Here is a 279,742-nt window from a genome sequence, read left to right as displayed (position 1 = left end):
ATTTACCTCCAGGAGCCTCTGAATAGGCTCCTCCCTCCCTCTCCTCTGCTTTGTCCTCTACCCATTCATCTCCCAGCCAGGAGACACTTTTCTGCTGCCCATGGTAACTGGGCGCCCCAATATGTTTGCCACATCCGATGCAGATTCCCTCTCTGCCCCTTTTGCCTCCAGAGAGAAGAGCCAGAGAAACCCAGATTCAGGGCATCAAATTGCAAGATAGACAACCAGAGGGCAGAACATCTGAGACTGTCCCCAAGGATGCCTGTTCAGGAGGAAGGAGACACAAAAGAGAATGGTGAGACAGAGGCTTGAGATCAGGTGACTCCCACTGAGCAGGGCCATCTCAGGGACAGCTTAGGTGCTCGTGTGGGGACAGTGGCCAGTACTGAGACAATCTAATGAAGACAGTGGGCTGGCCTCTTCTACCTTCCCCACTGTTACTCTCAGCCAGCCTGGGGCTCTGGAAAGGGTCACCTGGTGGCGGGGTGGGGTGGGGAGGAATTAAGGATGTGAGCTTCAGAGTCAGATACTTAGGTCTGCCCCTCACAGGCTGTGTGACCTAGAGAGAACATCTTTACCTCTCTGTAGCTCGGTTTCCTCTGTGAAAATGGGTCTGCTATTGTACCAGCTGTTCTTGTGACATTGAATAAGTTAACATTTGCAAAGTGTTCCACAGAGTTCCTGGAACCTAATAAGCCATCTCTGAATTAGGCTATTATATTTCTTATTTTCAGAGCTTTGATCTCCTTGTTTGTCAGATAATAATGCATACATCCCAGTGGCTGTGGAGAGTGAGTGGAGCATTCGGTAGATGTCAAAGTGGGGTCCCACTCCAAGTTCGCCTGTCCCCAGGATCAGGACCCACCCTGTGTCCCAGCCCTTCGCCTGGCTCTGTCCCCAGGCAGGTCTCCTGGGCAGTCAGGCAACAGGTGGCAGGGCCTGCAGAGCACAGGTGCAGCCTTGCAGGGGATGTGGGGGGTGGTCCCGCCTGTTTCCTCCCCACGCAGGGCTTCCCCCAGCTGCTGGCTGGGCAGGCTACACTTGAGAGGAAGGCTGGGCTGAAGGAGGCAGCAAACACAGCCACGTGCAGCCGGGGCTTAGTAAGCACCGCTTCCTGCTGCCACCATCAGCAGCCTCAGCAACAGTGACCAGTGGTTGGCTCACAATGCTTTCTGGGGCAGGAGCTCTGCAACTGGGCAGGGTCACTTCCCTGAATTGTCCTCACCGTGAGCTCCCCCCAGCACACCTGGTTGGCCTGCCTGCCTGGGTAATGATGGGGTGCCCAGTAGGGCCTGAGAACACCATCCTAGGTGGCAGCCAGCATCCAGCCCTCACCAGGCCAAGAGGTGGGGGGGTTGGGGGACACTTGCTTGAGGATCTAGACACAGCATGAGGCTGGGGCCCACAAGAAAGACAGGCTGAGTCTGAGTTGGACCCAAGCCCACTATGCCCTCAGGTGGGCAGCAACATGAGAGTCCAGGACGTAAGGGCTCTATACCAGGACTGGGCGCAGGCCACCTGCCCAGCAGTCCTCACTGGCAACATCTCTCACAATCTCAGTGGGCTCAGGGTAGAAAAGACCCCAGCACTCAACCAGAAGAAATGCAAATGGCCAGTACTCATGTGGAGAAACATGCAAGTCAATTGCCTAGTAACTAAGGAAATGCATCCAGAGCTGCCCCTGAGACAGGACTTTATAGCTCGACAGGCGAAGATACAAAAACATGGTAACACCGAAGGCTGTGGTGCAGGGGCCTCTGCGCTCGGGGACAATCAGGGAGGAGTGGAAACTGGAGCGGTCTTTCTGGAGGGCAACTTGACAATGAGCATCAAGAGCCTCTGATGCAGAAATTCTTCTTCTAGGAACTTCAGGGACATGAACAACAAATGTATATAAAGATGCTCCTTGTAGCATTGTTAATAGCAAAGAAAACATTTGATATAACCTAAATGCCCAATCATAGGTGGATATGGAAAGAAAAATTTAGCCACACAGTGGAAATGTTCCCTGGAAGTACAATCATTAAAACTGGCACCAAACAGTAGCACTCTCAAACTTTAAGGTGCATAAGAATTACCTGGGGCCTTATTAAAATGCAGACTTTGATTCAACAGGTCTAGCTAGACCTAGAATTCTGCAGGTCTAAAAGGCCCCCCAGGGGAGGTTCAATGCTGTTGGGGCTCCCACCTCGCTTTAAGCAGCAAGGCTGTAGAATTTTCACTACTGATATGAAAAAGCCTTACCAAAACATGATAAAATGAAGAAAAGCATGCTATAGAACCATTTTAGTATACCATTTTAATAAAAAAAAAATATGTATGTGTAGAAAAAACTAGAAGGGTAAACGACAAAATATTAACAGGGGTTTTCTCTGGGTAATAAAATTGAGTGATTTCTATCTTATTCTTTACATTAATTTGTTTTATGCAGTGCATGTATACTGTTTAATTAAAACTAAGTGACTGGATCTATTCTGCTAGGCCAAACCCTAAATATAAGAGGAGTCTCATTAGAAGGAGAAGCATTGCTGAGATCAGTTATGAAAAGTGTGTCCCTTGGCACAGGAGCCAGCCCTGAGCGGAAAGGCCTGGCCAGGCAGAGGCCTGGGAACAGCGTTCTTTGGACATGGACCGTGGAGAGGATGTAAAATGTAAGAGGAAGCCCCGGGTGGTGGGCAGATGAGCTGTTCACCTGGAGGCAGATGCAGGCCAAGAACTGGGACCCCTGGGCTCTTGACACTGGAGGGCAGACATCTCAGGCTCTGGACAGTGACCCATTCCTGTTCCCTTGGCGATTGTGACACCTTTGTTCTTTCTTCCCCTGAGTACCTACTGGGACCAGCAAGGTAAGAGCAAAGGAATCAGGAAGAGAGAGAGGCCAGTCTCAAGGGCAGAAACTAGAATCCCAGGATGACTCTTTCAGCTCTTCTTCTAGGACCAGCCTCCAAGGGTCTGGGTTTGCTTCAATAAGGGACAGGTTTCCTGTACAAAGTGGATGTATTGTCCCACCTGAGGATGGAGTGGCTCTAGAGAGGGTCGTCAAGTATTTGCTCGGTATTTTGTGGGGTAACCCACTAGATGACCTTAGATAGGCCCTGCGACCTTCTCTGCCTGAGCTTTCTCAGCCATAATAGAGAGAAAAATTACCCGAGGATCTCGTGGGCAGTAAATGTAGGTTCTGGGGAAATAATAGGTTCCTAAAAGAAAGATATGGAAGTGATTCAAGGTACACAATGTCATCTGAAGCATTTGATTCATTATTTGGGAGAATTGGACTCCTCAGAGCTTTCCTGACAAAAAGCTAAAGCTGGAAGACAGTGAGATTGCAGATGTCAGCATCCAAACCCAACTTTGCTTCTACTCCCACCCCCTACCCTCCCACCCACCGCCTTACATCCAAGGCAGGAGCCAATCCTGCCTCTTCGGGTCTCTTGGGCTATAGACTCAAGGCCCGTGTTCTTCTCCAAATGAGGGGAGCTGGAGGCAGAGGAGGATCTTTGGAGAAGCAGCCAAGTGTTCTTTGACTCATAGGAGAGCCTGGGGCCTGAGAGGCCAGCTGGAGGTCCGCTGTCTGTCTGCTGAAGGCTCCACTAGACTTTCTGTCTCCTCCACCCCTGGGAATCCAACCGTAAGAGGAACTGATCTGGCTCCCCTCTGCACCCCTCACTCCCAATGCAGTTTCCTTCCTGTGCTCTCTGGGGAAAGATGAGAGCTGGGAAGGGAGAGATGTGGTTGAGGAGGCAGGTCCAGCCCATCTGGGCCACAACATCTGTATCCTTGACAGTGGCTTCTCTATTCCTGCTTTGAACTGAGAGGGGATGGGAGAGCCCCAGTTCTTCCCAGGAAACAATGATATGACTCACTCCTCAGGACAAACCATGGAAGAACACAGCCTTTTTTAAAAAATGGAACTTGTATAGACTGTAGAATTTGTTTTCTCACCTTTATAAGGTAAAATGTGGAACAGCACATGTTCACGGAAAATTCCAAAATAACAGTGACTTAAACAGAACAGAAGTTGATCTCCCCCTTAGATAAAATAATGCAGGCCAGGGATAGTATGGCAATGCTGTGAAGTTTTCAGGGATCCAGTTTCCTCGCAACTCTTCCTCATGGTCCAAGACTACTGCAAAAGCTCCTGCCATCGTATTTGAGTTCCAGGGAAAAACTTAGCAGATAGAGAAGTAAGACATGCTCCTCTTTTAAGACTTCCCAGAGGTCAAATCCAACAGTTCTAAGATTCAGAATCCTAAGAAGCATTAAGGGGCAGGGATTGCCAAAACCTAGTCGTAAGGCCATAGGCAGTCCCAAAGAAGGCTGAGAAGTGAACTCTTTCATCTGTGTGGCATTGGATCCTATCCCATTTCCTCCTACATCCACTGTCCTGATTCAGGGCACTCTCAGCTCTATGACAACCACAGATCTGGTCTTCCCGACTCCAGGCCAATCCCTCCACCAGCCCTGAGTGGTTTCTCCAAAATATACATCTGGCCATATCACTCTCATGCTCAAGAACCTGCAGTGGCTCTCTGGAGCCCTTGGAATGAACAGAACTCTCAGCATGGTTTTCAAAGCATTTCACAATTTGACCCCAGTCTTCCCTTCCAGCCTCACCTCTAGGCACAGCCCCTCCCCCAGCCCATCCAGCCCATCCAGATTCCTCTGTGTCCCTCAAACAGTCTACACGTCATTAAGCTACTTCCCTTGACTACAATCTTTTTCTGCCCTTCGATTTTTGATAAACTTAAATTCATCCTATGAAATGTTGAATAAGCATTACTGTCTCCATGCGAAGCCTTTCTTGGTCTCTCTGTGGACCTCACTGGAAATCTCTGGAATGCTCTGTCTTTCGCATGCATGAAGTTCCTCTAGAGGACGGGCCATTTAAGGTTCAGACCCACTCACCTGCCTGCAACCATGACTCTGCGGCAGAGGCTACGAAGGGCTTTGTTTTGCACAGACTTGCTATTGTTTAAGACAACATTAAGCCTTTACCACTGGACTAGAAGTTCTTCTTGGGCCTCATCATCTTGGTGTCCCCAGGAGTGAGCCCAGGGGCTGGCACTAAGTGAAGGACCCACAGAAGACTCACCTGTCCCCTGCCCTTAGCTCTGAGTCCTGCTGATTCACTGAGCCCAGCCTCCTTCCTCTGAAGTACAAAATGACAACCTGACCCTGGGCTAACACTCCAAGTGATGACATCAAAACGGAATAGATAACAGGCCCTCACAGGGATTCTTACCCAGTCCCACACTGTTTCAATTAGGAGATGTTTAGTCTATATTGTCTCCACTGATCTTGTGACCCATAGCAGAGACAATGCCATTCCTGACAAGAGCAGAAGTCCCTGGCCACCCCCTGGGCTCTTGGCATCAGGGTGAGCACACAGTGGAGCCTCTAGGCCCTTCGCCCCACTGCCAGCTCTGCGATCCTTAGTGACAGTTTTCAGGCCAAACTGGCTGCCTCTCGAGACTCTGCAGCCTCTGGACACTGTGAGGGGCAGGACAGGTCTTTTGGTTGCTATTTTCCTCCACCTCCCCCCAAGTCCCTCTCCAAGTACTAGGGGAGGTCTTTCAATTACTACACATAAAGCAGGCATTACTTTTTGTCCTTTTTGGGGAAGTATCTGGAGAAGACATTTGTCTCACTGACACTCTGAAGACATGGCCGGGGCATTAAGAGCTCCAAGAAGCCTCTGGAGCTGTTCTAGGGCCCATCTCCCTTCCCTTTTCACAGAATTTCTAGCTTCTGGGTAGGTGCCTTCCCTGGGGGTCAGGATTCCCAGGCGGGGAAGAGCCAATATTTATTCTGATCCCGTTCCCCACTGCCCCCATCTCTCTCTCCAGTATCATCTTCCCACCCTTTATGTTTCCATAGTACTTTGCACCTTGACTGTGGTTCTTCAGATGCTAATTTGTAATTATATGTCATTGTCTATGAACTGGAGCATCTCTGTCTCCTTACGTGACTGGCATAGAGAAGGGTGCCCTCTTCTCTCCCACCCTCTCCCCATAGTCGGCTCTATGTAGAAGGAGGCTCCACCCCTTGGAGGGCAGAGGAATAACCTGGAAGGCTTGCTTCCTCTAGGATGATTTTCCTGCTATCCATGGTGACCAGGTGACCATTGTCCTGGTGACCATAGTGGGGTCTGCTTGAAGTTTGGTGGGAGTAATCTGGCCCACCTCTTTCCTTTTGCCCCAGGAAATGATCATAATAGCTGACACTATTAAGTATTTACAGCATACCAAGCACTGTGCTATGTGATGAATTTCCACTTTCTTATTCAAACCAACCAGCCTCTGAGATGAGGTGAGAAAGCTGAAAAGACTTGCCCAAGATCAAGCAGCTGTAAGAGGCAGCTCTTAATCCCTGCCCTCCATTGCCTGCTTGCACGGCCTTAGCTCATTCTTGTCCATCCCTCTCCCTTCTGCTGTTTGCTAGCTGAGGAAACTTACATGAATAACTCTACCTCCCTGAACCTCCATTTCCTCATCTGAGACGTGAGGCAACAATACTGCCCTTGAAGGAGGTTGGGAGATTCTCACGTATTGAGTATGTCAAGCACAGAGCCTGGCACCCAGGAAATGCTACATGGACTGGAGCTTCCACCTGCCATCATCCCTCAGGCCTCTTCAGCAGAGAGGGGGAGAAGAAGGGTGACCTGCCATCCCCAACCTCCCAGCTGTCACAGAGGCGGGACAGCCCCGAGCTGTCGGCAGCCTCTCCAGTTCTCAGAAAACTCTGTTCCACATCACAGCCGATTAGTTACAAATAGCTTCCTCCCCTCATGTATCACTTACACAACAGAGAGAAAGGGGCGATTGTTCCTGGGAAGGAAGGTCTCCCTGGCCCCTCTCTCCAGGGCAGCTGAGAGACGCAGTGGAGAGGAGAGGAGGGTCTGGGAGGAGAAGGTGGGGCGTAGTCACAGGAAATGAGGATGTGGAGGGTCCTGGCAGTTGAGAAAGGACCAGTTCCCAGTGGGCAGCAGGCAGGCAGGGGACCAAGGCTTAGGAAGGGTCCTGAGTTGTGAGGGCAAGAAGGGAAGGCAGTTACGGTGCCAGCTCATGAGCCTGATTCCTTGACAGCAGCTTGCCAAGCAGGCCCAGCTGCAGAGGACTGCCCCCAATTGGGTAGCCGGAGCACAGCAGGTGCCCGGTCTCTTGATTTCTCCAGAGCTTTGGACACCACTGGGATCTGAACAAATGCCCTCCCTGAAAGCAGCCGCGACTGGCCTTCCAGCCCCGCTAGTTTCAATAAAGCCCAGGCTGGAGCCTGGAAGAGCCTGGAAGGAAACTCAGTGTAGGGGAGGCTACTGGACGCGAGGTGCAAGCTGTGGTCCCAAGAGGCTCCCTTTGCCCTTGGTTGGTGGTCCTTGACTTTGCTGCCACCACCAAGCTGAATCCCTCCATTAAAGCAGAGGGCCAAGCATGCACAGAGTACCTCTTTGTCATTTCTCTTAGCACAGCTGAGACCAGCTGGCATTTTCACAAAGGGCTTTACTAAATACTAAGGGAGAACAAAAGGGAAATAATTACAGAAAACACAAAAAACCCAGCCCTGGCTGCCAAGTTCCCAAAGTACAGGTTTCTGATCCTCTGGTGACGACTCGTCGCCCCAAAGGCCCGGGACAAGGCCGCAGCACCTCGCCTGGATTCCCTCGTTCACAGCCCTCGTGGCGAGTGCTATCTTGTTTCCTGCCCCTGGGAACCACTTGGTCACCCATGGCCTCAGCCCTTATCTCCCTTCCAACTCAGCCCCACCCTAGGCCTCCCATCGAGTTCTGGTCTCTGGCCCAAGGCATGAGCTTTTTCCCCTGGGGGCTGGCAAGGCTGTGGTGACCAACCCAGGGCATGATTACACAGTAACAGAAGGTTGTCTTCCCACCCTCTCGCCCCACCAGAGGGCCCACCCAAGATGTCTTGGGCATGGGGTCTAGGAGGGCTGCCTCTAAAGGCTGAAGGACCTTTGGGCAAGGAATGGGCAGACTTGAGACATTTTCGCTGTGGGTAGAGGAGAGAGTACTCTGAGGATCAGCCCGACTCAACAAACACCAACTAAGCCCCGACTGTGTTTCAGGCACTGTGCAAAGTACTGGGATCCAAGGCGAACGAGCTCGGTCCTCTTACATCTTGTAGTCTGAGGGAAGACAGACAAGCAGCTATGCAGTGTGAGCCTGAGGGCCAGATGTCATGATGAAGGGCCAATTCAAGGCGCTGTGGGAACCTGGATGACGGGCATCTCACCCAGGAGTGGTGGCCGAGATGGCCAATGGAGCTTGCTTAGAAGAAGTGCATGGAGAGAAGGAGAAGGACTCGCAGTTGAGGCTGGGCGGGGCCACAGGAAATCCCAACCTAGGACACCAGAGGGAAAGGCAGAGGGGGCCTTTAGGGAGCAGGTGGCTACAATATGTCCAGCCTATAAAGTGGAAAGGCCCTCAGCTCTCAGCCCCCAATATCCACTGTTGTTCTCCTGCCAGTTAGGAAGGAGGAGAGTCTAGTCCTTGGATACTCTGCTTCTCACCCACCTATGGCTGTACCCAGGTCTGGGGCTCAGGCACAGGGTCAGAGGGAGTGTGCTAACCCAGGGCCACCTGAGACACTGCTCTAGCACCAGATGCAGAATGGTCTTCAAGGGAGAAGGAAAAGTCATAGATGGGAAATAGTTCAGAGTATCAAGCCAATGGAGAGGCTAGGCCAAAATGGGAAAATGAGTCGGGAAGCCAAGAAATCGGGATGGATTCAGGCAAACATTTCAGCTAAGACCATGATTAATGTAAGGTGTGGAAAGCCCTGTGTTTTGGGGCAGCTTTGGGAGGCAGAGGCTGGCATGGGCATGCATGACTTGGGCTAGACCCCATAGCTGCTCAGCATGACTATTGTCATGGCCGAAGCTGTTTCTACAGCCTAGACCCTTGTGTTTACCTTTATTTGCTCCCTGGGACAATGTTAGATCCAGGCCTGTGATGAGGGCTTCTCCCTTCTACATATCAATCTTTCAGTTTGTCAAGCACCCGCTCTGCTCCAGCAAGGAGAAGACCCAGAGAAATTTTGAGACATTGGCCCTGCCTTCAAGGAATTTGCAATCTGGATGGTACAGAGAGCTTAAGCTCATCAGAAAGAGCTCTGGAGAAAGACTAGGCTGATTCGCATCTCTGTTCCTTCCTTAGTAGCTGTGACTATGGACAAATTATTTAAACTCCCTGCACCTCTGTTTCTCCATCTTCAAAATGGGAATAATTAAAACCTACCTCACAGGTTTATTGTGAGAATTCAATGAACTGAGGTGTTTAAAGCACCAGGCACACTGCTTGGCACATAATAAATGCTCAGTAAATATTAGTTCTCTCCCTGATGCAACAACAAATGATTGCGATGAAGAACAGTTAAATGATGAGTTGTGAACACTGACTCTGGCAATAGATCTACTCAGAAGCTGCAGTGATAACTGGGGACTGATCACCTGGATGGTGATGGTGAGAATTTGTGTGCGTGTGTACACATGTACACATGCAAATCCCTCCATCCTTTTGCTCCTCTGCAGTTGGCAGAAGCATGAGATTCTTTATTTTCTGTTTCATGCCCGGGATAACAAGGACTCTGCTCTATACCTGCAGTGTTTTTATATCCCTAATAAGAATCAAGAATTTATTAGAAATCGTGCCCAACGACTACCATTTCTGTACCTCAGGTGCTTTATCAGTCCTCACCCATGAGGTAAGTACTGTGGTTATTCCCACTTTACATGGAGGCAGCTGGGGCTCTGAAAGTTACTTAAGGTTAAGGGGCTGCTAAGGACTGGAGTCACAGTTCAGGGAAGCAGAGCCACTAGTACACCTGCCCTGGACTGGATGTGAGCAAGAGTTGAATCATTTTGGGGTCTTATTGGTTTCTCCCACCTACCCTGGCTAATTTCACCTCACAACCTAAGAAGCCAAGTTTAGAAGGATATGGTTCCCAGTTTAGTGACAAAAACATTGAGGCACACCTGCGAGAATTGTGGATATTGCCCAGGTATTGAGCTCACTTGGAGCATAAAAAGAGAGCGCTGTGGCATCGTCAGCCATTTGTACCCCACCCCCATGAACATAAACTTGAAGGGAACCACCTCACCACATGCCCAGCACCTGGGGCAGTGCCTGGAGCATATTATGGCTGAAGAAATATGTGTCCATGTACACACACAGTTATAGACAAATATGCCCAATGAATAAGTGCTCAAAACATTCAGTTACAGACAATACAGATACAATACAGATACCTCAATACACACACTCATACATGATATACACCTGCGTCCACATACACAAACACAAATCCAAAATAAATACACTCATAAACACATGCGTATGTATACACAGATGTTATGAACAAACATATATAATCCAGATATGCACACACACATATCTACTCACCTATACACATGCACAGCGATTCTCAGACCTCTGCTATGACCCCAGACCCAGGAAGGAGTCTGTCTGCCTCATGAGCCCTAGCATGTTGGAGCTTGTCAAAAAGTTCTTTGCAGCCCCCGCTTAGCTGGCTGGTAACTGGACCCTGGCTCCTGGATCTCCAGGCTTAGGGCTGGCCAGGCAGAGAGGCAGAATCTCTGGCAGTCCCTCGTGGGTGGGCAGGCAGGCGGCGGACGCAGAGGTCACTGGGGTGAGAGCTGGGGCTGCCGAGCCTCTCTGCTTCTGGCTGGAATGTGCGCTGTAGGGGCTGCCTCCCAGGCCTCCCTCCTCTCCCATAGCCACCCACCAGCCCTGGGCCTGGGCCAACCCATGACACCAAATCCTGCCAGGTTCTTGCAGCCAGGGAGGGTTGGTACATACCACATCATGGAGGAGTGGTGATGAACACTTGAGAACCGTGGAAGGGCACACTCAAACACACAGAGAAATGCATGATCACACAGAGAAGCTGGTCAAGACATTCACACACGGAGAAAGACACAAACAGAAAGACAAAGGCAGACATGCAAATTCACAATCCCACTGAAATGCACATTCAACACACTTCCAAACACCCCTAGAGACATAGCAAGCACATATACACACATAATCACATGAACAGACAGAGCTACTAAGAGACCAGACCCACACACAAGCAATATTTGTACATGTAGTGGACACGTGCAGAAACTCAGACCACATAGAGACTCACAGCACAGGTAGAGCATCACAGTCACACCTAAATGCCCACACACATGCACACGCAGACACATGAAGACCCCTGTCAGCAGCCCTGCGGAGTTGGAGCATTTCCCCTCCTGGGACCTAGAGGAAATGCTGCATTAGGCCACTCTCCAGCCCACATGTGGTGGGCTCACAGGGAGGGCCTGAGAAACTGCTTCCCACAAGAGGAAATAGTGCTGGAACCCCAGGCAGGTGCCCACAGCTAGGCTGCCCTAATGTCTCAGTGCTTGGCCAGGAGGATGGTGTATGGGGCAGAAAGCCAGTTCTGGAGTCCTGTGGCTTGGGTTTTGTTTTTGTCACACACACACACACACACACACACACAAACGCACTTTTCAAGAGTGCATATGTATGTACAACATGTACATGCAGGGACACTCTTAGAACCTCAGTGTCTTCATCCTTGAGATGGGGTTAATAATTCTTTCACCCCTGAGGATTGTGGGGATGGCATAAGGTGGCATCGTGAAGGACCAGATCAAATTGCTGTCTTTCTAGGGGTCTGGGGCTCTCAGTTTCTGCAGAGGCCGCGAAAGTCTTGAACCTTACTCGCAGACATCGGGCTCCACAGCTGGATTCCTCCACCCAAGGTGGCCCAGCTTAGAAGAACCAGAGCGGAGCTACGGACGCTGGGCGCCAGGCTCCCGGCGGCCTCACTGGAAGCTGCGGGCTGGGCTCCAGCGGGCGCGGGGGTCCGTGCTCGGGGCGCTCCTTCCGCGAACTGCGGGAGCCGCCGCCGCCGCCGCCGCCGCCGCCGCCGCCGCCGCCGGGCCGCTCCCTGGGATCCGAGCGAGAACCTTGTCCGCGGTGGGCGGGGCCGGCCCGGAGCCCCGCCCCATTCACGGCCCCTGAAACCGAGCGCCTACAAGCCCCAGTCCCAGAAGGGAACTGCTGTCTGAGCAGGAAACCTCATCTTCACTGGCCAGCCGAGAGAGGAACTGGGGTCGCGCCGGGCGCCCGACGGACCCTCCCCGGGGACGAGCCTGCCCCACTCCGCCCCGCCCCGCCGGCCGCTCCGCTTCAGGTTCTCCAGCCACAGCCTTACCTGAATCACCAGGGCTTCCAGAGGATGCTCCTGCCACCAGCGGAGACCTCGGGGCAGCAGTGAAGGGGGCATCCATCTCCGCCCCCCATTCAGCTCCTCTCCTCCTAGTCCAGGGGCTCCCCCAGAGGGACGAGCATGGTGGTTTTCCGTTGGAGCCCCCTGGCTTGGGACGTCTGAGAAGATGCCTGCTATGAGACTATTCACTTGCTTCCTACAGCTTCTGGCCGGGCTGGCGCTTCCTGCTGTGCCCCCTCAGGTAAGACCCACCCCCCACCTCCCAGCCTGGCTCCCCTGATCTTCCCACCCTTGACACTCGAAGCCGAAGCCGGGCGCTCTGAAATCCCCTGACCCACTCCGGGGAGCGGCCCCTCCAAGGATGTCCACACATTTCTCAGGAGCCAGGGTGGACCACATCGTCTGGGAGGAGACCTCAGGCTGGGCTGTCCCAGACTCCAGCTCTGGGGTCTGTCTTGGCGGGGGCAGGGAAGCCACAAGGAAGGGAAGGAGGTTTCCTGTCTGGCCCCTGGAGCTCCAGTGGCTTTGCTAAAAGCATCTCTTCACTAATCCCAGGCCGGTCCCTGGCCTTGTGGTCAGGGTCGAGGCCTGTGACCAAGCAGACGCCCCCAGGACCTCTGACCTGGCCCGATGGAGGTGAAGCCCATAGAAGACGCCATTGGTGGGGAGGCTGGGGCCTGCCCCCACTAGGGCTCCAGACTGAGCGCAGGGCTTGGGGTGGGCTGGGGGCAAGACAAGAGGTCCTGCTGTGCCTTCTTTCCCTGGTGGGCAGCGGAGGTCCTGAGTGCAGGGCCTGGGGAAGTGAGCAGGGCCCTTTTCCCAGGAGCGGGGCGAGTCTGGCCAGGAGCCAGCTTCGGCAGTGAAATCCTGACAAAGCCAATGAGCTGCCTTCCCACTGCGCTGTGTCACTGCCTTGGGAGTCCCCAGCCTCAGCCCAGGAGTGGGTAGGCTGGACAGTCCCCTGAGGTAGAAAAACCTTATCACCCGCCACCCTCCTGCCTGCTGCAGGGCTGGTTAGAGGTGTAACGTTACCGGCAGCACCAGCTCATGGCGCCACCGGCTCCAGCCCCTTGGCTCCCACTGGTTGATCACCACCCCCTGGGCTCTGGCACCCAGCCAAGGCGGGCTGCACAGAGCCCAGCAGGGCTGGCCTGGTGGCTGGATAAGAGGGAGACCCCAAGGGATTGCAAGATCTTTGGGACACAGAAGACAAGGGGTCTTCAAAAACCTCCAGCCTCCCACCCTTTCCGAATGAGGAAACTGAGGCCCGAGTGAGGACTGGAGCCCACCTAGAATCCAGTGAGGTTTTAGTTGCACCTGGAAAGAGACAGCTCAGCTCTGAGAAACGGCAGAGAGTGTGCGCAGTGGGTAGGAAGGAGCTCAGGGGGGGGGCCTCTACACTCTTGCCAACAGCACAGAGGCCCAAAGTGGTCCCCCTCATCTCTGTACCTTTCTGTCCACAGCAATTGGCCTTGTCTGCAGGGAACAGTTCATCAGAGATGGAAGGTAAGCCTGGATTGGTGCGCATGCTCACCAAGCCCTTTCCTCCCAAGCCTCTGCAGAGGATGGGAAAGAACTGGTGTGAAGAGTAGATGCAGGATGATATTAAGTTGGGGAGAATCTGCAAGCCGGCGGATGCCCTGGCTGACAAAGTTGGCAGGGCTTGAGAAATCCCCGCATTGTGACCCAGAGGCCCATAGAGGTATATTCCCAGGCCAGGGTCACACAGTGCCCAGAGAGCAGAGCTGGAACTAGTATACCCAGGGTTGGCCTAGTTGGTTCAGGGCCCCTTCCCAGCATGATGTCAGGGGGCAGATGGGGTATTGGAGGGCAGTGTGGGCAGTGAGTGCCAGGGGCCAGACTGGGGAGCTGGAAGCTGGATGCAGTGGGCAAACAATCAAGAGAATCAGGGAGGGGCGAGGGGACCTTCCAAGCAGTCAGCCCTGGCGGAGCTGCAGGGATCTGACCAGGCCTTTCCATTGATTACAAACAGACAGAACATGAGTTGCGCCCTCCCTGGCCTCTCCACTCCCCATCCCGGGTTGCATCAAGAGAGAATCTTCAAAGGGCGAACTGTTTGCCAAAGAGACATACATGCAGAAGGCAGGAGGCCCATGCCAGGAACCCTGCCTTGCCTCTCCCTCCCTGCAGCAAGGCCACACACCACTGCTGAGGCTTCCCACGGAGCCGCAGGAGAGGGAGCATGTAGGGACGTGCACAGGCACACGCGTGATAACCAGTGTGAGCTAGGAACACCCTCCCTCTGCTGGCCTGCCTGCATAGTAGGCAGCCTCTCCTGGGCCTGGCCATGCTTGCATACCTGAATCCAAGACCCCTTGGGCACTGAGCAGATGGGGAAGGTAGCAAACCTTGAGTTCATTGACATTCTTGCCCTCCTCCTGATGTGCTGTCTGGGACTGGCACAATATTATGCTCTCTGAGATTTGGAGAGGGACCTGTCATCAACTCCACCCCGTGGCCTTTTTGATGCTTTTAGTGTATTTCAGGCAATAGTACCAAAGAAGTCTGAGCCTCAGTTTCCTCATCTGTAAAATGGGAGCAGTCAACTACATGATATCTAAGGTTCTTTTTCTAAGATCGTAGGATTCTCTGACTCCATGGAAGAGACACGGGAGTATATGTCTTCCAGGGCCAGGGTAAGGAGGCTTGGAAGTATCAATTCATCCTAATAACTAGGGAGCCTGTGTTGTGGCCAGGGGAAGTCACATGAGCTTTGGACCTCAGAGATCAAAATCTGAAAATGTCATCCCCACCTCTGCTAACACCAGACAAGAGACAGCATGCTCTGTACTTTGCAGCTATGGATGTCGATTTTTACTACCTCCATCATGGTAACAGCACTGGACATTTACTATAATTCTGTGCTGACCACAGGCTGTGAACTAGGAAGGCCTTTGTATTCTCCACATTTTATAGATGAAGAACCTGAGGCTCAGAGAGGCCCTTGGAATTGCCTAAAGCCTCAGACACCCCTCAGTGTCCACAGCTTATGGCTGAGCAGACACGAGCAGATTGTCCCTTGCGGCAGCTGGCTGTGTGCCCCAGTGACTATGGAAAGGACACCTGCCAGGCTAGGGCTCATGGCCAGCAGCTCTGCCCAGCCCTGTGTCCCCTCCCCAGTGGCCTCCCCAGGAGCTTACTCTCAGGATTAAACATTTCCCTTCTTGGGTCTCCTCGGTCCCGGTCCCGAGTAGTAGGCAGCTGGAGCCAGGTAGGAGGCTCTCCCACAGGGCCGATGAGAGAGACGAGAGCTCAGAGCTCGCTGTGGTCTGGGAGCAGCCTCCCGCTGCCCTCACCCCCACCCCTGCCTCTGGAGCAGGTCTGGGGCCAGAGGAAGTGCTCTCAGGAGCAGCTGAGCAGAGCTCTTTCCTGAGGGGCTCAGCCCACATCTGGGAGTGGTCACCGCTCTCTCAGTCAGCGGGCCCCTCACCCAGTCCCCTTTGTTTCTCCCACACATGCAGACAGCGGCCTCCAGGGATGGATTGCCCTCTTTCCTGGTGGCTGCCAGGTAAAGCAGTCTCAGCTCACCTCCTTCTCAGACTTTCCCCAGCACAATCTGCCCTGGCAGCCCGGAAAGTGGTGGGTTTCAGGGCTCCGAAGCCTGCGCCCTGTTGACACAGTCTGTACGGTGGGGTGTGGGGGCGAGGAAAGGAAATCCCTTCTTTTGCCGCCAAGGCAGAGCCGGCTCTGCTTAACCTGGCTGGGGCCCCGACAGCCCAGCTGGAATGGGTGTGTGTTTGCAGAATGTTAGAGGTTTGGGGGACTCTTTCTCTGTGGCTGTCCCCCTCCCTGATGGCTGGTCCCAGGGCAGTAGCTGGAACCTTCCACGGCACTTTGGCGGCTGGCTATTCCTCTGCTGTTATTTGTGCTTTCCAAGGCAGAGATTAAACATTCAGAGTTACATAGTACGCATGAAGATTTTAGACTAAACATGTATTCATGGAGTTACGATAGGGAGGAGCCCCTCTGACTTGTACTGCAAAGGTCAGCTTCCCCAGGGCTTCGGGGCTGCCTATGGTGAGAGGGGTTTGTTTCCCACTTGGGGTCCAGGGAGAGCTTCCTAGTGGCCTGGAGAGGTAGGATCAGGGGAGGCATCTGGTCTTTCTCCCAACCCTAGGCCCAGCCCTAGTACCTCCTAAGCAGACAGGGCAGAATGGAGCAGCAGACGCCCAGATAAGCACGGTTTATTGCTTCCGTGGCCTCCTCGGCCAGCTCCACGTGGACACACTGCCTCTTGGGTATTTTCCACCAGCTTGCAGCCTTTCCCCAGGGCCTCTGCTAGGGCTGAAGTTTATTTTTCCTCTGAGATTACCCTGAGACTCATGTCCTCATAGGCTCAGTGCAATGGACTGCGGCCCCTCTGCCTCCGAGGAAGGGCCATGGAAGGAAGTGAGGGGCTGCTAGGAGAGCCACTGCTCTAGGAAAGAGGCTTCAGAGCCCCCAGGTAACCCAGCCTCCATGTCTTCTCCCACCATCAGGTATAGGACGGGATGACCCACGGCTGGAGATGTTTCTCCACCCACGGTATCAAGGCTAGGCTGGGTTATGTGTACAAAATCACAGACTGTCTGTCAGAGCTGGGAGAGACCTTAGCAACCATCTATTCCCAACCTGCCTCTTTTTCCCTAGCTGAAGAAACTGATATACCCAGAAAGATTAAGTGACCTTCCCAAGGTCACATGGCCAGTGCAGGGCCAGGACTAGAAGCCAGGTCTCCTGGCTCTGGCTCCTCACTTCCTGTGAGCCACGGTTGGGGGGCAAGTCCCAGGCCTTCCCTTGAAGGAGCAGCATCTTTTGAGAGATTCCAGATCAGCCCCCAAAAGCTCCTAGTCATGACCACCATGACATCGTGGGGGCCAGGGACGTCCCTGATAATCCTCAGTGAACTATCATCTAATCATTCAGTAATTACTTAGCCTGTGTTTACTGGGTGCTTGGGTCCCTGTCCTCACAGAGCCTCGACTTGGTTGTAAAGGAGATAAAAGCCACCAGCGACTGAGATAAGACAAGCCCTCAGGGACTAGTTATGCTCAAAGGGGGAACATCTGTTCATACTAGAAAAGTTGGAGAAGGCTTTGGAGAGGAGGCGGGAAGTGGACCTTGAGAAACGGGTGGTCAGCTTTATTTGGTTAGAAATGAGAAGGAGAGGGGGCGGGGAGCATAGCCCAAAGGTGGAAATTATGGTGCTGTGGTGGGGTTTGGTGCAAGGGCTGGTCCCCAGTCCCCACTAAAATGGGGAGTGGGGATGGAGTGCATTGCTGGCCGTGGTCTTGGCTGCCTGGCAGCGGAGCTGGCCCAGAGTGGGGCAGAAGATAAGCTCTAGGGGGAAGGCGAACCCTCCCCGCGAGACTCTGTAAGCCAATCTCACAGAATTTGCAGAACTCACTGTTTTCTGCAAATTCTTTAAGACCAAGGAAGCACTGGGTCAGGCCTGAGAAAGACCCAGCGGGCCTGGGTTACTGCCAGGGCATGTTTCTCGAAGCTCCAAGGCAGATGTGGGTACCTGAGTTGAGAATAGAGCGGAGAGCTCAGGACCCTGAGGAATTCCATTCCACTGAGATTTCTGTCCAGCTGATGACCTAAGGGTCCAGCAGTTTTCCCAGACAGATCACATCAGTTCAGATGGAGGAAGCTCGGATAAGCCGGGGGCTTCTTGGAGAAGGAGGTGTGGGCTAAACTTGGAAGGCTCTGCAGGGCCTAGGGAGCCAGGACTGGGGCTTCAAGCAGCAGGCCCCTCCTGTGCTGACTCAGCTGACTGTGCCCCTTCCTAGTGGTGCCCTTCCAGGAAGTGTGGGGCCGCAGCTACTGCCGGGCACTGGAGCGGCTGGTGGACATCGTGTCGGAGTACCCCAGTGAGGTGGAGCATATGTTTAGCCCGTCCTGCGTCTCCCTGCTGCGCTGTACGGGCTGCTGTGGCGATGAGAACCTGCACTGTGTGCCGGCGGAGATGGCCAATGTCACCATGCAGGTAGGGAGGTCTCCTCCTCATGTCCCGCCTGCCCCATCATCCATACCTGTCTCAGAGGGCCACAGAACCTGCCAACTACAAGGGATCTGGAGAGGAGAGGAGGCAGGCCAAGGTCACAGGACTGCAATGGGCCCCCAGGCCTGGGTTCTTACCCTCTTTTTGAGCCCCTGTCCCAGCTTTGAGCCCACTCACCTCCTCCCTTATCAGCTTTCCCAGGCTCTAGCTTAGCCCTACTCCAGAGCTCAGGATATCTGGTTGAGGTTAGAAAAGACATCTGCTTAGATTCAAGAAGTCCCTGTTTATACCAGTAGCATTTAGTGCTCTAAGCTTTGCTTTCACATACACCCCCCGCACCCCCACCCCACATACATGCAATGGTTTATTGAGCACTTACTAGGTAATACCAAGTAAGTTTTGTGTTAGGCACTTCATAAATGCTACCTCAACAGTCAATTCTTGAGGGCAAGTGTTATTCCCATTTCACAGATGAGGAACTTGAGGTTCAAAGATGTTCTTTCTCTTGCTCAGAAGGTGGAAGAGCCAAGATTTGAACATAGGTCTCTCTGACTCCAGAGCATGGGCCCCCTTCCTACACTGTTGCAATGCGGGTGGCCCTGGGTAGGGAGGGACAGGGGTCTCCCTCAGATTCGCATGCAGGTGGGAGGGCTGTTTGCCCCACACTCAAAGTAGAAAGAGGGCATGTAGTCCAAAGGCTGATGGGAAACAGAGAGTCTGGTCCTCCCCACAAGGAGAGGGTGAGAGAGTGTTGGAAATCCATGGGCCACCCCCCAATCCAGGCATCCAACCTTTCTCTCCTTGCAGCTCCTGAAGATCCGCTCTGGGTACCGGCCCTCCTACGTGGAGCTGACATTCTCTCAGCATGTGCGCTGTGAGTGCAGGTAGGTCTTGAGGGTGTGGCAAGGACGGGCCGTGTACTTGGCATCCTCAGACAAATAGTTGCCCATCGCTGCTGCAGGTGATACTTCCTTCCCGGCCGAGGGAGACCAGGGAAATCAGGGACCAGTGGCAGCTGCATTTTGTCTCCTCATCAGCTGGTTTTTGCCTGGAGAGGTAGTCTCAGCAGAGGCTTGCAGGTGCTCAGGGCACACCATCCCCTGTCCCCACCACCACTGAGATGGGAGACAGCTGCCACCGCCCTGGAAGAGGCACCTGAGGCAAGGACATTGCAAGCCTGGGCTTCGTTCTGGGCCAGGCTGTGGCCTGTGGAAGGGGACAACTGGGCCGAAGAGCACAGGGAACGACAAGCCCTGGTGGGAGGAAAAGAGCAGAACAAAGGAGGCCCTGGGATTTCTTTAAAATCATGCCCCACCTTGCAGAGCTTCTGACCAGCACCAGTCTGCTGTCCATTCCCAGAATGCTCTGAACACTCGTTATAGGGAGGAGCAGGCCGGGCACTGCCAACCAGGCCCGAGGAAGAGACATGCTGAAGTGCTGTCTTGGTGCCTCTTGGGCCACGGATGTAGGCACCAGACCAGGTCCTGAGCTCTGTCCTGGGGCGGGAAGAGGGGGAAGGCCCACCGTTTATTGTTCCCCTCCTCTGTGCCTAGCCCCACACTAAGCACTTGAATGTGTTTTCTCATTTATTGTTCAAATGTTCACATTCTCATTCAAATGTTTCTCAATAAGCATTTATTGAGCACCTACTGTATGTCAGGCACTGTCCTAGATGCTTGGGATACAGTAGTGAGCATGACAGACAAGATCCCTGCTCTCACAACAACCCTAGGAGGTAGGTATAACTGTCGGCACCATTTTATAGATGAGAAAACTGAGTCTTGGTATGGTTACATGATTTGCCACAGCTTATAAGTAAACCCCAGCCGGTCTAACCCCTAAGCCTGTCCTTTTTCATGCTACCTCTCGTGGCCATTGCCACGCTTTTCAGGAGCCCCCGTACTTCCCTGGGCTTGGCCCTGCCTAGCGCGCAGGGCTCTGGCCACCCCTCTTGGACCTGAGTCCAGGCTCCAGGCCCTCTTCACTATCCTACTGTTTGGGGCTCTGCTTCAGTTCGTTTCCTCCCATCCCTCTCAGCCAGGGCTTAGCCATATAACAATAGTTTGGTAATGAACCCTCCTGGGCACAGTGCAGGATGGCGACCTTTTGCCTTCCACATCACCCTTGCCCTCACAGCCACTCTGTTGGGACAGGCAGACAAAGAGACTGAATCTCCAAAAGTGTCTCGGACTTGCCTAAGATGGCAGAGACATGACCAGGCAGTCCAAGGCCCTGGTATCCTGCCCTGTCTCCCAAGGGAGACAGCCCGCCTAGGGCAGCATTCCCTGGCCATGCTGCCCCATGCCCCTACCCCTGTTCCCAGAGAAGACTGAGGCCCTGTCACCTTCCAACGGGCTGGCCAACAGGGGCACCTTTCTTCTCGCTTCTGGGCCAACAGCCACAGCTCCGGAGGCAGAGCCAGGACGTGCCTGGTGAATGCGAGGCTGTGCTTATCTCCCCTCACTCCGCCCCTCTCCCACTCCTCCTGCTTTGCCTGCAGCGTCACACATCCCCGGCGCGGGGGTGGCAGTTGTGTCCTGACAAGCAGCCTTAGCTGGCAGCAACCATCCTCCAGTCCGTGGCCTTGTCCCTCATTTACTGTCCTTAAGGAAACTCTGAGTGCAAGGACAAACCCTCCAAGGGCAGGCAGGAGCAAAGGAAGGAAGTGAACAGAGAAGGCAGCGGAGAACAGACTCACAGACCCCCAGATTTGATGCCAAGAAGCTGAGAAAGGCAGAAGGGTCTGCAGAGGGGCCCCAAGAGGGAATTCCTACCTCTCTTGCTGGAGTCACCAGAGTGTAGAGTGGGAGCTCAAGCCCAGAGACCGCTGACCATCTCTCCCTCATTAGCTCCATGCTACCCCCTAGTGGCTTTAGCACCAACTGCAGGACCAGGACTCCTGAGGAGAGGTATTGGGGTGGCCTCGAGCCCCTACTTACTGCTTTCCTGATTCTCCCCTACCCCTCTCTTTGTCTGTTTTTTCAGGCCTATGCGGGAGAAGATGAAGCCAGAAAGGTAAGTGGCCTGGCTGGGGCTCTGGACTATTCTCCAGCCTTCCCGCCCCTGTCCTATATAGCATGGGGCCCCCAGCCACTCTGTCCTGACGCTTTTGGCTTATTGCAGGAGGAGACCCAAGGGCAGGGGGAAGAGGAAGAGAGAGAAGCAGAGACCCACAGACTGCCACCTGTGAGTGTGAGGCGGGGGATCTCAGGGATGGCAAGGAGGCTGGGCCAGAGGGAAGCCCATGCCTGCAGGGGTCAGTGGTCGGGAAGGGAAAGCAAGGCCCAGTTCAGTTTTGGGAGCCAGAACAGGGAGCTGCACGTGGAAAGATTATAGATCCCAGGAAGCGTCAGGGGGCCTTGATTCTTGTCCTGACTTAGCCCCAGTCTCTGTGTGGCCTCAAGCAAGTCATGTCTCCTCTCTGAGCCTAATTTTTCTCTCTGTGTAAAATGAGGGGTCAGGGGCCCACCAGGCATTTAGTCATTCTAGAAATATTTACCAAGTACTTATTGTGTGCCAGGTATACCAGTAAACAAAGCAACAAGATTCTTGCTCTTAAGTGCTTACCTTCTAGTGATGAAAAGTCCAACAGCTGAAAATGTATCCAGGGCTCAAGTAGTGACCCTAGTTGAGGGTGTAACCACTCACTGGCTCCCAGACCAGTATTTATGTGCCCCCTCCAGGGGGCCTTGGGGTCCACCGGCTTCCTCTTTCCCTCTTAGTGTTACCTGCGTACGTTGGTGACCAAGGCTGGCGTCCAGGCCTGAGTATGGCTGTGAAAAAAAAAAAAGGGTTAGAGAGGGGAAAACCCAAATCTGTGAGCATAAATAGTAAAAATAAAATATTTCACATCTACAGTAACTCAGTCACACTGATGTTCCTCCCAGCTCTAAGACTCCAGGAAATCATTTCATGCTGTGTCCCTGGAGCTGACCCAAGTCTTACCCCATGCTCCCGCCCCTCCATGAGCAGAGACTTTCACTCTAGTCCATGAAGACAGGGATTCTGGAGAAGTTAGTTTCCCAAAGGCATGTGGCTCTCATTTCTCCTCTGTGCCCAGGCAGCAACTTGGGGGAGGAGCTGGCAGTGTAGTCCACGCAGGGCACTCCCTCTGGCGGCGTCAGCCCAGGTAAAAAACATCTCATTGCCCCATCTTCCAGAGCAGTGGTCTCCAAATGTCTCATTCAGAAGTCTCCTGAAAGAATTTCAAAAACCCATGGGCTCCCTTGCTCACTTTTAAGTTAACATTGAACTTTTAACATCAAAATTGTGAATAGTTGCAAAGGATATCATTTTTGGCATGTTATAAATATTAGTATTTTAACATTAGCCATTATATAAGTTTTCAGATGTAGCCTATGGAATAAGGCATCCTAATTTAATGCCATCATCCACTTTAAAAAAAAAAACAAATATATACAAATATGTTTGAATATTCTTCTTTAATAGTTGTCGCACATTTACATTGCTTCTTTTTTCCTTGAACTTGTATTTCCATTTTACTTGCCCCACAGAATTTCAGCCTAATGTAATTTTTTTAATGCTCAAAAGTCTTTTATATATCACCTTGTCATATGTATCTGCCACAACATGGTATATAAGTTTGAATTATTTTAAATTTCCTGTGAACATAAAACTCTAAATTAAATTTTCTTCTGGAATGAATTATCACAATAATTATTAGTAGTACCAATTTATAAAAACAACAAAATATATTATATATTAATAAATATTAAACATAAAAGTACAACCAATCTCATTGGGGATGCATCTGGATGACATGGATGTGGCTACCTCGTTTCAATTAGTTAATGAACCCATTAATGAATGTTACCTCTTGCCAGACTGAAACAGGATTCAGCATTAATTCCATTCCTGTTCATCATTTTTTACAGACGAAAAGGTTGAGAAACTATGCTTGCATAAATAAGTAATTGGGACTAGATGTTACCCAATCGCTTGAACTTGTCCACGTAAGAAACGTCCAAACCTGTAGAGAATTTTAATGAGTTTACTTAAGCCAAACTGACGACAATTGCTGGGAAGTAAAATCCCAACAGGTTGAGAAAATGCCCCTGAGAATGGCAGTTTTGCAGCTTATTTTATACATTAGAATCAAAGGAGGAGACGGACGGAGGGTTACATAAAATTCATTGGTGGTAGATTAACGGAACAGGAGAAAGCAAAGCAGGGAAATCTCTGGGATTGGATAAAAAAAATAAAACGGAGAGACATACTTCCTTTACACCGGTGTGTCCAGGGTAGTTAATAATTAACACTTACAGCACAGAGAGGTGGTATATGGGGGGAACAAGACAACACTGAGGGGTTCTGTGGCCTCCTGCTCTGGTGCAGAGGTTGTGCCCTGAGGGGTCTGGAAAGAGGGCATTACTCTGACGTTCCAAAGGTATGTTATCTTAGATGCAAAAAGACAATAGACAGGCTCATTTAAGGTAAAGATTGACATCTGTCGAGGAAGCTACTGGCCTACGACCCAACTACCTGCCATAACCCGCTTTTGGTTAAGAATGCTTCTTTTATGTTAAGATCATCCTATACCGTTACTTTCAGTCTCTGAGTTTGCAGAGCCTGCCATGCTGGCCTCCCTGAGCTTGTCAGGTTTAGTTTGTGGCCCCTTTTTCTTCCACAAACTCCTTCCAAGTTATTTGCCAAAACCCATAAGGTGATACTAACAGTGCCTTCCTTCCTCATGAGATGTTGATGAGTAGATGAGAGAGAGCTTAGTGCAGGGCTGGGCACCTGGGGACAGGCTCATGAAGGGTGGCTTCTAGCTTCTTACTGGCCTTGGTGCAAGCAGAGATCCAGGCGTGCTGCAATCTCCCCATGCTCCCTGCCCAAGCTTCCCCTCTGTGTTTGTCCCCTCTCCCATAGGAGGGACCCCACCTTCCACGGCGTGCTGACACCTGCTTTCTGTGTTTGGTTTCTGCAGGTGCGGAGATACTGTTCCCCGAAGGTAACCAGCCCCTCGGAGGAGACCCCACACCTGGCTCGTGTATTTATTACCGTCACACTCTCAGTTACCTCCCTGCTGGCACCTGCCCTCTATTTATTAGCCAATTGTATCCCTGCTGAATGACTCCTCCCTCCAAGACGAGGGGCAGGGAGGGACAGGACCCTCAGGAATTCAGTGCCTTAAGCAGAACGTGAGAGAAAGAAGGCAGCCACAGATCTGTGTGTGTTTCAGCTTGGGAAGAAGCAAGACATGTGGCTCTGTGAGGGGCAAGCCAGGCCCCAGTGGCCCTGGGAGTCTCGAAGGGGCTGGAGAGGGAAGAAAAGAGTGGGACCCACCGCCTATTCCTAGGCCTTGGGCTCTGGATGGACAAGCAGCCCTTTGGAAGCTCCTGGCTAGGATGGGGGTGAAGGAGCCTGCTCTGGCCATCATGGCCCCTGCTGAGTGGGAAGGCAGGCAGAGGGCTGGAGGTGTCCTTCGGCTTCCTCTTCCTGGCAGCAGCTCTGCACCCAGTAGAGCAGAACACTCGCCTTTGGAGAAGAGTGGTTGCCTGGGGCCTTTGCCACTACTTGTCCCCTAGATGTCTCTTCACATTTTGCCACTGTTAGTGCTGGGACATTGTTCTTTATGGCCAAGGCATCACCATCCTGCCCCTGGCAGGGACACAGGCAAAGAGGACCCCAGGCTGGACATGGAGCAAGCTGCTCTACGCAGCTGTCTGACTGCCAAGCCAGATTCTCTTGAATAAAATATTCTAGTCTGAAAACAGCTTCTCCGAGGGAGTGTGTCTGCCGGAACAGTGGGTAACAGCTGAAAATGGAAGCAAGACAGAAAAAAAGATCATAGGCCCCAAGGCTGCCCTCGGGGTGGCTCCGGCCTCTCCTGCAGCTTCCTGGGGTGTCCTCTTCCCAGCTGCTAAAGGCAAAACCCTGAGGTCCACTTGTCTCACAATGAAGGGTTCCCAAGATGTAGTCTTGGCCTCAAAGGTGGGGAGCCCAGGACCCACCGCCGCTGAACACTCTCAGATTCAAGAGCCCCAATCCCTTTCCCCTCCCCCAGGCCACCCCTCAGTCCAGTGGCCAGCCCTCTAGACTCTCAGTGAATGGGGGCACCGAGGCTCCTCAGGTCCTGGCCCCAAGGAACTGCGCTGCACATCTCCAGCCCGCTCAGGCTGCCGAGTACAGGGGTCTGTGGATGCTGCCCGATTTCTTCTTCCTTTACCTCTCGTCTTCCTCTGCCTGCCTCCTGAAAGCCTTGGCATGAAATGAAAAAATTATGCTTTTTTTTTTTCTTTTTTCAGTCCAAACCACTTACTATCAGACTCCCATCTGCCTCTTACCTGCAAGATGTGATGTTTTATTGTTGTATGTGTTGTGGGAAGGGCAGTTCCCAGTTCTCCCACTGCAGGCTGCTTCAGACAAAGCCATAGGGGCCCAGGAGCAGGCCCGCCTAGGGCTTTGCAGGGAAGCCAAGGATAGTCCAGTGGGGTGAGGTGGCCCTGGCCAGTCAGCTGCCCTTGGCGGTCAGGAGGACACTGGTGAGAATGTGCTTCTGGCTGGTGATCACAGAGGGGGTGTGGGCCAGCCGTAGAGGACATGATTTGCAGAAGAAATGCACTTTTCTCTCTTGCTTCTCCATTCTTAGACTGTAGCCATTCTGAGCTGTTTTGCTTTTGGTGGACTGAGAGCTGAGAAGAATACCCCTTTCCCTTGGCCAGGCTATGTTTTGGCCCCAGGGACCCCAGCCCAGTCCCAAGGCTCTCAGCTTCATAAGTTGCATAGAACTAGACAGAGACCAGTGGAGCTCCTGAAAGCCAGAAGCAAAAATCGGTACCCATGGCCAGGAGCCTGGCAGCAGGAATGAGTAGGAAATGAGGAAATGAACTGACCGGTCCATTTGACCATATTGGCAATCCTTTCATACCAGTTGGGTCCTACAGGGCCCTTTTCATCTGCAGGGGATGGAGGGGTCTGGCTTCCTCCTCTTCCCGGCAGCAAGATCCAGTGGGGACTAAAACACACAAGGACTTGCTCTCTCAGACCTTGTATTTGAGTGGAGAGCCAGACCATAATCATATGTTGTAGGATATTGGGTAGACATTATTGTTGCTCAAATTGGTGATTGGACCTAGAGCTAAAAAGAGGTCTTGAGTACCACACACTCTAAAACAAAGAAGAAACAATTTGGAGCTGGACACATCTGCCTAAGGGATTTATTAAGAGATGACTGAAGTAATTCTGCTAGGCCCAAATATCACCTAGTACCCTCTTCCTCAGTCTCTATAAGCAGAAGACCAAGAAGCGGGCAGGGAGGGAGAGGGAGGTGAGATCACTGGAGACCCGAGTGGTTGCTTCCTTCCCCTCTTCTCCCTAGAGCTGGATTTGCCATTTAGATTAGCCCATGTGCTACCTGAACTGGGAACTGGGGGGAATGAAGACCTGAAGAGTAACTGAGGACAAAGATGCCTTGGGGCATCCAGCAAGTTTCCCACAGTTTAGGGGGACACGGTAGAAGGTGAATGGCCATGAGGAGCCTTGCTCATGTTCTCCCAAGGGGGAGGCCTGCAGATGAGGAGACCCCACAGGTTACAGGCTGTGGGTATAGGGTTGGGTCGATTGCTGAAGAGGGTATTAGATACAGAGCTGGAAAAGGAACACATCAGGGAACAGGGCTGTGGAGTGGCCCTGTGGTACTCCCACAAGAGATCTGGCACCTGGATGCCTGTCATACCAGGCACAGTCGTAGCTGGAGAAGAAATGGCCACAGCTAAAATGAACTTTCCCCCAATTTCTCCTTCCTGACCCCATGTAAAAGAAAAAAAAAGGGACTGCGGAGAGGAAAGGGGGGAGAAGAACAAGGGCGGACGACCCTCCCCGCTCCCTTGAGCCAAATCCAGGCCCTGCCTGGGGGAGAAAGAGGTGTTAGATTTAAATTGGATGGACCAGCCTAGATGGGGCTGGACCTTTAATAAATTAACGTGACGGGGACATTAGAAGATCTGCCCAAAATGCTATTAAGATACAAGAAAAGGAGAATCAACATAAAAGTTCATCTAGAAGAAATAGTGAAGGGGGAAAAAGTGGTTTGTTTGTACTCTCACTGTTTGCTCAATAAGCAAGTTACACATGTAAACAAGGAAATTAATAAGAAAATGTCTTTTTGCCAAAATGTAGTTCTGGCACATTAAAGATGGCCCTGAATTCTTTGACATTTCTCCCCCAAGAGAGGACGCCTCTGTTCCCTCCTCTTGAATCTTAGTTGACCTGAGTCTCCTTTGATCAATAGAATATGGCAGAAGGGACCCTATAATATTTCCAAGTCCTTTCAAGAGGGCTGGCAGCTTCTGCCTTGGTCTCTTGGAACCCTGAACTACCATGTAAGAAGTCCATCATGAGGTCACCATGTTGGAAAAAAGCCCAAGCGAGCTATACAGAAGTGTTTTGAGAGAGAGAGAGAGATTGAGAGATAGAGAGAGGGAGGAGAGAGAGAGGGAGAGATGCTCAGCCAGCTTCCAGTTGTCCTAGGCTCCCAGCCTTTACAGTCATCTCAGCGGAAGCCCCAGACCCCATGGGGCAGAGACAAGCTGTGCCTTGTATGATTTCCTAACACATAAGAATCATGAGATAAAATAATTCCAAATTATTTGGGGGTAGTTTATTATGCAGCATTAGGGGCTAAATGGAAAATAAGGAAAGGCGATGAGATAGTGTGGGGCAGGTAGTCAGGACCAGGAGGTCATGGAAGGCCTATCTGTGGAAGTGACATTTATGGTGAAGTATGAAGGACAAGAAGAAGTTGGTCATACAAAGATCACTCCAAAACAGAGAACGAGAGCGCTCCAAACAAAAGACACAGCTGATGCAAAGGCCTTAGGAGGAATCCCAGTGTGGCTGGAGCATGACGGGCAGGGAGGAAGGGACATGAGATGTGATTTCAGAGGTGGGCAGGGGCCAGATCATGGAGGGCTTTTTGGGGTAAGGAGCTTGCATTTTGTTATAATGTGACAAGAAACCATTGGAGGGTTTCAAGCAGGGGAATGAAGTGATATTACATACATTTTTGAAAGATCACTTTGCCTTCGGTGTAGAGGATGGACTCTAAGAGCACATGACTAGAGGCACAAATACTACTTACAAGGCTGTAGCAGATCCAGGCAACCAATTGGAATGGCTTGGTCTAGGAAGAAGTACTGGATGGAGAGATGTAGAGAGCTTTGTCTTAATTATGCACGTGGGCTGATTACCCTGATCATTCATTCACTCGTGAGCATTTTTTTTGAATTTACTAGGGCAAGGCAATCTGTAGTAGATATATGTATGAGGGGGCAAAATACATTAGCATGTGAATGTCTTCCAGTTTCCCCATTTACTAAAGAAAATCCCATTCTGCAAGAAATAGGGAGAATAGGAGAGAGGTCTTAGTTGAAGAGACTAAGTTGATCTACCTAAGAACTAAGAGAGAGAAGGCAAGTTGAGAAAAGGAAATAAAAAACCTCAATACTGATCTACAGAAAGAGCTTCGTTGTGGAGATTCCGATCATTTAAAACAATCTGAGGAGTGAAGGAAGTGTTTTGGGAAGTGCTGCTACACTTTCCTTCATGTTGAAGGCCCTCATGTTCTTTGAGAGATGCTCTCTCGGTGAGACACTAGGCAGAGACCAAGCCCAGTGGAATACCTGGATTAGCTCGGGTTACACAGAGATAGATAAGACATTGTCTCTGATCTTAAAAACTTAGTCAAAGGAATCAGATATGCACAGGTGATTATAAAAGCGGGAAAGAAGGCTACAAAGCTTAAGCAAAGGCAGATGAAGTGCTACTAAAGAAATCTGAGACATCCGAGATGATTTACACATGGGGAAAAGCAGGGCTGGCTTTGCTAAGTCGGTGGCATTTGAGCTGTGACTTAAGGAATAGGTAAGATCGAGTGTGGGGAAATGGCTGGGGAAGGCATTTTAGGGGCAGGCAACCCGTTAACAAAGACCCAGAGGTAGAAACCCTATAGCTGTGTAGGGATTTTCAAATGATTCAGTTGGGCTGATGCTTAAGGTACATGAAACAGACGAGTGATGGATAAAGCTGGAAGGTAGGCTGGGCCCCAGGTGCCATCCTAGGCAGTTAGAGCTTTTCTAGGCAGTGGGAGGCACTGAAATTTTTTAAGCAGGAAAAATTTTTAAGCAGAAGAATGATATGATCTTGGAATTCAAAGCTGAAAGAAAATTTACAAATAATCTATTTCCACCTCTTTATTTTGTAAGTGAAGAAGCTGAGGCCCAGGCTTATCCCAAACCACGAAAGTAAAGAGAGCCAGAATTTTAAAATTTAGCAGTATGTGACTGAAATGGAATCAAACCCAAATTGGTCTCCAAAGCCTGCACTCTCTACCCCTCACTACATGGTCACATGGTCTCCTCCTCGGGATGGAGAGCGGAGGAGAGGAGGAAGTGGGGAGAACTTTTCCAAGCCTGAGGAGCAGGCCAGAAATCTGTGAGGTGCATTGGATGGGTGGACAGATTGGTCTCCTCCACAAACTCTGGTGGGAAATCAAGGCTCCAGACAGGGCAGTAACAGGGCAGAGCCTTGGTGTGAAAAGGTAGATGTCAGCACCAGAGCGCAGCAGCTGTTTTCCTAGGGAAGGCTGACCCTCCACTTTCCTGAGGGAAGACTGGAGTGCTCTCCTTCGCCCCGACATTGGCTGCAACGGAGGCTGATGCAGGCCTGGCCCCTGGGAGCAGTCTGTGGGCTCCAGGCCAAAAAGATGGTGTGTTTCTAGTCCCTGAGGTAACTTCATTGCCATGGAAACCACCAGGCAGGACAGTCGGTCAGGGAGGAGGTCGAGGGCTTCCCTTCAGAGTTGGACCCGCTCCTTATTCCTCTCACCGAGAGGGTGTTACCTAGGTAACAGGGAGAGGGTCATGTCGCCATACTGACCTTTCATTGAGGTATTCTGGAGACTCAGCCCCGGTCCTCAGTCAGACTCAAAGTAGAAGAGAACCCTATCCGCATGCTCTAAGGTTTCCACTTTTCCTTTTCTCTCCTTTAAGGCCCCTGCCCCCACCCACCAGCAGTCAGCCTGGGCCACCCATGAGTCACCATATGGGCAGCACAGTAAGGGAGGTCTCTGTGCTCACACAGCCCAGGCTGCCAGTGCTGGCTGTTTACAGACATATGACCGCCTGACACCCCTAGCAGGGGTCTGAGGTTTAGACTGTAACGGTGATATCCTTCTCTCATTGAGCTCTTTATCCCTTTCAAAGCTGTCTCTACCAAAATCCTCTTTTGAAGCCCAGGACGCCTTCTCACTTGCCAGACAAGTTGGAAGAAAGTACTGAGAGGGCGAGAAATCTACCCAAGGAATTTCAGCCCGGGAGGTCAGGGGGCTGACAGCTGGCCACGGCTGCCACACAGCCAGGCAGAGCTGAGGCCTGGAAGGCTCTGATTCACTTGTGGACCCAGGGCCACCCTTGCGAGGTCATGGCGGTCATCGTGCAGGAGGGAGGACCCAGTCAGAATCTGGGGGCCAATCTGGAGCTGTCTTTCTGGGTCAGTTGGAAATACAACTTGTCACCAGACATGGGGAGGTAGAGGAGGGAGTAGGACTCCTCTCATGACCAAGTCCCGAGTCCAAATCCAGGAGACTCTGGTGCTCTTGGAATCCTGTAGAAACCAGCTCTGGCCAATCAGGATGAGCTCCAGCAGCAAAGTCTCCACAATGGGCTGTTTCATATCTTGGTATATGTATAGACTTGAATGTCATCCTTGCCCTTTTCCCTAAGAATAAAATGTCCCATTCTCTCAGGAAAAGACTATGTGGCTATAACAACAAGTAACTCTTAGAATCACTTAATAAACCTGGTTTACATGACCGCTTGTTTCAGTAACCCTGGTCCATGTGCTCAATCAGTAATAACCTACCTTCTGAAAATAACCAGTCAGCAACGGCCTCACTCAATTGACCCTGCTTCTAGGTCAACCGACTCCTAAATACTCTGAAAATTGACCCATCCCTGAACTCCATGCTTCCCCGAAGCCTATATGAGACTCTCTCCGCTTTACTCAGAGACTGCGCCTTGCAAGTACAGCTCTCCCTTGTGTAAGCAAGCAGTAAATTCAGCCTCTTGTTGCAGATATTAAATGGTTACATCTTTCTTTATTACTTCCTCCCCCAAATCTTTCTTATAGTCTATCACAAAAATTCTTCCAAAATCCAGGGAACGAGCAATATACTTTTTTCAGCTTTGGTATAAAGTTCACCTATGCTGGGGCCGGAAGCCTCTTCCTTCTCCCCCACATCCCAGCTCCATCCTGGATCCACATAAAGCATCCACAAGACAGACAAACCTCTCTTTTGAGGAAGTGAATCACCTCTCTTGGCATAATTTTTATCACGTTGCATTATGTCAAAAGCCTCCCGCCCACCACCACCAGGCATGAAGACAGGAAGAGATGAAGGAGATATGCTGTCACATATATTTCACTTCTGATACCAAAAAGAGATAGTAATATGCTTATTATTTTAGAACTTGCCTTTTTAATTTAATATATTGTGGACATTTCTTGTGACATGAGATATTCTTCTACAATGATTTTTTAAGTACATTGCATCATTTTTAATCGCATTGCATCATTTGGCTATCCCAAAATTTGACCAATTGATCTATTGTTGGATATTTAAATTCTCTTTTTTATTGTTGTTATAATAAACAATGTCGTGACCAATATCCTTGTGGATATGTCTCTGTGTGTAGAGACATATTATCTCTCCCGCCATAAAAATAACAAGAGCAACAAAAATCAAACCCATCCCTCGATTGCGCATTCTCCCTCCAGGTGCTTCCCTATCCTGCTCTGGGACTTCAGATCCACGTTTTGAAAGTTTTCTACACCTTCAGTCTCTTGGCATTTCTACTCACTATCATAACACAGCCCTGCGAAAGTGATTCCAGAGATTTCCATGGTGCCAATCAGCACTTCCAATTTTCATCTTACTCGGCAGCGCACACGGTTCTTAAAATTAATCCCGCCATCCTTTCCTCAGCCTGGCAGCCTCCGTGAGTTCTGACATCTGCCCATCTCTCCGGCCTCATCTCATGTCATGCCCCCTGTTTGTTTAAGCTCGAACACACTTGTCTTTTCTGAGTTCCTGGAATTTGTGGTGCCCCCTCAGGGCCTTTGCTCATGCTGCTTCCTCTGCCAGGAAATCCTTCCCCACCTCCCACACCCAACCTCTCAACCTTGCTGACTAACAAACATGCATCATCCATAACTCAGCTCAAAGGCACTTCCTCAGGAAAGAATCCCAAACACCCCTCCCCATCAAACTGGGTCTAGTGCACCATTAGAGGCTTATGAAGTACTGCCTACTTCCTTATTGCACTAATCACTATATTCTGAAGAAATAATTATATAATTACATGTATATAATTTAATATGTAATTTTTAAAAATAAATTTTAACATCGCAAATAAATATATCACTTTACTTTGTTCTTTAAAGACATAGGACATTACAGGTATGCAGAGCTTTATTTGACCGCTGCCTGCTCCCTTCCCCAAATCCGGGTCCACTTGCTGGATAACACCAGTTAGGAGCTTCGCGTGAGTCAGCATTGTGGTCCAGAGCTTGGGTTTTGGAGCCAAACTTCCAAGGTCTGATGCCTAGTGCTCCTACTTCCTAATTGTATACGCTTAAGCAAATTACTTAATCTCCCTCTGCCTTAATTTTATCATCTGTAAAGAAAGGATTGATAATAGTAACTAATACTTTAGTTTTAAGATTTACACAGGCTTTTCCATGTTAAGTGATTCGGAGAGTGCCAGGCTCATTGTAAGTACTGAATACAGATGTGAACTATTACTATATGTGATGGTCAATTTTAAGTGTCAACTTGACTAGGTCAAAGGGTGCCCAGATATTTAGTTAAACGTTATTTTGGGGTGTGTCTGTGAGAGTGTTTCCAGATGAGATTAGCATTTTGAATGGGTAGACTGAGCAGAGCAGCTCACCCTCCCCAATGTGGGTGGGCATCGTGCAATCCATCGAGGACCTGAATGGAACAAAAAGGTGGAGGAAGTGAGAATCTGCCCTCTCTGCCTGATTGAGCTGGGACATTGATTTTCTACCCTTGGACTGGGATTAACACCATTGGTGCTCCTAGTTGCCAGGCCTTCAGACTCACACTGGAACTATACCACAGGCTTTTCTAGGTCTCCAGTTTGCAGACGTCAGATCGTGGATCTCAGCCTACATAATTGCATGAGTCAATTTCTTATAATAAGAAATCTATCTATCTGTCATCTATCATCTACCCATTCCATCAGTTCTGTTTCTCTGGAAAATCCTGACTAATATACTATAATATATAAGTAATATATAATATTATTTTATGTGTGTACTTTAAAAATGGAAATATAAATGGCACATCATAGGTAGCATTTGGGAACTGTTTTTACTTAACAATATTTTTATGAGATCTCACATGTTCATACACATAGATTCAGTTCTGGTTCATTCTTTTAAAATGCTGAATAATAATAATTCAATATTTGAATATATCACATTTTATTATCTCATTTCATATTGATATTCCATAAGTATTAGATTTGGAATCTTCTCCAATTTTTGATACTACAAACAATACTGCAATGAATATCCATATATATCCTTATGTATCATAGCGAATGTTTTTCTAGATTAAATATCTAGAAGTAGAATTGATAAGTCATGACTTATGTGTATTTTCGCTTTAAATGGTTCTGATAAATCATCCTCCAAAATGTTCTAATTTGCATCTCCCTCTCCATCAGGAATATTTAATAGGCACTTTCCACCTGAAGATCATGCTGATACTCTTGGACACTTTCTTCTAAACATTTGTGTTTTTTTAAATTATTACTTAGAAATTTAAACTGAGATTTATTTTCATATATGATGTGAAGTAGAGATCAATTTTCTTCCATAAGTTAAATCAATTGTCCCAACATTTCTCATGAAGAATTCATCCACTGGTTTGAAATGCCTTCTTTATCCTAAGTCAATTCTCTTTATATGCAAGAGTTCGTTTAGGGGCTCTATTTTATTTTTATCATCTATTTATGTGCACTAATGCCAACTGTTTTAAAAACTGCAACTTTATAATATGTCTTTTGATCTGGTAAGGCAAGCTTCTAACCACCACCATTTGTTCTTTTTCAAGGGGCTATCATTGCACATTTATATATACTGTTAAAATGACATGAGATATTACGTATCTATATGTCTATGTGTTTATTATTGGTTTTCTCCATTAGAATGAAAGCTCCATTAAGGCTTCTTGTTTGTTTGTTTGGGTTATTCACCACCATATCCGCAGTGCCTAGAACAGTGTCAGATCCATAGTAGGTCTTCCATAAGTTTTCGTTAAGTGAACGAATAAACAAATTCTAGAAGTATCCTGTCAAGTGCTGTGAAGAGTCCTTTGGGTATTTTGATTGAAATTGCATTGAAGTTTTAAATTAATTTAGGGAGAATTGACATGTTTGCAGTGGTAGTCATCCCGTTAGTGAACACAGCACTTCTCCATTTATTTGGGTCTTTTTTGTGTCTTTCAATACAATTTTACTGTTTTTCCCATGAAGGTCATATATTAATAATTAGTTTATTCTTAAGTATGTCACGGTTTTAGTTACAGTTTTATTGAATGGGATTTTGTCACAGTTTTGGTGAATGGGATTTTAAAATTATTACATTTTCAAATTGTTATTGTTGATACATAGGAAATCTCTTGATTTGTAAATATTGATCTAGTGTCCAGCCACTTGCTGAACTCACCAATTATTGCTCTAGGTTTTCATTACTTCATCACAAATAATGGCAATTTGGCTTCTTCCATTCCAATCTTTAAACTTCTTGTTTGATTTTAGTTTCCTGTTGTGTTAATTGTAACTTCCAGTATGTTGTTGAAAAGTGGAGATATTGGTTCATTTCTGACTGTTCATACCATTCAAGATAGACCAAGGTATGCTGCAGTGACACAATAAAAATTTATTTCTCTCTTACACTTCATGTCCAACACAAATCATGGAGCAGAGAGGAGTTCCTTATTGGTGTTTCTCAGAGACTCAGGCTGATGGAAGCTCTATGCCTCTATGGATGTGTACTTCTGTGATAACTATGGCAGAAGAATTATGGACTAGCTTTTGCAGCTTCCATCCTGAAGGAACTCGTCTTATCCACCAGGATTCCAAAGCAAGTTCCATGGCCAAGCCTAACTTCCAAAGTAGATAGAGAAATGTGATCCTACCATATGCCAGAAGGACAACAGGCCCGTGGGAATGCTTCTAAAGCTCCATCGTTACATGTTGTGTAAGTTACATTACACATGCTCTGTTTCTGGTAGATAACCTTTTTATCAAGTTAAGAAGTAAGTTCATGAGTTTATTTAGGTTTTGTTAAGTAAAGAGTTTGTCCTTATCATGAATGAGTGTTAAATTTTATCAAATGGTTTTATGCCATCTGTTTGATGTGCAAATGTTATTTTTCTCCCTTGATTTGTCAAGGCATTTAACATGTTGTTTGCCTGCCCAGAACATTCTTTCCCATTCTTCAGAGCTCATTCATTCATTCATTCAGCAAATATTTATTGAGCAATACTATGTGCCAAATTCTGTTCTAGGCACTTGGGATACATCAGTGAATAAAACAGGTACAGACCCTTGCCCCGGCCTCTGCCCCGGCCCCTGCCCCCACCCACCTATTCCCAAACTTCACCCCTTCCCCCAGCGCTCTGCTTTGCAGACCCTGCGTCTTTAAGAACCGGCAGAAGCCACCCAGGCGCTGATTGGTGGTTTATTCTAACGGATAGAGGATGAGCTCATCTGTAGCCAATGGCCAGGCTGCACCCGGCCAGACTCTGCACCTGGCTGGTCCGCGCAAAGCCAAGGTCCGAGGTGCACGGTACCCCACAGGGGCGAAGGGGCGGTGGCGGCAGTGGTAGCTCCTGGCTCGGGCAGGTACGGTGTTTGTCCTGCTCCTCATCGTCCCTCATCCCCTAGGCGAGGATGCTGCCTACTCTCACTCCCCTAGCCGGTCTTCCTCGGCCTGACCCCCGCAGAGTGATGCCTCTTGTGAGCTCGGGACTCTGCAGGCTGGACGCACGATTTCTGTGTCCGGGCGTGGCCATGCTGCTCTGCCGCGCAGGACCCGGCCGGGTGGGGTGGTCCTGAGGCCGGGGCCTGACCGGAGCGGTCCAGCCCATTGGTCTTGGCATCCCTGACACAGGCCTCAGGGCTGCATGTCCTGGGTGGCTGGGCATACAGCTCCCCGCTGGCCCTGGCATGTGGATTTCCCTTCCCGCCCCATCCCCATCCTGCTCTCTCTCCTCTCTTTCTCCACGGAGACAGAAATGCCCTGAGGTTAGAAGTCGGGTCCTGCCCCTTCCCAATGGGGCCACAGAGAGCAAAGGTGGCCCTGCAGTGAGGGGCAGAGGCGGCTCTGCTGGCCTCTCTCTGAGCCCTTTCCTTTCCTGCAACCACTTTTCTATCCCTTTAGCCACTTGTGTCACACCGCTCAGGAAGGAACTGCTATCAGGTCCTTGGAGGCCACGTGCCTCCTGGCTTTCTCAGAGAGAGCCAGAAAGACAAAGCCATCCTGTCCCTAGGGCTGGGTCCACCCTGCCTTGATTCCTCTAACTCTGTCCAAAATCTGCCACTCAGTCATTTCACTTGCCCCCATGCTCTAAGACCTGGCCTTGTGCCCAGCTCTCTGCTGGGCTCTGCGGGGGTTCCTCACTCCTGACCACAATGACCTCTGCACTAAGGGAAACAAAGCAGGGACAATCCATTCTGTTTGGAGCTGAATCCTGAAAGATAAATGAGATTCCTGTAGGGCAAGCAGGGAGGGGAGAACGGGCAGGATGGAGGGAACAGTGTGAGGAATGGCCTTTGAGCCCAGAGCCCCTGCCTTGGCCTCAGAGTGTAGCCTCCAAATGTTTCCTGTCCACTAGACACCGGTTTGCCCTATGAAGGCCCCGTGAAGGCAGCTCTGGATCAAGACTATCTACAGCACTTTCCAGCGCTCAACACATAGTAGATGCTCAAGAAATACTTGTTGAACTGAATTGGAATTGAAAGAAGGAGCCCCAAGCGTGTTATTATTCTATTACCACCGCTTGGGAAAGATCTGGCTCAGTGAAGGGACTTTACCCACATTAGCTCTGATCCCTCCAACCCTTGGAGGTGAGTGTTAGTCTCTGAATATTCAGTGGAGGAAACCAGGGTGCAGATGGGGTGTTGTTCCCCGCTGGGTCCTCTCTACTGCATCTTTTCGTTCCAGGTCACAGTCATAGGGCAGCGGCCATGAGCCTGGTGGCCTGCGAGTGCCCGCCCAGCCCTGGCCAAGAGCCTGAGCCCTGCTCACGAGTACGGTCCCAGGCCCACACGTATTTGGAGCAAATTCGCAACCGGGTGGCTCTGGGGGCACCTGACATGACCAAGCGTGACTACCTGGTAGATGCAGCCACACAGATCCGGCTGGCCCTGGAGCGCGATGTTGGTGAGGACTACGAGGCAGCCTTCAACCATTACCAGAATGGCGTGGACGTTCTGCTACGAGGCATGCACGGTGAGGGCAGAAGGGCCAGCTCAGGGCTCGTCCCGTCGTCGTCCATCTGTGCGCGGTGAGCGGGGCTCTGCTGGCCCTGCAGGACCTCTGTGAAAGATAGTAATAATAGCTAGCACTTCATGAACAGTACCTACATGCCAGGCACTTGTCTAAGGGTTTTACCTATATTAACTCATTTGAGCCTCACGGTAACAGAAGATACTATATGTGTTGTTGTAGGTGGTGTATAGGATCTAATATATAGGATCTATTTTTATTCCAGTTTTCCAGATGAGGAACCTGAGTCACAGGGCAGTGAAATAGCTTGCTTAAGGTTTCATAGCTATCGAGTGGCAAAGCTGAGGTTTAACAGTTTTCACACTAGAGGCAGTGTGCTTGACCCACTCTTCTGGCCTGGCCCTGGAGCTGGGCTGTGCCCCTGCCCTCTGGGGGTTGCTTTATACTGGGGGGAGATTGATGGGTTGATGATGGACAATTGTAGTCCCAGATGTGAAGAGCAATGAGGAGGAAGTGAAGGGAGGGAAACTGAGTCTAGGCTGAGGGTGATCATGGTTCCCAGCCTCTCCTGCCATCTTCCTTCCTCTTCCCCTGCTGGTCTCCCACCCAGAGGAAGGGCTCAAGAGCAGATGTAGGGCCAGAATCTGCTGGCCAGCCTCAGAAATAGGCACTCTGTCTCCACAGAGTGGAAGACAGAGGGTGGGCAATGGGACTTGGAACACCAGCCTTCCAAGGCTGTTGTGGGGTCAGGGGTGAGTCCTGGTGAACCTTTCCCCCTCACAGTCGACCCCAACAAGGAGCGATGCGAGGCTGTAAAGCTGAAAATTACCAAGTACCTGCAGCGGGCAGAAGAGATCTTCAACTGCCACCTGCAGAAGACACTGGGCAGCAGAGCCAGCCCTGGCACGGTGAGGAGACCCTCCCCAAGGGCCTGAGAGCGCTGAGGGGGAGAGCTGAGGCCCCCACGCCCACAGGCCAGCAGGGCAGGGTGGGCAGGGCGGGCAGTGGTTCGTGCCAGGGCTGCCCCCACTCCCGTCCTCCTTCTGGCTTCCTCTCTCTCCCACACCCTCCATAGTTCATTCATTTTCAGACACTTAGTGAATCATCTCCAGTCCAGTCTTGCACCTTCATGGAGTGTACACACACATCTCCCCACCCTCACACACAGCTCATACACATGCTCACATGCGTACACACTCCAAGGCTCCCAGGTCCGTTTGCGTTTGAATGGGCTGCAGTGAGTACTTGTAGCAGACACAAATATCCACACATGCACACACACACACGAATGCATGCCTACATACATGTGCACAAATGCTTTCCCCATGTGGCTTTTCCTAACCTGGTGGGTGATGAAAATGCATGCACACTTCTCATGCCTACAGGAGTGCACGAGCACGTACACCCACCCCCTCCTTGTCTCACTGCATCTTGCAAGGTTGCTTTTCCCCAAAACAGGTGTCTGGGCCTCATGCCTTGGTTTTTAAGGCATGTTCCCTGAAACCTACATGTTCCCAGGGCATTTTCCCAACCCGAGAGCATCGCCTCCTGTGAACGGGGCTTTCGAGAATGGGTTTTTGAAGCTCCCCTGAGCCTTGGAGGAGGGCTGGGTGGAGGCTGAGCAGAAGGCAGCATGGCCAGCGTGGACCAGCATGGATCCCTTGCCAGTTGGGGCCAGCTTCTCTGCTCAGCCTGTTCTTGTGAGGTGGGGTCGGCCATTGGCCCATCCCTGCCTGCTGTGGCCACCGCTCTCCTGGCATTCAGAGTCCCTTCACACCGCCTGGTGAGAAGCAGTGGCTGAGGAGTGGGCCCTTAGGCCATGTGGCCTGTCTCCCACCTCTGCAGGGTTTCAGCAGCCTGAGGCTCCGGCCCATTCGCACACTGAGCTCCACCCTGGAGCAGCTGAGGGGCTGCAGGGTGGTTGGGGTCATCGAGAAGGTGAGTGAGCAGAACCTGTGGTCTGAGAGGAGATGGTGTGTGGGATTGGGGGTGGCGAGTGGGGAGAGGGAGCAGAAGCCTCCTCTCCTCTAGAGGGGGCTAGAAAGGGGTCCAGGGTAGGAGAGCAGCTGTGTCCAGTGGTTCCCCACACCGCCTCACCCCAGCACACACCAGTCAGGTCCTGGAAAGGAAACTGGGAACAGAAGAGGCAGACACTCCCTCTCCACAGCCCTCCAGCTCAGGCACAGTGGTTTGAGAAGCTGTGTCTGCGGCATGTTGCCAGCACTCACTGCCTGGTTCACTCCCACAGGACCCCCTCAACACTCACTCTGTACCCCAGGGCTGCAGCCCAGAGTCTCCCTACCAAGCACAGCCAAGAAGTTCCTGTGGCAGGAATATGCTCCTCTCCAGAAACCTGCCCTGCAGAGGGTCCAGGCTGGCCAGTGCACATCCGGGGTCTTAAAAACTCTACCCTTTCTCCACTGGCACCCCACCCTCATCCTGAGCACTTCTGGGACACTTTCCCTTAATTCAGGGCAGACAGGAAGATAGGATCTGACATCCCAACCCATAGCTGGGATACTCATTAAAGTGGGGGGCGTCTGGACAAACAGTTGGGCCAAATGAGGTTGGAGCCAATATTCAATTGCCCTCTTCCCCAACCCAGGGACGCCCGAGTCGTCACTAAAGCAGTTCTTTCTCAAAGTGGCTGTTTATCAGAATCACCTGGGAAACTTCCTAAAAATACAATTGCCTGGGCCCCACCCCAGGCCTGTTGAGTCAGAATTTCTAGACTTGAGCCCAGTATTTGAATCTGTAATTCAAATACTCAAAGGAGATTTTGATAGGTCTGGAGGCCATAGAGAAAAGAAGGCCAGGGTGTGCTTCCCCACAAGCCAGAGGATGAAGTGCTGTCTGGCTGAGCACAGCATTGCCACAGGCAAATCCCTTCACCTCTCTGAACACTGGTTGCCTTGCCTGCAAGTGGGGTGAGAATCCTCCCCGCATGAGGTGATGTGGAAATTAAAAGGCAATAATTTTTGAGAAAGACCTGGCACATGCTAAAACATTTGATGCGTGTTTGATAGTTCTAAATGTTAGTGACAAAAGTGAGTCAGAAGGCCTGCAGGCTTCCTGTCCCCCCAGCCTTGCTCAGGCTGCTACTCCCAGGTCCCTGGAACGACCCCGGTCTGTCAGCAAGGCCCAGCCAGCTTCCATCTGTGCAGCCCCACCCTCCCATTGCACTAGTCCATGTGGCTTGGGCAGGCTGTGACTGCCACCACCATTTCCCTACATGGGACCCCACTGAACCACAGGCATTGTTGAGAGAAGAGTTTTGGGTCAAATAAGTTTGGGAAATAGTGAGTTAAAGTTACCTCACTTTGTTTTTTTGTTTTAATTATAGGAGTTTTCAGAGCTTTTAGGATGCAGATGTACACACCATGAGTTTCCAAGAGGAAGATCTATGACAGAATTCCCCTAATTTGTTTAACCCCAAGACATGCATATGCGAAGCATTTTCAGATTCCGGTATTCTGAGGCCTGTGCATATGGAAAGCACAAATTAAGGCCAAGCCCAACTATTCTGCCTTGAGATGGCCCTTCTTTCCTTTTATACCCTTTCTTGGGCACTCAACTTACCTACTCCACCTCCGTCCTGAGATCCCTCTTCCTTTTCCTGCATCATTCCCAAGCCGGGTACACCAATTTCCCCAAATTAGGAGAGGTGTTAGGGCTGCTGGGCTCAGGTCCCTGCAGCTAGGTCTGGATGTGCTGTCACAGAGTCCCATTCCACAGTTCTGCCCAGGCAGATCCGGGCTGGAGGGCAGTGCCGGCCAGCAGCCACGCAGAGCCAGGAAGGAGCAAAGGGCTGGCTCAGGAAATCTTGAGTCCCTCCAGAGATGCACAGTTGTCAGGGTGGGGATCTCTAGGGGCTGAAGAGATACTGGCAGGCACAGCAGGTGGCAGGGAACAGTGAGGTGGGTGGGTCAGGGACTAGGTAGGCAGTTGGCCGGAATACCCAAGGGTCTGTTCTCAGGGAGCATGGGAGCCTGGGAGCCTGATCCAGGAGCCAAGCTCTAAGTCAGGGATGGGGAAGAAAAAGAAGGTCATCCAAGTCACATCTTGTTTTTTTGGCTCAAACACAGGGGTGTTTTTTATTATTATTATTATCATTATTAGTTACCAACATTTAAAAGTTGGCTGGTTTCACATAGAAGTCCAGATTTCCTGCTTCTCCTAAAAACTTGAAAGATCTGGAAACGCTGGCTCACATTCCCGCTCAGCAGCAAGGAGTGGAGGATGGACTGCCTGCTTTAATGGGGCACCAGCCCTCCAGTTTGCTCCTTTTCCCACGTTCCCCGCTTGGCTCACATTGCCTGGCCTTTGTGGACTCTGGAGTTTATAAACCTGTTTGAAATTTTTAGGATCGTTTTCTCCATGAGAGATTCTTCCTGGGGTTTTGATACTTTGGGAATTTTTAAGGAAAGGGTTAATGTGTTTCACCAAAGCTTCAATTGTCCCCACTTCCCAAAAACTCAGTGAGTTTGCTTAAAAAAAAAAATCACTTTTTAAAAAGGTGAGAGCAGGCACCCAGAACTACATCCCACCATCACAATACCAACACTCAGCTGACATTCGTAGGGCACATTCCTATTTACAAAGTGTTGCATTAAATCTCCTTAGTCACCCTAGGGAAAAAAGGATTACACTGTGCAGTCCAGTCCAGTAGTCACTGGCCACATAAGACTGTTTAAATTAAAGTCAAGTCTACAGCTATGCCACCCTGAACAAGCCCGATCTCATCTGATCTCCGAACCTAAGCAGGGTTGGGCCTGGTTAGTGTTTGGATGGGAGACCACCTAGGAAGACCAGATGCTGTAGGCATAAAAAGTTTTTTAAAAAAATAAGGGATTGTAAACTGACAAGGTCCTTGCAATCTGTGAGGTCAACCAAAGTTTGCCTCGCCTAAAAAATAATTAATTAATTAATTAATTAATTAAATTTAAATTAAGTATTCCATTTCTCAGTCACACCAGCCACATTTCCAGGGCTCGATAGCCACGTGTGGCCAATGGCTTCCATTTGGACAGTGCAGATATATGTTTCATTCACGGCGAACATTCTATTGGAAAGTGCTGCATTTTAATAATTGTCGCACAGAGAATGAAACCGAGGTTCGTAGAGGGCATGTGACTAGCTAGTGCTCTATCTCTCATAACAATGAGCCAAAGAGGAAGGGGACTTTTTGTTCAGTTGGTTTAATAGGAAAATACCCCGCTTTGCTACATTTTTGAGATACAATGAAAGAGAAAAGAGTTTAAAACGAACGAAAATTCCACACCATTCTACCTAACTCCAAGAAAATTACCTTAATGTTTTGGTCTCATTCTTTCTAGATAGGTAGGTTTTAATATATATATTTTAAATACACTTGTTTCAATGTACTGATCGAGTTTTTATTCTCTGGCTTCCCCAGCCTTCATTTCTGGACTGTATAATGAGAGGGCCCAAGACAAGGTGGCAGGGAATCCCACTTGGCAAAGGACAGTGGGGAATTATCCGGGTGTCAGTACTTGTGGGAAACTGTTCCCCTGAATGACCCCAGAGTTTTCTTTTTCAAACATTGTGCAGATTTGGTCAAGGAGCTGGAATGGAGCCAGGATGAGTTCTGTCTTTGGCTGTTGGAGGAGAGACCTCTGGTGGTAGGAAGGGCATCTCGCTACTGCTGAAAGAAGTCGCCCCCCCCGCCACCCCCCCCCCCACCCCGCCGCCACACAACCCTCCGGTACTCAGCTAATCCACTGCCTTCATTTCCCTGATGATGGGAACACTGAGGCCCAGAGGTAAAGGAATGCACCAAGGTCACCCTGTTGAGCCCCCAGTTGCAGTTAAGTTTCCAGGCTCTGGCATCAGCCAGCCCTGGATTCAAATCCTGACTCTACCACTTTTTAGCCAGTGAGACTGTAGGTAATATAACCTTTCTGAACCTCCATTTCTTCATCAATAAAAAGGGTCACTAATAACATTCACCTGGTAGGGCGGTGGGAATAAAATTAAATAATCTATATAAAGCGCTTAGCACAGAGTAAGTGCTCTCTAGCTAGTGTGGGGCTTCTCTACAATATCATCATTGTCGTAGTCATCATCATCACTCCAGATTGTTGAGGGCATGTTATGTGGCAGGCTGCTGCTCTGCTTGAGTTGTCTGCTTTATTAGAGTCCTCTTGTTGACCTTCTGAAGGAAGTTTTACCATGACTCCATTCTGCAGTTAAGAAGAACAAGGTTCAGAGAGGTGATGTGACTTGGCAAATGTAATGATTGGCATCCTTACAGCCTTCACATTCGCAAAGGACCCTCCCACTTTTGGCCCCCACAGGCCAGTGATGAGAGAAAGGGGCCTTTGTAATTACTGTTTTGTAGGTGAGAAAATCAGTTCACTCGCCCAAGATCTAAACCTTGATCCTAGGCTGCGGGCTTCATCACTGCCTAGTTGCCAGGCCTCAGGGCTGGACTCCCACCACTGGGAGTGTCCGCAGGGCAGGCCAACAGTGAGGGAGTCACAACACCAGGGCAAAAGTCTTGCCCCCACATGCTCCTCGTCTGGGCAGAGTTTTCTCCTTTCCCACCCCAGTGTACCTGGCTTGCCCTCTCCTGTGCCTGGGGTCCGTCCCTGCCCACCACGAGATGACTCAAGGGCCCAACTCCAAATAAAACCCTGTCCCAGCAGTTGGCAGACCGCTGCCTCTAATCAAAACCAATAAGAGGAGTGGGCTGCTCTCCAAAGACAGCTTCCAGAAAGAGTGGGCGGCATGGGGAGAGACCTGAAGGAGAACTCCAAGCCCGGGCGCTCCAGGCGCGGCTTGGCCCATGGGTGACCTCGAGCCACACTCTGAGAGCCTCAGCTCCCTCACCTATAAAATAAAAGATCAGAAGAGGTAACTGGCTCTGAGGCTCCTTCCCCCGCTGACGCCCTCAGACTCTGCAGGATGGCCTACTCACCACACATGTGTGAAGCATCTACGACATCCCCGTGCTGTGCAGGGCTCTGGGAAAACAGAACTAGACAGTGTGGTTCCTGCCCTCCCGGGCTCACAGAGCAGTGGGGAGCCAGGAAATTAGACGATCCTCTAAGGGTGACTCTGGAGAGCACTGGAGACAGATTAGAGCCCCAGACCAATCTGAGGGTTGGGAAGGCTTCCTGGAGGAGGTGGGACTTGAACTAATACCTGCAAGTCTAAGAAGGATGGATGAACAGGACAGGATCAGTGTCAGTTTTGGGGGTGGGGGACATACTCTGTACCACCAAAGCCTGCCCTCGCTGCCCTGCCCTTGGAGTGAGTCTGCCTCAGCGGAGGAACCTGGTCTGGGGCCAGGGCCATGGAGCCCCAGGAACTAGCGTGTGCCTTGACCAGCGCCTCCTGGACCTCGGCAGGTGCAGCTAGTCCAGGACCCAGCGACCGGAGGGACCTTCGTGGTGAAGGCAGGTGCCACCCAGCTTCCTGACGTTCTGCATTCCCCCTTGGGACTTTCTCAGAGCTCCTGGAAACCCCGAACCTCTGGGGAACCCCCTACCCAGAACCTGTATCTGAATCTCATGCATCCTCCAAATCCAAAAGCCACTTGTCCTGCCCTGAGCATGCCCCTGTCTCCTAGACACATACCTACTGCCTCCTCCATGGTCCGGGGGGTGGAGGGCCTAGATTCTGTGGTGGAAACAGGACTGAGGGCCAGCTCCAACCCCGCATCCTATTGCCCCTGAAGCTAGGCCTCTGATCTTCCCTGGCAGAGTAACTTCTGGCCTGTCCTCAGCTGATCTGCCTGCCCTGCCCCCTCCGCAGAGCCTGTCCAGGTGCCACGTGGCGAGCCAGGAGCGGCTGACCATCATCCCACATGGTGTCCCCTACATGACCAAGCTGCTGCGGTACTTTGTGAGTGAGGACTCCATCTTCCTGCACCTGGAGCATGTGCAAGGTGAGGGGGACTGAAGACCCCTGTCAGTCCCTCAGGGCTTTGAGATGTCCTCTTCCATCCCCTTAAAACGCCGAGCCCTGGGGAGGGGAGTGACTTGCACCAGATGTGCAGCACAGACCAGGGGACCCAGGCTTTCTGGATGACGATGGAAGGATCAGGCTGCTGCAGTGCTCCCTGTCCCCAGTGTGGTGCTAAGGCTCAAGGGACATGCTGGGGAGGATGTTCGCATCTTGGGCTGGTGAAAGGGCATATATGCAGATGTTCCATTTGTCACCGTTTCCTCCAGTCTTGGCTGTTCCCATCCCTCATAGTGGCCACATGAGATAGTGGTACTGAAGCTGTAAAGACAGCAACTGGGTCACGGAGCAGATATTTATCGATCAGCTGTTACAGCAAAGAGTTTTTTTTAGTGAGATACACATCCTTGGTCATGACATACTGTCATCACAGGTCCATGCCTGACCTTCTTTTATTTTACTTACATTGCATTATACTATTCTCCCTAAAAATAATTTAATCTAAAAAATATGTGTATAAAATATATTGAACACTAGTGAAGCCACTACCCAACCAAGGACATTAACAATAATTTATATCTTATAATCCTTAGGGGCTAAGTGCCCATTTTGTGCCAGGTAGAGTGATAGGAGGGGAAAGGTCATTCTAGGCTAAGGCAAAGAGAGGGAGGAGCAGAGGTGAGGACCTGGAAAGCAGAGGGTCCATGCCCAAGGCAGAGGGGAAGCAGGATTGAGACAGGGACCTGGTATCTACACTCTTTTTCTCTCCTGTCCCCGTGCTCACTTGCTTCCTGTGGCCCAGGAGGCACTCTCTGGTCCCACCTGCGCTCCCAGGCCAGCCCCCAACAATCTCGGCTCAGGTCTGTCTCCAGCCTGGAGAGGATGAAGGCTCAGCTCAACTCCTGCCTCAGCCTCCGGACCCCAATGCTGCTGCCCCTGGGCCACACCTGCCTCCAGGACAGAGTCCCCCAAGAGCACCCACAGACTTGTCAGAGCCTTCCCCCAGACAGGGAGGCCTCATCAATCAGACCCCAGAGAGAGGCTGAAGGTGAACCTTCAGCCAGGATCAGCACTTCCTGCTCCTCGAACCTTCCAAAGGCTCCAAGTGGCCTCCTGCACCTCCAATCCAGGAGAAGACCTGGCCAGAACTTGGACACAGGGTCCCCTTGGGGGCTCCCTTGGGTTCGTGAGGGGGCCGGTCGGGTGCTGGGGGGCTGTGGCCGAGGCAGAGGTACGAGCTGCCCCTCAGCAGATGAAGCCAGCTTGGGGTCTGGCAGGGGTGCCTGGAGCGCGAGTGAAGAACAGGTGAAGCAGTGGGCGGCCGAAATGCTGGTGGCACTGGAGGCGCTGCACGAGCAGGGGGTGCTGTGCCGGGACCTCAATCCTCGAAACCTGCTCCTGGACCAGGCAGGTAGGTGCCTAGGCCTGGGGGGAGGGAAGCAGGCCACCCTCCCCTGCCTCACCCCTCAGGTGGGGGTCTCCAAAGCCTCAGACAGAGGAGAGTTCCCCAAAGTCAAGGGGATGGCAGAGGTTATCTGCTTCTTCCTCCACCTCCCCTCGGCCTTTTCACGTAGGATTCTACTGCGTTTCCAAGGTCAAGACTGAAAAACAAGCCCCTTACTCTCATGAGTCCAGGGCAGCAGCTCCTATGAGTAACTGGTTGTCTCTGGGCCTCAGGAGACCGTGCCCTTAGGAAGGCCATGCGCAGGGAGGCCACTGGCTCCTGCCTTATGACTGTAAGGGAAAGCCCTGGAGTCCCATCCCCCAAGCCCGCTGCTCAACAATGACTAACTGCGATTTTTGTGTCCCGTTCATCCCCCCTGCACACACATCCGGGAAGGTCACATCCGGCTCACATATTTTGGCCAGTGGTCAGAGGTGGAGCCCCAGTGCTGCCGGGAGGCTTCGGACAACCTCTACAGTGCCCCAGGCAAGAAGCGGGGGTGTGCCGGGCCCCCAGACCTTGGGTGCCTTTGAGTAGACGACAAAGGGGATGGGCCGTGTTCGGGCAGGATGAGTAGAGAGGAGACGCAGCCTCTTTGGTGAGGTTGGGACATGTGTGTTCTTGCTCCCACAGAGGTGGGTGGGATTTCTGAGCTGACGGAAGCCTGTGACTGGTGGAGCTTTGGGTCTCTACTGTATGAATTGCTGACTGGAATGGTGAGTAGCTGGGCAGGGTATGGAGCCCTGGTAGGTGTCACTAGTTGCAGGATGAGCTGGACTTAGTCCAACCAGCCAGTGTCGGGGCTGAGGCTCTCTGGTTCGCCAAAACCCGGCCTTTGGGCTGGATGTTCTGCCAGCATAGCTGTGCCCTCCCCAGCTGTCCCCTACAGGTCATGAGACACGGGAAGCCTCTCCCACCCGGCCATGGACACACTTCATATCCCTATTACGCTAGTGGCTATAGCTAGTGAGACTGTCAGTTTATGTGGATGACAGTTGAGAGAGTTGGGGAGTTTCCAGAATTTGACACAGCCCTTCTTCACTGAAAGGTGCCTGGATCATCCCCCAAGCCTCCTCCTTCCACTGCTCACTCCCCCTCCCCACACTCTTCTGGGCTGTAACTCCTATATTTTGGCTGGAGGACAGGAGAGAGGGCTTCCTTGATCCAGGCCAGCAGCTGTCCTGTCCAGCCTGGGTCAGCCAAGAGCTCAAATTTCCTCCTGCAAACACCCTTACTCAGGATGGCAGCCTCTGCCCTCTGTCCTCCCCTGATGAGCTCAGCATCACATCTGGGGCTGGTAAAGTCAGACATCAAGGGAAAGGCCAAAACTGCATCTGACCAGGAAATGGCCAGAGTGTATGCAGTGTGATCTAACGCCCAGATCTGAGCAGTCCACCCTGGCTTCCCCTTGCTTTTGTCCGATAGCCCAGGGCCTCATCCTGACCTCCAAACAGACCTCCTGCGCTCCAAAGCTGCCCGCTTCTGGAGTGCAGAGAAGTCCTGCCTTCTTCGCATGCTACAGCCCTGCCTCAGCCCTGATGGTAGCGTGCCACGGCCAAATGAGAGGCCCCTGGAGATATACTTTTTTTGTAAGGAGGCAAGTTCCAATGCTGTTCCTGACTGCAACCTAAGCTCAATGCTTCTAGCAAGCATGGAGCCAAAGGAACCTGGGCTCAAACCCTGAACTCAACATAAGTCCCCTTACTTCTCTCGGCCTGCTTCTTGTCTTTAAAATGGGATACTAATACTTACTTTGAGGATTGTGGAAAGTATGGATAAATGGCTGTCAGGCATCTAGCACAGTCTGACATATAATAATAGATCCAAAGCAGAAGGCAACGATCAACATCATCACCATCCTATGGGGTGTGACGCAGGGAAAAACAAAATCCTGGCTGCTGCTTGAGAGTTTACTTTTCTGGGGTTGCCTCCTCAGAAGCCCCTTCCTGTGTCTTTGCCAGGCCCTGTCCCAGAGCCACCCCTCAGGAATCCAGTCTCACACCCAGCTCCAGCTGCCTGAGTGGCTCAGTCGCCCAGCAGCCTCCCTGCTGACTGAGGTGAGGTACAGCCAGCCTAGAGGAGGCGGCTCCTTGGCCTGAGGGTGGGTGCTGGGAGGGCAGAACCCTGTGCGCAAACAAACGCGCTGCTCCTGGATGTCTAATGTGGGTGCAGGTTACAAGTTCCTATACGTTGGTGACCAAATACCACCTATGTTCCCCAGGGTAACGCTGGAGGTTCTGTGTACCAGTCTGGCAAAGAGTGGACCCCTGGGGCCATTGCGACTGGGGTCCCTGGAGGTCAGCCCATGCTTCGACTGCGGGGCTGGGTGGCCTACTGGGTGCTAACTGGGCCTTTCTCCACAGCTGCTGCAGCTTGATCCCACCAGGCGCCTGGGCGCTGGAGGAGGCGGTGTCGACAGACTCAAGTCTCACCCCTTCTTCAGTACAATCCAGTGGAGCAAACTGGTGGGGTAAGAGGGGGTGCGGTGGGTGATGGAAGCAGCTGGACTGGTCTGGATCTTCTCTTCGCCTGTCACCAAAGCTGGCCCCTCTAATCAGTGACCCTCAGCAAAGAATGCAGGGCAGCTGCCTTTCCTGCTCAGCCCCCTCCGCTGGGCCTCAGAAGTAATCATCGCCATTGCCCCTGAGGCGCCTAGGGAGTTCCCCAGCCATCTCTGGAAGAAACCTTTTCTAGTCACTGCTGAGGGGGAGGGACAGGACAGATCGCATCACGCTAGGCAGCTTGGACCCCTCTACCCATCCATCCTCACCCATCAGTCAACGGATGCCCGTTGAGCGCACATTCTATACCTTGAATGCAAACTTACCACGTAAAAGGGTGCCTTCTGTCACGTTAGCTCGGAACTACCGACCACCTGCTGAGCTGACTTCGAGGCTTTGTGACTTGATACCCGCCATGTTGTGCTTCACTTGGGACATATCTGGAGACCCATCTCAGGATACTGGTCCACTGGCTCAGTGCACTCAAACCATGGCTGTCATGCAAGTGGCGGGCCTCTTCCACCAGAGACTACTGCTGCAGGGGGTGGGGAGGCTGGGGAAGCAGGGAAGAAATCTGTAGTGGGCATGAAGTGAGATGGGGGACCATGCCTCCTATCTTGTGATTTCAGACTTTGGAGAGTAAAAGGAAGGGAGAACAGGAAAATAAGGATAGAGAGAAATGAGGAGAGGGAGGAATGCATATCTTTGCCACTTAGAGCAATTTTGGAATAGAGTTCCCTTCCCCAGCTAGCCCACCGGTGTCAAGAAAACGGGAGCCTGCCCCTTGGGTCTGAGATGAGACCACACCAGTAAGACAAGTTGTACCCATTAGGATTCCCTCCTCAGGCCTTCATCCTGTTTACCATTTTGCATTCTAGTCTTGAGGGCCCACTCAATTCACTGCCCACTGGGACTTCATCCCCTTTTGAAATGAGAACTCAAAAAACACACAGAATGATTGCCCAAGCTTTTAGTCAGAAGCATTTCTAGGGTAAGTAGTTACCCCAAAAGACAATCCCCTTCCCATGTTTGGAGGCCCTCTTATTCCTCTCAGATCTGGTAACTGGGATCTGGCATCTAAGACTTCCACCAGACCTCTTCCCCAAATTCCTTCCCTCCAATGTGTCTCCAATACCACCAGGTGGCGCCTCTGACACCTTTCTCTAGTCTGGCTCTGAAGGCCCAAGTCTTATCTCTGGGGGTAGGGACCTGTGTTGTTGGAGAGGCCAGAATAACTCTGGAGCAGAAGGGACATAGAGAAGCACAGCCTCATATGGTACTGGTTTCCTTGGGGCTTGCCTGTACCCACTACCCACCCGTCAATAAAGCCTGATGTTGCCTATGGTGTCTGCCTCATTAATGTAATTAGAGTGGCCCAGTGGGAGTGGGAGATTGGAAAGTTCCCATGAGAAGCTCCATGATGGTTAAAAGTGAGCTTGGAGTCTGCTAGGAAGTAGGAAGCAGGGCTGGTGGTAGACCAGCATGCCGGCTTGTGCCTTGCAGAGTATCTTGGAGTCCAAGGGGAAGTGCTGGCATGTAGGGGGTGCTTGGCTCTATGGGAAATAAAAGAGGAAGAGAAGTCTTGGAAGAGGGTCATGGTGCCCAGAAAGAATACTAGTTAAATCTTTTCAGTGACCCCTTGAGACAGATGGGGGCTTCTGTTCAGAGGTTAATGACAGGACCTGGTCAGAGTCTAGTGGAGCCTGTTTACTAGACTACGTTCCTTTTGCTACACAGGCCAGACCACCTGCAACCACCGCTGCACAAAGTGTGAGTCCCTTCTGGAACTTCTGGGCCTCATTTGTATAATAAACACCACACATCTGGCACTTTGCTAGGCCCTGAGTTTTGAATACTGTGGTCCCAACCCTTATGAGGCTGAGAGTCTGCCTCCTTTTGATCAAATGGGGCTAATACCTCCTTTGTAGGTTTACTAGAGAAATTAAAGCTTCTATTATCATGCCCTGGACCTGATAATTCTAAAATTCCTTTCATTGAACCCACTGTTTTTTCTGTTAGTTCTACCCGCTGGGAGCCACTTTGCTCCTATGACAGACCTTCATATGGAAATGGCACCACTACGTACAAGATCACCAGGCAGGGACTGTGGAAAGACCGGGCTGTGTCTAAGCATGGACACCGCCAGGCCTGTTACCTAGAGTCAGCCTAGGTTAGTCCCCACCTCAGAGACCACTCACCCTCAAAAGCCACTGCTCCCAGGAGGTAATCCACCTCATCTGTTCTTACTGACCTTGAGCATGTCGGTACGCATGTGGCAATCAGGTCCAAAATGTGAAATTTTAAGTCACCCCACCTCTCCCCAATCCATCCCAGAAATAATGCAAGCCCTACAAAACTGCAAGTGTGTGTTTGAAGGGGCTTCACAAAGCTGGGAACCTTTTTCTCAAGAGTATGGCTTGCCTGGCTTGAGGGGCTCATTGGAAGAAGCTGGAGCACTTTCCTGGCTGGCAGACAGCCACAGTTCTATCTTCTGTCAAATTAGTACAGTGTTAACTTACTTCAAAGTCTAGGACATCATCACAGGGTAACCAACAGGGCATTATGTGGCTTTCAATACTAACAATAATCAGTGTTGGAGACTTGTACAGCCTCAATAATCAAAAGGAACATAGAAACAGAAACCTTATTTGAGAACATTTGCCCTTTAATTTGCATTTAAAATGTTTCTTTAAATATTTCAATTACAAGTTCTGAATAGTGAAGACATAGATGCTGCAGGCACTCAGTACTGGCTCCCATCCCTTCCCCCCACCCGGCCCCCCAGGCCTTGCTTCTCACTCAAGATACAAATGGGCACTCTGCACTAAAAATATGGCTCCCAATGTCAAGTGTCAGCAGCCTCAGGCCTGGATGCAGTTGGAGTCAAAGTGATAAAGCCCAGTAGCTTTCATGACGAGACGTGCATTTAACCATGCTCCAAGGAATTTCAATGATTGTGCCCAGACCCACCAGGCAGTACCTCAGAGGTGACACTGGTTATTTCCCCCATGTACTAGCATCCCAGGGCTGGTTTCCACCACAGTCCATCCTCCCCCAGACCTGTGTTCTGCAGAGGAAGAGCTAAGATCCCGCTCCCTTAGGGCCAACGTGCAGGAAGGAACAGAACTGCCTCTTCAGTCCACTTGCTTATACCAATGGAATATAAAAGCTCAAGTCAATCTGAGCGAATCCACAAAAAGCCTCCCCACCTCAATCTCTACCAGGCTCCAGCCTTGGGTTGTGACCATCCCCCACTACCATGATTTGCTAGAATCTGCTCTAAAAAAAACAATGTGTTAGAATGGTTCCTAGCAATCTGGAAAGGTTGGTACAACCACGGTTGTGCATGATTGTGCCAAAATGAGCCTTCCTGGGGCGAGGCTATGACAGAGTGTGAGGGCAGGCCTGGGTTCTGCTCCCTTCTTGTTTACAACATATAACCTCAGGGTGAATCTGCCCTCTTCCCCTCAACACTGTCGACACCCCTCCTACCCAGATCCCCTGGCCTGTGCTTCCTGAAAGAGGTAGAAGAGGCATCTTGAAATCAATGATGAGAATGAAGGTGCATTTAAGAAGCGAAGCAGCACCTCCCGGCCTGTGGTCAACACCTCCACACAGGTGGAATCAGGTGAGAATGGGCACAGGCAGGACAAAGGCTGCTCTGAGCTTGGGAGGCATAGCACCCTCCTAGGTGTCTCTGGAGAATACACTTTCAAAAGATTGAAATTTAATCACATGGTCCCCAGTGGTTTCCCTATAGCATTCTGGCACAGGGGAGAAGCAAGATCATTTCTGCAGAGGGCTAATGGAAGAAAGGTAGGAATATTAATTAATGAGCATCCGTTAAGGCTCTCTCCCTCTCTCCCTTAAGCCTAAGGAAATAAGATATTCGAGTGTACGAGAAGGGTGCAGAGAGGGAGAGAGCCTGGTAGGAACACCAAGAAAAGACATGTGACTGCTGGTTACATAGTGCCCTGGGTTCCTTGCTTGAGGCCAACAGCATGTGCCTGTCGGTCACCAGGCTAACCTGGGACCCATGTGGGGGCAGGGAGAAGATTGGTTTTCAGTTCCTGCATGGTCGATGTATAGGGCATTTGGCTTCCTCCTAAAGGTCTAGTAGGAGGACTCTGGGATCCTCTACCGCTGCCTTGATTTTGCGGAGAAAAGTCACAGCCTCTCTGCCATCGATCAGCCGATGGTCATAAGTCAGTGCCACATACATCATGGGCCGCACCTCCACCTGCAGAGAGAAGTTCACAAGTTTGTCTGCAGTAAGGCAGAGAAAGCCCTGCTAAAGGGGGATGAAGAGAAAGCACAGCCTGTGAGAAAGTTTCCAGTTCCAGAGCCTTTCCTATTGGTGTTGCTTCTGGCTACTTACAATATCTTCAAAAGCCAAGCCTTACCCTTAGCCCAAAGCTCCCCCACATCCCCCACGTGGAAACAAAGCTTAACCAAGAAATCAGAAGTCTCCTCACAACTGCCTTTATAAACACGCACTGCCCTTTATTCATCTGTTGTCTACAGAAAAAGGTTCCCCTTTGGTTCTGGCTGCTGTAGTTTCTTCTGCAGGGTTATAATTTTCTTCAAAAAAATTTTTAGGGGGGAAAATAAAATGTTTAAAATAAATAAATTAAATGTTTAAAAAAATTTTTAAACCAGGGGTCCACAAATTCTCCGAATTGTATCAAAAGTAGGATTTATCAGGGAAGATCTATGATTTTCAGATTCACAATGGAGTTTGTGACCCAAAAGGTTCTACATAGAAGACTCCCAGAAAATGTTTTCCCACTGACATGTCATCCAGGACCAACTCCATACCCTTTGACTTCATTCTCTAAACTCCCAGAGAACTTCTAAGTCTTATCCTACACTTGGCAGCTGGTAGACTACTCTGCGTTATTGTCCTCTATTTCCCATAGGCAAGGGCCTGGCCTCCAACAGCATCCCCACTCTCTACAGCACCTAGAGAATGAAGCCTGTTGACTGTACCAGATGAAGGAGCAAGCCTTCTTAGCTCAATGTACATCAGAATCATCTCCAGCTTCTGCTCCAACAGGCCCGGGAAGGGGTCCAAAAATCTGCATTTCTAATAAGTTCCCAGATAATGCTGATCCACACTCCACGACTTGAGAATTACTGCCTTAGCTATTAATTAGAAACTAAAACAGAACTTACGCCTGAAATTATAGTGAATCTTTTATAATTAGCATTTAGATTTCCCTCTCCTCATTGCCTAGTCCCTAGGACATTAGCTGTGATGGTTCATACCTTGCCTCCCACAGCTACTGGCCTATCGAAGATGGCATGCATGCCCAGGATGGCGGACTGAGGGGGGTTGATAATGGGTGTTCCAAAGAGAGAGCCGAAAACGCCTCCATTGCTAATGGTGAAAGTACCACCATCCATATCTTCAATGGCAAGTTCATTCTTTCGAGCCTAAAAAGAGGTATTTCATTATTGAAATGTAAGGTCAACCCAGCTTTCTTCACCTAAAGGTTGAGAATGCACAGTCCACATTCTAGCTTCAGCATGAAAGTTGTTCTGCTGAGATGCCTGTGACTAGTGCTCCACCAGAGGACAGGCACAATGCCTTTGGGTCCTTTTTTTTCCCCCAGCAGGTCTCACTTGATGAGATCTTCAGTCACGAGAATATGCCATACAGAGATCTGTATTTCGGCTCTTGTGGGTGACTGCTGTTCTCAGGGGCTATGCACTCTTTATGGAACCGGGTGAGGCTCCAGCTCTCCAAGCACTGCTCACTGGTGAGCTCGTCCTTCCCCGGGCTCTCTTTTCTGACCTGCCCAGCAGCTGATACACATGCTGCTTTCTAGTTTACCTTCTCTCCCAGTTCACTGATGGTTCGCTCAATATCTGCATAATTCATAGATTCCACGTTCCTGATGACTGGAACCACCAAACCCTGATGAATGTGAAAGACTATTTTCAGATGCAAATTAATAGTATCCTTTACAGTTATATCCCTTGATTCAAGCCATGGTCTCCCCCACTTCCCAGAATATCTTAATTACTTAATGTGTTAAATACTTTTAGACAGATTAAGTATTTAGACGTGACATTAAAAGAATGTGGTACGACAAAAATAGGTTACTCTTTTACTAACTTCCTTCTAAAAAGATAGAATTAAAGAATGATCTGCCCCAAGGGTCTGCTTCTTCACACCTCCTGCTCCAACATACCCGTGGGGTGGCCACTGCAACACTGATGTCAATATAATCCCTATACACCACCTCTTTGGTTGCATCGTCAATCACTATGAGAGAGAAAACACGTGTTACATACAACTCCCCAAGCCTAGACTGATACGGTATTATTTGTACTAGTAGAGTAAAAATCCACAGTACTTGGGAAAGTGTGGGCTGCCCAATCAGCATGAAAAGCATTGCATGACAAGTGGCAAACTCCTTACTCCCGTGCCAACCAATGGTAACATCGCCCAAGTGCTGACTGAGCCTGAGAGAAGAGCATCCATCCTTCTGGCAGCCCTCAGAAGGGCTCAGCACACTGGCTCACATATGATAAGTATACGCTAAGTTCTTGTTAACAGGCCTTCCCTCAGCTGAGAATGGCCAGATGTAAAAAGTGCTCCCAAAAAGACAAATTAGCAAAGTGGGTGGGGAGGTGCTGCCCATTCTGCTGCCCACCCTCAACAAAGGGGACAAGGGGGAAGGAATGCTCTTTCTAGGAGACTCAGGGTGGTCTGGCGTTAATATTGTAGCTTGAGATAGCAAACAGCAGCTGAAAATTTAGATCCAGTGCTCATGATAAAATACAGGCTTGGAAATCTTTTCCACAGAAAGTGTATGTTGTATTGTTAGATAAGAGACCCGGAAAAAGCATGTAAAACTGAGAAAGAGGCCAAGACAACTCGGAAATGCCTATGTGTATGGGCAGGCAGAAGGGATGGATACAGCCAATCAGGAAGCATGAGAAGAATGGAAGAAACAAAGAGGTACACATAGGCACAAAATGAAGACAGTCCTTCTACCTACCTAGAGCATATCACTTGATGGAAGGGACTAGGGCTTCTATTTCTAGATCTTTAGGGACCCTGGCACTGCTGAGGGTTGCAAAGTGCAATGTCCCCTCTCCAATCTTCCAGGGAATAGAGAAGTGTCTCAACAGGAAAGAGAACTGCTTGTTAGGTCAACATTTCAATGATGTAGTGAGTAAAACGGAAGGAAAATGATCACCAAGTCCATAAAAGTGGGGCCAAGCCCAAGGCCTCCCAATAAGGGCCATCAACCAGAAATCAAAGGTCATTCTGGAGCCTATGCCAAGTGTGGAAGTCATGCCCCAAGATAACAGAGCCCTTGGGAAGGTGGGTGCCAGAAAACATGAGCTTCCATGGGCCCTGACGTGAGAAGCCTGGAGAGCTGGGCTGGCTGAGAACTTCCCAGCTAAGCGCTGGGAGGAAAAACCATTCTGTCCATCTAATAGGGACAAAGTAATTATGATACTATTTCAGAAAGGTGAATCAAGAAATCCCTGGGAAATGTTTCCACAGGTATGAAATAAAAAGCCTGTTGACTCCCATCTTTTGTGTCTGTGTGTGTGGGAACAGGTCTGTGTTCCCATACCTCCCAGGACCTCTGTGATGCTGGCCACCACAAACTCACCTGCATTTACAACAGGCTGCTCCTGCAAGGCAAAGGCTGAGGCCTTCACAAATGCTGACATGAAGCCCAGTTTGAGGTTATGTTTCTTCAGAAAAGCATCTTTGTGCCGGGCCCTCATCTCTTGGATGTTACTGCAAAAACACATTACAAAACAAACTGACCACAAATGAAGCCTTGATTGGACTTTCATACCGGCTTCTAACTCCATGTACACAATTGAGTAAGCATTTTTTCCCCCTCACCGTGTACCATAAGTTCAAGTTTTAAAATAGTCCACTAGAGGTCAATGTAATATCCTTGTTTCATTATAAAACCTGAATACAAAAGAGCCAGGTCCAATCTGTCTTGAAGGTGGCTTGAGTCCTTTAGAGGGCTCCCTCAAATTCCAGAAGTCACAGATTTCAGTGACAGAGAACATAAACAAGAGATCACAAAGCACACCAGCATCCTTGCCCTGGATGAGAAAGTGATTTCTAGCTATACTAAAAATTGAGCTATCTACCCTGAGAAAATTTATATGCATAAACAAAGTCTACAAAGTAATATTCTTTTTATATCTTATTAGAATTATTTCCAAAAAACCATGAAACCTGATTATGACTTCCTTGTGACGTTTCTGTCTCTTAATTGGTGAAGACAAACCCCAAAACACTCCACAGGTGTATGGGCTCCAAGTGAGCAAAAGCAGTTATGACTATAGACAGAAAGGTATATAACCCAGTGTTCATTTAGGCTCATGGGAAAGATAGTAGATTAATTCATCTCCCAGAGTTAGTAGTTACTTCCAACTGTTCCCTTTAAAAAGATGCTAGCATCTACTGCATGTGAGGGTCAATGATGGGCACCAAGATACAAAGATAAAGACATAGCTCTTGCCCTGAAGATCAGTTTAATGGACATGGTTTCCTTGGTATTTAGAAAAGTGACCATGTATGGACCTAAGCTTTTAAAGTATGAGCAGAAGAGCCTTCTGAGAAGCCTCTGCAATAGCCTTTGTTCCTTCAGGACTAGTTTTTCTACATATATACCAAATAGGTACTGCAGTTAGTGGGAAATGGCTTTCCCATTATTTTGCTGCTGGAACTTCAGTATTTATCGGAATACAGTTCCGTGATGGAAATCGAATTTAACTTTATCTCAGGCCCAAATGCTCAGTTCTCCCTTTCTCCCTATAATGGCCTAATTCAACATTAACATGAAAGATAAGATGGTATAACTTTAACTCCCCTCTTCAGACCTTTTGTTTTTGAAAAAGGAAGTTTTCCTAGGGGGACTGATTGGGTTTAAATGTTTGTTTTCCTGAGTCTAACCTTATTTAGTGCTAGGATTACCACCCTAAAGACATTACTGGTTCCCAAGACACAAGAGCTACAGAAGAGGGAAAGAGAAGTGATAAACATCTCTGCTCTCAAACCTGCCCAAATGCTATTGTCTGGTCATTAAGTAGTTTCTATTTCAGAGCTATGCCCTTGGAGGCAGAGGCTGGGACAACAGGGGAGAGGAGAAGGTCTCAGAAAGGCCCCTTATGGGTTAGCTCAGCACAAGACCCAAAGGGCACTCGATGGAAACCAGATTACTGACTGCAGCAAGACCCCAGGCTATCGTTAAGTGACACCTCGATTAGCTGCTGAAAGGAGATCCAACTATTACTCCCACCTTCCAATCAAAGCTGTTGGGCCAACTGCATCTTTCAAGGCAACAAATATTTACATGTTTCGTCTTAAGAAATTGGGTAGAATTTCAAAGTCCAATTCAATTTGTGTACAATTTGGCCCTAATGCATTGAAACCTAAGCTGCAGTCTTTGTGATTCATTAGTCAAGGTCCTACCCTATATGCTATGGACAGGAGAGAAATCTTTGTTTTGAATGACATCAAGTCTTTTTAGGAAGCTTCGAAAACAGAATGGATGACATCTACTGAAACAGGTCACAGAGCCCTACTCTGAACAATGCCACAGCACACTGTCAATAAACCATTCCTTTCTCTATACTTCTCAGATCCCTTCCAAAGGAAAACAAATTTCTTTAATGAAAAACAGATTATCAGACTAAACACTTAGGACAAAAAGCAGCAAAGAAATGACCTGAAGACTTGATGATTTACCCCCTGAATTAAACATCAACTCTTATACCTGTTATTCAAAATATTCTGAACTACGGATCCAACTTTCTTAACTATTCCTTCCTACACATATTCCTCATAGCAAATATTTCTCAAACGTGTCTTGTATTTTCTCGTCTGTGTCAAATCCACATTGTTAGCATTGTCTGGAATGACCTTTCCCCACAATGTTACCTGTGTCAAAATGCCAGTCGTCTTTTAAGGCCTATTAAAAATCTCTTTCCTCCAGAAAAATCTTTCCTGACCACACCCTCCCTTCTTCTGCCCCGCCCCAAAAACAAATGATCTCATTCTCTTCACTTCACACTCTTTGGACCCTTCTGATAAATATTTTTCTAGATTTTACTCTGTGTTTATCCACACCAGACAGTAAGCTCTAGAAGCTAAGGGGCTCTTTTCATTCATCTTTGTACCCCCCTCAAATGCAGCATGGTACCTTGAACACAGTAAGCATTCAAAAAATACTTGTTAAATTTAACTTCATTCTCTTCCCTATAGTGCTAATACTTGTAAATATCAAAATCTTAAAGAAAATAGGTGAGTCAACAATTAGCTTGCTACAGAAATAGTTATACAGTAAGTCCTCACTTAACACCGTTGACAGGCTCTATGACTTTAAGCAAAATGATGTATAAAGAAACCAATCTTACCACAGGCTAATTGATATAAATAAGAGTTAAGTTCCTACAACATCTCATTAATGTTATAACAATATGATGTTGAACAAAACAACATTATTCGCGGACCCACTGTACTACATTTGCCCCTTTGGTTACTATTCTAAATTTTTTTTTAAAAACACAACTTGTTTTCCATTTCATTATCAAAGCTGGGAAAGGTGAAAGGTGTAACAAACCTATGCCTTTTCACTGACACAATTCTGAGTTGTTTAAGGAGCATAAAGAGCAGTCCCTGTGAGAAAGAAACGGTATGGTGCGCTGGCTCTGGGAATTCTGTCAAGTGGTTCTCCATTCTAAGGGGTAAACCTCGGCATAAGCCCTGGTTGCCCTAGCTCAACTTGGCAACTCACAGAGTTTAAGTCACAGAGGAGGCAGGCATAGTATTAGCAGTCAATGAGAGAACGAAACCAGTGGGCCACTGTTTAAGTCAATAAGCAGAACGAAGCAGTACCTCTTCCCTGTTAAGTAAATTTTGAAATCAGCATTAGATGGGGACTGGGGCAAATTTAAGTGTTCTTTAAAAAAAGGGGCCTGGACTAGAACTCTCACCTCATGTCAATCTCATTGAAAGTTGTCAGCATTGCACATGTGTTCTGGGCCTCCTTCAGACGCTGAGCAATGCGCTGCCGCATCCTATTCATTTTCTCCTGAAAGTGAAAGTGCGATAAGTATTGACACTCTGGGTCTCTGGATCAAGCACTCCCCCATTTAGTTCAAGGGTGTACCTACCTGCCAGGAGTGGATGATAAAGGACTATTAATATCTACGTACAACGAGAGTCTCAGGCTTCCTCTCTCCTGCAGACTTGTTCTTTTGATCGAGAACAAGAAAACATAGACAGAAACTACTCACTCAGATGTGCCTAAAGTTTGACCAAGAATGGAGGTCCAAGAAATGGTCTGATTTGAAAAACAAAACCAACTTATGAAAAGGAAGAGTGTGGTATAGACCAGGAATCATTATAGAAAGGACAATTTCTGGTGATAATGACTCGCATGAGAATAGCTATTTGTGGAATGGAAACTCACAAGCAATAAGCTTTTGAGGCTATCGTATTTTTAGGAGGTATTCTCAGACAGAGGAACCCACACTCTTGACCATACTTCCTTGAGGTTTTATGTCTGCCTCTGACAACTACTGCTACTGGGTAGCCCTCAGCTAAGTATCCCGGAAGTATAGGAATAGAACTCACTAAACCACCTCTCCGAAGTGTGTATTATTGTGGGAGGGAGGGGGTGTGTTACTAAGCTACCATCCCTGCAAATATTTTACTCACTTAAAGCACTTCAGTGGTGGCATAACATAGTGGGAAAACCCACTGCACAAGTGTTCACTCAGGTTCAGTCTCATCATCTGACCATTCATGACTATGAACAAGTCACTTCCCAAACTCAGTTTTCCTGTCAAGGCCAAGAGAACAAGCAGCCAGCCATTCAAAAGTAGGGACCACCATACCCACACTTCTCAATACTACCTCTCTGCCTCTTTCCTGGAAGTGGTCCTCAGAGGCTTACCCGATGTTCTGAACGGAGACCTTTGCCAACTTCTGGCTCAGCTACTGGACGAGCAGCAGTGGGTTTTACTGCAGACACTGAAAACAAAGAGTGGGGAATACAGCTGCATCAGAAAATGAGAGAAACATTTATTGAGTTTGTGCCAGTGCTTTCATACTGTTCTGTCACTTAATTATCAAGATATTCTGAGATGTATTTGTACCATTCCCAAATTACAAATGAACAATTTACTCTGAGTAGTTAAGTAACCAGCCAAAAGTCATACAGCTATAAACAGAAAGCTGGGATGCAAACCCAAGTGCGCTGATACAAAGTCTAGAATTCTTTCTACAAAGCAGAGAGTAGAGCCTGTTCAGAGCCATTAGTCTCAGACTTTGCTCTGTGAGGGAATGCGACATTAGATGAGCTGTTCCTCCCACATAAGGACACATGGGAGTTGGAGGCTTACCCGGTTTGCTAGCAGGAGGTTGTGAGGGCGAGGGCACCGGGGGCATCTGAGTGGGTATAGATGCTGCAGGGGGAGGAGGAACTGCCGATGCTACAGGCTCTGCTTTGGGGGCTGCGGCAGCGGGGGCTTCGGCTGGCTTTGCCTTAGCAGGAGCAGCTTGAAAAAAAGAAAATAAGATGCTACTGGCACTGTCTGGAATGGAAGGCAACCATCACAGACACTAAGCAGAATTTAGCAGCAAAAGCTCGATCTCCAATCAATTAACAAATACTCACTGGATATTTTCTATATATGCAAGGCACTATGAGATATACACAATGATATAAGGCACTATTAGTCTATTCTCCACGGCTCCTAGATGGTCTACATCAGTTAATTAACTTAACTCAGCTGCCTTCCTGATTTTACAAGTATTTATTAATCATCAAATTCAGCAAATACTTTCAAAACAGCTCCCAAGCCCAAGAAAATGTAAACTTCCAAGCAAAAGCAGCTCAGGCAATTTAAGATGTTCAAACATACAGATTAACATATTTCTAGTTATGGTACTACTGACAGTCTCATCTTCTATTTTAACACCATGTTAAAAAATAAAAGTTTAAATAATTAAGGGCTCATTTACACTTAAGAGTTCAAAGCATTTCATCTAGATGACTCTAGCAGGAGGTTGTGAGGGCGGTCAAGTAATAAACTCTCAACTTTAAATTAGATGTTTATTTTCATTTTACCCATCTAGACATTGTAAATGGTTTTATATTTAAATTGGAAGACCTTATTTTGAGGAATAAATTATCAGAAGATGGAATTCTTCAACTGAAGAATCGATCTTATTCCCTAGCCTCTACTGCACATTCTTTCCATTCTGGGCTTCTACGCTGCCCTGGCCAATCTCAATGATGCAATCTACCATCTCTGCTACATATTTTAACAATGAGAAAGAAATAAACTTTAGTAGTTACAGCATTTAAGAATCAGAAAAAATTGTTTTCTTTTCTAATCCTTAATATTGACTCTAAGGTCCAGTACAAATTCATTTCCTTATTTCTCATTTCTTCCCAAGAGAAAAACCTTCCTAGAAATGTTATGAGAATAGATGTGAAAAAACTACACTGAATTCTCCATAATAGACACCAGGAAATATTGCTGCTTTTCACTTTAGAACAGCGGCTCTCAGCCTTAGCTGTGTATCAGAATCACCTGTAGAGCATTAAAAGCAAAGAAAAGCTATGATACGTAACCAGAATCTGGTAACCCTAAATTTAATATATCAGAAGCCCTGGGCCATGGAGTCTCAGCATTTGTATTACTTTTAAAGCCCCCGTGTGATTCTGATGCAGGATTGGGAAGAAAAAAAATCACTGTCTTTAGAATCTTTTTCATGTCTATTATATCTTTAAGGTCCAGCATAAGAAACATACATGGAAAGAACAGAGTATTATGAGGTTTAATACTCTTTTCTAGAACTTGACATTTAAAGTTCACACTATATAAATATCACCTTTCTTGTTCCTTCAACTAAGGGTAACTGGAATGCCAAACTGTCTTTGAGGTATCAAGGAATTAGTACATTATGCTCAGCCCCAATTCCAAGGAGTAACACTGAAGACCTTGACAAGAATTTCTTTACCGCCAGTTTTCCTGAGTGTGAACAGAGGAGTGCCTCCTTCTACTTTCCCCCCATCAGGCACCAAAAGAGCTTCAATTACGCCATTTGCTGGTGATGGAACCTGCACAGATGTCTGAAAAGGGACAAGAGATGGAGAAAGAATCTAAATTTTTACTCAGCATTAGAAAATTAATTGTATAGCATCTCAAACATGAGTCATAAGAGCTGCAACATAGATTACAAGACTGCATAGAGAAATGCCAAGGCCACATTTTCAGAGTAGGAGTAATGACAAGTCAATGCTATTGTAGAGTCACTCTTTCTGTCCTTTCTCAGAAACATGAAAGCAATATTAAGTTAATGTGTTTCTAAGTGAAACATTAAAAGCAACTGGAAACAGCTCATGCACACACAAAAAGAGCTACAAAACTACGAAAGTATATAGTACATATACCTAGAACACTCTAAAATGAAATGTCTAAAGCTTTATTTTCTTTTTAATGAGCTAACATTTCTACAACTGAGGTTAAAGCCAGTTAAAAATTATCTTTAAATAACGATTAACTCTCTGTTTCTTTCATTAGGTTAAGAAACCAAGAAAAATTGGCACTAATATAGAACAAGCCTACCTTGTCAGTTTCAATCTCACAGACCACTTCATCTTCTGCAACTGTGTCTCCAACAGCTGAAAAGACAGTCAAAGGTTACCTGTTAGAGAAGCTTCCAGTAGCCACAAAATCCTTTTTAGCAGGTGTTACAAGACCCCTTTCCTATAGGGTCAGGAGAAAGTACGCTGAACGGTTAAAAAAAAAAAAATGGTGGAGGCACAGGTTCCACTGATTATCATGGAGGTGGTGATGGTAGAGGGGACTTTTATAAAGTATTTTAACTTAAGAAGTGAGAGGGCACTAAATCTTACCTTTCTCCCACCTAACATCCCCCTCTGTGACAGATTCTGCAAACGCTGGGGTTTTGACTGTAATAACATCATCCTCTAGGAAAAAAGCAAAAAAGAAAATCACATATGGACAAGAAAGTCCATATTTTTCCTTTTACATTTCTTCTTTAATTAAACTCAGTAAATTGTTGCTCTTGCCATTTAAACTGCATTCCCAAGAAGGCAGGAGCTATCAGTACTTACTGCACACAGCTGTAGTTCTGAAGAAGCGAATGGTGAAGACACTACTGTTGTTAATGCTACAAAAGAAACATAAAAGTAAACTCCTTTAGCAGGTGAGCCACTCACAGTCTAGATAGGCACTATGGATTACCTTCCCTTTAATCAGTGTTTCTCAACCAGGGGTGTCCACCAGTGTCACCTGGGGAAAGTTTTTCAAAACATACTTGTCCAGACTCCATCCTCAAAGATTCTAACTCAGGTCTAGAGCAGAGCCTGGATGCCCTGGGTGTCCTAAATAGTGAGCTCCTTGTGTGAGTCCAGGACCCTATTCTGCAATGAAATACCAGCTCTCACAAAATAGACTTACACTTGGTTCTCTGAAGAAAAAGATAGCATCTTGGCCCTTTTGCACAGTCACCAAAAAGACTTAGCTTCCTAATAGGTTTTTAAAACAACAACAAAAAAAACTAAATCCAAGTAAGATAAATTGCATGCCCTTTGGTTTCATGCCATTGCGTCACATACAATGGAATTTCTGACAGTAGGATTATTGATTTAGATCAGATGAGGAAGCAAGACAGGACAGTTAACTAGTAAGTAAAACAAGGTACGAGGGGTGGGGAACCCTACCAAAAAACTCATATGGTATTTCCTAGTCTGTTCTCTTGCTACGAGGCAGCACATCAGTCCACTTTGGACTTATTCAAGAGGAATCTCAAAAGATCAAGATATTTTTCTGATGTGGCACTAAATCTAAACAATGTAAATCGGAGAAAGGTTGTCTGTGTGCATTAACAGTAGTTACCTCAAGAGAGGGGGGAGAGCAGATATAATACACACACATACACACACACACACACAATCTTTGGTTATCTGTTACATATATACACATTTTGGGAGAGTGATATGGACTGAAAAGGACTTTCACTTTCCACACTTCAGGACCGTTTGAATATTCTACACCAAGCACCTTTAAAATAGGAAAGTAAAAGATTTAAGTTGCCATTTGGTGTTTTTGCTTTTATAATGTCGAAATAACTATAAGGTCTGTGCAGAATCAAGAAAAAAATTATGTTAAAAAATATAAAACACAAAGTTTCCGTGTAAAATGTATAACTATGTATAAGTACATGCTCGTGGGCAAGAACCAATGGGTAATGTATAACGCAGAGACTGCTCTATAAGGACAGTCAAAAACCTGGTGCCCTGGCTGCCTCTGGGAATAGGAAGTTGGTGGTGCTGGAGGACAAGAATAAAATCTTCGCATGGACACTTTTTACCTTTGAACTATGTAAATGCATAACCTATTAAAAACATAAGACCAAAAAGTTTTACGATAAAAGGTTTTTCAAATAAAGTGGGTACCTTATTCACAGAAAAAATATAGAACACAAAAAGAGTTATGAGGGTGACAGCCTAATCTAATGTGTAATCTTATTCTTCAAAGTTTAGGATTTTTAAAAAATACTTTCAAATAGTTATTTGTTGTATTTATTGCAGAGACTTGTGGTTGCTCCAATTTTCAATGAAATTGCAGATGAGTAGCACATTAGGAATCTCTATTTTTTTCGATTATAAAATATTAGGTGTTCACTGTAGAATATTTGGAAATTTATAATGGGATTATACCAGACAGTAGAAAATGGAATCATTTTATAACCTGCTTTTTCTTACTTATCATAGTGTGAACACATTAATATGGCATAGTTTAACCAATTCTTGTAGTTTGGCCATTCTAAGAGAAATCTAAGTATACCAGGACTTCTACAGTATGGATTCCTAGAAATGAAATTGCTAGATCAAAAGGTACATACAGTTCAAGGACTTCTGAAAGCCAAATTGCCCTCCAGAAATAAGTAATTTATACTTCTAGTACTGAGTGCATTATTTCTTAAAAAAAATCCCATTGTGATGCACAGTGAAGCAGCAACTAACAAATTTTCATTTTGAAGATCTTCCCTGCAGAGAAAGTAGTTTGATAGCTGTTTAATAGGTAACTAGAGAGCATCCTCTTACTGCCACCTTGAAAATACTTGGAAGGTAAAGTAGCCTTAAGCAATATTCATAAGCAGAAGTTAATCTGAAACACACATGGGTGGCCTTTTCTCCAAACTTGGCATTATGCAATAATAGCATTCCCTCCAAACTAGTCAGAGTCCCAGGACTCAACTGACTAGTCTTTTGCTTTTTACTGTTTCTAAAATGAATAATTGTTACACCAAGAGGATGCTCTCAATCTCCACAGTAAGTGTAACCTCCAGTCCTTCAGCTGCACTTGTATCCAACCAGAATATTTAAGGCGCCCTTCTATATCTATTCCCATAAAAAAAGTGTTGGAACTTCACTTTCATTATAATCTAAACATCTGAAGACAGGTACACTCCTGGTCCACCACTTGACATGGGGCGGAAGCTCAAGATACATCACATATTATAAATTAACATCAAGGTTAGGTCTAGGGACTCAAAATAAACACCTTGATTTCCAGCCTTGGAAGCCAGTGAAGAAAGCAAATGGTCAACTATAGAACTGGTGTCTTAAATACCCCGTAGCCTCATTATCTGTGCTCCCAGTGATACTTACACAATCTTCCTGCTGTCAGGGTAACCCGGTCCCTGACATAAGGAGACCCCTGGAAGAAACAAAACAACTCTCAACCAACAACTCTTATTTTATACAGGATACCTGCTGGGAATAGAAAAGTCTCTTCACCCCCTAACTCTGAGACAGAGCAGGATCAACTACAGGCAACAATATAATAATCACTCAGAACTCTGCTTCTCAAACTTTTCCACCAAAGTAATCATAATAGTAGAGAACAACAGGTATGTGGGGTTGAGAGTGGGTACGTGCTTGAGGAGGAAAGGGAAGAACTGTAAAGGCATAGCCTGAAGCAGTTTTATAATCTTATTTACCTTGAAATTTATCAACTTTATGCCTACATGTTTTCATAATGTCTCTACTCTCCAAGTCTTCAAATACAATTGAAGTCTGAGAAAGACAGATGATGGCTTATCCTGTGATACACACAGCATAATCTGAGAGAAGCCATGGGCCAGTGGGAATGTTTGGACTGGGTTTGTTTCCCTGATTACCTAAAATGCACTAAGCTGGAAGTCTTATTGCCTGAATCCTAGTAGCAAAGACTGGGCGACTTTAGGCCCAGGCTCTCCAGCTTGTCCTAGGGCTGAGCAAATCATCCCTCCTTTCAGTTTAATGAGGTCTTTCATGCTGATGACACTCAACAGGTGGGAGCCCCTTTCTGCCCACAGTCCTCATCAAAATAGGGACTTCCCCAGCTGACAATTACTACAGCTGCCTCGCCTGAATATATTCTTTCATATATCTTATTTTTTTTTTTAGATCTATTAAGAAGTCTTTATGAACCATGGGCTCAGAAGACACCAAATGGGAGACAGACCTCTCTTGTGCCCACCTTCCCAAAAACATCCTCAGGGTTTCAGAGTCAAGTAAGTCACCTATGTCTAGCAGCCAATGACTCTGGAATACAAATCCCTAGGATAGCATGTCTTTGAGCTAGAAGAGCAACAACCCATGCTGATTTTTAGAACCCTGATTCCAACTTAGAGTTCATCCTACAGCAAGTTCATTTGTATAGCGCTTTAGGGTTTATAAAAAGCTTTCGCAAAATGACTTCATTTTGATTTTTGTGTCTCACCACTCCCTGAAGTGGAAAGACCATCTGCCATTAGTTCCATTTCATATATAAGTAGGGCTTCTGGAGGTTATGTTATTAGCCCAAGGTAAAGCCCTAAGCCTCAATGCAAAACCTCAAGTACAAGGTTTTTTCCATTGTTCTGCCAACCTATAAAATGGAGAAAATGTTTACTGACATTTTTCAGGATTCTCAGTTAAAAATCTATTTATTATTGTAAGTCCTCTATAAGTTAACACTGTGCTAAGGCGCCTATGTTCTCATGACTCTTAGGATAAAGTCCAAAAACTTTACACATTCCTATCCTGTCCAGACCTCCCTACCTTTCCAGCCAGACAGGCTTCCTTTCTATTTCTATGACCAGTCAAGCACCTTCTTGCCTGAAAACCTTTGCACAAACAACTCATTTTGCCTGGAATATCGTGCTCTTGGCTAACTCTCATGTATTACGTCCTGCCTTAAATGTCACTTCTTCATGGAAGCCTTTACTGACATTCCCACTGCACTCTCCACCTCCCAAGCTGGGCTACATCATCCTACCCTCTCACTACACCCTGCATTTCTTCTCTGTAGTAACCACAATGTAATCATGTCCTGTGTATAAATGTATATTTGCTCTCTCTCCAGCTAGAACGTAATATCCTTGATAGAGACCATCTGTATTTCTGTTGCCTAGCACAGTGCCTGACAGGTAGTAAGAACTCAGTAAATGATCTGTTGAGTACATGAGTTAATGATAACATGGTGGATTTAAGAATTCAGGCTGTGAAGTCAAACAGAACTGGCTTGACCAAGGTTGAGTGACTTTGGTCCAGGCACTTAACCTCTCTTGGCCTTGGGTTCTGCATACGTAAAACAGAATACTCCTTGTACTGTTTCTTGATGATTAACTGAAAAATGCATAGAAAGCACTCAGAAATCCTACAATAAAATCGACTCATTGAACAAATATTTATTCCAGGCATAAAAAAGTATTATTGGGATAAAATCTAAATCCTTCCTGTAGTCTCGACACCACCTTCTAGCTCATGCCACTCTATCCCCTTAACCAAAATGCTCTGGTCAAATCACTTTTTCTCCCCCCAGTTCCAAAACACTGCCAAGCTCTTTCGTTCCTTGGAGACTTTGTATATGCTATTCCCTTTCCTTCTGTTTTTCACTGGGATGGCTTCTGTCACATCCTCCAGGTCACCTTTACTAAAGAGAACTCTTCTGTCCACCTTCATTTGTTTCCTTCTCAGCATTTAACCAAAATTTGTGATGGTTTATTTGCTTAGCAATTCACACTTTGTCTTTCCCACCAGACTGTAAGCTCCAGGAGGGCAAAAACTGCCCATTGCTAGAACCCTAGAGAGTACCTATAGTGCATTCAATAGTGCCTGACACGCAGTAGATACTTACTTAGTAACTACGTGCTAAATGAATAAATGATGGCTGTTATCACTAAATAAGCATTTTGTTTCACTCCTATCTAAACATTGCATGGAGAAACATAGGCACCCGGATTTCCTCACATACTGCTCTGCCCCGGAGAACATTTTAGGTGACAGCAAGGGCAGAACTTACCAGGCAGGGAACGTCTCCCTAGAGGGCAGTTCCCCTGTTGAGAAAGAAGATATTATCGACGTCACCCAAGATGAATGGAGGAAAGAAACAGCTTTTTAAGTACAGACTCAAAGCTGACCAGGTGCTGGTGACAGGTGAATCTCGTGACTCCAAAAGGAAAATGCAACAGCCAGGGCTCTCTGTCAGCACACTGAGCCTGCCAAACACCTCAACTTCCCAACAGGACTGACACTCACTGACTTTAAAAGAGAGGGGACGGGCCCTCGTATTCCGTTGGGGGACTCCAGGGCACCTCCTCTCAAACTGAGTCTCGTGTCGGGGCGGGCGCGGCTCTGGACGGCTCTTCAGCTCGGGCGCGGAGGGTGGGGTACAACGGGAGACCCGGCGCCGGCTGCCCCGGGAATCCGAAGGGCCGCTGAGCTCCGCAAAACGGCCCTGAGGGCAACGGCGGCCATGGGCCACCCAGCCCGCGGCCTCCGCGTCCCGGTGCCCTTGGTGCCTGGCCTGGCCAGCCCGCCGCGCCCCTACCCACGCCCCCGGGCTGTTCGTCTGTCCACCGGCGGGCTTCTCAGCCGCCCTGGCCTGGCCAGACCGCACCGTACCTTCTGGAAAGCGGAGAGCGAGCGGCTGAATGCCCGGGACACGCAGCGGGACCGAGACAGCATCACGGTAGCGGCTGCAGTGGCGGCGGCGGAGCCGAGGGCGGGCGGACACCGGATATAGGGCCCGGCAACGACCGGAAGTGGGGCGGGCCGCAGCACCCGCCGGCGGGGAGGGGTGTTCGGGCGAACCACTGGCGGGAGAGGGGAACCCATGGGCGGGCGAGCAGCCCGAGCCTCAGCCCCGCGGTAGGAGCGAGGAAACCCACAGCTGTTGGGTGGGTGATCTTTGAGCCCGTTACTCAGACATGCCTGCCCGGTCTTACACTTGTGTGGCCTTGGGCAAATGACATTGTCTCCTTGAGTCTCAAGTTCCTCAAATATAAAAAAAGCAATAGTCACTTCTCTACCTTCCTAACCCCTGAACAAGGAAACAAAACCGCCAAGGATCCTCTAAATCAGGGCCTGCTGCTCCTATGAGAATCTAATGCTTGATGATCTGAGGTGGAGCTGATGCAGTAAGGCTAGCTCTGAGCAGCTGCTGCAAATACAGATGAAGCTTTGTTGGCTGGCTGGCTGGCTGTTCACCTCCTGCTGTGCCCCCCTTCCCCCGCCCCCGTTTCTAATAGGCCATTGATGGGGTACTGGGCCAGGGGGCTTGGGGAAACCCCTGCTCTAAAGGGCTCCCATTGCCCTTTACCTAGAAGATCTTCAAATAGCCTTAATTCTGCAAGACATCTCCTAATCTTCCCCAGTCCCTACTCAAACTCTCCAGCCAGGCTAATTTTTCTCCATACATCTTGTGCATTTGGGAGGCTGTTCATTTGTCATTCTACTCCTAGAATATAAACTCCATGAGATTAAGGACCTTGTCTGTCTTATTGACTGTTGTATCCCCAGTACCTAGAACAGAGATTGGCATAGGTTAGGTGGGCAATAAATGTTTGTGGGCTGAATTTCGGCCTCTCAGCTTTTGGGCAGACCATTTTGTCACTACCTTCAACGTGAAAGTACATAGCACACACTTCCTCTCTTTAGTTTCCTCTCTCCTTAAATCCCTGGGCTGCTGGGGGTTCACTTTTATAGCCCACCTTCCTAATAGAAAAGGTTTTCTATAAGTTTCTGGCTAAATTAAGAATGAATGAGCAAGCCACTTGTTCCTACTCATGTTCATTTCTTTAGGTGAGTTATCTTGCCTGGTCCTTGGGACCTTTACCGTGCCTTCGCCCACCCAAACTCTGATAGCACTTCCACTGGAATTCTGGAGGGGTGGGCAGAAGCCCTAACTAGAAATAGAACATTCTTGTCCTGCTGCCTCCCATCAAGTCCTCAGCATCCTTTACCTGGATTATTTTAAAAACCTCTTAATCAGCCTTGGGCCTCCATTCACTTTCACTAACCCGTCCTCCACACCTATGTCAAAGATCCTTCTGAAATGCAAATCTAATCCTGAATTCTTCTGCTTAAAGTCAATTGCTCCTCCCTATTGGTAGGATAAAGTCCAAACTCCTCAGTTTGACTAGAGGCCTCTTAACCTGGCCTTGGGCTATATTGTGACCTTCTCCCCTTCCCCACCCCAGTTCTCACAAGTGCTGAGCTTTAGCCCTACTGCACTACAGGCCATAGACCCAATGAGCTTCTCACTCCTTTAAATATTTGTGTGAGTTGTTCTCAAATCTTATTTACCTAGGGATTCCTAATCATCATCCTCATTTGAATCCCTTCCTAATCCCCTTGGGCAGAGTTAACACCTAACTTTTCTGTGTTAGCAAAGCATTGTGTGTATATCTCTACATTACATTGTAATGTCTTATTGACCTGTCTGTCTCATGAATTGAGCAAAGCGGCTGTAGGAAAGAGATGACTCTCTACAGGCATACCTCGTTTTATCGCACTTAATTTTATTGTAATTTACAGATTTTTTTTTTTACAAATTGAAGGCAAGACCCTCTTCCACCAGCAAAAAGATGACAACTAGCTTTATTATGATACTCATTTTATTGCAGCGGTCCAGAACCAAACCAGCAACATCTCCAAGGTCTTCTTCTACTTTCCTGGATCCTCTGCATAGAGCACAGTGCCTGGTATTCTGTAGGTATTCAATAAATACAACAGTACTTAGTGGAATGACTAAGTACTGCCCTGTTTAGGACACTGTTGGACCCAGCTAAAGAGTCTAAGAACAATAATCGAGAGTTATGGCAATCCCTTGCAGGGGTTGCTGTTAATATTTCTTAAATAGCTACTTGATTTTTTTCAGTTTTATGTAATTAATTTGTGAGATTCTTATGCAAGGGTTAGAAGCTCAAGTCTGGATGATATAGCAAAGCATTTCTCCTGGAGTTTCAGTGATCACCCAGGTTAATCTTAGATGTTACAACATGCACAGTAGCATGCAAAGTCCCTCTCAGAGGATAAAGGTTGAAATGATTTCCCTGAGATTCACCTATGAGCTTCCGTTGAGTCCAACGTACAACCCAATAAGCTTGCACTCTCTTCTGTATTTAGAGCCTCCCAGGACATAACATCATCTATTGGGACAGGAGTTTATTTATACATTGTGGCAGGGTTCAAAGGATGCATATTGTAAAATATGCATTCAAAAGGGTGTATAAGCATATGTGTAAAGAAAAATAATAAAAGGAATAAACTCACCACTGAGTTTAAGGAATGGAAAAGCCCTAAGTGGTCCTCCTTGCCGATCCTCCCAAAGTTAACCGCTGCCGTACTGAATTATGGATTAATCATCCCCTCACTTTCACTGAAACTTCAATACATGTGTCCTAAACTGTACTTGGCTTTGCCTACTTTTTAAATTGAGGAAAACATGTACTTACTTACTTTCAAAATAATGTAAGAAAAAATTTTGTTTCTAGAAAGAATAAATGGCTCAGTTTATGAAAAACACGACAGAGTGGGCAGCTCACCTTAAATAATACACACAGCATTCTCTTCCCTTACCCCAAATTCCCCAATATCATGTGTGGTCTGAACTATACACTCACATCCTTGCTTATATATTTTTGAAGATTACTGACCAGATGGTAGATGGGGCTGTAGCCTGTCCTTCCATTTCTGGGCTCCTTAAAATAGACACTATACCCTATATTCATTTTGTATTACTCATAATACCTAGATTCTATCTATCAGTCTATCTCTTCATTCAGGTGTAATTGAAAATAATGAATAAGTGCATACTCAATGAAAATCTAGACATTGTTTCGCCTATTTTTAAAAGTAACATAAATGGAATCATAGTGGCTGTATCATTCTGTGACTTTCTTTTACTCAGCATTATGTTTTGAGGATTTATCCATGTTTAGTTGAGCTGTAGTTCATTGATTTTCATTGCTGTATTAGCAACATTCACTCCACTTCCCAAATTGAAGAAGATGGCAAAATTTGAGTGATGTTTGGGGGTAGATGATTTGGCCAGTGAGTTCTTCCCAGCTCTGACAGGAATAGGGGCTTTGGGTCTAGCAAACAGCCTCTGCTGGAGGGAGAAGCCATGCAGCCTTTCTTTCCTGCTGAGCTGAGATGCCATGTTTTGGTGCTGGTTTGGTTTCAGTATCCTCAGGAGGATACAGGAAGAAAGATGTTCACTTCGTAGCTGCCTCGCTGGGGAATTTGGAGGCAAAGGTTAGGAGCTACTTGCCGGAGGCCAGTGCAATGAGAGAAGATGGGTAATCCAGTCCCCAAATTTTCAAGAGGCTGTGAAGATCTTTAGGCAAGGACAGAGAGATGGCATTTCAGGAAGGTCCTCTCTGAGTTGGCTTTTCTGGGCATCTGAGTTGGGGAGGGGGTGGAACATGGCAGGGGGGCAGCCAACCAGCTCCAGCCTCTATCTGCATATTCATAAGTCCCCCACACCGGTTGGCTGTGGTAGGCAGCCCTCTCTATCCCCAGTGCTGGCGTCTGCAGCAGAGCTAGGTCTGTTAGATGGTGCCTTGCCCTGAGAAGGTGCAGGAGGCTTCCCTTGCCCAGCCACAGGTGCCAGGACTGCCTGGGGAGGAAGCAGGGAAACCAAAATCACTTCCTGGCCATGACTCTGTGTGCCCAAGGCTGGTGAAGAGTGGACTGCTCCATCTCCCAGACTGGTGGGCCCCACCTGGCCTCAGAGCCAAGGACTTGGACATCACTGAGGGCATCGTCTCCGTGAGTAACACCATCCCTTCCATTCGCCTTGCCAGAGCACTTTTTAAAAATGATGAAACGTTTATTATGAAAATGTTCAAGTATGTAGAAAAGTGGAGAGAAGAGCAGTTTCTAAATACCCATCTATATGTTGTCACCTAGATGTAATATCACCAAGATGTAACAATTGTTAATATGTTGCCATTTTTGTTTCATTTATTTTTGTTGCCTGAAATACTTTCAATTACAGCCATGGAGCCATCTCACTCCTAAACACCCTGGTATGCATCTCCAGAGCACTTTTGAAGCTCTTCTTGCATTAGGTTCTCAAGCCCGTCTTGAGTGAGGGGGCAAGTATCATCCCTATTTGAGAAAAGCAGAAAAGGCAGAAAGTATGGCTTGAGGGCAAATGGCTGGGAGTAAGTAGAGCTCAGATTTCCTAAGTCCCAGCCCAGGGCACCTGTCTCAGCCACATGAAAAGATCTCTTATGTCCAGGCATGTGTTTTCCTAGATAGCAATGAGACATTGGAGCCACTGTGACCTTGGGCATGTCACTTCACCTTTTGGCTTTCGGTTGCCCCATCCATAAAGCAAGGGCATGGCGTGAAGATCCAAGATTCCCTAACACTGGTCTGTGATGTTTTCATTGGTTTTCAGAAAAGACAATATTTAGAGTTTTTTACAAAGCTAAATTTATTTGGATATTATGCCCTCCTTCCTTTTTTTTAAGCAGGGTGGTTAAGATTCTTTTCTTTTATGAGGTAAAAACAATAGTAGGTTGTAGTCTTTTGTATGCTAATTTTTTATGCCCTTACCTGCTCACTCTGGTCCAAATATTCTATTTTATTTTATTTTATTAATAGTTAAAATCAAAAATTCTGGAAACCATCCACATACCAAGTGATCTCTAAGCCCCTTTTAGCTCTAGGTCCCTGGCCGTGGGCCCTCCCAGACCAGCCCTAAGGGGATCACATATGATCCTCATCACAACCCTAGGAGATGCCACTATTATCAACCCCATTTTACAGAGAAAAAAACTGAGAGGGAAAAGAGGCAGAGTTACTTGTGTAAGTTCACATAAGAGCTAGGGAGTCCTACCCAGGTCCAACACCCAGTGGATCATTCGGTGGTTCATGGGCACCAGGGACGCAGACCACTAGGGCTTCTGACTTGGTTGTGCCTCTGTCGATGGATAGGGCTGTGTGGCCTGAGCCAACGGTCTGACCTTCTCTCTCATTTCTACCATCAGTCACTGCAATAGGGAGAGCCGCTCAGGGATGGACCAGAGATGGATGGTCTATGTGAGGTTATGCAGGGGGCGCCCAGTTGCCGCATCTTAGAGAATGAAACAGAGATGAGGTTGTATATGAAAACACCTTAGTAAAACATAAAAATGCTGTCTGACCTTGAGATGTGCCTCCCTGAACAAGTCTTACATTAGCAGCTAAAGTTTGCCGAGCCTGGTAAGTACTTGACGGGAGGCTCTTCAGGAATTCTGTGTGTGATCAGACAAAAATGTATTTGGATATAAATGTGTAATTAAGTGATCGCTATTATGAATCACCAATGGTGGACCCTTAGATCCCGTGCCACCTGCTTAGGAGAGGCTGTTTCAGGACAAGGCATTTTCCTCCCTATTTCTCCAACAATAATGTGGGTAGTTATCTACTAGGAACAAGTCTGGTCCAGTTGGAACCCAACTGAGTCTAAGAAACTAATGAACAAAATCCTGCAAAGAGAAACTAAACTTTCCCAATAAAAACTTGGCAGGAACTTTATCAAGGAAATAACAATAGACTTTCTTGTATAAATCTGGATCGAGCATGAATGACAGTGATGAGAAAGAGTTAGCATCTCTCGGGCTTTGCTTGATGCCATTTATCTAAGGACTCCCTATAGCTCGCTTTGCTTTATTGGTTGGTTCCCCAGTGGCCCTGCTCGAGTGTCAGAGGTGTTTGCTGTTTCCTAAATGTGGACATGCCACAGATGGGGAGCTGCTAGATTCACCTCAGCCAGCCCCATGGGCAGCCCTTCCCCTTTGTCCCCTTTGGCAGGGCTTTGGAAGATCTGGAGGGAGGGCAAAGACTGGAGGGACAAGGGGGATGATCTGTGCAGCTGATAACGCCCCAGACACTGGCTGTCTTTTTAGCTCACACCCATGGTTTCTAACACTTCGGATAAAAGGAGACAGACACACAGCTCTTTCTTATGTCTATTACTTACTTGAAATTCAACCCTTTCTAGCTGTAAAATCCTATATAACTTTGCAGTTATCTCACGAGTTCTGTATTCTGTACTCATGTCTGCAGATAAATTTGCTTCTCCAGTGGGGCTTTTTATGTCTGGTCCCTAGGAATGTATTTTTGAGAAAGACTCAATGAGAGAAAATGCAATCTTTGTTTGTTTGTTTTAACAGACTTCATTTTTTAGAGCGGTTTTAGATTCATGGCAAAATTAAGAAGAATGTACAAATTTCCATATTCCCTTGCCCTCACGTATGCATAGCCTCCCCATAAATACAAGTTTTTAATTACTGAAGACAAGGGTTGCCTTTTCTTTAATTAGAAAAGTAAAAATATACCCAGAGAAAATATGAAAAATACAAAAAAGTAAAAAGAAAAGAGAGGAGTTATGCATGATTCCATGACTCATAAAGAACTATTGCTTACATTTTAATATATTTCTTTCTCACCTTTTTTTCTTTGTATTTTTAATATGTAATTTTATCTCCCCCCACTTATTATAAAAGAATATTCTGTAAACTCTTCTTAAACATGACTTTTTACAAATGGCTGCATAATATAGCATCATGTAGATAATACCATACTTTATAATTTATTTCACCAATCTCTACTCTTATAATTAATACTAGGATGATTATTTTTGACATAAATCTTTAGATATAGCATATTTTCTTGATTTTACTTCTTAGATGTAGAATCATGAACTCGAATGGTTAAATATTTTTAAATTTTATAATATATACCACATAAATATTTCCCTCAAAATATATGAAAAAATGAGCAAGATTACTGAGAATCAAAGAAATGCAGATAATGAGATAACATTGTCGCCCATCATATTGGCAAAGATTTAAGAGACCGACGACGCCTAATGTTGATGAAAATGAGATATGTGTTCTTTTACAGATATGTTGGTAAAAGAGAAAATGGGCTATTTAAAAATATGCATAAAAATATATATACAAATAATGCATGAATACATTCTTACAAAAATTTAAATTAATACAGAAATACACAGAGTAAAAATTTTAAGTTCTCTGTCAGTCCCTTATCTCCACTCCCAGTACGTTTCTCAAGGGAAGCTGGGCAACAAGTATAAAAGTTTAATGTATGTCTAGTCTTTGACCCAGAATTTCCACTTCTAGAAATGTATCTTAAGAAAATAATAGGATAAATTCTCACAGATATAGGTAGGAGCGTTCATCTCAATTTTACTAATAATAACAATAGCTAACACTTATCAGCAATTTACTATGTGCCAGAAACTGTTCTAAAAAATAACATATGTTAACTCATTGGATCACCTACAAAAAAACCTTATGATAACTGTAGGTATTATAGTTATTCCCATTTTATTGATGAGGAAGCTAAGGTACACAGAGGTCACAAAGCTAATAAGTAGCTCTAAGGAGTCAAATCTAGGCAGTCTGACTCAGGTCCACACTCTCAACCTTCGTACGATGTCGCTCTACTGCTATAATAATAATAACGTAGGAACAAATCTGTCTATAAAAAAGGAATTTACTAAATAAATTATGGTACCTCCATGCAATGGAATATCATCAACTTTCACAGTGTTGCTATAGATTGATTTTCATTGACGGTAAAGGCAAAAAGAGAAGCTAAAAAAATATGTATATATAATTCCATTTTTATTTTTCAACAATTTATATAATTATGAGAAATCATGTACATTTATCTGTACACAGAGGAAAAATTTTGGAAAAAAATGATGAACACCAAAATGTTAACTGATTTTTTTTCTGGGAGGCAGCATTATATGTGTATTTCTTTTCCTCTTAATACATTTCTATATTTAGGAAGTAAAACAATCCTGTAATACTTTCATAATCTAAGAAAAGCAGTAAAGCTATTTTCATTAGGGTTGTGACACTTGCTAGTCTATCAGTGAATGTGAGAGTGCTGCTAGTTAGTTTTCAAACAGAAAGCTTTGCTGCCTGACACCACACCCAGATAAGGGCTCTTGGCTGAACGCTGGCCCCGGCACAGAGGTTTCCTGTTTCTCAGCTGCCCAGATGCAGAATTTCCACGATTGTCCTGCAGGAATGCACGTAGACATCAGGGCACCCAACCACAGTGGAGTCTAGCTGGATTTTCAGATTCTGGCCTCAGGATTTTCCTGCTGTTTGTTGCTTCATTAAACATACTAAGCCTCATCTATTACCCGAGTGGTTCTGCCTTCTGGAGCACACAGACTGCATGGGACCTCAGAAACCATACCTAAGATACCTACAAGGGAAATTTGGCGTAGTTTGTGGTTCTGTGTATATATATATAGTCTCTCTCTTCTCTATGTATAGATTTTGTTCCATGTAGGTCCTAGAGGAATCTGAAATAAAGTACCTCTGAAGAGAAAAATATCAGTCTAAATGAAGTGCTTACAGAACAATTTATTCAACTGAGTCAGCGAATATCTATTTGGTGACAGTTGGCAGTTGGCAGTAACGCACTACTTGGAGACACAGAGGGAGCTCGCAGTCTAAAGGGGGAGACACACTGATTGCTTCAGAGAGGTGCTGACATTTCAGTTGGATTTTAGAAGAGGAGTCAGGGTTTGTTCAGATGTGAAAGTGGAAAGAAGGCCCTTCAAGCAGAGGGAGCACTAAATGTAAAGACATGTGGCATGCAGGAGTTTGGCCTGTTTAGGGAACACAAAGCCCAGGAGAGCTCAACACGGGTGAGTGTCTACAGTCACCAGATGGGAGGGGGTTGGGGGGATGCAAACAGTGAAAGGGATTAAGAAATACAATTGTCATTTATAAAATAGTCATGGGGATGTAAAGTACAGCATAAGGAATATAGTCAATAAGATTGTAATAACTATGTATGGTGTCAAATGGGTACTAGACCTATCAGGGTGATCACTTTATAAGTTACACAGATGTCTGATCACTATGTTGTACACTTGAAACTAATATAATACTGTATGCCAACTGTAATTGAAGAAAAAAAACCATAGGTGTGTGTTGAGGGTAGTGGCTCCAGAGGCATTAGATTAAGACCATGTTTACAAGGAGCTGAGACAGCTGAGCCTTAGCGTCAACAGGAAGCTAGCAAAGACTTTGGTTTCATGAAGGGGCATAAACAGACATACATTATAGAAAATTAATGCCAATGCCAATGTCACTGAGAAAGTTGAAACAAAAGGGAACTTCCACCGACTCCCATCACCGCATCTGCCCTGCTGCCAGCACCTGACCATAGGCACTGCCTCCCTTCCTGCTCCCATGGGTGGACTGAGGGTTCTCGCTGAAGCCAATGCCTGCACATGTGCACTCCATCTTGTCCTCTCCTTTCTACCCAAAGACAAGGCTCCGGAAATTCTCCCCATCTTGCCTACATTAACAGATTTTATTTTTCTATGGCATCATTGCTATCAGCCCGAAAATATGCTGTTATTCCTCAATAGAAACCCTCTCTTGGCTCCATTTCTTCTAGCCACCGTCCCATTTCTGTCTTCTTTACAAAACTCCTCGAAAGAGTTATCATAGTCCATGTCACCGATATCTCTTGTCCTCTCCCTGAAATCCACTCTAATTGGACTTTTCCTCCCTCCACTCCACCCAAACTGCTCTGATCAAGATCCCAGATGACTCCACATTGCTAACTCACAGGGCCAATTCACAACCCTTATGTGACTTGACCTCTCCCCATTCCTAGAAACACTTTCTTCACTTGGCTCCCAGGGCCTTGCACACCCCTAGGCTCCTTCCTACCTCCCTGATTTCTCTTTCCATTTTCCTGATCGACTCCATTCTGTCCCCAGCCTCTTCATGTCATCATGTCCCAGGACTTAGACCTCGGCCCTCTCCTCCTCTCTGTCTACATTCACTCCTTGGTGAGTCCATCCATCCACATATTGACGACCCCCAGTTTTATATTTCTAGCCCAGATCTCACACTGAACCTCAGGTTTACTTATACAACTGCTTTTTCAACATCTCCACTTAGATGTCTAATCATTACCTCAAATTTAACATGTCCTAGACTGAGCTCCCGATATTCCTCCCTAAACCTGCTCCTTCTGCAGTCTTCCCCTTCTCAGTTCATGCAATGCCATCCTTCCAATAGCTCAGGCCAAATACAGTCATCATCAGTGATACTTCTTCTCTTGAGCCCCACATCCGATCTGTTAGCAAATCCCTTCGGCCCCAACTTCAACGTATATCCAGGATCTGACAAAACTTTCCATTTCCATGCTACCACCCTGGTCCAAGTCATCTCATCTAGATTATCATCATCTAGATTATTGCAAGAGCCTCCTAAGTAGTCTCCTTGTTCCAAGCCTTGCTTCCCCGCTCCCGAGTCTATTCTTCAACCAGTAAAAAAACGATCCTTTGAAAACTAAGTCAGGTCATATTGGCTTATAATACTCCATTGGGTCCTCATTTATCTCAGAGTAATGGCCTTTCATTATTACTTAGTAAGTTATTACATTTGTCCCCCTTTGCATGAATGTTTGTTCCACATGACAGAGGGTATTTGTCTGTTGTTAGCACTCGATCCATGTTTGTTTTCATGAATGACTGTAGAAGAAGGACCAGAGTTAGGAGAGGTTAAAGGATGGGAGACCGGTCATGAGGTTGGGATTGTCCAGGTGAGAACTGATGAGACCCTGAATCAGGAAAATGTAATGGGAAAGGCAGGATGGAATGTAGTGCAGAACCACTTTGGCCATAAATTTACTAGCTATGGTGCCCAAATCAGTGTTGAGGATGAGGAGTTGGGCAGGAGTCAGAGAGATTCCCCAGCTTCCAGCTTGAATGAGATATAGGTAGGGTGAGAGGAGAGGCCGAGGAGAAGCTACAGGGTTTGGGTTTGGAAATGTTGAGTCTAAGCAAGAAATGTTCACTAAGCAGCTAGAATAACCATAACCAATCCCTCTTTTTTTTTGGAAGCTACTTACATGAAAATATCTATAGTCTGTATTATTGTTGTACCATTCTTCTTGGTTAAAATATCAATTCTGCCAGTTAGTTATCATTATGAGAAAGCAGCTAATGCATGCTTAACAATCCAAATATGCTTATCAGATAAGGTCTGATTTTAAAGTAATTTTAAAATATTATGTGATTTTAAAATTATATATACTATATATTTATCGTAAAATGATCACAGGAAGTTATGAAATGTTTCTCTCTCCAAGAGGCGGTAAACCACCTAAACCGTTGGTATAAACTTGGCGATAATAAATTTTTTAAGTTAATTTGGCAAGTCATTTATTTTTATTTTAGTAACTTAAAAATGTCTTATTCAAAGCTAGAATCTTCTAATTATTCTGACCAGAGAACCTAGCCTTCGTTCAGTGGTATTTTCCCCATGATGGCACTGTAGCTGTCACTGCCTCCCACCCTCGGCGCTGGCGCTTAGAGTGACATTGCTCATGCGGAGCTTATGTTGGGTGTCTCTGGCTAATCACCAGGAGGCTCCAGGTAGAAGTAGCCACATCTACAGTCGAGGACCCACTGGCTACAGAAGAGCTGAGATTTGCCTGAGGTAGAGAATACCAAGTAAGCTTTAGGGTGAAAGTGGGAAGAAGAAAGCAAACTCCCACCTGCCAGCCTTTGTGCAAGAGAAGCAAAGGAGAATGGAAATTCGTAGAGAAAAAAATTAATTTACTTCTTCTAGGAAAGGAAGAGTGTGCTTAAGAGACAGCTAAGTCAATCTCTTATGCAGGATTTTTCATCTTCAGGAAGCTAGCTAAAGTGCAGTTATGTCAAAAGACTTAGAATCCTTTTTTCCCCCCAGAATCTCTTGTATTTTATTTATTTATATATATATATATTTTATTTGTTATTATTATGGTGACATTGGCTAATGAAATTCAGTAAGTTTCAGGTGTATAATTTAGCAGTAAAGCAAAAATATATGTATATATATATATGCACATATATATACATACATGTAGCGTTGTGTTTTCACCGCCCAGTTAGATTTCTTGAATCTCAGTAACTGAGAGCTGCTCGCGGCCTCGCTGAGCCTGTTTCCTAGACTGCTAAATGGGAGAATAACACTGACTCTCGTGTGGTGTGAGGTGCAATGAGGTAACGTGTACAAATATTTCGTAAACTGGAAGTACCTTATACCTACTATCAGAAGCCTCCTGGTTAAAGCACAGTATATTTTGATACTTTGAAAACAAAACAGCTTCAGGCAGCCTTTTCTAAAATAGCTCCCTACTTCTCCCCATACCTTCAGCTTCCAACACCTGTTGTGCTTTTTCTTCATGGCAGGTATCCTGACCTGAAAAGAAGCTTGTTTATTCTCTCTTTCTCTGCTAGACAGCCAGCTCCATAAGAGCGGAATTCTACTGGTCTTGTTCACCACTGTCCCTTTAAGTGCCCAGATGAAGTCCTGATGCATAGTAGGTGCTTAATAAATAGTTGTTCAATGTTGAACGATGAATGCAGATGAATGCCTACACTGAGCTGAGCAGCTGGTTTTAAAATTCTGGTTTGCTCGTTTCAAATGCAGGTTTCCTGGTGGAGCACAGAGGGAATCAGATTCAGCAGGGCTGGTGGGACCTACTACTGACTTTGCTGTTTTTAACAAGTGAGGGGTGATTCTGTGCAGGTAGTCACTAAGAAAGTTCCGCTGAATCTAACAAATCTGGTTTTGACTCCAGCCTGCCACTTACAGGCTGTATGACTTCGGGAGGTGACTTCTTAACGTCTCTGAGCCTGTTTCCTTATCTGTAAAGTAAGAATGACAACATCCTCACGGAATTTTCATAATTAGGTAAAAGATGTAAAGTTCTTGGCATAATGCCAGTTATGCAGTTAGATGCTATTGTCATTTTTATTATCATTCTTATGTTATTGCTATCTATGCCCTGGCAGGAGAGAACTTTCTTCCTGGGGGATTGCTCTTGGGAATCTCCTCAAAGTTTGGTCCTAACCAGCAGCACCAGGGCACCTGGGAGCTGATTAGAAACGCAGAATCTCTGCCCCGCCCCGGACCTGCTGAATCCAATTCTGCTTTTTAACAAGGTCAGTTTACACGTTTAAGTTTGAAAAGCATGGCTCAAAGTCACGTGTACCATGTCCTTCCTGTCTCTCATTTCAGAGTCAGCCCAGGAGGTTTGTAAGCCTGGGCATCCCAGAGGCTGAACACTTGACCCCGCTCATTTCTACTGCACCTCCAGCTGAGGACGTTAGGAGGAGGGGTTCCCTCACAGAGCCCTGAGTAACCCCACAGTCTCTGAGCAAGTGACTGTGGAGCCAGGAGATGGATCCAAACTCCAGCGTGCTTTCTTCTCCATCCCGGGCCTGCTCCCGCCCAGCAGAATCCTGTGTGGGAGGTGGGAGAAGCCCACCCCCTCGTGAGCAGGGCAGAGACTCATTCTTTCCCTGGAGCCAGGTCCCCAGCTCCAGCCTCACTGACCCTGATTGGTTTTGGGATGAACACGTCCAGGCAAAGAGGGCCAGAGTAGAGACCATCATCCGAGGCATGTGCCTCTCCCCTAATCCTCTGGTGCCAGGCAACACCCGAGCCAGGGACAGTCCCTGCTGCCCAGAGAAGACCCGGGAACGGAAGAGGAAGCAGAGCCTTCCCATGCAGCAAAACCCCCTAAAGCCAGGCCCTGCTGGGAACCACGGCAGCAGGAAGGGGGCCCCTCACATGAAAGAACAGCTTCAGCTGCTGAAGCAACAACTAAGACATCTGCAAGAGCACATCCTTCAGGCTGCCGAGCCCAGGGACACAGCTCAGGGTCCAGGAAGCCCTGAGAAGGGATGGGGTCCTCACAATGTAAAGCAGAGGAATGGCTATGGGTCCAGGCCCTGGGCTGTGGATAGTGACCACCACCAGAGGTCCGGTGGAGACCTCTCTGGGGTGGAAAAATACCCCAGAGAGGTGTCTGAGGTTGAATACCAGCCTGAAGAGCCCATGTTCCTTCCTTCTGGAACACGAGCTTTGCTGGAGATTCTGAGGAAAGAATTGATTGGGGCAGTGTCCCAGGCTGTGGACTCAATATTACAAAAGGTACTATTGGATCCACAAGGCCACCTGACTCAGCGGGGCAGAAGTTTCCAGGGGCTGGTGCCAGAGAGTAGAATTGAGACTTCACCTGAGGGAAGTGCCTATAAAGATCCACTTCCTCTGGCCGCCTTGCCCAGGAGGGCCCAGGCCCAGGCTGGGGTCTTACTGGGAAACTTATCACTGGCCAAGCCTCCAGATTCTCCTAGGTACCCTACCTCTCCGAGGATGATCCCCAAATCCTATCAAGGTCCCCCAGAAAACTGTCCCTTGGCTGTGCCTTCCCATGTCCAGGAAAATCAGATTCTTGGCCAGCTGCTGGATCAGGGACCTTGTGGTCTCTGGAGCGGCAATCTTCCCCAGGACTCACCTTCTCGAAGTCACTCCTCTGCAGAGTCTGCCCTGCGACCTTGGGGAGCTGTCAAACCGCGACCGTCGGTTTTGAGCCAGGAGCAGCATCCCTTGCCCTTCACTTCCACCTGTTTGGAAAGACTGTCCCTTCTTCCCTCAGTGAAGATGGAGCACCGCGGCCTGCAGGCCGCCGCTGATGTACTTCCTTTTTCTTCAGTTCACATATCCTTTACTAGTAATTGAAGTTCTGTTGCCACAGCCCAGAGAAACAGGAAATCTGGAAGACAAGGGGAGGTAGAGACAAATGCCTGCATGGCATAGGGAGTAGCTTTGCTTCCTCCATGGTCTTCTTAATGTGCCTCTGTGTCTTCCTTCCCTGTGGTTCACAGAGATGAGGTTCCTGAGAAAGTAGTCACGATTCTGGGATTTAAGGATGCTGGAGAAAAAGGTTCATTTATCTTCTCTGTGACACAACAGATTCTACCACTACTGACTTATACTCCTTTGGGTCTGAAAAGGTTTTGTTTTTAAACTCGAATGGGCTTCAAAAAGATGACAAATACCCGGTGGAAGGAAGAACTTTATAAGTTGGTCACCAGCTGCCCATATACCCGGACAGAGAGGGTCAAAGGAATGACCTCATCTGAGACATGCTCCCCGCACCCCAACCTTTTGGCTCTATAGGCAAAAGGCCTTCATTGTCTAGATAATTCACAGGAAAGATATGAAGCAGATATGGAAGGGAACATTTTCCCCAGGGACTAGAGCCGAGGTGGCTGGAAATGGTAAGAAGACTTCAGTTTAAGGAACAGCTCTGAACCACAGCCGAGAGGGAAAGGAGGCCCCTGTGGGTAAGGCCAAGTTGCAGGGGTCTGGGATCTTACAGCATCATCTTTGCCACCCTTAGGCAGACCCTGCTCTCTTAAATAATGTTTCTCGGAGTAACACTCCCTCAAGGTATTAGTAGCTGTTGAATTAAGAAAAAAAAAAGCAGCTTGGGTAAATACTGGGTTAGTTTCTTTGCTGCAGGACTTCTCAGAGCCTTTAACATGCTGAAGTCCAAAGTGAAGCTCTAAGAGGAGCATGTATGCAACCCCAAACTCATGACCAAAGAACTTTCTTCTAACAAGCATCTTGAGGACTAAAGTTCCTGACAACACATTTTGAATGTTGCTTTTATAGCGAGCTGAGCTCATGCTGCTGCCTCTCATGGGCAGCCTTGAGCTAAGTTTCTAGAGGGCGCTGTGTCTGTGGGGTGAACAGTCGTGCCCTCTGTCTGGCAAGCTGTAGGAAGGGTGGCAGGAGCAGGTGGGACCCACTCACCGCCACACCGAGGCCAGCTCTTGTGTCCTAACTGCTATGAGCGCCCCCTGCTGGCCACAGGCATTAAAAACAGCCCAAAGCTCAGGCGCCGCTAGGAGCTTTCTGGGCAGGCAGCGAGCGGCTATAAAGCCAATGCTAGGAACACCTCACCTGCCACCACTGCCTCCTCGCAGCAGGGAATCTTTTGGGAGGTATGGAGATATCAGCATAAATAGATTTTCTTGTCAGGCTGATTTTCTTTTCTATGTAAGAAAGGCTCCCTCTCTGGGCCTTTGTTGAGATGCCACTGGTTAAGGCTCCCTGTTAAAGTCAGGCAGTGGTAGAAGAACCTCAAGAACACAGTCCCCAAAGATTCTCTGCTATACTACCCTTGGGAGGGGCATGCTGATCTTAGGCATCCGTGTGCCTGGCCCTATCCTGTGAAATGGGGATGGGACTCAGAGAGCTTCTGGAGGTTTCAGGGCCCATCCACTGAGCCTGGCTGCACAGTGAGGTACTCTGCTACCGTTGGAATGATTTGGGACCTCCAGGCAGCATCCTGCCCCGCAACTATTTCCTCATTCCTGCTGCTTACATTCCAGCATTAGAAATTTATTCCTGTGGGCCATGAAAGCCACCTACGAGCAGGATACTTTGAAGTATAAAAGTACTTTTACATTCACGTGACATCCTTGTGAACACAGGTGAAGCAGGTATGATGATGAGGGCAGCATTTGCTGTGCACTTTTTCTGTGGCAGGTACTGCTACCAGCAGGTCACATGTACACGTCCACTACCACTTAGTCACGTTCCGAAACTCAAAAAGCTCTCAAAATCCCTATGATTTCTTTTTCCTAAGGCTGATGGGAGCTCTTTTTTTTTTTTTTTTTTTGGTGGTGGTGGTAAAACCTGGCCTGCATTGATTGGAGGCTATTTATAGACTAACCCACTTAGTACAGTCACCCATTTTTCTGTGGAAATATTAATGTGTTAGATTACAGACTGCTACCACAGCCTCTGCTGCAGGTGTTAACTAACATATGGCACGTGTACCATATCACCTTTATAAAATAACAGAAATTCTGAAATCTGAATCCCATTTGGCCCAGTGTTTCAGATAAGAGATTGTGGCCTATATTATGTATGTCACAATCCTCAAGCATCCACTCTAGATCAAGCATCTGAGAGGCAGGGAGAGAGAAGTGAACTAAATTGCCCAAAGTTACAAGACAGACACAGGCAGAACCAGTATTCAAACCCCCAATCTGACTGCCAAGCACAGGTTTCAGCCACTACAGTCCATATTTAAAAATGGCCCAGAGAGGGTAAGTGGCTTGCCCCAAATCACACAGCTAATAGGTGGCAAAATCAGCATCTGAAACTGGATCTTTGGACTCCCAAATCCAGGGTTCTTTCCGCAGCATTCATGAATCTATAAGAAGGATAAGAAGTAGGGCCGATGAGGCAGGGGGCAGGGGTCTTCCAGGTAGCAGCGTAGGTGCCTGGGCCAGCTATAAGTGTAATTAGTTGGTTTCCTTTGGCTAAACTGAGATATCTTACTGAGAAGTCTTACTTGTCCTGAAGCTACACCCCTCAGACCCAAGCTCCAAGGTTACTTACCCTGTGTAAAGCTTGTCACCCAGCCCCGGGACTGTCCCTAGCAATGCTACGTGTTCTTGTGTAAAAATATTTATTTTCTCCCACCCTGGTGGCAAAGCAATCATACCACGGCTCCCTGCTCCTGTTAAAGGGGACGAGATCTGTTCCCAGACTGAGGTATGGATTGGAATACGATTTCCATATTTATGTATGGATTAAGGTCGACCATTTAAGCATTCAGTCGTTCCTTTATCTAACAAACATTTATTGAGCACCTACTATGTTCCTAGCACTGGGCTAGGCATGTGGAATATAAAGATGAAAAGATAAAGTCCTTGCCCTCGAGGAGCTCACAGTCTAAATGGGGAGACAAACATGCAGTAAAATTCCAATAAGGTTCTTGCTACAACAGAGGTTTGTACAAAGAGCCCTGGTAGCCCAGGATAAGGAAGGCCTAATTCGGCAAGCAAAGGCTTCACAGAGGAGGAGGCGTCTGAGTTGAGATAGGAAGGGTGAGAGAAAAGTTCTGCCAGGCAAAAAAAGAGCAGGTGCAAAGCAGCAGTTCAACTTTCTTGAGCCAAAGCGAATTGTGACCTGGGACTCGGTCTGGTTAAATGCTTGTTGGCTTAAACACTGCAAAGGCAGCTATGAGAGCCAGAATGGGGACCGCCACGTTGGCTCTTCTCGTTTTACAGATGAGGACACTGAGGCAGACAGAGGAAGTAAATCTCTGTTTGGGGTTTGAAATGATTTATCTGGGATAGAGCTGCCATCTCTTCTCATCCTCCTAAAAGCACACACAAAGTACAACGAACTGTATTTGATATCATATATGCCATAGAACTTTTACAGGTCAAAATTGTTTTTACATTCTGCAACTGTACTATATATATATATGGTATTTAGCATCCAGAAAAAAAAAAAAAAGCTTATCTGATCAGACTGGCTAGAGACACAAAAATAAAGCAAATATACCATTCAACTGGAATAAAATAAAATAAAAACCATAAGAAACAGAACAATTCACTGTTTGGATAATTTGATCAAATTATTTGATAAACTGATATTAATTTTCCTTGACACTGGGATAAATCCAGGAGGGTCTAAATCCTAGTCACCTGAAGAAGGCCAAACTCATGTTTTTCTTCACACGCTACCCCAGCTCCAGCCTTCTGAAGGCTTATTTCCCTGATGTACAGGTAAAATATTTCCACTGAGTTTCAGCCTCTGCAAAATTCCCAAGTGGCAGTGGGTTTTGCCCAGTGTGAGGCAAATCCTAGGTCATCATGTGTGCGCCTCAGCTCCCCTTATATTGGTGGAATTGGTGCAATTTCCCGTTCTGGGCTGAGACTCTGCCTAAATAATCATGAATAACTTTGGTCTGGGAAGGTTAGACATTTAAATGTTTAAGGGTTTGTGCTGTAGCAATACCCAGAAATACATGGGGAAGGAAAAGGGAGGGAGAAAGAAATGTTAGTAAATGGCATCTTTGGCCTAGTATTTATCTTTGCTGGGGACACTATGAAAAAGAAAGAGACTATATACAGTTGGACACCGTCAAATTGACATTCAAATTGCTGTGTTTCAAATGGAGTGAAAGTACATACAGATCAAGCGTTACAATAAGGAAAATCGAGCTCTGTGGCTGGAACCAGACCTTGCCTGTTCCCATAAAGATTCTGAAGGCCTCCTTTACCCTAGGTGTTGGGTTAGGGTTGTTAATGCTTTGTATCTATATCATTTCTTTGCATTTTCCAGGTCTTTCCCTCATATGCAGTTGCTTGGTTGATCCCTGAACAAAGCTGTGATTTAGATTCATTCTGCAACTTTAAGTTGCTGATAAATTGCTCTCTGATCTACACCCTCACCCCTTCCCTTGGCTCTTTACCCAGCAGAAGGCTCCAGGGCTACCATGCAGTCTTCCTGGGTGCAGCAAAGGCTGGTAGCACACACTGGCCTTGACTTTCCCAAAGTTACACTTAGACACCATGGCAAGCTTTTCATGGGTGAAATACCTTCATAAATCTGGCATATCAAAAAACATTTATTTTCTAATAGGCACTATATAGCTAATTCAGATTTTTCTGTGAATAACTAAATAGGCTTAGAAAATAGCCATGGCTTTTCAAAGGAAGCCCTTTTTAATGTTGGTTGAAGCCATTCTCATTAACCTCTATGTTGAACTGGAAGCTGACAGTTCTAACTCAGAGCACCTTATGGTAAATGTCTGACTTGATGGACCCCCATATTTGCACAGTTCAACCGCTGCATTACCTCCCAGATGATCAAGTGGTTCAGCAACTTCCGTGAGTTCTATTACATCCAGATGGAGAAATTTGCCCGGCAAGCGATTTCAGATGGTGTCACAAATCCCAAAATGCTGGTGGTTCTCCGTGACTCAGAACTTTTTCGAGCTCTCAATATGCACTATAACAAGGGAAATGACTTTGAGGTAAGACCATTTACTCAGGTCCCATGAGGTCTGATGAGTGCGTTCCCTTTGCGATTGGAGTTTTAGAAAAGACCCTCTTCTGTTTCTGACCTTAAGTCCCCAAGAGCCAGGGCAGCCTGGGGCCAATCTCTGTACCATCCACAAAGATTACAGCCTGAGCATCTCTTAGGCAATAGGCATACGCCACAAACTGAATATTCAGCCATTCTTCATTCTGAAACTTAAGCAGAGGTCTGCCAGATGTTATGTAATTCTAGACTTAATACTCTGTGATTACCAAGTTACATAGGTTGTTGACCTTTTGGCCTTAATGCCAGAAGGCCTAAGGCTAAATGCTGAGCTCAGTTATAGCCCAGTCTTGGCCTAAGTTTTCTTTACAACGATTCCTGTTCATTTGGTTCTTTATTCTCACTTGAACAGTCTTATTCGCGGGCCTTCCATGGCAAGTCACCTCAAATCCTTTCTGGAAATACAAACAATATTCAAGCTTCTCAGTCCTTTGGGGGCTCTCTATGAAGGCACACTAGTGGCACCTTAGAGGTAAAGCATTAGTAAAGGGTGAGCAAGTGTTCTACGTATCATGGGAGAAAACTCCTCATCCAGGCACGTGTTTCCTGTGTGCAGCTGACAGCTGTCAGCCTGGCATCTTGTTCTGCAGGTGCCGGGTATGTCTGGCCGCCGACTACACTTCCCTCTGCTTGACTTTCTCACTTGTGATCACGGTGAGCAGTTTACTGATATCTCCAAGAAAGAGAAGAACTGCTGACATCCACTGGTCAGACACTCCATCAGAATGTGTCTGGAAACCTAAGCCTACGTGGGGAAAACGGACCATGCCTCCTTTCTGGGGCTTGTGGGGTCTGGATGTGTAGGAGGGGGAGCACTGCTGTATCTTTCCATGTAGGGGCGGTCATCTGGCCTGCAATGGTGGTAAGCCCGGGCCATCCTGGATCTGGAGGACCTGTGGGATGCCACGGCAATTATTGTGCCAGTCTGGGCAAGGTCCCAGAACATAGTCTTTAGTTCCCCTCAGCCTCATGGTTGGATTTGGAAGCAGGAATGATTCCAAGTCCTTTGGATCCAGCCCCAAAAGATGGTGGGATGAGGTACAACAGTCATAAATTTGGGGGCACTCTTTTCCACATTAGGCACGAAGGGAAAAAATGTTAAAAACCTCTTTTGAACTACAGATTTAATTTCAGAGTTTCCCATTTACTTACTAAAAATGTCACCCATTAGTGGAATCGACTCCTGCTATGAAGGGAGTGTCCCTGATATGCTTTCTCCCAGGTCTGTATCACTGGTACCATCATTTTAAGGTTTGTATTCGATAGGGGAACAGAGGATTCCTAGGGCTGCAAAAATCAGGGGCCAGTAGAGCAGGGATGCGCTTTATCAGCCCACCACCCAAGGAACAGGCCGCATGAGGCAGTGAGGTGTGCGTGGCGCCAGTGCTCCACAGACTCATGTCTTCTCTTTCTCGTGGGTCTCTTTGGAAATACAGGTCCCAGATTGCTTCTTGGAAATTGCCAGCTTGACGTTACAGGAGTTCTTCAGGGCTGTCTCCACGGGGAAAGACTCAGATCCTTCCTGGAAGAAACCCATTTATAAAATTATTTCCAAACTGGACAGCAACATCCCAGAGATATTTAAATCTTCCAGCTATCCCCAGGAGCTGTTTCGGAATTAAAATCCCTCAAAGTGAGGAGCTACTGGCTAGGATTTCCTGGGTTTGTCTTAAATGGCAGTCAGTATAGCTATGGTCATATAAAAAGAGCATAAGGACAACCGCCCGCCCCACCCCTGCCAATAGGTACTACTACCATTTAATATCATTTATTTCCTTTTCTAGAATCATCAAAGTTTAACCTTAACTATAAAAACATATCAACGAAGTGTAATGGTGTGTTGGTAGTGTATTGTAAAAGGAAAACAAGGTTTTTGGAATCAGAATACTTAAATCTCTACTGTTTCCGAGCGTTGTGACCCTGGGAATGTGCAGGTATTCTCTGCATCTGTAAAACGAGGCTGTAAAGATTAAAAGATAACGTCCTTAAGTTCTGTGAAATGTCCCCCACTACTGCAAATGTTAGTTTTCTCCCCCTTGGCTTTCTGATAAGGTTATCTCTCTCTCGTTTTTTTTTGTTTGTTTGTTTGTTTTGTTTTTACAAATTCCTGGCTGTAGTTACCAATTTATCAAGCACCACCTATTTATTAGACACTTTCAAATATATTATCTTTAAGCTTTTACCCTGAAAAGTAGATGTTATCTTCATTTTAAAAAAATAACCAAATAGAAGTTTTAGAACAGTGAAATAACTCACCAAAGTACAAGGCTAAGGCGTTTGTGTTGGTAAGGGTAGGCAGAAGTGTGGAAGAACCCAAGGCCTTCTGATACCAGACTGTATCCTGACCACCTCATGCTGCTTGTCATGATCTTAAACAGGCCACCGTCCCCAGTAAGCATCCAGCACTGATGGGGCACTGCCACCTGACAACTGCTGGGGGGTGATTTTCACTGAGGAGTGATTTTCACTAATCATTCCAGCAAGCCAAACACAAACTTTCTGCAGGACATTCGTCTGGTGGAAGAATTTATCAGCTGGACTACCCAGAGTCTCTAGCTGACCAATGAAATTGAGGCCCTAGCCTCTTTTGCGCAGAAGTAGCTGCACTTCAGAATGTGGAAGCTAGAAAGGGCCTTTGGAGATCATCTGGCCCAGACGGGAGACTTGCACAGTCTGTGCATAGCCTCACAGACGATGAATGACACAACTGGAACAAATACAGCATCACATTCTCCCATTCCATAAGGAAATGACAGTCCATGGTCAATTTTTCACAGATAAAGGAATTCATGAAATCAACATTTTCCCCCCTACTGGCCTAATATAAATTGTGATATAATCTCAGGAGACAGGCAAGATATCTGTCAAACTGATGCGTCTACATCAACAGTTGAATAAAAGCTAGTCAGAATCGTCTTTGGAAGCCCGGCCAAGGGTGCGCAACCTGGGGTGGGCACACAGCTCAGGCTCTGCCGTTCTGATTAAGGGGTGTCTGTGACTTCATTAGCTTACTTCTTTCCCATCTACAAAAACAAGTTTCCATGTTCACCTACCACACTTCCTTGACTTTTCAGGTGGGCTGGATCAGATGAAATAAAGTCCCTAAACTATTGTTAAATTTATCAACATGAAAAGGTATGAGAGATGACTCTCTTGAATTTTCTCTTCAAATGGCTGAGAAAAAAAATCAAAAACATACTTAACCCAAACCAATCTTCTATGGTTGTTTTTACATGTCCTTCGATACATCCAATTGTGCTCAGATGATCTTTGCCCTATTTTCTCCCACAATGTTTCCCTTACGAAAGTGAAAGAATCTGCCAAATCTAAGTTTTAAAAAGTAGGCAAGCACTGAGTACCCTGAGCAAGGGCAATCAGTTATCTGTGTTTGGAGACAGCAGAAGAACGCACTATCCAGAGTGATATTACATAGCTATTTAAGACATTCATGAGAAACAATTCCAAGTTTACAAGATTGTCTGATACAGAGCAGCCGTTTTCTGTCCCAAACCTGAAATTCATTAGTGTGTGTTTTAAAGACTGAGCCAAGCCACCTCCAAGGCAGTGAACCTTGTCCCAGGGACCAATTAGATGAAATGTACAAACTCAAATTGAAAACATTTGTGTCCTGCAGTCTTTCCAGGAACTGTTCTCTAACCACTGAGCTAAACACAGAAGAATGTATAAATATATATGCTCTGCCAGAAGAAGTCTGTTTTATTATATTTTTCTGTGTCTACCAAGTATACCTCGTTTTCTGTTGGGAACACATCCTGAGTGTCAGCTGAGCTAGTTATTGTTCTTTTAGCAGTCCCAGCATTGCCAAAGTCTCGTCATTCTTTCCACTAAGGTATACATGGGCATTATTCTCTTCCCACATGAGACATGTTCAGAGTCTGGTCGAATACTTCCTGGTGGACAGTAGGGCCTGGACTGTGGTTTATGATGATGGCACTATTGAGGTGTCAATGCCCAATTATCGATTAAGAGCAGGCAGGTAACTGGCATTCCATGCAGGAAAAGGTTTATTAAGAACCTTATTTCAAATGTGGTTTCATATAGTATACACAGTTCCAAACTGGATTTACCCAGTGAAGAGGCCACAGGCATCTCCTGGGCATACAAGGGTGCCTGAACCAACTCCATCGGAGGAAAGGCAAAGCATAATAGTGCTCTTTAATAAACACAGCCACATCACTATATTTAGATGCACAGTTTCACTTTTTAAAAAACTGTCTTTGTTTTCAATGACAAAATATAGAATCCTCAGAAAAAAAATTTTTAAATAAGATTTCCACAAGATAATTTTACCTGTGCCTTTGAAAAATACTTTTAAAAAATCCTTATAAAATAAGCTATACTTCTGGTAGCGTTTCCTAGATAAAGTCCTATATAGTTTTAATTTTCATAATCTTTGATTCTAGCTCTTTTCTCTATAGTTTCAACCCTTTGCTCTGTAAGTAGATCAAATAGTTCGATGATGCATGCATTCAAAGGAAAACAGAAAGTTTAAAAACCTTCTGATGTTTTTATATAAACTATTAGGCATTTGCATAGATTGCACATAACAGAAGATCATTTTCTCAGGACTGAGAAAAATCAGAAAATATAATGAAGTAAGAGTGATGGGTGGGAAAGAGATAAAGAACACATTGGCTAATATAAGCTATAGTTCCATTAGATTGATGATTAAATTATGTATATTTAGATTTGAAAAGTGCTCCACAATTCTTAACATCTGCTTCAGGGCTTGATGCTTTTTGGGGAGGGGATAAGCTTGTGAAAATATGGCAAATATACTTGAGAGTATAAAAATATTCTTGATGAGATTTAAGTATATACAATACTCAATGGAAAGAATGAGCTCTGAATACCCATTCAAGAGTATTAATAACGCATGCTACATCTCTGAAGCAGATCATGGTACCTACACTGCATGTATATTAAGCTCTCACCTGTGGAAAAAAGATAACTCATGAAAAGAGTAATTTCAAGGGGTAGACAATTCCTATAGACCAAGAAGCTCTTTCAGACTACATAAATCTAAATAGTGTAACCAAGTGCCCAGGAACTGAATGCTCAGTCATATTAGCACCCCTGCCCCCTGCCCCAGATGTTAGCCTCTAGAGGAGGAAGGGAATGTCTGAGGAAATGTTGAGGGCAGGGATAGACAATGAAAACAGTAGAGGCACATCCATCCCAAACCTCACTAGTTTCACATGTCCATCTACTCACTGAGGAGTCTGCCTTCTCTTTCGCCAAGTCTTTTGGGGTTATTTTGTTTCTCACAATCTCATCCCTTCACACTCACAAACTCTTGTTTTGCCATCTCCAAATTCTCCAGAGTAACCCTTCAAACAAATGTCATGTCCCTTAGAAAAACCATTTTCTCTCCCTAAACTGATTTCTGCAGCTGTGACTCCTATTTCCTGAAAACTGCTTCTGGCCTGGAAATTTAGCCTTAGGAAGAATGTTATTTTTACCCTCACCCTTCCCCCATTTTATCCTCAGTGATCTAATCTGATGGACTCCTATCTTCACTTTGCTCACGGCAACCAACACCTTTCCTGGGTACCGTGGTTAAGAGTATGAGCTCTGGAGAGCATGCTTTCATCCTGGTTCAAGCACCTAACCTCTACAGATCTCCGCAAGTTACTTTCCTGGCCTCAGCTTTCCCATCTATAAAATGGAGATAATAAAACAGTACCTACCTCACAGTACTGTTCTAAGGTTTAGACAGAATAATACATGTGAAATTCCCACACATTCCTAGCACACAGTATGTGCTCAGTAAATGTTAGCTATATAATGACTCACCAGTCATAAACTGTTAGCAAAGTCATGAATTTGTATTGCTTTACAGTGCAAATTAATTTATTATCTTAAAAATGGCACTGATGTATGACATTACTATTATAAAACATTCTCAATTTCATTTTTACTATAACCATGAAGTTACATGCACTAATACCTGTGATGACAATATAAAACTTAAGCTTTAAACTGATATGTAAATGTTTTGAGAGAGAACATCCATCCAGCTTAAAAAAAAAAAAAAGGCCTTGTGCTATAAACTCTTTATGCATTCCTTCATTTACCCTTCATAATCATTCTATGTTGATGTGTTTACTTGACACGTGACATAACTACTGTTATGTTAGTTGGTTGCTAAAACATTGACCTGTTTTTGTCAAAACATCTTCGCAGTTGTTCCACTTGTTAAGAGGCTGGTGTGTTGCTTTCCTGATTAGGTGGGTGTGGAAGGGGAGCATACTGACACAACCCTGGTTTTCCCTCCCTAACATTTAAAAACAACGTTCAGGATTTCATTTCCATAAAGATAAAGTTTACTTTTTTATTGAAAACAATTTGGCCTCTTTCTCTGGTTTTTATAATCATTAATGTTGATATGGTCCTCCTCGGCTCTTTCATGAATGTGGATTTGTGATTACCCTTTTTCAGAATACTTAAGACTCTAAATGGTTTTTGACTACTGTTTCTAAATAAATTGACTTTTTCAAATCAGGCTTTATGAGCCAATGGGATCACCAATCTGATGCTTTGCTGAATTCTCATTATATTAAATCCCTAACAACAACAACAACAACAACAACAACAAAAATCATCCACAAGTACATCTGGCAGAAAGTATCCTTTATAAATACCCCAAAGCTGCTTTTGCTCAAGATTACTATCTTGGTGTTTAAACACTTTGTTTCTCATCACATACCCCATGCCGTCATCAGGGCCGAGCTTACCGACTCTGAACCAACCTGAACAACTCCAGAACTCTTCTCTCCTATAGAACTCTTGCCAAAAAGTGCCAGAAATAAAGTTTCTAAGGAAGACAGTGGGGTGCAGGTAGTTTAACAGAACACACATACAGTTTTGCTAGATTGCAGATTTATCAGCAAATCCTAGGGCCAGAAATCTTAATAACATTGGACTTACATTCCTAAGCATCTTAGTTTTTATATATTATGTGCAATGATAATTAAAATTCTCACGCCATGTGAACAGTAGATATGATTATGTATCCTTAAGCTCTGAAGACAGTAATTACCTAAAAAAATAAGTGAGGCAGAGTTTAATGTTGACAATGTCTAGAATATGCTATTAAGCAACTGGTTCTATTTCTTTATTATAGAATTATGCCTACTCACTTTAAACACAGCAGGGCATTTCTCTGAGAAGTTGACAGTCTTACTGTTTCAGGAACTAGATAGATGCACTATTTATTGAGCAAGTCTCAGATGTTCTAAAACTTAGCAGAACTTCCTAGCATTCAGTCCATTGCTATTATGCCAGAATTGGTGGATCTGCCCCGCAAAATAAAGTTCAATAACAGACTTTTATGTGTTGGGATATATATACTTATTAAACTTCCTTCAAACAGTGACCATGATTTACCTCCTCAAAACACGGTTATTAAAAAGGTACTTTTAATGAGGATCTCATGAAAAAAAGAAGACTTAAAAACCACTTTGTGCAGCAAAAGCTATGCTACTTACTCCTCTGAGTGGCAGTCCCCAACATTACAAAGTACTGAACTCAAACTGGTGTTGGGACTGCAAGCAAAGTGACTCATTTCATATCCCCTTAACAGTTCTTCAAAACCCCCTGTAGAGTACTGTATCTTGATTGTGGTACTGGTTACACATGATAAAATTGCACAGAACTACACACACAGACTTAAGTGATATCTAAATAAGCCCTGGTTTTGATATATAACTTGGTTTTGATTTCAATTTCTTAGTTTTGATACGTAACTATTACCGTAGGGAAGGCTGGGTGAGGGATGCATGAGGACTTCTCTGCACATTTTTTTTTTTTTTTGCAAATTCCTATGAATCTATAGTTATGTCAAAATTAAAAGTTTAAAAAAGAAAAAAAAAACCACATAGAATCAGAATCTTTGAGAAAGAGTTCTATTGAAGGAGTGATGTCCTCTAAGGAAGAAGCAAATAAAAGTCCACACCACCACAGATTAGAATGCTTCTATAAGGACACTTCAAACCACAAATAGTTAATTATCTGAAATACCATAGCAAATTAATTTAATAAGGTACATTGTATCTTTTTGATAGCAATTTTCATTTTGTTAGGATTTGTTTTGTTTTGAGTACATAGATGATCAGAGCTATCAGCCCGTTCTGCTTTCCTGGGAACCAGAAAGAAGTCACAGAAAAATCATCTGTCCTACTTTCCTACGGCACTTCTCTTCTCCCATCTACAAAATCCTCCACAAATCAAATTTCTCCTCTAAGCTTTAAAGTTTAAATCACATTGTATCACAACTCATTTCTATGTATTGTTAGGAACCTTTACCACAACTGCGAAGGTCTTGGCTTGTTTTCAGGCCCAGGGGCAAATACATGTTTTAGATTAAAAGACATTTTAAATCTTGGCTTTATTTGCTCCCAGTAAGCCAGATTCTCCCTGTGCCTGAGTTGTTCCTTGGCTATCAAGCACCTTTGAAAACTGCATTAACTCTTTCAGGCTAGCTGGATTTTATTTTGTACGTAAGGAGTTTGTTATTAACAATTATCCTTCCAATATCTCCAATATCTTTCATACCTGCAAAGTTACTAACAGACCAGGGCTTTGGGAAACTGTGCTTAATAAACCCTTCTTCAGATGGAGATGAAATAAATTTAAAATCTCCTTTGGCCTACTGATCCTCAAACTTGGCTGCACATTGAACTACCTGGTGAGCTTTAAAAATTACTGATGCCCAAGTCCCACACCTCTAGATTCTGATTTCATTGCTATGAGGTGTAGCCTGAGCATGGGGAGTTTTAACAGCATACCAGGTAATTCTTACATGCAAAGTTTGATAACTACTGCTTCAGCACACAACTCTTCACATGGAGCACTTTTCATATTTCATCATTCTTCCAAAAATATATACATAAAGGATATAGTAATCATATGTTTGAGTACTTATGAATCTAAGCAATTACTCAAGTAGAACATTACCAATTCTGGAGTTAGGCCTCCATTGCCTGACAATACTACTCTTCCTTGACAATAAACTTTGGGAATGCTCTCCAGATCTTATAGAGGCCCTACTGACATTCAGACCCACATCCAGTGAAAGCAGTAGGCTCATGTAGAAAAAACAGAACATACTCAAAGTATATTCTTTTTGTTTTTTAAAATATTTTATTTTTTATGGCCATTTTGGGTTTACAGCAAAACTGAGCAGAAAGTACAGAGCTTCCCACATACTCTCTGCCTCTATACAAGCAGAGCCTCCCCCATCACCAACATCCCCATCAGAGTGGCACATTTGTTACAAGTGATAAACCTAAATGACACATCAGCATCACTCAACATCCACAGTCTTCAATAGAGCTCACTTTTGGTGTACATTTTATGGGTTTGGACAAGGGTATAATGACATGTATCTACCATTACAGTACCATATGGAATAGTTTCACTGCCCTAAAACTCCCTCCCTTTCCACTAACCCCTACCAACCATTAGTCTACTGTCTCCATAGTTTTACTTTTGCAGAATGTCAGTTGGAATCATATGGTGTGTAGCCTTTTCAGACTGCCTTCTTTCATTCAGTAATATATATTTGTTTCCTCCACATCTTTTGATGGCTTGATGGCTCATTTCTTTTTAGTGCTGAATAATATTCCATTGTTTGGATGCACCACAGTTTATTTATTCATTCACCTTCTGAAGAACGTCTTGGTTGCTTCCAAATTTTGGCAATTATAAATAGAGCTGCTATAAACATCTATGTGCAGGTTATTCTGTGGTGAGAGTTTTCAACTCCTTTGTGTAGATGCAAGGAGAGTGATTGCTGGGTTGTATAATAAGAATATGTTCACTTTTAGAAGAAACTGCCAAAATGTCTTCTAAAGTGGCTACACCATTTTGCATTCCCAAAAGCAATGAATGAGAGTTTCTGTAGCTCCACATCTTTTCCAGCATTCGATATTGTCAGTGTTCTGAATTTGTCATTCTAGTAGGTGTATAGTTTGTTGCTTTAGTTTGCATTTTCCTGAAGGCATATAATGTGAAGCATCTTTCATATACTTATTTGTCATCTGTAATCTTTGGTGAGGTGTCTGTTAAGGTCTTGGGCCCATTTTTAAATTGGATCCTTTCCTTATTGTTGAGTTTTAAGAGTTCTTTGTATGTTTTGGATAATAGTCCTTTATCAGATATGTGTTTTACAAATATTTTCTCCCAGTCTGTGGCTTGTCTTTTTTTTCCTCTTCACAGTACCTTTCATAGAGCAGAATTTTTAATTTGCATGAAGTCCAACTTGTCAATTTTTTCTCTCATGCGTTGTGCCTTTGCTGATTTAAAAAGTCATTGCCAAACCCAAGGTCATCTAGATTTTCACCAAAGTTATCTTCTAGGAGTTTAAGAGTTTTGTGTTTTAAATTTAAGTCTGTGATCCATTTTGAGTTATTTTGTAAAGGGTGTAAGGTCTGTGTTTAGATTTACTTATTTGCACATTGATGTCCAGTTGTTCCAGCACTATTTGTTGAAAATACTGTCTTTGTTCCATTGTATTGTCTTTGCTTCTTTGCCAAAAATCAGGTGATTATATTCATGTGGGTCTATGTGGGGCTCTCAATTCCATTTCATTTATTTATTTTTGTCTATTCTTTCACCAATACCACACTGTCCTGATTACTGTAGTTCTCTAGGTCTTGAAGTCGGGTAGAGTCAGTCCTTCATTTTTGTTCTTCTCCGTCAATACTGTGTTGGCTTTTCTGTGTCTTTTGCTTCTCCATATATAAGTGTAAACTTTACAACAAGTTCGTTGACATCCACAAAAATACTTGCTGGGATTTTGATTAGGACTGCATTGAATGTACAGATCAATTTGGGGAGAACTGACATCTTGACAATATTGGGTCTCCCTATCCATGAACACAGGCTAACTTTGTATTTATTTAGTTCTCTGATTTCTTTCATCAGAGTTTGTAGTTTTTCTCATATAGATCTTGTACATATCTTGTTAGTTGTATACCTAAGTACAGTAGCCCCCTTTACCCTGGTTTTGCTTTACAGTTTTGGTTACTCATAGTTTCAGTTACTAGCAGTCAACTGTACTCCAAAAATAAATAGAAAATTCCAGAAATCGACAATTCATACATTTTATATTGTGCGCCATTCACCTCAATTCATCATGTAGACATTGTACCATCTCACATCATTACAAGAAGGGTAATTACAGTACAATATTTTGAGAGGCTACATTCACGTAATTTTTATTACAGTATCTTATTATTACACTTATTTATTGCTGGTATGTTGGAAAGTGACTGACTTATATATTAACCTTGCTACAACTGCTTATTAGTTCCAGGAGATTGTTGATTCTTTTGAATTTTCTACATAGACAATCTTGTCTTCTGTGAACAAACAGTTTTATTTCTCCCCTCCCAACATGTATACCATTTCTTCTACTTATCTTATTGTATTAGTGAAGATTTCTAATACAACGTTAAAAGGCAGTGGTAAAAGGGGGAACATCTACGCCTTCTTCCTGATCTTAGTAGGGAAGCTTCAAGATTTTTACTATTAAGAATGATAAATATATTAGTTGTAGATATTCTTATTAAGGAAGTTTCCCTCTATTCCTAGTTTACTGAAAGTTTTTAGCATGAACGGGTGTTGAATTTTGTCAAATGCTTCTTCTACCTTTATGATCATGTGATTTTTCTACTTTAGCCTGATGTAATGGATTACATTAATTTTTGAATGCTGAACTAGCCTTCTATACCCGGGATAAATCCCACTTATCATGGTGTATAATTTTTATACATTGTTGCATTTGATTTGCTAGTATTTTGAGAATTTTTGCATTTTTGTTCTTGAGAGATCTATAGTCTGTAGTTTTCTTGTAATGTCTTTGGTTTTAATATTAGGATAATGCTGCCCTTATAGTACAAGTTAGGAAGGATTCCCTCTGCTTCTATCTTCTGGAAGAGATCATAGAGAACTGGTACAATTTCTTTCTTAAATGTTTGGTAAAATTCCAGTGAACCCATCTGGACCTAGTGCTCTCTCTTTTAGGTTAATAATTATTGATTCAATTTCTTTAATAGATAAAGGCCTATTCATATTGTCTATTTTTCCTTGTGTGAGTTTTAGCAGATTGTGTCTTTCAAGTAACTGGTTTATTCCATCTAGGTTATCAAATTTGTGGGCAAAGAGTTGTTCATAGTGTTCCTTGATTATCATTTAAATATCCATGGGCTCTATAGTGATGTTGCCTCTTTCATTTGATATTAGTAATTTGTGTAAAGAATATTCCTTAATAAAAGTTTTAATACTTAAATAAATGAACCAGATCCTCTCGAGAAAACTGGATATTCAAGATTTCATTAATTTTTTGAAAAGCAAGGGTGCAGGATTAAAATCTATGTTTTTCACAATTATTCAAATTAGTATTAAAGATGTGTGATGTGAGAAAATATTTTCATAGTAGTTGTGGATCCAGTTGTCAGAATTCCAAAGGAAGCAAAGATTTGAAAAAAAAACTTCATGATTAAGGGAAATTATCTTCTCAATTGGCAATTTAATGTCCCCACTACTAAAACACAGCACCTATTCCCAAAAGTTTATTAATTTTGAACTACGGCTACTACTTAGAACCTATTTTGCTTATTCATTTCAATTCCAAATTGATTCAAAGAGCAGAATTCAAATGAGAGCTGTATATAAAACTGTAATTTTAAAATAAAAGAAAAAAACTTTTGATACCTTGGGTATTAAGTTAGGACTCTAAAACACACATAATTATTAGGAGGACATAAAAGGGAAAGTTGTTTCCCTATGGCCCAGTAATTTGATTCTGTATTTTCCCCAGAAAATTTGAAAATACGCCCAAAACATTTACAAGGGTGTTCAATGCAACATTGTTATGACAGTAGAAAACTGTCACAAATGAGGGGAAATAATCTGTTATATACATATCATGGAATATATACACACACATGTATGTATGTAAATATATGTGCCATGTAATATATACATACACATGCATGTATATAAATACACATATTTATATACATAACTGTGTGCCTATACATACATAGTGAGTCTACAGAACTTGTCCAAAATATCAGTCATGTAAAAACCAGTAGACCTATATCCTTATAGGCACACATGTATGTTTATAAATGCACAGAAAAAGGTTTGGAAACTCACATTCCAAAATGATAACGGTAATTACGTCTAAGTTTTTAAGGTGTTTCTTGCTCAATGGGTTTTTAAAAATATTATCTGTAATATTTTAATTTTTTAAATAACAAGAATGAATTCATATTTTATGGCTGAAATAAATTTGGAAAAGGTAATGCCTAAAAACATACTTTAAGAAATCAAACATAGCAAAAGGATACCCACCTTGACACTGGCAGGTGCCAACAAAGAAGCTCTAATGACATGCATCCTCTTTCCCCAGTGGAAATTAGTAGAAAGCAATGAAGAGTCAAGAGCAGAATATTCTGGTCAAATTCGCATTGTATGGCTGCTCAGCTGCTCCACTTAACCAAAGGGAATTCTCGCTGTCTTCTTTCTCTGGGATAGGTGTGTGACCACTATTTACTTGAGCACACACGAGTTGCTTACCTGCATCTTGATAAATGGAGGCACTGGAAGGATGTCAACCAAGGACAGGGGTAATATATATGCTTCCATGTGAAAGCAAGCAGTGAACCAAAACAAACCCACTGATAATTCAACTTTATAACATTATATGTTTTGCCATCTGGCTCAGTGAAAACAGAATTGCTCATTCCAAAATGTCAGTTAAAAGGTGCCAGTCAAAATATTTACATACAATCTATATAACTTTATGTTTCCTCTCCTATATTGTGATTATTCCTTTGCAATAATTGTCTTTCAGAATTGTTACCAGCCTTTATGGTATATGCCAGAGTCCCAAAATGATGGCCTATAGGTAATATGTGGCCTCCAGATGTGATTTGTTTTGCTTCTACTATATTGTCCCCATAGTATTTTGAAGACTATTCCACATAAAAATCCAGACTTCTACTTTCTTTTCATCTGGTAACACTGGGTCTACCTTGCTTCATGGCAACCACTGGCTGAAGAATTGTCTCCCTGAGATATGGCAAGCACTCTGCATTATCCCAGTCTCCACCATGCTCTGCTGCTCCCTAATCTTGAGGCTGAGTCAGCTGCCGTTACCACTCTGCTTCCACTGTTGTTTTTTCTCACAGTCGAGTTAAAAAGAAAATTAATACTTATATTTATATCTCTAACAAAAATGAGAAAACTAAAGATATACAGATTGTCAAGTGTCCCCTCTCCCCCCCCAAAAAGAGGATATTTTTTCCATGAAAACAAAGAATATTTCTACAAGTCTATTTCTGATGAAAGAATATAACTTAATGTGCCATTATGAAACTACTGGCCAATTCTCTCAGCAGGCATTTGAATTTGTGATGCCTTGTTTATATAATACTTATGGATATATCACGAACAAGAAGATACAGAAGCAGTGAAAGAGCAAACACAAGAATTAGAGTTTTGTGAATTACACATATATTGACCTATATGAATTAATTTTATATTTAAAATTTACCACACTATCAATTCTAAACGTTTGCTGAGCACCAACTATACATAATAGGTATTGCATATTAGGTGTTAAAACAATTGAAGGTGAGTAAAACATAGTTCTTACCCTCTAGGAGCTTGCATTTGAGAGTGGGAAGGGGCGGGGAAGAAAGAATAGTCAGGTATATAAGTTACTCTACTAGAAAGGCAAATTTAAGATCATAGGACAAATACAAGCAAAGCCCTGAGAGAACTGGGAAGAGGGAGCAAGAAAGAAGATCAAGAGAAGCTTCAGGGGGAAGGTAGCAGGTGAGTTCGGCCTTAAGATACTTACAATTTCAGAAGGGTGAGATAACAGGCAGTAAAACAGGAAACTGTAGGGAGTGCTGAGGAAACCCTAAGTTATACAGTGAGCCTGCAGTGTAGTATACACATGGTAAGAACAGTGGAAGAGGAAGCTGGAGATGTATTTGGGATCATGTTATTGACAGACTTCATTGCCAAGTTGATGAGTTTGTCCTTAATAAGATGGGTAATGCGGAACTTCCAAGTGAAGTAGGTAACGTGCTTGTCACTGGCGCTAAAGCAGACTGTGCTGGTTACGTTACATAAGAAATTACAAGTTACAGAAAACAAAACTATATCCAGAAGGTATCCGAATAGCAACATGTGAATGATTTTCTCTAAGTTCTCTCCAACCTCTTCTCTAAATATCAAGAGTTCCAAACTGGCAGCCATCAGGTCTGAAATGGCAGGCAGGCCGTGTGGGCCAAAGCACTTAAGAAAAAACAATGAACAAAACAGGAAACAAAAACAAAAGTTCCCAGTGCTGAAACACTGAAGATCTCACATAAAAATCCACTTTTCACTTTTCTGGAAAACTGAAAAACTGGCAACACAAGACCCACATTCCTACATGGCCACAATCTGCTACGGCTGAGCAGGTGCTGCCTCTCTTTAATCAGACCTACCTTGTTTTCCAGTTTGCCACAGTCGCCACCCTCTGCCTTATTTGTTACCCATCCGACTCTGAAGGAGTGTGTGACCACTGCCATACACATAGCAGACATCCCCTCTATTTATTCACTCTACAGATATGTGAGCCATGCACTGAGGTAGATGCTGTAAAAGAAATATACATTAGACATTCATAGTCAAGAAACAGGAATTCACTGTCAGAAGTAACAGGTCTGAGAGTGTGGTTTTACATTATGGTGGAAGAGATTATTTCAATTCTTCAAATATCATGAGAGGGAACTGTAGTCTAGATCAATAAGGTCAAAACCAAGAAGGTGAGTATTTAGTAGAAAGTTCAAGCTTCTTATGTAGAAGACTCAAAGTCAAGTCTTTCTCTATATAGTGAACTAAAATCTCTAAGTTTTTCATAGGATCATGGATGCAAGATCCTGAGGGCAGGCAGAGGGCTGTCCACAACTGCAGAAGCTCTGCCCCAGTCACAAGAATGTTCCTTGACTATGGTCTAATGTGAAGGCAATGGAGCCCAAGAACTGAGGTCAGATCAGTCACTGAGGTGCAGGTGCATAAATATTCTGGTACAGAGGCCAGTGCCTAAGATTATTTTAATTCTCAGTCATGTGTGGACCAGGGAACCATTAGCCTCTGGCCACTCTAACCCTCTAAGACACACCATGGTTCTTTTCTTTATCAGAGTCCTATCATTCAGGATTTACCTGGAAAGAATACCTGCCTTTGTCATTTCATTACTGTCATCTCTCGACAGTTCACCGCTGTACTGTGCTGGTTCTTAAGCGCCTGTCACCATCTGCGGATGTCTGTGTAAAGGATGCCATCAGTAGTGTTCCTTCACTGCTAGAAATTATGCAAGTATAGGAAGGGGCAGAGTGATGAGATATACGAAATTCACAATTTATAAGATAAGAGTAAGAGACAGCATGACTACTCATCAGTACAGACCTGGTAAATTATAGCAAAGACATACAATAACATTCTACAGCTAAAACAGAATGGGAATACTACTGAGCAATAAAAAGGAACAAACAATGGATATATCTAACAACTTGAATGGATGTCAAGGGAATTAGGCCAAGGGAAAAAAGCCAATTACAAAAGGTTACATAGTATACGATTTCATTTATATAACATTCTTTAAATTATAGAAATGGAGAACAGATTACTGGTTGCAAAGGGTTAGAGATAGGAGTTGGGGCGGGGGATAAAGATGGGGGTGGATACACAAATGTACAAACATGATACGACTGAATAGAGATACACCCACACAGAATATATTCCATGACATGAAAAGAAATTTTGGTAGAGCAATGTCTAAAACTTTTCAGTAAAGTTCTTTAAAATAAGAAGGTAACTTTGGAAAAATTAGAGGAAAGAGAAGAGGAGGAGAGGGGTACAGAAAAAGAGAAGGGGGAGGGGCCAATGAGAATAGCAATGTTCTATGTACGACCTGAATGACCTCTGAAGACATATTATTAAAAAGAAAAATAAAAACCAGGTAGTATGTGTAGCAAGCACTCTACCAATTAGGTAAACCAAAACAAAAATGCTAATACCTAATGCTTATCCACAGAATTTTTATGAAAGGACACAAAAGAAAGCTGACAACAGTAGTTACCTCTATAGATTGGATAGTGGGAGGCTGAGGGTTTGGATGGAACGGAGTATTTTAATATATATATTTTTGCACCTTCTGAATTTTATACCATATGAATGAATGTATTACTTATTTATAAAACTATTATTTTCATTTTAAATATGTGAAAATTAAGGCAAATCAAAGCTTCAGTGCCTTCACCTTTGTTTGCACCTGTGGTCTGGCAACTGCCTTCTGTTACTATGCATCCCCTCCTGGTGCTTATTAGTCAACCTTTGCACCTAAGCCTCCTTAAGCCTCCATACTGGTTCTGAAAATCGGTTTGTTTACCTGAAAATGCTTCTAAATTATTACTCTTCTAACCCTCACACTGCACTATTTCATACAGCACAGCTCAGTCTATAGTAGCTGACTATAAAAGGTAACAATTATCTTCAAGTAAAAATTTCCAATTTCAAAAGCACATGAGAACAAGTCAAAAAGTAATGACGACGACGATGACAGCTACCAATCTTCGGGCTTTTACTATGTGCTTGGAACTGTCCAAACAGCTTATAAGCATTATCTCAATTTATTCCTCACAGCAACCTTTAATAGGTAAGTTTTGTTATTTTGCTTTATAGATGAGGAAACTAAAGCTCAGATAGGTTAAATGATTTGCTTAAGGTCATATAGCTGCTAAGAGAGGAACATGAACTTGTACTAGGGTCTGTCAATACTAAAAATAAGGAATCATTCTTCTGTGGCTTAGTAAAATTCAACTCAGTTTTGGAAGCTCTAAACTCTAAAATCCATCTGAAACAGCTATATGGTCTCTTTGTAGCTGACAACCTGTTTCTTTTATAGTCCTAGCAATAAACCAGGCTCTAGACACCTATTATTATCAAAATACCTGTAACTTGCAGAGCTAGCAGGATAAAATACTTAACAAAAAGCTGAGGGGCCTCCAAAGTAAAAAAAAAAAACCTAGGTTGAAAGTTTTAGTCACTCCAACTCAGAGTTTCATACTTGGTCTCCAGATGAGATAATACTTACTTTGGTTTGCCCAATCAACAATCAGAATTCATTCACTAGGGAAATAAATCTATCTAGAAAATTCAAGATTTTATCTTTGTCAATAAACTTCTGAATCACTGATATCTGAATCAAATTCAAATTTCTAGAAAATTATGTGAATCAAAGAAAGGTCAACAGACTACTGTGTATTACTGACAGTTTTGATCTCCGTAATCAGTCACAACATATTTTGACTATGCCAACTTAACTGTAAATAAATGATTCCCAAATAGAAAAATTTCTGCATCTCATCTACCAAGGTACTTGCACAGGGAGTTTACAAATAGAGCTGAATCACTGAAGTAAGAGGTTTTACATATAGTTTAAAAGAACTGAAATGTTAAAGATATCAGAGACTTTCCCTCAAATCAAACAATTTTCCATTAAGACACAAGACACTACAAAAGTTTAAATAAACTTATGATTAAAATAAAAAATTTCAAACACATACCAAACAACTTTCTGAGATAAGGAAAACAGTGTTAATAAAATAATAATAAAATGATAGCAAATAAATGGAACCCGTTTGGTCTTCTGTATTCTGAAGACATCTCTTAACAAATTTAAAACATCTGTTGCTATCGAGGCATTTTCTACCCACACTATTTTCTCCAAAATACCCTTGAACTTTCTATTCTACTTCTAGTGATAATGCAAATTCAAGAATTTCTTAAGAGTCTCATATCAGACTAGCAAAGTCAAATATCAATTGACAGTCTCTATTTCTTTTCTTTTGGTGCCTAATCTTTATTTCATTAACCTTCTTCCATTGAGATTATGTTTTATACCAATTTCTTAAAGTAGGCAACATTCTAAGTCCATCTCCTAAGGCCATGTTAATCCATATCTTCCAAAAATTGGCAGAGGCCATTTCTGATTCAGTACACTATTCCCTAGCCCCTCTTGATAGAAGATCAAAGACACAGAGCCATGGCTGCAAGGCAAAAACATGACGGGTTTAAAGTGATTCATGGTTGATTATCACTTCTTATTTCAATTGGCATTCTGAACACTGCCAGTCAGAATATAAAAAGGTTAGAAAGACTGAAGTAAAACATCCTCTATAAGAACATACATGCCTTCATTTTCTTCTGAACTAGAGAACACATTCTGGAAATTTTGTTTTTGATGAGCACAGACATTCTGTAGATTCAGTAACAAGTAAGTAGGTCTTTTTACAAACAATAATTCTATTGGCTACCTTGTGATGTACTTTCACTTAACACAATAAAGGCACTGAGAAAGACTGGTACATGGAAGTAAACTGTTGGCCAATAAACAACCAAATTAGCTTGTTAAATACTATAAACATGGGAAGTTACTGAATGTAGCAAATTGTAAATCCAATATCGACTTGTTAATGAACTTAAAGCCTCTTACATTTCAATATCGACTTGTTAATTAACTTAAAGTCTCTTATGTGTAAACATTTAGAATTTCAGGGAGGATAAAAGTACAGGAAGTTGTCAGGATTTCCCATTAAATTAGTTTTCAGTGCTATATTTTCAAGTTCTTGAACCCAAAGTGGTATTATTCAAATGCTAATAAATATTATCTCGGTACACACAGCACATTTCAAAATATTCAAGGCTCTTGTGAAATATACAACTGGCTGAGCTGGATTACGAAGTAGAAATGGTGTTTGAGGAAGAAGGTTCTTCTCTGTCTTCTCACGCTAGAAAATGACTTTTTTTTCTTTGCAGAATGAAAATGGGAAAAGAGCTCCTTTTGTTTTTAAATAGGAATGATATTTGGGTTTTAGCTCTGTACGTTTCTAGGTTCCGCCTGGTACTATCCACATGAGAGGAAATCTGTGTAGAAGGCCATGCTTTCCGATCATGAGCAATCTGGCAAGAACCTGAAGACTTGACAGGCTTACAGGCTACCTGCCAGAGGGCTCTCCATCTCCATACTCCTTCCCTGCAACCTTGATTAAAAAATCAACAATTCAAGTTCAGCAGTAAGGCAATAAGCTTCTGAGTTCCATGGAGTACATTAGTTCTGCCCATCAGGAATCAAAGTCAAAGCAGGGAAAAATCAAAACATAACAGCATGAAAGGAGAAAGTAAAAAGAGGAAGGGAAAAAGAGAGAGAAGAAAAGAGGGGAGATCAAGAAAATAAAACACAAAAACATCATGTTACAGAACAGATGTGCTCCAGGGAAGTGATGAATATTTGAAATTGTCTCTACTAGTCTTTAAGATACAAAAACAGAGAAAGAAATCAGTAATAAAATAAAGATGAGTGTTTTGAACATCACTGAGCCTTGTGTTACAACATATGTTATGAAATCATTGAGCTACATAATATTCAATGGGAAAGATGTTTGGGGATATACGGCTAGCATGTAATTAGAACACACCATATTAAAAAAACAATAAAAATAAAATTAAGAAAAGAGAAAGGGGCCCATGCTGTATAGCCCATGAATCTCATCGGCTTTATCGTGAAAGTTTATTGTTTTTAATCCTAGTACAATCAGCTACCAGTTACATACAGTAAAAAACAAAAACAGCCACAAAGCAATAATGATAGAGATAGTCCGTGACATTGTACAGTGGAGAAAATATTTTGTTGGAATCCTCCAGCAGATCCCCACCTGGCTTCAGCAGTTAAGCTATTACCCCCTCCCTCCCCAAAATAGTTTTAAAAAAAATTAAGGTCTTGCTTAGGTACAGCAAGATTCTAATACCTCTTGGGGGACACTGGAGAACTTTAAAAAACTAAAGCAGTAGAAATAAAACAAAAACTGAAACGTGGAAGCAAGGTGACACACAACGAAGTTCCATGAGGCCTTGGCTTCAGATCACCTCAAAGCGAACCACCTGGAAAGAAAAGAAAAGGCTGTCACACCAGGAAAAAACAGGCAGACCTTAGTATCTATCTCATCACTCCACTCCTTTGCAAAATCTACAGAATCCACGCTTTTCTCAAGTCTTATATTTTTTAAAGTGAGTCAGGATGCAGAAAATTGCTTCCTTTTCCAATACTCTGTATTGTAAATATTGACAACTGGCATACACTTACTCTTTTAGAACCAGAAAATATACAGAAAGCGAAGCATTTTTAACAAAGCATGCTGTCTTCTTTATCTCAAACCTTTCAAAACAACCACACAGCAGGTTATTAATATGACTATGTACCCTTACCTTAGAGGAACAATGACTCCGTTCAAAAACTAAGTCTCATATATATTTGGTTCGATTGAGGGCTTTTTCAGCCAGGTGACCACTTTCATCTGTGATCTTCTCCCAATCAGTCTGTCCGACCACAAAACCTATGGCCCTTTTCCTATCTGCATCCTTCTTTTCTTCCAGGTCTGCCCATCTCACCTAAAAAGAACAAAGTATTAGGCTGGGCTTTAGGGAACATAAATATGCATAGGGCCTCTTCTCTCTCTGGACAGTCTAAGGGGTAGAATATCTAATATGAAACTAGGAGTTTAAAACATTAAAAATTAACTGGGAGAAAGGTATAGAAAGAAAACTTAAGTTACAGAAAGAAAACTCTCCAGTCAACCACAAAGTATTAACCACTCCGGCTCCCAAACAGTTCACCTCTCAGCTTGGCTCTGTCCACTCCATCTCTTCTGTCATTCTTTTTTAGTTCAGTGACCTCTTTTTTAGTTCAGTGCTTAGAAAAACACTAACCTCTTCCTATCTGTATTCGCACTTCTTCCAATCCATTCTGCCAGAGTGATCGCTCTAAAATATACAGTTGTGACTCTCATCTGCTTTAAATTCTTCCCCTATCTATAGAATAAAATCCAAGCACACAGGTCCCCCTGAATCTGGCCCCTAACCCTCCTGCGGCACCACTTGGGCAGTGCCTACAGAATAACAAATTTTAGCCAGAAATGGCTCTGTAAATGACAGTGTCGCTCTTTATCTTTCTAGAGGTTCTGTTATTGAGATTTGCAATCTCATTTTTTTTTGGCCATTTATTTAAAACTGTAAAAAGAAATGTTATAGTATAGAAAAATTCTGACTAACACTGAAAGGTCTGAGATACGTATATTTTGTCCACTGTCACTAAAAATATTTCTAAAAATAACTGAGTTCAGCAAATAAAAAAAGGAAAATATTTACCTTCCATAGTCATCAAAGAAACACAAAAAAGTCCATTTGAGCTACCATTTTAGAGCCCACTAAGCAAGTGAAACTTAAAAAAAAATAAATAAATTATATTTTAAAACCTAACCATTTTAGTAAAATTCTAATTGGATTAACTCTAAGAATGACCTTTTTTTATAGTGGAAGTTAATCCCACAAACCCACCTGGTATTTGTAAAAAGGTGAGTTATAGAAATCAAGAGAGCCCAGGAAAGGAATGGGCAATGAATTCTGCATTCCTTGCCACCTGTAGCATCTCCTGGTGCTCAGATGTTGATTTTGGTGAGTGGTTTGGGAGTTAAAAACTATTTGAAATGAGGGTGAGAGGCAAGGGAGGAGAGTTAAAGTAGAGCCACTTTAAAGAACTAGGATGTGCACAGCTCAAATGTCCTTGCTCATCCAATTTACCAAGTAAATTACATGGGATCACATACTCCTTATTGAAGGTGACAGTTACTTAACTAAAAATAAACTAGAGCAAAATATTTCTCATTTGAGAGTATTCATTATTACTAGAACTACACCAAAATATTATTCCTAAGGAAAAGCTTTTCTACTGCTGCCTGAACCTTAACACCGGAATGGAGGTATCAGTACAAGTAGTCCTTGGGTGGAGCTGGGCACATAAAAAAGGCCACTTATCAGATCTCCCTTTCCCATCCCTGCAAGCCACACAAAGGTAGGCCCAGGGACTGTGAAATATTTGAAAGACCTTTGAAACCTGGAGTTCTCTGTAATGGTATCCACTGTAACAAAGTTTACTGGCATTTTTATTCTCTTATTCTTTTTCTAGTAAAGTACTGAGGAAATTCATAAAAAAGCAATGATGTAATAAAGATAAATGATACACAACCTCAACCTTAATCAAAGAAATACAAAATGAGATAACTTTTTTTCACCCATCAGATTGTCAAAAGTTAAAAAAAAAGCCTGATAACAGCACTGTGGGGGCAAGTGTGGAAAAATAGGCATTTACTTACATGTGGGTGTATAAATAGATGTAACCTTTCTGGAAAGCAATCTCACAATATCTGTCAGAAATGATAAATCATATTCTATGAGCTTGCAGCTTTAGTGCTAAAAATCCACCTTAGGGATATATATCACTTTCAAAAGATGCCAAAACATATACACCATGACTTTCACCACAGTAGTGATATTAGCAATAAAATGAAAACAGTGTAATTATCCACCAATAAGGGACTGGATAAATAACTAATTGTACAAACAATGGCACGCTAGGAAGCCATTTAAGTAGATCTGTATATAGTTATATAGAAACCTCAAGACAGATGAGCTGGAAAGGCTTATGCAGATCATATATAATATGGTCCCTTTTGCTTTATTTGGTTTTAGAACAAAAGTATAGAATATATACTATACTTTTACAGAATATGACCTATCCAACTTAATTTCTCTGTTTCCTTTCATAGCAAAACTTCTTCAAAAAGTTGTCTACATTTGCTGTCTATACTTCTTCATTTCTCATTTCTCTTTCAATCAGCTCCAAACTGGCTTCTGTCCAACTCTCTAAGAAAACTTGACTGATTGTTGATCAGTCATCAATGATCTTCGTGTTGCCAAATCCAATAGCTACTTCTCTGCTCCCAATTTACTTGTCTTCTCTGTATCATTTAACAATGGACAATTCTTTACTTCTTGAAACATTTACTTTTATCTGAACTTCTAAATTTGAGTCCTGAGTCCTAGTATCATTTCTGACTTATTTGATCCCTCACTAAACTTTATCACTCTCAAATCTACGACTCCCCAGTTTTCCCTAACTCACCAAATACATAGAGTGCTTATGGCCAGAACCCTGAAGATTCTATCCACTCCTGGACCCTCTACATTAATTCATGAAGAAGTCCCACAGATTCCCTTTAACATTCTACTCTGCACCTGGCTCTTTTGCCCCATGACAGAATGGCACAAGCGGCTACTTCAAACTACTTCAAACTACTTCAAACTACATACTAGCCATGTGAGGCTGTTCTCCATTTTTAAGTTATTTGTACATTTTGATCTGATAATTTGTGAGGTTTGACTCATTTTTCTGATGTGTAATATGATATAATATAAACTAAATTGCTCGAAAAATAGCATTCGCATGACTGTCTATAACTTTCTAAAACCAGATGCCTAAATAGACCCTTCATCTTTTGGCAGTTATTGACAAAAGTCTCTTACCCTCTTCTTCCCAGGCTCAGAAGCACGAGTATCATAATCATCAGGGAGCTGAAGATAATCTTCCATTCTGCTGGCAATTGCCTCCCAGTCACGTTTCCTTTTAGTACCAGTTCTCAAGCCATCCAACTTGTCTGAGGGACAAACACAGAGCCGCAGCATTAAGGAAGAGTGTGAGTTTACACACAACACACAAACAAGGGAAAGAAGGCTGGAACACTGTCAGAGGGCACATCCACATTTTTGAGAGCAGCATCACTTGCAGATCCAAACTATCTTCTTGGCTGAGATACATCAAGTTCTGTGCAATTTCCATTGTTTATTTGGTGTTCATACTGGCAGCCATTATGATGTTGGTTTAAGTAACAAATACAGGCAGAGTAAGAAAAGGCACTTCTCTCCCGGTCTCCTTGTCCTCCACCCCCCAAATCACAACATTTCTGCTCTCATGTTCTGAAGGAAAATGCAGAGTTGGGTTTTTCTAAAATTAATTTCTTCCATCACTTTCTTTCTTTAACACAATATTAACAGCACCCACTTGATCTGCAATCACATGTGATACTGTGTTATATGAAAAGCAGGTAGCACAAAAAACTTAATGAGCCAAACTAATGTTTTAAAGGGTTTTAGATTAACAGTTTCTTGGGATTTAGACTTCCGTGAGAAGATTCACCATGACTTAATGTTTATGAGTAAGGTGATTATACAAATCGCCACTTTCTTTGTTATACTATGATGTGATGTTGACCATTCTAAGGCTAAGGGCTAGTCAGCCAAGGTGATCAGATTTGAATTTTCTTTCTGAATCCTCAATCTGAGAGGGCTAAACTTTCCAAGGGCCCCACAGTGTAATCAATGAAATGAACAGGGATTGTTGATTCAGAAATTATGAGATATGAGTTTAGGTGTCTTCAAGAAGAACACGAAATGAAAATGTGTGGTCTTTTTTTTATTAGTTGTTAATACTGATTTTGAATTCTACATGTGAAATATTATGATAGATATTTTTAGTTACATGGAAGCACCACACTTTTGAATCATCTGTAGTTATACGAACGCACTATTATTAAGCAAGTCAATAAAGGAAAACCCTGAAAACTTCAGAAAAACAATAACCACATTTCATTGAACTCCATAAAGGGTGCAGAGTATATATAATAGAAATCTTTGAGATACCAAGTTAGAGAGAACTTACTATGAAAAGTACAATGGAAGCAGTGGGAGGAGAGAGGGTGAGTTTATGTTTCAAATGCAAAAGTTTCACACACAACTAATTAATTGTACCATACCATACAGGCTACAAAAACCAGTAAGATTTTGCATACTTGGCAAAGCTTTTATTTCCTAAACCCCTCCCCCACAAAAGTGGTATTATTGAAAAAATCAGCAAGGCAAACTACAATACTTTACAAAACTCAAGGAATTTTTATCATATCACTTTGGAAAAATTTTAACAAGGATGAGTTCAACAGAAACAGTTTCCTGATCTCCTCTGTAAATCACATGCTGTACCAAATGCCTCTATCTACATGTATATGACAGGCCATATTATACAGATCTTAAAGAAGAGACGCCCTTGACTGTACAGGGACATAGGATGTAGTATTAGTAAACCAACGAAGTCCCATAAACAATAAAACTGTTCTCAGTTCGACAGTGTACAGTATTATTGAAGAGTAGGAAGGTCCAATACACTTATTAAATAAACTTCAGAGGATTTCCCAACTATTAAGATCAACTTTGACATTAACACACTTCAAAAACTTTTTCATATTTCAATTCCAAGAATAGAGGATGGCCAGGCAGCAATGCAGAAGGACAGTGTGAAAACTGCAAGAACTTTTCCTCATACATTGGGTATATGACAGGAATTACAGACCAGGCGTCCCATATTTGCAACACGGAAGTTCAGAAGAGCATGTATTTCTAGTCTGAACACCCCTGTTTACAATGTTTAATTTGAAACTTTATTGTGCACGCATGCTTAGTTTCCTTCCTGGGGCTGAAGAAAGTTCATACCTCTTCCACATGGCATCCTGGAAACCCAAACACACAGATGTATGGCATAAGGTGAAGGAAGAGGAACCAGGGGTGTTAGTTACAGAAGAAGAGTGGTGTCCAATACACTCATACTAATGGTTTTCAGAAGTCTGAGTTTCAAAGATGAAGTTTTAAGATGAAGATGAAGGTTTAAACACCCAATTTGGACAGTCAACAGATCTTCAGAACAGTAGATATTATTATATCACAACAGAAAATTTTTTTTAGATTCATTTATATATTTTCTAAAGATAAATGGTGTTTCTGAAAATTTGTTCCTAGTGAATATACAAGGGTTATGTGCTCATGTAAGCAATAACTGCATTTCAACTGTGAAGAGATGAAACTTCCTGACATGTAGAAGGCCAATATACAATAACTCATAAGCAGAGACAAATGATAGAGATGAGAAACAAAAGGACTTGATATGGAGAAACCTGAATCATGTCATAAGTAGTTTCAATGCTGAATCTCAGCATCTGATGCAGCATATAACACCCACCCCTGTATTAGGGTGCTTGGATCCCAGCTGGGGAGGAGTCAGTCAGATGTGACTGAAGGGGGGGTCACAGGCAGAAGTCTTCAAAAACTCCATGACACCCATGAAAGATGTAGCTCAGGCCAGTTGTGAATATTTTGTAAACTGCTGCACTTCTGATTTAACACTCAAATATAGGCTGAATTGTATACTGTACTTAATGAACACAGATTAAGAATCTGCAATGAGATTTAACTCGCTCCTTGAAAGATTATAGGTAAGTGAGTATTTTCTCATTGGCAGACTCATTTGTGAACCCAAATTCCTCAGTAACAGATTCAGCTCTTCTGGCTCAATGTATGCCACTGCTAAGGCTTAATGTTTCTATCCAGCATAACCATGTTACCAAGAGTAACTTAGTGGTGGTAAAGAACCCAGAAAAATAAAATGTAGCTGGTAATCAAATCTGCTGAATTTGTTATAATAAGGAAGGCATAAATAAGCTAATTCTCAGATGATGATCCTATTTTAGAGAAGAATTCTCTTCTCAGTTGGCTCCATGGACCAATCTCAAAGAAGCAAGCACTTTTAATAATGCTCACACTCAGTTTGCTCTTCTCCACAGGTGAATTAGCTCTCAAGATAACAAAGTGGTGCAAGATGCAAGTCATTATACAAAACGTCAGTGTCATTCATTAAAAATAAACAAAGGTCCAATTGCAAACATGTTAGAATTTATTTTCTAGATTCATTACTAGATCCTTAGTGCCTTTCATTGAAATGGTTTACTTAACAAACCCATTTCTGGAATTCATTGTGTAACATTCTGTCTTTAAAATGGATGGAATTCTAAAATGCATTTTCTGAGAAGCAAATGGTAGAGAGGCCAGAATTTTTCCCAGAAACCAATACCAAGATTAATAGCATATTTTCTTGAACAATCATAACTAAATTCCACTTCCCTTTCTCTTTAAAAATTAGGAAGAAAAATAGAAAATAGACTGGCTCAAGTTTAAAAAAGCATTATCCTAAATCATATATTATATAAGGCCTGTGGTTATATGTTTAGCTAAAATATTTATCACTTTTACAGTCCCTTTGTCTCTTTATAATCCATCTCTCTTTGCCCCAAAAGATAATCATTATTCAGAGAATTAGAAGAGGACATGATCTTTCAGGTTATCTTAAAAGTACAAAACTTCAAACATTCTTAATCTAATGTCAAAACAAGCAGACCTAAAGCATTACTATTAAAAATACGTTGTGATTATTATTTTCCTATATACTTAATTGCATTTAAGTACTTATAAAGGCTTTAAAAGTTTAAGGAAGGAGATAATTGGTTATTAAGATTTCCCACAGAGGGAAGACTAGTAGAAAAATATGTCAGTAACATTTAATTTTCACATGACACACATTAGAAAAAAATTCTAGACTTTACAACAAAGCACTTGTCCCAATAATATAGTATACTACAGTCTATGGAACTATCTTTTAACATAGGACCCAGTCAATATCAATTGCCAACACGATCAGCTGGGGAAAATAAAAGGCACAGCCTATGTGACTATGTATAAAATTCACACCTCTGATGTCAGAAACACAGTGTGTCCCAAACAGTAAAGCAGCTAATGACTCAAATTTATTCTATAAATTTAAGACACTTAGATGTGTACTTCGGTTCTGAAATAATACAGCATAGTACCAGAAAGAGAAATGCAGAGACTGACAGCCATACTTCATACATTGGGAAGGTCAATCTTCTCAAAAAGTCCTTATCGTATTTCCCTAGATTTATTAATACATCTAAACCCACATATTAAATGGCTTTAAGTGAGGGAAAAACAAAGAAACTGAAAAAATGTTGTGCAGTATTACCATAAAATATTAGAGGAAAATCCATTGGACATGTATGATTTTCTGCTTGATAGAGAACCTCACAGTAAGCAACTCCAAATTTTTATTTACATAATCATTTTAACCAGTTTATCTTATAATGTGGCACTAAGGGCAAGGTGAAGGAAAAATAAATGGAATCTTATAAAGCAGGCTCCTCAAAAATCTTAATTATATAACTACCACCTCCTATGTAGAAACTCTAATTTATTTTACGAGGAAAATAACTGCCTTTTAATTAATTTTTAAGTTTCAATATTTATTATTATGATGACTATTACTACCCAAAATATTCACAATATGGTTCTACTTTGAACTGCAGTTAAATATTCTTTTAGAAAAGCAGAAATCTCATCGGCACCAACATTTCTGATTAATATCAAAGAATGGATTTCAGAAGTGATGGTATTTTATTACTAAATCTATCACATATTTCTGCTTACTCTAAAAACTTTAAGTGGTACTGAAGGTAGTTTTTAAAAATACTCTCCTTTCACTCTGTCACAAGATATAACTAGTTAACCTGAAAGCTAGCAAAATAGACTGAGAATGTAAATAAGGTAGGCCAAAAATCTTGATTTAAGCTGAAATTGTGGGAAATTTGTTCTTCTTACAGCAGAAAGATCTATGACCATTTACCATCAGGTATCACATATAAAAACAGGAAAAAGGAAATACCCACCTAGCTTTGCCTCAGATGTGTCCATCTCCCATTTGCTTTTCGGAATGTAACCCTAAATCGTACACAGAGAGAAGCTCGAAGGGTTAGAAAAAGACACATACATGCATATCACTTTTGAATTGGAAAAGCATTAAAACTGGGAATGGATTCAGTTTCCACTCGCTAGCTATAAATATATCTTTAGGGAAAACATAGTCTCATTATCTTTGAAGAAACTGAATTACCAAATTCACCAAACTTCACTGCCCAGATTTCAGAGTTGTCACTTCAGTATAGTATCATGAAGGCGCTTGGAGGCAGCTACAGTTCAAGACACACAACTGTAGTCTGAACAACAGCTGTATAGTAAATATGGTAAGAATGTATGGTGGTTACTGTGCTAACATTAATATTATTCAGATAGCAGAGGATTTATAATACTAGGTTACTTTCTAATTCAACTGCTATTCTCAAGTGATAGTAGCCATGAGGTCCAAAGAGTGTTTTTCGAAAGTTACTTTATAGTGCAGCGTAATTGTAAATATTCAAAAGAAAGGAGAAAACTTGGTATCACTGAACACAACTATGAAGTTCAACTTCATTTTAAAATGACTCAATTCATTTACCAGTTAGATCTTATAAAGACTAATTTTAATGAATCAATTTCAGAACATTTCTTTTCCATTAGTTGGAAACTGATTATTATTTCTGATATCTTTTAAAATTACATTTTCCTATTACATGAAAAACCAGAAATCTCCACAGGCAATTTATATCTTATGTAATAAAATAACTGGGTAGTTTATTTCAAAGTCCTGTAAGCTTTCCAAATTTCCCAATGTACTTATTTAACTACATAGTAATCCTTTCAGTTTATTCACCTGGCAAGTATATGTTTTTTCCATGTTAATTTACGATGCTTCCCCTCTTCATCTGGATTCTAGTCTCTATTTAGACCCTAACATAAGGAACTTTAATACTAGAACTTATTATGTAGAACAGGTTCTTCAAAGATGTCAGCATCTTCTTTTAAGTATCAATGTATCCCTCTACTATTGGGAATGTTCAAGTTCATAGAATATACTGACACACAGGTAAGTTGGAAAGTATGTTGAACATTTCATGACAATAGCTTCTGTGTAGGTTTACTAGAGCATCATCATTCTTCCTGGAAACCTACAGGTCTTACACGTTTCTAGTTTTTAAGCCAGACTAATAATTCAATTTCACCTCATTAGGTAGTATTTTAAGTTATAAGTTATACCATTTTTTTCAAATAGATTTTGAGAACAAACCAAGACAAAGCTATGTTGAAGTGATGGTGCTAAAAGTTAAGTATCGATGAAATTTGTACAAGTTATACCTCAAAAATCATCTGAAAACCTTAAGCATCACTAGAATAATTATAAATTCTGAGACGTAGCTACTAGGTTCACTGAAGCACTAATGAAGGCAAAATATAAAATCGATGATCCCCAAAAAGTATTCTCTTAACCAAGAAGTTTGACTTTCACCCAGCTGTACTAATCAGCACAGAGTAGAAAATGCAAAGTTTACTGAGAATTGCATTAAAATGGTCTGAATGACACGAGACTTGCTCTTAACCCTTTGGTTAAAATTCTCCAAGAATCTTTTACTCTTGGAATAGAACCCAATAGTAGAAGATCTGGATTTTGTATTTTTGAATGGGTTAAGAGAAGTTTTAAAACAAATATAAGCAAAATGAGTATATTAACATCCTCTTGCTGGAAACACTCTGTTGTTACTTAAAACTACATCATCTTCTCACTGCTTAAAATGTTAAGCCACTTGGAAATACAAGAGATAGTCCAGCAGGGTAGAGTTCTAAGGCTTCCTTGCCATGTTTCTGATGTAAAAATATAGTATTACGGTGTGTTTTACTTTTAAAAATAATAGTACATTCAATTAAGAGTTCTAAGTTTTGATCTCTACCTAAGCAAGTCAGATATTATGAACCAAATCCTGAATTGAAATCTCAACAAAAGAAGACGGATCTTCAAAGACCTAACATTATAGACTTCTCACATGGTCACTTTCTGTACACACGCTGCAAGTAGCCACATCAGAACAGCGTGGACCTTTAAGTGAATTTACTGCCTACATCTTACATCACATATGTCAAAATACAACCTAATTAAGAAAAATACTTTGTGTAATGAAAAAAAAACCATACTGAGACTCAAATGCCATTAACTTTCAAGCTTATTTTTTAATCCACATAGGAAATCTAGGAATGTAGAGGATAACACCATCTCTGTATAAACACAGTTTCTATCCACAGTCCTCTATATCACACATGGGTTTAATAGGACCACTCCTTAAAGAGTCTGTATTCTCTAGTGGGGGTAAGAATCAGGGTTCTCCATCTGTACATTTTCAAAATATGAGAAGCAGCTTTAGCAAAGGCTGAAATATTAAATAAACCAAATAATATTTTGAATTTAAAAAGCAACACTATTCCCAGGAATTGTTAACTTTTGAACCTCATTTAGCAAACACTGAAAAGCAACATAAATATAAGTCACATATTCATGAATGACGGGAGAAGGCAAACATCTCTAAGAGGTGTGATCGAAAGTATTTAGAGTAGGTACAGGGCAACTTTGAACCCACACTACATAAGCCTCTAATCAGCTTAAGCAAAATGCACTGTCTACACATCGAATCATTTTCCCCATCACTTAAAAGAATAAAATGCAGAAGAACAAATCCAGCAGTCTGTGGCAACCCTCCGCCTCCTCATTCAATAAGTTCTTCTGCCTCAATTGACAGAAACTCAATTTTGAAATCTTGTAGCAAAGAGACAATTATGCACATGTTGGGTAGGCTGTGCCACAAACCTGTTGGAATGTAAGAATGCTCTTTCATATGTAATTGATTTTCTTAAAAAGTAGACTCCCCCCTAAAGTCATCCACAAATAGATGAGTGAGTACAAGGGTAAGTTGCTTAGCATTCTCAAAATTTTCTTATAACACAGTAGAGGGTTCTTTTGGTCAGGGGAAAAATAAAAAGTGTCCAAAAGTCTCCTTTAAGATAATTACGGAAACTTTTACCATTAAGGTGCATATCAACCGTAATAAACCTGACCACAGATCTGAATTTAAACCCCTAAGAACTTTAATAAAGAGACACTTTGTTCAAAGTGGTTGGTCTGTCTCCTACCAGTTCGTTTTCCTCTTCTTCTGCATCTTTCTTTTCTTCCTTCTGTTCTTCGATATTTGCATCAAAATCTTCCATCTCTACCTACACCACCCCAATAACCACAAAAAAAGAAAAAAAAAAAGATTGATTTAACATTTAGGAGAATGTTGAATCCCTCATTGAGATCTGAAATGACCATGGTAGCCCAAAGCAAGACAGCACAGACTCATTGTTACATACTAAGTAATTTTTAATACCCTAAACTTTGAAACAGAACTGATAATAGACAGAATAATATTCCTGCCTTTCATTTTCCTGGGATATCTATCTTTATAATTTCCTATGAAGTATAATGATCTGTCCTAAGTTGATGGTTATCTGTTTTGCATGCCTATGAATTGCTAGGATTTCTTTTTAAAATCTTTAGCAAGTTTCCAATTAAGTAAAACATATGATTCAAATTTCAAAATGTAAGAAAGGATATAGTGAAAAGTACAGCGATAGTAGCTTGGTCCAGAATGGTAGCAGTGCAAACAGAGCAGATGGATTAGAAAGGTATTTATAAGGTAAAAGTGAAAAAACTTATAGACTTCCCAGTGGAGCAACAGGGTTGGTTGAGTATTGGTATAATGGAGAATAAAGAGTCAAGGATAACATAAAGTCATAGTTTCAGCACGAAAGTGATTGGTAGGTCTGTTTATTAAAATAGAGAATACTAGAAGAGGAACAGGTTTAGATGAATTACATATTGGGTAGGTTGAGTTTGAGATGTACCAGGGTAATAAATCTTTTTGGGTAGAGAATTTGGAAAATGATAGACTCACTTCCACTCAGATATGGCTGTTATTAAGATATTGATAAAATATATTCCAGTCTTTACAATTTAATATTAAGGGCACATAAGTGGCAATCTGAACTACCAGAAAGATTGATTACCTATATAGAATGTGTAAAATAAAAACAGAGCCCTAAAGAACTCCAACATTTAAGGACTGGGTAGCAGGAAAAGTCGGCAAAGGAGACAGAAAAGAAATGACCAGAGAGGCCAGAAGAAAACCAGGGGAAGTGGACTCAAAGAAGCCAAGAGAAAAATGTTTTCAAGGTGGTGGTCAATTTGTCATATGTGGCTATAAAATTAAGCCCCAAGAGAAGTGAGAATTGTCTACTGTCATGGAAATCTTTGGTGAGGGTCTCTGGAGAATGCTTGAACAGAAGCCAAAAGAAAATGGGTAGAGGAGTGGCACAGGAGGTAAAAACACATAAAAATACAATGACAATACTGAATATAGACAATTCTCATTCATAGGAGATCGAATAAAACAGATGTACACAACTGATTAAAAGAGAAAACTCTCCTTTTTGATAAAGATTTACTTCCACCAAATTAATAATTTAGGCAAGAATTATCTATGAATAAAAATTTGTTGGGGAACAGAAATTAACAGTTTCAAAGTATTCCCCTACAGATTACTTATGACAAAGAGAAAAAGGTAGAAAAATTTGATGGATTCCATCTGAACCAAGTCATCAACATTTAAAATCACCAATAATAAAATAAATTGACATAATTTGGCTCCTGATATGATGCACTGAGGACACATCACTTATTTAGTATTCTTGCTGATGTTTAACCTAAAACTAATCACGTGGAAACATTAGACAAACCCAAACTGAGGGGTGTTCTACAAAACAACCAGCTTTACTCTTCAAAAATTCTGTGTCTCTCATGACAATGACAGGGCTGAAAAACTCTTTTTTATATTAAAGGACTGGATCCTGGATTTTTAAAAATTGCTATTAAGCACCATTATGGGAATAACTGGTGAAATCTTAATATGGACTGTATATGAGATAATTCAGGAAATTTACATTACTTAATATAGCATTTTATCCATGTTAAATGTCCTGAATTTGATCATCGAGACTTCTAGTTTTGTAAGAGAATGCTCTTGTTCTTGGGATACCATTGAAATATTTAGGGGTGCAACTTAACTTTCAAATGGTTCCACAAAAATAGTGATAATAGTAGTAATAATAATGAGGAGGAGGAGGAAGAAAAGGAGGAGTGAGAGGAAATTGTATAGAGAAAAATGTGGCAAATATTAATTGGCAAATCTCGATAAAATTTGTACAGGTTTTCTTATACTATTCATTCAACTTTTCCATAGTTAAAAAACTTTTCAAAGTAAAAAAGGTGAAAAAAGGTCACTTTTGCACTGCCTCTGAGCAAAAGACACTCACCTCTTCAATAGCAGCATCTTGAAGCAAAGAACGAATGTCCAGACGCATCATGTGACGAGGTGCAGCTTCCCAGTGATCAGCCATCTATTGAGAGATTCAGGAGGTCAAGCTATCTCTGGAAACTACTCAAAGACCAATTGAGCATCCAAGACAAGTTAACTAATACTGTGAAGTCTAACAGGCTAGCTCCAGGAAGAGCTAGGCCACCTCTTTCACTTAGATACAAAGGAAGAGAAACATTTACTAAAGCGGACAGAAAAGATATTGCGAAAGTGAAGAGGATAAACAAAAACTTCTACACAACAGTGATGATACATCCTAAATGAAATTTAGAACACCTTCTATATTTCCAAAAATCACCTTATTTATTTCTTTAAGCTTTCTTCCATGAATATTTCTTTTGCCACAAGTCTGGTTATCTGCACTCATTTCAGCCAAATACACCTAAGAAAGAATGAATAATGATTACTCAAACAAATACAGCACTTTCATGATAACGCAAAGTACTCTAAAATTATTTTAGGTCTATACCTCAAATCCCTTGGTTTTTGCTGCACTCCAAAACTGATCAAAATGTCGAACTCTGTCATTGATGGCATCCAGGATGATGAAGGGGAAAAAGCCATCATCCAGAGTCTTTTTGAAAGTTTTGAACATGCTGGTGCGATAGGTCTCCTCCATCTCAGCTTCATATTCATATTCCATTACCTAAGATCCCCCAAAAGAGATATGGTTAGCAAAAGCAAAGACTCACGTTAAACTTCTTCCCTGCTTAGCATCTGGATAGAGATGACTTTGTAGTAGTTTCTTCACACCTGAGTACTAAGTTTGTCTTCGAAAAAGAGAGAAGTCTTTGTCTTTAAAAAAGCCACATTTCTTTCTGAACATGTTTTCTTTTTACTACTATCAATGAATCAGGATGTAATCTGAGATTATACCATACCTTCTTTTTCACTTTCTTTCCAGAATCTGGATCTTTTTCTTCTTTTTCTACTTCAGTGATGAAATAGTCATCCAGGCTTAGAACTCTGGGTGCAGGTCCTCCAAATTCTACCTCCTTATCCTAAGAATCATATAGTCGAAAAAGTAAAAGAGAATTTATGGAATAAATTAATAAATGTTCACACTAAAGTTCCTTCTCTTGGTTAAGTAATATGCAATCTTCTGGTGGTTTCAAATCAAGCAGAGGCAAAAATATTTACCTAAAAATATCAAAATTTATATGACAGCACATACCACATGGGTCAACTAGAATGGATCGAATGGGAAATATATTTATCAGTATCCTGCTGCTTGCTAAGAAGGCAAGGGGCTAACAAAAGCAACTGATTCTTTGGCTTTCCCATACTCACTCGAATAAGTTTTGCAACATGTGTCTTTCCACTGCCAGGCAATCCTCTCATTATAACAACAATCTGAAACACAATGAAAAAATAATCACTCGGAAGATTTTTTTTACAGTGAAAATTTATAGTTAACAATCTTTCTCTAGGATAGACCACATGATATGCCATGAGGCAAACTTTAATTTGAAAGGATAGAAATAATACAAAGTATATCTCTGATCACAATAAAATAAAATTAGAAATTAGCAGTCAGAAAAAATTGGAGAAATTCAAAAATTAAACACCATACTCCTAAATAACAAATGGGTCAAAGAAGAAATCAAAAGAAAAATCAGAAAATACTTTTAGTTAAATAAAAATGAAGATACAACATACCACAGCTTATGGGATGCAGCTAAAGCAGTGCTTACAAAGAACTTTACAGCTATAAAAAATGCCTATACTAACAAAAAAGAAAGATCTCAAATCGATAATCTAACCTTCTGCCTTACAATACCGGAAAAAGAACAAACTAAACCTAAAGCAAGCAGAAAGAAGGTAATAATAAACATTAGAGCAAAAGTAAAACAGAGAACAGAAAAACAATAAAGAAAATCAATGGAACCAAAAGCTGGTTCATTGAAAAGAATAACAAAATTGACAAACCTTTAGCTAGACTGACTAAGAAAAAAAGAGAAAACTCAAATTATTAGAATCGAAAATGAAATAGGGGATATGACTGCCAATCTTACAGAAATAAAAAAAGGTTTACAACAAAACACGATAAACTACTGTATGCCAATAAGTTAGATAACTTAGATGAAATGGACAAATCCCTGGAAGGACAGAGACTACTAAAGCAAACCCACGAAGAAACAGACAATTTGAATAGACCTATATAACAAATGAAAAGATTGAATTAGTAATAAAAAACTACCCACAAAGAAAGGCCCAGGTGGAGACGGCTACATCACTGAATTTTAACAAATATTTAAAGAAGAATACCAACTCTTCACAAATTCTTCCAAAAAAACAGAAGAGGAAGGTACAATTCCCAACTCATTTTATGAGGCCAGTATTTCAAATCAGGCAGATACCAGATACCAAAACAAAGATATCACAAGAAAACTACCAATATCTCTTATGAATACGAATGCAAAAATTCTCAACAAAATTCTCAGCAAACTGAATCCAGCAATATGTAAAAAAATTACACACCATGACCAAGTAGATTTATCCCAGGGATGTAAATTAACATCTGAAGAGCAATTAATGTAATATATCATATCAGAAAATAAAAAATAAAAATCACATACAACAGAATAAAATCATATGCAATACAATAAAAAACAAAAATCTTATCAACACAGAAAAAGCATTCAACAAAATCCAACATCCATTCATGAGGAAAACATTCAACAAACCAGAATGAAAGGGAACCTTCTCAACCTGATAAAGGGCATCTATTGAAAACCCACAATTAATATCACACTTAATGGTGAAAAACTGAAAGTTTTCTCTTTAAGATCAGGAATACAACAAGGATGTCTACTCTCATCACATCTGTTTAACACCATACTGGAGGTTCTAGCCAGGGCAACTAGGCAAGAAAAAGAAATAAAAGGCATCTAGATCGGAAAAGAAGAAGTAAAACCACCATTATCTTGTATATAGAAAATCCTACGGAATCTACTAAAAATCTATTAGAATAAATGAATTCAGCAGTTTTCCAGATATAAGACCAATATGCAAAATCAATTCAGTTTCTATTCAATTGAACAATCCAAAAATGGAATTAGTCAAGCTATATCAATACTATATTAAATGTGAATGAATTAAAGAATGCAATTAAAAGGTAGAAATTGTTAGACTGCATAAAAAAAAAAAAGTCCAACCATATGTTGTCTATAGGAGACATACTTTAGATTCAAAGACACAAACAGATTGAGAATAAAAAGATGGAAAAAGATATACAATGCAAACAGCAACCACAGAAAAAAGCTGGATTAGCTATACTTATAACAAATGAAATAGATTTTAAAATGACACACACATATACATACATATATATATGTATGTGTGTGTATACATACACATATACATATATATGTATGCGTGTGTGTGTGTGTGTGTGTGTGTGTAAAGTCAAAATATCTGATGGAAATCTCTAGTATTAGTTTATTGAAATGAAATCTAATTATTCTGCAATATAAGATAAACTTAAGTATACATTTGTAGGTCACTAGGAAAATAAGTATAAGCTAATTGCGTCTAATTCTCCCTCTTTTGTGATCCACATACCATAAAACTAAATCTACTTTTCCCTTCTTCAAAATGCAATTAATTGAGCTCTTATGAATTATTTTCTTTTTTGCCAAGCAACTAAGCTCTAACTTCTTAGATTCTATAGGGTAGGTAATTATTGAGATTATATGATGATTTGGAGATGGTAAGATGCTTTGAATCCGAATGTTACAGAAGAATGTTCAGGATATTAAAAAGATTTCTTATCAGCTTCTGATTCGCAGGAAAACTAGTCAACTGCATAGTACTCACTCTCTCAGGTCTGCTCTCTCGGCCAGGTGGTTTCAAAATATCATCCACATTTTTAGACTCGGGCTTCTTCTCAACCCGTGGGGCTGGAGGTGGCTGGTGGCTAAGTGAAGGAGCTGGCAAGGGCATTCGCTCCTCTGGGTAAGTTCTTCGTTCTCCTAGGATTCCAGCAGTTGAAAAAAAATCACTTTTTATATAATAATTACTTAAAATTTTTAACCCTCTCCACACATCCTAAGATAATATAACTCATAATAATTTGGGGGCACTTTTAACCTTAATTAGAGAAAGTTTAAGTAATGTAAATCTATTGAAGTCAAGAAAATGAAAAGATTTAGGTATGATGTCAGGCAAACAGGATGTTTTAAAAAATACTAAATTCACCTTTGTTTGTATTAAATTTAGGAAAAAAGTTAAGCAACAGGACACAGAAGAATAACATACTTTGCTGGATAGTTCCAAGTATGACTTATAGTCTGTCTGTAACTTCCACTTTACAGTTTTAAGAACAAGAGTCACAAACTTAGGGAAGCTTGATCTTATCAACAGCTAAGAGTTTCTAGTTTAAGTGTAATTTAGAGTAGCAGAAAACTAAAATCAACTTAAATGTCCAATAATAAGGGTTTTATATTTTATTGACTCAATAGAATATTACAGAGCATTAATATAATAAGTTTACATATAGAAAAATATATATGGCACAACATCAATGGGAACAAGAATGATAAATTGTGTTTATACTTTGATTTACAACTTCATTAATATATATGTGGAGAATGAGAGGAAATATATAAAATTATAATAGTTGTGATTTAGTGGGTAGTGGGATTATAAGTGACTTTGTTTCTATTTTCCAAAATTTCTTTAATAATATAAAAAGCTATTTGTTTTACTTCATTAATTAATTACATTTCTATTTTTGATGACAATGCTGCCATCTCTATAAGGTCATTTTACTCTGAAAGTTTAAATCCACATCTACAACGGAAAGCATTTCCAGTTTAAATTCTCCACACTCTTACAGCTAATAAGGCTCTACCTCCAAACACAGATGGTCCTTCGTAGGCGGGTCGATCAGGCTTTCGGTCATAAGATGGCCGATCAAATCCCCCTCTTCTGGACGAGGAATGGTCTTTTTTATCTCGATATGACTGAGTCCTAGAAGGTTTAACAGTAAGCGATATGGTAAACAAAAAATAATTGGAGGTCTTTATCATATAATGCAACACCATTATCTGCTTAATTTTCTCTATGAGTAATTACTATACATAGTTAACATTCATACTTTGACTTTGCTTTTCCATTTAGATCTTCCTTGCATATACACATCTAAAGAATTCACAAGTTGCAAAAATAAATTGTTTGCCTACTAATTAAGTAATGATTGTATCTTTATTGACAATAAAATTTCCTTTCCTTTCTGGCTATCTCCTTCCCCCATTTAATGCTCTGGAATTCGAGCTGGCAAAATTCAAGCATCTGTTTCCTGAAAATTGGTCCAGAACTGCTCTTCCCTCTCCAAGTTATACACATGAGAAGAATATGTCATTTACTAAACTTCCTTTAGATATATCGACTTTTGCTGAACTTAAGTATATGGTAATTTGCACACCTGGCAAAGATGTTTTTCATAGCATACCTATCATCTCGAGGTCGGCGTTCTCTGTCAAATCGATCCCGGTCATAGTCAATAACACCACGATCCCGGTCGCGGTCCCTATGTGCCTCCCGATCTCTCTTGAAATCTCGATGATCTGCCATGACATTACTCTGGCGATCAAAATAAGGCTCACGGTCTCTGTCTCTATCATAACGATCGCGTTGGCCTGCATGCTCTACAAAACAATTAGTACAAAATAAGAACTATATCCCTTTTTCTGAAATGAAGGCAAAAAAGTACAAATTTAACTTTAGAACTAGTATAAACAGTTGCCCTAATTTCAACTCACAAATCTGTTAGCTATATTAAAGGGAGGCCCAGATAATCTTCCCAGAAGGCAATCGGGTAATAATTAAGCCCTAAAGGTTTAAAAATACTAATCTCTTTGGGACTCTTACCTGTCTCAAAAGTTGATCTCTCAGGTAGTGGATCTGGGCGCAGAGTTATTCTCTCTCCGTAGGGTATCTGTTCAACTTTATTAGTGGATATATCTGGTAAACAAAATCAGGGATAAAACATTGTAAGGGTGAAGCTTAAGGAATGCAAAGCTGAAGCCAACAATTCCTTTAGAATCCCAAATACAAACTTGCCACCATTACTTACCTCGGCCATGGCCATAATCAACAGTCTGCTGCACTGGTGGTGGTTTGGACATTGGTGGCATACCCATAGGCATTGGGCCGGGAGGGGGAATGGAAGGGTGAACAGGTGGGGGTGGTAACACTGGAGCAGATGAAATTGTTGCAGTTTCTGATTTAAATTCCGAATTCAGTCCTTGTTCATCATTTGTATCCCAGAGGCCATAGAATGAATCTTCATCCCAGCGTTCCTGTTCCATACCTGAAGTTTGTGGCTTTATCACTGGAGGAGGAGGTGGAGGTGGAGGAGGAGGGGGTGGTGGTGGTGGTATTGGGATAGGCGGCCTGGTCACAGGAACAGATGATCTTACTGGTGGAGCAGAGGGTCTTACAATTGAACCTGGTGGTTTACCCATAGGAGGGGGTGGTCTATAGGACCCTGGAGGCTGGAGAACAGAGTAAATAGCTTAGTGGATGAGGATACCACCGTTTTTGCACATCAGTGAAAATGAAAATCTGGTTCTCAATCCATAAAAGAAAAATATGATAAACTGGACTGAAAATTGAAAACTTTTTGTGCTTTAAAATACACCATAAGGAGAAAATATACCTGGCCCTTGAGCAACTCAGGTATTAACCGTGTAAATCCACTTACACATGAATTTTTTTCCCAACAGATGTCTGTACTGTTTTTGATCCGCAGTTGGGAGTCCACAGGTGCAAGTGTGTGTGTGTGTGTGTTGGGGGTGGGGTGGATGACTATATGAATTGATCTATAGATTCGGAGATTTTGGTATCCATGGGGAGTCCTAGAACACCCCATCCCCAACCCCCCATAAGATACCAAAGGACAACTTAAATTTTGGGGAAATTAAGTTATATGTGAATTTTTAACTATATAGGGGTGGAGGCTGGAGGGTGGGAGTCGTGCCCCCAATGCCCAAGTTGTTCAAGGGTCAACTACATATGCAAATCACATATCTGATAAAGGACTTATATTCAGAATATAAAAACTCTTACAAACTTAATAAGACAACTTAAAAATGAGAAAAGATTTGAATAGATATTTCTCCAAAGAAGATATGAACACCCTATAAGCATATGAAAAGATGCTCAACATAATAAGTAATTAGGGAAATGCAAATTTAAACCACAATGAGATACCATTTCATACTTAGTAGAATGGCTATAATTAATAACACAGATAATAACAAATGACAACAAGGATGTAGAGAAATAAGAACCCTCTTAGACTACTAACACGGATGTAACATGCTGCAGGCAGTATGGAAAATGGTTTAACAGTTTCTCAAAAAGTTAAACATAAATATACCATAAACTCAGCAATTCCATTCCCATGTATCTATCCAAGAAAAACACGCCCACCCAAAGACTTGCACACAAATATTCATAGCAGGATTATTCAATAATCCAAATGTCTGTCAACTAGTGAATGGATAAACACAACACAGTATAGCTATACAATAGATTATTACTTGGCAATAAAAAGAAATGAAGTACTGACTCATGCTACAATATGGATGAACCTTGAAAACATTAGCTAAGTATAAGAAGCCAGACACTAAAGACCACATATTGTATGATTTCATTTAAATGAAATGCTCACAAAGGCAAATCTGTAGTGACAGAAAGTGGATTGGTTGTTGCTTTGAGTATTTGGGGTAGGAATGAGGATTAACTGCAAATTGGCACAAGGGATCTTTCTGGGGTGATGAAAATGTTCTAAAACTAGATTTGGTGATGGCTGTACAACTTAGTAAATTTAGTAAAAATCATTGAATTACATACTTAAAATGGGCAAATTATATGGTATATAAACTGTACCTCAATTAGTGGTTAAAAAGGGAAAAAACTGCCTCAACACTATAACCCACTCTCCCAATGTACCACTCTTTCTTCTTCCAGAAAAACTAGCATGCTAGCCACTTAGATATAAATGTCTCAGGCCCACCCCAAACCTACTGAATTTCTGTGCATGAAATACTGGCATTAGTTTAAAAGAAAAACAAAACCAAACCCTACATGAGTAAATCTGGTGTTTATCACTTAGTTAAGAACCTCTGCTATAAACTATCTTCCCACTCTGGTGACCTACCTCCTCTGCAAAAATAGCAAATTTGCAGTGGGAGAAACAAACTCTAGCTAGCCTCCTCATTTCTATTTAGTTATCTGGTTGACAACAGCAATTTGTGGTAATGCTGGTATCAACATACAACATGAGCACCAGGAAACAATAAAACAAAGAAACCAAATGGGACATCCAGTAATCTTCCCCAGGAGTGCCACTGTTGTGTCCAATGTTTACATTCCTTTTTCCAAAGCAATCAACAAATGTCAACAGAAATGTATTTTAAGAAGATAGTAGAACCTCTTGGCAAATAGGGCCTATCTACTCAGTATAGAAACCAAATTGTCAAATTTCATTTTAATTTTTGCAAGCCTGATTCAAACACTCATTATCCATTTCTCTGAGCTCACTGTTTCTGGTTTGTTTGCTCTTCATCAACGGCTATTTTAGACCATGGAAAGCCAACAATACACATAACTTATGTACTTATTCATATATAGGTTGTGTTCTTTGAGTATCAAAATAGATTTGGCTAAAATGTAAAAAAAACATAATTTAATTAGAGGCCACTGCAGGCTAGAGTTAAAGACAAATGGCTATCATCTAAAAGTAAATTTTAGGTTATGCCATTTTAAACTGTTTAGAAAATGCATATATAGGACAAAGCTATCATGTCTGGAGTACAGCTATCCAGACATGTTTTAAATATCTTAAGAACACTTGAGACTATGCCTACAAAGAAAACACAAAGTGTTTTCTTCATACTACATAAACATTTGTAAAAAACAAAATGAAACAAAATACTCCTATAGTATCTATATTAGGAAGGATTATCTGTATTATATGAAGGATAATACAAATTAGAAAGAAAAACCTTAAGAGTCAAACAGATAAACTGGTAAAGAACAAAAATAGAATTTTTATAAGAACTATAACTAACAAATGTGGAAAAATACTCATGTTCACTAATTATCAAAAATACGTATTAAAATATTTTATTAGAACTATTAAATTTACCAAAAATATTAAGTAGCTAATGTTTGCAAGGTTATAGGATAGATGTTATACAACTATTTCAGAGAGCTATTGGCTATATTACAAGAATCATTAAAACTGTCCTTATTCTTTAACTGAAGTATCCCACTTTGGGCGTCTAATATTACTTTTAAGAAGTTATCTAAAATAAGAATTTAACACAAAGACATCCATTAAAGTTATACTATTAATAAAAGTGAAAGATTAGGAACAAAAGCCTAACAGAAATGGAATAGTTTTAATAAAGTATGCATCAAAAATAATAAAGCATGTAGCAGTATGGAAACATATTTATGATTTGTTAAGTGAATAAAACAAAAATGGAGATCTATAATCTAGAGTTTCTACAATTTGTTAAGAGATACAAAGATAAAAAAAAATAATAATTCCTACCTTTATGGGCTTTAAAGTTTAGAAGGAAAAACAGACAAGAAAGCAATCAAAATACCATACGATTAGGGCCATATGAGATGTCAGAGGTACGTGTGAGGGCAACTATCTTACTTTTAAGTAGAAAAGAAGGTACAGAGCTGAGTTCAAAAAGATGAATGAGAATTACCTAGTTGGTGAAGGAAATAGGAAGAGAAAGAAAAGAAACTCTAGGTTTAGAGAACTACATGCATGTGCAAAAGCATGGAGAAGAGCCTGGCACACTCACAGAATGGTAAGAAGCTCCATATGGAAGGAAAGTGGAGTGTAAGCGAGTGGAGTAGAAAGTAAGGATAAGCAGAGGTCAGGCCAACACAGGAAGAACATAAAAGGCCATGCAAAGGAATCTAGATTTTATCCTGAAAGCAATGGGGGAATACTGAAAAGTTTTAAAGCCAGGGCGTGACATGGTGAGATTTGTTTTAAAATGTCCATTTCGGCTGTAAGTCACAACAATGCTGCCTAAAGTAGAGCGTAGGGGTATGAGAGAACTTTTCAGGGTGTTGGAAATTTATCTTTTGTTCCATTTTTAGTATATATGCTGCCAAAGCAAACACAATTTTTTAATCTTTTTTGTATACATTTGACAAAACTCAAACTGTAGGCTTAAAATAGGTGGGCTGAAAACGAGTATGTTATTATATGTAAATTATACCTAATTTGATTCAAAAAATAAAATAATCACTGGCAACAGAACGGAGAACAGATCAGAGGGGAATGCAATGGAGAGAGATGAATTAAGATACTTCTGCAATAATCTAGGTAAGAACTAATGAAAGCTAGAACTGAAGTTGTGAGGAAGTAGAGGCTAGAATATTTGAACAATATTTAAAAGGTAGTGAAATCCATCAACTGAATGACTGAATATAAAAGGATAGGACAGAGGAAAGAGGCAGGTTGCATTTCAGGTTTCAAGTTTGGGTGACTAGGTGATGGTGAGGAGAACAAGTTTAATGGAAGATGATAATGAGCTCCATTTTGAATGACCTGAACTTGACAGGAGGCACGCCCACAGAGAGAAACTCTGTAGCAGATGGATGCATACATACATAGGTTGGGAGATATGATTTGGGATTCAACATCATGGTGGTCAGTGTTGCCAACAACTGTAAGTGTTGTGTTAGACCAGGATGAAAGGGAACAATGAGAAGGAAGAGAGTTATTTGATGAAATGATTCAAGTGTTTTTTTCTCTCACTGTGTTGAAATAAAGTTATTTGCATGATAACATTTTTAAAGCTCATCACTGGCTTAAAAAAAAAAAATACAACAAAACAAAAGCAAAACAAATGGAGAACTTAAAAGTCTTGAACAGAAACATCCATCTTTACTGCCTGAACAGGGGCATGATGTTCGATCCCTTCCCTAGCTGAAGGACTAGTAGCTTAAAGAGGTAGAGAGACTAGAGGCTCACCTGAGCAGGGCTCATGGGGAGCCCTTGCACTGCCCAGATGGAACACAGGACTATTTGAACAAAAAGGATTATTAGAAAAATTCTACAATTTTGTGAACATGAAGCCATATAGTTCAGGTGTGCTTGGTGTACTTATCAAAACCTGGGGGAAAAAGCATTTCTATCACACTTTTGACCATATTTAGCAAGATTTTCAAAAGTCAATTACTATTAGCTTTCTATTTTTCCAAAATGTATATATTTTGTAGAGGAAATTTATACTTATTGTAATACAATAAGATCAAAGAACAAACAAATATACAAAGCAGAAATCATTTCATTTTCTGAGCACACATTTTCCATACCGGATACATTCCAGGTCTTGAAGATGTATTTTGCAATCTTGAATCTTGGGGTGGGAGGTGATCAGGCATCTGTGGCTCAGACCCAAAGTCTTTCATCTTCTGAAGCTGTTCTTTCTGTTCCCTGTAACAAACAAAATTGCCATTGTACGTAAGGTGTGTCTATTCCATTCCTAGATGACTACAATTAATACAGAATCCAAAAAAAGAGACCTAAAAATCTTGTTCCAAAACTGTCTACAATAGGGGTCCCTAATCCCTGGGCTGTGGACCAGTACTGGTCTGTGGCCTATCAGGAACTAGGCCACACAGCAGGAGGTGAGCAGCAGGCCAGTAAACGAAGCTTCATTTGTATTTGCAGCTGCTCCCCAGCGCTAGCATCACTGCCTCAGCTCCACCTCAGATCATCAGGCATTAGATTCTCATAGTCCCTGGCCAGAAAGGTTGGAGACCACTGCTCTACAGTGCTCACAAAGCAGCTCCAATCTGAGGATGCTTTCAGGTAAACCATTCTTAGCTTCAACAGAGGAAAATATAAGTCAACAAAGAAAATATAAAGGTAACACTCTCTTGCCTTTATGTAGCTGGCTGATAAGTCATCTATGACCTATAATTATAAACTGATCTACAAGACAGGCTCTACAACCTGCCTCATTAGTCTATTCTAATATCTCATCTACTTGTCATGTTTTTCTTTTATCCAACCAAAAGGTCTCTTGTTACTTTTTTTTTTATTCAATACTCTTTAGACTAGAGGTTGCAAAATGGTGGCCAATGGGCCAAAGATGGCCTAGAAAGTTTTTTTTAATTTGGCTTTCATATCAATTTACAAAATCTGAATTAGCTGCCATTATGTACAAAGCAAAGTATTTCACATAGAAATGCAAATTTTAAAGAGATTTGGTAACAATGGCCTACATTCCCACATGCCAACAATCAGCAGAGTAGAATAATGGCTGCCCATTTTAGATGAAGCAGTTGGCCACAATTCTCACCACACTCAGTAGAGTTATACTGGCCCACTTTTACTCATTTTTATTACCTGTCTGCTTCTTATGGGCATTTTAGTTTATGACTCCTGCTGTATATGGTAAGAACAACTGTTGGTCTATACCTTTAAAAATAACACTTCATATTCCTAAAGAGTAATTACTTAACTCTTCAAGTTTTTCTTTAAATCTCTGGTCAAATAAATTCCTTTTACTTTTCCTTAAGATGTGCACCTTAAACACATGTAACATCTACTACAATCTTTTCAAACCTTTAACAATTTTCTCTCTACACTTTGTAAAGTGTAGTGACCCAAATGGACACAAAATAAGGGAAAAGTATATAAAAATACATATTATTTTCTGCCTTGTGTAAATCATGCCTTAATACCAACACAACATACCTTACTTATATTCAACTATGACCACTCTTATCTATTGCTTCATATATTTTAATTATGTTTATGTTGCCTAAGAAAGAGCTTTTTAAAATAGGATAATGAAGAAGCACCTTTTATTGAGCATTTCTATGCAAAGCGATAATGGATGGAAAGGAAATTTTAAAAAGAAAAGGAAAGAAACCTTGGCAGCTTATCAACACCAATCAGTTTGGTCTTCTCCAAAAACAAAATAGATTTTAGAGTTGGACAAACTGGGTTTGAATTCTGAGTTTGCCACTTATTAGCCAAGTGGACTTAACCTCTCTTAGTCTTAGTATCATTTGTGAAGTGAGGATAATACAACTTAACTTTATAGGCCTTTGAGATATAAGAATTTGAGATAGGAGGATTGAAATAATATCTGCTAAGTTATTAGCATAGTGCCCAGCACACAGGAGTAGTAAATTAAAGGTGTCTATAATTTAAACATAAATTGCATAGTAGTTAAATACTCTAGGGTATGCTTTCTACACCTTCTTCATCAGTGATCTGGAAAAGTCAAACCTCATAGAGCTTATCTTCCACAGACCACAGAAATCTGTTTGCTGCCTGAGGTACCTGATCTTTCATCTTTTCCTACAGGTAATTTTCATCATACCTTTCTAGTCATGAAGCTTTCATTGTAACATAAATTAGAATAATCCACAAATATAGACCAGAATTGAATAATGAAAGAAATACAATACATTAAAATATGTCAAAACCTAACCATTAATTATTTTCTCAAAACACTGCTAATTTCTAAGAAATTGCTCAAAAAGCTTACAATCTGTCAATGACTCCTAAATTTTTATCTCAGGATATAGTTGGTTTAAGGATGAAATGAATTAATACACACAAAGTATTTAGTACAGTTCTTGGCACACAGTAAGCATTCAATAAATGTTACCTTTTGTTATTATTGCTACTACATGAGAAGCATTATATAGATACCTATACATTAGTAAGTTGATTTAAGTCCAGAAATCCAAATTCTATTCTCCATCTCACAAAGAAAATACTTGATTATGTAGAAACAAGTAAATATCCTCAAGTAGAGATATCTGCTTGTAGTTATGAAAGATAAAACATCCCCAAAAGAAAAGTATCACTGATTAGACAAATCTGAGGATGTTTCCAGGTAAACCATTTTTAGCTTCAACAGAGAAAAAATATAAGTTAAGTCCTTATAGCACTTTTAAAGTTATTTCAAAGATTAGTGAATATGAAGTTTATTACATCTAATACCAAAGAACAAACTGCCTCCTGGGGAAAAAAAAGAAAAATGTTAAATATGAGATCTGAAATCCAGAGTACCAAATTTGAGAGTTGAAGTTTGACACTTGAAATATGCATAGGCATAGCATGTCAGCAACACATCTATAAAAGCCAAGAATGGCTATCAAATTTTCACATTTCAGGACAAAAGTTTATAATTAACAGTTCCTAAATATCCATCCTAACCTCAAAACAGCACTGAATGATCAGAAATATAAGTTAAAATTATGTGATAAGAACTTGAATTAAAATTATTCCATTCAAATATATCACATCACTTTAAAAAGAGCAGTCTGAACGTGGTTTTGACTAAAAGAAATGATCTTAAGTAGTCAACTTACCGAAGCATTTTCAGTTCTTGTGCAGCTTTCAAAATGATTTCGTGCTGCCTCTGACTGAGAACCATTACCCCTCCAAGGCCTTGGTCTGAGTCTAAATTTGCATCCGACCCCATCATTTCAGAAGAATGATGTGAGGAGGGCATATGTTCCGCAATGGGGGAATGTCTATCCACATCAGATGGGTACCATCTGTCTGACAACCGTTCTCTTTCCCAGTCCATTCTGTCGGGAATATAATCTCGCTTTTCCCGCCATGTATCTCCTCTTTCTGGATACTCTCGGATCCTCAACTCACCCCTATCACGGAAATCTCGATCATACCCATGGTCTCGATTTCTTTCTTCTCTCCATCTATCATCCCGATATCTATCCAAAGGTGGAAGAGGTGGGAGGGGTGGTAAAGGTGGAAGAGATGGAATATCCCGTTCATGGAACTGTGATTCTTGTTCATCCAGTGGTCTCCCATAATCTCTGTCCCACTCATTATCCAAATTTCTATCATACATATCCATGGGTCTTCCAATCCGATCCACATCCCTGTCCAAGTCCCTGTCCATTTCCCTGTTGTAGTCCTCATCCATATCCTGATCTCTCTCCCAATCATCCCACCAAGGGCCTCGTCTATCTCCATCATGAGATCGAGATGGTGGCGCTGAGAACCTGTCCTCCCTGTTATATGGATCTAGTGTATCATCTTGATAGTCATGTTCACATTCTCTCCAGTATCTCTCTCTATCCCAATCATCAAGTCTTTCTCTTTCCATTGGAGCATTTCTGCCATCTAAGGGGAACTCTTCATGCCCTCTCTCTTCTCCATGGTTCCATGGAGCCCTAGAAGGCTCATCTCGGTGGTACGGATACATTTTTTCCCCACTATCTCCTGGTTCTGGTCTAAATGGGCCTCTGTCACGACCAAAATCTGGTCTTCCCAGTCCTCTTTCCCGGCTTCCAGGCCCTCGAGGTGGTCCCCTCTCCCTGCTCCCAGCTCTTCGGGGTGGTACTCTTTCCCTACTCCCAGCCCTTCGAGGGGGTCCTCTCTCCTGACTGCCGGCCCTCCGAAGTGGTCCCCTTTCTCGGCTGCCAGCTCTACCCCTGTCCTGGCTACCTTGCAGACCACCTGGCACTTTCTCCCGACTGCTTCCTGGCCTCACCAACCCTCTGTCCCGACTGCCTTCTCCTCTGCTCATCTTTTCTCGACTGTCTTCTCTTCTACCCATCATCTTATCACGAAAATCTTCTTGCTTGACCAACCCTGGGCCATGGCTGATTGCCTGGCCTCGACCTCTATTTACTAGTCCTCCTTTATCCCTTGCATCTTCCATTCTGCTTTGCCCAGGACCTCTGTAAGATGAGCTGCTGCCTCGATTGCCTTCTAACCTATTATCTCTGTTATCTAGCCGAGGCAGCCCTTTATCTTGGTTGTTTCCTGAATGGGGCAGACCAATACCTAAAGGTTTAAAATCATTATCTGAAGTTAATGATGATGATGTTGCTACTATTGCTCCTCCCTCTATCCCCCCTGTTTTTGACGGAAAAGTAGTTTGAGTGGGTACAGGTTTATTTGCAAGGGATACAGGCTGAGTAACACCTTGGGCTTTGTCCATTTGAGTCTCCATACTTTGAGAATTCTGGTCCCAATTAGAAGGCTCTATGGGCCCTTCCGAGACTTCGCTTTTAGGTGGCTCTTGCTGAGAGTCGCTTAGATTCTCATTTGACTGAGCCGCCTTGGCATCCTTTACATCTGCACCAATGGATAATGCAGCTGATTGCATTTTAAAATTCTTCTGCTGGTTACTATTGGTGTCTGCTAATGGTTCTTTGCTTCCTGAAAGAGGTTCTGCTTGTGACTTAGGTTGCTGCTGATGTTGCTGTCCCAAAGATGGTTTGGGGCCTTTCCACTGTGGTCCACTTTGTCGAGGACTTAGGGATGTATTGGGGGTAATATAAAACTGAGATGCTGGCCCCCGGGGAATCATTCCCCATTTGCTTTTAGTGCCCTCTGCTGGGTGACCTTCATATCTGGGTCTTGGCCCATCGGGGCGATTTCCTTCAAAACGAGGCCCTTTGGGTCTCGGTCCTTCACACCTTGAACCTAAATCCTCAAATCTTCGAGGACCATCAAATCTACAAGTAAAACAAAAGATATTACTCAAGACAGTAAAGCAGAAAAAAAAATTCTCCATGTAAGAATATTGAAGGCAATCTTGCCTTAGAATCTGTTTACAACAATGACTCTTTCAGTCATTAAACAATCCTGAGATATCTATATCTTAGAACCAATATGTTAAGGTGGCAGTACTCAGCAGGTCTTAGGACAGGCTTTGGAAATCATGTCACTTTCACCTAATTCACTTTGACACATCTCCTGCAGCAACTCACTGGTATACTGAATTGTTAAAAAACAATTATGTTGTGCCTTTGTAGACAGAAAAATCCACTCATTTTAATGGAAAAAATATATATTCCACAGCTAACTCTGAGAGTACTTTTAGAATTAAAATATAACTAAAAACTAAACAATTAACAATATAGGATTATAAATATTGTTGGAAGTAGCATTATCATCTTAATCGACAAAAGTTTTAAAAAACCAGCAGCCAGTCATATCATCTCTTAAGAGTGTGGCCTGACATTTTAAAGTCTGGACAGAGATGTTTTTGCTATGGACCCACTCACTCATTCAGTAAATATCTTGTGTACATCCCATCTGTCAGGTATTACACTACTTCAAAGGGATATATGAACAAAATGTCATCTGTGTCCCTGAAGGGTTTCCAATTGAGGAGAAAGAGGATCTAAATGTAAATATGTGCCACAAAGTGCAATGACTAAAATCTACCTGCATATAATAAGGGCAGACAAAAGAATGGTCTATTTTACCAGGGTGAGGAGTGCTGCTCAATAAAGGCTTTATACAACAGAAGATGCTTAAATTAAGTCTTGAAAGGCAAATTCTCTCAGGTCGGGCTAACAGAGTGTGTTGGAGACGAGGGCAGTGGGTAGCAAGGGCTAAGGAAACATATGAGGAGAGGCAGAGAAACACATACCAGCATAGCATGTTTGGAAGTGCAAACAATTTAGCATGGCCGAAGCAGAGAGGAGACAGAGCTGGGGAGAGCTGGGGAAGGAGGAGGAATGGAAAAGCAGGCAAGGGTCAATGTCCAGAAGGCCTTGGGTGCCTTGTGTGGCAGATACTACTAGCACTCTTCCAATAACCATTCTCCCTTTTCTACAGTTTGAGCCTCTCTGCTTCAGCTGAACACAAGTCGAGCCAGACTAAAGACTCTTTCCCAAACTCTCTTACAGCTAGAACTTGTAGTCATCTTCTGGCCAGTAGGCTGAGAGTGAAAATGATTTACATATCCTTCTGGGTTGTACCCTTAAAAGGAAAGGCGCATCCTCCTCTTCACCATCTCCTTTTTCACGCTGGCTCTGACATGATGGTGAAGTTATCGTGATGATAGCAACTTATTAAGGGATAGTGAAGTAACATATCAGAAGGAACTTGGATTTCTGACACGGTGGAGCCATCACGTAAGTCCTGTGAGAGAATAAACTTCTAACTTGTTAAAGCTGTGAATTAATTCAACTAGGCAAGGAGCTGGGTATTACTTTATAAGCACTCAGAGTCACTAAATATTGTCTGATTTTTAAAAGACTGCTCTAGCAGAAAAGTAACAGATGGGTAGTTGGGAAAAGTTATAGTAGATCTTTTCTATAATTTGGGTAAGTGAAGGTAAAGCTTGTTCTAAGGCAGTGACCGATACGAGGCTGTAGAGGAGGGAGTGAAAGTGAGAGATGTGAAGGAAACCAAAGTGGATGGGATTTTCTAATAGGTGGGATTTAAATGACAATGGATACAGAAAAATTTAGGATGATTCCAACATTTCTGGCTTAGGCGACTGAGTAGATGGTGATGACTTTCGTGCCCTTAATGATAAATTGAAGGGTTTTTCTCTCATTTATTTGGGATATCAATGAAGAGTAAATAATAAATTCAGCTTTAGCAAAATATTTACTTCCTATCCCTGTGACACTGGGCTTTGCTGGTCTAGAAGTCATAGTTTCAAAGGGAAGAATGCTTCCATCAGGGACACAACAATCACTCTATTAAACTTAAGTTGAGACCGCCACCTGGCCACCTTGGGTTCTGAGTCAAAAGACAAAGAAGAGAGTTACTGAACTGGCTGAGATTGATTGACTCTGACTTTCAAGGGGAACCTGGGTTATAACTACATGATGAGGGCAAGGAGGAGTATGTCTAGAATGTAAGAGGTCCTCTAGGACAACCTCTTAGGATTTCCATGTCCTACGATTAAAGTCAATGGAAAACTACAATAATACAATTCATGAAAGACTGCAAATAGCCCAGACCTTTCAAGAATGAAGATTTGGATCACCAACCATGCAAGGAACCAGGACCAGGAGAGGTGCTTGCTGAGATAAAGGGAATATGGAATGGGTCGTGAGAGAAGGTAATTATAAATAACTGTGATTCCATGACCAGCTGCAGAAGTAAGGACTGTAACAGTTATGAGCATTTCTTTCTTAAATTTGATATATGCTGAAATATATACATATGTATTAGTCAAATATTTTTGGTTGATTTTTCTTCCTTATCATCTAACATATTAATATAATAATAGTTAACTTAATATCTCAAAATTTAAGTTACAGAATATCAAAGAGGGAGTATGAACCAGCTAGAAGAATGAAGACATCCCCAAAGACAAAAAAGGGGTTAGAATGTTTGGTGCAAAAATCTCCCTTGTGACCTGCCCTAATGAGGAAAGGTTAAAGGGAACTCTGGGAAATGTACTTCAGCCCAGGCAAGTCAACACTTTATAGAGTCATCACAAGTAATTTAAAAATATATAAATCCACTAAAAACAGAAAGCGGGCAACCAGCGGATGAGAATTTTGTTTATAAATTCTGAAAGACAAACACAAGTGGTAACATTTGGAGTAGTAAGAAGCTGCAGTTTAGAGGGCTGGTAGCAGAAGCTGACGGAATCAAAATGAAGGTGGTTGTTCACAGAACTCAGACAGGGTTAGGATTCCTATATACCAGGGATATTGGGGAAGGACAAGAGTAAGACTTGGGCCAAAAATACGTACATTAAATTCCATATTCAGAACCATCAACTAGCCTTTCCCTAAGCTGAATATCTCTAAATTCTTGAATTTGAGAGCCTCCTAGCATTAGCAGTTTTTTGCCCTATCACCTAAAGCAATAGGTGATACTTGGTAAGCCCCTTGCCCCACCAGATGTCAGCGTCTCCCACTCTTAAATATAAATGGACAACCAAGGATCACTAGTATTTGAGGAATGTCACCAAAATGAAAGAAAGAAACCAAAGATAAACAGGACATGAATCTGGAGAAAACAGAGATAATTTAAAAAAGAGAGAGAGAAAAAACTTAAAAAGAAAAAAACACCACAAACTAGTATCTTCAGAGATTCATAAAAATACTATCTATACCTACAAATCGAGAACAATTTGCTATATATAAAAAAGCACCACAATCAGAAGAACTGTAAAATTTTTTTAATTCTCAAAAAATGCAATAAAATGATTAAAAGTATATCGAAAGTACAACAAAAAGAGAAATGAAAAATAGGTTCAAAATCCTACTAATGAGGAGTTTCAGAAAAAGAAAAACAGAAAACAAGAAATTAAAGAATAGCACAAAAAAATTTCCCAGAGTTAAGAGACTCTAATCTCAGACAGAAAGGGCCCAGTTCACTCAGTATCCAGTACAACTAAACTGAAACAAACAAACAAACAAACAAACAAACAGAAAGCATTATGAAATTTTAGAATACCAGGAATAAAAAATAGTTTCTGGCAAGAGGGAGAAGTCACCTAAAAAGGAAAAGAATCAGAACAGCACAACAGCTGCACTAGGTGACAGAAGAAAATAGAACAATGACCTAAAACCTTGAGGGATAATTATGTTCAACTTCAAATTCTCTGTCCGAATATTAATCAAGTGTGAGGTTAGAATAAAGGCATTTACAGACATGCAAGGACTCAGAAAATTTACCTGCAACCCACAATTTCTTACTAAGTTACTTGAGCATGCACTCATGTAAAAGAGGCACTAAGGGGAAGCCATGAGATTCAATAAACAGTGTATCCAAATCCAAGAGGACAGTCAAGGGAAATGCTGGAGCAACAGCCATAGGCAGATCTTGAGAACAACCAAGCAACCAAGCAACCTATCAGCCAACCAGCTCAGGAAAAAAGCAAGAGGATGGATGCATGCATTTGGGAGAGAGATCTCAAGAGAAAGAGAGATAATGCTTTTGGAACCGGGGTTGAAGGATTATTTTAAAGTTTTGGCAAGAAGACAACTGAAAAAAGTTATTACACTAGAGAAAATATAATAATAGTACACTGCTTACCTCCACAGTGTACTGATTTATCAAACACTGTTTACTGATTTATCAAAATATAGTGATATATTGGGTAGATGCGGTTAGAGAGTAGTATAAGAACTAAACTTTTATCAGAACAGGAAGTAAATATATAATATCTAAAAAATATAAGTCAAGAAAGTAGCACTATATTCTTTAGTGATATGAAGAAACAGCTGAAGAATTAAAAGATGTCATTAGGAAACACATCTAGGGTGGCTTGGGGCAGTGGACAGCTGTTTTTCTTTCTTTCTTAACTATGTATTATGTATAGCTTTTATAAAAACATAAAATTTAATGGCACCGAGAGAGGATTAGTCCTAACCAGGAGAAAGGTTTCTTCTGAGACTGTAAGAAGATGATGGTAAGGTAAAAAGTAAGGGTGAGAAGTGAGTTTTACTGAGTCTGAAAGTCTTGATTTTCTCTGTGAGGCAGGATGCTAAACTAAGTTAAAGCTATAAAGCGAAATAAAAATGTTTGCCGAGACAGAGAAAGAAGCAGTAGGGTAGACGGTCTATTCACAATAGTGAAGGCTTGGCACAGCTATTGTTGGGCGAAGGGAAAAGGAACTGACCAGAGACTCGTCAAAGCATACAATGCAATGCTAAGGATGGAGACCACACATTTATAAAGAGCAAAATGTACGCTGTTTGAGAGCGTGTGATGGTTTGGTTCCTTTTCTTTAAGTTGTATTTATTAATTCAAAGTGCCTGGAATAACTTCTTAGATCATTAAAGTTGCATAAAATCATTTATTTGCTTTGTATTCAATTCAGTAATTATTAGTTCATGTAAGTGATAAGATTTGTCCTCCACAATGTACAAGAGTCAGGAAGAATCTTTGTCAACACATTATCTAGTATTATAATCAAATTCTGAATATGAATGAACTGCCTTCCTAAATTATGAATGCCTTGAGAATTTCCTCCATAACTGAGACATTTTGGCATAAGCAGCATTTATTGAACACCTACTAATTGTCAGGTACTGTGTTAGTGTTAGAAATAAACCAACACCTGACCTCAGGGAGTTCACAGTCCATAGGAAGATTGAGACAAGTAAATCAATAACTAGAACTAAATCTAATAAATATGGGACATGTTGGTCTTGCTCATCGAGGTATCCCCAATGTCTGACTCACTGAAGGATCTCAACATGTAATTACTGAAGTGCCATTCCAGGGGCAGGAAAAATAGGAATTAGGAAAGCAAAAACCGACAGGAAAGGGTTTCCAGACAAAGAGAAGAATACATGTAAAGGCCAAAGGAAAGGATAAGGAAACAGGAAAACTAAAATGTGTGTAGATAAGAAGGAAGAAGAAAACATGGGGGAAAGGTTCTGCAAGCCTCATGCCTGCATGTATAATATATAATGTAACGGTTTCCATGACAGGGTAGGGTGCTTTGCTTTCAGATTAAATTGCTGATCAACAGCCAAGGGTCATCATTTTATTTTTATTTTGGGGAACAGAAAATGTTAAACCAATTGAAATATACCTTCAACACTACATATCAATGGCAATTATTTATCATTACTACACTTTCAAATTTTCAAAGTTCAACAATTTATGAAATCTTAAGACTATCAAAATAGTTTTGATTTATAAAAGTAAAGAATTTTTAGGCCTTTGGAATAAATATATTAAGAGATACTCATGTTAAAATATGTACAAAAATAAGCAATCAATACAATAAAATACTATAACTGTTTTAACATAAAAGCATGTATTTGAAATAAACATAGAATATATTCACTAAATACAATCACATAAAAACACATGCATTGTACATTGGTTAGATGAAAAGAAAAACATATATTTGGTGTTTATATGTTCAGAAAAGTTTTGTTTATACAGTATTTCATAAACCTCTAAAAAATAAAAACTCTAAAACTAGGTAGGTATGAAACCATTAGAATCAGATATAAAAACTTCAAATTTTTATATAAAAAATACTCCAAATTGAGTACAAAGACTTAAGAAGTACGCAGAAATACAATTCCCTTAAACAAGGTATTATCTGATTATCACAATATTTACATAAACATACTCCAATGAACAGACCATGGGCATTCCAAGATATTAAATTCTGGAATCAAATTCTTTTCCTTTTGGTTTTCATGTGAAATAATGTCTATTTTCTAATACGTATAACCAAGATCCTAAAATTAAAATTCCCAAAGAGAAGTAAACACTGTAAACAGGAACAACCATAACAAATGGAAGTGTGAAGAAAAACTAGTGTTCGTAGTCCCTTGCTAATCTTAGCTATAGAGTGGAAGAAGTCCACAATTCCAATTCTAAAACCAATCAAAAAGTAAATAGGACCAATCAGAAGCCTTGATGTAATAGAGATGTCAATTCTTTCTCAAAATGGTCAGTAGATTCTATATAATGCTCATCGAACTTCTAGCAGGTTTTTAAAATTGACAAGCTGATTCTAAGAGTCATATGGGAAATAGAAAGGACTAAGAATTGTCAAGACAATCTGGATCAGGGGTCAGCAAACTACGACCCATGGGCCAAATCCAGTTAAGAATGACTTTTTTTACATTTTTAAAAGTTAAAAAAAAAAAAAATAGAAAAGGAAGAAAAATATTTGACAGAGACCAAACATGACCCACAAAGCCTAAAAATATTTATCATACTGTCCTTCACAGAAACTCTGCCAACCTCCGATCTATAAACACAGAACTGGAGGACTTACACTAAGAGATATCAAGATTTATTATAAAGCTACAGTAACTAAAAGTGTGACACTGGTGCAAGGATAGACAAATAAACCAAAGGAATAGAGTCCAGAAACAAACCCATACACAGAGACACTTGACTTATGATGAAGACGACACTGTAAAGTAGTAAAGAAAGGGTGACTTTTTCAATAAATGGTACTGGAGTCAACTGGATAGCCATATGGAAAATAATGACTCTTGACCCCCTACCTGATATCACATCAACAACAAAAAGCAATTCTACGTGGTTTATTGATTTCAAAATAAAAAGCAAAACAATAAAAGAAGATAAAACAGGATGTTATTTATGGCTTTGGTGTATCTAAAGATTTCTTAAACAGGACACAAAAGAACAGTAATCATAAAGGAAAAGATAAAAAAATAGGACTACTAGATTAAAATTAAGATTTTCTATTAATCAAATGACATCATTAGCCTTTGGGGTTCATCAGGGTTCACTGAATCCAGTTAGTTTTCAAGTTTTTTTTTTTTTTTTAACAGTTCTATTTGCAAGGATTGCTATTTCGTGACTTTTTTCCCACAGGCCTTCCCAAGAACAAAAAGAAAATTTACTTTTTAAAACTTGCATTTTCTTGAAGTTACCATATGGCTCCATTGGATCCTTTTGCAAATCTAAGACACATTAGAAGATCTTACGCGTTTTTTTCCCTATATCTTGAAACATTTTGCAATTTCCCTATCCTAGAATTCATTATTACTCAACATTACTTATCAATTTCCCCCAACTATGCCAAAGAAGATTAAAATACAAAGACATGAAAGAATGACAGAATTGCCTAGAAGGATGAAGCCAAGGTGAAATAAACTGCTGTACCCGTGCATCACCCAAAATACTGCAGCACGCTTTTAGGCTTCCTTCAGCACAATCGAGAATTCAGAAATTTTCACTTCCTGACTATAATGACAAAGAAAAGTGACAGAGAAGGTTGAACCAAAATTATTAAGTGAACCAAAAGATACAGACAGCAGCGCTCGATGCTCTAATAAAGATGTGAAATTTATCATATAGGCAAAAATCTCCAACTATGAGTCTTCAGATGACAATATTCTCAAATTTAAGATTCAACGAGTGAACAAAATATCTCTTCAAACAGAAAGAAAATGTATTGTCATCCACAGTTTTAAATAGGAAGGACTTCACATAATATTTTGAGGCAAGAACCTGGATCATTCTGCTTTGCTAAAAGAATATGACAGAATTATTTCATCTTTTATGAAGTTTATGTGCTAAAATTTACTTGACACAAAGAGTTTTTGAATTTTTTTATTAGAATTTGTTTTGTTTTTCAATATCCCTTTATTTTTACTTCTGTAAATTTTTTGTAAAATTACTTTATAATTTAAAAAATAAAAAGGGTCCATTGGACCTAGATGGTAAATGGTGAAGACTGCTTTTCTGATAAAGTAAAAAGTGATATAGAGTGAGATATAGCCAAGACAATCTAGACATATACTGGACAAAAACTGATACCTAGTATATATAAAGAACTATAAATAAAAAACAAAAACAAAAACAAAAAACAAACCCGTAACTTAGTAGAAAAATGGAGAAAAGACTTGAATCAGCATTTCATGAAAGACAAAATCCAATGGAACAATAATCAAATGGAATCAACCTCATTCATCATCAGGGAAATATAAATTAAAGCCATATTACAATATCACTAAACATCCACCAAAATAACTAAAATTTAAAAGTTTAACAAAACTAAGTGTTGGTGAGGATGCAAAAAAACTAGAACACAGTTTTAACTGAAACTAGAACACAGTATAAACTGAAACCACTTTGGAAAACTGACAAGATCAAAACATCATATACATACTCATGATCAAGCAATTCTGATCTTTGGTATATATGTAAACAAAATTAAATACCATATACATGCACACACAGATGTGTGTGTATGCATCTAAAGGGACACAGACAGCACCAAAAGACACACAGCAATGTTTTTTATAATAACCCAAAAGCTTAAATGACCATCAATATTAAAATGGAAAAACACATTGCAGTACATTCATACAATAAAATCTTATATAGGAATGAGAATGAACAAACTACAGTTACACGCAACATGAATGAATCCCACAATAATATGCCAAATGAAAGATGCTGAACTCAAAAGAGTACATACAGTATGATTCCATTTATATAAAGTTCAAAAACAGGCAAAACAATCTAGTATAAAAAATCAGTATAGTGCTTATCTTTGGAATGAAGAGAAAATGGGAAGGGACATGAGGAGGACTTCTCAGACACTAGTAATTTCTATTCCTTGATAACACAGGTTTGTCTACCAATTTACTAAGCTGTACACTTATGATTGTGCATCTCTCTGCATGTTACTCTTTAATGTTCATTTTATTATTGAAAATTAAAGGTCCCGGGAAACCAATATCCACTGACATGACAGTTTTTTGGAGCAGTGGAAGTCTTCTAGAAGACATGAGTCCAAAGATACACATACATACACATATACAGTTTCAAAACAGCTACTGCATGCTCAACAATGTGGTATACTATTTACACATGATGCAGTTATATCACTTGACTTTTTAGAAACTTTCGGTTTTTAGAAAGCAGCCTAAATCTGGATTTTGCAAAAACTCAAAGTACTTTACAGTTCTTTTAATTTTAATAGTGTTATTGGTAAGTCAGTTACCTGAGTTCTCAATTCTTGTTTTTCTACCCAGCTCTGTTTAAAATAAAACAAGAGGGGCTTACCATACCAATTATGTGTTTATAGCAAACTCCAAACTCAATTAATAAAGGAAATTCACAAATTTCCTTAACAGTACGGATTATTCTTACCTCAGTCTCTCACTCACTAACCAGATTCCCACTGATATTTTTTTACCTAGTTACACATGAGAAAACAAGAACTATTCCTGGTCAATAGTCACAAACTACAAATGAGCGAAATGAGCAAAAGTAGATAGGTGATAGAAATGGCAATGACATAAGCTAGATTGGAGAAAGGCTTTTAAAACAAGGTCGATAATGTAAGCAGGATCCAATTTAATGACAAAAATAAAAAAGCCATCTTTATCAAAGTTGCAGGTGAGAAAGCTGGGGAGGGATATCTCATACTTAAAAAAAAAACAATATAATCAACACTCATCAAGATTTCAGTAGACTAGAATGTTGGCCCAAACCTAACTAGATGAAATGTAAAGGTAAAATCTTAGAAAAATAAAAACAAAATAAAATAGAAAGCAACCGCACAAGTTCAGAATGAAAGAGAACTGGCCTAATAACAGCTCATGTGAAAAAGACCTGGGAAGCCAAATTAATGTTAAGCTCAACATGAGTCAATACTGTGGAAGTGCTGACCAAAAGAAGGTAATTTATTCAGCTACACAAGTATATTATTTATAATCAAGTTCGTAGTAGGTCTATGGTCCTCTGCATCTGAAGTAAGTGTTTATGCTCAAGGAGACTGACGAACCAAAGGCCCTTCAAAGGACAGTGAACAATATAGCAGGAGGAGGCTAGAAGCAATGTTAGTGTGAAAAGAAAGGAATCTGAGTTTGTGTGATAGCAGAACAGACTGGATAAGGCAAGACTGAAGAGACCAAGAGAGTGATCTTGAAATAACTGCAAGAACATACTGGAGTGACAGGATAATTCATTACGTGTTATACCACAGAGGCAGATATAGAATCAACAAGTAGATGTTACAGTAACATACCTAGGGTCAATGTAAGAAATAAACTTTCTAGAAAACTGTCAATGTTCAAGCAGAGTCTATCAAATGCCTGTCACAGGAAGTACAACGAACTTATAAGTAGATAAGAAGGCCTTGGATTCCAACTCCATCTCAACCATTCACTAGCTATGTCATTTGGGGCAATTTATTTATAACCTCTCCAAAGCTCTGCTTCTCTTATCTACTTACCTCATGAGATCACTGAGAGGAATAAATAAGGTAATAGATGTAACATGACAAACTAAAATGCAACACAAATATAAGTTGCTGTAGAGGGGATATTGCCTTAGATAACTGCTAAGATTCTTCCAGCACTGAAGTTATTAACTGTACCTTCAGGCAAGAAAAAAACTTAAAATAGGTCCTAAATTTTCAAAGTCAAGATTTGGTAGGCAAAAGGGAGAAACATTAATATGATAGAAAATACGAGGTGTTAAAAATGTATTTCTCTGATAGCAAATTAGTCACCAGATCTGAAAGGCAATGCCCAATCCAGGAGCTAAGTAGGAATTCAAAACAAGAAGATACACATACCAGATAAATAAAGGCTACAAATGTATTTGTAATCACTTTACACTAGGACTATCACTGAATAATGGCATTAAATACAGTACTTAACTAGTACTTTGCTCTGAGGACCCTCTGGACTCGGCTCCTGTTGGGTATAGACTCAGGCTCTACTCTCCCAGAGACATAATCCTGAGCAAGTTACCCAATCGTTTCAGCCCCAGTTTGTAAAGGGTAAATGTAGGCTATGAACCCACCAAATTTACAGTTGTTGAGAAGACTCCATGAAAGAATGTATGTAAAATCTAGGGCAAGGCTTCTAGTGCCCAAAGGAATTCATGTTAATTGCCTCTAATTAGCTTTGGTTTTGGATGGAGTTTTGTGCCATATTGTTTTCAGAATTATAAACTTGGGGAACAAATAAAAGATATATTTTGTTCTCGAATGTTGAAATCAGATTTAAATTTAAAATGATAATGTAGATTCACTGACATTAAGATGAAAAACTAATCAATGTACTGATAAGTGGAAAAAGCAAGTTATAAAACTTTTACTTAATAAAATCCCATTTTAATAATACATTTAAAAAATTATTATATCCAGATAATAATCTCCAGTGGAATTAGGTGACTTTTATTTTTTTCAATATTTTTGTGCTATCTAAATTTTGTATAAGAAGTATGTATTTCTATTAAAATTTCCAATTGGAAAAAAATCTGATTGAAATGTTTTTCTGTAGGAAAATTATCATTTAGGTCAACTTAGGGAGAAAAATATACTTTTATAAACTTAGAAAAATGAATTTATCACTTTTTAAATGGTAAACAAAAAATCTTAGAAACTAATAGTAAATTTTTGTGTGCATTTCTCAATAAAAATGTGGTTTAGACAAAAGAAAAACGTCTCCCAAATTGAGGAATATATAAAGGATATAAGTTCTGTTATATTCACTGCAGTAAACACAGAGCAGGAACTTAATAAATATTTGCTGAACAAATGGATAAAACAAAAGTCCTATTTACTCTTACACTAAATTTCATTGCCTTATTTCACTAGAACATCGGCTTATTCATCTTGATCTCCAACAGTTAGCATATTATCTAACAAAGCGAAGTTATCAATTCAGTTATTTGTCAAATAAACAGAAAGCAAGAATGACAAATTTAATAAAGGTTACTTTTGAAGCTGAAAAGTCAATAAGAAATTGATAAGCATTACTCTAAAACATTACATTCATCCTGCGCTATTATCTCTACATATAGGATAAAAGCAGTGACATCAAGGAAATGGGGGCATGTTTACCATTTCTAGATTTCATTATGCCTATCTAACAAGTGAACAATACTAACATTAATTGTAAATCAGGAATGTACATAGATTAAAAGTACAAAGAAAATATAAAAATTGTATAAATGAGGCTTTTTATACTATCAAGGCCTATTCAGCCTAAATCAACAAAAAGGCCAAACTTAAAAAAAAAAAAAAGAGGCAGACCTACCTTGGCCCTTTTTGACCTTCCATGTAACTGCTTCTAGGAGGATCTGGAAGCAGTCCACCTGGCCTCACTGGCATGTCCTTGACTGCAGTGATTGGCTGAGATGGAGCAGCAGAAGACTCCACAAGTCCTTGCTCAGATGAGTACGCACTGTATGGCAGAGCAGACTTGCTCAAAGGAGCTTTAGAATTCCCTTGTTCGGATGGGCCCATAGCTGATTGCAATGGAGGATGGTAAGTTGAGGGTGGGGCTGAACCAAAAGACACAGGAGTGGGAAGTAGTGCTGGTCTAGGTTTCTCCGGAATTTGTGAACTCTGAGAACTGGAGACTGGTGGAACTGGGGCTGCTGTTAACTGAGGAGGTATGCCTTGTGGAACCCCAGGGGGAGGTATTCCTGGAGGAGGTGTGGCTGAAGACAGTGGTGGGAGGGGCATGACAGGTGGGGGTGCCGTGAAAAAAGAGATGGAGGGGGAAGAACTGGTGGTGGCCCACAGAAGAGAGGGAGGGTGGGGAAGAACTGGTGGTGGCCCTGTGACAGATGGAGCATCAGGTGGTGGGGGAGGTTGGGAGAAGGTGCATCACAGGTGGGGCATGCAGGTGGTGGCACTGAGCCGGGGGAGGGCAGGGGGCATCACTGGTGGTGGCAATGATGGAGGTAATACTGGAGGGGGCATTGTTGGTAGAGGTGGAGGCATCTGAGAATACGGAACAAAAGGAGGTGGCATTGACATGTTCCCCATATACTGGTTCTTCATGTTCTGAAACGAATTGACTTTCTCCTGAAGATAGGTCTGAGTGGCTTTCATATGTCCCTGCCACGTTTTCCACTGCTTCTCATACTCCTGAAGCTGATCTTTATGAGGATAGGAATGGAGCTGTTCCTCCCACAGCTGAAACTCTCGCTCCCATTCTTGGTAGAGATGTTGAAACTGCTGCTGCTGCATCTCATAATGCCGCAGTTGCATATCTACAGACATGGTCTACAAAATAAAGTGATAAAAATTATTTCAAGACATTCATATAAGTTAAAATATTAATGAATCAATGGCAATTGAAGTCTCAGGAAATTAAAACACTAAAGGCTTCGGAAGTGATGATCGTTCTTTCTTCCTTTGACTTATTTATGTTAAATTGTCAATGAGTGGAAAAATCAACCACACACCAAAGCAAATACCTACCTCAGCCATAAGTATTTTTCAAGATTTTAGTATCACTATAGATCATTTTAAGAACTTAAAAAATGATCTATTATTATAGACATATAGACATAAGGTTATACCTCAAAGATACAAGTATCTAAATCATTTCATCATTTGTGGTATATTTGCTTAGGTTTTTCGTGGTGGATGCTTTGATTTTTTTGGTGGATTTTTGCTTATCTGTTACCATAATGGTTTGCAGGCAAAACACAGGTTACCTTAAAGCTACAGGATAAGAATTCCTAGTTCTTAAATCCCTTACCGACAGAACTTTGTGTCTGCCAGAGCTGACACAATAAGCAGACTCTATTATTCCTGCCCCTTTCCAAGAGCGTTTTACTAATATCATACTTCCCAAGCACCCAGGTTATATGACATATAACTACTTGGGCAATCCTTGGGAAACATCTAATTGTCAATATTTGATACCTTTTCTTTCTTTTAGGAATGATAAGTCCTTTAAATGTCTTAGGGCAACTTCCCATGTGTTGGCTGAGAAAACACTTACCTGTATATGTGGTGGCTGCTGTATAATCTGCTGGTACTGTTGTAGGATCTGTTGTAACTGAGTGTGCTTCTGCATTATTCCCTGATACTGGAAGCCAACTCGATGTTGCTGGTGCTGCTGCCAGTGTGCTGCTGCAGCCTGCAATTGTTTTAACCTGGCATCTTCTTCTGGGTCCTCAGACTAAAGATAAAAGAGGATACATTTTTATTTAAGTCATAACAGCAATCAAATTAATAAAAAACCTGAATATTTTATACTATTTTACAAGTATATCTTGTATTATATTGTATTGTATTATACTGTATTGTATTATAAAGTCCAGAATCCCTGCAAGTCTGGCTGATTGAGAAAAGCTACCCCATCTTTAAATACAATATCTAGTTCTATTCTTACTGTAATCATGGATACCAATACAAAGGAGTTTATAAATTCCATAATCTTCACTGGAATAATAATCTCACTGTTCCTAATAAGACAACCATTTCTCCAACAACGTCAACCTATAGTTACTGTCCTTTTCACTCAATGAAAAAAATCTTTCTTTTTCGCCTTAGTCACTTCACCAATTAACTGCAGTATAATTATTATGATTTAATAAAGTTTCCATAAGGCTCTTGAGAGAACAACGACCTATGGACCAACGTAAGAACTTCGATGTGCCAGTCAGTATACTAAGAGGCAAGGATGATCACATTTAATGCTCTAAACCATTTTGCAGATGAGGAAATTGAAGCACAGAATGGTTAACTAACATGCTCAGAGTAACCACCATATGTGGCAGTACCTGGACTACAGCCTGGGCAATTTGACAATGAAAGGTGAAGTTCTCAACTACTGCCCTATGCTGCCAATATGAAAATATCCTGGCATCCCTTTAGTACTTAGAAACACAATTTACAAAACTGTCTAATTCTTCACTCTCACTTAAACCATGAAAAAAATGTCTTTTCTAAACCTAATAAGGCATATATATGATCAGTTCATAAATGGAATTTTATATGTACTTAAAAAAAACACATGAAAATATATATCCATTCGTGACAAAGGTATATATAAATAAATCATTTAAAAAAGCTGAATAATTTAATAAACATTAAGTAATTTTATGGTTACCTGGGATTCCTCAGGTGGGAGAGGGGGTGGTACCTCTTCATTAGGAGGTGGTAATGGGGGCTCCTCAGATGGAGAGGGTTCTGGTACTTGACTGGTGGCAGGTACTGTAACTTCTTTTACTGGCTTGGGTGCATCCTTTGCTATGACAGGACCCTTTTTATGTCCTGGCAAATGCACTTTTGTCCTCTGCTGCAAACTAAGCAAGTGCTGTCGATACCAGTACTGCTGCTGTTCCTACAAGAGAAACCATTTTTAAAAATTTTACTTGACAATCCTTAGAGCTGCAATTTGGTGTTTACAGAGAGCTACATTTGTGTCTGTGTTCATGTGTTTATATGTAAGAGAAGGCAAAGGTGGACTGAGAAAGGCAAATAAGCAAGCAAGATTTTCAATTCCTTCCCCAAATTTATATATTTAAATTAAACCATAGCATACATAATAATTCAACAGACTTCTCTATTTTGAAAACACATACTTTTGGAGGTGAGAGCAGTCTTTTTTGATAAATTTATAGCCACTTATTTTTAACGTTTCTTTAGTTGGTTCAGATTTAGCCACAGGGGTCTTGTAATTAATGAATATAACCAAATAGTCCTACCTATTCCCACTGCCTTTTCTCTTTTAAACACCTGTTCTATCATTAGTCTAGCTATACCCAGGTACATACAGCGATCCCCTCTTATCTATAGGAGATACATTCCAAGACCCCCAGTGGATGCCTGAAACCGTGGATAGTACCAAACCCTACTCTGTTATTTTCCCCCCTATACGTACATGCCTGTGATCGTTTAATTTATAAACTAGGCACAATAAGAGATTAACAACAATAATAAAACAAAACCATTATAACAATATGCTGTAATAAAAGTTATGTGAATGTGATTCTCTCTCAAAATATCTTATTGTACTGTACTTGCATCTTGTGATGATGTGAGACGATAAAATGGCTACATGATGAGATGAAGTGAGGAGAATGAGATGTTATTAAGTAAAATAAGGTTGCTTGAACACAAGTACTGCAATATCATGACAGGGGATCTGATAACCAAGACAGCCGCTAAGTGACAAATGGCACGGGTAGGGTACACACCATGGATATGCTAGACAAAGGGATGAGTTACACCCCGGGCAGGACGGAGCAGGACTGTGTAGGACAGTGCAAAATATCATCGTGCCACTCAGAACAGTATGAGATTTAAAACTTAGAATTATTTCTGGAACTTTCCATTTAATATTTTCAGATTATGGTTGGTCACAGGTAACCAAATGGCAGAAAGCAAAACCGCAGATAAAGGGGTACTACTGTACGAATAAATGAGAATATAATGATTTTAAATATTTTCTATTTATGTTAAGTCTCACTCTGCCTTCCAAATTATACTATAATTTAATTTTCTGGAAGCTTCTTTTGTGCTTCCACTTTAAAAGAGTCACAATAAGTTTAATGTGAAAAAAAATTAGAAAATACAGCTGATCCTCATTATTCATGATTCTGTATTTGTGAATTTGCCTACTGGCTAAAATGTATTTCTACTCCAAAATCAATACTTGGGAGCTTTGGCGTTAATTTCTGGACATGCATAAAGCAGTGAAAAATTTGAGTTGCCGAACTTACACATTCCTAGCTGAAGGAGAACATGGCCATGATCGTCTTTCTGTTTAGCTTTCATACTGTAAATTGGTGTCCTTTTCACAGTTTAGTTAGGGCCATATTTTTTGCATTTCTGTGCTTTTTGTTGGCGATTTTGCTGTTTAAAATGGCTCCCAAGCATAGTGCTGAAGTGCTGTCTAGTGTTCCTACGAACCAGAAGGCTGTGATGTGCCTTACAGAGAAAATATGTTAGATAAGCTTCATTCGGGCATATGTTATAGCTGTTGGCTATGAGTTTAATGTTAATGAATCAACGATATATATTAAATAAGGTGTCTTTAAACAAAAACACATATAAAATAAGGTTATGTATTGATTGGTTGAAAATGTAACCAAAGGTTCACAGGAACCTAATCCTGTATATCTCTTAAGAGCAACAGTTCAGTGTTCACTAATGCAGTATTCTCAGTGACTTTATAGGACGTAAATATCTCAAATAAAGAAAACTGACGTAAATACCTCAAATAAAGAAAACTGACTGCATAAATAAGCAATAGCTAATTAATTCAAATCAATTTAAAAATCTCGCCACTCAGAAAACACTACAGGATCGTTATTATCCCAGTATTCACTATATAACCTCCACAGTTACAAGGTTGCATAAGGAAAAAAAAGTTGTCATAACACTAAAATACTCACAAATGAACCACCCTATATACTTCTATAATTAACAACAGCATATATTCCTACCACAATTATAAGGAAGCAGAGTTTTATGAAAGTGATATTGGAGAACTTCGGAACTCTTACTAAAAGCTGAGGATCTAGCAGAAGTCTTACCAATTAACAATCAAAAAGAATTTTTCACAAGGACAGGGAGCACAGCATAGGGAATGCAGTTAGCATTAATATGTTGGCTGGATGGAGAGCCAGGGGAGGGAGGGAGCAATTGGGGGGATCGTTTTATGAACTGTATAGATGTCTAACCAATGTGCTGTATACTTGAAACTAAAATAAATAATTTTTTTTTTAAAGAATTTTTATAATAGGAACTGCAACAGAGAATGTTATGAATATCAAAGGTTGAAAAACAGACCCTGGGAAAATTGATAAATTCCTAAAATACTTTTTCAATATATCCAAAACTAAATAAGACATGATAAAGTTGCCATATAATTTTGTCAAAAAAATTATAGTACAGAAACCTAATCTATACTTCATTCTATGTTCAATCTAAGACTCAGTTGTTCCTTGATTTTTGAGCTTTGTTTTTCAAGATTGTGTTCCAAATCAAATTTTTTACTTTTTACAATAAACTTTTAGTTGCTATGTTAAATGGATTCATTTTACTTGTATTCACTGTGATTCATTATCTTTGGGTAACAAGAATTTCCTGTATTCTTTTTGCATACGTCTCTCCAATTTTCCACATGAAAATAGATGTATAAAATATAAATGATATATACTTCTTTCTCAGTTAACATAGTGTTTTGTTAGTTTTTTCACTCACAGAATGTAATTTTCTTGGGGGAGAGAGGTCTAATGCTTTTCTTATATCAAAGTAAGATATCGCTAAATGGTTGCTGATCAACTGAAGACTTTCCTTCTAGACCACTCATTTCTATGACCTGAAACTTGCTTAATTCCACTGGCAAGAATAAATTTCTTTTCATTAACTCCATCTTGAAGTATGAATTATGATCGGGTTTTTTGTTCTTAATTATGATATGCATAATCATCAGCTCCTGAGATATAATTACTTTTACTATTCAACATTAAAAAAAGGTACACTGACCACAACAATCAACAATTATGTAGTATTAAAACATTTTCAATTTTATTCTATTATTTTAGGAAAATAATGAAAATAGCAACAGGTTTACTTTTCAGCTTAAAAAAGTTAATACTCAGTCTCTTTCAAATAGAAGTTAAAAGTGTCCATTTTTTTTTTTAGTTGCATTGAAAGCATCACTTAAAAATACAAAGATACAAAGTATCTGTCACAAACTAGAAGCCAATGGCTACAGATATGAAGCCTATACAGATCTTAGGTTCTTTATCAATTTGCACCTTCCTTACTTTCATGCTTCCCATCTTTGTCCTAGACCTAGCCTAGGTTTAAGAACCATGTTAGGAGCTCAAGTTCTTGCTGGTTTACTGTAGGTCAATACCTATTTAATATGAACCCAATAAGCAGAAACCAGATCCAACTCAACTCCAGGACTATGCTTCGGCACATTTTTGAAGCTCTACAATAAATAATGATGACATCATTCAAAAAGGTCCTCAGTGACCATGAGAAGGGTGATTTCTTCTCTTTATTTTAGAAAGGAATAAGATCTGCCTGGACGTGCTAATGAAGCTGAACTAGGACCCAGTTCTTTTGAATGTTCCATCATATCAGACAACTTCATCTCATGTGGGATGTTGGTTCACAGGTCAAGGAAAATCACAGCATATGTCACATTCAAAAAGAGAATGGAGTTAAAAAGTAAGGATATAAGAGCTATTTGTCACAAATATTACCAAAAAAGGTGCTAATTTACTCATCAAGCATTTATTGACCACTTGCTGCTACTGGTACAGTTATGCTCTAGGTACTAAATAATTTTCAAAGTAGGAAATATAAAGGAGAGTGAAGCAGAGAGCGAGGGAGTGAGACAGGGCGAGAGAGAGAAGGGAGCGAAGGAGGGAGGGAGGGAGAGCATGCACGCCAAAGAGCATGAGCAAGCAAGCAAGAGAGTGCTAGAGAGAGAGAGGTTTTAAAGATTAATTTTGGAAGCCTTTCATATCCTGGTTGATTATTATAAATGCTTGTAACACTAAATGTACTATGTCTTATATCCCAAAGTAAAGGAGGTCAGGGAGAGAACCTGGCAAAATAATGTATTGGATTTTCATTTTAAAAATTTTTTACCCCTTCCTCAAACTCCTGCCCTCATTCTCTCTCTCCTTCAGTCAAACCTCTTGAAAGAGTTGTCTATACTCACCATCCCCATTTCCTCACCTTCCATCACTCCTCAAATCAATGCAATATGGCTTCAGTCACTATGAAACTGCTCCTGCCAAGGTCAACAATAATCTACATGTCAGTAAAGGCAAAAGATAACTCATAGTCTTTATCTTGCTTGACCTCTCAGCAGTATGTGACACAGCTGACCACTCCCTCCTCCTAGAAACAGTCTTCTCTTCACCTGCGTGCCACTATACTGTCCTGATTTGTCATCTACCTATTTGGCTTTACTTCCATTGGTTCCCTTAGAGACTGTGATTCTGCAAGGCTAGGCTCAATGTCCATTAACCTCGCTTCTTACCTTTCACACTCCTTGGGAGACCTCATCTATTTCTGTGCCTTCAAATACTATTTTTATGCTAATGACTCACAAGTCTATTACATCTTCCCCCATCTCACCTCTAGATTCCACACCTATATCTAACTTCCAATTGGACATCTCTATTTGGATTCTTATGTCTCAGGACTTGAAACTCAGCAGGTCTACAACTTAACTCACCATTTCCCCCTCATCTCCAGACCTATTCTTCCTCCTCTTCTGGGTTTTCCTATTTTGTTTGTAAAAGGGACCTCCATCTACCTAGCAGCTGATCCCAGAAACCCAGGAACCATCGAGGCCTCCCTCTCCACTACCGTGACTCAATCTCCAATTGGAGTCTAGCACCTAAACATTCTTCTGGTTTTTCCACTTCTCTCCATCTCCACGATCACCATCTAAGTCCAAGCCACTATTACCACTTGCCTGGATTATTTATTAACTATCCTCTCTAAATCACTCTTGCTCCTTTTGATTCCACTCTCCACACAGCAAGCAGAGTGAGCTTTTAAAAATGCCAATATGTCACATTTGCCTATATAAAATCTTTCACTGGTTTCCTAGTGCCTTCAAGACAGAGTCCACATAGGCCCTTCCAGATCTGGTCTGTGAGCACCACTGTCACCCTGAACTTTCAGTAGGCCTTAATGAACTTAATTCTTTGAGCTCTATGTGGTTTCTACCCATTCTTTGGGTTTCACTTAAATATCACTTACAAAGGGAGCCCTCTTCAATTAGGTTAGAACACTCAGCTATAATCAATCATTTTAAAATATTTGTTCTTCACCTACTATGTGCTAGACCCTGAGCAAGGCACTATGAATATATATTCCTTATGAAACAATCTAGTGATTATTTTATAATCCCATAGCACCTGGTACTTCCCTTCCTTATTAAATGTCTTTTTCCCTCCATGAGAACAAGTCAATGAAGGCAAGTGCCATGTCTATCTTGTTCACCATTACATCTCCAGTACTAACCACAGTACTTGGCACACAGCTGCTACTCAATAAATACATAAACATTAAATACATGACTAAAAAATAATCAAAGTCAACAGCTTTTCCTAAATAAGTTTTAAGAATAAAAGGATAAATAAAATCACAATTCACAAAAAAAGGTTAGTATGTACTTTACCTAGTCAGTCCATTAAATACTCAGAAAATTTAATTCTTGAAAAAAGACACATTCCATTAAATCACCAATGCTTAACTCTGAAAACTAGAAACTAAATGGAAGACTATCAAGCATTTATCCTGTCTCTGCTATATTGCATTTCTAATCAAATACTCCTAGTTCGTGAGCGAAAGTTTTCTTTACGGAATTCCATATAATGAATGTAGAAGAAATGCGAGGAAAAAAATCACCACGTTGCAACCTCTAACAAAGAAATAATTTATTCAGGCAAAGACCATCAATGGATGAACCACTAGATGAAACATTAGATGCAAGATTGATGGGAAGTTTTACAGTGGAGGGACCACACTGTCATCCCTGATCAATCTTGGCACCTCTAACAGTGGGACAACCAGGCACTGAGTGCCTCCTGAAGGGATGCAACTGAAGTATACAGCACTACCTAAGTTATAAAGTCCATTTGCCAAAAGAAAGGTGAGCTTAAGTCTAAGAAGGCTTCAGAGTTAACTTCTAGTTTACAAAAAACATGGAAGAGAGGAACAAGTCACATGACACCATGGGACAGCACACACATCGAGAATGTGGGATGTTCTACAGGACAACTGACAGATTTTTTATCAAGTTCAATGGTATAGAAAAAGAAATTAGGAGAGACTGATCTAAATCAGGGGTTCTCAACTGAGGTGATTTTGCCACCTTGGGGGATTACTGGCAATGTCTGGAAACATTTCTGGTTGTCAGAGCTGGGGGCTGCTACTGGCATTTAGTAGGTAGAGGCCAGAGATACTGCTAAGCATCCTACAATATACAGGACATCACCAATAACAATGTATTATCCTGCTCCAAAATGTCTATATTAGATCCTAATCTGAACAAACCAACAAAACATTATTGAATCCATTGGGAAATTTCAGCATGGATATCATGGAATTATTTTGAATTCCATCAGTTTAAGACAATAAGAGAAATCTGAATGGATTAGTTATTAGATGATACAAAGAAACTTAATTTTGTCAGGTGTTACAACACATTTACCTAACAACAGGTCTTTTTTTAAAAGATGTCTAAGAATGTAGGCATGAAATAACACGAGATCTAATATTTACTTTAAAATATGTCAGCAGGAAAAAAAAAGGTGAAGTAAACACAGCAAAATCTTGATAGCTGTTGAATCTGAATGATGGGTATATGAAGGGAATATCATTTCTCTACTTTAGTGTACAGTAGTCCCCCCTTTCCATGGGAGATACGTTCCAAGACTCCCTAGTGGACGCCCTTAACTGCAGATAGCACCGAAATCCTGTATATGCTATGTTTTTTCCTACATGTACATATCTATGATAGTTAATTTATAAATTAGGCATGGTTAGAAAAGACTAACAATAACTAATAATAAAATAGAACAATTATAGCGATTGTTGTAATAAAAGTTATGTGAATGTGATCTCGGCAACTGTCACAAATTTTTTCCTTCCTCACAATTTTACAGATAGAAGATACGGGAGACCTTAGCAACCTCATTAAGTTGAAACCTTTCACCTTTTTACTTGAAGGAAGCACTTTATGGCTTCTTTTTGGCATATCCAAATTGCCAGCAACATTACTCTTGCGTTTAGGGCCATTATTAACTAAAATAAGGTTACCTGAACACTAGCACAATCCTGCAACCATCGACCTTGTAACCGAGAGGGCTACTAACGACTAACAGGTGAGTAGATGACACAGTGTGGATAAGCTGGACAAAGGGATGGTTCATGTCCCAGGTGAGAAAGAACAGGATGGAGCAAGATTTCATCATGCCACTCAGAACAGCACGCTAAATTGTGCATTTCTGGATTTTTCCATTTAATATTTTTGAACCACGGTTGACTGCGGGTAACTGAAATCGTGGAAAAGAGAAACTGCAAATAGGGGGGACTACAGTTATGTTTAAAATCTTTCGCTACAAAAATTTAAAAAGACATTTTCCAAAAATAAAATATGAATCAAATAATAATAAATATGCAGAGGATTGTCAGAGATTGGCACTGGCATGAAGAAAATGTTTAGCATCTAATAAACCAAAGCTTCCTAAGACCAGAACATGACTACTTTTAATCAACAAACCTTTATGGAAAGCCTACAATTTGCAAGGCATTGTTCTAGGTGCTACAGGGGATAAAAAGATGAATGAAATAGTCCCTGCCTGCAAGGGACTTACAATCTGAAAAACAGAGCTAAGCCAGATGGCTGAGCTTAGCAAGCTTCATAGAGACCCTAATATTTGAAATGTGCCTTGAAAGCAATACACAACTATAAGAGAGAAAAGAAGTTTGAAAGCAATATAACTATAAGGGAGAAAAGAGTGTTGAGACTTACAAGGCCATTCTTGATCTGGCCCATTCACACCTCTCAAGCCTCATCTTCTACCACTTTCTTTCTCACTTTCTTTTGGGCTCCCACCAAAGAAATGGAGGCAATGAATACTCAAAGCACGAAAAAAAGTTCACTATGAGGGTGTAAAAGCAGACAAGCAAAAGCAGTGTTCACGGTATTTATATTAAGGACAGGTCTGATTGCCCCTCACTCCCCCAAAACCAATTCATTTGTCTTTAAAAGACCAGGAAAACAGTACAGTAAAGATGAAAATACAAATGTCATATTTTAGCTTGGACTAATTCTGAAAGTGTTTGACAACAAAAGCACTGGATATTTCAGAATGAGGTGGAAAAGGAGGCAAATTCTAATAGAGGAATCTGGGTAAAACAATCTGGTGGGATGGTACTTTGGTATAAGCCAACAGAATTACTTATCCTACTGTTCTACCCTAGTATCTCAAGTGTTTTCTCCTGATGTGCCACATAAATATCTTGCTTATTTAACACAACTTGCTTATGTTCTTAATTTCTAATGCAAAACTGCTGTAAAATTAGAGTACTGCATCCCTATCTTTTGGAAATCTTTTATATGTAAATCTAAGTTTGTAGATTAAAAGATTCTGTTTTTTCATTAGGGAATCTAAAGTAGATTAGTAATTGCTAAAAGTATATTTTAAGAAATCATAATAAGAAATGACTTATTCTACTTTAGTTCTATCTTCTTTTTTAAGGGAGGAATTCATTTATTACTGCTATCCTATCAATCTTTGACCATTCTGTGGGAAGCATCGCTTCAAACAGAAGTTTAAAGAAATGGCTCTCATGAATGAAAAGATATCATGCTTTTTTGTTTTTGTTTGTTTGTTTGTTTGTTTTGTTTTTTTACCTTGGCCAAATTCCAAGGCTATTACTCTGGAGTGAATGCTAATAATACAATGCAGCAAACTGGTCATGTCTTACATCTTTAACTGATATGAGAAAAGCATGTATCAGTCAGTTCCTTAAATGACCAATAGACTCCCAAAAGGGTCAAATGTGTAGACTCCCCTATGCATTACATATCATCTATAAGCATGATTAGGATGCTCCTGATAAGAACAGTATTTCCATCCTTCATTTGATTGAAGAAGCTGTCACCTATCAGTGGCCCCTAAATGTTTTAAAGAAACTAACTGGTCCTAAAGTTTACATGCATTTCAAGTGTCAGATCTTACAGAAGCTTCTTTTTTATGTTGCCTCTTCAATGGAACGTTTAGTTTTAAAATACAATGTTAAAACAAAGCCCTTTGCAACAGCAACAAAATCTGAGAGGTAGTCAAAGGAAACTAAGGGATATATCTGAGAAGTAACTCTTGAGCCACCCCACTACTCTGTAGTGCCTAGAAATATCTTCAAACACTTTCTTTTAATAATCCCCACTTAGCTCATGAAAAAGCTGGGAAGTCAGACCTGGGACTCTTGCGCAATCCTTTGGAGTATAAATTAGCTAGTCACGGTGTGCTGGAATTAGGCTAAGCAATGGTTAAAGCCCTGAAACCTGACTTAGGGACCTCTAGGTAAAAAGATGCGGCTCAGGTAGATGCTTTCTTACCTGTGGAGTCATCTTAGAAGGATCTGGCTCAGGGGCAGCTTGATGCTGTTCAGCATTCTTGTTCTTGGCTCCACTCTCCAAAGGCTCTTGCTGGACAGTTGTCTTATTCCCAGAAGGGGTGGACGGTGGTGGAGGAGCTAGTAGTTGGGATTTAGAATGGCCCTGGGAAGGGCGGGAAGGAGATGCCTGAGAAGAGGGCAAGTAAGACTGGGAATGACTCAAATAGGACTGCGAGGAGGAAGACGAGGAAGAATAAGAAGGGGTAGGCGCCAGGTAGGATTGAGAAGGTGGGGACTGAGAAGGGGACGGCTGAGCGGGAGGCAAGTAGGGCTGAGACGAGGCCGGAGGGTAGTACGAAGGTGGTGGTCAGGGGGCAAGATCAGAGACGGGGGCATCCGGGCGGTACAGGGGGGAGATTGCCCATGGGAACCAAACCAGGAGGCCCGTCTCGTTGGTGGTGGAGCATCTGGTGTTTGTACTGCTGCGGCTTCTGATAGCTGAGGGCCGGTCCAGGTGGTGGGGGCATCGGTGGCGGCGGTGGCTGCCAGTCCCCGTAGCCGCCCCCCGGCATCACCGGCGGGGGCGGCAGGGGGGGCGGAGGAAGGTGATGGGGCTGGAGCACGCACTGCATTTGCTTCTGGTGCATCTGCTGCAGCTGCTGGAGCTGCGCCAAGTGCTGCTCGCGGAAGCTCATGAAGCCCGAGGAGGAGGGGGCCGCTGGAGTCGTCGAGCTCGAATACCCAGGCCCGGGCGAGGCCTCAGGAAGCGCCACTGGCGGTGGCGGCGGGACCGGCGGAGGCGGATAGTGGCTGCTCCCGCCATATCGGCCCCAATTCGGGTACATATCGGAGAAGAAAGCGCAGGGCTCGTCCCGGCGCCGTTACTCGCCGCAACCGACCTCTAGGACCTGCGGCCGCGACGGCGACAGCCGGAACTCGCGGCGCCTACAGGCCCCGGAGCGTGTAAACGGAGCGCGCCAGTGCGCCGGCGCTACCGAGCAGGGCCCGCGACCGGGAAGGCGGGGTTGGTACTGGGACGACTACGCCTGCGCAGTAGCCACCGAGAGGAGAACAAAGGCGAGATAGAGCGACCCTGTGCTTGGTGACTCTCGGTTGCCATCTTCCTTCAGGTTCAGATAATGTAGGTGCGAGTAGAACGCTCTCGTACAACCGAGGAACCATAGAGTCTCATAGCTGAAAGGGGTGGCCGAGATCCTATCACTCCACGGGTTCATTTTTGAATGAAAAAAAAAGGGGGGGGTTCCATTCACAATAGCGACAATCGCAACAACAACGAAAAAGATGAAACAAGTAGAAACAACTCCAATAAGAAATATAAGAAATATGTAGAATTTATACAAAGAAAACTGCAGAACCATACTAAGTCATATCCTAGTGGGATAAAATTAGACTTGAAATAATGGAGAGGTTTACCATGGTCTGAATGAAAAGAAGAAAAATTGTAAAGATATCAGTTCTTTTCAAATTAAGTGAACAGACTTAATTCAATTAAAACAAAAAATCCAATTAGGAACAAATCTATGAAGAGAGGAAACGTATTTTGAAGACGGAACGCAAGACTATACCAATTTCTGCAGGCATATGAAAAATAACATCTGCAGTTGTAAAAGGAGAGAAACGAAATTCTTTAGAGTAACTCAGATAAAAACTCAGAGAATCTCAGCTAAAGCAAAGATATCAAAAAACAGATGTAAAGATTGTCTAGAGAGTAGGACCTAGAAAAAAATACAGTCTCTCCGCATAATACTAAATACGAATTCCTTTGGCTTGAATGAATCACTGGAAAACAAAGCTGAAACACACTGAATTATGAAAATATTACCTAACTCTGAAAATATTAAGTGTGTCAATGTGTCAGTTGTGCACCACTTAAAAATTTGACCTTGCTGCCATATTATCATTTCAGATCTTCACCTCTCTTAAAATGTGGGTGTGAGGGCAAAATGGGACATCTAAGCATTCTTCAGAAGAGCTTCTCATTCTCAAGTAGGAATTTAGTTGTTTCTTTTATCTTTTTATCAAAGCATAACACACATATATATGTATATATAATTACACATAAGGGTACAGCTTAGTGAATTTTCACAATCGTGTAACCAGCACCCAGATCAAAAAACAGCATTACCAAATTCAGAAATCCCAGTTACTTGTATTTTTAATATTTTTGACTGAAATTGTTTTGAAAAAATGAAAAATGTATTTTCCTATGGTAAAACTAAAGGGGAAAATTGAGTAATCTCTCATGCAGAAAAAGAATATGATAAATTTTATAATCCACTCATGGTTTTCAAAAAGCTTAGCAAATCAGAACTAAAAGGGAACTTCCTTAATCTTACAGAGTATCTACTAAAAAAACTACAGTAAACATCACACTTAATGGTGAAAAGTTGAAGAACAGATGTCCACTACCATTGCATCTGTTATGGGTTGAATTGTGTACCCCCACTCTTTAAAAGATATATTTTTTAAGTCCTAACCCCCAGTACCTCTGAATGTGACCTTATTTGGAAATAGGTTGTTGCAGATGTAATTAGTTACGATGAGGTCATATTGGAGTAGGGTGGGCCCCAATCCTATATGACTGGTGTCCTTATGAGAAGATGGCCATGTGAAGACATAGACAAACAGAGAGAATGTCATGTAACGGTTAAGGCAGAGATTAGAGTTATGCAACTAGCTGCAAGCTAAAGAGTGGAATAAGTGGAATTCTCATACACTGCTGTTGGGAATGTAAATTGGGGTGGCCATTCTGAATTACTATTTGGTAGTATCTACTAAAGCTGAACAGATTCATGGCCTATGACCCAGGAATTCCACTCCTAGGCATATATCCAATAGAAATACATACATATGTTCACCAGAAGACATGTACAAGAATGTTCATAGCGGCAGTATTTCTAATGGCTGAATCTGGAAAACGACCCAAATGCCCGCTTATACTAGAATAGATAATCAAATTGTGGTATATTTATACAATGGAATACAAAACAGCAATAAGAATGAATGAGCTATGTATGACTACATGCAACAACTCAGATGAATTTCAGAAACAGGATAACCATCCTCAATAGAGCACATAATCTTGTTAACTATCCTGTAATCCAATCACAGAGATTTCCGCACCTTGCTTTCTCTCACTTTCATGTAATCTTCCTTAGTTCCCTCCTTAATTCCAAATGTATAAAAGAAATTGCAAAACTGTCATTCTCTGGAGCATTTGAGATCTTCCTTCCCAGCACATTGTCATTTGGGCTCAAATAAAAATTCTCTACAGGTTTGGACGTTCTTATGCTGAGAGTCATGTTCTCATTTTAGCTTAAAGAAACCTACAGGTGTTCATAAGTAATTTCAATTGCATGAAGTCTGTCCTTCCAAACATTCCTGATGCAGCTGCACAATTTAGGAGAGCATGGAACTTAAAGATGATTGTATCTGTTATAGTTCTTTAGAAGTTATCCATAGCAACTGCTAAAACTTAAAAAGACAAGGCAGGAGCTATTCTACCATCAAAGCTTGCTGTAAAAAAACAAAGTTCAACTCTTTTTCTTTCCCTTCAGTCACTCAATGCCTTCTCAGATATATGGGGTGGTGAGAGGAAAGATCTGGAAGAAGGAGCTGCTAGTGCTCCCTTCAGCTTATTTTATAGTGAAAAGGCTGGACACTCTGATCTAAATCCTAAGAGAGCTGCACATCATTTTGGAAAGCGTAACACTCCGAGAAAAAAGTCTGGGAGTACAGCTAGGAAAGAGAGAACGTGGATAAGCAAAAACAACACATACCCACTACTCTGAGGAAGGGCCACCATTTCCAGGCAAACATGCTCAAAGACATGGGCATAAAAAAGAGTGTAGCAGTATAGACCAAATGTAAAAAGAACATCATCCAAACAATCTTGAAAGAATAAACATAGGCTTTCTGAGCAAGAGTACATTGGGAATGACTTTAAAATTGAAGAACAAATGCATTAATTAGGATGCAGTCTAAGCTACTAAAACAATGAGACACTAGAGTACAGCGGCTTAAACAAAAGTTCATTTTTCAGTCATAGAACAGTTCAGAGGTAAAGAGTCCAAAACTGTCATCTTCAACATAAAGCTTCCATCTCTGAGTTCAAGGTGGCTGCTCTGGCTCCTTCCATTAAATCTGCATCTTACCAGTGGAGAGGTAGAGTGAGTTAGGGTAGCAGACCTGTAGAGGAACATGCCTTAAGGTCCTGACCCAGAAGAGATACAAATGACTTTGTTACATCTTTGGCTACAACTTAGTTGGATGGCAATGCTTTGCTGCAAGGAAGGCTGGGAAATAAAATTTCTACCTGAGCAACCCAGCTAAAACACATGAGATCTACCATTAAAGGAAGGAAGGGAGAGTGGACGCTGGGGACAATGGACAGTAACTACCACACCGACAATACCAAGTTCTAGTGAGACTATGGAGCAACAGAAACTCTCATACACTGTTGGTGGGAGTGCAAATGTATACTTAAAGAGTAATTTGCTACTGTTATAATTGAACATACGCAATGCCTTATGACACAATTTCACTTCTAAGTATATATCTTGGACTAGAGTGAAAAAAAATGCAACCCTTTTGTAGTAGCAAAAATTAGAAACAACTTAAATGATCAACATACGAGAATGGAAAACAAATTGTTTAATATTCACACAATGAAATACACAGCAATTAGGTGAGTGAACTAAAGCTATACGTATTAACATGGATGAATACCACAAACATAACAGCTTTTTGTGCTAGTTGCAAAAGACTATATAGACTGGGAATATTCCAGAAAGAATTGACAAGATGTACCCATGTTCATAGCAGCATTATTCACAAATAGCCGAATGTGGAAACAACTCCAGTGTCCATCGCCAGAATAATGGATAAACAAAATGGTATATACATACACTGGAATATTATTCAGCCTTAAAAGAAAGGGAATTCTAATACATGTTATAACATGGATGAATCTTGAACATTATGGTAAATGAAATGAGTCAGTCCCCCTAAAAAATAAGTACTGTATGATTCTATTTATGTGAGGTACCTAGAGTTGTCACATTTATGGTGACAAAAAGTAGAATCAGGACTCACAGGGGCTGGAGGAAGGGGGAAATCAGCAGTTATTGTTTAATGAGTATTGTTTAATCAGTTTGGGAAAATAGAAAAATTTGAGTTGGATGTGAGTGGTGATGGTTGCAAATGTACTTAATGCCACTGAACTGTACACTTAAAAATAGTTAAAATGATAAATTTTATGTTTTGCATACTTTACCACAATAAAAGATCATATATAGCATGATTTCATTTATAGGCAGTTCAAAAACATACACATTACCAACATATTGTTAAGGTATACAAGTAGTGGGTAAAACTATAATGAAACTCAGGAGGGTGACATACAAAGTCTAGGACCTCAGAGGTGGGGTGGAGTTGAGAGAAGAGAATGTAATCAGAGAGGATTACCGTATACAGAGAAAGATTCAAAGTGATAGGTAACATTCTTTTTCCTAAGTCACATAATGGATGCAAGGGTGTTCATTTTGGTAATATTCTTTATACCTTAAATATACTCTATGCAATATTTTACATTATACATATATATATCATACAAAGGTATACATTTAAAAACACATAATATATACTTAAATATTAATATAAATGTATACTTTTGAATGTCCTAAGTATTACAAAATTCTATATGGGAAAATTAAAAAGGAATGGAAAAATATTAAAGTGGGTTAGTTGAGAAAAACTTAGAAAAACTACTGTTCACTCTTCCTATACTCTAAAACATAGCTCTAACGTGTATAGTTCCACCTCAAACACTCAGCTGAAAGAGTAGGTCCCACTTAATTTAAGATTCACTTAAATAGTATCATCCCCCTTGCCATTGATTGGTTTAGAGATTCTATCTTAACCTAATGAGGACATGGCATTTCTTTGGCCATCTGAACATTGGCATCTGCTGAAAGTTGGCATGGTCATATTGAAGGGGAGGATTTTTATTACATGGTTGGGGAAGAGGCCCTCTTTTTCTCCAACGATTGTGAACAAGAAGTATGTTGTTCCAGTTGCTGTTTATATCCAAATTGGTTGGGGGGGGCGGGGGGAGGGCTTTGATGACAAAAGCAACAGAGGGAGGTCAGAACAGAGGGACATAGAGCTTCAGCCCTGAATGTGCTGTGCATAAAAGGGCACTATTTTTGAAATTCTTATTACTCGAGATGCATTTCCTTATTAGGATTTCTGCTACTTGCATGGGAAGCACCCTAACAAACATGGAGATACACATATTCTAAGGATACTTATGGAAATAGGAATCTCAGACATACAGGTTGGTCCTATGGAAACTCAGGAACCCCACTTGGCACCAAAAGAAGGGCTGCATACGAAGGCCCATCTAGGAACTGGATGGCCCATAGCAGTCACTCTCTCAGGATTAGGAAGTACTTGATCAATTCCTATCACAAGACTCTGCCATCATGGTATTCACGTGTCAGGTGCACCCCTGCTTTTCTTTATGTATGGTTTCTGCTCTTGCTACAGCTGTTGAACTCTCCATGTCTTGATATCTAAATTCCTCAAAGATAGGATCTATTTCCTTTGGACAGTCTACCTCATGAGCGCCTGGCCAATCTACAGATTGGATGTTTGTGCGTAAGGTGCCCTACCCTTGACTCAATTAACAGTAGTCAAGTTTGCTGATTATGAAGTACCAATTTGGCAGTGTATATGGAAGGAATCGCTTAGAATTGACCTATGGATGTGCTATTCATACTAGGCTCCTGTTCAGTATACAGATGGAAAAATCACTGAACAACTTAGGCTCAAAGTTCTTTCATCACATCAACTTCAAAATCCTTATCCATGATTGGTGCTCATAATGCAACATCAGCCATTATCTTTGGCAGAGTTCCACCTCTGATATCTTATTCCAATTACCTATCTCAATCTTTTATTTCTATGGCTTTCCTATTTCATAATTTTTAGTATATATATTCATCAAACTTCTTGAGCTTTCAGTCCTTTGACTGATCTCCTTCCCCCAGTTCACCATGCCTCTCATGATTTCACTTTTCAATTTTTTTCCTATCAATTCCTGAATCTATGTCACATCAACTCAATTTCTCTTGCTTTCATCCTCAACTCCTTGTTCTACTGTTGTATTTACCTTGCAAATTACCAACTATAGATCATTCCGCCCATTCATTGTCTTTTGTCAAATGGTTCTGGAGAAACCACATAACATGCAATTGGTGTCATTGATAATTTAGGTTTTGCAATCTTGCCTAGGTTCTCAACATTACTTTGACATTATAAGTCACTGACCTATCCCACTCACTACAGTAGCTATTTCAATTCTCCACCACTACCCCAAGCCTTGTCCCCCAATACATGGTCTTGCTTCCAACTTCACAGAGTTGAGACCAGTAGGCACAAACTCCTTTAATTTGTGCTCATACATCCATCTTTACTGGCAGCCACTCTTGCTCCTATCCTCTAGTTTGAGTGGCTCTTCTGTCCCAAGTTTATCCTGTCCTTATGCTCTAGATCCCATCTTTTGACACTTTGCTGTCGGTTATCTTTTCTCTCTATTGTATGTTTCACTTATTTTTCCATCAAATTTTTATATTGAAAAATACCAAGTCTATGGAAGTTGTAAGAATAGTAAATAAAACACTCCTAAAGCCCTTCACCTAGGCGCATCACTTAACATTTTGCTATGTTCTCTCCTTTCCTCTTTCACATCTATCATTTATCTATCTATCTATCTATCTATCTATCTATCTATCTATCTATCTATCTATCTATCTATCTATCTATCATCTACTTATATTATGACCCTTTACATCTAGGCATTCAGCATATATTTCCCAAGGTGAGGGACCAAGATGATGACATAGAAGGCTTCTGAATGTCCCTCCTCCCACAGACACACAGAATGTACAGCTACATACAGAGCAAATTTCCTGAGAGAAATTTGGAAAGCTGAGTAACCCCTATACATTGGGTGAAATGAGAAAATACCTCAAAATGGGTAGGAAAGGCTGAGACACACTCTCATCGTGAACCTCTCCCTCAGCTTAAATCCACAATTGGGAGAGAATCCTCAATTCTTAGGCTCTCCTTGAGGAGCCAAGGATTTGGACTACAAATCTACTGCCCCAACTTTTAAGGCTCCCGCACCAGGGGTGGGTCCCCCAAACACCTAGCTCTGAAAGCCAACAGGCCTTGTGTCTACAAGTCCCACAAGATAGCAATAAATCAGTTCTTAAAGGGTATGTGACTTCTTTTGATAGTTTAATTTCTCACCATGCATTGATTGCTTTATGTACTTCTTGTTATAGTAAAAAGCCCATCACATTAAATTTACCACCTTTCTACTTTCTCTGATTTTAGCTACTTTAAGATGAGTGGAATCATACAGTATTTGTCCTTTTGTGGGCTTATTTCACTTAGCATGATGTCCTTGAAGTTTATCCACATTGTAGCATGTGATAGGACTTCCTTCTTTTTTTAAGTCTGCATAATATTCCAGTCTATGTATATCTCACATTTTCTTCATTCAGCTGTCAGTGGGTTTTTGGGTTGCTTCCACCTCTTGGTTATTGTGAATGAATCTGTAACGAACATGTGTGTGCAAGTATCTTTGAGTCCCTGCTTTGAATTCTATTGGACATGTACACAGAGGTGGGATTGCTATACTATGGTAATTTTTTTTTTTTTTGAGGAACCACCATACTGTTTTTCACAGTGGCTGTACCATTATGTGTACATTCCCACCAACAGTGCACAAGTGTTCCAATTAATAGAATGTTGGGACATCCTCACCAACACTTGTTATTTTCTGTTCTTTTGATAGTGGCCATTCTAAAGGGTGGGAAGTGGTATCTCATGGTTTTGATTTGCATTTCTCTTAAGTGATGCCGAGCATCTTTTTATGTACATGTTAGCTATTTGTTTATCTTCTTCAGAGAATCATCTATTCAAGTCTTGTGCCCATTTTTTAAATTGAATTTTCTGGTTTTTTGTTGTTGAGTTGTAGAAGTTCCTTATAAATTCTGGATTTTAATCCTTTTTCAGATACATAATATCGAAATATTTTCTCCCATTCCATAGGTTGCCTTTTCACTGTTGTTTCTCTCGTTGCACAGAAGATTTTAAGTTTGATGCCCTCCCATTTGACTTTTGCCTTTGCTGACTGTGCTTTTGGTGTTATACCAAAGAAGTTGCCAAATCCAAGGTCTTGAAGTTTTCCCCGTTTTCTTCTACTTTTATGGTTTTAGGTCTTACGTTTAGGTCTTTAATCCAGTTTGAGTTAATTTTTGTATATGGTATAAGGTAACAGTCTGACTTCATTCTTTTACATGTGGATATCCAGTTTTCTCAATATCGTTTGTTGAAGAGACTGTCCTTTGCCTATTGCGTAGTCTTGGCACCCTTGTTGAAAATCACTGGGCAATATATACAAGGTTTATTTCTGGGCTCTTTATTCTGTTCCATTGGTACACACACGCCTTATGTCAGAACACTGTCTTGATACTATTGCTTTGTAGTGTGTTTTGAAATCAGGAAATGTGAGGCCTCCAACTTTGTCCTTTTTCAAGATTATTTTGGCTACTCAGGATCCCTTGACTGTTCACATAAATGTTAGCATTTTTTTTTTTTACCATTTCTGCAAAAAAAATGTCATTGGGATTTTGACAGAGATTGCATTAAATCTGTAGATATCTTTGGGTAGCATGGATTTTAACAATACTAAGTCTTCCTAACTACGAGCACAGGATGTCTTCCCATTTCTTTGTATCTTCTTTGATTTTAGCAATGTTTTGTAATTTTCAGTGTACAAGTCTTTTATCTCCTTAGGTTTTACTCCTAAGCATTTTATCCTTTTTGATTTATAGTAAACTGGACTGTTTTCTTAATTTTTTTTTTTTGGATTGGTCATTGTCAGTATTTTAAAATCTGATTAATTTTTCCGTGTTGTGGTATCCTGAAATTATGCTGAAATTGTTGAATTGTAATAGTTTTAAAAAATGATTTGAGATTTTTACACATAAGATCATATCATCTATAAACAGAAATAATTTTACTTCTTTCCAATTTAAATGCCATTTCTTTTTCTTGTCTAATTGTTCTAACCCAGACTTTTAAACATGTACTTTATCAGTTGATATAGGCTAAGTTATGCTACAGTAATAAAAGCAAACAAAGAAACAAAAAACCAACCCAAATCTCCGTGGCTTAAAACCAACAAATGCTTATCATTCACCTTAATGTTCCCATCATTAGGCTGGGATGTTCTGTGGGATCCAGGCAAAGCAAGGTTCCATCTCTATGTTTTCATGATTGTCAAGGCAGGGCAAAGGAAGCATTGCTAATCACACAATGACTTTTAAAGATTCTGCCTAGAAATGACATGTTATCTTCACTCACATTGCCACTCCTAACTTCAAAGGTGGTGGGGAAGAGCAATTCTACCAGTAGTCCATAAAATAGAGAGCCAGAAATATTTGGTGAACAGCATAAACAACTGTTACAAGCTACTCCTCTAGTTACCAAATGTTGACTTCACTTTCCTTGCCACTGGCCAAGTATATACAACACCCTCCTCCATGTAGACATTCTCACAAAGTCCTATCCAGTTATGACATCATGCTCAAAGCCCAGGATATCTAGGTGAAGCACAGCAGTCTCTACAGGAAAGGGTGTATGTATCACTATCAGGTGTGGCCTTTTTTTAGAGACCTATGCACCAAGAGGGCAAATTATCTGTCCTCATATACCAAATATACGAGTGGTGGGACAGGAACAGGACAACCACAGTGAACACTCCCATTTAGAAAAGGAAAGAAAAAAGGACACATAGAAGTGTCTAGTCTCTAGCAATACTGTCTACAAGATAAAACAGGCAAGGGCACCTTACTTTGGGGATAAGGAATTCAAAACAGCTAAAAATAAAAGGATAGGCAAAGGTTTAGAAATTAAATGAGGCAAAAAAGGGTATATTATGATGCTAAAGGCTACAATTCACAAGAAATATATTGGTTATGAGTATCCATGGGCAAAACAACACAGTAGTAACTTTCATCAAGTGGAAACTCTTGGAAATGCAAAGAGAAATAGACAAAATATACTAATATTAAGAAACTAATATATTTCCCTTAGTCTGACATGGTCAAAGTCAAAAATAAAAAAGTAAGGATATAGAAGACCTAAACAATCAAATAGATCTTAGGAATAAATATCAAAACTTTTGCCTTGATAATACTCAGATAACAGAGAATGTACTTTTTTCAAGTATACATGAAACTTTCATGAAATTGACCATCTTAGGCCACAAAGAAAACCTCAATATTTTCCATATTGCATATTTAAATAGCATATCCTTTTGCATGCCTTTTCTTTTAATTTACTGAGGTATAATTTACATACAATAAAATGCACTCATTTTGGATACATTTTAATACACTTGGACAAATATATCCAAGTACCCATCACAACAATGAAATTATAGAAGTTTCAATTTCTCCAACCTCATCACAACTTATTTATTCTTACTAGTAGCCATCCTAAATAGGTGTGAGGTAGTATTTCATCGTGGTTTTGATTTGCATTTCTCTAATGATTAGTGATGTTGAACATCTTTTCATATGCTTGTCGGCCATTTGCATATCTTCAGAGAATTGTCTATGTTTTTTGCCCATTTTTATATCTACTCCATTCTTTTTAAGTGCTCATGATATTTCATAGTATAGACATAACATGGTTAAGACCCTTTTGATGAACATTAGCATTCTTTTCAATTTTTCTCTATTATAAACAGTGGTGAAGTATCCCTCTATATGCTTCCTGTACATGTGAATGTTTTACACATTTATACCACACTTATACATTTATAGCACAATGATAGTGTATTTTAAAGGAAATCAACCATATATTTATAAATAACGAAAAAAAAAATAGAATGGGGCTCACAAGGTATCTGCAATTTTTATTTTAATGGCTCTTGCCCAACTGCTGTCTAAAATGGTTACACTTTTGTCAGCACCACATGACTACCTAATTCCTCACACTCTTGGAAAATCTTCTGGTCAGTCACCTGTCAATATTTGGAGGAGCTGCTTTGCACAGAAATCTATAATTTTAACATAGTCATACTAATCAATCTTTTCTTTTATGGCTTTAACATTCTTCATCTTATTTAAGAATTCTACCCAAAGATTATACATATTTTTCGTGTTTTTTTTTTCCTAATACTTCCATAGCTTAAAAAAAGTTTAGAACTTTAGTCCACTTGAAATATATTCTCATGAAGGATATGAAGTAGGAATCTGAAAGTTTTTATCAAAAGGATAGCCAACTTGCCATTATAATAAAATAATTACTAACACTTATTGACTACCACTTACTTGTTTCAGGTACTGCTCAATTTAGAATACCACTTACTTGTTTCAGGTACTGCTCAATTTAGAATACCACTTACTTGTTTCAGGTACTGCTCAATTTAATCCCATTTTATCAAAGTTGTTTTTAGGATTAAACAAAACATTTTAAAGAGGAAACAAGGAGGGTACCAAATGGTTATGTAGTTCTGTCCAATTCATACATACACTAAATGGTAAAATCAAGATTCTAATCCTAGTAGCCTCCACATTATTTGGTTTTTCTAAAACAACTTCCTTTTCCCACAGATTTGAAATACCACCTTTAAAATACACCGAACTGCCATAAACATATAGATCTCTTTATGGACTTTCTACTGTTTCAATGATCTATTTGTCTATTCCTACACTAATTTGTGATCATTTAAAATATCTAAACTGATCATGTTATCACCCTAATTAAAATTTTAATAACTCCCTATTGACCTCAGGATCAAGACCGATCCATTTAGCATGTCATATAAGGTTCCCTCCCTCCCACCTCTTACCTTTGGAGTCTCAGACATGAGTATAGACCCCTTTCCCATGTTCTAGCTATAAAAATCTTCTGGCAGTTGTCTGAACAGACCAGATACATTCATTTCATGTAATATCTATGTCCATGCTTTGTTCAGATGCTTCCTGTGCCTCATTTCCTTTATCTCATTTACTGGGCAAGCACCTATTTATTTTTAAAGATTAACTCAAAGATGATGTATTATAAAACTGTACACTTGAAACCTATATAATTTTATTAACCAGTGTCACTCCAATAAATTTTAAAAAAAGATGAACTTAAACATTGCTACCTTTAGCTTTTCCTCCCTTCCCACACCAACTGAATAGAAAAAAATCATCTTTCCCTATATGTGTCTACTCCTCATACTTTTATCTTAGCATTATTATTTTACTATATTTATTCACCTACATGTTCCTCTTTCCCACTATGAGTGTCTTGAGGACCCTATCTTATTAAGTACCTAGTATAACCTTAATAAATATTTGAGTAAATCAATATAAAACAACCATTAAATTTGTGAGCAGTCATCTGATCTATAAAAAAATGCAACAAATTTTTAAATGATACAAAAATATCATTTTCAAATATCAAAAACTGAGTGTATTTAACCATACTCAGCTTATAACAGAGCAAATGTCTGAGTAGAATAATTCATGCTGTAGCATGTTTAATAAACTGGCAACAGAGAAAGTTGATTGAAGGAAAGCAGATGAATTTTATCTTTTAAGAATTAGAACCTAGGGGCTCCATAATCATCGGGCATCCGCTCAATGTTGTACCTGGCCAGGACAAAAAAGAAATAACAATGGTAAGAAATGTGGGTCTGGAATCCATCTAAAAACCCATCCTTTACTGATTGCAATACTTTCACCCATTATTGTGAATCCTTTTTGTCAGTGGGAACATTTTAAATGGATATAATGAATAATTTATAGACAAATGCCGACTATATTACCTTTATTCTTCAAAGTCAGAAAGTTAACAAATGGGGAGCCAGGCACTGAGTCTGGGTAAGCCCAACTCCTTAGCCCTTATTATTCCCTCTGTGTTCTCCCCAGGCTGAAAAGCTGGACAATAATAGTCTGAGGACTGACATAGGAACATCCAAGGAGAATAAAAAGCAGCTTTTTTAAATAAGCTTTTAGTTTCCCAGAGGGGTGTTGATCACATGCACTAAGTTTTTAGAGAAAAAAAAAATTCTGGCCAAAAAGATTAGCTTGATTTAAATTACTGCTTTGTATTTAAAGCAACTGCATCCCTCTATTTCCTCTGGTAATCTTATTGTAACAATGTACACAACTGCCTCATTCCTAAATCCTAGCTTTATCTCTTGCCCTTGCTCTTGTTACTTTGTCTTATTTCTTCATATGTAACTAAGTAAATATTTGATACAATAATCTCTTTCAAATTCTTCTATAACCTGACCTCATTTTTAACTGATATCAACTACATACTTTTAATCACTTCCCCAAAAGGAAGTTCTCACCTATGGTTAGAAATATACATGATGGGAACTCCAGGGATCTTTCTGATTCTTCGTTTAAGGTCTCGGTCAACCGTGGCCACAATGTAACACTTGTGCTGTAAGAGACATAGACTGAGTATTCACATAGAGCTTACCGAGTCTACTTAGTGATACTATGATGGCATAAACACTGGCCAGTCTGAAGAATTATTCGTATTCACAGTAAATAGCAAAAGAAAGGCTAGAACAATTGTTGAGTAGCCACTATGATGTAGGAGCTCATATTTATAAAAACATTTAATAAGTTGCCTGGGCTGAATGTAGCTCTAAGAATCTTGAGGGGAGGAAAATAGAAAAACTAAAAGCTGCAAACTTTTTTTTGCATCATAAGTGGAAAGGACTTTCACATTTGAGGCAGACAATTCCTTGGTTTTGGAAAAAATGCCCTGAGGGACTCAAGGCAAAGACAGAGTAAGCACCTTAGACTGTAAGGGCATGGCTTTTGCCTTTCCTGGGATCCCAGGGCCAATTCTGAGGCCTCCTAGTGGTAGAGGTAGGCTACCCCACGGGCCATAAAGCCAGAGTAGGATCTCCAGGACAAGTTTGTGCATAGCAGCTCTGAAAGCAACAACATTTAGCTGCCAGCCGGGAGATAATTTGTATTGTACTTTACTTCCATCATACCCAAATCTCTAGTTGAGTTTTAAAGAGTTGCAGCCTTGTGTCAGCTGTGTTGTGCAAAATTAAGAGAAATACCATGCCCATGGGATGGATTTGCTAAAGGGCTAGCAGCGTGGTCACCAGATGAAGATGATTATCCTCAGCAGAGAGACACTGTTATAAGGGCAATCAGTAGCAGAAGTTGAGGTGCTGGACAAGGAAGCTAGCCAGAAAAGAAGAATCAAAAACCCACTATTTCGGGGTACTTGTGAGATATTATCCTGAGAGATTATGTTGTAACTGAGAAATACTTCTGGGTTAGGCACGGTGGAGAGGAACCAAATTCCTGTATTGGGAGTAAATGGAAATGGACCCTTATCTTAGATTCATAGGGAGGTGAAATCTGACATACAGTTGACCCTCGAACAACAAAGGATTTAATTGTGTGGACACACTTATATGCAGATTTTTTTCTGTACTGTTTTTGATCCACGGTTGGGAGTCCATGAATGCAAAGGGCAGACTGTATGCACAGATCTAAGCCATTTTATATGGGGGACGTGAGCATCTGCAGATTTTGGTATCTGCAGGGGGTCCTGGAACCAACCCCCATGTATACTGTGGGACAACTTAAGTTTCTAGGAATCAAAAGTTATCCGATGCACAGATTTTCAACTGCACAGGGGGTCAGCACCCCTAACCCCACATTGTTCAAGGGTCAACTGTATTATTATATCTATACTTACTCACTTAAATAACTTTATAAAGAGTTATAGAATAAAGAATCAATAAGGGCCCCAAATCACACACCTAATAAACACAGGTGTTGAGATTTGAAACCAAGCCTCTTCCTCAAGCCCGTGATCTTTCCATTATGGTTATAGTATACATTTCCAATCTACTTTCTCAAGTAAATGAGGACATGTAGGCTTCCTATGAAGGAATTCCATACAATTTTTTTTTTTTTTTTTTTACCATTAATATTCTTGCTTTACTGACCATGAACATTCAGGAGATAGTAGTTTACCTTTTCTTTTTTAAAGCACAAAGTAAAAACTGATGATACCTGAGTTACTCTCTGTACTAAGCAGTCATCTGCATAGGTTCCTTTGTGTGTGCATGGTAATCGTTCGAATCTCGGATCCTTGGCAATCCTACAGGGTTATAAAAATGAATTAATGAAAACATTCGGCAACTGGAAAACTTTCTGAGTCTCAATCAGTGAAATAAGAGTAACTTGATCTATGTGTAGATTTTAAGGCACCTCTCTCATGAAGCTTACCTTCTAAATGGAAAGACAACACAGAAAAGGGAATTAAAGCTTTGTGACTGACAGCTGGTGTGCCTTAAGTTGTATAAGCTTGACAAAACTGTATTATTAGATTTCCATTTTACAGATGAGGAGGCAGACTCAGATTAATTTTATAAAGTTACCCAGCTGGGAAAAGCCAGAATTCAAAACCAAATCAATTTTAACTCAATCATTTCACTTTCAGGAAGTGTCTTACACAAATGTACAAGAATATAGGTCCAAAGATGGTCACTATAGCAGTTTACAGCAGTGAAAAACTGGAGACGACCTCAATATCAACAAGGTAAAAGTTAAAGACATTTTGGTCCCCCATCCCATTAAAAAAAGTGAGATAGAGCTGTATATATCAATGTGGAAGGACCTACAATTAACTGCTGAATATACAAAGCAGGCCACTTAACTGTTTATACATAAATACACCCATATGTACATAAACGCATATGTACATATATATGTACATATATACTTCAATTAAGAAAATACATATATCTCTGATTCTTTCTCTAGATTTGCATTTTGTCTGGAAAAATACATATTAACTACAAACTAATCCTTCTCAGTTGTCACTCTTAGGGTATGAGAATGGACAAAGTGTGAATATGGAGGGGGAATTTTACTTTTTATTGTATGTATATGTTTATACTGTTTGCCATTAACAAATGAACACATATTACTTCCACACAAATTTGAAAAAGAAAAACTCAAATCTGTGATTCCCCAGAGCAAGGCTCTTTCTATTACACATGATGATGAGTCACAAAATGAATAAAAATACAATGCAGCACACAGTTACCAAGTGCAACAAAAATACTCCACATTGCAGTAGTTTAGAGCTAGGTCAGTGTGGGTTGGGTATAATTTAAAAAAAATTACTTGGAGATGAACTAAAATGAAGATGAAAGAATGTTAGAAGCAAAGGGAAGGCAGGCACATTCCAAACAGGGCACCAACCATCTGTGAAGTGGTTTGGTTGTGTTCAGGGAAGAGCGAGGAGAAGAGTGTTCATGTAGAGGAGAGTGAATGAAACAGATTTGTAAAGGCAGGTTGAGGATAGAGTGGGAAGAGTCTCTGTGAGCTCCATGACACAGGTGATGGGGAATCATTAAAGTTTTCTCTGGGACAGAGTGACAGAGGCAAAGCTTTGTTTTAGAAAGACTAGGCAGGCTGTGAGTGAGGAGAATACATCAGAAGACAGACTGGCTGCTGAGAAACTAGGCAGGCAATACAGTAGTCTGGGTCTTTGCTCTTTTGGTTATCTCTTTCGTTCCTGAAATCATTGATCTCTTCCTTCCTACTGTTCTTTCCCAAAAACACACCAACATGCTCTAGTACCTTACTCATCTTTAAAAAAAATTTCTTTTTACTTATACCACTCCTTCAAATTAACATCCCATTTCTCTGCTTCTCTTCACAGCCAAACTTGGTGCTTCCACTTCATGCCTCTATTTTCTCCTCTCCCATTCTTTATTTTTATTATCATTTAAAAAATAATGGCCTCTTTCCCCTTCTAATTTGAAGTATTTCAAGTACGTAAAAAAGTATACAGAATGATGAATACCTTGTATACACCATCTAGTTAAAAAAATGAAACACTACAAATAAAAATGAAGTCCCCTTTCCAATCTTAATCTCTTTTTACCTCCTTACAAGTAAACTATTATCTTAAATTTGGTATTTATCAGTTCCATGCATGTTTTTAAACTTTAAATAAACGCTGTGCTCCACATTTGTGCTTTTTTTTGGTTTACACTGTATTTGAGATTTATCCATATTGACACATATAACTCTACTTCACTCATTGCCACTCCTGTATAGTATTTTATTCATGAACATTCCACAATTTATTCATTATCTTAATGAATCTTTTAGCTGCCTACAATTTTTTTGCTACTACATATGTAAGACAATTCCAGTATTTGTCTCCAATATATGTACGTGAGCTTCTCTATGGCAGGCCAATTTTTCTTCTTTACCAGAACCCACAGTATAAAATACATCTTACCTAGCACACAGTAAGCACATATATACACACACACATAAAAGTGAATAAAGTTCTGTGACACAATACTCAACCTTTGCATGTAGCATGCAATGCATGTTGGTATTTTTATAGTTTATATTTCATTTTTTAAACTGATTTCACATTAAACTGATTTCACAACCTATAGATTTGTGATCTCCAAATTTAAAGATGCAGTGTTGTAAGAGGATGGACAACCTTGTTTTTATCAGATATTGCCAAATTGCTCTCCAAAGTGATTGTCCAATTTACATCATTAGCAGCTGAGTATGAGAATTTCCATTGCTCCACAGTTGCAACTATTCTTGGCATTGTCAAGCATGCTTTAATTCTTGCCAATCTGCTGAGTATAAAATTATATCACTGTAAATTAAGGATTTTTGTCTTTTTCTTATAAATTTGTAGTTTCTTTATATTTAAAAAAAATAAGCCCATGTTGTTAATATGTTATACTAACACCTTCTCACTATCTGTGGTTTGTCTTTTCACTTTGTTTAAGGTGTTTTTTGTTATACAGAAGTATTCAATTTCAATACAGTCAAATGGATTAGTTTTCTCTTATGGTTTGGACTTAAGAAATCCTTGCCCACTCCAAAATCACTAAAATATTCTCTACATTTTCTATAAAACTTTAGATACTTAATCTACCTGGAATTGATTTTTATGAAAGAAGTGAGATAAGGATCCAATTTTCTTTCTTTCCACAGGGATAATCCATGTTTTAATAGTTATCACTCATAATTTTTTCCTACTGATCTAAACAATGTTATCTCTCATATATTAGAATCCCATTTTTCTCTTGCCTTTAAAAAATTAGCTTTATTAGGGATAAATGAAATATAATAAAATTCAGTGGTTATGAATTTTGAGATTTACATATCCATGTTACTATCCTCAGCTCCAGGCAACCATTGATCTGTATTCTATTACTATAGCTTTCCCTTTTCTAGAATTTCATGTAAATGGAATCACATTTCTAGAGTGATGGAATATTCTATTTCACGTCTATGACAGTGGTTCCATGACTTCATACATTTGCCAAACCCATCAAATGACACAATTAAACTTGGTGAATTTTACAGTATACAAATTATACCTCTAAAAAGGTCTCTCTCTCTCTCTCTCACACACACACACAAATCCACAGGTATATTCTGCATTTTGAATCTACCTTTGCATGATTTTGTAATATGTATTGATCATTTGGAAAATACTGATTCAATGAGTTACCCAGATCTTCCAAATATGGACACATTTCATTATACACTGTAAAAAAAAATCATATTAATAACTTCACTGGTCTCAAAAGAAAGGTCTTTAGAATGGGGAATGTAATAAGCACATAGCTTTTCAAAACTCTAATTTTCACTTGAAAGTGTGAATCTTATCATTGGTAACTAATATATAGTAAGTTGTTTTCCTTGAAGTGACAGGTTCACTGCATTTTTGAGAAAGTATCTGCTAGATACCAAAGTCTGAAAAATCAGCGCTTGTTAGTTGTTCTGCACATAAAAATGATATTCCATGAAAAAATGGCTGGGTCAGCTCACAACTCAAATAAGCACAGAAATGTTTTTTATTGAGATAACCTTCATCCTTTGGTATGCAACGGAAGTGTGCACTTCACATTATCAGAAGAAACACTGATGTGTGTTCCAGGGTTGAGATTTGACAAAGTTAAAAATTTTACTGTTTCATCAGGATATTCTTAAGTGATTCTGGCTTTTTTTTTTTTTAAATTGCCAGTGGTGGCAGTGAAAAATACAAAGACTACTAGCATTATTTAGGCCCATTGCCTTGATTTGTCCTAAGGCACCAGCATAGTGACAAAGGCAATGTCTTGGTATTATTATGAAAATAGTTTTGGAAACTCCCTGCAAAGATTTCTGAGACTGCTAGGGGTATGGACCATATTTTGGGAACTGCTACTCTAAACTTAAGGGTACTTTCTAGAGTAAACTGAAAATTTAGAATATGAATTCTTTTAATTGTGAGGTTTTGAAGGAGATATCTAAATAAACAAATAGATACTAATTGAAAATCTAGAGGAACTTAAAAGGACGCCTACAAGACAAGTAACGACTAATTTAGTTCAAAAACTTCAGCTTACATTATTCACAATAGTCAAGACATGGAAACCACTTAAGTGTCCTTCAACCAATGACTGGATAAAGATACATATATACATATACATACACACACACACACACACATACATACATACATACATACATATAATGGACTACTACTTGGCCATAAAAAAGATGAAATATTGCCATTAGCAACAACATGGAAGGATCTTGAGAATATCATACTAAGTGAAATAAGTCAGACCGAAAAGGTCAAGAATCATAAGATTTCACTCATATATGAGATATCAAACAAAACTCATGGATACAGACAACAGTATGGTGGTTACCAGAGAGGAAGGGAGATGGGGGAGAATGAAGAAGGTAAAGTGGGTCAAATATATGGTGACAGAAGGAGGCTAGACTTTGGGTGCTGAGCACACAATGGACTAGACAGATGTTGTATTATAAAGTTGTACTCGTGGAACTTGGGTACTGGTTAATACTGTTATTAACCAATGTTACCCCAATAAATTCAACTTAAAAAAATTTTCAGTTTAAAAACCTCTAACCTTCAAATGTCTGCTTTCTTAATCACAGTTAACTATTTTTTAAAATTTTTTATTTAATCTAATGAGCCAAGAAATCTTTCGACAGCAAACAGATGAAGGAGAGTCAAAAGAACCTTCAGTATACCAATCTAGAATAACTCTAAATAGACAAGCGCCTTCCTACCTTAGAGCCACTCGATACTTCTGCCCCAATTTCTCAATTTCAGCCATTACACAGTCAGTTATACAAGGGATACCTTCCAGGAATAAAAAAACAAAAACAAACAAAAAAACATGTTTAGTAAAAGAATTTGTAAAGAAACTGATTTTACTCTCTCTGAATTACATCCTGTTGAGAATCTTTAAAAGACCCACAAGATCTCTGGAATGAAGCAGAATAAGCACACTGAAATGAACAATGAGAACTAGAGGAGAATAAAATCCCTTTTCATAAAAAAACTAGGAAACTGTCCCAACCCTACACCACAGATTCCATAAAGTATCTGTCATAAAAATACCTCAGGGAAAAAAATTAAGCTGGATCCCTGACATTCTTTATATAGTAAAATAAATTCTAGATGGAAAAAAATTTAAATGTGAACCAAAAGAAACAATGAAATTAACCAGAAAATGTAAATTTGATCACATAAAAATACGAAACTTCTGTCTGACAACTATCAAAAAAAGATATTTAAGTAAACTAAAAATAAAACTGGGAAAAATATTTCTACACATTTCTCAAAGGGCTAATTTTCTTAATATACAAAGAGCTTACAATAACAGCTTAGAATTACATGCTATTTGCCAGAGACTGTGCTAAGCACTTTACAAGGATTACCTCATTTAATGTTCAGAACAATTCCTATCAGGTAACGTTATTATTATCCCAATTTTTATAGATGAGGAAGCTGAGGCACAAAGAAGTAACTAGATAGCAAATGGTGAAGGCAAGATTTGAACCGAGATTATCAGGCTACTATAGAGGAAAGAGGAATTATTGCATTAAGTTAGTAGGTATATAAATTCATATAACTATTCAAGGACAATTCTGCAGTACCACATTTTTTTATTAAAATAAAAAATATGCATACCCCTTGAAATTGCAATATAGCCTTAGAAAAATATAGCTTAAAGAAATACTGCACCCTAATACACACGTATTCACAAAGATAATCACTACAGCCTTGTTTACAACAGGGTAAAAACTAGAACTAATCCAAATGTCTAGTAAAAATTATATATTTAAACAATAATGTAACTTAAAAAGAAATGAGGAATATCCATATATATAGGCAGAAAAATGTTCAAGATATATTCATTCAAAGTAAAAAGCAAGAAGAAATGGATAAATAAGATGTGATCTATCCATACAATGGAATACTATTTGGTAATGAAAAAATTATGTACTGATACATGCTTTAACATGGACAACCCTTGAAAATGTTATGCTAAGTAAAAGAGGACCAAATATTATATGATCCCATTTTAATGAAATGTCCAGAATAGGCAAATTTATAGAGACAGAAAGCAAATTCATGGTTGCCTAGGGATGGAGGGAATGAAAAGGGTTGGGGGATGATGGCTAAGGGGTTCAGAGTTTTTTTTTAGTAGTGAAAATGTTTTAAAATCGATTGTGAATACAGTAAAAGCCACTGAATCGTACATTTAACATAGGTGTAGTATGTGCTATGTGAAGTATATCTCAAAGCTGTTTAAAAAAAGGCACAGTTAAGTAATGTATGGTCCATTTTCATTAATAAAAGAAACAAAAATAATCTTTACAGAGATTGTATATTAATTTTTAAAAACTGCCCCTTTCTGAGGAAAGGCATTATAGGAAACTTTCATTTTTTTATGCTATCGATTTTTTAAAAGTACATTAATACTTTTGAAAGCAGATAAAGTTGAGAAATTTTAAAATAAAATACAACACCCAGGAGAAAAAGCAGTTGTAAAATGGAGGTATGAAGTCAGTAGGATCAGGTTATCATGAATTAGAGGGCAATGTGAGCCTTAACAGCATCAAATTCAGAGCCATGTAGCAGTGGAGTAAGCAAGGGCTTGCATCTAGAGCAGGGAGGTAGGCCCAGAGAGATCACTATAAAGAAACAGAAAGTAACAGGGAAGAGGACTCATGGACAGAAAAGAAAACTGATGGGAAGCTAGCTATTCTTTCTTGTTGGAATATCAGATGGAAATGGAATAGACCGAAAGCTATGAACAGGTCAAAGGGCACCTTTAAGGCAAGAGGAAGATAAAGGCCTTCCTTTAGGTATACAAAGGCAAGTGAAGAATTAAATAAGCATAGATTAAAACAGTTAAGTTAATCTCCTAGGTAACTGAATTTGCACTTAAATATTTCTTTAGCCTTTCCTTTTAGGTACTATGTTACACAGCAGACTGCAAAAGTGGTATTTTCCTTAATAAGTTTGTTTTTAGAAAAGGCACAATGAGAGCATTTAGCTGTATGCATTATAGCTGTATAATGTATCCATATGTAGAAAAAGCCTAACTACAGGGCTAAAGCTATCCTAAACAATCATCATCTAGATATAATGGTGGAGTCACTTCCAAGCGGCCATGCCTGAACCTTCCATCCATTCCATTTATAAATAGGTGACGGTATCCCTGGAGAAGATGCTAAGACAACTATAAGAAACATCATGGGAATACAAGAAACCTATCAAAAAGTTTAGTGTCTTCTCTCATACATGGTCACCCTAGTCCAGTCTTACAAGCATGGCAGTGCCCCAACTTCAGACTATGCTTTATTATTTCTAAGAGATTTTTCAACGAAAATTAAAGTATTACAAATGCATAGCTTTAAAAAGAAATATAGAAAGGCCTATATGAAAAAATAACTGTCCCCTGATCCTTTCCCTCTCCACCAATTCTGATCCTTAGAGATGACTATTTTCCTCCATTAGCTATTTTCCTCACTTGGTGGTTATTTCCACCTTGATAAAATAAACTTATGCATTTACTTTTTATATTTATTCATTTTAGGCATTTAAAGAATTTAGATCTCTTTCCCATTACACATCCCTTACCCCATCTTCCATTCTTGTTAGTTTTAAGAAATAATAAAGAACATATACATTACTATCACTCTGCAATATTGATCATTATATATTATCTTTTAAATATTAAAGAAGGTGGTGCAATTTTTTCTCTTTGTTTCCAATAATTTATTCTTTATGGCATAGTATAAGTCTAATTTTAATTTGCACCTTTAACTAGATGACTGGAAAATATGAATACAAACTCACCACAAAATGCAATAGATCTCACTATTAAGAAGCTATTCCCTTATACATGGCCTAAATTTTCTTTTTCCTACTCCTAATACTGAAGAAAGATCATTTGAAGAGGATACCCAAATATAGGAGGGAAATTTATAAAGAGTAAAAGTAAATTGCATATCTTAGTGTAACAAACTACTCCAGATCCTTTGCAATACAAATAAATACCAAACTGAACTAGAAATCATTGACCATATCTGGTTTTGTGATCGTAAGTGGCAAAATGTCTTATTTAGCTTTTCTGCACTGAAGTGGAATGGAGAATGTTTCCTCCTTAATGTAAAAGAGTATATACACTGAGAAATATATTAAATTTTCATTTATCCGGAATTTTAAAATCCAGAATTTAGAAATAGAAAATTCCCCTCCTACGTTCAAAATTGATGTCCATAATGATAATCAAAGTATATCATGTTTTCTCAACTGCGAAAGTCTAATTATTCTCAGTTAAGTTTGCGTTATATTTCACTTCATTGTTATGGTGAGCAAATTAAATGGCCAGCAATTCAGTACTAGAACTCTATTCCCTTCTTTCCATGTATTTGGATAACTGTACAAATGTCACAGAAATGTAAAACTATGATACTCACACTTGGCATACAGACAGTCCATCATTGACTGTACTAAGTCCAGTTTGGCTTTAATGGAAAAGTTGATAAAGTTGGTATCAACCAGGATGTGGTAAGGGGGCCCCAGCTGTGTGTTATATTGGAAGAATAGGCAAGAAGGGTGTTGGGGGCTGAAAGAAAAAGAAACAAAACACAAAGTAATGTCTACATTGATAGTCTGGTATCAACAAAAATAAGAAGTCTCTGCTCAGAAAAGTTTACTATAGATTAAGTTCCTTTTTCCTTGTTCTTGGAAATAAATCCTAATAAATCCTGATATACTCATCACCATTCTAGGGCAAAATGAGAAAAATAAGAAAAGTGTGATGAGGTTTTATAAAGTTAAATGTGTTTATTTAAAAGGAATGACCTTTATTCTGAAAATGTCATTATTCTTTTGGTAATATATTCTCTCTTTCATGAATGCCAGTGTGTTAAACAATGGCAATTATTTCTTTTGAAAGATTCTTGACAAAGAAAAAAAGCTAATGATCCTAGATTTAATTCCCAGGAATTTAGGGACAATTTTACTGCTCCATGAAATCCAAAAACCTTTCAACTATCAGAGTTGGTATATGCTCATCAATATCATTTTCCTTTGCATAGCTGGACTTACAAATGACTGAGCAAATCTGCTTGGGGAGAGCCTGGATTTCTAAGAGGTTTGTGGTTTTAGAATGTCTTAAAGGAAAACTTGAAAATTTTGATTACTCACACTTCTCTTTCCTTGAGTGCACTGGGATCTTTCTTTTCTTTCTTTTTAGGTTTTAATCTATCCTTTTCTTTACTAGGAAAAAAAAAGTAAATTAAATGCAGGGGAGAAGGAAAAAAACAGTAATTATAATCTCATTAGAAATTTAATGTTTCACTTTTTTTGTCTTCAGAGAAAATCCTGTGACTTTTTTATATTACTATAAGCATACATATTTTTATATTTATATATATATATATATCGATAGATCTATCTATCTATGTTGAGCACAAGTAACTGTGTGGGAAGTAGTCTGTAATTAACAATCAATTCATAAGACATAATTTAAAAATCTAGCAAATAATCCATAAAAACTGTTACTAGGCAAATAAATGTTGGTTATACTATCACTTCTTAGTCAGAATCTCTTATGTCAAGGATCAAAATCCACCTCCAAGCAGTGGGTAAAACGGCCGACATTTATCTTCTGAAGACTTAGATGCTTCCCCAGTGAGATTCCCTCATATGCCTCTTACAAAAGGCCAAAATGTAACAACACATATGTAACATTTAACCCTTAACTAGAAATATTATTAATGGGGCAAATTTCCTTAAAATTACATAATAAATACATGTTAAAGGCAGAGAATACAATTTATAATTCTGAAGGCTCTAATGACCATTCCTTTGTGCTGAGGCTCTGAAACACAATGAAGACCCGTCTTTATTTAATAACTTCGTTCATTATTCACTGAAGCAGGGAAGCTTTTTGGGTCCTCCTTATAACAGGGAATATCATTGTACTCTTCTTCCACAGCCATCTTAATTCTTCTAAGACTTATGAAATGGAAACACTTAGGTGTTTTCCCATTCTTTCAAAAATATTTCATTGTCAGGTGCTGGAGACACAAGACCAACATGATTTCCAACCTCACCTACTTTCAACAATTACATTTTTTCCTGGAGAATATAGTAATGATCAGAACATAAAAAATAACCCTATCTACCTCATGGAACTGTTAGCAGGCTTAAATGTGATGTGGTAAAGTATATAAAAACGGTGGAACGAAGTGAACAGTTAAGAGATGTTTAATTCCCATCCCATTCACCGGTGTACTCTCGCAGCAGCTATGAGACTGTTATACACTTTACTAGCTCAAGCTATATAAGTCCAAGACACAATAATATTAAAAATAAACACAATATAAAAACAAAAACTTTTACTACTTATCCCCTCGTGACTCCTATATCTCTGGGCAGTCTATGAACCTAGTTGATTGGAGACACTCACAGCCTCTGATCTCTGAGACTAAGCATTCGCTTCATGGTCGCATACTTCCTTGTTTTCTTTTGCTTTCCCTTGAAACAGAAATTTTAGAGTTAAAACAGTTGGAAATACATCCCATCTTCTTGAGTCCTTTCTTTTCTTTTGTCCCTTCCCTTCTTCCCTCAAATATACAGGTGCTCTTATCCTCTCCTCCCCAACCCCGTCCTCTCCCTACGCTCTGAGCAGTTTAAAAGCTAAGATTAGAATGAAAATAAGCACAGGGAATGCGGAGGAAATTTGGCCAGGGTCTGACTCTCTCAATCTCCCCCCAAAATGTGATCTGACAATGCCCCTTCTCGAACCCTTCCCTCTCACCATGTTCACGCCGCACTCTGGTTTCTTCCGGAATCACCAACGGCGCCACACTTTCACGTCACTCGTATACTGCTTCCGTCAAAGGATAGCCCGGAAGCGGAAGCCACTTTGAGAAACGGAAAAGCTTGGAGCCGGTTCCCAGGCCGAGCGGAGGTCTGTACTTGGATCTCTTGGAGGGAGGGTCGAGGGCTGGTCTTCTGTCGTGGGTTGCTGTCGCCTTTCAGGGCAGCAGACCTGGGACGTCCCCGCGCTGCACCCTCCAGGCCTGGTAACGTTTCTCTCCTCCACCACTTTGGCACAGAAGGACCTGCCTGCACGAGAGTTCGAGAGAGAGAGGGAGGACAAGGGTTGGGGGACGGGGGAGACTGAATTCTGGATTGCCCAGTAGTTTGGGGAAACACATTCTCCTCGTCCTGCAGTGCTGGACGTCAGGTCTCTACCGTGCAGCTCGGAGGCTCTGGTTCCTTTTTGGCTCTCCTAGCCGGCATGGTGCTTCGTGCAGCTAGATGGACGAAGCTTAAGATTCTCCGAGTAAATACCGTCTGTTCCTTTCTGTGAAGAGAGCGATGCAGCGGCGTTTGAGGGCCTTCTTTATAGACTGTCTGGAAAACTGGGGCATAAACTTGCATATGTTGCTAGTTACCAAGCCAGGAAAATGGTAGGAAATAATTGACGTTCATTGTGAAGCCGTGGTGTGTCATCCTTAATGAAAGGGAGAGTTTTTGAGAACAAGAAGGGAAAGATACAGTTTTAATTTTTTGAGTACCTGGTATGTACTCCAGTGGTTGTAGCCTTTTGGAAATCAAGTACCCCTTGAAAGTTTTTTATTTATTTATTTTTAACTCTTTTAAAGTTTATGGAAAGCCAGAGACGAGTCTTTAAAAAATGAGTACACATTACAGCATTTGTCATACGATTTATGAGACTCGTGGACTCTGACGCCCATTTGTGGGTTCTCTAGGTGTTGGTGAACTTAAAGTTAAGAATCCCTGTCTTGTATACTGTACTTGGCACTTTAGTTGTGTTACCTTCTTTGACCTTCACAATAACTCACGTACCCTCATTTTACATATGGAAGCTGAGGCTTATACTTTATTCAGGGCTTTGTTTGGGTCTGTTTGATTTCAAAGCCTGTACTTTTATTGCACAAAACTTTCCTAGTGTTTGTGATCCAAAAACATTTTTTTATGTTAAAAGGAAAAAGCTGCCTACTGTGTAACCCTTACTATGAAATTGAACTTAAGAGTCTGACAAATGGGGCTAAAATCTATGCTCTGCCTCTTACTAACTATATAGTATTGGGAGAGTTAATCTATCTGTGCTTCTGTTTCCTCATTGGAGATAATAATAATAGTACATGTCTTATAGAGATGTTATTAGGTCTAAACTAGTTAAAATGTGAAGTCTCTAGAAGTGTGCCCGCCACAGGTAAACCCTATGAAAGTGTTTTCTATTATTATTGTGTGTCTTCCAACAAGTTAGTGGTGGTGTTGGAATTTTACGCCAGTTGTATTATAATCGCTCTGTGTTGGAACTTTCATGTGTTGATAACCTCAAGAACCTTATTAAGTTTTCAGTTTTTGAAAAACTCAATTGCAGGGTGATTTCATGTGTTGATTTGAGCATAGACACAGTTTTCTTCCTGCTTCTTTCTCTTTTAGGCATGCATGTATTTAGGTAGCTTTGATGTTCACATATCTGACTTTGTAGGCTCTAAATTTTTTATGTTCAAATAGCTTTTTTATTGAAGCATCTACAGATAGTGTATGTGCTTCTTGCTGTCACTAGACGTTCCTAATCTTTTCAGAAAGCTTGTCTGCCAAGCTGTAATTCATGGGTAGAGCTGTTTTTTTACTGAAGCTTCTGTAGATACTGTATGTGCCTCCTGCTGTCGCTAGAAGTTCCTAATCTTTTCGGAAAGCTTGTCTGCCAAGCTGTCATTCATGGGTAGAGCTGATAGTGACCACTTTTTGACGCATTAGAACTTCTTGGTGATTAGGCAATAAGCTTTTAAGTAAACATGATCAGTTTGTTTATTTTTAACATTTGGAGACTGATTAGTATTATATATGGTTTAGAGGGAAATTGCGTATAATTAAGTAGTAATTTGCATTTAAATTCAGGCATTGAAAAACTAGAAAAATACTCTCCTAGTAATGTACTCTTAATTTTGAAATCCATAAACAATAACAAATTTTAAAAAAGAAGCAGTTTGTAATATCAATTCTGAGACTAGTCATTTACTTGGTTGTTAATACTTGATAGGGAGCTAAATTAGTGCAGGAACACCATGGGGGATGAGACCATACTTAGAAAAATATGTTTTTGTTTCATTATGACTTTACTGCTCTCTGAGATTCTTACGGTCTAAGATTAAAGTACTCAGATGCTGTATAGCCTGTTTTGATGGTGATGGGATTGGGGAGATGGTATTGCTTTGTGCAGTGTGGGAGCAGAAAGTAATTGCTTTTGATTACATACTTGTGAGAAAAAAATGAGTTTAGCCCTTCTCAGCAGTCAAGAGAGTTGTTTTTTTTTCTGCAGTCTCGAAGAGAAAAAATTGCTCAAGGCATTCACCCCACAGTTTGAACACATAATTGGGCTCGGCCTTCATTCCATTCACTAATTGGTCTAACCTACTAATTTAAGTTGATAACAAATTTTTTTAATGAAATTATGGATAGTGAAAGATTCCTTAAAGAATATTTTGTATTTAAGTGTTAAAAAGTTAAAGGTAAATTCATTTTTATGGCCATCAGGGTAAAAAAATTAATTCACAGATATTTTTGTTATCAAGTTACAGTTTTTGAACTTATTTTTATGTCTCATGTGACCGGAGTTATTTTCCCAACAAATATTAGTGGCTGTTAGTTATTTTTCAGTGAAGTTGCCTCCTAAATATGGTAGCATGGTATACAGCCTGCTCTGCTCCTAAGGTATTGATATTTAATTCATTTGTAAAGATGCCTCAGAGGAACATCACTGCTGAATATTCACTCCTTCAGAAGGCATTTACTGGGGGCCCATTCTGCCCTAGGCAATGTGCTAGTTACTCTTCAAGAGCTCAGACCTGTATTGGAGAAAGATTTGTGAACAGATAAATTATGGTAAGTGGTTGACAAACATATACAAATTAAAATATTTTAGAGGACTTATTCTACCTGTTCATCTTTCTGAAAGTGGTCCAGATCAGAGTGCTATTGTGTAATATTTATTTAATACTAGAACATGCCACAAAACAGGTCAAATTGTATGACCTTAGTGGATTCTAGTATATCATTTACCTTTTGAATGACTTTGGTCATTAAATAGCTTAGGTTTAAGTTTCAGTTTTCTTCCATCGGTTTCTTTCTCTTTGAAGGGTTCATGAATGTTTAGCCTTCACTAATACTCTTTTGTATAGTTTTCAAACTCTTGAAGTTGTTTAACTTTATTGCAGTTTGTGTCTGTGTGCACATGTGTGTGTGTATGCACATGCCTGAGGCCTTGTTATGGTGTTATATCGCCATGATGTTTTCCTGGTGGGACTGTTGAAGTCTGTTCTACAAATTATGGTTTAATAGAGAGAGATGAGTATTCATTTACTTAATAGAAGCCAAATAGTCAAGATAGATATACATTTTGTCAGCCTGAATTGAACAGTACCATATGATTTTAATATGAATTTTTGTTACCTTGAGTAGTTGGGAATTTGTACCATGTTTTTCAGAGCTTGTAGCTGAAGCATTCATTTCAGTGTAGTTTGCTTGTTGGTGTTGAGATGCTAATAGTCAACATCTGTCCATTGTATTTTCTATTCATTGTCCTTTTTGGCCAGAGATTGGGTAAAGATAATCTAATACTATACATTTTCTTACATTTTCTGTAGTGTCCCATTGCTTTTATCCAGAGATCCAGCCGAGGCTGTTTTAACTCCTCTCTTGTGCGCTTAGGAAGTTTAACTCCAAGGATCCTGGTGTATGTAATGAAGTGAAAACAGTTAAAACCTCCCAGCTGTGATCTAGTTTTTCATGTCTTGGTGAAGAAGGAAACCCAGCCAGGCTGCATAAATGGTTTATAGAAAGGACTTGAAAAGGATTTGAAAAAACAGTTCAACCACGCATTACCTGAATTGGGGCAGTGACTAGGAAGGCATGATCAGAATCCTAAAGGGGAGTGAGAACATGAAGTGGGGAATCATTTTTTTTTAACAAATTTTATTTTGGGATAATTTTAGATTTATAGAAAAGTTGCAAAGATAGTGTAGAGAGTTCCTGTATACCTTTCACCCAGCTTTGCTGTAATGTTAATGTCTTACATAAAACTGTGGCTCATTTGTCACATCTAGGAAATTAACATTGGTATAGTACTATTATCTGAAATACAGACTTTTTCTATTTCACAAGTTTTTTTTCACTAACATCCTTTTTCTGTTCTAGGATCTAATCTAGGATACCACATTGCATTTAGACCATGTATAATTTTGATAAATAGGTTGGGATTTCCATGAGCTTTTTCTGTGCCATCTATGTGGTCCAGTAATCCCCTCTGACCAGTGCTGAAGAGAGAAAGTCATTGACCATAAGAATAAACAAGACGGCATAGGTAGTGTTTTGTATCCCTTGATTTCAAAACACTGTTAACTCAGTGGAAGAGTTGGCTTTGCTCCCGGAAGGGTGGTGTGAAGTTTCCTGAGAAGCTGAGAGCCGATCCTGAATGAGGGGCCCTTCCTGGGCTCTACCAGCACCGTGTGCTCACCTCATAGATGTTACTACATGAAACTGTCACCAGTTATTTGCTTATCTGTCTTCTTTTCTAAACTGTGTTTCTAAGGGTCAGGGACTCTCTTACTCATTTTGAAATCCTCAGAGTTATTAATATGGTTATTAATACACATTTGAAGAAATTAACCCTTGCTTTGGTAACATTGATTATTAGGTCAACGGAAGTTTTGTTTTGAATACCGTACATGTTGTTTCTCCTTCAAATCAAGCCATCTTATAGTGACTTTTACTATATATAAATTATATCTCATTTATATGCCATTTCTGTGGCTAGTTGAGTATGTCTTCCTGGAATCCTAAACAAAGAGCAACAGAAATGCTCATTTAAGTTTGCTCTTCTTTTTGATTATATAAATAATTTTCCTTAAAAATAGGTGTAGCGTTGAAAGTAATGGATGGTAATAGAGGTAGCAATTTTGTTAGCTTTTAAGTATATGTGTGACAATTCCAGTTCCACCCTCCTGGGCTGTAGGTCTGGCCGTTTGCCTGCCACTTCATGCACAGTTAATGAAATAACAACTTCCTAGACTTATTGAGGGAGACGGCTTGTCAGATTCAGAGAATTAGTTTAAAATTTTTCCTGTTATCGCCAAGATTCAGTGGCCCAGGGTCACCTTAGCATAAAAACTGCCATGGTATGGGAACACAGGGGCCCGTCCTAATTCTGTGGATCAGGCACAGTAGTGTCAGTTTGGTAAGTAGAAAAAACATCAGGATAGGAGGGAATTGTAAATCGAAACTGCTATTTTCTTGATTTAGACTAAGACTGTGAAAGGAGCATAGATGAACCAGTTTTCTGTTTTGTTTTTCTTCAGACATCTTACAGAGTTATAAAACGAGCAACAATAAACTGTCACTTCTCTCTGTTTTACTCATATTAGCTTCGAATCCATTTTTCTACTTTCTCTGAAGTGTGCTGAGAATGGTAAACTGTATTCAGGGTGGGGGAGGGGGCTGGCAGTTGAATCTAAACTATACTTTCATGTATACTATTCATTTCGAGTCTGAAGTATACATTTTGAGTATAAAAACGTGCTATTATCTTGGTGAACTTAACCTTTATAGGCCTAAATTTTCTTTTAACCAGTGAGTGAGGATAACTTTTTCCAGCCTCCTACGAAGTTAGAGTGACTCAGTATGGTGAGAATGATCTTATAAAAGCTTCTCTTTAAAGCCAGAAGGGTAAGTAGTTCATTGTCCTTGGCTTAACTTGAAGGTGCATACTCTGGGTTTTGGAGGGGTCCAGAGGTTTTATATCACTTTGAGGAGAACTGAGGGACTAAAACCCTGGCTAAATTTAGAAATGCCATTTATTAGTTTGAAGAAGGGGAAAATCTCTTAAAAGATAAAAATCTTTCAAAATTCTGAAATAGACTTAAATAGCGCTTGCTAATGTGGGAAGCTGAATTCAACAGAAAGGGATAATAAAACTGAATAACTAATCATGAGAAGTGGAATTCAGGAGTTTTAAAACTCATTAAAATTTTTGGGAAGAGATTTTCTTTTGTGAAACTTTTAGATAAAACTTCTAGAAGAAAACAGAAGAAAATCTTTATGACCTTGAGTTAGGCAAAGATTTTTTTTAAAAAAATGACACAAAATACACTATAAAAGAAAAATTTGGTAAATTGGATTTCATCAAATTAAAAACATTTCTCTTTTTAAACAAAACTATTAAGAAAATGAAAAAAGAAGCCCTAGGAAATATTTTCCAAACGTATCTCCAATAAAGGACTCATATTCAGAATATATAAAGAACTCTTACAACTCAATAATAAGACAAACAGCTCAATTTAAAAAAATGGTAATACTTTGAGATAACAAAGAAGATTCACACTTAGCCAAAAAGAACATGTAAAGATAGTATCATTGGGAAAACAATATTGTTAGTCCTTAGGGAAATGCAAATTAAAATCTCAATGAGATACCACTTCACACCTGTTAGAATGGGTAAGATTTAAAAGATTGATAGTGCTATTGTTGGTGGACCCCCTTGCTGATGAATTCCATTGCTGGTGGAAATGCAAGGTGGGATAGCCACTCTGGAAAACAGCTGGGCAGTTACTTATAAGTTAAATATATACTTAACATATGATCTAACAATCCCACTCTTAGTTATTTACTCACGAGAAATGAAAACATGTTCACACAAAGACTTGTACTTGAATGTTCATAGTAGCTTTACCCATAATAGCCCCAAACTGGATGGAACTCAAATGTCCTTCAGCTGGCGCATGGGTAAACAAATTGTTGTATGTCTATGTAATGGCCTACTACACAGCAATAAAGAGAAATGAACTACCAATACATGTAACAACATGTACAGATCTAAAAATCATTATGTCCAGTGAAAAAAATGCCACACACGAAAGACTACATTCTGTATATGATGCCATTTATATGACATTCTGTATAAGGCAAAACCATAGTGATAGAAAGCGCACCAGTGGTCGTGCAGGGAGTTGGAGGAGGGGGACTGACTATAAAGAATCATGAGGAAACTTGGGGGATAATGAATGTTTTATATCATAACCATATACAGTTGTCAAAACTCTTTAAATTGGTGACTTACTATATATAAATCAAAGCTGATTTCGACAAAATTTTTGCCAGTGATTTATGCAGGATTAGAGAATGGATTCAGATTAGTTTGGATCTGATTTTGTTATAGGAGCTAAAACAATATTGAAATAATAGTATCACTGAATTGAGTTGCGGAGAGCTTACTAGTTATTAGTGTTTGGTCAGGTTTAGGTTAAAATTTTTATTCATGAAAACAGATGGAAATAAGATAAAATTTTTAGTTGAAGTTGTTAGATCAGAAAATGAGAGTTCTAAGTAAAGAAAAGCCTTGGGGAGCTGATTTTGAATCCCCCCTCTGGCTTAAATTTTTACTTGGTCTAATACTGTTGACTAAAAATTTCTAGAAATAATCGCCCTCTTTTGTCCCCAATAAACCACTTTTATAATTTTTGTCCTCTGATTGTTACTTCTCACTCTTCTTTGCTAGCTCCTCTTTTTTGGCGGGGTGGAGTGGGGAGGAGAGTACATTTAAGATTGGTCCCCTTAGGATTCTATGATTAGTCATTTTCTTGGTCACTCAGTTGTCAACTAGGTGACTATAGGCAAGTTATTTTAGCTCTCTGTGCCTTTATTTCTTTATAAAATATGGATAATAATATGATTACCTTATATGGTTGATGGAGAGTTAAATGAGATAATACATGAAGTACTTCAAACAGTGCTGGCCTATAATACATTCTCAAAAAAGGTAGATTTTTGTTCTTAGCATCATACTTAGAAAAGCACCAGAAAACTTAGTATTTTGGATTGCTGTTGTCATTGTTTCCAGTGGAATTCATTTGGAAAATGAGTTAGTTCCTCAGGTATACTCAGTGCCATCTTCCTCATTTATTGCAGGTTAGGCTGCCATGGCTTGGGTACAAACTGCAATCATAACCAGGCAACCCAGCAGCCTGGTTTGTACATAGAGCCATATCTCTCGAGGCACTCCTATAGTGCCGAGACACCTGGAAAGAGTTTCCAGTCTCAGTCTACCTTTCCCTTATACTCTAAGTCTGGCCCCACCTAGAGCAGCTGAATTCTTTCTGTCACCAGGCAGTTGGCCAACCATCTTGTCAACGTCATGAGTAAAGGCAATGAAGCAACAGCTCAAGTTTATTAGAAGCAAAAGTACACTCTTAAAAGCCCCTGACTTTTTGTGAGTTTGAGGGTTTTACCTGTTCATGTAACTAAGGGGTGGAATATTCATGATCTTGGGGGTGGTCTCTTCATACAAAGAAGGTGGTTTTTCTTGGAATCAGGGAGATACCCTTTTTCTTGCCATGTTTGAGTTTTGCAGAACTGTCATGGCGTCAGATGCATGATGGGTATAGTGTTAACTGCAATGCTAATTTGTTACAATAGCTGTATAATAAGAGAAGAATTAGGCCAAAGGTGAACTGGGCATGATCTGCACGTGTGTCTTTGTGGGAAAGACCACCTGTGTCTCTGGGTCAGGCTGTCGTGGGCTTTGTGCCCCTCTAAGGGCCTAACAGGGCTCATGGTGACCATATCTGTGCCCTGTGGGTTTCTCTCATTCCTGCTCATTTCTGTCTGCTTACTCTAACTCTTCTTCATTTTGTGTAAAATGCATCTTCATTTTACATCTGAGGCAACTGAAGAGATGTTAAGTAGCTTGTCAATCAGTGGTAAATCTCATGCTCTCGACCACTACACTGTACTCTACTTGGAGTCAGTCATCCCAGTTCGGTTCCAGGTGCTGTTTTAGACACCGTGCATTCATAATGCTGAGCTTTCCATCACTCCCTTTCTTGACTCAGTACTTTCTTTTACTTATGCTGTTCTTTCTGCCTAGGATACTAGTCTTTTTTCCTCCTGCCTTGCCAATGCTTACTCATTCTTAAATAACAGCTCTATTGTCTCTCCTGTGAAAATTTCCCCACTCTCTCAGGCAAAGTTACCTCTTTCCGTCCTTTGCCCACCACACATTATTCTTCTTTTGTGATACTTGCCACATAAATTGTCTATTTCTCAGCCTGTCTTATTTATCTTGTGACTTTAGCTTTTGGCATATAGTAAATGCTCAAGAAGTATGAAATGAAGAATGAATGATACAGAAGAACCTAAAGATGTTGATAGTGAATTACAGTAAATTTCCTATGTTTTAGCATATACGATGTTTTAGTAAATTATTTTAGCATAGATATCTAAGGATGAGGGAACATAAAAAATAGTTCTATTTAAAATGTGAGTATATAAGATAGGTGGTAATGGGGTAATAGACTAGAAATTGAGTGGCAGTTATATGCTTTTCACATTTTTAAGCTCAGGTACCTCTAGTAGAAGAGGAGAGTGGGTATAGAACCCTGTGGGGGCTGGGAACAGAACCGCAAGCAGCCTTTCTGCCTCTAGAACAAAATGTCTATGAATACTTTGAACATATCCATGTTTCACCTTTAGAAATTCATGCATATTTTCTATTCTATTTTATTATATATGGATTTGTTTCAACATGAAAATGCTTTCTTCTCCTCGCCCCCCTCATTCTCTAGGAACTAGATGCGCAGGAACATATGTCATTTATCTTCTGACTTCTGGCACATTCTGGCATGCCCCAATGCCCAAATCTGGGAAGCAGGGATAGGGTTATAGTCTAATGCGGCAGCATTCTAGCTTTCTGTGATTTGGGGGATTGTCTACTCAGGAGTATTATGTCATGGAACTGAGGAGGGTGAGCTCATCCTGTTCTGACTAACGCGGCTGTTCCTGGAAGGCTGCAGTCAGTTGGAGGCACCTCATTACCAGATCACTGGGGACTAGCTGGAGAGAGTTCACAGAAGACCCACAGGAATGATTAAGAGACTGGAGGGGCTGACTGATGAGGAAAGAATATAAATGAAAACTGTATAACTTGGCTGAACCAAGATAGCAGGAATACACGACTGTATAAATATCTCAAGATTATAAACTTGATGGGGAAGGGCAATCTTTTATGGTGGGATTTTGGGGTAAGGAGATAAACCAAGGGTGAAATTAAGCAAAGGAAAATATAAACTAATAATCTAAAGTATCTGATGGTAAACTTTATTTCTTGGAACCTTCTTAGTTAGACCCCTAACCTGTGGCCCTTTTGCTAATCGAATGATTTGGTTTTTTAATTTGATTTACCTGGACTCATGGCTGGTGCTTCTGTGTAGAAAATGCTGGAGACTACATCTGACCAAGCCAACAACTTTCTTTTGTCCTGTCTTGTTTTGTGAACTCAGTGGGTGATATTTGGAACTCCTGTGTGCTGCCACTACCTCTTTATTCACCAGAATTCTAAGTGGACTTTCATGTCATTTTTTTCACACCTTTTTAGAACAGCACTTTAAAAGTAGAGACTGAATCAGTGATATTTATTATAATAATTTTAGAAACCCAGATATAGTATTTGGTTCCTGAGGTACTGGTTTTAGGAGATTATAGCTTTGATGAAATGCAAGTGTGCTTGTATGAAACACGTACTTTGGGAAATGATTATATAAAATTCCTATTTGGGGCATGGGAGGCATAAAGCTTTTAAATAACAGTTGAAATTAGCCAGGAGAAACATTTGCATAATGTTGGAAGTTTTATAGCTCTTTTCCTAAGAGGGTATAGTGGAACTGGAAAAAAATTATTTTATGTTTTTTTTATTTATTAAAATGAGTTCATTTATATAAGGCAGTTATACAGCTTTAAGACTAAACCGCTACACCAGAGATTAGTAAACTTTTTTTGTAAAGGATCAGATAGGAAAACTCTGTAGGCCATACATCTCTGCTGCAGCTACTCAGCTCTGCTGTTGTAGTGCAAAAGCAGTCATAGAGAACATGTAAACTAATGAACTTGGCTGCATTCATTTTTTTTTTTTTTTAAACAAAAACAAGTGGCTGTCTGGATTTGGCCTGCAGGCTGTAGTTTGCCAACTCCTGCTCTAGACCTTTGCTCCTGAAAGCATGATTTGTAGACCAGCAGCATCAGCATTACCTATGAGCCTGTTAGAGGTAATAGTGACTGCTCTAGAGTCTAGACCATGCTTCTCTAATTTTAACATGCCTAGCAATCACTTGGGGGTGGGGTACAGGCTCTGAGATAGACTCTGAACACTATACTAGCCACTGAGAGGCAAAGATGTGTAATACCCAGTCAGTGTCCTCAGGAAACCTACAATCCATTAGGAGAAACTACTGTAAAAACAAATAATTATAATACAGACTAATAAATGCTATATTAGAGGTATCTTCAGCATAGGTGTATAACAACGAATGAGGTGGTTAGTTTTGCCCTGTGTGGGGGAAGCTCTCAGAGGGGCCTAGGAAAGGTGGCAGTGCTTGAATTGAGTCTCGAAGCTCATTAGAGACACTGAGGCATTGAGGTCGGGTGGGGTGGGTGGTGAGGTAAAGCGTGGTATAGTTCACGGTGGGGCACAGTAAAGATGATAGAACTAGTAGTTATTTGATTTAATAATGAAATAGCTGATCACAAGGTTGGAGGCCCACTAAGATCACAATGAGTAGATATAAAAGTTTAGTGCATTCTATTATCTTTAGCTATTTTTTTGATATTGTTTCTTTATTTGATAAAAAGACAACTTGCCTAATCTTTTCTTCTTTTAGAAAAAAAAGTATTTTCCAGAAATAGAAACTTTTTGTATATTCTTGCATCATTAAGAATTTGGAAAACACTAAAAGGTACAGATAGAAAATAAAAATTATTTGTAATTCCATACACCAGGAGATGGCCACTGTTAACAGTTTTGCATTGTTCCACCCAGTCTTCTTTGTGTAATGTAATATTTTAAAAATTGGGTTCATGCTATGTAAATAATTTTTGCTTGCTTTTTCACTTAACATTTTATTTGTGAGCATTTCCTTGTGTTGTTATTCTTTAAAAGTGTTATTTTTAAAATGCTTATATAGCATTCTAATGGATCTCTTATAGTTTATGTAACTTCTCATGTTTGCAGATCTTTTAAGCTGTTTCCAATTGCTAGTTGACCCAGGTTTTGGCTCATGTACTTGGCAAATCTGTCACCATGTTTTAAAGTAAATACATATACTTATTTATTTTTAATTATAAAAGTTTGCCAACTTGTTTGATCTACTGGCCTTCACTCATTCTGTTCTTGTGCTCTTATTAGCATTTTGTGTTTTCTTTCTTGGTTTCCCATGGTAGAGAGGCAGTAGAGTAGTCATTAAAAGCATGGATTCTGGGTCCAGGTTGACTGGGTTTGACTAAGCTCTACTACTTATTGAGTGTAATCTTGAGAAAAGGTCTCAATTTCCTCATTTCTCTTCACCTTGTTGCCAGACCCATTAAACTGAAACCTGGCATGTTGTTGTGATGAGGCTCACTCTAAATCTGTGCTCTAGTTTGCTTATACTGAAGGATTGAGATCAACTGAAGTACTGGAGCTTCCTTCTGGAGTGACAAAGTTTGGGCAGAGAGATTGCCATTTGACTTTTCTTGTGGAGTTTTAATTGGGAAAACTTGGTCAGAGTTTACCTGCCCTTGGTTATTTTTAGTGTCCTGGGGTTTCTACTTCCTCTTTTTTGTTTTCTGGGGATGCTCTTTCAGAAGTAAAAACCTATTTAACAGACCCTTTTTTCTTTGTAGGGTGGGATCCTGAGGCAGCTGAACAGATGCCTCCTTCAGCAGTTGATTGTGCCCTTCACTAGAGAGAAGCCCAGGGATGATATATTTTTGGGTTATATTTCAACACCCTGGAAGTCATCTAGTTTATGCCAGGAACATTAACCATCTGCTTCTGTGACACACCCTCCGTGAAGGTCTGATGGACAGACACTTTCTGTTGACCTTGCAGCTGTTTTCTCTCATGTGGAAGTTGAAGACAAGGTGAAAGGGCCAAGTTACCTGCGTTGGTGAATAGGAGTGCTCCACTTGGTTCTCAGAACATGGGCCCTCGTTTGAAGGTAAGTCAATAGCCTAGTTAAGATTCACTTGTTACTGGGATGCAGAACATGGACTCAGTGCCCAGTTCCTTGCCTTTTCAGCAAGAACAAGCTGTTGAAGTGCACAGTGTTGGTTCGAATTGCCTTTGCTTCCGTAGGACATTTTTGGCGATAAAGAAATAAATACTCCATTTCTGGGATATCACTTTTTCACAGCTGATCTTTAATGTTGGGGCTAAAATTTATTTGATGATGTAATTATAAATCTTTGTACTCCCCCCAAAAAGCAGAGTTTCAGAATATATATATCAGTCATCTTTCTAACATTCTTTTGAGACAGGTATTTTCAAGTATTCCCCTCTTCCCTGCTTTTCTAGGTAATGTGAGCCAAAGTATGGTAGTATTAAACAGCTTGCCCCAGATTTTTTAGTAAGCAAGTGATATTTCTGCATTTGATAGTTGGTACTGCATTCCATTTTTCTCTGTCATACTTTATTTTTATTTCAAAAGATTTTTTAAAAGGCCATAAGCATTTATCTTTCTAATTTTAGCCTAATAGTAAGATTCTCACAGCATGATTGGGTAATGTTTTTCATACTTTTTTTTTACCTGTTTTCTTAAATCTTTTCTCAAATACTTCACTCTTCCTATGACTCCATTCTTTTCATGATTCGGTGTTGTATGAGGTTAAGAACATTGGTATTCACAATTAGACACAGGCTTGAGTCTCAGCTCTGTCACTTAACCAGCTGGGAGATGTTCAGCAAATTAAGTTTTCTAAGCCCAGATTTTTTTTATTTTGTAAAATAATAATAATGCAGTTTTACCAATAGTGACAATTACTTAGGCTAACATGTGAAACAGTGCAGCATTTGGCCCATGGTATGTGGATCAATAATGGGATTGTAAATTATTAACTTACTGCTACATACTACTATTATTCTGCAAGCTTAGGGTATCACAGTTTGATGAATTGTATAAGGGCAAGGACGCTAAAGAGATGAATTTGAAAACAAATAAAATATTCGTATAACTGAATTGCATGAAATAGTATGGTGAAGACTTAATGTACTGCTTCTTTGTGCTTGAATTTGACTGGGGAAGAGTTCCAAAATAATTTTACGAAGGAGAAGTATGAGCAGCAGAAAGTAGAGGGAGCTGTGAAAACTGTTGTAGAAAACAGCTCAAGATAAGGAAGACTGTAAAACTGGATACCATGCCATGCTTGAGAACTCATGACTCTAGGCATTTGATACTTACTTGTAGAACTGAAGTAAATTGGCAATTTTTGGTCTGAAGAGTTTATAATCCCTGGCTCAAATGAACGTACTGCTAACTGGAGAAGTCTTTAAAAACTATATCTAAAAGGAGGGTCCCATGGAAGCAATTGAAGTGTCCTACAATAGATGATTGGATAAAGAAGCTGTGGCACATATATACAATGGAATATTGCTCAGCCATAAGAAGAGATGAAATACTGCCATTTGCGACAACATGGATGGACCTCAAGATAATCATGCTAAGCGAAATAAGCCAGACTGAAAAAGTTGAAAATCACATATCACTTATATGTGGGATATAAACCTAAAAGCAACAAATGAACAGGGCAAACAAACGGTGACTCATGGACATGGACTATAGACTAGTGGTTACCAGAAGGTAGGAGGTGTGAGAGGAGGTGGGAGGTAGACATGGTAGGGGGGGTCAAATGTGGGGAGAGTAGGAGGGGGCCGAAGTGGGTAAAGGGGATCAGATGTATGGTAGCTGAAGGAAACTGGATTTTGGGTGGTCAAATTATAATGTACACCTGAAAATTATATAATAATTGTATTAACCAATGTTACCCCAATAAACAATTTTTAAAAAGTTTAAAAAAAAATGAAAGGAAGGTCCTATTTGGAAAATTCCTGATCCTTAAACATTCTGAATGAAGAACAGACATTTGACACTATCCTTTCAGCAGATATTTTATTCATATTTATTGCAATTACTATGTGCAATCATGTTGGATGCTGTGGAGAATTTTAAAGATTAGTTTTTCCATCATGTTATTTACCACTCTGAAATGGAAAATAAAACAGGGAACTAAAAGAATATAAGTAGTATAAGGTAAATAAAAACAAAGTAGTGTGAGAATTCAGAAGAGATAAAGAATTTCTTAAGTTGAGAATCAGAGAAGATTTCAGAGAGGGAAGATAGACTTTTCCCTAGACTTTAGGATTAGGAGATTTTTCATGGATAGGCTGAGAGGGGATAGAATAGGCTAGGCAGAGGAAATGACTTTGCAAAGGCATGGAAATGGGACATTGCAGAGCTTATAGGTAAAAATGTAAAGGATTTGATTTGGATAGATCATAGGATGAATAGCATAAATGGGGCCAAGGAGAATACTATAGAGTGGGATGGGAGCAGAGACAAGGCAGACAGAGCACAATAGGGTCAGTAAGAGGACAAAAAATGCCTACTGAGAAAGTGAAATCTGAATTAAAAGCTATTTGATGGGTCACTCTAAAAGGAAACCCTGTGCCCAAAGACAGAGCTAGGGAGGCTTTGTGACAGCATTCAGAAAGAACCAGAAGGGAAAATGTAGAAGGAAAGCAAGTCCAGAATGTGATCATGGGTAAAATTGGGAGATGGGTAAATTTCATTAGGGGGTTTTGAGAATTATTATAGAGAAGTGAGATACTTTCTAAAGGTCAAATCAATGAGTGATGAATTGACAGAGCTAATACTCTGGTCATGTCACAAGGAGGTTTCAAGGAGAGTTGTTTGGGGGGAAAAAAAGCATTATTTGGTATGCTGAGTTTTAAATAAAGGGAATTGGAATAGAAGTGTAGAATTGACTACTTAGAAAGGCCTAGGTGATCTAGATCAGTGGTGATGATTTGGTAGAGAAACAAATGGGGAAAAAATAGACAAGGACTCAACAAGGTCAGGTTCATTACTGCCACTTTATTGAGAACTGAGACTGTGACTATTACACACCATTTCCCCAGTACCTGGAACATTAAGTAGGTACTTAGTATTTGTTGGATGAATTGTTTTAGGATGAATTTTAACTCCATTATGAAAAAATTGCAGACATAAAGTTAGAATAGTATAAAGAATTCCCACGTAGGCAGGGATTTTAAGTAAAAGAGAAACTGTGTCTTTTGTAATTCTTATGCATTTCCCATTGAAGAAAGTGTGGGCCAATAGAAAGGGTCCCTGAGTTTCCTGTTAGCTCTAAAGCAAAGCAGTAGTGATGCTGCTACTACTATTAATAATTATAATAATAATTAAAACTGAGAACTCACTGTATGCCAGGCACTCTTCTAGGCTGTTTATATGTGTTAACTCATTTAATTTTCATAATGCCCTATGACGTACACACAGATATTATCCTCATTTGACAGATAAGGTAACTGGCATTCTGTAGAGGGATTAAATAACTTGTCCAGGGTCACATCGTGAGTAGCAGAGAATGGATTTGAACCCCGGTGGTCTAGCTGTAAAGTCCATGCCCTCATCCTCTATATTATACCCTCTGTTATACTGTTTGATTTTGGAGTCTTGATGGCTGTAAGCAGTTATATTGAAGTCCTATCACACTAAAGGAGATGGTGCATTGAAATTATTAAGTCTCAACTCTTTTTACAGCATCGAGAATTCTGAAGCATAGACAGATCACACAGTTACAGCCCTGAAACTGGTCTTTAGGCTTCTGACTTACTGCTTGTCAACTGCCTCTTTCAGAAAAGGTTGTTGTAGCTGTCAGAATTAGTACACAGAATTTTCCCAGTTATGACATGTGCCATAAATTTGTCATTGCTCTTGTTCCATCAAGAAGCAAGAGACTTGAGACCATAAGTTCTATAACATCAGCCACATATACATGTTCTACTAAGTGCTGTTACTTTGCCAAGGGCCAGAAGTTTCACATCCAGGATCAGATTGGATGGCATCTAACTAGAGTACCTAAGACTAAAGTTAAACAGTTTGGGTCCATCCAAGTCATCTAGTACATCTTGCAAGATGCAGACAGATGCTTTTTTGAGAGGCGATAGCAGCTTTTCAGCAGAGTCCCAGGAGATAAGATACTTGTTTGAGAGGGAGGATCAATAATTGTGATCCTAAACATTGGGTCTGTTTCTAAATGTTCTCTCTTTATGATAGACCCTTTTGGGAGCAGCTTAATTCATGTGTATTGACAATGCTACTGTTCCCCGTGTGGATTTCTTTTCTGGTAGGACTTTAGACACCAGTCTAAGTACAGATTTCTATGAAACTTGACATGGTCATTTCTCCAATTACCTACTCTTTGTGGATTCCATTGAGTATATCAAATGAACTAATTGTTATCAAATGAACTAAGGACCATTTTCTCTCTTAAAATTTTCCAGCACGATCAGACATGAAAGCATATCCTATTAAAAAAAAAAAAAAGTTGTTTTGGTCCCTCCCAAATCTGACCCTATAAGTTTTTAGCTGTCTTATCTCTAGTCAGCGGTCCCCAACCTTTTTGGCACCAGAGACTGCTGCTCCTATGAGAATCTGATGCCCGATGATCTGAGGTAGAGCTGAGGCAGTGATGCTAGTGCTGGGGAGCGGCTGCAAATATAGATGAAGCTTCACTCACTCACCTGCTGCTCACCTCCTGCTGTGCAGTCCGATTCCTAACAGGCCCCAGACTAGTACCAGTCCACAGCCTGGAGGGTGGGGACCCCTGCTCTAAGTAACATTCTAGTGCTTGGCTGATAAAAGGTGTGGGTTGAGATAACATTGATACCCTTAATATATTACATTGACTCTAAAAGAAAGAATGAATTCGGTGCATTGTAGAATGGAGAGCATTACTAAGGTCAAAACTCAGTGATAAGATATGAATATTAGTGTATGTTGCGTTTTTCCTTGACAGTACCTTGGGTAGTTAAATGAGTGATGATGATTGAAGTCTTATTCTGGATACAAGTTTAATAACTGAAAGTTTCCCCTCAAACTCTCGCCTCCATTTAAATTGTTCTGACCTTGGCAGGCATCACTTAGGATGAGAAGTACAGTTTCTTCCTCTTATTCCTCGGCCTTTCTGCTGAGCTCATCTTTCACAGGGCCCATTAGTTTGTCTGATTGGTAACAGCAAAAATGACTTCTCTAACATGCCCACTGCTTGTTATTGGGATGACCCAGAGTTCATTTTAATTATATAATGCCAACATGATGATGATAATACTTGCTTTTAAAAATCCACATTAAAAAAAAAAATCCACATTTTATATAACTATTTCTACTTAGATGAAATACTTCCAGAAGGCAAATATGAGAGGAAAGTGACTCTATTTTCTTTTTTGCTTGTGTTAATTGGCACTACTTTGTATGGGGGAGGGAAACTGTTTTTGGGGCCCTGGAGCTAAGATAAAAGCCATGTTATTACATTTTGTAATTAGCAATTAAGCAAGTGGCTGTTTGTGGTATTCCTAGGGTGGTCAATAGATGAGAAATCTTTAGGGAATGATGCAGTCTCTGTTTCTTTGAAGTGTGACATAGGGCACTTGACAAGCAGAGATGGCTGTAAAAAAGGGCTGGAACAAAAACTGAACAGGTTTTCTTTTGCAGCTGCAGCTGTGATCCTTGGCTGTCTGTTGTCACTGAAGGGACCTGATGTTTTACGTTATTGGTATGTTATGGAAAGAGCTTTCTTTATTATCTGTTCGTTAGGGACACTTACATCCTTTTTGCCTCTGTCTCTTTTACTTGAAAATAGATTTGGACATATTTCCAGTTGTGCCGGAAAGTACCTTCACAGAGTTGGCAGTGGAAGTCATTCATTTGGGAAATATTTATTGAGTAATTATAGTCAGTGCCAGACACTGTTTCCTGCAGAGTCAAAGTCGAATAAGACAAAAATCTGCCTTCAAGAAGTTCATACCATGGAGGGGGAGATGGTCAAGGGGGAGAACAGTTACAGTAGATGAATGTATAGGAGTTTGAGGGAACCCTTAACTCTGGTAGGAGTCGGGGAGGGCTTCCAAATGGCAAGAATAAAATGCACGTTATTTTTACTACTTCTGTGGGGGCCCACCGCATGTAGGAAGGTTGGGGGTGGGCATTATTTGTGGTCCATGGTAGAGAACAATTGTTGGCAAACTTTTTCTATAAAGGGCCAAAGAGTAAATATTTCCAGCTTCCCAGCCTGTACAGTCTTTGTCACAACTACCAAATTCTGCTGGTTTACTTCAAAAGCAGCCCTAGACAATATGTAAATGAATGGATAGGGCTGTGTTCCAGTAAAATTTTATTTACAAAAACAGGCAGTGGGTGGGATTTGGCCCAAGGACTGTTGCACATGAGCTCTTGTATAGAAGTTTCTCTCTTCACCCACAGAGGTAAGCCCAGTACAGTGTTTCTTTGGAAGTCTCGCTATCTCGTCTTAACTCTTTAATTTTTGAGAGATGGTTACCTATGCCATAATGAGAAGTTGTCATGTATAACTGGCAGGTGTCTGTATGTTCTCTCTTTTACATAGGTGGAATCACAGTGTCTGTGGTTGCATTCTTCTTCACAATTAAGTTTCTCTTTGAGCTCGCCGCACGTGTAGTCAGCTTTCTCCAGCATGAGGACCGTGAGCGCCGAGGGGATCGGACTATTTATGACTACGTGCGGGGAAATTACCTGGATCCCCGGTCTTGCAAAGTCTCCTGGGATTGGAAGGACCCCTATGAGGTGGGCCACAGCATGGCCTTCCGAGTGCATGTAAGGGAATGTTTCTGTCTCCCTACCCATTGGGGTTTCTGAGTCACTTGCTTTCCAGAGCCCAGTTCAGTCTGTTGGTGGTGCTGGCCTGGAATGTTAACATTTTCCCTTGTTTTTCAGTCCCTCCCAGGAACTTGGGAATTGTTAATATTTGAAGAGTCAGTGAATTTCTCTATCATTTGGGTACTTAGCTGTGACGATGTATAAAGCTTAATGTTACCTTTTCAAAATAAGAAAAATATTACTGGAAAGAGTAAGTGTTGTAGATCAGAGGTTGGCAAACTATAGCCCAAGAGTTAAATCAAGTGCACCTCCTATTTCTATAAATACAGTTTTATTGGAACAAAGCCACACCCATTCATCTGCCTTTATTGCCTATGGCTGCTTTCACACTTGAGTAGTTAACCACAATTGAATAGCTGTGTATGACCTATAAAGCCAAAAAAATTTACTCTGGCCCTTTAGAGAAATAGTTGCTGCCACCTGTGACGACTTCTCCACTGTAGCATTATGCTTGCCATGATAGCCCGAACCCTTCTAGCCTTGCCTGGTGCTTTGGTTCACTCAGTGCCAGTGGTACCCATTGACTTACATTTACCTTTGGGTTAACAGTGATAAGATAATAAAAAGGGCTGGTAAGACAGATGAGGCAGCAGCATTCGTGGTTCAGAAATGTTGAGCCGAAATTAATAATAATGGTCCATCTTTCCCCTTTCTCAAAATATGAAGAATTTGTTCATGATTTAATGGTTTTCCTTGAAGTATTGAGAGAATGTGTTTCTCCCTGTGTCTGCAGGACTGTAGGAGTGGGTGGATACTGGGTTTTATCAGCTACTTCCTCTCTCCCCACTCTTTTGAGTTAGATGGGAAATGGTTTTCTCTCCGTGCTCACTAATGGGTACTCTTTTCCCCACTGCAGTTATTCTATAAGAATGGGCAGCCTTTCCCCGCTCATCGGCCTGTGGGACTCAGAGTTCACATCTCTCATGTTGAGCTAGCAGTGGAAATTCCAGTGACTCAGGAAGTCCTCCAGGAGCCCAGTTCCAACGTGGTCAAGGTGGCCTTCACTGTGCGCAGGGCTGGACGTTACGAAATCTCAGTGAAACTTGGTGGTTTAAATGTAGCCTACAGTCCCTACTACAAGATTTTTCAGCCTGGTATGTTCTGTCTTCTTTTCCCTTTCTCTCCCTCCCTCTTTCCCTTTTTCTTTCTTTTTAAAATAATGCCTTTATTGAATTACATGGCATTCACATGCCATGTAATTCATTCATTTAAACTGTACAATTTAATGTTTTTTTAAATTCATAGAGTTGTACAACTATCACCACATTGGATTTAGAGCATTTTTATTACCTCATGACCTGTATCCATTAGCAGTCACTCCCCATTTTCCCCAACCTCCGAGCCCTAGGCCACCAATAATCTGCCTCTGGATTGGCCTACTCTGGCTACTACTCTATTATTTACATTTCATACCAGTGTGATCATAACATATGTGGCCTTTCGTGATGGGCTTGTTTCACTTAGCATAATGCTTTTAAGGTTCATCCATCCTGTAGCAGGAATCAGTACTTCACTTCTTTTTATTGCCAAATTATATTCCATTGTATGGATATACCACGTTTTATTATTCATCAGTTAATGCACATTTGGGGGTCATTGCTTTTGGCTACTCTGTATAATGCTGCTGTGAACATTTGTGTAAAAGTTTTCGTGTGGACACATTTTTAGCTCTTTAGGAGTGGAATTGCTGGGTCATCAGCCTGGTAGGTTCCTAAGGGATAAGAATGCCAGAATAGACAAAAGGTGAATTCTTCTGATTTTTGAAACCTTTTCAAGTAAAAGCACCTTGACTCTAATTCCACCCTTGCTGCCAGTACATGTTTTACTTCTCACTAAAAAGCGTTTGCTTGAGTGTCTGGTATCTAAGAATTGAGGCCTCTATCTCTACTCCCCCGCCACCCCTTGTGTCATTTATGCCAGGTAATAGATGCTTGCCGATTTTGAAGCCTTAAAGTATAATCTTGTACTCCTGCTTCTGCAGCATATCTGTTGAGTGTGTTGAGATCCTGTCTGCCCTGTGCGCCTTGCCTTGGCTTCCTTTTGAGGGTGGATACTGGCCAGTTTGCTAGCCATAGAAATGATAAGACCTTGGGAACCTTTTGGGATCAAACTATAATGAGAGGTGCCTTAAGAAGATTTGTGTATCTTTACTTGGCTAATCCTCAGTTTTCTTTCTCTTAGAACAGAGAAAGATGCTGGACAGTTAGCTCCCATGCTGTCTCCCTCTCCATGTAGCTCCTTCTTTGTTTCAGTGCCACACTCACAGAGTCCTTTTCACATGAATTATCACCCCACCTCTTTGCACCAATAGAGAACAGTTCATATCTTTATAATATGTACCAGCCCTTTTATTTTTAAACTAAAATTGAACTCTTTATTTTGAGATAATTATAGATTCTTATGCAGTTGTAAGAAATCATACAGAGATCTGGTGTACCCTTGGCCCAGTTTCCCTCAATGGTGACATCTTACAAAGCTATAGGACTGTATCACAGCCAGGTTGTTGACATCGATACCATCAGGATGCAGAACATTTCCATCACTACAAGGATCCTTCATACTGCCACACCCATTTCCCTCTCCCACCCACCTCTTTCTTAACCCCTGACAGTCTATAATCTGTTCTCCAGTTTTATAAATGTAATTTCAAGAATGTTATATAAGTGGAATCATATAGTATATAACTTTGGGTTATATAACTTCTTTTTACTCAGTAGAATTCCCTGGAAAATCATCCAGCTTATTGAGTGTATCAAGTTGGTTTCTTTTTATTGCTGAGTAGTATTCCACGGGCGAATATACCATAGTTTGTTTAACCATTTACTAGTTGAAGGATATTTGGCTTTTTTTCAGTTTTTGGCTATTATGAATAAACCTATGAACATTCATGTACAGGATTTTGTGTGAACTTAAATTTTCATTTCTTTGGTATAATTGCCTAGGAATGCAATTGCTGGGTCATGTGGTAGTTGCATGCTTAGTATTTTTAAGAAACTGCTAAACTCTCTTCGAGAGTGCCTATAGCATTTTACATTCCCATCACAGTGTATGAATAATCCAGTTTTTTCACATCCTCGTCAACATATGATATTGTCACTTTTTCATTTTAGCCATTCTGCTAAGTGTGTGGTGGTTTTAATTTGCATTTCCCTAATAGTAACGATGTTGAACATTTTTTCATGTGCTTATTTGCCATCTCTGTGTCCACTTTATCCACTTTGGTGAAATGTCTTTTCATGTCTTTTGCCCTATTTATAATTGATTTTTTTGGTTTTTTACTGTTGAGTTTTGCGAGTTTTTAAAAATGTATTCTACATAGTAGTCCTTTGTTAGATATGTGGTTTGCAGATATTTTCTCTCAATCTTCAGCTTTTCTTTTCATCCCCTTAAAATAGGGTCTTTCACAGTTTAAAAGTTTTTCATTTTGATAAAGTCAATTTTATCTTTTTTTTTTGTTTATGGATCATACTTTTGGTGTCTGAGAAGTCTGACTGGTCCTAGATCTTGAAGGTTTTCTCCAATTTTTTTTCTAAAAATTAGTTTTACATTTTATATTTATTGTCATGATCCATTTTTAGTTCATTTTTGTATATGACACTTGGGTTGAGGTTCATTTTTTTTACATACAGCCGTCAAGTTTCTCCAGCACCATTTGTTGAAAAGGCGCTTTCTTTCTCCTGTTACATTGCTTTTGCACCTTTGTCAGGGATGAGTTGGGCATATTTGTAGGGGTCTGTTTCTGGGTTCTCTGTTCTTTCCATTGATCAATGTGTTTATCCCTCTACCAATACTATAGAGTCTTGATACCATAGCTATATAATAAGTCTTGAAATTGGGTAAGTTGACTCTTCTCACTCTTCTGTTTCAGAATTATTTTAGCTATTCTGGGTCCTTTGCCTTCCCATATACATTTTAGAATAATATTGTCTAGAGCTACAAAAAATCTTATTGAGATTTTGATAAGAATTGTGTTAAATAAACCTTTATATCATTTGAGATAAATCGACGTCTTTACTAAAATGTTGAGTCTTCTGATTCATAAACATGATACATCTCTCCATTTATTTTGATCTTTTTATTTCTTTCATCAGCATCTTGTAGTTTTCCATATACAAATCTTGTAAATGTTTTTTAGACTTGTATCTAAATTTTAGGGAGTGTTTTGTTTGTTTTGTGATTGTTCAGCACTTATTTTTAAGGCCTCTCTTACTCATAGGTTCCCAGTGGGATTCTAGGCACTATGTCTGTACCTTCTCAGTTCTATTTTCTCCAGGTACCTTTTTCATTTTGTTTAGTGCCTGCAGTGGTTAGGAATTCGTGAAAACGACTCCCCAAAGTTTATTTGATTTAATCTCTTTGTTTTTTTTTTTTTTTCCTCTGCCTCCTAATGGTGCTGTTTATCTCTTGAAGTTGGGCTGAGACTCACCTCTTTAGAGCTAACTGATTGAGTGATCTTTGTGCCCTGAAAAGCACCTCTCTAAAATGTTAAGATTCAATTTTCTTTATTCCAGGAATGGTGGTTCCTTCCAAGACCAAAATCGTGTGCCATTTTTCTACTCTCGTGTTGACCTGTGGGCAACCGCACACCCTTCAAATAGTGCCCCGAGATGAGTATGACAACCCTACCAACAATTCTACATCCTTGAGAGATGAGCACAATTACAGTTTGTCCATTCACGAGGTAAGCAGCTTCCCTTCTTTGTGTGCTCCTTTCTGTCATTCTTATTCTTTCTAATTCACTTCCATGTCTTAAATCTTCCCTGACTTCTTTGCTGTCCTTCCTTCATCTGACAATACCTTTCTCCTTAGGAACTGTGAGACTTAGATTAGCTTAGATAGGAAAGTTCTTTGTAAAGAGTAAATGGCTGTGCAAATAAAGAAAATTTTATACGTTTAGTGATGCTTTGTTTTCCTCCTATAGCTTGGTCCTGAAGAAGAAGAGAGCACTGGTGTCTCATTTGAGAAGTCAGTGACATCCAACAGGCAGACCTGCCAGGTGTTCTTGCGACTCACTCTGCATTCTCGCGGCTGCTTCCATGCCTGTATTTCATACCAAAATCAGCCAATCAATAATGGCGAATTTGACATTATTGTCCTAAGTGGTGAGTTGAAAGAAAAACTGTGATTTAATCCTATTCCCAGATCACTTGTCTGTACTCTTCTGACCAGCCTCACAAACATTTGCTATTTGAGCCATACTTAGAGTCCTGTGGACCAAAGGTCTAGTGATTGGTAATTTTCTTTCCCTTTTGACTCCTACTTTAAACCTTATTCCTTGTTCTGCTTCAGAGAATGAGAAGAATATTGTCGAACGCAATGTGTCCACCTCAGGAGTGAGCATCTACTTTGAGGCTTATCTTTATAATGCTACCAGCTGTACCAGCACACCATGGCACCTTCCACCCATGCACATGAGCTCTTCCCAGCGCCGGCCTTCGACAGCTATTGAGGAAGAAGATGAAGAGTCACCCTCTGAGTGTCACACCCCTGAGAAAGTGAAGAAACCGAAGAAGGTGTACTGCTATGTGTCACCAAAGGTTAGAGCTCCCATTCTTGCCTCAAAATCCCTCTGCCCAAGCCTGCATGTAATTCGTATTTGATAACAAAAACCACAGAGTAATAAATAGTTCGAGAGTTAGGGCCAGGTCAATGACTTGCAGGGTTTCTAGGATACTAAGAGAAGCTACTTAAAGTTGAACAGCAGATTGTGCCATCTCTTCTGTTGCAGATGTTTGGTTTTTACTAGATTAAATCTCTCTCTAGAGATTCTGTGTGCCTTGGAGCTTTAGGGCACCTGTGGCTTTCTGCCCTTTGATTGCTTCTGAGAAGATACTTTAAGGCATGGCTCGTAGAGTTTTAAAGAAATCTACTTTAACCATTACAAATTTCTCACTATTATAAAAATTACTGTTGACCCCTTGTGCTGTTTCGAAACAATTTGATCTTTCATTCTGTGATTTGTGAAACCACAATAAATGAATGTCATCATCAGGCTACAGGATTAGAATGGAGAAATTTTGGCAGAGACAAAGAGGTGAACTTCCCAAGGCCCCTGAGCTAAGAGGCGCTTTGTGTTTGAGATTTTCTTTTTAATATTTGTATTTTGCTTATTCATTCAAACCTCAGAAAAATGAGACTCTTGAAACATTTCATTACATCCCTTTAATCTCATAACCAAAACTGAGTTCTAATTCTGTTCTCCTTCAGAACACTTTGCTATGTACCATTCATTCATCATTTTAAAATCTAGCCTTAATTTGGCCTGGGGGAATAGTAAAGAGGGTAGGGTATGGATGAAACAAGATTGGTTATAAATTGATAATTGTTGAAGCTAGTGATGGGTTTATTATACTGTTTTCTCTTCTTTAGTATGTAGGTGAAATTTTCTTTAATGAAAAGTTTTTAAAAATCAAGAAAAAATCTGACTTACATATTTGGATAAGTTTCTTTTTTTATGTTAAAAAACTATGGCATTGTTTTTTCCTTTTTATAAATGGCATAAAGAGACTCTTCTTTATTCTTACGTAAGGGATTTTTATGAAATTTTTTTATATGAGACTCCATCGCATCCCCTTCACCCTCCTATCCCCCCGCCTTCCCCAGCAAATCCTTGGTACCATTCAGATAGGGATAAAGCAGTGGGTATGGGCCAGTGGTGCTCCTGTTCACTGACTTGGAGGAAGTCTCTGAGCAGCACCCAGCTGAACAGAAGATTTTGATTGTTTATCAGTGAAATGTTCTCTATTTGTAAAGTGAAAGCCTGAGCTCAGATATTTAGAAATGGTAATAAGACATGAAGTGTTAAGATTATGAAGTGCCTCTGTGGAATTGCACCGTCAGTAATATTTTTAATTTACCCGTTTTAAGATAGAGTAAAGTTATTTATTGATTTTAGTAGTGACTTAAATGGTCCTTTTGTCCGTAAAGGAACACGGTTATCATGAGAAGTGTAGATAGGGACTCTGATATTTGAATTACAATAACCAAATAGAGTGTTTTTATTTATCATTCACTTTGTTTTCTGTATGTTGGTCCTCCAGCAATTCTCAGTGAAGGAGTTCTACCTGAAAATCATTCCCTGGCGTCTTTACACCTTCCGAGTGTGCCCAGGGACCAAAGTAAGTGGAACCGTACATCTGGTTCATGCTGCGCAGACTTCAATTCTGGACTGTCTCATCCCTTTCATCGTCATCTCCTCATGAAACGGCGTGGAGAATGCCGACGTTCCAGAAAGACATGTGCTTACAGAAACAGGAATTTAATAGCAAGTCAATATTTCAGCAGTTATTTTTTGCTCCTAAGACTAAGTTAACAGAGAGGGTGTTGGTATCTGCGCCCCAAGCTTGGTGTCCCAATGTGCTGAAGCTCTTTTAGAAACAGTATTCTCATATGTTAAAAATTTTTTTTTAACTTTTCTGAGGTTTCGGAATCTAAAGGCAAATCACTTTCCTCCATCCAGTTTGCTCAACCTCTTCACGTAGTCATTTGCTCTTCTGTTTTATATATTCTTATTACTTTCACACTTCTTATATTTTATATTGAAAGGTCTGTAGTGTTGCCTGTGATCCTTACTAAAGGCAGTCTCTGACTCAAATAATTTAAAATAAAATTTGATTTGTAGAGCACTGAAATGAAAAAGAAAAGGAGATATGCTCCTAGTAGATACTTACTTGGAGAAAACAGGCTTAACTTGTTTTCTTTGGTTGGTATAGAAGGGTAGGGATGTAGAGGATTTTTACTTAATTCAAGGGTTTTATAGATTAACTCCTCTTTTTTTCCTTTGTTAGTTTTCCTACCTTGGCCCTGACCCTGTCCATAAGCTCCTCACACTGGTGGTAGATGATGGCATTCAGCCTCCTGTGGAGCTCAGCTGTAAGGAGAGGAACATCCTGGCGGCCACTTTCATCCGCTCCCTCCATAAGAATATAGGTAGGGTCGGACCAGACTTCTGCTAGGGAATGCAGTGACCCAGCTACCCTGGGTGCCTGAGGGTGCGAGGTGGCCTTCATAGATGCCTTGTAACAAGGCTTTAATCATGATGTATCTTGCTGCTCCTCAGGAGGCTCTGAGACCTTTCAGGACAAGGTGAACTTTTTCCAGCGAGAGCTTCGGCAGGTACATATGAAAAGACCACATTCCAAAGTCACCCTGAAGGTCAGCAGACATGCCTTGTTGGAGTCGGTGCGTAAAACTTCATCTCTGTCAATAGTTATTAAACTTTTCCAACCAGAAAACTCTTTAGTATTATTTTGGTTATATTTTGCAGGTTATCTTTTTCATGAAATGCAAATTTCTGTCCTCTTTAAGCATGTCTATTAAAGAGTGTTCTTCTGTGTGTTTGATTATAGTAAGTTTGGGGCAGACTCGTTAGGGGTATGTTATTGAGGGCAGAGACTAGTTGACACATTGGCTTTAGAATCTGTGTAGAATTAGTTCCTGAATAATCTCATGGAACTGCCTATGCAGTGCAGGTAGAAGTAGTTATTACAGAAGAAAGTTTTGTTATTGAATCCCTGGAATAGAGAGCTCTTGTTGGATTAAAAGGCAATGATTTTTGTTGTCACTGTGGTCTAATGGAAAAGGAACACCTGATGTGTGTCTGTCTCCACTGCACAGACACTGGCATAGTTCTTCCATTCCCCAAGAATGAGAAGCCTTGGTCCTTGTCCAAAATGTGTTTGTGATGTTTGGCTCTGGTAGGTGTGACTGGAAACCCTTTTTCTCAGCCACATTCTCTGTGTGGCATGGCTCTCTGTCTGAACCCAGCCTTTGGATAAAGATGTCTAGTAGATAGACTGTACTTTACTGAAAACCAGGACTCCTTGGTTCTCTTGCTGACAGTTTACTAATTTGAGCCATTTTTACTTCTTTATTTGAGAGTTTTCTCATTAATAAAATGAAGATTGTAAAAAAACAAACAAAAACAACCAGCTTCAACTTTCCAACAAAGCAATGACATAAAGATGAATTAGATTATTTTTTTAAGTCTTAAATTCCTCCTGGAAATACATGTATTTTAAATATAATATGATATTATTAAAGTTTATTTATGAGTAATATATTGCCTCTAAGTACTAGTGGTTAGTTAAATGGACAATAGCAATGTTCTTGTGTTTTTTATTGTTAACACACAAGAGATGCCAGCCAGTGTTCTAATAACTTCCTTTCACTGCTTTTCAGTCTCTGAAAGCCACTCGGAATTTTTCTATCTCAGATTGGAGCAAGAACTTTGAAGTGGTTTTTCAAGATGAAGAAGGTCAGTTTTGAAATTTCATATTCATCTTTATAAACCCTCCTCCCTACTTCTACCCTCCTCCACAAAAATGAAAAACCCACCTACACACACACACATGCACACACACACACACACACACAAAACAGCTTCTTTTTCCAAAGGAAAAAGGTCATGAGTCAAGATGAAAAGGGTGGTGTTTACTAGCCAGATGGCTTGGTGGAGCTTGTAGAGCACAAGCACACAGGGACTTGTGGGGAGAACTCTCAGAGTCTGAGGCAGAAGGGAGAGGTAACTTTTGTAGAACCAAGAGAAATGTCCATTTCCTGGGGTCTCTATTTGCCTGTGTTTCCACACGAGGGGGCATTAGCTTAGTGATCAAAATACCTTTAATCCTACAGAAAGGGATGGGATTTTGAAAAAAAAGTCCCCAGTTTAGGTGGGTTGGAATGGGGAAACACCACCGTGGCAGAATAGAGAGAATGTGGAGAGTGTAAAGTGATGAATAAATGAACAAACATGATAAGACATAGTAGGCCAAAGTCACTTTTTTATGTTTATTGCACTTTTCAGCTCTGGACTGGGGAGGGCCTCGCCGGGAATGGTTTGAGCTAATTTGCAAAGCACTATTTGATACCACCAATCAGCTCTTCACCCGATTCAGTGACAACAACCAAGCATTAGTGAGTCTGTGGCTTTCCTATGGGTGGGTGGAAAATATGGATTGTGTTATAAAGGATAGACTAACAAGGGTTTGAGGTTATGAACCTGTCCTGGGAATCTGACTACCCGTACCCTCTTCTCAGTTTTGATACTTAAAATATGAACTAATTTCGCCTCCCTCTTCTTTGCCTCCATTATTTCATCTGTAAAATAAGAGAAAATGCAGACAAATGAATATTTGACGAAAAAGCATTATAATGCCATGGCTATTCTACTAATTATTATAATAATAATTAAGCCACTGTCTCAAAAGATAGCTGAAGCTATTGAATTCTGTCTGTACCAGATGTTTGACTGTGCAGAGATGTCAAGAGTAGGGAAGTAGACTTTGGCTGAAAGAAGTTCTTGTTTAGGGAAAAGGCATCATCACATCATCCACTGATTAACTTCCATACTCAGCCAGATTAAGCCATAAACTTAATGTAAGATTCTTCAACTTAATGTTAGTCCATTTTGCCCTTTATTCTCCAGTTACTGAATTACTCAGTGGTGGCTACCAAAAGACCAATACCATTTAGGTGGGCTCTATGATCCTAATACTGAAACTCTTGTTCTTTTGGGATGAAGTTGGGACGGGGGGTCTTTCCAGAACTAGGCTTGAAGAAAAATGGCCTGGAGCCTTTTAATCTCTTTCTTTGACAGGTGCACCCCAACCCTAATCGCCCCGCTCATCTGCGCTTGAAGCTTTATGAGTTTGCGGGGCGGCTGGTGGGCAAGTGTCTCTATGAGTCCTCTCTCGGAGGAGCCTACAAGCAGTTGGTCCGAGCTCGCTTTACCCGTTCTTTCTTGGCCCAAATCATAGGACTACGCATGCATTACAAGGTAACATCTGAATGTGTGCTTTCTACTAGGGCCTCTGGCCATTAACTCTGGAATGTCTCCGCTCTGAGCTTGTTATTCTTAAGGTTGAAGGGGTAGGCGGTGCCAAGCAGTGACAAATGTTATTTCTGGGTGAGGGTTGTCATGTTCTGTTCTGTGTCTTCCTGTCTCCTCAGTACTTTGAAACAGATGACCCAGAATTCTACAAATCTAAAGTTTGTTTCATCCTCAACAATGACATGAGTGAGATGGAGCTGGTCTTTGCAGAAGAGAAATATAACAAATCAGGTCAACTGGATAAGGTGAGAAAGGAGCACAGCCTGTGGGTCCCATGGTTCCTACCCTCCTCTAGAACAGCGCTGTCTAAAAGAACTTTCTTCAATAATGGAAATCATCTCTATTTGTGCTATCTTTTGAGCACCCAAAATGTGGCTATTGTGACCAAATAATTGAATTTCTTGTTTTATTTTCGTTAACTTAAATGGACATAACCACCTGTAGCTAGCAGCAGACATTTTAGGCAGCACAGTTTTAGGGCACTGCATCCCACTTAATGATCTTGGCTCATTTGAGTGGAGCAAAAGACACATGAGTCTGTACATCTCATCCCTACTTTCCAGTAGAAAAAGAACCTAGTGATAATGAAGTGTCACTGCACAAGGACCTTTGGAAGGAATGGCGGCGCCTATCTCAGCTTCAGTGGTGGTGATATAGATGTGTCCTATTTTAACACTGTACGTGTATATTTTTAAACTTTATTACAAAATTATTGGCCAAAAGTATTTCTGATGCAAATGTGATTCTGTTTACATTGTAGGATTAAGCAATATCAAATGATAATGATGAAGCTAGTGTTGTGGTAACATACAAAATAACAATGACTGAAAAATTGTGACCACTGGTATTTTGTACTTGATAATCACATATCCTTTGTGACCATTTTGGGGCTGTAAAGTAAGAATGAAAAAGAACAACAGTTCCCATCTTAGAATTTCTGAGACCTGAAAAGATTTATTTACTACTTGTCTGGCTTTATTTATTCTCAGTTGGCTCAGGGTCATAAGAAAAGAGGTCAGTACTGGTTTAATTTTGGAATCATAGGGACATTAAAATTTTGCCAACAAGAAGCTATAATATCTTCTTATTGCATCATCACTATTTGACCAAGCCAGAGAAGACTCACACGGATACCCACTTCAGAAATAGTAGCTAGTAGAATACAGTTGTAGTAGTAGGAATCCTGAAGCTTAGTAACTACATAAAATCGAGTATGTTGAGAAGCTGAATGCATGGTAGAAACCTATGACTGTCATGGAGTTCAGTAATGCTTCGTGGGACATGTCATCTTATAAATGCCCATCCACAGCCTCTCTGTCTTTTGCCTCTTGTTTCAGGTTGTAGAACTCATGACAGGTGGAGCTCAAACCCCAGTCACCAATGCAAATAAAATATTCTATTTAAATTTGCTGGCCCAATATCGGCTGGCCAGTCAAGTGAAAGAAGAGGTAGAACATTTCCTAAAAGGTGAGATTCTCTCTAGTCTTGGCTTTGAGATGAAAATACCTGTGTCCATGGTGTGGATATGGCTTTAACTGGGCTACTTTGTTTCAGGCCTGAATGAGTTGGTCCCTGAGAACCTTTTGGCTATTTTTGATGAAAATGAGCTTGAGGTAAGTACTTAGCATTGCAAACCCCCGTTCTTGACTTGGTGTTTTAGTATGCCCATAGGAACCAGCTTATCTTCTGTTATGAGATATGATAGGAAAGCCCTTTATGCAAGAGTTGATTTCACTTTTGTCACTCTTCCATGCATTGGCCCTTCTTTTACCTTTTAAAAAGTTAGAAGGTGAAAATTAGAAACCAGCAAATAATTATGTTTGAAGAGTAATAATTACTATTTATTTATTTCTCAAATATTGATACTGGTTAAGTACTAATGAATGTTGATATCACGTACAATCTTTGTAAGTCCTATGACATTTAAAGTTGACTTAAGAGAATAACAGAATTTATTTGTTTAGGGACTATTTATTGAGTACCTGCAGTATGCCATGTCTGTATGCAGTACTGGGGAGATAGCAAGGAATAAGACAAAGTCCCTGCCTTCATGGAGCTACATTCTAGTGATGGAGACAAATCAAAAGACGTGACATATTTCAAAGTTTGGAGCCACAACTCTATATAGTTAATGTATTCTTATTTCAGATCCTTTAACAACTGAAAAATGGCTCTAAGATAGTTAATACCATTCTATAATTAGCAAAATTGAAATTCATATCGGGTATGAGCAAAACATGAAATCAGTTTGTTTTTACCTGCTTTTTGGATGATACATACAAGGCAAATTACTGGTTTCAACTTCCCGTAGCCCTTATGAGGAATGTATTTTTGCAAACTATTTCCTCTAGGGAGAAAGTTCTAATTTAAAAATGAAAAACCAAAAAGTAGTTTTAGGTGGTCTTGTACATCTTTATTCTTATTAACTGAACTGGCTTCAAGAACAAGAATCAAAGTCTTGTGCAATTTTCATCACATTTTATACCTTTATATATGAAATCTAAACAAAACAAACTCTCTGTCACTCGATCTAAAGTTTGATAGACCTGTCACCTAGTGCTGTTATTTTTGGGTAGAGGAATTGCTACTGTTATATTTTGTTTTATCACGAAGCAAAGCACTTGTGACGATTTTTAAAAGTGAGTATGTGGATATGGTAGGAAGGACACAGTCTCTTACAGTTCTACATTCTTCTCTTAGTTACTCATTAGCTTGGCAAGTTCTTTTTGAAGGAGCCAAGGCTCCTCAGGCTTAATTTGGCCTTTTCTTGTCTTTTGATTAGGATGTCTCTTCTTTATAGCTATTGGATGAGTACTCACAGTCTGCTAAGTAACATGCAGGATCCTGAACCAGATTAGGACATGAATAAGATGTTTAGGGCTCTGATCTCATTAATGTTCTTTTTTTTTTTTTTTTTTTTTTTTTTGGCATGCTTTTTAAAATTTATCTGATCAGGCAAAGGCAGGACTAAAGGGAAGAAAGGTAGTAAAAGTTCAGTCCACAAAAGGATGGATCCTGGGGAAAAAGAAAGGCCATCTGATAAATTCACAAATGGGGTTGGGGGTCTTCATCAAAGGAAAAGGGCCTGCTTTTCTCTCTGGCATTTCCAGGCTATGTCCAGAACAGACGATCAGTAAACTTGGTTCCATTTTGTCCTTTGCTTCAATTCAAAATAATCTATAGCAGCAGTTCTTAATTAGGTGTGCGCATCAGAAGTGCTTGAGGAGTTTTTTCAAAATACATAAGCTCGTAACCTACTCCTAGAGATTCTGATTTGGTAGGTCTAGGATAAGGCCACAGGCATCTGTATATTTTTTAAAAGCTGTGTAATTTTTACCACGCCAGTTAGGAACCATTGACCTATTATAATTGATTTTTCTGAAGCAGTATTCTGGTATTATGACCTTGCCTTTTGTCTTTTTCCTGATACCCTCTTTATTCCACATTTTTGCATGTTAGCATAGGTAATTGACCTTACGTTGGGTCTTTGTCCCTCTGACTATCCTAGTAACACCTGACTGTCTTCTCCAGCTGTTGATGTGTGGGACTGGGGACATCAGTGTGTCTGACTTCAAAGCCTATGCAGTGGTCGTTGGTGGCTCGTGGCATTTCAGAGAAAAGGTAAGTGGGCCAAACTTTTTTTAGTTGAATTTGTGTCATGTTGTCAAGAAAAAGTTTCAGAAGAAAAAAGTCAAGGAGTCAGAGAAGCAGACATGTCATCTGGGAAACAGTGATATATGTGGGAAAGACAGGTGGTTGCTTAGGCAAGAGAGAGCCCTGGTCCTTCATGGCTGTCATGCTAACTGCCATAGGAGCAGTACATTGGATAGTCAAAGAAATAGAACCAAGCAATCAGTGACTCCCCTCCCGACTGTGTGACAATGTAAATTTCTAGAGTTTGTCAACTCTAACCATTCCTACCCGGACCTGATAGAATGGAAACTGGGGCACACTCCCATTTCAGGGTATCCTGTTCCTTCCCCCTAGGGTCAGATCATAGGCTGTATACTGGTATGACCTCAGCCTTGTGCTCTCCCTGCCAGGTCATGAGGTGGTTTTGGACCGTGGTTTCCAGTTTGACCCAGGAGGAATTGGCTCGGCTGCTTCAGTTTACAACAGGCTCCTCTCAGCTGCCACCCGGAGGTTTTGCCGCCCTCTGTCCCTCATTTCAGATTATTGCCGCTCCGACCCATAGCACGCTACCAACCGCACACACGTGGTAGGTATCTGACTGCCTGATGCATGCTATCATGGGGAATTTTTTCTCCAGCTTTTGCCGGTGTTTCTGGTAGTGTGAGTTAATCACTCTCCCCTTGCCCTTCCAGTTTTAACCAGCTGTGCCTCCCTACGTATGACTCATATGAAGAGGTTCACAGGATGCTGCAACTGGCCATCAGCGAAGGCTGTGAGGGCTTCGGTATGCTCTGACCACTCTCCTGCCATCCACTTGGTTCCCGTGCTTTCTGGAGTATCTGGGTGCACAGGACAGACATAACCACTGACCCTAACACACACATAACCGTCAACCAGAAGCAGCTGCATGTTCCCCAGTGTCTGGAGTATTTGGTCACCTACCAGCGTTGTCCTTCCCTCACCCCTCCCTGCACATCTGCCCCATAAGCCTCTTTGGCATGGTACGTAATCCGAGCTCCTTGTTCAGTCACGAGAAGAGGACTGTGCTGCTGTAATTTCACGTGATTCTTAGAAGATCCCAGGAGCAGGAGCTGCCTCAGTAGCTGAAGGGGATTCCACAAAGGGCTCAGCTCTCTTAGGAAGCTGGTGTCCTCGCCTTGCCCAACCTCCTCTGCTTGTGCTCTTTCGAGGTCCCCTCTGTGGCCCTCATTACTTGACCTGAGGTATGCGTGACTTTCTTGTGGGCAGAGTTATTGCCTCTTGTCATCAGGAGCCAGGAGAAGCACAGATAGAAGTGGCCCACATACGCAGTCTTTGGTTTCGTCCCTCTGCACAATGGCCGGCACAGGCCATGGCACTGGACTACCTCTAATGGGGACTGAGCACAAAAGGATCTTTTTTTGTGGTGTCAGAACTGACAAAGGAGCTTTCCCTACAGGCATTTCTGGAAATGATCATTCATCCCTAAAGAACTCTCTAAACTTTTTCTTGAGTTTGAGCCAGTGAGAAAAGAATGTGAAAGATAGTTGGGCTGTGGCCTCCAGTGCTGAATATGGTTCTCCTTTAAGGTTGGGGCATGTCTAGGCACATGGCTGGCTTAAAGACTACTGATGCTTGTCTCTGAGTTTGTTCTTTATACTGAGATGTGGCCGGGCCGGGCCACCTATCTCCCAAGCTATGCAATCTGCTGCAAAGAGATAGGGATTCTATAGCTTTCTACTGAAGGAAATTTTGGAGCAAGGGACTAGGACAGTAAGAATAGCATGCCAGTCATCCCTCCTTCTCTCTTCGCTTGGTGTTCTCTGGCAGCACTGAGGAAAGGGAACAGGGGCCAGTAGTTTAAGTGCTTATCACAGGTCCATGGAGTCAGGACATTGGGAACATAGAGGAGAAACGTCAGACTATAAACACCTTGCTGTCTCAGTTACTTCCCTTCACTCCATCAGTTACCAGCGAAGGGAACTAAGGAGGAAAGAAGATACAGTATGTTCACTCTTACGTGAAGATTGAAGAGAACCTGCTGCTCTCCCTTGGAAGATGGCAACATCTTTTTTCGTTACGATTTGAATGAAAACTTTTTCAGGACTCAAAATCTCATCAACTTTCCCGAATTTCTCTTTTGAAGAAGGCTTTGCTGCAAGCTACCATTCCCAAAGGGGCATTCAGCTGAGATGATTACAAGCCATCTTTATTGCCAAAACCAGCAAGTACACAGAGTCCAGAGAGGAGGCAGGACTTATGGCAATGCCTTGGCCTCCTGGAAGCATGTCTGAGCCCTCCTGTTCCCAGGGATCATGGGGAACAAGCCTTCCTGAGCTGCTTCTGTACCTGCCTGACCTCACTTCTTCACAGTTGTCATTTGTTCTTGGTGTGGGTGCTGACTTCACTCATTCTTGGGGTCCAGGATTCAGCATCAGGGCCTCTACACCACAGGGTCCTTCATGCCACATGGTCACTGCTCTCCTCAGGGACCAGGACAAGGTGCTGCTGCTTTCCCCAGTGTTTTCCCATGGGATAAGTACCGGCAGGTTTCATCATCACCCTGGGAAACACAGTGCTGCCTCTCAGGCCCAGAGAGGAGTTTCCAACTGGGGCGTATGGGCTGGTTCTGCTGTCTTTGGCAGTAATTCCTCTTCTGGATTCTGCTTTCTCCCCTCCAGCAGTCCTCCAGAGACCGATGCTGGAGCTCGATTTTATTTTATTGGCTAAGTTTGTTATTTTAAGGTCTAGTCATAGCACTTTTCAAAGCATCCTGGGCACCACTGCAGCCCAGCTGAGGCGGCGTTCCTGTGGTGGTCCTTAGCCCCTGGGTCTTTGTTTAACAAAACCCTTTGGTACTGCTGTGATTTTCTGTTCTTCCAGTTTATGTTCTAACTCTACTCAAAAGTCTCTTTGCTCTTTTTGGCCTTTCTTTTACTGTTTTTTTCCCCCTTATCCTTCTTTGGTACTAGCCCGTGTGGGGAAAAGGTACAGTATGTCAGAGAGAAGAAAGAGTATGTCACTTCCTGGGCAATTTTCTATTCACGTTTCTTATTTTGGCCAGTTCTTTTAATTATGCCCTTGTGGCCTGGTACTTGGTTGAGGGGGGAGGGGGAATCAGCTAACAACCTGGTCTTTCACTGTCTTTGAAGGAGACCAGATACCAAGTGAACACCCAGGAGAGCACTGGCGTCTTTCTAGAACTTCAGCAGAGACCAAGCCCTGCTGCAAACTTGTCAGGCCAGGCAAAAGGGTCAGGCAGTTGCAGTGATAGTGTAAATATTTTGTACAGTAAATAAATAAATAAACGTTTGAAAGGACTAAGGAGTAGAAATATTTTTGTGTTTCCCCAGGAATTCCTTCAGAAGCAGTCAGCTCGGTAGAATGTACACCTGGAGCCCTGGGCCTTTCCCAGGCCTCTTGCCTTTTCACCCTTCCCTAATTGCTGTCCGTGGTGCCAAGCAGGGCCACGGTGGTTATTCACACAAATAGCCAATGGGCAGAACAAATGCTTGTGCAGTTTGGCAAGAGCAGGGGATGTCTGTTCTCATCGGTCTTTTAAACATTAATTTGTTGTTTTGCTACATAAGAAACTCAGTGTAGAAAATTTGGAAATCAAATACAAAGGAAATAAATTACCTGTCATCCCGAGGTAATCACTCGGGATGACAGGTAAACACTTTGATGTATATAGCCTTCTGATTTGCATATACTCACACATTTATTTCTTAGCATCCCCTCCCTCCCACAAGTGCTCTGGGCATGGCAAACAAAAACGCTGCTCCTCAAAAGTTTCTGGGCGGCAGGTGGTACCAGTTCTTTTCCAACCAAAGGTAAGTTTGACAGAGAAAACCAGGGCTGATTTGGGGCTAGAAAATATCAGGAACCCTGAATTTCGAAGGGAAGTAATCTAATCATGGCATCTTGTTCAGTGGTTCCCAGTCTAGAAAAGCAAAACAAATCCCCTTTGGAATTCTTTTTAAAATACAGATTTTTGCCCCTAATCTCCAGACCCAGTGAATTGGAATCTTAGCTTGAAAACTACTCTTTTAGAGTACATTCATTCTGCCCCCACCTCATCAAGCTCCTGAATGATGTGAGATGTCAAAACAAAACAAAATTCTATCTCCGACTTTACATTTTTAGGTTAACAGTCCTACACCTTTTATACTTGCTGCTCTCTTGGCTTTGAATGGGTCATGAACACTCATCACTGAGTGACTTCAGCCCATGGTGAAGTTATTCTTAAGACTCAAAAGGCTGGTAGGATTCTTCCTGAATTAACACAATATTAGCTTCAGTTTCTCGTGCACTGTTACCTCTGAGCCAGTGTGAATAGAGACCTCTGCCACACTTCTCTCAGGACCGCAGTAGAGGTTCTCCAGCATGTGGCTTGAACCGGAGGGCTCCTTACCTCTATCTTGGCTTCACTTAGATCCTCAAGCATAATAGACCAGCTCCAGGCATCTGGTAATACTTTTATTTAAAAATGAATAATTCCTTTATTTTGAGATATATATATATCAAAAGTATACGAGCATGTACAATTTAGTAAGTAATTACAGAGGAAGCGCACATGTGACCACCATCTAGGTCAAGAAATAAAATGTCGCAGCACGGCAGAGCAGGTCTCATCCCACTTCTCTAGCGGTAACTATTATCCTGACTTATCATTTTACCAATTCCTTTTTCAGTCTGTCCTAAAATTCACAGTGGGGAGATGCTAAGCAAGATTAGATTCTTCATATTAATTACTATACTTCACAATTAGCTTAAAAAGTCTTCTGAGACCATCGTTGCCCCATGAGACTCCAGATTTCTGACACTGAATCATAAAGACTACGAGGTCTCTGCAGAGATTTTTCTCCGGATATTCTAAATGGGGTGCTCCTTAGCTTTCATACCCCGAACAGGTTTTGTGGGCTGGTTTAACAAGATCATGATTCTCTTTGGTGGTCAATGACAGGTTCTTGAATATCATGTTCAGTAGAATAGTATTGAAAATGACTCAGCACCACATTGTCTCAAAAATGTGGAATGGGCTAGAATTTCAGACTCAGTACTGAATCTGCACCGTCTAATAGCCATCCATCCCTAAGTTATTGGAGAACTTAGTTTTCCTGTTTGGAGTGCAAAGGGAGTGGATTTAGAAATCTGCAAGGGGGACGTGGTTCCATAGTGTAGCAGTTAGCACATCTGCTTTACACGCAGAAGGTCCTGGGTTCGTGCCCCAGTGGAGCCACGGTCCATGGTCTATGGCCATGCCACCCTGAACAAGCCTGATGTCTGATCTTGGAAGCTAAGCAGGGTTGGGCCTGGTTAATACTTGGATGGGAGACTACCTAGGAAGACCAGGTGCTGTAGGCACAAAGAATAATAATAAAAATCTGCAAGGGGTATTATGAGAATCTTGGTTTGTATATGATGGAATGGTACTGCCTAGTGTTGGGATATACCTTGCTATGACTACTCTCCACCCCCTAATTCAATTCATTTCAATTTTGCTTATAGAAGAACACTTTGTGGTAGCCACAGCAGGGACCTGGTTCTTTGCAGTGAACTCAGGGATAGTCTCTACAAGACGGTCAGTGAATTCCTGGTAAAGAGATATGGAGGATACAGTTTATCACCAGAAGTCAGAGTGATAGCTGTAGGTTTTATATGGCATCGGAGGTAGCTTTAGCAGATTTGTCCAAGTTGTCAATAGAGCTCTGGCTTGTTAATACCAGCCAGCAGCAGCAGCTTCTTAGACACAAGGTGGTGACAATGTTGCTACCTCTAGGAGCAAGGATCAGACACACCAGTACAGAACCATAGTATCCAGACACTTTGAAGGAAAGCATGGCGCTCCCTATCTAATTCCCCTTGTAGCCTGCCTTCAAGAAGGTGATGGGTAATTTGTTCTGGATGAAGTCTGTGGATGTGGTTGCTACTTCCTCAGAGTACCCAATTAGGTCACCATGGCCTTTGTAGTTTTGATGGCCATGAATGCCTTAGACCTAATTCAGCTGGCAAACCAGGCAACTTTCTGAGTGAATAGTCTTAGAACTTCATCTCTTAGGGATGACGCTGGGAAGAAGTCAGTCTTGGACTACTCAAGGAGTTAGGCGGGGAAATAAATTTCTTCTGTAAATTCAATCTGTCCTTGACCAGGTGGCCAAGTCTGATAATATGAACCTACTTATATATCCTATGTTTCTGACTCCAGAACCCCTGGGCCTCCAGTCTCCCCTGCAGCACAAGCATCTCCTGTCATTTGGCCTTTTCTCTATGTCCTTGGACACTTTTGCATCAAGTGTGCAGAATAGGATCCTCAAAGGATAGCCATTAATTGAGAGCATGAACGTTCATACTTTATTTTTAATTTCTATGGTTCAAACTTGAGCAAGACTGATATTCTAATATCAGCTTCCTGTACTGCAAAATGATGCTGTTAACTAAATAAGAAAATTGGCTAATAACCTGGAACTCCTGGAAAAAAGTTTTCTCTATATAGTATGTCTGATAGCATATTGACTATGGCTTAGAGCCCTGGTAATTTCCACAGTGAGAAGCTATATGGATCTGGGGGCAGTAGAGTATGCTAGAGTGGATGACTGGTGTGGGGTGGTGGCTCTTTTTCCACCTTGCCATGTTCAGGCAGGGCAAAGAGAATGGGTATTCAGGACACATAACTCAAATACCTGTGAAGAAGACCCCAGGCAAGAAGAGACCTCCTCTCCCTCATTTATATGACTCTCCAGAGACCAGAGGAGGTATTTGAGGGGACTGCATCTCAAACCTGTGTCATATGAGGCAATCTAATAATAGGCAGCCTAATACTCCTGACTTTGCTTAACTCACCTGATTACTGAAACATGATAATAGCTGTAATTTTTTGAGCTCTTCCCCTATGCTAAGAACTTTAATGTAGTTGCATATTGACAATGACACTGCAAGGTAGATTTTGTTTCCTCCATTCTACATAAGACAAAATCGAGGCTCAGAAGATAAGTAACTTCCAAGGTTCCTTACTAAGTGGCAGAGCTGTATTTAAACATGGGTCTGTTTTATGTCAAAGCTCAAAGTCTCCACATTGCTGGTTTGTCTCAGGCAGATTAGTTTAGACTAAAAAACGGCCCAGGCACTGGGCCACCAGTGCTCACTGACTCTGCCTCACGTTCACTTGGTGACACTGTGTGACAGATGAGTACTTTATACCTTTGTTTACCTGTCAGTCACCTGAGGATTTGGGATTTATGAGAAGGCCCTACTTTAAGAAATACAGCTATTAGTAGTGGCTTTAAAATATTTTGCATGTAGAAAATTCCACAGAATACCAACCAGTGACTCGAGTGAAGTGATTTCCAAGTTTAAATGAATTCTGCGTGAAGAATACAAGACACCTTGAGGATATAAATAAGAGGGTGGGGGGGTGGAGTTTTGACATTTTAATATCCCCACTTTGGTGGGAAATCCATAGACTGCATGCAAATGAAATAATTAGAATGTGGTCACACTACACAATACCCTGATGATTATCTCTGACAATTAAGTCTGCAGAAAAAGGCTCATTTAAATAAATCTTTTGTCTTTAAACTCACCTTACAAGAAACAGCACTGTTTGGCAAAGGCCAAAGTCCTGGTTGATAGCTCATTGAGGAAGCAAACATTTTCGAGAGTGCCATAGTTAAAGGGAGACGTACATACACCTCAGATGATGCTTTGATTCTATTTGAACTATAAGCAGAGCACCTTCAGGGTAAGGGGTCCTATACCTCTCTATGATGTCACCATATCTATAATTCCCACTATACCAGCATTATAAATTTGCACATGAATCTTTCTGAACCTTCTCATCCTCTTTTTACTGACCAGTAATGTTCCCTCTCTCCTCAGAACTCCTACTTGAAGGAGTTGCCAAGACATTCCTCTGCTTGCCCATTAGCAGAGTCAGGGATATCAGAGTATTTGCAAGCCAGCTGGAGAGCCTTTGATGGCTTTCAAGTTTGTCGAAAACAAAATGCTGTGTTATTGTGTAAGAAGAAATTATGTGTGTGTCATCATTTTGTGCTAGTAGGTTTAATCCTACTCCAAGTTGTCATTTCATTTCTTATAATGTAACTCCCTCAGCCCCCGCCACCAAAAAAAAGTGGTGTTTCTGTTCCATCACTGGGTTTGTGGCATTTCTTTTCCCTTTAGTTCTTTGCAACTCTGCATTTCAGCAAACATTTCCTGTGTATCAGGCACTGTGCAGGGAGCTACAGACCCACAAGATAGAATGTGATCCCTGCCTCTGAGCAGCTCACAGACATATAAACAATCCATTTTCCTTAGAGTTTTCTTCCCCCCAAGGCTTGAGCACCCAAACCTCATCACCACCCACCCCCATAGTTTCCCTCATTCCTGTTTAATTTTGGCGGGAACATTTCTGTTTATGCATTTGGAGACTTTCCACGGTATAGAGTAACAGCTACAAGTGAAATTTGTGTAGCTCCTTACGCATGTACAAAGCGAAGGAAATTGCTCTCCCTGTTGATTTTCAGAGAAGCAAGAACCCTTGCAAAGATGGATTCCAAACCAAAGACCCAAGGAAAAAGACCCTCATTGTGCCATAAATATGCCATCACCTGAGCAGGTCCTGGGAAAGGCTGAAAAAGGGAACTCCATGATCTCAGGACCTACTCCCTTTTACCTACTCTCCCAGACAAAGCAGGCCTGAGGTGTTGACTTTGGCAGTGGGGACTGGCCGGCGGCCTGCGGCTCGGTGAATGAAATTAAAATCTTGAGTGGATGGGGAGAGGAATGTATCTCCAACACTAATAGCCGTCAGAAAGGTTTGTACTATGGTCAGAAGGACCAGGGGTGGCAGAGGAAAGACAAAGTAATGCCATTTCCAATGAACCCAGAGGCACAAAGAGCCAAATCCACTTTATGAACGGCCGTGAAGTTGGTCGGCTATGACCACTGTGGATGGAAACACTGAGCTTCACTCCAGTTTCCCTTGATGTTAATCAAACCCAGGCAATTGTGGACTCCTTGGTCATCTCTTTGTAGTGTGTTGCAGCTGATCCCCATTCCTTTCTGGGGTTTCAGCAGATCTTAACGTTGGTTCCCCAAGCTTCTGAGCTGGATCACAGCTGGATGGGCCTTGGGTCAGGCCATCGCCTTTAGGAAAACCTTCAGGCTTCCTTTCCCAGAGGGGTTTCTCCTTTGACACCTTGTTCATGATGATGCCAGCCTGTGTCTCCTCAAAAAGTCAAAGTTAAACTTGAGCGTTTTCCTATAGATATGACACCTCGCACTCCCATTCAGGGTAGACGGCCGTGTTGTCGGATCCTGGCAGGCTCGTGTGTGCAGCTCTGGAAACGTCCAGAGGTGGGTGAGGGTCCAGCAGCCACGCATCTATCTGTTCTACAGTGGTTCTTGTTTCAACGGTTCTGACTTATGATTCCCCTATACCTTGATAATTCTATTATTTTGGCACCCAAGCTCTATCTTCCAGGCTCTCATACTCGGAAGCAGCACAAAACTCTTGTCAGACCATATCTTGAGTTTTGTCTCCAAAAATGCCATCGTGGATTAACTATGGGAGAATGAGAAAAGCAAAACCCCAGTCCTGACTTTCAGGGGTCGGGCCGGGCTCAGGGGCTCGGCGTGGTGGGAAAAAGGGGCCAAGATAGTGGTTGGCACAAGGATACAGAGAACTTTGGAAACAGAGCCAGAGACTCTGAGGATAGAGGCCCAGGAAAGTTTGGCACGAGTAAAAGCTGGGTATTTAACCAGGAACAGTCACTCTATTTTTCTCGGCCTTGGCAGTAGGTCAGAGCAACAGGCAATTCTAGCAGGGTCCGCATCCTTCCTATTGTCTCCACCCCAACCTCATGCATCCTCCCAAACATCTGCTTCAGATTTGGGTCCTTGCCTTCCCCCCATTGGTGTACCAAACCGTGGGTGGCAAGAGGGAGGGGGCAGGTCTGCAGGTGTGGGAAGAGGAAGAGAGGGAGGAGTAAGGCTCTGGGAGAAGCTGCTTAAAGGTTTTTTTTGGGGGGGTGCTGCAGAAAGATTAAGAGTGACCTATTTTTAAAAAATGCATATGTATCACCAAAATCTAACCAGTAAATTGTTTCATTTTCTGGGTAAAGGGAGCAAAGGAGGGAGAGAATTGGGACCAGCTGGGGAAGTCTCCGGCCCATCACATGGCCTGCTTTTCAAAGGCAGCTCAGAGTCACTCCAGAGGGAGCAAACTGAAGTGATTAGTGCCCACAACAAGCAGTCTGGAGGTGCTAATGAGGTATTAAACACCTCCTCTCCAGCTAGCAGCTGTGTATAAGCTGAAACAGACACCGTGAGCCAGAGTAGTGAAGCTAGTCTGGGACTGGAGGTGGCAGGAGAGAAGAAACAAGCCGACAACGCTAGCCATTAGTCACGGCAGCCTCCAGTGTCTCACTAGAAGGAATTTTAAAGATGCTCTAGCACTTGCCCTGAAATCTCAATCCATTTTAAGTGACAGAAACCTCTCAAAGGAAAATATTGGAGAGCCTAAGGGGTAACCTCAGAACTCTTGTAATAATAATAATAGCCAACACCTGCCACTGTGCCATGCCCTATTCTAAGGACTGCCTATGTGCGCTCATTTACTCTTCACATCAATCTACAAGGTATAGACAATTACTGTCCCCATTTTACGAATGAGGAAACTGAGGCCACAGAGAAGTAACTTGCACAAGGTACATGTCCAGTGAATGAGTCTAGGTGGTCAAGTTGTCCCTGACACCTTATCTCACACAAGCTCAGAGGTGGAATTTGGGGGCAGGACAGTCAAATCCTGAGAACGCTGGTAAGAGTTGCGAGTGTTCTGTTCATCATCCAAACCAGAGACAGCTTGTGTGGGCCTCTGACTAGAGACCACAGGGAGCCAGTCTAGCAGGCACTTCTCTGTCCAGTCTCACCATTCTGTGCCTCCTAAGGCTTCTGCTGCCCTGTCAGGGCAGAACCTATGCTTTCCACCTTCCCCCGCCCCAGGCAGGAGGCACCCCTTCATCTCCTGACCCAAATCAGCTCGGGGAGGCACTCTAGGCCCCTAGTGGGAAATGGAAGAGGAGCTAAAGGGCAGAGCTGGCCAAGGCCTGGGCTTCCAGGAGCCCCATTAAACTTCAAAGCTGAGGGTTGGGAGCCAAGCTTATCACTTGGCTGAGAAGTTGGTAGCCTCAGTGATATACCGGCTCACCCTGGCAGGCTTCTGTCTTGCAGAGAAGAGACTGTATGGGTAGTGACAGGCTGTGGACTTTTTCCAGCTGTTGCCGCCAGGCTATGCCAGCCCCTTTCCACTACGAGAAGATTATGCCGGTGAGAGGTCCTAGGAGGCCTGCCTGACTGGGCTGGGCCCAAGGACAGCAGCTGTGCAGGCATGGCGAACGTGGTCTGAACAAGCCCACTCATTCTGCCTTTGAGCCTGGGCTTATGTTGTACACTCTACGAGGACTGCTGCCCATCACGGTCCATCCAACCCCTACCCTTCAAACCCAGCCCATGTCAGAGAATGTGAGGATTAACTAAGAGAATCCATGAAAAGTGTTAGCGTGGTCTGAAAAAGGAAGTGTTATCATTATTGTTCATAACGATAAACCAATATCCACACCTATCTTTGGCTTTGTCGTGGATTTCAATTTGAAAGATCTGGGTTCAAATCTTGACCTTGCCACTTCTTAATTGAATAGTCTTGGATAAATTGCTTAATCTCTCTTAACTAGAAAAGACTGATTTTAAAACCTATACAACGTACCCCACAGAAGGAGTGTGAAGCTCAGTGAGATAATGGATATGAAAGATGTTCTGTAAATCACAGAACCTACTACAAATGCTGCCATTGCCTTTTCTCCTTCCACTGGCTCATGTGAGCCTCTGGCACTGGTGAAGCTCTAGCCCTTGCCATGCCTGCCCCTTGGGGTGATCTCACCCCTGCAACTAGCTTGGCCTGGGTGTAGCTAAATCCCTTTGCCCTTCTATTCAAGAAAGACAAGACTTGAATTTTTTCAGAAGAAACGTTGCCTTAAAAATTAAGAAAGTAAATTAAACCCAGAAAATGCAAAAGAAGAGGAGTAATCAGGTTCATGAATATCGATGTCTCCTTCCAGGAAGTCCAACCTCGGGAGCCAAATTCACTGAGTCCTGACCACGGGCCTCATTTGCTATTTCTTCTCAGCTTTGCTTGGTGGATTCGGGGTGATGGGCACCCCAAAAAAGAAGAGCCCGGGACACACATAGGATGTGGCTGAAGCCCACAGACCATAAAATACTGTCTGAGCCTTACAGCGAGTCCAACCACCAAACGCAAATGTCCTTAGAAGCTAATGAGGCTTATGCCTAGGGCCTTTTATTTGCATGAGCCCCTTCCAAGGCCATATACTTTTTCAAAGTCATATATTTTATACTATTTGCTAAAGTAAGATTTTTTTATGTAGTAGATTTAGTCAACTGTTTCCACCCCAGTTTCTCTCCTGTCACATCAAGTGTTTGGAGGTGGCTGTGACATTTGGGGATGACTAAGGCAATTCGAGTTATGAATATATTCAGTTGGGTTTATTGTCATATATTCACTTGGTTATGTTGGGAAATCATTCGGTTGGATTATGTATAATATATTTATGTCGTGTAATATACTTATTGGTAGCCAACCTGGTTAGAAATGGCTTTCTGGATTATTACCACTACACACGGTAGGGACTCACCTGACACAGAGACAGGTGCGGGGCCAGGGGCATATCACATCCGGCACCAGAAGTATACAAGTAAGAAAAGAGAAACAAGGGTTGAGATGTATAAGAGCCAGAAGCCAATCTGTGAAAAATTCTTCCACTCATCAGACGGTCAAAGCATTTGAAGTTTTCTGTTGTCCGAAGCTTATAAAATTTAGGGAGCGTGCTTTAAGAAAAAGAATACAAAATTAGCTATGAAGGAGAATATTTATTTGGAATAAGATAAAAACTCCACTAGTCACAAAATTTTAAAAAGCTAGCAAATACCACAAACATCACAAAGTCCAGAAAAATAATCCAGACCAGCATCTGGATCTGCCCCTGCCAGCCGCTGTGTGTCTCTGGCCTGTGTAGTTCTGCCATTTCTCCTCTGATGGCATGTGGGAAGAGGGACAATAAAGAGATTAATTTCAGGATAACCATTTGGGGTTCCCAGGAATAGAGAAAAATAACAATAATAATTAAATATGAATTTTACACCATCTTTTGGCACTCTGTACAGGTCTCTGAAGGGAGGACACCAAAAGTCCCAAAGACAGTGGCTCAGTTTCCTGAATTGAGGGCTAAGAGCTATAAGCCAGGGGCTATCCTGCCAGTGTTCGATGGCACTGGCCATTGCCACGTTCAAATACAAGGAGCACAGATATCCTCAGAATTAGAAGGTCACTGTGACCGATTCCTTAGAAGGATCCTCCTTGGCCAGACTGTGGCCCTGCAGAAAGACGGGGTCACACAGCTTAGGAGACACTTCTTAATACTTACTTGGTATTTCTCTGTGTCTTAAGTTGTGTTCCCCAGAAGCAGACTCTGCAACAAGGGTTGTGTGAAAGTGATGAATTTTTAGGAATCTTCCCAGGAGTGGGGGAGGGAGATTGGGAAGAGAAGGAGGCCAAAGGAGGATGCAATGTCAAGCAAGAGGCTGCAGGGGGAAGTGGCTCAGTGTGCAGCAAGCTTGGGGCATGGAAGTGTTTATACCCCACACCCAGAGCTGCTGGCTAGGGCCTGTCTGTGGGGGCTAAGGGCAATAACGTCCCAGATACTTCCCTGACTTCCATGCAGGCAGCCAAAGCAGATTCCAAAAGCTGGGGACAGATGCTGGCAGAGGTGTCCTGAAATGATACAGGGACCTAAAGACCTATGGATGGTGTACTGACAGCATCTGCTACACCTCTGCCCTCTCTGCTGCTATTAACTGCCTAGCTGCATGATCCTTACTCATGGGCTGTTATTACTACTGGTTACCACGTATTGATTATCTCATTGAATTCTCAGAACAGCCCTGTTATTTCCCACATTTCACGGATGAAGCAACTGAAGTTCAGAGACAGCTGCTGTGATCTGCTCCAGCAGTAACATGCTCTCCCAGGTCCTCCCTGACTATTACTCTAGGTCTCAACACCCTGTTTGCTTCCTTCATGAGCCAAGGCACCCTGTCTGGTTTGCTCACCACTTACACTCACTGCCTAGCACAATGTCAGCACATAATAGGTACTCAATTTATGAAGGATTCCAGAACCAAGGGCTCAGCCACCACATTAAATGCCACACCTCCGGGGACCATGCCTCATGATGTGGTGATGCCCCGTCAGTGCCAGTCCAGTGTCAGATACTACAGGGTGCCCCTGGATGCTGAAACAAATGGCTGCTGGGAGGAGCAGGCGGCCCTGAGCAGACTTAGAGAGTGCCAGGAAGACGGGCCCCAGCTGTATTCTGACAGCATCCTCATTCACATCTGGGGAAGCATTTGTGAAATTGCTCTCTAAACGATTCCAGTTTCCCGGGAATGACAGCAGCCTATTTTGGGATGGTTTTCAGTGTGTTCCTTAAGTTCCTCCTCAAAACTTGTGTAGTATTCACAGCCTGTATACGATATTAATGTGCGAGATCACTAGTGGCCTCTGGCATGTGCCACAAATGGCTCTGAGGTCTAGCCTGAGAGCTCAGAGGGTTGTGGACAGACCCATAAAGGAAAATAAGACAACTAGATGTGGAGCCCATATCAACTGGGTGAAGTATTTAGACTGTACACAAGCCAAAGAAAAAGCACATTTGCCTTTGGAGACTGTCTGAGGCCTGGCAGGGATCGAAAAGGAAGGGTTGCTCCTAGCCCTTGGGAGCGCATTAGGGGATGCAAAACACTCTGAATCTTGTCCTGCCTTCCCTTCACCTGGGCCGGTGTTCTTGGGAGAAACAGTGAGTGTGGTGCCCAGCTGTGCCACCTCTCCCTGGTGCTGGAGTGGGCAGGGTCCAGACTGGGAGGGAGAGAGAGATGTCACACTGAAGGGAACCTCAAGCTGGGGAGCGGCTGCTGCTTAGCTGCTCCTGCAGGCTCGGGAGCTCCAGGCTGGATGCCACCTGCCCTCCCCAACTCAGACTAAATATCCAGCCCTGCGGGTAAGTGAGAAATTCTTGGCCTCAGCCTGCCCAGGCCTCTGTGGCTTAAAATCTCCTTCTTTCATGGAACCAGGGCTGTTGTCTGCCCTCAGCCTGTTCTTCCTGTTCCTCACCCCAGGGGATCGAGCTGATTGGCAGACTTATCCAAGCATGGAGGGTAGGGCACTGGCCTTGGGAAGCAGCCAGGAAGAGGGAGGGAGTGCGAGCCAGAGACCAAAGACAGACATGGAGTCGGAGACCATGTGAGAGCAAGAAACAGAGTAAGACAGGCAGTGCCACGAAGACAAAGAGACAGAGTGAGAGAAACAGAGATAGACTGGGAGACAGAGGGAGAAAAGTAGAGACAGACGGAGGACAGGCCAGGAGAACAGATATATCCTACAGGAAAGGAAGAGAGAGAGAAATGCAGATGAAAGAAAAGAGGAGGGGATACAGCTGAGCAGAGGCCCTGAGCTGGGCTCTCATGGGGTCCGAGCACAGCCTTGCCCTTCAGCCTTCTGCAGGGAAAGGGAGGAATTCTCTAAGGTGGGCCTAAGGCGCTGGAGCACGGACTTCTAACATCCCACATCTGCTTCCCATCTGGATCCCACTCCTGGTGGATTTGCATCCCCAGGCTTTCTCTCCAGAGCCACAATCCATTCAAAACAAACCGTGGCTTTTCATTCGTAGCTGCAAATCCATGTAGACATCTGCGGTTGTCTTGGGTTGTGTGGGGCCCCGCAGGCCTCAGCAGTGCCAGTGCAGAACCAGGGATGGAGAGTTGGTGGCAGAGGGTGGAGAAGGGGAGGCTTTGGAAGGGAGACAGTGGTCCCCTGGCCCTGACCCAGAGAGGCCTTGGAGTTCTTGCCTAAGGGCTTTTGGGAAGCACCCCAAGTCCACTAGACCTCCCAGGCCCTTCCCCTGAGGCTGCACCTGGTGTGCTGGTGACATGGCCAGCTTGTCCTTCCCACGTCTGGGGGTGGGATACGCCAGAGCAGAGCCCTCGGCAGTCAAGACTGGCCATGTCAAAGCAAGCTGCACAATGTCCTTGACAAATGGCACTTGTGTAAAAAAAAAAAAAATTTTTTTAAAGCTAATAAATGGGCCCTCTAAAAGAGCCCCGGCCCAAGCTCCAGTTTTTTATGTAAACGCAAGGCTGAGAGATCTGATGGCAGGAGTCTCCCTCCTGTCATTCTGACACGGTGGCTGTTCCATTCTCTGCCTATCTCCTTTCTCCGCTCCTCCCCTCCCTAGGCCCAAATCCCACCCCCTGGGATATTTTGACCCTTCTGCCACTCCACCCGAGTCCTATTTCTGCCTCTCTTCATTATTCCCTTTATTTATTCATTCACTCACTCATTCACCATTTATTCAATAATACATTTATTCAACCACTGATTTTTTTATTCACTATTTATTGAATACTGGTAGGCTTACAGTCCAGTTGCTATGAACTGAATGTTTTTGTCCCCCCAAATTTCATACATTGAAGCCCTAATCCCCAGTGTGGTGGTATTTGGGGGTGAGGTTTGCGAGTTTATTAGGTATAGATGAGGTCATGAAGGGGAAAGTCCCATGACGATATTAGTGTCCTTATAAGAAGAGGAAACCAGAGTTCTTTCTCTCTCTGCCATGTGAGGACACAGCAAGAAGTCAGCCATCTGCAAACCAGAAAGAGGGCTCTCACCAGACACTGAATCTGCTGGCCTCTTGACCTTGGACTTCTCAGTCTCCAGACTGTGAGTAATAAATTTCCATTGTTTAAGCCACCTGGTCTGTGGTATTTTGTTATGGCAGCCAGAGCTAAGACACCAGTCAAAGAGGCAAGTCTTATACTGAGTGAAAGTTAGAGGACAACGCAAGAAATGTTATTGGTCAGTTTATGATGGAATGGTTTAGACAGTAAATTCCCTAGGATTTGGAGAAGGGAAATGGAAATCTTCTCAAAGAAAGTGGAAGTTTGGGTTCCCCTGGTCTGCCCTTAGGACACATCTTCTACCAAGACATAGAGGTAAGAAAGCTCGAACATCCTTGAGTCAGCCCTGAAGTTGCCCAGGCCTGAAGTTACAGGAAGACCTCAAGTCCAGGACATTAGGAAGCATCTAGGATGTGAGTCTCAGTGTGACTTAGGACTGTGGGGGTGGCTCGTTTCTGCTGGCCATCAGGGACTGGGCAGCGCCCCTCAGTCCTGCGGGAGAGGAGGAAGCAGGGCCACGAAAGTCAAGACTGAGGGCTGGGAGTTCAGCCAAGCGTGCCTTGGAAGGAGAGGCTTGGGCAGAAGGGTTTGGGGGGTGGGGATAAGGTGAGCAGGAGGGAGGGTTCCAGCTCTGGAGAATGGGGGAGGGGAGGTTGATTACTGTCTTTGGGGAGGGTTCTCCTCAGAAAGGAAGCAGGGGCGGGTGGGCCAGAGGTGGGAAGTGGGATGGAATGGTGACATATGTGTGTGTGATGGTTTACACTTGGAGACTAGGCAGGAAACTAAGAAGTGCTCCGAACGAGAGCAGGGGCTCAGAACGGCGTCCAGCTTCTGGCTCAGATGTCAGCTTTCTGAGGGACTGAAGTAAGCCCAAGACTCTTTCAGTAATGAGTAGTAAAAGGGAATGTATTGGCCTGCGTAACCAAAAAGTCCAGAATCAGACAGACTTCAGGCCCATTCTTGACTGAGGGGCTTGAACAATGCCATCAGGACTCTGTTTCCCCTCCACTCTTGACTCTGCTCTCAGTGGTGGTGGCTTATTCTTAGGTCATGCCTTTCATTGCCTCCGCTCTTAGCTCACAGGTTCTGACCAATAGGAGCCCCAGCACAAAAGTCTCACTAGTGCTGACTGGGTCCTGGGTCCTTGCCTGAAGCAATCATTGTGGATAGGATGATACAATGCATCGAATGGCTAAGACCTGAATCCCGTGATATCACTGGATGGTTCCCCAAAGGTAAAATGAAAGGGTGAATGGTTCTGATAAACGGCAACATCACAGCTGTTCCCATTCCCTCACTACGATCCTAAAAAGTATTGCAGTCTTTTTAGGGTTGGGCTATTTTTATTCCAGGAGAAGGTAAGATCTATAAGAGCAGTGATTTCGTCTCTTTTGTTCAGTGACGGAACCCCAAGACTCACAACAGTGCACGCCACAATGCTCAATAAATAATTGCTGGACGAATTCAGCAAGCTTAGTTGATTTCTGGATATGCCAGATTTCTGGCTAGTAATTATTGTTCTAAGCAATTTAAACTCATTTAGTCATTACTCAGTTCCATGGAAAATGCTATTATCACCTGCATTTTATTGATGGGGAAACTGAGGCACAGGGAGGTTACACAGCAAGTAACAGAACTATGAATCAGACCCAGGCATCTGACTCCCCCATGTGTACTCTTAAACCGTACGCAATACTGCTTGATGGATATGAAAAGTCCGTGAGCTGGCCTCTCAGGGAAGATCAATTTCCCAGACTACAATTTCCACATATACTATTTCTTTTGTTCTTCATTGACCCTCATAGGAAAGTGGAGGTGAGAGATTCTGTGGGCATCAGAATATTGCCTGTTCCTCCTCCCAGGTGAAAATTGAATTGAATAAACCTTCCTAGTTGGGGAATCACAGGGGGGCTGAGTTTCTAATCGTGCAGCTTCTTTCTTTATTTCATCATTCAGTCGTTCAAAAATATTTACTGAACGAGATGGAACTGGAACATCTTGTGATGCCAGAATATACAGTAGTCATTTTACAGGGCTTGGAAAAGGGTGAGCACGTTGAAAGGACACAAGAGCTGACTATGGGAGGTCCCAGTGGATGGAGCAACTCGAACAAAAAACTAAAATAATTATAATATTGGATTATAACTTTTAAAATAAAATAAGTAGTGACCGAAGTTAAAAAATATTTAAAAAGTGGGGTGAGGTGGAAGAAGAAAGCACAGTTCTCCTTTACAAAAGAATGAATAAATATAGAGGTAGTGAGGGAAATGCAAAATCACCATTGGGCCAGCATAACAGTAATAATTGTCATAGGCAAGATCCACCACTGATAGATGCTAAAATCAGTGGGAGAAAATTTGAGGAGAATCAGGATATTTGTGTCATCTCAAAAAGTCTCTACACACCAAGACATTTATTAACTACAAAGGGGACGACAGCAGTCATTGTACAGCAGAGAAACAGTGGAGAAACCTGGCAGACACAACCTTAACCATATAACCAAGAACTAAGCAATAAGACACCACCAGTAATAAGACACACCCACATCATGTACCCCTGACATAATGAAATGAGAAGGATACAGCATCACTTCTGTGGTCTTACTAAAAATGGATCGCCTCAATCTAATCACATTATAGAAAGCCTGGCAAAGAGTGTCTGCTCAACAAATACTAGCTTTTTCTATTTTATGGTGTCATGGTGTTTAGCATCGCCGGGCACACAGTGAGCAAGGACCCTGGGTTCTGGCTTCCACTCCCAAAGGCGGTGCTCCCGGCCCTGACTCCCTGCAGTTAGTTCAGCCCCACTTTGTTGACCCAGTCGGGAGGTGATGGTGAAAGCAGCTGATGCCGTCTGCTTGGGGACTCTCATTTGTTTCTGGACCTTGTATTTAGCAGTGTAAGAGGGGGCCAGGTTACAGCTATGCTCGATGAGGAAAACAGCAGCTAAGCAGCTGCCAGAGGGCAGGGAGCAAGCATCAGCCCTCCCTCCAAAGAAGTCGCTGTCTGCCTCGGGCTCTTGGCTGACGTTGTGAGATCTGACTTCCCTTTTTCCGTTTTCTTTTTAATACAGAATAACTTTCCCTGCCTCCGGCCTGCGCCACCCACTCCCCAGTCCAGCCTCTAGTTTGCAAATGGGGTTTAACATTTTTAGAAGCTCCTCGCTCATCTTGAAATTTTTCTTCTTGAAAATTCAAAGGTCCCCAAATACTTCTTCATTCCTCCCCGCTCCCTACCTGTCCCATTTATCTGCAGCTAACTAAATAAGAGCTAAGTGAGAACTTTATCTTCATTTTCTCATTCAATCATTTCTATAGTTTTACAAGCTAGATCTCATTCATTCCATTTTTACAGAAGGGGGAGTGGAGGAGTCTCAGAGAGGTTGAGATCTTTGCTGAAGATCACACAGCTGTAATGCGGAGCAGCTAGCACCTGCCTCTTTGCTCCTCTCTAGGCACCCGCTGCTCACAGAGCAGTGTGCCAAATGAATGGCAGGAGGGAGAAGTGAGAAGGAAGAAGGCTATTGCGGTGCGATTTAGCCTCAAGCCAGCTTGGCTGATGAAACCACCTTCTAGGCTCCAAGAGACTTCTGTCTCCGAAGCTATTCCTAATCTGGCCCAGAGCCAAGTGCCTCTGCAGCCTCCTACATCCTCAGAACCTTCCCAGCAGCCCAACCTGCTAAGCCTTTGTCCCCTTGCAGGGCTGCAAAGACAGCTGCAATGCCTGCACTGCCTGGTCCCCGCTGGGAGGTCTTAGTCCAGCTGCTGTCTCCAGGCTGGTGGCTGCTTTTGGCTTCTGTCCCAGGAGCTGCAGACAGGCCAGTGAGGGTCTCCAGAGAGGCTAGACCCCACCTAACCCAGAGGAGTTAGTTGGATGAGGACCAGCTAGATTGGGGCAGGAAAATCCCAGCCTTAGCTCCTACTCCTGCCATACATTCCCTCTTCCCATCACCAGCTTCTGCTTCTATTTCCCAGGGCTGAAGTTGCCGATCTACTCAGGCCCCTCCTCTCTGAGCCCCTTTGCCTTGCAGCTCTGCTTTGAGAGCCAGCTGACTGCTCTCTTCTCCAGCCTGTCTTCCCTGGTAGCTGCCCTTCTAGTCAGGGGCAGTAGCTGTAGCTGTTCCCCAGGGCTTGGGAAAATACCCCACACTTGACCCTGACCCCTGGGTGGAGAGGAATGTTGAGGAGGGAGCTTGTGTGGGATCTGCTGTCCTGGCAGGCAGCCTTCCTGTGCCTCAGGATGAGTGATGGGGAGGGGCCAAGGGGGTCAGGGACTCTCCCAGCATGGGGGGTTGAGGGAAACTTAGGGCCCAGAGGAGACAAGTGGCAAAATCTCATCCTTGGGGCCCATGCCAGATGCTGGACTGGCTTTAGCAGCTGCCCTCCTCCTTCTTGAAACATTAAGATGGGCAGTGTTCTTGAAGTCTGTCCCCAGATCATACCAGCCAGTTTTCTCTCCAGGGAGGCAGGGTTAGGGGCCCAGAGTTAACAGAGAGGACAGTGGGAATGGATGGATGGCCGTCAAGTCTCACTCTTCTCATCTGAAAACAGTGGTTTCCGGGCTATGTTCTGATAAGCCCTGTGGTTCCTCAGATGCCTCGGAGGCTACAAAGCAAGGGATGTGTGTGTGGATAGGGGTGTGGGGGGTCGAGCTGGGCCCCTTCTCAGCCAGAGCAGCCCCCCAGTTTCCTGTTTTTGTCCTCGAGCTATCTATCTTGCAAGGCCCAGTGGTCTGGTCCCTGCATCCCTCACTTTTGTTCACGCCATCCTGCTTGCCTGGCTTCCCCACAGCAACCTTATACAATTTCCTTGAACACAGTGCTTTCCTACCTTGAGGATTGTTCTCGCGATATCTCCTGGCTGGGCCGTTCTTCTCCTTGCTTATTTCTTATGCATCCGTCAGATCTCAGCTCAAATGGCCCTTCTTTAGGGATGACTTCTCCAATCCCCCCAAGTCTATATTAGGCCACATCTTTTTCATGGCCCTCAGTATTGTAACTCATGATTAATCTACTTACCTAATTATTTGTTCAATGTTGCCTCTCCCACTAGACTGTAAGCTTGTGAGTGTAGAAATCAGGTCTTTATCGCTACTGCTGTGTCCCCTAGCACAGCGCCTGGCATATGAAAGGCATTCAATAAATATTTGTTGAATGCTGAAATACTGCATGAAGCTTTTGCTAATTTTTTAAAAAGTTCGAAAACCACTGGCTTGGAGACTGTCTCTCAGGCCCGTTCAGTTCTGCGTTCACATCTTTAAAACTTAAATGTAGTTATTTTCACCACCAAAATGTTTCTGGCCTTCCCCCATTAAAACCTTCCTCTGTCTTTTCTTAACTTCCAGAAGGGAATGATGTGGACAGCAATGGGAAGAAAAATAGAGGAATCCCAAAGAAAGCAGGGCGATCGCCCCTCCCCCACCACTGGAGGAGTAGGTGGGAGTTGGGAGGACAGCCATGTGCTGGAGGAAGAGAGCAGGGCCCAGTATTTAGTCCTAGGGGTTTTGCTCATCCCAGGGTGCACTTGTCACATGTCCATCAAGCTGCCTGGAGGGGAAGGGTGGGCAGCCACTCAGGCCACAGTGACCATGGCTCTCAGACCAGCTGTTTCCTTGCCTTTGAATCGGTGGCTGACCCCATGCTGTCCCCAGCCTGTTTTAAGCAGCCTGGGAGACTTCCAAGCATATATTTTGCAGGCCAGATGTGCATCCACTGGCTGTGAATTTTTGCATGGAGAACAGGTGGGTGGTAATTACTCTAGCAGGAGCCAAGTGTGACTGGAAGCTACGGAGACAATTCTATCGAGCTGTCAAGAACAGAACAGCAGCCGTCTTTCCCTGAGCTTGCTTTTATAGAGGAAAAGGGAGATGAAATCCAGGGCTGGAGCAAGAGCCTTGGCCCCCATGGCAGATTCTGGAGTGTCCTGGAAATTCCCGTACCCCACCCTGCTCACGTCCCTCCTCTCTAAACTGAATGCCACGTGTAGTGAACATCTGCTGTGTGCGCATGACCAGCACTCCTTTCCCTTCCTCGTTCAACAGACACTCAGTTTTCCTTTGGGGAACCCCACCTCACCTATTCCAGGCATTGCTGGTGGGGCTGTCAGCTGTGGGGGCCCCTCCCACCCCTCCATCCCCCAAAGGGTGGGCAGAGGACCCCAGGGACTTCCATCAGAATCTCTTGTGGAGAATGTGAATCTGGGGTGGAGTTGCTGCTGACCGCGGAAGGCGGCCGGCTTGAAATCATCCAAAGCCAGCCAACCCATGCGTTCCTTCCACCCAGACTCCCAGAGCTGCCTGGACCCCTGGCTTCCCAGGCCTGGTTGTTGGACACCTCCTTCAGTACCCTGTATATGTCTAATAACTTCTTTTTGCCCACTTACGTTTGCAGAGGTCAGCTTCTAAACCTGGCAGCCAAAGCTGATGCGTATCCCACACATTTGTACCTCGCCTTCTTTTCCAGCCCTTGCTTTTTCTCTCGTTCACCCGCAGACCCATTTTCATTTTTTACACTCTGAAAATCTTTCTGCCCTCGACCTTTTTGACCTGCTCATGGGTAAGGGTCAACACCTTTACACTTCAGAGTGAATGAAAGCACTGTCTCACTCTCTTTCTGTTAGATGCATTTCCAGCCCCATGTCTAAGTAGTGAATGAGTGCCTTTGCCTCTGGTTTTGGGAATGAGGAATATTCGTGAAGAGGTGGAAGAGAAACTTTCGAGAGTGGGCTTTCCCCAAAACACTCTGGAATGAGCCCTGACCACTTCTCTCCAGAACTCATCACTTGCATACATTGGGAACTGCCTTGTCCCCGCGCTGGTCTGTTCAGTAGCTGTTTATATCTGCCCTCCACGTATTATTCCCTGACACTCATTAAGTTGTGTCCCCACTGGCATTACCTGCTTCAAACGGTCAGATCTTGATTCAGTACAACTGAGCACCTACAGTGTGACAGGTCTTGAGCCATTTGTATCTGGATAAAGTGTGCTTGTGGTTGAGCACACTTATATCCCCTACATGAGCTGCGTGTGTTGGAGAGGCGAAGCTACCACCCCCGGACCACAAAAGAGTGAGGGCGGCAGAGAGGAGGGGTTCAGCTTCCAACCTACCTGGCCCCTCTCTCTCACTTTGTATATAAGTTAGGGTTCTTTGGTTGCAAGCAACAACAAGGACTCTGACTGATTCGTATATGAAAAAAGAGTGGGATTACCAGAAAAAGTTTTAGGAGCAAACAGAATAGAAATAAGAACTGAACAGATAGATATCAAGAAGGTCAGGAATGTAGGCAGCAATGGGGCTCTCAGCCCCAGGAACTCCTTGGAGTAGGTCTTTTTTGGGGAGCTGCCATTGGATGGTTCAGTTATAACTGTGTATCTCTGCTTCAGGGTGAAATCATGGGAGAGAATCTGATTGGCCAGTTTGGGCCATGTGCCCCATGGCAGGTATTGTAATTGGCTGCCCCATCAGAATGATCTAAAAAATGGAAGAATAGTTCGCTAAAGGAAAAAGGATGCTATTACCAGAATAAGAGAGAGGGGGATGCCAGGCAGACAAAACAACAAAGACCACCTTAGTCACAAGCTAGAGGGTGACACCCCTGCCTCCTGGGTCTGTCTTTGGCTTGGGCTGTGCCCGTAGCAGTCAAAGACTGAGAGAAAGGCTGTAACCAAGGAAAATCACAGCATACACAGCAAGCTCAGTCTATTCATGATGCAGGTGGATAAACTAGGGCCCCAAGATGGGAGATGATTTGTCCCTGGTCGTTCTAACCTGCAACCAGTGCTGAACAAGAAGCACAGAAAAACTCAAACTGGACCCACAGGCCTTGGCTTCAGCTTCTGGTAGAAAGTTTCCATGTCAGAAATGGAGTGGAGGTGAGCATCCCTGTGGAAGCCACTGGGAGGGATCTTAAGACGCCCCACATAAAAGGTTAATGCAGATGTTCCACAAATATTTGTCCAGCTTCCCTGGCTGCACCTTGGAGCTGGGAGGCAGATTTGGCCCCCTCACACTTCTAGCGCCACACCCCAGATCAAAACAGAAATGCCAGGACCTGGGATCTCTGTGGCAGTGACCTGTCCGGGGCTGTATCCAGCTCCTGGCTCTAGTGGAGCTTTTAGAGCTGGCCCTGGGGGCTCTCAAAGTGACCCTGCCTCCAGGACCTCAGGACAGTCCACTGCAGAGAACGCCGGGCTCAGGCCTCCCTCTCGGCCCTGTTCCGCCCCTGCCAGGCCTAGCCAGGTTCCTGCAGACCCAGACAAACGCAGCTCCTCTTGGTGTTTATAGTCTGTAAATACTTGTGGCCATTTCTGCTGCCCTGGCGGGGCTGGGAAGACTCATTCATTCTGCCTGCCCTTATTAAGTCAGTAGACTATCCAGCCTTTGCTTCTGTTCAGATTCTCTCCTTAGGGCCTGAGGCTACAGCTGACGACCCCCTTAAGGCTTTTTCTCTCCCGAGGGTTGGCATGGTGCCTCTGCAGCCCCTTGGCTCCTCCTCCTCCTATGCCATTGTCTCTCAGCATCTTTCTAATCCCTTTTCCCCCAGGAGGTCTCATTTCGGCCCCAGCTGATCTGGCTTCACTTCCCAAGTGCCTTCTCCTGGAAGGTCCAGCCTCCAGCTTGAAAATCTAGAATGTGGAGTGGGGAAGGGCCCTCTTCCCACCCTGCTCTGTCTTCTCCTGTCCAGCTGGCATGAGGAGGGCCTTCCCTTTGCCGGCCTTCTCATGCTGGGCTGTTTCTGCCCGCTTCCAGCTCATTAGTGCAGGTATGACAGGAGCCAGACCTGTCTCCTGCCCAACACTGAGCTCACGGCCCTGCTTGGGCGGGCCCCTTCCTGCCCCCTGCCCCAGCGCCCTTTTTTCCCACCCAGTCTAGAGCACTTGGCACCCAATGCACAGCCCTCCTCCCCTTGCCTGCCCTGTGGGCTGTCTCTGTTTCTGTGTGTCTCTGTCTGTCTGTCTGTCTCTTTCTCTCTCTCTGTGTCTGCCTCTCTGCCTCTCTGTCTGCCTCTCTGCCTCTCTGTCTCTCTGTCTCTGTCTGTCTGCTCTCTTGTCTCTGCCTCTCTCTCTCTCTGTCTGTCTCTCTCTCCCTCTCTGGCTTCCACTGGTTCTCTTTACAGGGTCTGGAAATGGGGACCCTGTGGATCTAGCCCAAGCTTCCTCAGCCAACATGGAGCCAGCGTGAAAGTCTGCAAGCAGATTTTTTGGGGGGAATTTGAAGAGGTTGTGACTCCTAGGCGAAAAGGACCTCCTTGAGCCATCTAGCCTTCCCCTGTCCTCTGGGGGAAAAAAACATTAAAACCATCCCAGATCCACAGAGTTTAATCAGCTTTTAAGGACAGCTGCCTTCCTCTTCCTTGCCTTTAACAGAAGGAAATGTCACATGAACCTTTCTAATATGTAAAATCTCTTGCTGTCCTCTCTCTCTCTGCACATACTCACCAACAAATCTCATGTCAAACTAAAATAATTTCCACCGCAGTTTTAGTCGATGACACTTCACACTGTTCTCAGCAAGCATGGAGAATAAATACTCACCGTCTTCTACATTAAACAGACAAACAAAGCAAACACCTTAATATACACAAAGACCTTGTGAAATCTTCCTTTATCTCCTTTTTCTCCAGGCCAAGGGGTTTCAAGACTTTTCTTCTGAGAGCATATACATTGAGCATCTCTGTTGCTTGCTCATGACTTGCCCTCTTGTTTAGCCCAGAGTTATCTGACCTCAGAACTCCAGTGGCAGAGCCTGTACCTCTGGCATAGGTGAGTGTTGAAATACATTCGTGGGTTGTAAAATCAATGATACTGTGAGTCACAACCAGTATTGTTAAAAAATGGAAGAGAGGTAGTAGACATGAGAATGCATTACATGTAAGGATAAGTTGTGCCAGTTACAGATGGATACCCTTGCGTCGTGAGTCACGTTGTAAGATGTATTTTTTACTGTGAGCTGTGGTTACAAAGTCTGAAAGCCACCGCTTCCAGCTGATTTGTGTTGCTGGTCTCATTTGGTGTGGAAGTTGGGGTCACGATCATTTGTGAGCTTGCTGGGACCTGACACTCCTTCAGGGCCAAGGATGTAGAAGGAGGGACCAGGGAAGCCGTAACCTGGAACACTATTTATTGGAATCTGCGGGAGTAACGTTGGATGGTTGTTGGGGGAATAGATGGGCGGTGGATGGTTTGGAGTTAGATGCCCCCTGAGGTTTCTTTGACTCTGAGATTCTGCTGTGGCCTCACCTTTGCACTATCCACCATTATACTCTTCCTTATTCTTCCCTCCTGCTGGGAGTGGGAGTTCTGATTCCTCGTGCCACAAGATATTGTATTAAAAATGGTAGTTCTGATTACTTGTCACACAGGATGACCTTCTGGCTGGACATGCAGCAAACTGCTATCAGTATTATCATTTATACAATGAGAACCACAAACTGTCGCTATCTTGTCTTTCCTCCTCCTCACCCCTCCAGCTATGGTTCTTGTCCAGAGATAAGAAAGACTGTTGGGTTTAATTTCACAAGGCAGGTTCAGAAGCATGCACGTAACTTATTTGCTTCCAAATATTGGTATATTCCTTGGAACTTTGGAGCAGCTGCCCTCATACTGCAGAATGAATGACTGCAAGCTCTGCGGAGAGCTGGTGCACAGAAGACGGCCAACGAATGTTTGCTGGACAAGTGAATCACCTCTTGAGTGTTTGTTTTGGTGACCAGGCAGCACTATAGCTCTTCAGGTCTACTCCAGAGGCTGTTAAGGATTCCTCCTTCTTTGCCATGGAATCAGAGTTCATGCTGGAGCAATGCCAGCAGCTACAGTCATGGCCATTGGCAACTCAGGCTATGCAGAAGCTCCACGCAGCTTTCCAAGTCCTCGAAAACAAGACTCTTCCGACTTCTAGATGTTGGTTTTTATTTTCACACCATCATGGCCATTCCTGGCGGGTGACTGAGACAGGCTGTCAAACAAACAAACAAACAAAGCCCCAATTAAGAAAATTGCATTAAATGCTTCTCAAACCCACTCACATCATGGGCGCCCAACTCCCTTTGCCCCTCAGGAGATGTGCAGATACATTTGTGTTTCATCTCCTCCTCTTTTACCTATCTCGGGAACCCTCCACATGGTTATCATGAACTTTATTTTGCATCCTCTCCTTCACATGTCTTATTTTTGGGGGATGTGGGACAAGTGTGAGGCAGAGACACAAAGGTAGTGGTGGGACTGAACTTTAGGTATATGTTTTAAAGTGAGTACTGGTCCTCTCATACCCTCTCTCTGGCCCTTCAGCCTATTTGCCCTTGGTCTCCCAGGATCACCCAGTTCTCTGCGGTGACACCTGCTGTTGTGTGACTGCTGACCCCTGAGCTAGCTCATGCATCAGGGGAGCCCTCAGTGACCGAAGGACTCCTGGACACCAGCAGTGAGGTGCCTGGGGTTTCGGGAGTCAGAGCCACTTTGCCTTCCCAAAGGTCAACTCTCGATGTCTGAGATGAGGAGCCCAAGGCCAAGAGTGGAGAGGAGACCTTGGGCAAGGAGAGGTAATGGGGAAGCCTGAGCTTGTCACAGACTCAGACATTCCTTAGAGGTCTTCCTCCCATGTAGGAATCTTTTCTACAATGCCCATCTAGCTGCTCTTTGGACACTTCCACTGTCAGAGGGCTCATTAACCAGAAATGGAATCTGTCTTGCTGTTGGACAACTCCAAACGTTGCGTTTACTGTACGTGAAAATCTGTGTTCCCATATTTTTTCTTGTTCCTGACCCAAGATCTGGAACAATGCTGAGAACTCTACTGTGGCAGAGACGATACCATTAACTTTCCATTTTACGTGACACTTCAGTGACTAGAGTTGGCCATGCTTTCCTTCCTTACATCTAATTTTTCCTTGGATTCTGTGCTATTTCCTCCTTCCACTTCGATATCCCTTCATTATCTCATCTGTGAGATTCTCCTTTCCCCAACCTCAAAGTACTAAACCCTTAACTCTTAAAAAAATTATTGAGAGATAGTTTGTATATCATACGATTCACTACTTTCAAATGTATAATTCATTTATTTTTCGATAAATTTACCAAGTTGTGCAACCATCACCGTAACATTTTCTCATCGCAGTAAGATCTCTTGTGCCCACTCACTGTTCACTCTGCCCCCACCCCACTCCCACCCCTATCCCTTGAATCTACATTTTATGTCTATAGCTTTCCTTTTTTGGATATTTCATATAAGTGGAATCATACGATAAGTGCTGTTGTGATTGGCTACTTTTACTGTGTATAATGTTGTTGACCTTCATTCATGTGGTAGTGTGTATTTGTAGTTCACTCCTTTTATTGCTGAATTGTATTTCATTGTATAGATATGCCAGATTTTATTGCTCTATTCACCAGTCGATGGACATTTAGCCTTTGATTTTTATGAATTATGCTACTACGTCTGTGGTATTTGTGTGCAAGTGTCTGTGTGGGTATAATAAACCCTTAACACTTCTCAATCTTAAGGCAGTCTGTTTTAAGTCTACAACACTAAAGCCCACACCCGCAGCCTTTTTCTCCTAGGCACACAGATGACATCTTCTAGCCTGCCTTGTTGTAAGATATGGCCATTGACTGAGTTCTGGTCAAAAGAATGTGGACAGAGCGTTGTTTGCTTCTTCCAGACATTAACTTTAAAAACATCTGTGCAATCTTCCACATTTTTCCTCCTCTCTCTCCATCTACTGGCTGAATGAGAAGGTGGAAGAATCTTGGAGCTCCATGATGGAAGGATCCTTGGGCCTTGCATGACAATGTGGATCAGAGCCTTGCTTGATGTGAACAAACATAAACTTACCATTCTGAAGTTGTTTCTCACTAAGTTAACCTTCTATGACTAATGAAAACACAGAACAACTGAACCCCTTTTTTATCCAATAAACAGTTAAAACTGCCAGACTCTCCTCCACCAAGATTCCTCTTCTCCAGTATCTCAGCTATTCTTGGGTTGTATTAATCTCCACCCAGGTTTCCTTCAAGGTTGTAATAAGCCATTTAAAACATGGCAACAGAATCAAGCACAAAACTGCCATTGTGTCTTAACAGCTTGAAGTACACTGTTACCCACCCCCACTTCCCTGCCTCCACCCACCTATTCTGAGCCCTGGATTCTATCCAAAATGGCACCAGACCTTTTAGAAGTTTACATTTCTAGTTTATTTCAGACTAGTGATTAGCTAGGATCTCCTTTTTCAATAGTCTCTGCACTTCCCCTGCCTTACCCAAATAAGGTCATTTCACATGAACTGCTATCAAAGCAAGTATCCTTTATTGTTCTTTTTGGACCAAGATGCAAGACTTTTTCACTTATCTTTATTAAATCTCAACTTATATAGATCATCTTATATCTTGCTTCTATCATCCAGTTTTATCATTTATTCCTCCAGTTCTATGTCATGTGAAAATTTGATAAAAATGCTTTTTCTGACTTCATCCAAATTGTGAGAAGTCTTGTATGGGTCCCAACCCTGTCTCATGTGCTACTATAGATCTCGATGACCTCCATCTATTCTTCAGTGTGGGGAATAGTTGTTTAAACATCTGTACATATATCTAACAGTATTACAGTAGGCTCCACATTTTCCCAACCTATCTGCATCAAATATCATTGGAATTTGATCTATCTCTCAAATCTGGCAAAATTTCTCTGATCAGGCACCCCATTGCAAAGGAAACGGGGTAGACCCCAGTGTGTTTTAATTTTTGTAGACTTGGCTCCTAATCATTGCTATACCTCCTCCTCACCACTTGTTCCATCTTCTCTGGGCCAAGACTTGCCGTGCTTTCTAGACTCCACACAGATAGCATCTTCTCCAGAATCTTCCCTGACTAACTGTCCCATATTCCCATCCTGGAGTGCTCTGTCCTTGCGTTCACATTGCACCCTGAATTTATCTCGATCACAGCATTTAACCATGCTAAGTGTTGCTGCCTTTCCTACCACATTGGACATTCCTTGAGGATAGGGACTAAGTCTTATTCTTCTTGGCAACACGGATGCCTGAAAGAGGTGCTCAATAAATGATAGCTAAAATGCACTGGCCACTCCCCCGCTATCTGTTGGCTGTCAAACACGTATGGCTCATTTATCTATGGGCCAAGCTGTGAGGGAGGCTGTAGAGTGGGTGGGCTTGGATATGTATATTATGACACTTAGACATGATGTAACTTCAACATGTGCTTGTAAGATTGGAGAGGAACCTGAGGCCAAGTGTGAGTGAGACTGGGGACAGAAGCCTCACTTGGGGACTGAGTCACCCGAGGAACTTGAGCCCAGAGCAGGTGGGTTGGGAAAGAAGGGACAGTCAGGTTGGTGGGTCATGGCAGCAGTGCCTGAGAGGCCAGACCAAACCTATCACTTCAGCAGCTCCACAGCTTCTATAAAAAAGGAACCATGTGGAGGAGACAGACAGGTTGGAAGGGCTGGGGGATTGCTTTTAAGTAAGGCAAACACACTGGCTTTATGCTGTTTGGTGTTTATTTGGAGTGGTTTTGGATGGATTGATGGAGATTAAGAGCGTGCGGCTTCCTCCCCACACAAATGATCCCTTGCTATTGGCCAGAGGATACCAGTTTCAGAATTCCAGACAAATAATCTGTTCCTTCCCAGGCTAGCTAGTGGTGTGGATGTGGCTAAGAGGTCCATCTTTCTCATAAAAGGAGCTGCCTAGAGCTAAGCCCTTCATAAATTGACCCTAACCTACCCTTCCAGCCTTATTCCCTTACATAGCCCCCATTCTTATCTGAACTCCAGCTAGATAAACTGCTTGTAATTCCCCCAATAGCCCCAGCTTTGTTGTACATCCACGCCTTTGCATTATGCAGTGCCTCTCCTTGGTATGTTCCCCTCCGCTACATGGCGAACTCTCCCTTAACCTTCAATATTCAAGTCAATGTCAGGACTCTCTCAGAGATGCTCCCTAGCTAAACTCCACCCTGCATGGTTGGCAGTTCTTCGGTGATCCCGAAAGACTGGGTTAAATCCCCTGTTGAAGCATTTACCATCACACAGGCAGAGAGTACGTCCTACCTATCTTCAGTGCTTGGCACATACTAGGTGCTCAGGTGTTTGTGGGATGGAGGGCATCATGCTCCCAACCACACAGGCTGAGTATTAGACAGAAGGCAGATGCTTAGAGGAATCTCAGGCAGCAAAAGGAATTCCAGGCCCCACCCAATAGTGCACCTGAAAATATTGATACATATCTTGAGACCGAGGCTGTGGGTGGCACATTTCAGCAGTTATGAGGGGGCACAGTGTACGTGTGTCTGCATCTGGTGTGTGTGTATCTGTGCCTGTGAGAGAGGGAGAAAGAGAAAGAGAGGGAGAGAAACAGACAGAGAGACATCAGTCCTCCATGGAGCAATGGCTCCATCAGAAACGGGGCTGTTTCCCCTCAATCACCATGGACCCTTCTTTGTTTCTTCTTGCCAACTGGAAGAGAGGAGATGTTGACAGCTTATCTCTAATACACACCCCGCACCGCCCTGCCCCGCCGGCCCCTAACCCCATCCTTCTCCACCAGAGGCTTTGGTGCTCACACCTACCCTGTCAGAGATGATCCCAGAGATGAGGCTCCGCTGTCGAGATGCACAACCACTTGTGGCCTCCCTGGCCTAGAAGGCCGAATAGCTCCCAGCTTCTTGGGGGAGTTGAAGGAGGAAGAGTTGAGAGGTCTGGGAGTCAAGAGACCCCAGTTCAAGTGCTGGTGCTGACAATAACCAGTCACGTGACCTTTGACAAGCCTTTTGGGCCTCAGTTTCCTCAACTACAAACTGAAGGCATGGGCTGCCTGATCTTTCAGGGAGTCCCCTCCTGTAGTTCTTAAATCCATGCCCACCCTGTGTCTGTCCATCCCTCAAATCAAAACCTTAGTGTTGACAGCAAATTTGAGTTCATCCAGTAAAATCCTCTGTTTTTATAGATGAGGAAACTAAAGTCCTGGGAGGGGAAGGGACATAATCCAGGAGGGAGACCCTGGGGGCACATGCAGGCTAGAACCAAGGTCTGTGCTCCCTGCCATGATCTGACCTTGTCCTGAATGACTGCCTTGACCTCTGCTGCGAGAAATGTGTGATAGTTGTTTATAAGTCTGTTTTCCTTCGCTGCTGTCTTCGGTCAGAGGTGGGGAGGAGTAGAGTGAGCTTAAGGAGTTGCCCATAGCAGCACCATCTTCAGGCAAGGACCTGAGGAGGAGTGAGAAGAGAGTGGTCAGGGGCCAGAGTTTCACAATTGGACATGAGGGATACAGAGGCGGGGGAGGGGCGGAGACGCCTTTCCTTCCTCCCTTGGCCACCAGCCTCCTCCGGCCTGAGGTCTGGTCTGGTGAGGCAGAGCACAGAGCATGCCTCTGCTGTCTGTGTGAGTTCCTGAGGAGTGAGATCTTTAATTTTTGTCTGCTGAGCCCCGATGGGCAAGAGGCCAGCCTGTGTTACAACCTCCCGGAGGCCCCTGGGCCAAGGCGCTCAGACCGGAGTGGACGGAAACAAGGAGTGAGTCATGCAGACCGGCTGGGACTGGGCTGCACCGCCCCTTGGCCCCCTCGGCTTGGTGTCTCTGCCTTGTCCTGGGGAGTTTTAGGGTCTGGGCCTGTCCCTAAGGGTTTGGGAGTGGTGGGAGGCATTGGGGCAAACCTCATCGTGTGTCCTCATTCTCAATGTATGATGTAGGCGGAAAGGGAAGTCAGGTAATGATGGCAGAAGGTGTCATCTCCTTTCTTTGACTTGATGATGAACAGTGAGCAGGCGGTTACTTCCAGGCCTCTTTAAAAGAGCTTAATCTCGTAAAGACCCTACAGCAGCCATTGTGGCTCCTGTTTCTGTCCCTACAACCTCTATTCTTTGGGCTATGAGGGATGTCACTGTGTCCCAGCAAGAAGACAAGGTGGGGACAGGCTGGGAGACCCCAGTGACAGCCATGGGAAGTTGTTTCCTGCTTACCTTGTCCTCAAATTCCTGCATGGCCATTCCAGACTGGGGACAGGTCTGCACAGTCCTTTGGCCCGCAGGGCTTTCTCCCTGGAGATTCTGAAAGAATAATACAGTGTGTGATTCTCTCTCCATCCAAATACAGCTTCTCCTCGCTAGGGCACTTGAAGCCCCTGTGGTCTTACTGGGAAGAATTAAAAGAAGGAGGCCTTCCAGACTGTTCATGTTGTTTTTCCTGCTCAGGTCTTCAAGACTCTGCTTGGGGAGAAGTTATGCTTCAGTCCTAGGAGTTTGAGAAGATTCCGCTCCAGCCAGAGGCTGAAGGAATTTACGCAGGTACGTAGGAAATGTTGTTGGAACTTTAGCTAAATGCACAGAGCTTTCAGACCAGCCCACCGTTGTATCAAAGACTGCAAATGAAGGGAAACGGAGTGAAATCAGTTATCTTGAAGAGCTGCCCATTTCACATCATTGCAGGACATCCTGGAGCGAACGCAGTGTGCTGTAGTGGAAACAGCACGGACTTTGGAGCCGTTCAGACTTTTTAGTTGAATCTTGGCTCGACTCCTAGCTGTACGACCTTGAGCAAGAGACTTCACCCTTCTGGGTTTGTAAAATGGGAGTTACTATGTCTACGACACAGGGCCACACAGATGCTCTATTTGTGTCATGTCTCTTTTCCAAAGAGAAAAGCTGAAGGTTGGGATGAACCTTACTCAGCAATTGAATGTGTTTTGATGCAGGGCAAACTTGATTTCCTTCCTTCTCCTTGATGAATGGGAATCAGATTCACTGAAACTCACCATGATGACTTTGTCTGCCCTTGACCCAAAGTGGACCTCTAGCTGTGAATAGGCCTGAGGAGGGTGGGGTGTGATTGGAGGGGGCTAGCTTGTGACAGCAATTCCATGTGGCCCCGCGCCCCCCGCCCCCTTGCCGCCAACCACAAACAGCTGTGAATGTTTCCATTTCCCAGAGAACTGTAGTGTCTCTGGGAAATGCTACTCTGGAAGCTGGCACTGGGTTAGTGTCTGGAACCAGACAAACTGGGAGGGAATCCTAGTGGAGCCACTTACTAGCCTCGTGATTGTGGGCAAGTCATTTTACCTCTCTGAGCCTTCATTTCTTCATCTGCTACATGATGAAATAATAACACTTTCTTTCTAAGATTACTGTGAGGACTAAATGAGACAATGTCTGTAAAACACTTAGCGCAGTGCCTGGTACATTCTAAGCGCTCAAGAAATATCAGCTGGAAAAGTGGAGTAAGCAGGATAGATAAGGTGGGGGTGGCAAGAAGAGCATCATTATCTCCATTTTCAGATGAGAAAATAGAAGCCAAGTGTAGCTCAGAACTGAGCTCAGTTCGTGGAAGACAGAAACATTCACATTTTGGGAGGAGACGGCACAGGCGGTCCAGGGCAGGGCGGCTGTGAGTTCTAGGGGGGTTGCCAGGATGCCGTGTCTGAGGTAGACCGGTCTGGGCAGCCTCTTGAAGGCCTCATGCAGGAGGGAGTCAAGGCCTCTTCATGCAGCCTCAACCTTCCAAACTGGAGGCTGGAGCTTCACAGTGCAGGGGTCCCAGCTGCCTGGCATCTGGACCAGGACACCCCAGCCCCAGAGCTGCTTCCATCTGGAAGGCTGAGGCCCGATCAACCTTTCTTCAGCTGTTCTGCCCACTGATTAACCAGGAAATGTGTTATTTGTTCTGAGCAGGGGAACAAGCTCTCCTAGGGAGAGGAATTCAGGGCTGGAGGTCCAGTCACTTCCAAGGAAGAAAAATCCCTGGAATCCTGTCAGGAGTCTGGGTCTCGGCAAAGGGAGCAGAAATGTGGTCCTTGCTTTTGGTCCTTATTTACCAAATTAGTTCAAGTTCTGGTAGCTTTCTGGCCGCCAGCATTATTCCAACAAGACATGGGAAAGCAATTAGGTTGCCCTAGGTGTCCAGCAGACTGCCATCCCCACTTATGGTGCACACGTCCTGGCAAACCTCTTCTGCTGGAATCTTCTTATTGACCCCTTGGGAGATTCCCTGCAGGCCTTTCCAAAGGTGATTTCCCTCCCCAGACTTAAGAGATGAGTGAGTGGGCTTAGCAGCATTCTGTGCCTCTTAGGGGGGATGCTGGGGTCAGAGAGTAAGGAAGTGACACATGGTGAGTAAGGGGCCATGCTGGAAACAGCTTCTTCTCTTACTGGGCAGGGAGGGAGAAGGGGACAGAAAGTTCTGCTAATTCCATATCCCCAGGGACTTGAGTCGTGGGCTAGTAGGCAGGGAAAAAAGTACTTGGGAATGTGTAGTGGAGGTACTCAGGTGGTGACAGCAGCAGACACGGTTGAGAAAGATACCACTTCAATTGTGAGGATGGCAATGAAGTCACAAGCCCATGGGTGAGACAAGATGGTACAGTCTTAAAAGCTTGGCCTCAGGTGGGAAATGACCAAAGTGTGAATCCTGCAGACACAGGATTTATCAGCTACTTGTCAGCTGTGTGATCTTGAGTAACCTAGTAGCTCTTCCCAACATCAGTTTCTTCCTTTGTATATGTGGAAATAAAAATATCTCCTTTTTTTGGTTAAATGAGCCCATTTATACAGCGCATTTAGCATAGTACTCGAACCGTAGTAGACTCCATAAATCTCGGCAACTTAAAAGAAGAAAGAAAAACATCAACTGTTTATGGGATTGGAGATTCTGAAGAGCTGCATTAACAGATCCCAACAGTTACAGGGAAAGAGAGTGATGGACAGTAAGTGGGAGGCAGGCCAGGAGGATGGCGCTGGGATGGGGGAGTAGGAGAGGTTGTCTTTGGAGTAAATTAGCCAGATTGTGGGATCCCAGGACAACAAGGTGGGAATTTCCAAGGACCACTTGTACTCACCAAGAAGTGGGAGGGGTGCCTCGTGGTGAGGGAAGTGTGTCTGCCTGAGGGTTTTGGCTGAGGCCAAGCGGTGAGAGGCTGAATGGGCGGCAGACTTCCAGAAGTGCAGACGGAGGAGACGGAGCAGTAATAATGACTTGGACACACAGGAGGAAAAAATAGCTCAGGGACGAAGATGATGCCAAGGTTTCTGGCCTTAGGAGGCTCATGGGGATCTGAGGTGAGCTCTCAGGGACGAAGAGGAGAGCTCCTGAAAGAACTGGCAGGTAGTAGGGAGAGGAAGTTAGCCCAGAGCTAAAGAGCAGAGTGGATAACCAGGCGAAGAGGGAAGTGTGGAGCTGAGGCTTTCCCATAGTTGTGAAAGAGCAGTGTGTCTCAAGGAGGAACTGAGCATTCTGGGAATCAAGATGGTATTCATCCCAAAAAGCAAGGCACAGAATTCAAGGAGGTCCTTAGGGCCAGCCCTCGAGGCAGTAAGCACGTGAACTTGTACCAGGAGCTACCACCAGGAACTCAGTTTTTCTCTCTTAAAATCAGTCTAATGATACCTCTCTACTTCATGGAACTATTCTGTCATTCATTCAGTTAACCATCCATCGAACCTATATTTCTTGGCTGTCTTTTAGAGTCAAGCACTGTTCTAGGTTCTGGGGAAACAGAAGTGAGCCAGGCAGACAAGATTCCTTTACAGCTATCCTCATAGCTTGGGAAGTCAGATAATAATGATTTTTTCAGTAGTTGAACAGAATTTTTCCTGTGGTCTTCAAATTTCTGTGGAAGTTACAAGGGTAGAACAATAAGGACTTAAGATTCTCATATTCCAAAGAGAAGTACTACACACTTTACTAATGGCAGAACAGGTTCAGCAACCATCAAGCCACATCCCTCAAAACCGATCTACAAATGAAAGGGACTGAAGAAAGTATTGAGGTAGAGAGAACAGTTGCATTAGTAAGCAGGGCTGAAATTTCCTCTGAAGGTACTCACCAATACAAACCAAGTAAAGGGGGCTCCAAGAGAACCAGTCATAGAGACCGGGGGCCTCCAAGAAGAGGAGACTACCATGACTTCCCATAACTCTCCCTCCACTGATGCTGGTTGAGTCACTGGAAGCTGCAAGCACCTCAAGGCACCAAAGCACAGGAAGAAAGTTCTTGGAAGACCCAATATATGTCTTCAGGAATTGAGGGTGTCCATAAATAAAGAGGTTTGTAGGCACTTCCTGTCTGGAGAATTGCGACTGTGGAGCCTGGCCGGAGTGGCTTCTATGGCAGGGTGAGGAATAGCCAGCTCACCATTGGTTTGCCGATGTGGATGGAAATGTCCATAAGGCGCATTCAAGAGCTTGGCCAGAGAGTGTTTGGGTACAGCAGTGCAGGGTGGAGACCCTGCAGAGAGCCTCCTAAGAACTCACAAATGTGCCCATGAAAGAGCCAGCATTTGGCACCTGCCAGCCAAGGGCACCTGCTACATGAGACTTCTCCATTTTTCCTCTAATACTTCTCCCCAACAGCAGAAAAGGGGCCACAGCAGCAAAGGAAGGTTAGAAAACCAGACCACACTCTACTCTCCCCACAACAGGATCTCAAGCCAGGGGAGAGTCCCATGGAGGGTAAGAAGGAGTATTAAATTGGATTCACGATTGATTAAATTGGATGAAGATTTGATTTGGACAGGACCAGACTTTTTAGTGCCTGAAAATTGGTCTTAATTATAGAAATGAAACTGTTCTTGTTACTGATAAGGAAGAGCAAGCCAAGGACTCTGAGAAATGAAATTCACCATAATATGGTCGAAGGCAGCAGGAGGAGAAAAAATATAGCCGTTTCCTTATTGTCCTGAAGACCTGATACCTTCAGGTGTAGCCCATCCAATAAACCAGCTATACAAGTAAGCAAATAAATAAGATAATTTCAACTAGTCATTAGAGTCATGAAGGGTAAACAGGGCAATATATTAGAAAGTGATGACTTGGGAGTGGGAGGGATGCTCTAGCCTGGGGGGTCAGGGATCAGCTTTCCAGTAGGTAATATTCAAGCTGAGAGGAGAAGTGATGAGGAACGAGTCCTGTAAACATCTTGGGGATGGGCGTTCCAGGAAGAGGGAAGTAGGCATTAACTTGGCTTATTTCAGGGGCAGAAAGGAGAGGAATGCAGCTGCAGTACCGTGGTGAGTGCCCCTGCAAGAGGTGAGACAGATCAGAGGGGGCCAGTCATGCAAGGCTTTGGGTCAGGAGTTGAGGCTGTATTCCAACATTAGGTATTAACTGTACCTGTCCTTTGTGTAGTGGGAGAAGTTGCAAACTGGTGCCCTCCTGCTTGCTGGGTATCTCTAGGAAACAGTAGGCTACAGAAATGCACTGGTTGCCGGGTCTTTGGGCTTTACGGCAGGGAGCTATGGGCGTGAATGATGAGCTGATTGTTGCGGGTACTTAGAGGGGTGGCAGTTGGCATTCTTGCACTGGTGTCCCTTCACTGCCAGCCCAAGAAGATAAGAGCACCCGGTCAATCAGAGGCAAATCGGATCTCTCTTGGGGAAATTCCTGGGGGAGTGATGGATCTCTGAGCGTGGGGCAGGATTTCATTTCCTTCTGGGACACACGCTGTCTCCTTGAGTGACCTTATTCCAGATCTTCTAGATCTACGCCTGGGTGAAAAAGAGGACACCTTTTTTCAAGATCTGCCATCACCGCCTCAGGCCTAGACAGGACCTTGACGCAACAGGAAGGGGATTAAGATCAGGGAGCGAAGGCGGCTGGCAGCCGCAGGTCTCTACCAGCATCAGGATGGCCAAGGGCGCGGCCAACTCCGCTAGAGGGCGCACGTCCCCCGGCGACCTTCCAGGGCTCCCGCGACCAGGCGACCTTCCAGAGCTCCCCCTGTCTGTCTCAGCACTAGCCTGCACCCGGGCGGACGTCCCAGTGGCCAGGGCGGAAAGCCAAGGGGCTGGACGTCCCTAAGGTCTGTCTCTGTCACGCTGTTCTTGGTACTACTACTGGCCTCTTTCAGACCTTAGAGGCTGCAGCCTTGGTCATTCAACCCGGAGTTTGTCCCAGAGGTCAGTGGCGGGAGATAAATTTGGGACAGGTCGGCATTTCGAGCTTTCCCAGGACAGGAGAAAAGTGGCTCAGGTGCCGTTGTCCCGGCAGGCGGCATCTCCTTCACCGTACCTCGGGTCCGCCCTGCGCCTCCCCCAGCTCCTCACGGGTTAACACCCCTCGCCGCCCGCTCGCTTCCCGGTGCCAAAGTGGGTGTTGCTGGAATTCCTCTCTCCCTCTCCCGTAATGAGGGGGCTGAGCTGTCCCTCCGAGGAGGGGGCATGGTGTGGATAAAAGAGACGAAAAAACAAGGAGAGGTTTCCAAAAATAAAACCCTCCGGCTCCCCTTCAGAAGGCTACAGCGACGCCGAGAAGGCGCGAAGGTGCGGCAGCGGCGCGCGCCCAGCTGGAGACCAAGCGCGACTCCAGGCGCAGGGCGCACAGTCCCCCATCTCTCTCGCCGCCCAGTCCTCGCTTCGGGGAGAACCCGGCCTGCAGTCTGACTCGGGGTCCCCTAGACGAGGAGAAGCGGGCCGCCAGAAGGGGGCCTGAGCGCAGTCCGCGGGCGGCGGTCCGCACAGACTGCCCTTCCCGGGACGGTCCCCCGCGCGCACAGCTCTCACGCGGCCTCCGGCGCCATGAGGCCGCCGACCACCTCCCCCTGCCCCGGGCACGCCCTGCGTACCCCCTGGAGGAGCTTTCTGCCTCTCACCCTGGCTCTCTTCGTGGGCATGGGTCATGCTCAGAGGGACCCGGTGGGAAGATACGAGCCGGCTGGCAGGGACGCGAATCGGCTGTGGCGCCCCGGGGACAGCCACCCTACAGGGGCCGCAGCCAAGGTGTACAGTCTGTTCCGGGAGCAGGACGCGTCTGTCCCAGGCTCGCCGCCCGCAGAGCAGGCTCAGCCCGGCTGGGGGAGCTCCAGGAGGCCCGCTGAGGCGGAGGCCAGGAGGCCGCCCCGCGCGCAGCAGCCGCGTCGAGTACAGCCACCTGCGCAGACATGGAGAAGCCATCTCTTGGGCCGTCAACAGCCTGCACCCCGGGCCCGGGCCGCCTTGGCTCTCCCGCGCCTCGGGTCCCTGCAGCGATCCCGGGCTGCGCCCCAAACCCCGCCGCGAGGGCGACTCACGGGGTGAGCACTGGAGAGGGAAGCACGGGGGCTGGGAGGAACGAGGGCTGGGGGTGCTCATTACTGGAGGGATGTGCAGGCGAGAGGAGAGGGTGCCATCGGGCTCTGCCCTTCATTCCCCTGACTTCAGCACTGTGGGGACACAGCACAGAGCCGGGCCTCGGAGATCTGACCCCACTTTGAAAGAGTTGAGGGGAAAGAGAAACACCATTCTCACCCTTGCGTACTAGCTCTCTGAGTCCTGACGTTAAATCCTTTCCTAATGCGCCTCGGAATTCGCCCGTCTTCAGCTAACCCGTGCCTGCAGACGCCCGCTGTGCTGCCGGGTCCGAGATGGAGGCGGGAGGGGACAGCGGGGTGGGCGTTCCAGGCGCAGGAGGCCCGGGAGACCGCGCAGAACGCGCGTAGGTGGAGGATTTCGGGGGCAGATGTATCTCTGGGAAGGGGGCTGGCAGCGAAGCCCGTGCATGGGGTTAAATGTTTGGGCTGGGGCACAGGTTCGCCTGGGCGGGCACACGATGGTTGACCATGGGAGTGGGTGTGGGCTCGGGGGCACTTTGGGCAGGAAGCGTGCCCCTGGTGTGGCTGCGGCACAGTGGTTACGTGGGCGAGTGGATCTGCCTCTGCAGCTAGGTTTCAGCGCGACTAGCGCACTTTGTGGGGCTAAGCCTCTCCCCAACCCTGCAATTTACTTTCCCCCTCTCCCCAGGCACCACCCGCTGCCCCTCTGGGCCACCCTCTCAGCGTAAGCAGACTCCCCAGCACCTCCAATCCCTAGTGGAGGACCATCCCGGCCGCAGGGCGCTAGCGCAGCCTTGCCTGGGCATCTAAGGTGTGTCCAGATTTGTGGGCACAGGAGCTGTGAGCAGAGCAGGGCTGGGTTGGGGCACCATCAGAGGGGCTGGGAAGGAACCTGGCAACCCTCTGGGCCTGAACCCAATTTATCAGTTGGGTTTAGTCCCGGTGCACAGCAGAAAGGACACTGCTAACCCGAGTCCTACTCTGGAGGATAGAGGCTCTCAGGACATTTCCACTCGCTGTTTTTCTTGGCTGCAACACTCTTCTCTCACACTTCAGCTGGACTCCCTCCTTTCATTCAGATCTCTACTCAGGCCTTCTTTGACTACTCCTGCCCCATCTACTCTCTCCCTTCGCCCTGCTTTATGCTTCTTCATAGCATGCACTCCCATCTGACATATTATATTTCTTTTTCTATGTTTATGGTCTGGTCTCCTAGCACATGCTACTATAAGTTCTATGAAAATAGAGGCTTTGTTTTGTTCATTGCTGTGTTAACAGTACCTAGCAGAGTGCCTGAATATAGGCGATGCTCGTTAAGTACCTGTTGAATGAGTGAATGAACTCCTTGCTGCCCATGGAAGGCCCAGCTTAAAGCAGGTGGAGAGTAAGCCCATGTGCTGCCTAGTGGTTTACACACAGAATCAGTAAACAGGTGTTACTGGAGCACCTGCCATGTCTCACTTTTTCCTTTCCTGGCCTGTGCAAGTGAATACATGCTTCCTAAGAGCAAGTGCGCGGAGAATGGGATCGAGATGGGTCCCGGAGACAAAGGCATTGTTCCTGCGGGGAGAGCAACTCAATTACTCAAAATCGAGTTGGAGAAATGGACAGATATGTTCCAGGGAATGTGTTTTCTAGTACCAGAAGCTTCATGTTAAGCACCAAGGAATGGAACAATTGTGGCTGAGGAGCTCAGAGGAGAAGGAGGCCCTGTGAGCTGGAGCCCCTGGTGCTTGACGGGCAGCATGTGGGGAAGCAGAGGAGAGGGAGGTGGCAGGAGTGGGTTCCTGAGATGTAGCACTGCCCAAGGACAAGGGCTTCTCTTTGTTGGCATTGGTCTAGGGGCAGGATTGCACCTGTGTGGAGGGGAGCCATGGGGGTGAGGCTGGAGGCATAGATTAGGCCAGATCATGGAGGAGCTTAATGCAGTAGGCATTTAGGTGAGAGTTGGGGGAAGGTGAAATAATGGAGAGTGGGGTTGGGAGAGTGCACTATTAGAAGTCGTGAAATGAGGTGGTAATGAGCAAAGCAGATTGTCACCACAATAAGGCTGGTGGATGTGCACAGGTGTGTAAGGACGTGCCTTGGCTGGGTGCCACCCACAGACACCTGCCATACACAGGTGCACACATCATATCACATGCTGGGTTTGGCTCCTTCCCCAGATTATATTCTGCACCTTTGGTAAAGGGAGAGTTACTCTGGCACTCAAACCAGCCATTCCAAGTCAGCTGTGGAGGAGCTGAGTGGCAATCTTGTTTAAAGGGCTTCCTCTACCTAGGTCTATTCTGGCTAATGGCTCCTGGCCAGGCTGACCTCTCTGGCAATTGCCTTGTGAGTTACTCAGGGCCAAGGACCAAATGCCACCTGCTGGTGAAGTTTGAAATTACATTAGGATTGCTAGGGATTCTTCATTCGTTCAACTAGTGTTTGGAAGACATCCTATATGCCGGGGACTGTGCTGGAAGCTGGAGAAACAGCAGTGGTCAACACAGCCTCTGTCCTCATGGAACTGGCAACATAGTCAGGGTTTATCGCACACAACGAACCAGAGAAGACACGGTTCCTGCGCTAATGAAATTTACAGTCTACAGAAGACTTGTAAAGCTATTGTTTCCCAATATTCAGGGTTTTTAGAACTAGCCTCAAGGCATAGCCCTTTCACAATATTTTCCTCTATCTTTTCCCTCTTGCTCTATTATTTTTCTTTAAATTCATGTACTTTTAAAATAACAGGATTTTGTTTTATTTATTTTAAAGTATTTTATATTATGAAGTTTTGTACAAACATACAAAAAGGTATTAGTAATAATGTAACTCACACTCCAGCTTTATCAAACCTTAATATTTTGGCATATTTTGCTTTTGATATTTTTAGTTAAAATTTTCTATATAAATTTTCCTCCCTTTCTCCCCAGAGTTAACCCCTATCCTAAATTTACTTATGATTCCAAGGTATATTTTTATACTATTACTACAGATACATGCATCCATAAAATACATGATTCGTTTTGCACATTTTAAATGAGGATAAGTAATACCATACTGTATTGTCTTTAACAAGTTGTTTTCCCTCCACCTCATTAGATTTTTGAGTTATAACTATGGTAATATAATTAGCCCAAATTTATTCATTTAAGCTGTTGTATATTATTCCACTGTGTGAATATACCACAGTTTATTTATCCATCCTCCTGTTTTTGGACTTTTAGATGAGTTACATATTTTTGCTATTACAAACAGTGCTTGACTCATTTTTCTACATAAATAAATTCATTTTTTATTTTCAAAAAAACTTTGTATTACCATCATAAGCTGAAAATAGAACCACTGATCATGAAGAAAAAGGTAACTGTAGGAAAACTGAAAATGAAAACAGAATGCTTTCAAATTCTAGTCATACACCATTATCTTAGGAAACTAAATCCTGTGATGCGTTCTCCCTATTGAAAAGGGAAACAGGCAAGTGTTGGGGAGGCCCTGGCCTGAAGACACAACCTCAGACAGATTTTTTTCACTGATCTACTCAGGCTAGAAAGAGCACTGAAATGGAAATCACTTTCTCACCATGTGATTCAGCACTGTTGAATGCTGTGACTGTGGAAACCTAAAACCCACTTTTCTGCCCTCAGTGTTGCTCATCTGCTTTTTGGGAAACACTGGATTAAGTGGAATAAAGGAATATTAAATGTATCCCATATGTCAGGCACTGAGTTAGACTCTAGAGGCACGAAGGGAAATAAGAAAGAACCCTCAAGGTAGACAAGACAGAGACCCATGCAGCCAACAACCTGAGACAATCAGTACAAAATGATCACAGGAGATGGAGATTGGGGAGGGCTAGGCAGATGTCAGGGGAGGTTTTACCCAAAGGAGGTAACATTTGATCTGGAAGTCTTGGAGTATGCAAAGGATTTTAATTGGCAAAAAGAGAGGGAAGGCCTTGTAGGCAGAGAGCGGCTTAAGCAAAGGCATCAGAATGTGACCATATAGAGTGCAGCTGGGGGATGACAAACTTTAGATCCTTGGAGAATCACAGCTTTGGTTGTGGATGGTCATGGAGATAAGGGAGAGGTGATGGGGACAATTAGACTGCACAGGCAGGCGGGGGCCAGGTTAGCTTTGTAGAGGCCAATGGAGAGCCATGGGAGGTTTTAAACAAAGGATCAGTACGATCAGATTTGTCCCAGGTGGAACAGCAATTGTTCCGGGCTGTTAGCCAGAAATGTCCCCAAGGGTTAGGCAACGATGCTGCATATTGGGCTAATGTTTGCTGAATGGCGTCACCTGGAAAGTTGGGTTCATATGAGCTCTGATCGGTACTCTCCAAGGAGTCAGAACCACTGAGTCATATATCCCAGACAGTGAAGTTCATTTGTTCTCCCTAGCTAGCCAGAGCCAACTGAATGATTATCTCTCAGTTGGCCACTTACCTGGGCCTCTACCCAAAACTCTAATATCGACCTAGAAAGGACACTCAGAGGCCTTCATTGAGGACCTGAATCCCTCTTGAGTGCCCTCCCGGTCCCAGCCTACCACCTACCCCACCTTGCCGCCTGGCAACCTTTGATTCTGGCCAGTCCTCATTGTGGTCCTGACAGCACTGAGGGCTCCATGATGGGCAAGGCCAGCTGCTGTCCTCCTACAGTCAGCCACCGAGCCATCCTGAAGGTGTCTGGGTTCACAACTGGCTCACCATGATTGCCTAACCAGGCGGGCCCCTCAGTCTGTGCTATCTGGGCTCCCGCAGACCTTAGTTCATAGAAAACTCCCAGGCCATGCAGTCTATTTCTTCTTGAAGACCTCCCAGGCCTCTGAGAGGCCTTGTTACCACCACAAGGATAGTGACTTACAAATGGGTGGGTAATTTCCCCCTTCTACTGGGGCACATACAGTCAGAAACCTTGAGTATGAGGGTATGAGGACCACGCCCATCCCCAGAACCCAGTGTTTGGGCCCTGACTGGGAAGAGGCCGTCATGGCGCCAGGAAGCTGCTGAGGGCAGCAGTTTGAAGAGACTTTGAGGAGGCCAGAATGGCAGAGCCTTTGGTTGGGGGGACATTCTGGAGCTCCCTGGGAGGCAGTTCCCCTCAACGTTGGGCCAAAGGGCCAGGAATGAGCCTCAGCTTTTTCAAGCTGCAGGAGTTTATTTTGAATGTTTTGTAAGGCTCCCAAACCACATAAGCATTGGGAGCCCCTTAAATGTCAAACAAACTCCTAAGCAAGACCAGTTCCTTGCCATGCTGGCTACAGAAGTCACAGGGATGGCCCCTTGTTCTGTCCTTCGCTCCGACTCTCTGGCTCCATACCTCTGCCACCCTACTCATCCTGAGTTTCAGTGAGTGCTTGGTAGATAATTCTGGTGCTAATGATGGGGTCCACAAAGCCTGGGCCAAAGATCCAGGCCCCCAGAGGTCCTCTCTAGGAAGAGCCCTTCTAGGGAAGTCACCCAGGTCTAGGCATTTGAGTCTGTAGATTGAGAGTCAGGGCTGGTGACGCCTGCTGCAGGGGACTTCACCTGGACTGCTCCGAAAGCAAAGTTTGAGTGAGATGAGTGAATGCCCCAGTGATTACCTCAGGTCAGTGTCTCCTGTGGAGGCCCTCAATGCCAGCACCAAAGAGTAGCTGGGAGAAGGATTATTCCCCATGAAGTTCCATCAACCTGTCCAAGTTAAAACAGTGTGCTCCCTATGCAGGGGCAGCTTAACCCAAGTCCCCAGCCCCATCTTCCTACCAGCTTGCCACCTTATAAGCCCCTCTTAACAAGAAATTCTAGGGCTCAGTCTTACTGTGCACCAGCCTGGCCAAGGGCTAAGGCTCCTCCCCGTGTGCATTTGTTGGCAGGTGATATATATGCATGTGCATAAGAGAATTTTATGTCCTCCAGCTTCCCTTGGATTGTCAGCATTTGTTGGGCAAGGACCATGGTGTTTATTTTTTGATGAGAGGCGATGTAGAGTTGGAGCATGACTTAGAGTTGGGCCAACTCAAGTTTGAATGAGGCTCTGGCACTCACTTATTGTTTATCCTTGGCAAGTGACTGAACCTTTCTGAACTTGCTTTCCGAACATCTTCATGATCACTGTCATTATTGTCCTAGTGGAGTGCCTTCTTGTGTCAGGTGCTATATATTCCTATCCTGTTTAATAGTCACAACCACCCATTTAGGTAGGTATTACCTCCTGTATTGTACAGATGGAGAGAGTAAGGTTTCCCAAGGTCAAGCAGAGAATGTCAGAGTCAGGATTCCATATTAGATCCGCAGGATCCCAAAGTGCCTGGCCTAAGCCCTGAGGCATCCTAGATAAGGGGGACAGTCTGCCCAGCCAGGCAGTGTTCTCCCAGGCCCTTCCTGCAGAGGGCAGGACCATCAGAGGGGTTCTATGAATAGTCCTGCTCTGAGCATCCTATGCCTGACCCTGTTTTGACGACTCCACAGAAGGAACGTCTGCGGCGGACGGTGCTGCCCGGGATGGACGACAGCAAACAGCACCAACCACTGTATCAAACGTAAGTGCCTCCGCCCCATCTACCCTTCTCTGTCTCCTTCGAAGTGGGCTGGTCATGGGGACTCCAGAACTGAGAACAGAAGTGTCTTCCCCAATTTGCCTCCTGGGGATGCAGCTCCCCTCCAGAGTGGAGGCAGGGTGCTGTGGAAGAGAGGAGATTTAAAACAGCCTCCAATAGAACACAACTCAAATAAAATCGCCACTCATGTTTTTATAGCTCCCTGCATTCCCTTCCTGCTGCCCTGCTGTGTTGGCGCCCCATTTGCTCTGCCTGCAGGGTCCCTTAGGTGCCCAGACACCTTGCAGTCTGTAAATGTGGCTGACCCCAGAGCCTCATCATCGCATGTTTGCAGGGGCACCAATCACGGTGTGTGCCATGGGAACCCACTTCTGTTTTGGCCCTGGCCCCACTGGTTCTGGCCTCTGCCAGGCACCCTGCCAGGATGGTCAGATAAAGATCTGATCCTGTGTCTGGCTCAGCCTCCCTGTGGACTGCTCTGAAGCCTGGCAGGCTGGCCCAGATGAGAGAAGAGAGAATAGTCATCTTAGTTAAGTAGAAACCAAGGAGTGAGGCAGGATCCAGGGGCCCTGCGCTCAAGCATCCACTGATGGTGTCAGAGGCAGTGACAATGACAGTACTCACTTTGTGCAAGGTGCACTTACCTAGCCTATGGGGCAGGTAGGACCACTATCCATTTGGTAGATGAGGCACAGACAGGTCACTTGCTCAAGGTCACGTGGCCTGGAAATGGCAAAATTTAAACTTAGGTAACTCTGAGGTCCCTCTTCTTAATCATTATACCCTGCTGCCAGAGGTCTTACCTTACTTTCTGGGCCTCACTTTCTACATCTGTGACGTGGGGAGGATAGTGTACTACTATTACCATTACTACTACCACCATTACTACTACCACCATTACTACTACTACCATTATTGCTGCTGCTGCTGCTGCTACTACTACTACTACTACTACTACTACTACTACTACTACTACTACACTGCTAGCTAACAGCTGAGGACTCACTATGTGCTCAACGCTGTGAGAAGCTCTTCACATACTTTATCTTAGTTAAGACTCTCAGTAATCCTATAACGTGTATTCACTGATTATCCCCACTTACAGACGTGGAAACGGAGGTTCACATTAGTTGGGAAACACGGCCAAAGATATTCCACCCCAAGTGCTGACTCCAGAACCCTATACTGTTCTCTGCGGGCCGCTATTCCCTCCCAACGCCAGCTGAGGCTGGGGCCTTCTGGAATTTGGAATTTCTATAGGTGATAACAGATATGGGGGTTTCAAGAGGCACCTTGGATCTTTCTCACATCCAGGGCCCTTTCTGAGCCCTTGTCAGCTCCCCAGGTCTGTATGGCAGCTCTAAGAGCAACCTTGACTGCCCCTCTCAGAGCTGCCACTAAACTCTGAGAGGCCCTAAGCCTGTCTGCAAAGCCTCAGTCTCACCAGAACCCCTTCTTGCCCAAGGACAAGCCCCCAGGCTTTTTGCAGGGTGAAGGTTTCCAGGTGCATGACAAGACCCATGGTGTTCCCAGGCCTCATGGAGGCCCTCCTCTCTGGCTCTGACACCTCCCAAGATGGGGACAAGATGAGGATGAGATGGAAACAGGATGGGGCTGCTTCCATTCCTGCAGAGATGGTGGCGTGGGCTTGCCAAGATCTTGGTTCTGCCTCAGACTTCATGGATCTGACTGCTCCCAGTCTGACAATGAAGCTCAGGAAGTATCTTGGTGTCTCTGGGGATCTCCAGATAAAGAAATTAAAACCCCAAACTCAAAACAAACAGCAAAGCAGATCTACTGCCTGAAAATTTTTTCTCTTCAGGAACCCTAGATTAGTGGGGGCTCTCAGAGGACAGGCCCTCTATAGCTGAGGAAAGAGTTGATGGGGAAGTGACACCTCATAATTTTAAAGATGAAGACAATGAGCTTCAGAGAGGTGGTGACTTGCTCCAGGTCACACAGCTCATTAGAGAAGGATCTGGGACTCAAAATCAGTGACTCCCTGGGTAGGGAAGCCAGGGATGTGGGTAGTCAGGTGGTTTTATGCTCAACAGAAGCTCTGAGATTGGGGTCTGGGCACTGGTATTTTTTTAAAAGCACGCTGGGTGAATCTAGCCAGAGCTGAAGACACTGAGCAGAGTTTGGGATCAATCATAGGAAGATCTGTCTTGGGGGACCCTACTCAAACTTGAATGTTACTCTGAATTTTCTGGGATCTTATCAAAGTGCAGATTCTGATTCAGCAGGTCTGGGATGGGGCTGGAGAGTCTGTGCTTCTAACAAGCTCCTAAGGGGATACTGCCAATGCTAGTTCAGGGACCACGCTTTGAGTAGCAGGGCCTGGGAAGGCAGTTGGGGTTGGAGATGGGTAGGAGGGTTGGTAAGTTCTAGTGAATTTAGCGAGTGTTGTAGAGGCTTGAGTTGAAGTTGGAGCTGGCTGGCTTCGGAGGATGTGGGCTTCTCACCAGCTGCCTGAGGGGTCTGGGCATGGGCCTCGCTTGGGCCCTCCAGCCCTGGAGGTTCTCAGCTTCCTAACTTGCACGTGATTTTCCAGCATTAGTCTCTGCCAAACTGGAGTTTCAACACTGGAAACTCGTGGTTGGGTGAGTCTGCAGATTGTCAGAACCAACGTGTGTGTGTGTGTGTGTGCGCGCGCGCGCGCGCGTGTGCGTGTGCGTGTGTGCGTG

At 42.3% G+C, this 279,742-nt stretch overlaps 8 protein-coding genes, 3 long non-coding RNA genes and 2 pseudogenes across 27 annotated transcripts in view; 8 read left to right on the top strand and 5 right to left on the bottom strand.

The window, feature by feature from the left end:
- The first annotated feature begins 12,017 nt into the window (after positions 1-12,017).
- PGF (placental growth factor) lies at positions 12,018-24,996 on the top strand. Of its 2 annotated transcripts, XM_039883816.1 has the most exons (7): positions 12,018-12,492; positions 13,715-13,757; positions 18,044-18,240; positions 19,063-19,139; positions 21,241-21,270; positions 21,379-21,441; positions 24,206-24,996. In XM_039883816.1, exons 1-7 carry the CDS (start codon positions 12,418-12,420, stop codon positions 24,231-24,233), a joined length of 513 nt encoding a protein of 170 aa, XP_039739750.1. In that variant the 5' UTR covers positions 12,018-12,417; the 3' UTR covers positions 24,234-24,996. The 2 variants fall into 2 exon arrangements, with proteins under 2 accessions (XP_039739750.1, XP_039739751.1); XM_039883817.1 differs by lacking the exon at positions 21,379-21,441 and having other exon boundaries at positions 12,019-12,492.
- Positions 18,194-23,732, bottom strand: LOC120619508 (uncharacterized). The gene is made up of 5 exons (XR_005657522.1): positions 23,207-23,732; positions 22,201-22,450; positions 21,823-22,028; positions 18,433-19,508; positions 18,194-18,326 (listed from the first exon to the last, which is right to left on the bottom strand). It is a non-coding gene; the product is annotated as an uncharacterized LOC120619508 (long non-coding RNA).
- A 12,541-nt stretch (positions 24,997-37,537) lies between the features above and the next one.
- Positions 37,538-51,040, top strand: RPS6KL1 (ribosomal protein S6 kinase like 1). The gene is made up of 10 exons (XM_039883818.1): positions 37,538-37,824; positions 38,605-38,729; positions 39,667-39,759; positions 45,195-45,242; positions 45,601-45,733; positions 46,553-47,161; positions 47,591-47,680; positions 47,828-47,910; positions 49,156-49,251; positions 49,558-51,040. Exons 1-10 carry the CDS (start codon positions 37,560-37,562, stop codon positions 49,666-49,668), a joined length of 1,653 nt encoding a protein of 550 aa, XP_039739752.1. The 5' UTR covers positions 37,538-37,559; the 3' UTR covers positions 49,669-51,040.
- On the top strand, positions 42,527-42,645 carry LOC120619838 (uncharacterized; annotated as a pseudogene).
- Positions 51,041-52,338: 1,298 nt separating the features above from the next.
- Positions 52,339-70,808, bottom strand: DLST (dihydrolipoamide S-succinyltransferase). Its single transcript, XM_039883815.1, has 15 exons — positions 70,668-70,808; positions 70,066-70,099; positions 67,407-67,455; positions 64,845-64,900; positions 64,623-64,697; positions 64,333-64,388; positions 63,725-63,836; positions 62,098-62,253; positions 61,650-61,726; positions 60,685-60,782; positions 57,333-57,463; positions 55,893-55,966; positions 55,532-55,615; positions 54,964-55,131; positions 52,339-53,935 (listed from the first exon to the last, which is right to left on the bottom strand). The coding sequence occupies exons 1-15, from the start codon at positions 70,728-70,730 to the stop codon at positions 53,801-53,803; spliced, it is 1,368 nt and encodes a 455-aa protein (XP_039739749.1). The 5' UTR covers positions 70,731-70,808; the 3' UTR covers positions 52,339-53,800.
- Positions 70,809-74,315: 3,507 nt separating this feature from the next.
- PROX2 (prospero homeobox 2) lies at positions 74,316-94,799 on the top strand. Of its 3 annotated transcripts, XM_039883813.1 has the most exons (6): positions 79,429-79,740; positions 83,902-84,051; positions 84,128-85,612; positions 89,383-89,490; positions 90,549-90,743; positions 92,248-94,799. In XM_039883813.1, exons 3-6 carry the CDS (start codon positions 84,290-84,292, stop codon positions 92,431-92,433), a joined length of 1,812 nt encoding a protein of 603 aa, XP_039739747.1. In that variant the 5' UTR covers positions 79,429-79,740; positions 83,902-84,051; positions 84,128-84,289; the 3' UTR covers positions 92,434-94,799. The 3 variants fall into 3 exon arrangements, with proteins under 3 accessions (XP_039739748.1, XP_039739746.1, XP_039739747.1); XM_039883814.1 differs by lacking the exons at positions 79,429-79,740; positions 83,902-84,051 and adding an exon at positions 74,316-74,819; XM_039883812.1 differs by lacking the exon at positions 79,429-79,740 and adding an exon at positions 74,316-74,819 and having other exon boundaries at positions 83,902-85,612.
- Positions 94,800-111,431: 16,632 nt separating this feature from the next.
- On the bottom strand, positions 111,432-168,799 carry YLPM1 (YLP motif containing 1). The gene is given in 24 exon segments (XM_039883810.1): positions 111,432-111,844; positions 112,169-112,351; positions 115,322-115,452; positions 120,415-120,466; positions 123,578-123,658; positions 125,798-125,881; positions 126,158-126,241; positions 126,329-126,505; positions 126,741-126,860; positions 127,150-127,212; positions 129,679-129,833; positions 130,715-130,833; positions 131,315-131,510; positions 131,734-131,826; positions 131,939-132,359; positions 137,224-137,344; positions 140,248-142,371; positions 155,134-155,587; positions 155,590-155,624; positions 155,626-156,110; positions 156,838-157,017; positions 157,951-158,184; positions 167,956-168,349; positions 168,351-168,799. Coding segments are annotated over 23 exon segments (6,399 nt in total). The 3' UTR covers positions 111,432-111,844; positions 112,169-112,204.
- Positions 168,800-181,497: 12,698 nt separating this feature from the next.
- On the bottom strand, positions 181,498-195,345 carry FCF1 (FCF1 rRNA-processing protein). Its single transcript, XM_039883809.1, has 8 exons — positions 195,244-195,345; positions 194,893-194,960; positions 193,626-193,697; positions 192,893-193,041; positions 189,185-189,257; positions 184,115-184,202; positions 182,410-182,504; positions 181,498-181,702 (listed from the first exon to the last, which is right to left on the bottom strand). Exons 1-8 carry the CDS (start codon positions 195,244-195,246, stop codon positions 181,654-181,656), a joined length of 597 nt encoding a protein of 198 aa, XP_039739743.1. The 5' UTR covers positions 195,247-195,345; the 3' UTR covers positions 181,498-181,653.
- On the top strand, positions 195,323-233,020 carry AREL1 (apoptosis resistant E3 ubiquitin protein ligase 1). 4 transcript variants are annotated; one of them, XM_039883807.1, is made up of 20 exons: positions 195,323-195,396; positions 208,170-208,486; positions 214,058-214,118; positions 214,968-215,164; positions 216,114-216,351; positions 219,769-219,938; positions 220,179-220,359; positions 220,547-220,794; positions 222,298-222,375; positions 223,045-223,186; positions 223,317-223,438; positions 224,438-224,513; positions 225,063-225,172; positions 225,855-226,034; positions 226,208-226,333; positions 227,426-227,555; positions 227,643-227,701; positions 229,620-229,709; positions 230,132-230,307; positions 230,414-233,020. In XM_039883807.1, the coding sequence occupies exons 3-20, from the start codon at positions 214,103-214,105 to the stop codon at positions 230,514-230,516; spliced, it is 2,442 nt and encodes an 813-aa protein (XP_039739741.1). In that variant the 5' UTR covers positions 195,323-195,396; positions 208,170-208,486; positions 214,058-214,102; the 3' UTR covers positions 230,517-233,020. The 4 variants fall into 4 exon arrangements, with proteins under 4 accessions (XP_039739741.1, XP_039739739.1, XP_039739742.1 ...); XM_039883805.1 differs by having other exon boundaries at positions 214,968-215,194; XM_039883806.1 differs by having other exon boundaries at positions 195,343-195,511; positions 214,968-215,194; positions 230,414-232,457.
- A 1,931-nt stretch (positions 233,021-234,951) lies between these two features.
- LOC120619932 (uncharacterized) lies at positions 234,952-235,067 on the top strand (annotated as a pseudogene).
- A 20,737-nt stretch (positions 235,068-255,804) lies between these two features.
- LOC120619499 (uncharacterized) lies at positions 255,805-270,994 on the bottom strand. Of its 4 annotated transcripts, XR_005657519.1 has the most exons (5): positions 270,724-270,994; positions 263,474-263,560; positions 262,082-262,720; positions 261,720-261,829; positions 255,805-257,456 (listed from the first exon to the last, which is right to left on the bottom strand). It is a non-coding gene; the product is annotated as an uncharacterized LOC120619499 (long non-coding RNA). The 4 variants fall into 4 exon arrangements; XR_005657520.1 differs by lacking the exon at positions 261,720-261,829 and having other exon boundaries at positions 270,724-270,989; XR_005657517.1 differs by lacking the exon at positions 255,805-257,456 and having other exon boundaries at positions 260,994-261,968; positions 270,724-270,989.
- Positions 262,719-266,039, top strand: LOC120619500 (uncharacterized). Its single transcript, XR_005657521.1, has 2 exons — positions 262,719-263,026; positions 263,705-266,039. It is a non-coding gene; the product is annotated as an uncharacterized LOC120619500 (long non-coding RNA).
- The window catches only part of LTBP2 (latent transforming growth factor beta binding protein 2), a 95,103-nt gene continuing 84,616 nt past the window's right edge, over positions 269,256-279,742 (top strand). For 5 of the 8 annotated variants that reach the window (XM_039883799.1, XM_039883794.1, XM_039883798.1 and 2 more), the window contains exons 1-2: positions 269,257-270,509; positions 276,967-277,037. In XM_039883799.1, the coding sequence (XP_039739733.1) occupies positions 270,016-270,509; positions 276,967-277,037 (565 nt within the window). In that variant the 5' untranslated portion in view covers positions 269,257-270,015. Of the gene's footprint in view, positions 270,510-276,966; positions 277,038-279,742 lie in introns of all 8 variants that reach the window. The other 3 variants (XM_039883797.1, XM_039883792.1, XM_039883796.1) reach the window with 2 other exon arrangements.

The sequence above is a fragment of the Pteropus medius genome, unplaced genomic scaffold (genome assembly GCF_902729225.1).
Source record: "Pteropus medius unplaced genomic scaffold, Ma_sr-lr_union100, whole genome shotgun sequence".
NCBI lineage: Eukaryota > Metazoa > Chordata > Mammalia > Chiroptera > Pteropodidae > Pteropus > Pteropus medius.
The sequence above is the reverse complement of the archived record's forward strand: the minus strand, read 5'-3'. Positions and strand labels throughout refer to the sequence as shown.

Bases quoted from the DNA above. Each gene is read 5' to 3' on its own strand.
- PGF (XM_039883816.1), top strand. From the start codon at position 12,418: ATGCCTGCTATGAGACTATTCACTTGCTTCCTACAGCTTCTGGCCGGG. The intron at 18,241-19,062 runs GTAGGGAGGTCT...CTCTCCTTGCAG, and splicing joins TGGCCAATGTCACCATGCAG to CTCCTGAAGATCCGCTCTGG. The intron at 19,140-21,240 runs GTAGGTCTTGAG...CTGTTTTTTCAG, and splicing joins CATGTGCGCTGTGAGTGCAG to GCCTATGCGGGAGAAGATGA.
- PROX2 (XM_039883814.1), top strand. From the start codon at position 84,290: ATGGATCCAAACTCCAGCGTGCTTTCTTCTCCATCCCGGGCCTGCTCC. The intron at 85,613-89,382 runs ATATCCTTTACT...ACACTGGGATAA, and splicing joins TTCCTTTTTCTTCAGTTCAC to ATCCAGGAGGGTCTAAATCC. The intron at 89,491-90,548 runs GTAAAATATTTC...ATATTTGCACAG, and splicing joins CTTATTTCCCTGATGTACAG to TTCAACCGCTGCATTACCTC.
- RPS6KL1 (XM_039883818.1), top strand. From the start codon at position 37,560: ATGAGCCTGGTGGCCTGCGAGTGCCCGCCCAGCCCTGGCCAAGAGCCT. The intron at 39,760-45,194 runs GTGAGTGAGCAG...GGACCTCGGCAG, and splicing joins TGGTTGGGGTCATCGAGAAG to GTGCAGCTAGTCCAGGACCC. The intron at 45,734-46,552 runs GTGAGGGGGACT...CCTGTGGCCCAG, and splicing joins GCACCTGGAGCATGTGCAAG to GAGGCACTCTCTGGTCCCAC.
- AREL1 (XM_039883805.1), top strand. The intron at 220,360-220,546 runs GTGAGTTGAAAG...GTTCTGCTTCAG, and splicing joins TGACATTATTGTCCTAAGTG to AGAATGAGAAGAATATTGTC. The intron at 222,376-223,044 runs GTAAGTGGAACC...TTCCTTTGTTAG, and splicing joins GAGTGTGCCCAGGGACCAAA to TTTTCCTACCTTGGCCCTGA.
- DLST (XM_039883815.1), bottom strand. From the start codon at position 70,730: ATGCTGTCTCGGTCCCGCTGCGTGTCCCGGGCATTCAGCCGCTCGCTC. The intron at 63,837-64,332 runs GTAGGCTTGTTC...GTCCCTTTTCAG, and splicing joins GTGAGATTGAAACTGACAAG to ACATCTGTGCAGGTTCCATC. The intron at 55,132-55,531 runs GTAAACTAGAAA...ACCTCTTTTTAG, and splicing joins TCAGTGAACTGGGAGAGAAG to GCTCGAAAGAATGAACTTGC.
- FCF1 (XM_039883809.1), bottom strand. The intron at 193,042-193,625 runs GTGAGTAATCAA...TTTTTCTTTCAG, and splicing joins GCACTCAAGGAAAGAGAAGT to CCCCCAACACCCTTCTTGCC. The intron at 181,703-182,409 runs GTGAGAACTTCC...TGTCCTGGCCAG, and splicing joins ATGTATATTTCTAACCATAG to GTACAACATTGAGCGGATGC.